This window comes from Dermacentor andersoni, chromosome 7 (genome assembly GCF_023375885.2).
Source record: "Dermacentor andersoni chromosome 7, qqDerAnde1_hic_scaffold, whole genome shotgun sequence".
Classification (NCBI taxonomy): Eukaryota; Metazoa; Arthropoda; class Arachnida; order Ixodida; family Ixodidae; genus Dermacentor; species Dermacentor andersoni.
This window is the reverse complement of record NC_092820.1, coordinates 70,233,179-70,521,536: the sequence shown is the minus strand read 5'-3', so window position 1 is coordinate 70,521,536 and position 288,358 is coordinate 70,233,179. Positions and strand designations below refer to the sequence as shown.

Sequence of the window (288,358 nt, the reverse complement as noted above, 5' to 3'; positions counted from 1 at the left end):
GCAGCCTGGAAATCCACGGTCGGCGCGTTTCTTCGGATCCATTTGATGTTGACCCTCTTCATCATTAGTGCAGTCTGTTAGGTAGTAAAGGGGTTGGTTGCCTTTTGTGGACCCATCAGCTATCACTGTCAACGTTTCTTTGACTTCTTCGTAGGCGCTAATAGATGAGTGGTGGTTGCCTAATGGCAAACGTATAATTAACACCTCTGGCCGTGTTGAGATCTAACAGACGCCTCCACTGTCAAGAGATTTGACATGAAGGTTACCAGATGTCAGGTTGTTCGAAGCGTCGTTGTTCGGTCGCGCCTTCAGGATTGTTTTAGAAGTGATGGCTGATGTCACACGGCAGCTCGAGGGCCCAGCCCGCGCTTCGTTGTGTCAATCCACCGGAAATTCTAAAGCGCGCGCGCGCGCGCGCGCACCCACCCACCCACACACACACACACACACACACACACACACACACACACACACACACACACACACACACACACACACACACACACTGTGGGAGATATGGGGTTCTCCTCCGTACTCTTCGGACAAAGCAACGACAACACAGTAGTGCAAACAATCACAAGGGCATTTATTGCACCTTTCATAGATCAATGCCTGCTAGCCGAGTTGCTATCCCCAAAACATGCTGATGGGCGCGCTACAAATCTAGAAGTCCGACTCACCGCGACGACCGCATAGCGAGCGAATATGTTCGCCCCATGCTGGATCCCAACGCCTGTCGTTCGCGTGTACAGTCACGCCAACGGTGGCGCGTTCCAAGGCGGCCACGCGAGGCGGCCTCGCAGAAGCATGGGTCGCCGCGCGCGCGCGGAATGTCCACGCCGTGCGCCGACCCGCCGGGAAAGAGCCAGCGCCTTTCTTTCCCGCGCCTAAGTAACCCCGCCGCAGCGCAACACTAGCGCCATCTCTCGCACTGCGCTTCAACCACTCCGACCGCCGCGGGCGCCAGGCCCCGCGACGGGCGAAGCCGCCCTGCAGGAGACGAGCTATGCGGGAAAACTAGATCTCAGGGGAGGCGTGAGAGTCACGCATCCCCACAACACACACACACACACACACACACACACACACACACACACACACACACACACACACACACACACACACACACACACACACACACACACACACACACACACACACACACACACACACATACACACACACACACACACACGCACACGCACACACGTACACACACACACGCACACACACACACACGCGCACACGCACACACACACACACACACACACACACACACACACACACACACACTGGTCGTCGTGCCCGAGCGACACGCCTACCGGACGCTATGCTGACGCATCACCTTGCAATGTTGTGTCCCTCTCTCTGTCTCACTCCTTTCTTGTAGTGGTCAGCTCTCGGTAAGACTCGCAATACAGACGATTCGCGCAATACATGTAAAAAAAATCCCGCGAAGACGTTGCCTAAAATCCCCGCCTAAGCCCGTCTGTTTTCTTATTCCGGCTCCCTTTCCTATTACTGAAGTACTAAAGCGCGAACCAGACGACACAAGAAGAGACACGGACGAGCGCTTTTGTGTCGCCTGTTTGTCGTTTTAGTACTTCAGTAACGTGCACCGACTAGCCCAACAAAAAGTTGCTGCTGGAATGCCTTTCCTATACTTGACCTCCAAGTTATATTCCTGCCGAAAGGACTATCATAAAGCTCGCATGGTAAGTTCCGGTGTTTGCCTCAGCCATGGAAGAGGGCAATGGTCGGTGTTAACGGTGAATATAGTGCCGCTTCTGAATGGTCCATACTATGCAAAACACTTTCCCCGATGCGCAAGACGCCTCTTCTCGCGGTTTCAGTTTTCGACTGATGTACAGCACGAGATACCATTCACCGTTATGGTTTATTTGGGCAAGGATGACAGATTGGCCATGGTTGCTGGCGTCACACCAAAGAATGCATTCTCTGCATAAGTCTGACCAGACAAGTACAGGCCGCAAAGACAAAGCTTTCCTCTCAAAACAGGACGCATATTTCGAATAAGTTCCGCAGATCTTCCACTATCGTACGACTCACGCACTAAAGGTTTTCTTCTCTTGTTTGCGAAGGACCCGCAATAAAGGAATAATAAAAAATTTGCCCTGTGGACTAAGCATTTCAATGTACACTAAGATTCGAGCTTATTTCCAACCCCTACCACGCACGCTCAAACAGGTACTCAAGACGCTCTCGTGTTATGCATGCACGTGCGAGACACGCATCAACGCGTTCCTGATATGTGTCCCAGCGAAACACACCTTAAAGGAAGGGTTCAAACACCTTAATAATAATAATATTTGGGGTTTTACGTGCCAAAACCACTTTCTGATTATGAGGCACGCCGTAGTGGAGGACTCCGGAAATTTCGACCACCTGGGGTTCTTTAACGTGCACCTAAATCTAAGCACACGGGTGTTTTCGCATTTCGCCCCCATCGAAATGCGGCCGCCGTGGCCGGTATTCGATCCCGCGACCTCGTGCTCAGCAGCCCAACACCATAGCCACTGAGCAACCACGGCGGGTTTCAAACACCTTCGAAATTGTACAGTTAAACAATGTCTCTGCTAAAATACACGTTTTACTTTCAATGAAACATATTAGGAGGTTTTCGAAAGGAGAAGGGATACTGAAGCGCGCCGCTACAGGTTTGTAACCAATGCCCTAAACTCGGCGGCTCAAGTGTGCCTAAAAAATGAAGCCTGTCTGCTAAAAAAACAAACAAAAACGACATATCGAAACAAAAGACCAGGTTTCTAAAATGTATGCGCGCGAGAACCGTTTCTATTAGCCGTACTCGAGCTGGACGTTCTCTGAACGCTCTTGTCCCACTTGTCAACATGAGAAAGCAAAGGGCATATCTTATTTTGTTGTAGCGCAAGCTGAACGACCTGGGCAACAGAAATGCCCATCTGACACACACAGCGCTGTGTCTGTCAAGCTTGCACTACAACAAAATGAGATATGCCCTATGCATCCTCGGGTTGACAAGCGTGATAATAGCGTTCAGAGAGCGTCCACCTCGAGTACGGTTTATAGAGACGGTTCTTGCGCGGATAAATTTGAGAATCTGACACACACAGCGCTATGTGTGTCAGATGTGCCTTTCTGTTGCCCTGTTCGTTCAGGTTGCGCTACAACAAAATAAGATATGCCGTAGGAACAAGCCCGTATAACTATCCTCATATACAAAGGGAACCTGTGTCATTACCCTCGCTGCAGACCCCCGACCCCTTTGGTACAGCCCACCTGCTTTTCTGGCATTGCCCTCGGAATGAACTGCTTGATATGACAACGTTGCGTCGCCTGACCGCCGCGTTCTTCCGTGTCACACAGGTTACACTTCGAAAAGAATTGAAATAGAGGGAACATAATTGCCCCTGGGCACTTGTCCTTCTATGCGCCGACCATCGCTATCGTTTCAGCCTCCTCTGGCGACTCGAACGTGCTCTGACTGAAACATTCAAACCGAGAAACGAGCCTTTCTAAACCTTTCATTGTGCTCCTTACCGGTTTTAATAGTTTTCGGTTTATGCGGACACGTTGACTGCTCTGCCGCCTTTCCGCGTTTGCGACACCTCTTTCCCTTAGCACTGTTTCTCGTGCTCCTTTCCGGGTTCCTTTCCTTTCTTTCCGTTCGCGGCACCCCTGCCTCCCCCATTTCCTGAATTTATGACGCGGAAATCAGAACGATTTCCCCTCTGGCTTATCTATCCCTCTCGAGCTAGCTTGTTCCTCCGCTTTTTCGTACTGTGTTCTTCAGTGTATTTCAGCGCGTGACTCTGTGCCTGAATTTCAGAAGGCGAACTTGTAAAGATTTTCTCCTCCTGCTAAACAACGTCTCCGCAGCTAGCTGCTTCGCCGTCTTTCTTTCCACTGTGATCAGCTTCCTAACACAGCGCCTTACCCTCTTAATGATTATTGGTCGCGGAAATCTGTTCCTCCCTATATTTCTCTGCGAAGAGTTTATTTTTTTCAAGGAAACTCGTCCTCAGTAAACTACGCAACATCTCCCAGAATAAAGTGGTCCTGGTGGAATGATCGCTTCACACAAATCCGTTCAAAATGAATCATCTAGAGACCGTTGTCATCGCCTGTGTCGTAGGGCTGAAGCAAACTCGTAATTTCCACGCTTTGCGTTTGTGGCGGCGCCGCAACTGCCCAGCGCGTTAATCTCGCTAGCTCTACTCCAATTTTCGCGAGTTTGATTTCATGCTGCCCTTGTATCTCTTCCGTTGTTACCTTCCTCTCGCGCTTCATTTTCTCACGCTCCTTCCCTTCTGCTCTTTGTTTCGTCACGCAACATATCTCTTCCCAGGTATCTGTGAGCTCGTCCTCATGGAAATCTACTTCGTCAATCGCAGTACGAATTTCGGCCATCGCATACTTATGGTTAATATCCATACAGCGCTCTGGTGCCAAGAGCAGCCACTTCTTTTTTTAACACAATGATATCCATGCTTTCTGAGAGCTGACTACAGCTTCCCCTGCATTTACCGCATGCCCGGTATCGATTAACTATAGCTTATTCATTGCCCCATAGAACCCTGTCCTTATCGTCCGGCAAAACGTAGACGCTCAAGCAATCACCAAAACTCGAACTTGCGAAAGTCTTGTCTTCCAGAGCCATGTTCCCAGGTCCACCGATCTCAGATCATGGAACAGCCTTCTGCTGTTCTTCCTTCCAGATTCCTCGAGCCATTTCAGACTCCACTCGGTTGCTGTGACAGTTGTGCCTCCCTGAGCACGAAGGCGATGGTGTGCTGATCCCGCATCCGCAGAATTGGCTCTTTATCGCATACTTTTGCTCGATCTTGCGAAGTTCGTGTCTCCTGAAACCACGTGGACAGGTCCGCCGATCCGAGATCGTGAGGATTGCCTCCTTGATCTCACCGCTGTCAAACAGTTTGGTGCCGCTTATGGTGGCGTTAGGGCAAGGAATCCACAAAGGTCAACCTCGAATACGTCAGTTAGTATGAATCACGGAAAAATATGCAGATAGGGGCCCCCGCGGAAGCTCCTCGGGATCAAATAAAGTTCACTCTCCGTCCGTCCGTCCGTCCGTCCGTCCGTCCGTCCGTCCGTCCGTCCGTCCGTCCGTCCGTCCGTCCGTCCGTCTGTCTGTCTGTCTGTCTGTCTGTCTGTCTGTCTGTCTGTCTGTCTGTCTGTCTGTGTGTGTGTGTGTGTGTGTCGCATGCACTGTGGCAATCGATGTAAGTGAATCTTTGTATGCGCTTTGCGTTCATTTACGTTATTTGCCTAGGATACATTGACGGAATACGACAGTCGTGACGGGATGTGAGATTTTACCTTGCCTGCTCCACGTCTCTTTGTTGTTCTTGCTCCGCTCGACGCTTTAGGCGAGCCTTCGTCTCTTCGGCACCTAGTGCACGATTCGGCGCCAATTCCGGTTGTAGCATTGTAACTCACAGAACTGCCCTCTGTCTCTCTCTCTCTCTGTTCCCTCGTTAACATTCTCCTAACCTCCTCACTCTACTGTCGTTGCTGTGTCCGATGAGCATGGAGAGAAGTGCGGCAGCTCTTGCACAGCATTTTGGAGGGGTCATTTGGGAGGTAGGCGTCCAGAGAGACTCTTTTCAGATGCGACATGGCGTAAATCTTGACACCACACCACTGTAATGTACTAACGCGATAGCGTTAAGAGCCTCGCGTCGTAGCAAATGCGGTGTCGTCGCCGCGGGCGTCTCTTGGCGAATAATTCGGAACCACAACTGCGCAGGCCCTCCACATGGCGCACATCGTGTCTTAAATTCTCTACAAAGTTATTGCTCAGAATTTTGAGAACGACAGCTCAGAAACAAATAGCATGAAACAAAACACTGACATTGCATACCTTTTATGTTTTTGTGACATGAACACATCTCGACCACGTGCCGACGCGGTCGGCGTTAGCGCCGTGCGGGACGGTAGCAGCCGCAGCAACCCACAGCAGCAACAGAAGCATTGGGAAAGGCACAGGAAGAGGCACAGAAAGCTTCGCTTTAAAAAGCGTTTATTGGCTCAGTTACACGGCTCGAGTTACGGAAGCAGGAGCACGTTACACGTTCGAGTTCACATCAGGACCCTTGACCAAAAAGTCTATACTTTTAATACCGTCGTCTGCCCTAGGCTTGTTGACTGGGGAATCTGAAGACGGTATCGCAGCCAGTTACAACCGTCGAATAGGTTGCGATACAACGTCAATGATATCACATCGTTCCGTAGCACACCCACCTAAGACGCACTCTTACCATAGTAGCACTCCTACCATAGAAGCACTCCTACCACAGTAGTACTCACACCTTAGTTGCACCCCTACCTTAGGAGCACCCGCACAACCGATGGTTTGAAAAACATTCAAAGTTCCGCCGGAAAGACGAAGCACCGATTGATATAGCAAATTAGTTGACAGCAGAACGAAGTAAGGATAGTAGCTTCATCGGCCGTATAAACACGTAAACATTCGCTCACTAACTAAATTAACCATGATAGAATGCGTAAGCGTGACTCAACGAGGACCTAGAAAGAAACAGACACACGGAGACAGCGCTGTCCTTGTGTCTGCTTCTTTCTGCGTCCTTGTTCAATCGCGCTTACACATTCTGTCACGGATTCAAAACAACTAGCCCGTCAACGTGTTTTAACTAAATTAACCAGCCCGAGAAATGTGAACACACATTTTTCGATGACAGCGCAAACTGTCTGGGAAAACGCTGGAGTCAGGAATCGCGGCAGAAGCCGCGAGCCAATTTACCTCCGTGCATATGCCGATTCAACGGGTACAAAACGTCGAAAGCACAGCGCACACGAAGGTACCGGCAATACGCGTGCTTTGCAAGTATCGCAGATCGCTTTGAAATTGAAGCCCGTGAGGGCGCGCACTATAACCACGTCGCAGACCTCTTTTAAGACACGAGTGCCGGCAACGCGTGCCTAAGGCGTCGGCCAAGGACGTTTACTATGGCGTCCGCGATTCGCGTGGCCAACGCCGTAGTGGAGAGAGAGCGTGATTGTGAAGAGGAAGAGGCGCTATTTTCTGCAGCCCATTAGGGAGAAAAACTCATTGCCTTGCGGAAGGGGAGGGGGACATAAAGACGAAATAAAAAGGAGAGAAGGTCGAAGCTCGGTACCGTGAGGTACCGCTGTCAGTGCTAGCAATGCGGCGCATTGACAATGTACCGAGAGTCCCGTCTTCTCCAGGAACGTAAGAAGGTGTCTGAAGGCGGAGCCGGTGGTGCCGGCCGGAAAACAGCAGCTGGGATGCCGAGACCGCTGGGAGTCTAAGGGAGTCAGAGGCGTCGGAATGACACGTGGAGAGAAGCCCTTTCTTTAGAGAAGGTGGGACAGGAAGAGAGTAGATGGCTGATTGTTTCGTACTCGCTGTACAGTGAGAAGGCCGGGGAGGAAGCCAGGCGTTTTCTGCATCTTCGGGATGCGGTCCAAGAGCAGCTTATCCGGAGCCGCAGCAGGAGGCCGTTCCTGCTTTGTAAGGCGGCGTTCAGGGAGCGGACGTGGAGGGTGACTGCTGGCAACGCGTGGATCTGCCTGGGGTGCGATCAGACAAACAGCTTGCTTTTCCGTTCTCTCGCTTGCCCTCTCGTGATTCGTTGGAGCCCGCGCGTTTAGTCACGGCGGCCATTGCGCCGGGGCGGGACCACAAAATGCGCTTATGTCACACTCCTGTCAATGATTCCAAACCGAGTGGAATCAGCCGCTAGCGTGGAACGGTCGACAAGGGCATTCGTTTCGAAGAATGAATGGCCGTTGCCATAGCAGAGCTAGTAGCAGACGATGCGCCTGTCGACTGCTCATAATGTCGTCGCTCGCCGAACATGGCTGGCCCTGGCGGGGGTCCACTTGTTTGAAATTAAAACGCGATCCGCCATCGTAGAATGTTAGCGATGTTAATTATTGAAAAAAACTGTGATCACAGCGAAATTAAATTGGAAGACGCCATCGGTTGCCATCGGCAGTGAAGAATTCGCATCCATGTGGCAGGCTTCCGTGAGCGAGAGCATTCACGCAGTTGCGGAAGCAATAACGGTGGTGGGCCGGTAACAGGGTTGGGTGAGCTCCCCGTTGACAACAGCCGGCAAGGCTAGTGCAAAGACAGCCTTTGCTGATCGCGGCCGCATTCCCGGTGTAGTGGCCTGTGTCGACGAACGCTCATAGCGATCAAACAGCATGAAGGACAGTCCGGGCGAGACTGCGGGCTTCGTGTCAAGAAAAGGATTCTATGAATTGAATACCATGATCGTAAGTACTCACGATCTCCCATTTTTCGCACGCTTTCATCTTTGTAGTAGGTTACCGGTTTCATGTAATGTCGTCGTAGTGTGTACAATACGGGTACCACGTAAAGCAATATCGATCGTGATCGAGCCCGTTTGGAATTGAATTTCTCGGTCCAGATTGGCTCATTTGCTTAAGCTGCGGGAGGCAGATAATCGCGGTTGATAATTTCGAACCGAATCAAATCGGTCGCGATCGATAGTGCTCTTGCGGTACGGGTATAAGAGCACGCATTGAACGACTAAGGCGGTCATGATGAGCATTAATTCACAAATTTCTCGTGAATGTAGCTTCTTGCACATTTCTTGCAATAATTAAAGAAAACTATTTCGGAGATTGCTTTTTACTAGTGTGAGAAAGAATGCAGCTGTGTCTGGGAAAGAATGATGAAATCATATTGGTGCAAAAACATTGCATTCAGACTATTTAACTGTCAGCATAACGTGAAACACGAAAATATTCCAGCTCAAATTGATTATTCTAAACCATTTTCCGCCCGTTTGTTCTGCTCTCCAGGTGTGTGATGCCCACATGCGCATCGTGGACATCGATCTCCGTTTCCCCGTATCCTGCCACGACTTCTACGTGTGGAGGCACTCACCACTGTTAGGCCGCCTCACACGTAACCTGCGACGTGGAGAATGGGTGCTTGATGAGTGCTGCAGACATGTTGCAGTCAGTGAAGTATATTACACAGTTATGTTTGCAACACTCAGGCTATCTTCTTGAGCCATGGCTGCTGACACCTGTGCCAGGCCAACCAGGCATTGACACTCCGGAGGGGCGCTACAACCAGGCCCATGCCTCCATGAGGAATGTTGTGGAGAGGGGTATTGCCATCTTGAAGGCAAGGTTCCGGTGCCTTCAAAGGTACCGGACCCTCCTTTATGAGCCCAAGGATGCAGCCACAATTGTGGCAGCCTGCGCTGCTCTCCACAACATTGCTTTGAAGGCAGTGGAGCCGCAGCTGCAGGACAGTGATGAGGAGGCCGAGGACAACCAGCCACCGCTGCAGCAGGACTTGCCTGTGTCCGAAGGGCACCACACCTGCCGGCAAGAAACGCCCAGACAGCTGCTCATGAGGGCAAAGCAGATGAGGAGCCAGGTTGTCAACCTGTTCTCTGCGGCCCCTACCTGGCGTACAACTCATCTGCGTGCGCTGCACCATCAGCTGAGGCAGCAACAGCACGCTCGTCGCGCGGCTCAACAATAATGTCAGGTGAGTTCTCCAACATAGGCGTGCAAAGGCAAACCTCATAATGCTATTGGAAAATTGAAGTGGTTGCCCTTGATCAGAAGGATGCAAGGTATTTTCAAAAATATTTGTTTTGATTAATACTGAAATCTCGATGGTGGACTTTCACAGAGTGTGTCACACCAACAAAAGGCTTAGAAACAGTGGAAGAGAGGCGTTAAACAAGTGTTCCTGGGCAACTTGGTTCGTGATGGGAACGAAAATTCAAGGAGAATACAAAGAGCAGCACAAGCACCTGAGCTGCTGCATCTCTTTTCCGAGTTCTTTTTTCTTTTGTAATTTTATTCTTAAAACAACTAGAAACACAAAATATAAAACAACAACACACAGGGAATAATGAAAACAAAACAGACAGCAGTATGTTTTGCACCAAGATATGTCGTGCCATTTCGACATTTGTGTCCATCCCTGTAGCCAGCTGGGTAGCTAGATTGAAACTTCAGAAAAACATTTCGTTTCACACTGCAATGGGCACATTGCTTATGCAGTATATTCAGCCAGCATGGAGTAAAGACATGACATGGCGTAGCTCAAGAAATGTTATTACTTTATTGTACTTCATGGCTTCAATTATGTAAACATGCTCGTGTCACCCCTCAAAAAATACATATAAATGTCGGCCACTACATGTTCTGCATTCAGATACACCCCACATACAACATTTCTGAAGTAGTAACAATGATGAAATATGTCACAATGAGCTGGACTAACGTGGTGCTGTAGCAGGAAACCTGCAGGACGTGTGTACGTCACATACCACAGCACCTTGAACTACTCTTCAGTATCAAGTACAGTAATGCACTCCATAGCAGCAGCTTAGCATATATAAAATTACATGGAAATAGTAGCAAAAAAATATCACAGCAGGAGCCTATGTGGCTAGCCAGAAGCGCTTCATGTAACACTTATTACCCTGTCATTATAAAAGTGGTAAGCATACAAATAAAAAACATCATGCAAGCCTGACTAGCACTCTGTACTTCGACATAAATGGCAGGAATAACATGACCTACTCGGAAACAATATGACTAATACTGTTTTTCTCCGCGTACAAGGCATCAGCTGTTTGCTGGAGAATCACTGTCAGGCACCAAATAATGATTTCCATTCAAGAGTGAGCTTCACTATATGTAATGTGTAACACAATTCTAAAGCAGCCATCTAGTGATTTCAGGTAGACACTGGATGTGGAACCTTGCAAGAAAAGAAATTGGACCTCAATGCAACAACACAAAGTAGAGAAAGAGCAAACACTAGCATGACTGCCATCTGACTCATATGACTGAAACACCATAAACATATTAATGATACTTGCTAAAAAATACTAAAACATACTAACGATAATGTTACAGAAATAGTGCGCAATTTCTTGTGCACATAAGGGAAATAAGGCAAGTGTTCTTTTATTTTTACTATCTTCGAGTAAGATCCCAAACTTCAGAGATAAGTAAAATAGATTTAAATGGACAAAATGAGATGAAAGTTATTATAATGAATGTAAATGGGTGTAAATGGTAAACCTGCTAGTCTAAGTGAATTAAATAACAAAGATGGGAAGAAATACGCTGCACTTCAAATTTGCTACTGTCTTCTTGCAGCCACTGCTTCTTGCATAAGCTGGCCCAGTAGCTGCGAAAGCTGGCCCACTGGCCGCAGTGCCTCCGCAACTTGGTCAGCCTGCCGCTCGACAGCAGCCACGACCCGCTCAGTAGCTGCAGCCAGCAGCTCCACGCCCTGGCGGATACCACGAAGAAGCTAGAAAGAAATCATTACATCAGCATCCATTCCCGCTCAATCGGTCAAGCACCTCTACAGCAAACGAAAGAGTAATTATGTTCGGTCGGTTCCTAGTGTGAGGCCTGCTGTGCACTAACTTTACAAAGAAGTGAGCTGTAAAACGGATGATTTTGGTGGTCCCAAGCACTTTAGCTATAAAGGTGCTCAACTGCATGTCTGCTCATTCAGATTGCCACATATTCATCAGTTATGGGGACAAGGACAAACACTTTCGATGTTGTTGTCTGTTTGCACCATTGTATCTGTTTTTTGATGTTGCTTTTCATGTAGCTGTGCAAAGAAATATCAATACCATTTGTACTTTTAAGCTATCGAGTCGCTGGAAAGTCAACAGATGGCATAGCAATGAGTTTGGGATTGTGAATGAGCAAGCGACAATGACATGTATCACTGTATCAAAGAATGCTAGGCGCTATGTTGCATTTTGTTGCGAAGGCATGTATTGGACCCTATATATAAATTGTTATTCAAGCATTGCAAGCTGTCGCACTGCCATTATGCGTGATGTTTCCCAGCCTTCCAGAACAAGTTACCAACTTCAAACTTTGTGGAAATAGCCACAGTCCTGAGTGTATTGTGTGGCAAAGCTTTCCTGTTACTGCCTTAATTACAACCATTGCTACTCATTAATCAAACCTCTTCTCATTTTTTATGTTTCAATAGTTTGTTGGGGTTTGTGTTCTCCATCGTCCTTCAATGTTCGGATTCCGGCCCCACCTTTCTACCCACGACATCCTTCTTCAGCTGAAGGAAGAAGTCCTTGAACACATCTCACCGCACAACACCGGAGCGATTTTAGCACTCGATCTCAAAGGCGCTTTCGACAATGTGGCTCACCATACCATCCTTACAAACCTAAGCCTCACGAACTGTGGTCGTAATACTTACAATTATATACGCGCCTTTCTAAGCAACCGCACGGCCACAATAGGCATTGGCTCACTCAGAACCCCGCCGTTACCTACTCGCAACAACGGAACCCCACAAGGTGCTGTTCTATCACCCACCCTTTTCAATATTGCTATGATGAAATTACCTGACAAACCCAACGCAATACCAGGAATCAGGCATGCAATATACGCCGATGACATCACTATCTGGACCACCACTGGTTCCGAAGGAGAGAAACAAGACACCCTTCAACAAGCGACCGACGTCGTCCAGCAATATGCAAAAACAAGTGGTCTCCGGTGCTCCCCCGAGAAGTCAGAACTATTAGTCGTTCGACAGAAATCACGAAGAAAACTCAATGAACTACCCCACATCACACTCACCCTCGACGACAAAGAAATACCCACAGTAAACCGCGTCCGCATTCTCGGACTCCACATACAACAGGACGGCGGAGGCGCATACACCATCCAACGTCTCAAGCAGACCACCTTCCAAATCATGCGAATGGTCAGCCGTATCACCACCAAACAATACGGACTGAAAGAAGACGACATAATACCGCTCGTCCAGGCCCTGATAATCAACCGGATTGCCTACGCTGCCCTGTACTTGCCCCTCAATCCCAAGGAGCTAGATCAATTAGACGTACTTCTTCGGAAAGCCTACAAGCAAGCGCTCGGCCTACCACCGGGAACAGCGACACTCAAGCTTGAAGCCCTAGGAGTCCATAATACTATAAGTGAAATTATAGACGCCCACCTCACAAGCCAACGAGAACGCTAGCCCTCACACCAACAGGAAGAACAGTCCTAGCGCGCCTAGGCTACCCCACACACGGCAAAGGCCACGAACAAACAATCCATCTGGCCCCCAACTTCCGGGAACATATCAAGGTAGCCCCTATCCCCAGAAGCATGCGCCCAGAACATCATGCCGATCGTCGCCAAGCTCGCGCAAAAAATCTACAGACAAAATATGGCAGTCTCCCCACCACACTGTTCACAGATGCCGCGCAGTACCCCCAAAAAGCAGCCATGACGGCAAGCGTTGTCGACTATAACCTACAAGAGGTGGTCTCGATGACGGTCCGCACTGCCAGCGCCCTCGTAGCGGAGGATACAGCCATCGCCTTGGCCATCACCTCTAGACTGACCGACGAATACGTCACAATTATTACTGACTCCCAGGCAGCTTGCCGTAACTACGCGAGAGGCAGAATATCTTCAATCGCCAACCGACTCCTCAAACAAGCCTCCCATTTCCCGGACGTTGAAATAGTGTGGACTCCAGGACACGAGTCCCTCCATGGAAATCAGCGTGCGCACGCTGTAGCCCGAGCTCATGCCTCCCGGGCGCCACAAGAGAGGGATACGGCCGCATCCATGGAGCCCGTACCTTTACAATACAACGCCATACTACAGCACCACAGATTGAACAGACTACAATACCCACCTCCACACAAGACCCTCTCACGTGAAGACGCCGTAACATGGAGACAACTACAAACCAATACATACCCACATTTAAGCAGACTACACGCAATACACCCTACACTATATTCATACAAATGTCCCCTTTGTAATGATTACGCCTCCCTATATCACACCACATGGGCGTGCCCCAACGTGAAGGCGGCCCCGCAAATACCCAACCCCACACCCGAACAGTGGGAGGCCGTGCTGACTAGTTCGGACCCTCGTAACCAGCAGCAACTGGTGCGGCGGGCCCGGGAGACAGCAAGAGCCGCAGGAGCCCTGGACTAAGGGCGCCTCCCGCACAAGCAGAACGACACCTGCTTGTCCTATCTTTTTAATAAATGTTTCTCCTCCTCCTCCTCTCCATCGTCCTCAATGAACAATGCAAACGATAGTGTGTCTAAGTGAGGCAAAATAAAGGAAACTTTATGGCGATATGCAGGCTAAATTTGAACTGTGAGTCAGCTACAGCCTTTGCAAATAATTGTTTCTCCTTTGCAAATAATGTTTTCTCCCAGAAGTTGGAGACACCGCTCTCATGCAATGATTTCCATTGTAATTATTTCCGTGTTTGAAATCTTCAGCTTTACACTCTGTCGTATTAACGCCACATTGAGTCATTAAATTTCCCCCCCCCTCCCATGTTATGATTACCTTTCCACACTTTCGTTTACCTAGCAGCTTCATCACAACTGGTGTACTGACATACACTTTACACGATCCTGACTGAATGTGTCTCCTCATCACTACGCCGAGAGATTTAACTAGTGTTTTTTTTTTCCATACTATAGAACTGTGGAATGCTTTACCCGGACATGTTCGTTCTTTGTCATCATGTTGAATTATTCGATCTTGTATATGTTAAGCTCTGATCTTGCTTTGCGTCTTGTTTTCTTTTTCCTTGCGCTTTCTTGTTTTTTGCTAAACTTTGTACTCCCCATTCCTGCAATGGCCGTGTGTAGCTACAGTATGTTCAAATAAATGAGGGAAATAAATTTCAGCACAAGGTCGCGGGATCGGCCGCATTTCGATGGGGGCGAAATGCGAAAACACCCGTAAACTTAGATTTTGGTGCACGTGAAAGAACCTCAGGTGGTCGAAATTTCCGGAGTCCTCCACCACGCGTGCCTCATAATCAGAAAGTGGTTTTGGCACGTAAAACCCCATAATTTAATTTTTTAATAATTTCAATTTGATGGCTGTGCTAAAAAAAGGCAGTGAATTTTTCATTTAGAAAACTTCAATCTCACACAAACCAGGAAAAGCTATAATAACCACGGCAGGCGTGCAAAAGGTAAGTTTGCATCACAACATACTAGCATGTACACCGGACAGCAACACCGTACATTGATGTGCACACCAAGTCACACTATACTATACTGCGGTGTGAACACCAGAAACCCCTGGCGTGCACACGAGGTAAAATTAAATCAAGCTTTATTTCCTTTTGAGAGAGGAGGAGGCGGGACTAAAAGCCGTTAGTACAGCTTGACAGAGGTCCCTGCCCCCTTGTTTTCGGTATGACAGCGTACATAGATGATATACGACTGAATAAATTGCACATAGCATAGAACATATTGTTTTTGAAATAAAAATAAGACACAAGCATAAATACATGTCAGAATACAGAAAAAATTAAACAAGATTCCCTGACACAACTGGAATAATATTATAAATTTAACTTCAATATAGTTTATGACATAACATAAATAATAGATGTTACGCCTGATACTTATCATTTAGACATTGTCGATAAAGAAAGTCTGGTTACATTGTTTGAGTAACAGAACGGGTAAAATGATTCTTGATGCAACTTAGTTAATGAATGCGGGAGGGTATAGAATAAAGATTCTTTATGATAGTTAGATCGTGGGGTTGTTACAAACCATATTTCTTTGCTTCTCGTGTGGAGTATACTTTTTTTTTGCACGTAGGTTTGCAAGGTCAGTTGTGCACGTATTGTTGTGCTTGATAGACATTTTATAACACAGCAATAATCTATTATCATATAGTTGATGTACAGGAGAAATATTATATTGCACAAACAATTCTTTAGTGTGCTCATTATAAGGTACATTTGCAATACAGCTTATATCTTTATTTTGTAAAAGGTGTATTTTAACCTTGTTAGTAATACATGTTGTAACCCATACAAGATGACAATACTGAAGCAAGGAAAGCACCAATGAATTGTAGAGTAAAATTTTAATCTTTACAGGGAGTATATTTCTTAGTCTAGTAATTATACCAGCTGCTGAACAAACTTTAGAACAGATGTACTCTACGTGTTTGTTCCAAGTTAAACCTCTTGAGAAGAAAACACCCAGGATTTTAACATTATCAACAACTTCTATTTTATCATTACCCATGCTTATATTATGTAATCTGGGAATAGTTCTGCCCTTAGGAGAATATGAGAGAACTTTTTTTACTAGGGTTTAGTTTAAGAGTATTGGCATCAGTCCAATTTTTTTTTTATTTTTGCAAGTGCACCGTTGGTTTTGCGTTCAATATCAGCCGTCGATATACCTGTAATGAAAACAGACGTGTCATCGCCATAAGAAATAGGTTGGGCGTCCTCGTAGCAGAATACAATGTAATTTACATAAACTGTGAAAAGGAGTGGCCCAAAAATGCTGCCTTCAGGTATCGCAGCAAGCACTGACTGTAAGGATGATCTGTGATTGCTTACATCGATATATTGAGTTCCTTGGGCAAGGTACGATTTGAGCAGATCGTTTGCTATTCCACGTATTGCATATTGTGTAAGCTTAGAAAGGAGAATAGAATGACTTATCGTGTCGAAAGCCTTCGAGAAGTCTAAAAGTCTATGTCTATACCTAAAACATACAGTCCGGTAGTGAAGGCCCGTACAATTACTTATTACTGAGCCAAAAGTGCTGTTTCAGTAGACCTGTGTTTCCAGAAACCGTGTTGGAAGTCATGCAGCAATTTGTGGCCAGTAAAATACGAGGAGATCCTAATATACATAATTTTTTCAATACCTTCAAATAAAACAGCCAAAATCGAGATTGGACGATAGTTGTTAATAACTTTCCTATTGCCACCTTTAAACGCTGGTATAACTCGAGCTTCTTGCATGGCCTTAGGGAACACACCACTGCATAAAATGAGAGTGTAAATATACTATATTACTGGGCAAATAAATTCAGTACGTGCTTTACGGGCGTAATTTGAATTCTAGTAGTATGTGTTGATTTACTATTTTTTCGGGAGTTGATACAGGAAAATACCTCTACGCAGTCTGTAGGTTGTAAAAACAGCGAATTCACCGGGCTGTAATGTTACGGACTTGATAATCTGATGTGCATACCAAAACACACCAAGCCACTCTGATGTGCACCCGAGAGCACACCAAGCCACTCTGGTGTGTACCCCAGAACACAACAGTCCGCTCTTGTCTGCACACCAGGTAACACCAGACCGTACTGGTGTTCACATTAGGGAACACGAGAACACACCAAACCGGTCTAATGTATTTTTCAACTGGGAAATTTTGTTCTTTATTGCACAAAGCCTTGACCAGTAAAACAAGTAACACTCATGCACAAAGCGGTGATCAGATTCGGCGATCGTCGAAAATCAAATCTGCGGGTCAAGGACGTCGGCTTTGTGCACGACTCGTCGAAAGTTCGAGTGTAATTTCTGGTGCCTGCGTGGCTTCCAGAAATTACTACACTACTCGCGTCGCGCATGCAATGAGATTACGGAAAGCTTTGGCGACAACAACCAACGGACAAAGCTATCGAAACACTCGAAAAACTTCGGAAACCTGCAGGCGCGTCGTGGGCTGACGGATAACATTTGCCATTTGCGAGCCTGTGAAAAGCATTGACCGGAGAAAGATTAAGTGTACAGATGACGCGCGGTACTCTGGCGCCATCTCGTAGCGATGGTCGCAGAAAACGTCTTGCGCGGCACTACTGTTTTCTTCTTACGCTTTCGCCATAGCCTCGTCCTCCGCTTGCCACCTCATGTTCTGCTGCACCCTTCTCCTCCGCTTTCTTCCTCGCACTCTCTTCATTATCCTCGCCTTTCATTCCCTGCTGCACTCCGCGCTCGCTCTTTTGTCCTTTTGGGTTCGTTGGCTAGGTTACGCCGACGCTCGCCGCGAGAACGGTCGCTTAAGTGCCGCGCTCCAAAACTCTACCTATTTTCGGACTAGCATGTGAGTAGTTCTTTCTGTCTATGCAAGAGTCGTAAACTTGCAATGTATCTTAGATATATTATTTGAGTTTATGTTATTCTTTTGTTTTAGTAGTTAATGTAGTGGGCTAGTTGGTACGCATTCATAAATGCGGATGGCTCAAAAACGTCCAAAGATGCGCAGTAAACGCAAGGCAGCTGTATGGATGCGTACTTTTTCGGTCATTCGTCGTTATTGCGATATCCGAAGTGATGCATCGTATGTTGGATTTATACTTCTTGTTCGCGCGACGCCTGCATTGTTTGTTATTTATTGTATTGGACGGGCAACCAACCTTATTAGACTATCGGTCCAGATATATCTACATATCTTTATTGCGTTTTCGAAAATGAAGGCCCGTTGATGGAGTCATGCAGTGACGATTAATAGAACGCATCAAGACAAGTAATTTTATTTTCCTTGACATGCTGCACTAGGAGCTTACGTTACTCCCCCTTAAGTTACTCCTCCTCCTCCTCGACGATCAGGACAATGGGTAGTTGCGTTTACATTGAATAGCGGTGGGGTCGCATAGTTACCGAGCCTGTTTCAGCTGTTTACGTATTGCCACACAGTAATTTAGTATTCTGCTTATCTGTGTTAGGTCTACTATAGTTACCTGTGCGTTTGTTGGTGTCTCCCCCATATCTTATTTCTTCACAGAACGCTGCCGCTAGGCTTCAAGGCCGGTTTTTCGGGAAAGTGCGTGTTCCTACGGTACTGGCTCACTGAGTATTTTCGCATGTCGTCACAGTGGGATGACATTGAATTTTGAAGGCGAAACTTTATTGGCCCAGCTTACCGGGTTTCGCGTGGTGGCTGCTGCTGGCCCTTTCTGTTTGTGTCATACTATAAAATTTTTCGTAATGGAAAATGCACTCATTCCTGATGCGAGAAACGTTTAGCCAAGGGAACCGGCCAGAGGGTAAGAGCACTTACGAAAGAAATTGTTTATGAATTCCTTTCCTTTATGGAGACTATACGAAGGTGAAGCTGTGGAAACTGATCAATACTGCGACTTTAAGCAATTGCGTTATGCTAACTAAATATATTGAAAATATTCATATCTGTTCGGAGGGCCCTAAATATGTTAGGTTATTCCTAGAGATATCTCTTGGTGCGTTTGTGTAAAATTTTCTGTGCACATAGATGCTGAACCAATGCCTCATTTGCAATCTTTTTTCTTCGCGTTACGCAAGCACATGGACATACCAGCGCAGAACGCTCGTCATGTCCTTTATGATGGCTTTCCCATTAAGAGGCATCATCAGGATATCCAAAATTTTCACCAGTGGTGAACGTTAATGCACAAAAGCCGCCCAGATGTAGTGAAACACATTCTGAGTACACGACCCAAGAGCCCGACCCCTTGGAAGAACATTCGTTCCTGCATAACCTTTTGACTCTGTTGACATCGGCATCTACGGTTGATAGCCATGTACGGCTGCCGGAAATCGCGAAATATATGCAGTACACCACCTGATACGATAAGCTAAAATTGGTGCAGTCCCTGCTGCTGCGCATTCGACGTTTCTGCCATCACCTTGCGCAATATTGTTTTACGTGACGACGCTCTACGAGCATGGCTCATCGCGGCCGCGCCATGTCTGATCGTATTCAAGAGCTTCTTGCAGCCTACAGGACTAGTCGCTGCACGCCTGCAGCATATTACCCAGAGGCTAACGACTGAACTCAACGATGCAACAGCATTCTCCTGGCGATATTTCATGTGCACTTGTAAAGCCGTCACTCAGGCCAGCACTAGCTTTTCATCATTTTTTATTTTGTTTAGACGGGAACTATCCTACACACTTGACACTTTGCTACAATAGCATGCACATGCCACGGAATTCGTTGGTTAACAAGGTTAATAGTTTCACCAAGTGGGCGTGCTGTTTGACGTCCAATAACCCAAGCGGGAAAGAAGAAGAAAGAATAGGCTTTTTGCTACGTCTGCTCCGACATTTGTTGTTCGCTCTCTCGTCTGGCTGCAACTTCTGTCCACAAACTTGGACTCGCCGCAATAATTACTACAAAATGCCACCGACTACATGGCGTTGCTGAATTTACGCCACACGTGGTCTTGCCGGTGACGCGGTTGTCCGACAAGTGCCGTCGTGTATGCAAAACAGCTCACGTCAAACGCACAAACAGGAACCACCTAGTTGTGTCGTCGTGATGGCTCCCATTCACTACCGACCCGGGTTGCTCTAGAGTGACGGCGAAAACAGCTGTGCGGGCACAGCTCTCGCTCAGGAGTGAGGGTCGTTGCTCGCGCAGAGAGCTAGGTCTGTTTCATCCGTTGAATCAACGCCGTTGTGGAATCTCTGATTTACATTTCTTTCTATTAATCTTTCACAATATTAATTTTTCACTTCGCACTTGACACTGACAGTTGATAGTACCTTGACACGACGGACTGTACAAATATAAACATAATTACAGTGTGTTAAAAGGACTTAGTGAGAAACAGACCGTGCACCGTTCATTACACCGCCTTGTCTTTTTTTCAATAGGGTCTTCAGCGTTTCCACGTAAAATTATATACCTGTCATACATTTATGGGATGTCCATCATAATTTATTACTGAAAACTATAACGTTTGCATTCCTATCACTCGATTGCATGTCTTTCTTGTCAGCCACACTTCATGCTCCTACCATCCCAGCGACAAATTTGTTTAAAGGTCGCCCGGGTAAACTACGATATATGTAAAGGAATGGCATTGGAATAGAGCCTTCACGCTAACACAGCCCAACAGCACATTCTTTGCAGGCAGCTGAATAGGCCTCCAGCATTTTTGTGCTCGCTTCAAGTGACTTAGTAATTTATATTGATGGGGTACTATAGGGACCTTAAATAGGAAAGTAATTTGATCTATTTATTTAAACTTTTCCGATACCGAACACGCCGCCCTTACCCCAAATAGACGCTTCGTAAGCAAGGAAAGCAACAAGAAATGACGAGTCGCGACTCTGCCTTGAAGTTGCCGCCTCACCCCGCCGTGACATCTCGGATTGTGACTACGTCTACTAGTACCTCGATAATTCTTTGGTGGGAGAAATGCACCACATAGGGCTCTGAACAAGCTAACGATTGATCAGGGGGACGTTCGGGAACTTTTACTAAGAGAACGGAATCCAATTACGCAAAAGATACATTGAAATCTGTGACGGCACAGTGACGTACTGGAATTGCGCTTTCGGAGCGAAATTAAAAAAAAAAAACGTAACTTTAATCTTCGTCTTTTTTGCACTAATCAACGCTTTTGTAGAAAATAAAGATAAATCACCTGTTCAAGGAATCCATTATGAGTACAGACTGATTCCGTGTTTCTGTTTAATGACCCCCTGATTACATATATCTATATATATATATATATATATATATATATATATATATATATATATATATATATATATCAGCAAACGTAGGAAATAACTGCATAGAAGGCATAAGAAGGTGAATAAAACGTTGAGTTGCAAATTTGTATGACGGCGCTACCATATTGCTTTAGCGCGACTATTGGTTTGGCGACAAATGCATCAGGAAGGCATGGCGGAACAGATGTTTAGGAGGCTGTATTTTCATGTTGTATGGTGAACTTCCATTGATTACCTATACGTGCAGATACGCAATGCGCTGGTGCAATTGAACATGACCTATGAATTTGTTTACAGTGATAAGTCTAATGAAACAGGCGTATGTTCGAACGCTCACGGCCGGTAGCTAGATGGGGCATGTTGATGATGAATTTCGTATTAGTGACGCTGGGACTTCAATGATAATTCCAGAGGATAGAGCGAGCTGAACAATCTTGCGCACTCTGCGACTTATGAATTATTACGCTGCCGGGGATACCGTATTGAAGAAGAATATTTAATAATCTGTCCCCTAAACGTAATGTGCAGCTCTTTCTTCAATGAGGGTGGTGTAAGTAGACGTTACATTTAGGGCATCCAAGAACGCGGTTACCGATTAAGGTTATTGAGGTACACATATACACTGACGTATATATATATATATATATATATATATATATATATATATATATATATATATATATATATATATATATATATATATATATATTTATATATATATATATATATATATATATATATATATATACACTTGTCTATTAGTCTGGTAAGGCATGTTGTTAGTAAGAACTGTTTTAGAAGCCGCCGGAAACTGTATTGAAGAGCATGATTTAATATTTGATGGCAGTGACTTCCAAAACGAACCTGCAGAAAAGAAGGCTGTCATATTAAGGTAGTTAGTGTTTATATTAGGAAGCAAGCGGCTATTTTCAAAAAAGCGCTTGTGATTTGTAATAAAAAGTTGCGCTGGGGGAAGTAACTCACTTGGAACCTCACTGTTTCGTTTTCTATACAATAAAAGACCTAGTTCGAGTTGAAAAGTGCAGGTTAAGGGTAGAATTTCAAGAGTGCGAAAAATGGGCGTACTGACACGATGCATGAACTGTGGGTAATTATTCGGACCGCCCGGTTTTGAAGGTGAATGAGGGATGTCAAGTTTAAAATTAAATTATGGGGTTTTACGTGCCAAAACCACTTTCTGAGTATGAGGCACGCCGTATTGGAGGACTCCGGAAATTTCGACCACCTGGGGTGCTTTAACGTGCACCTAAATCTAAGTACACGGGTGTTTTCGCATTTCGCCCCCATCGGGGATGTCAAGTGACCGGATTATGTGTTGCCCCACGATGAAATACATTAAGTAAGGTGACTGTTAACGAAAGCGTAGTAAAATGATTTTAGAATATGTTGCTGAAAACAGTGTCTTGTTGGAATGAGCGCGCGGATGTCAAAAGCCGTCTTATTAGTGAAAGAGTTTACGTGAATGTTACACTTAAGTTCGGGGTCTAATATAACACCTAGAAAAGTAATACAATTAGATGGGGCAATGACGTACGTATCAATGTATATTTCAGCATTGTCATTTGTTGCGCGTGTTGGTAAACTGAAAGCATATTTAGCGCCAGCAAACAAGGACGGAAGGGAGACCACACCACAATGCGCTAACTTCAGCAACTTGATTTTCCGGAGATACACCTATATAACCCATGCACAGTGGCCACCTTATCCAAATCTTACCCATCCAAAAAAGCCGTCTCCTTATCTAAGAAGTCGACTGAAGGGGCACTAACACACGTGTCACTATTCCGCCAGATAGCCTGAGCCTCAATAATCTCTCGCACGTCTTTATCTTTGTGCTTCGCAACAACCCGGCAGGATCCATACACCGGCGCACAGCCGCATTCCTGACAGTGGGTTGACAGATGACCGTATTGGTTATTTTTCACATTTTAGCAATGTTCCCGTAATCGGTCTTTAAGACATCTCCCTGTCTGTCCGATGTATTTTTTCCTACAGGACAGCGGAAGCTCATATACAACAGCTTCTACGCATCCCACTGGCGCTTTTCGATGATTCGTAGAGCATCCGGCAGCTGGTTTACGGTACGGGTCCGTTAATCGACATATTTTTGCCAGCTTTTTTGGTGCGGAAATGATCACTTTTGTGTCCACCCGGCTAGTCATTTTCTTAAGTTTATGTGCCGCTCTATGCAGGTAGGGCACTACCGCTACCTTCCTTCTACATTCCGTCCCTTGATTTGCCGTGTCCCGAGTTGTGCTACCTGACCTGCACCTTTTTAGCAGCCCCTCGATGACCGAAACTTGCACTGATTCCGGAAACCCTGCTGTCATTGCAGAAAAAAGGTCATGGCAGAAAAAGTTCGGTATTTTCTTACAAGATTAGCAATTCTTAATATTGACGACCCATTTGTGGTTAGGAGCTCTGCAGAAATCGTAGATTTCCTGAAGGAAATTCTGACAAAAGCTTATCAGCTTGCTGCTTTGACATAAAGGACTATTACTACTCCTTGCCTCAAAAGAAGAAGAAGAAGAAACTTTAGTAAAGAATAGTCCGGCAGTTCTTGATGTGGTGGCCTCAGGTGACGGCTCGAAGTTCTTGGACTCGAGCGGCATCTTTGGCTTGCCGGACGGCCCAGAGCTGGTCTGCCAGCTCTGAACTTCTGATAGCCGCCTCCCAGCGGCGGCCACGCCTACGGAGAAGGTCCCCGGCGGCTCCCGCATCCGGGGGGGCGTCAGGAAGAACGGAGCTCGAGCCTTCTCCTACTCTGGCAACAGCCGCGATTCTGGACGCGTCGCCAACGGAGCTGCTTTGATTACCGTTGTCCGGCACACTCCTAGAGCATGTGTCGCAGCGTTGCTCTGTGTCCGCATGTTTTACACGCGTCTGTTGGATACAAACTCGGATAGCAGTGGTGTAAGATAGCGGGGCTAGGGTAGGTGTGTGTCTGGAGCAAGCGTAATGTTACGGCCTCGTTCCTGTTCAATTTATCGTGCGGTGGCGGGAATGTGCGTCTTTCGAGTCTGTAGTGTTGGGTGAGGTCTCTGAACGTGGTTAGGCGATCGCCCCACGCCCAGTGTGTTTCTTGTTGCTGTGTTTCTGTTGTAGTGTCCCGATCCGGCAGATCCGATGCCCCGCTCTCGGGGGCGGAGGCGGCCACATAATCAGCGGCGGCTCGGCGTGTGAGACCTCGAGCCGTGGCATGGGCCGCCTCGTTTCCCGCGAGCGGAACATCGGTGTGTGCCGGGGTCCAGAGGAGGAAGACCGTAGAATTTTGGGGTTGCGAGGGCGAGTCGCCGTCGTCAGAAATTTGGAGTATGCGGGCCGCTTCCCGCGAGACACGACCACGCGCGAAGCCGCGGATTGCCGCCTGCGAGTCGCTGATCACGATCGCAGCACGCACCGCGACGAGTGCTAGGGCTATCGCGGCTTCTTCGGCCGCCTCCGTGTGTCCCGTGGTCACCGTGGCGCTCGCGAGGCACCTACCCGAGCGGTCTACAACCGCTATCGCGTGCGCGCTTCTCCCTCCTCCATATCGCGCCGCGTCTACATACACCGCCTCGTTGCTGTTACCAAACTTCTTCTGAAGGTCGCTTGCTCGTTTGTTGCGCCTCCCGGCGTGGTGCGTCGGGTGCATGTTTTTGGGAAGCTGCGGGATGATCAGGCGGTCGCGAACAGAGGCGGGAACCGCCGTCTTTTCTCCATGCTGAGTGTGGTACGCGATGCTGAGCGACTCGAGGATGCATCGACCTGCCTTTGACCTTGATAATCGTTCGTATTGCGCAATGTCGTCCGCCTCGATTAACTCGTTGAGGGAGTTGTGAACTCCGAGCTCTAGAAACTTGTCGGTGCTCGCGTTGAGTGGAACGCCGACCGCCCTCTTGAAAGCCTTTCGGATCATGCATTCGACTTTGTTTTTTTCGGACCCGATCCACCTCAGGTAGCGGGCAACATACGTTATGCGGCTTATCGCGTACGCCTGCACGAGACGGATCGCGCACTCTTCACGCATACCATTGCGTCTATTCGTGACGCGACGCAAGAGTCGGATCGTGTCATCTACCGAACGACGAAGTATTCGCACCGTCTCTCCGTTATGGCCGTTTGCCTGCAGGTGTAACCCTAGGATTCTAATTTTCTCTACGTGCGGCACGGGAGTACCATCTGCCAATGTAATGCGTATTTTGGAATATTCCCGTTCCTCTTCGCGCAGGGTTTTACGACCTCTCCTTGTGGGTTTGTAGAGTAAGAGTTCGGACTTGGTTGCCGAGCACTCGAGGCCCGTTCCACGCAAGTAATTCTGAACCGCATCTACTCCTGCCTGCAGCGTTCGCTCGACGTGACCGTCACATCCTCCTCCGGGAACCCAGATGGTGATGTCATCCGCGTAGAGACTGTGATGTAATCCTTCTATTTCTGTTAATTTCTCGGGTAGACCGAGTAGAACTAAATTAAATAGTAATGGTGATATGACGGACCCTTGCGGTGTGCCGCACGGACCCGTCTCAAATTCCGGTGATTCCTCGTCGCCGACGACGACGCATGCGCGCCTACCCGTGAGGAAATCTCTAACGTAATTATACATTCTTTGGCCTAGTCCTAATGTTCTAATTGTTTTTAAGATCGCTTCGTGCTTAACATTGTCAAACGCCTTTTTAATATCTAAGCCTAGAATTTCCTTAGTGGAGCTGGTAGTGTCGTCAACGATCTGGTGTTTAAGCTGAAGCAATACGTCCTGTGCTGAGAGGTTGCGGCGGAATCCTAGCATTGTGTGCGGGAACGCGTCATGATCTTCGAGAAGGTCGGTCACGCGGGTGAGAACTGCGTGTTTCATGACTTTGCCGACGCAAGACGTAAGCGAAATCGGTCTTAGATTATCGAGCGTAAATCGCTTGCCAGGTTTAGGAATCATGATAACGCGGGCCCGTTTCCACGCTTCGGGAAGGGAACCCTCTCGCCAGCACTCGTTGACGTAGGCCGCGAGTCGGGAGATTGACTCGTCGTCTAGGTTTCGGAGAGTCTTGTTCGTAACCCGGTCTGGGCCGGGCGCCGATCGAGTGTTGAGTTCGAACAAGGCTAACCGAATTTCCGAATCGCTAAATTCCGCGTCCAGTTTCTTGTGTAGAAGAGTGCATAGACGAGTATGGCGTGGTTTTATTCCAAAATTCAGCCAGTTTGTCCGTTCAGGGCTTTTTAGATATGCTTAGTTGCTACCTCCACTCTACATATGCGGCATGGAATGACGACATATTCATTCAAAAGCAAGGGGTTTACATCGGTTCATGTTTAGCGCCCATACTAAGTGACATTTTTCTAGCTCACCATAACAGAAACCTGTCCCGTACCTTGTCGGAGCACAGGGTGGTCAAAGTTGTCAGATACGTTGACGACTATCTCGTTCTTTTTGAACCAGACGCACGTTTTACAGTAGGCAAGCTTTACGAAGTTTTTTCTGGAGGCCTTAGCCCACTTACTCTCACGATTGAAGAGCCCACCAATAACGTGCTGCGTTTCCTAGATATTCAGCTCGAGTTCATGGAACGGCACACGTGTTGGGAGTATAAACCTAGAGATAATAAGCCCCTGTTATCGTATCGGTCAGCCCACTCGAAGCTCGTCAAGTGGAGCATTGCCAACTTATGCTTTGGAAATGCTCTAAAGAAGTCTTGCCACCATAAGATCTCTCTTCCGTCCTTGTTTGCTGGCGCTAAATATGCTATCAATGCATAATTCAAGGGTTCTTGTAGGTGTTCTTTGGGACGAATGAAATACCATAAACTTTGTTGTAACAGGGTTTACTTTTAGCAAGTTATTTTTGCACCAAGAAACCAGATTCGTCACATCGGCGTTTAACTTTCTTAGTAGACTCTTAATGTCTTTATCACTAGTGAGTATCGTTGTTCATCAGCATAGAGGATGCACTCAGAACAGTTAAGCGATGATGGTAAGTCATTAATGTAAATGAGGAATAACAGAGGACCCAAAATTGATCCTTGTGGAACGCCCTGGTTGGTTGTTATTGGAGAGGATAAAACGCTTCCATATCTAACAACCTGGGTTCTGTTAGTAAGGTAGCTTTGCAAAAGAGCTAAAGCAGGTCCACAGATTCCAAACGATTCAAGTTTAGCATACAAAATGGAGTGTTAATAGTGTCCAAAGCCTTATTTAAATCAACAAATACCGCACCCGCCCATTGCCTATTGTTGATAAACTGCTTTATGCTGTCAGTTGTATTAGTGCTGATTCGGTTGATAAGTTAGCACGAAAACCAAACTGCTTAGGTGTCAAAAGGTTAAATTTCCTTAGGTAGTTCGTTAGGTGATTAACAAGGAGCTTCTCCATTACTTTACTAATAAATGGGAGTATCGTTATAGGGCGATAATTAGAAAATATATTTCGAGCACCTTTCTTTAAATACTGGAGTTACTCTTCCTTCTCTGAGAATTGTTGGAAGAACGCCGGTACGAAATGCAGTGTTAATAAAATCAAAGAGGACAAAAGATAACTGTCGAGCAACAAGTTTGATTTTAGATGGATGAATTCAATCTAGGTCACAGCTTGGGGTCTTTAGACCTATTATTGTGCGATGAACTTCATCTTGCGAAGTGGGTTTTAAGAAAAAGGAGTGAGGCAAGCGGAACAACTTAGGCAAGTTAGTGACAATGGCTGCAGAGCTCTTGAAAAATGATTCATTAAATTAATTGGTGACAGCTATAGGATTAGTTAGAGGGCTGATGCTGTCCATAAACTCTGTCACAAACGCGTCCTGTTGATTAAGATTTAAAAATTCTTTACTTACGCTCCAATTCTTTCTACAGTCGTTCCTATTTTCGAGCACTTTATTTTGATAGTAGGTTTTTTAGCCTGTGTAAGTAAGAGGGTGAGAGTTTGTGAATACAATTTAAATCGAGCCCTCAAAGCGAGGTTAAATGGCTGGAGTTAAAATTTTTTGTAGACGTTGTCTTTTTTATTAATAGGGCGCCGTAATACTGTAGTGATCCACGGGTACCTGGGGGTGGAGTAACAATGTGATATGGAGGATACAGACGTACAAGTATTTGTAATATCTGTTAGTTTCTCTTTAAAGTGTTGAATGCTTTGTTAACACAAGATTCCTCGGATAACAGGCCCCTGTCAGAGCCGGATGCCTTATCCACAAATTTTGCTGAATCGAAAAAACTCCCAATAAGCATTTTGTTTTTATGTGTAGTTTTAGTATTTAGTTAGCGAAAAATGGGATCATGGTCTGTCGGACTAAAATTGACCACACCAGCTTTTTGATTAGTCATGACATTACTGAGTATATGCTAGATAAGCGTATTTCGACCGGAAGGAGCACATCATGTTGGAGAAAATATGCAGCTTGTCGAAACATCATCAAAACATCACTGGACAGATGAATATGAAAACCGGTATATTGGTAGAACTGTTTATGCACACTGTGTTCAGAAAACAAGCCGCATCGCTTTTCCGCCAGGTGTTATAACAGCTTAAAAGTAAATTTTCCAGGCTATAGATGAGCTTCCGATTGCCATGGATCGCACGCGCACGAAGAGAAGGAAGGACAGGAAAAGTGCATGCCCTTTGAAGGCAACATAAGCGAAGTAAATAAATACGCAGATCTTTGCGTATGACAGACGCTGCTGACCAAGTTACGGAACTCTCCCTAACCTGTCAGCAAATTTGTTTTGAATTAGTCACGGTATGTATTCTACCACAAATGCGCGACACCAAATAGCATCAAGATGCGTGGCAGTGTGTAGGAGGCATCATGGTAAGTGTGCATTATGCTGCGGTGTCCAGATATTGTGAAGTGCACCTAGAAGAGATGAGAGTATTTTCAAAATGTAGATACAATCGAATGCTTTTTTGATGTAAAAAGGAACTGTTGTGTAAAGTCAGATATTGGTTTGGCATGGGCATGGTGGCTGAATAGCAAAATAGCAAAAGTGTTCTCACCGGAAAACTGTTTAATTCTACGCTTCTTTTTTTTCTATGAATGAATTCTTGGATGTTACGTGCCAAAACCATGATTTCTTTTATAAGGCACGCGGTAGTGGGGAACTCCGGATAAATTTTTATCACCAGGGGAGCCTTAACGTGCCCCTAACGCACAAGACAGAGGCGTCTTTACATTTCACCCCCATCAAAAGGGGGCCGGCGCTGCCGGGATTAGATCCCGCGACCTCTTGCGCAGCAGCGGAACACTACAGCCTCTTAGCCATGGCGACGGGTGTTTTTTTTTTCCTTGATGCGTGACAAAGAGCACGTGACAGCACTAGCACTGGGGTAAATGATGCTACAATGAACCAGGCTACGGTTTGTTTCGTACAAAAATAGAAAACTATTTATTTTTAAGCAAGAAAAACTGACAGCTAAATAGGCCACCTGAAAAAAGAAAAACAGAAACAGCGAACTTATTACTACAGCGTGAGAGAACAAGCTTGTATATCAAACCATATTGGTGCTATCAAAGAAAACAACCTCAAAGTGGCTTCTACATTACGTTGATGAAGACTTTTGCTTGAAAACTCAATCATGAAAACACCTGAGTATGGAGAAAACTTTTGGTACAATACCGTGCTGCTTGCTTGGGTGCTGGACCTTGTTTCCTCTCTCAGGGTGTCGTGCTGCGACTGACCTGAAAACAACAGTGGTGCTTTAATATACATATGGCAGTAGCATGCTTGTACAGAACTCAGTGAAGCACAATACTTTCTTTTGGAAGAGGGGTCAACAAAGCCCTGGAGTGTGTGCGTATGGGAATACCGTGTGGGAGGCCACTTCTAAATTATCTTTATTCCAGCCAGACGACTATTGCGTTTCAGGTAACTAAAGAAGATTAGTACGTGGCCAAGCAGTGGCAGCGTATACACTTTGAAACAAACAGCCCTCACCCTGGGACGTATTGTAGACGCCCTCCCCCACGCACACCAACACATACACACAGAACACGTATAAAACATACACGCACACAACACCTACGCAACACACACATGCACATGCACGCAACATACAAAAACCCAACACACACTGCACAAACAGCTCCATGTTGGTGGTGGCTGATATTTTTCAAGAATGTAGAAGGCTACAGAGGGCATTGCATTGCATTCACTTTATTATTGCCAATATGCACTAGCCCATGTGTGCACCTCAGGTTAATTGAGGCGTCTGTGGTTTACTTTCATAAGTACGGTTAAGCATACAAAAAGCGACAGATTCAGCATGACTATTGCTCATTTTAAAGAAACAACAGTCAATGATGACAAGGAAAGAAAAAGATCTCAGGTTGGCCTCGACCGGTAGAGCTACAAGTGTCATTACCACCCTATCACTATCTTGGTCGTTTTTTGGTTGTTTTTATGCTTGTCACCTATTCATGACAATATTAACATGCCGTTCGTGCAACTATAGTTCAAGCATCTTTTAAGCCATGTAGCTAGTTAGAACGCAATAAAAAACGAATATGCACCTTCTCTGATGACTCTATTTTATGACTATTATAAACCAATCCTGCTATTCACTGGAGGGCACATGTTGAAATTGCGGAATTGAAGCCGATCAGTGAAGTGATGAGACGACTTGATTGCTTCTTGGCCTCAGTTTCGGAATCTGCACATATGCTTTAAATATATTACTTACGACGTTATTAAGTTAATCGTTTTAACTAGCAACCTGAATATTGCAATCTGTCGCTGAAGTAAAGTCCTCTCTTTTATGTAATCGCTATTAATAGGTCGGATTGCGCTATATGCTCCATGAGCATATCTAATTTCTGGAACTAAAAAAAGTTTTTCGCCGGAAAGGCGAAGCACCGATTGCGATAGCAAACTAGTAGACAGCTATACGAAGTAAGGATACAGGTTTTATCGGCAGCATAAACTTCGAAACGTTCGCTTACCAGCCGAGTTAACAAGCGTGGTGTCAACGAGCACAAAAAAACATGAACACATCACACTTGATGAACGCGCACGCTCCGTGTCAAAACGCTGGTATGACAAGCGCAGCAGCAGCAGCGAGCGAAGCGACCTTCGAGCGATGTATCGGTTGAACTCCAGAGCGGCGAAAACACAGCACGCACAAAGGCATGGGCCGCCTGCAGATCAATTTCAAGATACGGCGTGAGGTCGCGCGCGCAAAGTACGCACTTGTTCGCGGAGTCGATGTCCTTCCCGCGCGGCCTCCGTCAGCTTCACTTGCGCCCTGTCGTGAAATGCGCAGTCGCAAACAAATAACACGTCAGCTATTTTTGTAACAATGTCTAGCAGAATGGCACGAGGTAGAAAATAGTGCCGATAATTTCAAGCGGTGGACACATTACGTTAACTATATAGTAGTATAGTTACTTCAGACAATGGCACCTGTTGGTTTATAACTTTATTTTACTAAATGTGTTGCTGCAGTTCAATTTACGCCAATTTCATGAAGTTTTCTTATTTCTGCAGTCTACCATTCATACATTTCATTATTGTTGTCAGAGTAAGGAAGTTAGGCTACACCATGCGAGCAATTCTTCGTGGCCACGAGCGTGATGACAGCACATCTTCGCGGCTGGGGTACTAGCCTCTTCCGTGCTGTGCTTTTAAAATGCGCAGAGAGCACACAAAGCCATGCAGTTTAGTGTTGCCGCTAACTATTTTCGAAATGAAGCGAGTTAGTCAGTGGCCAGGCAAAATAATTCCCCGACGGTAACGCACTAAAGCACTCGAACCGCAGCAATCGAAGCAACAAAATCAGTACTGGATACCATGGTCCCTCATATGCGGCGGGTTCATATGCCATCATCAAAAGAAATAAAATATTACACAACAGCAAAAAAAGTTGCACTTTGCGTTCACTCCAATAAACTAAACACTTCATTCTAGCTAAGAGTTAACGTCGGTTAGCTAGCTTTGTTGAGAGTTCAGGCATGCTTTTTTTCTCTCGCAGCCGCAGTAAAACAACTATATTCTGAAAATTCAAGAATAGACAATACTACATTGGTCAAGCCCACTGGCTACCCCTTACGTGTGCTATAACAAAAGACTAAAGCTAAATTATTACTCAAATCCGACGTTACCTCACAAAGCGCAGCGTACGCTTAAATGCATAATTGCTAAGTTTCGTCATTGTCCGCCTGGATTTACTTTGCGGGCTACATTGCATTGCTGTTCTATGTCGTGAACACGTGTAAAATATTGCGCAAAAGAATTCATCGTGCACTGTTTGTAATGTATTTGAAAAGAAAACAACTCATCTCCGTCGATTTTAGAAAGCAGAAACGCAGCAGTGCCGACATGCGTTGACATGAAGAGCAGCCATCTTGATTACGGTACGCGGCAACAAAGCAGTACCGGCAACAGCGCGTCGTGCGTGGTATATGCAAAAACAGCGTGTATCAAAAGCTAAAGCACTTAATTTTATTTTACATTTTACGCGCAGTTAAAATAACTTAAAACGGTTACAGTATAGTTTTTACTCGATTTATGTGTGAGAGATGAAGAACCAAAAATACCTGTTATTTTTTTAACAGGTTCTGTCGTAGGCCATTCACAGAAAATTTCTGTTGCGGTAAAGAAAATTTCTGTAAGTTTTCTTTAATATACCAGCTTTTTTTTATGGTGCGGTGCTTACTGCAAGTTAAAATTGCATAAACTGGCTGAGATATTGTTGTTGTTAAAAGAAAACTCCTTTAAAATGTACCTGCGTGATGTTACTAAAAGGGCACGACCTCTCCATTCGCGAGTATTACCGCCTTACAATGTCAATTGTTTCATTCGGTAAACAGCCGCGACGGCCCGCACTGCCACCGATACCAACGGGCTGATGGTTATCACACGTACGTAAAGCCTCAACGCCTTTATTCAAACAATAAATGGCAGTCTTTAATAACAAAAGTCCAATAAAAGCAACGGCCTACCTATTTTGTAAAAAAAAAAGACATGGTCACTTTCTTTGGCGGTTACCATATGCGAACTTATATATGAAATATTTAGCTGCGTTGAGCGCTCCTGGCAGAAGACACATTAAATAAAGATGTACGACTAAATTACAGTTCCACTTGCGCACGTCGTTGTGGAGCGCGCCGCGGTTGATTTTTTCGTCCTCTGTGGCGATCGCTGGAACGTGAGAGTGTTCTGGGACTGGGGTGAATCCGGCGATTACATCGTCATGTCGAGATAATGTACTGTTCGCGTTGGCCACACCTCCCTAGCTGTCACGCGTATCATAGTAGAATTGTTCGGAAAATTCTAGAATAACTATAAATACGCGAAAAAGCGCAGAAACTACGGCGGAACTCATCTGACCCTGACTGTCGACGGTAATGGGATTAACATTCAAGCAGTGTAGCGACATACCGTCTTACTGAAGTCCACGTGTTTAAAAACTGTAGTGGTGATTCTGAGACGTCGATTGCTTCGGTCATATGCGACATAGACTGTCTGTGGTATCGGTCCGCTTTGGTACGTCACTCACTGGTCATGCTCGCCCATGAGCATGGCGGCATGACGATGCCGCAGTGACAACGTTGGGACCAGAAAGAAGGGATGGGTTCGGCAGAACGACAAAGTAGGCATGACGACGGCGCCACAACGACATTGAGATGAAAATTCCCAGTTCGAAAAACTCAAGAGGAAATTTCAGTCTGTCTTATCTTGGGACTACCTGTATCCCGACGTTCTGTTGTGTGATGTCTGTAATGTGACGCCCTGTAGTTTGATCTCCGGTAGTTCTCTATCAATATTTAATTAAAAAAGATGACAGAGAGCTCTTTGGGACTATGTAAATTTGTCAGTGCAAAAAGTAAAAAAAAACAGTAAAGAATTCGTCAGGCGTGGATTTCTCCTTGCGACCTAACGCTTCTGAAATTTGCATGCTACCACTGTGTCAGGCGAACCGCGGTTGCACTTCAGCATTTTCAGCATGTCAACAGTAAAAATGTGTCTTCACGCGAGTGTTGAGATTTGTAACTTGATACTGAATGTGGGCTTTCACTCCGCCATGTGTGCTTGCGCCTCTCTAGAAGATCATTAGTGTTATTACTATCGACAAGTACACCGTTAAATGCTACAATATTGATTTTGCCTTACAACATCAATATAAGTTAAGACATTCAGGAATAGACAAAGGTGACTTGAATGATGTAAGGATTGTTGCTGCTGATTTTGACAGACTGTATCTCGTTATTTACGCTTCCGAGCGCGCGTCTGCTTCGTGTGTTCAGTGCAAAATAACTACATAAACATTCGTGGATAAGTGCTCGTTTACACAGCGTACCGCTTCCTTACGGTAGCACCTTTGCGAGAATACTGACGCCCGAGCGATACAGATTTTCACGCAGCTTCGTGGAAGAACCCAAACCTTCCTTTGCGCTAGGAAAAAGCCTATGCAATATTTCAGAGGAAATTAAGTAATTGATCGGCATAACTGCACGTGCAAGTCCACAAACATCTGTGTCATATATTACAAAATTAAACAAAATGGATACACATCCGTTGCCGCAGATGCGATGATTTCGACGAACGGCCGATTTTGAGGAGTCCAGTGCAGTGATTGTTTGTGTCGTCTCACCATAGCACAATTACGACAATTTGCCACGTCGACTTTATTACCGCATTCAGAGAGCACACCTTCGACTACCGCGTAAGGGAAAAGTACAGTGTGCGCCCCCGATGTGGAACTAAAATAAAATTTTAAAGCATCGAGAAGCAAATCACTTCTGTCGTGGCGTCAAAATAAATCTCGTTGCAATAGAAACGGGGACATTTCTGAAGCTGCAACAGAAGGCGTCTGTCGTGATAGTGAGTTGCTGTTTCAACGTCCTAATCGTCCCGATAGAAAGCTGTGGTTGCGACTTCAGAACTCATGTTGTCGCCACAGGATGTATCTATTGCGGACTCAGACCTCTTGGTAGTGGGACTAAATTTGCCTGTTGCGACGTCAGAATTTCAGTCGTAACCTCAAAAATATCTGTCCCAACTAGATAAATGTCAGGAATAACAATTTCTGTAGTTGCGACCGTAATTTCCGTTGTTTTCTTTAACCGAGTTCTGAAATGATTACGATTGTAGAATGACTGGAGCCTGACAACGACTGCATGAAGACAGTGGGATGGCCAAGAGTGTATGTCAGCAACCATGTGGCGGAGCTGGTAGGACGAGGGCGGCATGTCAACGAATGCATGACAGCCAGTGTCTGACGAGGAGGTGTTGACGGCGGTCGCATGACAACGGCAGGATAATCACGTTTAAACGACGGCATCATGATTACGCTGGGATGACGGAAGCAGAATGACGTCAATTGACCGTCGAATGCAGCATGAGGACTATGGTAGAACGCGAGTGTGACAATGATGACAGGAATGCTAATGGTGTCATCACGACTCTTGCACGACAACGGCACAACGAGAGTGGGAAGATGAAGTTAGTGGGACGAGGATGAAACAACCATGACGGTATCACAATGATGGTAAGACAACGAATGCCTAATCACAACGGCATGCCGACGACTGCATGACGATAGTCACATGACCCAGGTAGAATGACAATGCTAGAACGATAACGATGGCGCCACGACCGTAAGCTATTACCTAATACGCCAAGCGGCTAAACAACTAAGGCCACTGATCAGGAGCAAGACGCTAAGTAGAGATATAGCCTCAAATTACCTTAAATAGGCAAAGAGTGCCAGCTGCATTAAAATGAAACCGGAACTTGACCGAGGAGCTGAGCGAACCCCGTCATGTGACATACCGAGTCTGACACCGATGAGGAAGCCGCGCAAGGCAAGCTGGTCTCGCCCTTGGGGAGAACACAAGCGGCGAAGAGCAGACACTCAACTGATCAGTAACCGTGCCAGATCTTTGGGCGACGGTGTCAGCTGCACCATCTAGTTCGATATGTAAACAGTGACAGCTACCATTTCTACGAATTCAGTAGCCATGAATCGCCGTTCGCATTAGACCCGCCACCAGGAGCCTACGCCCAGATGCAACATATCGCGCTGCAAGATAAAGACCAAGGGTAGCCGGTAGAACAGATTTGGTACGTGATGCTTGATATTTTGGGTGTTTTAGCCCTTCGGAGAGAAGCGTTTCGCATAGTCATTATTAGATGTCAGGGGGTACTGGTTTCCGCATTTGTACCCTGTAAAACGCGGCTGACAATCGGAAAGTGCAACAAGAAGGTTTATTTGGTTTATTTATTGAACTTTTGCTACATATCGTGATGAGCTAAATGGACCCCTCACATTTTAGTTTTGAATGCCCGAAGTCTAAAGGACGGCTGCTTCACCATTTAGTTCTAAAAACAAGAAGAGAGCTAAAACAATTGCCTTCTACCTAACTATACGCTACGCTTCACAAACATGCTCTAAGTTGGCTGTCAACTCGAAAAATATGCTTGACAGCCAATTTCACTTCGCTGTCATTATCGGGCATGCCGTAGAAAACTCGCGTTCCACGTCAACTGACGTCAGCTGACAGTGAAAACTGTCCTTGCGAGGCGACAAAACAAGGGAAAGCGGCTAGCGTTGGCTTTCAAATAGATCAGGGGCTCAACCGTGTCTTCCCAAGTTACTTCTGTCAAGTAAAGAGAAATATTTACCCTGCAATGGATCCAGGCATATTGTCTTGTTGGACATTTTAATTCTGCATGCTGTTTTTAAACATAAGTCTTCTGGACCTGTTTCAGAGTCTGCATTCGCGACGCTGCTGGCGCTGTCCTGCCCTAACAAAGGAGGTCCGCTCCCCAGCACAGCAGAACGCATCGGCTCGGCTATTGCAGCTGAACACCAACAAGACATAAACAGTGGGTCTAGTAGGGCACCTATAAAAAAAAAGAGTCAGATCACATGCTTGCCAGAGTTAGATCACATGCTTGCGAACCGATTCTCCAGGCTACGTTGTAGGCCTTTCGCCGCCACTTTGCGAAGACGTGTGCCTTTGCTTAAGATTCACGCACGGGAAACTTCAATATTTTGTAATGCTGTAAGCAAAAGCCCGGCAGTGTCGTGCCTTTTGTGCAGCAACTGCGTTGCTGCCTCTACAGGGGAGAGAAGATCAGTCGAGTGTGTCGCCAGCCTTAGAGACGTTATTTAGAGACGTTAGCCTTCTTGCACGCGTGCAGAGTTTCTGCCAGGCCTGGATGACTTGAAAAAGTGGTAACGAGGTTTCTTATCATTCCCAACTGCGAGTTCCACCTGGTCGCGTTGTGAGATTCCAAATGCACACCGGCCATATTCAACACTATTTCCGTGTCGGCGGTGCTCTTCTGTATAGACACAACGATGTCGCCGCATTTATGTACGACTTCCTCGGCATTTGGGTCACAAAATAAAGCGAGGATGACCAATAAGTGATAATTTCCACTGCAACTAAAGGTAGCGCAAACGCCAAACATGCAATGCAGTAGTTATAGAATGGTGACATATGGTGTCACACGGTATTGCATTCGACGACATACTGCCACTCTTAAAAGTTGCATTAGACAAAATAAAGCGGGGACAGAAACAACCGTTTTCTCCTGCCCTACAACAAATTGAGTGCACATTAATCCATAGGTTTCACCTTCCTGTTTTCAGGAATAAATGTAGTGCACGTAGTGTCATGGCTACGGCACTACGGCCGATAATATCTTAATACTAACACAAACATACTAGCAGCAGACATCCGCTTCGCTGACTGGTTTTATATGCCAGGAAACTTTGTTACGGGCACAGCGATTTGTACTAGATGGAGTGACATGTACACCGGATTTCATTTTCCCGGGCAGGAGGGGAGGGGGGGCGGAGCTCAATAAAAAAAAAAAAAAAAACGAAGAGGGAGATCGCCAAAGGAGAAAAATAGTACGGAGTATAAAATGCAATAAGAGAAATATAGCTTGAAAAAGCAATCAACCATATCCAAATCTTTTAAAATATAACTTAGGGACACTGTTGGCTTTCTTTATGTAATGTGCCAGTTTCGTTTTTGTTTGTCTTTGGAAGTATTTCAGAGCGGTTGATTGATGTGGTGAGAACAGACCTCGAACTCGAGAAAGATTGGTGCCTGGCCTACGGCAGGAAAATGATTTGTAGCCATCATTTGATGGGAAGCAGAGCTCATGACCTCGGCCCTTGAAGGAAATGCACCATGAATCCCCAAGATAAGAAAGCGAAGCACGCACGAATATTCGGCTAAACGTGAGTTCGGTGTAGTTGTATAATAAAGCTTTAAAGCACCGAAACTATAATAAGCACAGTTGTCTGCCCTTACATTTCCAAATACAATTATTATATTTTTACATTGTTTGCCCATGCATTCGTGGCAAATTATTTAAAACAAACTTGAACCAAGCAATTGTTTATGAAGATACTAACAAATAAACGACGTATCAATGCACATAAGGTGAAACTAATATTTTATTTAATACCGCATACTTGCCGAATCGCGTCTTTTATGGCAAGCTGCAGGCTGTGGCCGAAGCAGCCAAATCGAAATTGCTCCAACTCATGGAACTAGCCTAGAAGGTCCTTGGTAAGCGTTTCTGGCAGTTGTCAAAAGTGTCATCATCATTCTCCTCCTCAGTCTCCCACCCTGGTAAATGCAAATGCCTTCATCTTTGATGGGTGTTATCTGTCACCAGGCGAAGGACGTGGAAAATAAAATAAAAACAGTTAACGGAGGTGAAATTACGCGAAAATACGTATTTCACCGGGTCGGTGATGTTCCAATGAAGCAACGCGGGGTCATACTCGGAGCGGATCTGAGCAGCTGTGTGGCTGCGCGTCAGGCGAATAAAATTGAGGAGGTACGCGAGAGTCGTGAAGTCACTGCCCACTGCCCACTTTTTTTACACGTTATCCGAAGCACTCCCGCATATTAAGCAGCTCGACGCTTCAGCCACTCAGTGAGACCTGTTAAGGTCTGTGTGACAGTTCCACAAATATAAAAACACGTTGTTATCGCGTTGTACGTATAGTAAGCGTAGTTAGCGTAGCAGGTGGTCTGTGGTTTAACAGCATCACCTATCATACGTGGCCGCAAAACCCTTCTATTGGTTTTTCGTTGAGGCAAATTTTTTCTTGAACGTTCCGTAGTAAGTTCATCAAACCTTCCTTTGTCCTTCTAAAAGGATCTCTACAAATTTGTGCGTCAACACAGGTGCGACACACAGAGGAATTCATGTGACGTGAAATAAAAAGCAAAATGAACGTGAAACATGGACAGAGGAGAGAATATAAACGGCAGAAGGGATAAAGGCCCTACTGAACGATAGGAAGCTCTGTCGGCGGCCCTGGTTCTGGCTGTGCTGAGACAAGCGGGGTAGTCGGCGAACTCACGTCCTTTCAACCACTTTTCGCAACCTGATCCTCGGTAAGAATACGTGAAAATGTATTTTCACTGCGTGTTTGGCTAAGCAGCCTTCTCACTTTCCTGGAACTTAGCTTCTGCTTAGCTTTTATAAGTGCGCATACTCGTACATTAGAAAGGCTTGTAGAAGCAATCGTTGTGGCATCGTCATTGTTTTACCAATGCCTCGCATATCGCACAGTAAATAAATGCTGATAAGTTCTCGTGGTAAGTACCTCAGGTGACAAAGAAATAAACGCTAAGGCGGGGGAGCAATGGAGTGCTTCGACCGCCAGGCTCAAACCCCCGCCTGCAGTTACACGAAACTACCACCATCACTACCACAGGCATAGCAGTGTTTGTTTTGTCCACAGTATGTGCAATTGATATACAAGAGGGTCAAAAACGACCCTTACGCCGACCTCAATTAACAAAAATTTATCAATGAAAACCCGAATGTCTCTTCCTCAGGTTTGTTAGCTGGTACAAGGACATTGACGCATTTCGCTTAAATCAAGATGAGCAGAAATTGCAGGCGGCTAGTATAAAAGTTCCATTTCGGCCAGACTGGATTCCGCAGAATCGTGTACATGAATCTCGCTGCCTATGTGAAATGTTCAGGCGAATTTAACCTAATCAGTTGAGAATATTTTTGTGTAAAGACTCTAGTGAAGGGTCTGAATACCGTCTTTTCGTTAAAGATGTAGGTTTCATTCCGGTTGGGGTAGTGTTCATTTGTTAACCTTTATGTAATAACATTTAATAACTGGATGGCTTACTGGTCTGAGCTGGGGTGAGGGATAGTGGTTGGTAACATAAAATAAATGAATAAACATAGAAGGAAGAAACTGTTCATAAGTTTCCGACCAAGCGAGCGCCGACCACAAAACTCTCATAAAAGCTTAGAGTGGGCAGAGTATCGGCGTTAGGGAGGGGGGAGGGCGTAGATCATGCCACCAATTAGGTAAAGCCACAACCCTTGCGCTTTTCTCATAGTATATCGGGACCGATACACTCCCATAATAGGCGGCTACCTATAGCTTTAGAATGCGCCATTCCAACCAGGCGGCCTTCTTCGAGCCTTAGATTGTCGTCAGTAATTTTTTTTCAGAAAGGTCCGACATTGGGCTAGTTAGTTATTGACTTGGGGCATTCTGTAGCTTCCAGAACACAAAGAACACATTCCATTTAGGAAAGCTTTGAGACAGTGACGCTTTTTCTCATTGCACGCAGATGGCACAGACGAAGGGTCCGGCATCGATCTTTCTGGACGAAGAATCTGAGATGGTCAAAAAGACTCCCAGAAGACCCTACTGCAATTTCGTAGACGGAAGACTCATAAGCGCCATGTACGATCCACAACTTTATCGAAAATCCTTGAATTTCCGTGCAAGAAACGGAGATCTCGTTCTGTCCTCGTTTCCAAAGAGCGGCACCCACTGGGTCGCATACATCATGCAACTCATCCTGAAGAGGGGACAACCAATCAAGACTTACAGGGAATTCACGGAGAACACGCGCCTTCTGGAGATGATTGAGTTAGAAGGCTGGAAACCCAGCCTGCCGATGAGGATTGTGGTGACGCGCCCTGCTCCTCGAAAAGAACTAGTGAACAATGAGGCGAAGTATGTATATGTGGCACGAAACCCTTGGGACGTGTGCGTCTCGACATACCATATGTTCACCAACATCAGCAACTACCGCTTCGCAGACGCTACGTTCGAAGAATTCGTGGACGTGTTCTTGGCTGGAGATCTCGGCCACGGGAACTTCTTTGACCACGTGAGTGCTGGGTACGCTCTCCGTGACGAACCCAACGTCTTCTTTGTCACGTACGAGGAACTTGCCATGGACACGAGAGGGACGGTGCTCAGGCTGGCTCGGTTTCTTGGCCAGGAGTACGCTACTGAGCTTGAAGGCGACGAAGCGATGCTAGAAAAACTACTTCAAAGGTGTAAGGCAGATTACATGAGAGATGTGATTGTAGTCAGCTTCGACGACAGGTCCGACGGGGATTGGGAGCGTACGCTTGTACGACTGAATGCGAACTGTAAGGATGGCCATGGTGGCGACGGAAAGAAGTTTACCCTCGTAAGAAAAGGTGTAGTTGGTGATTGGAAGGCCTACTTCACGCCAAAGCTGCTCCTTAGAATGGAGGCGGCCATACGAGAGGCCGAGAATAAGTCTTCCGTCACGAAATTGTGGAAAGATATGCGAGACGAGGCACTGATGGCTCTGCACGAAAACTAAATGAAGAAGTGAGCTGTTGCTATTTCAGTGGTTGGAACTGACGTCGTGTGTTTTACTTGATACCAATTAGGAGACGAAAAAGGTGGGTGTTGCCATGACCGAAGTCTAGACTCAATAAGCCTGAGGATGCTTTTTGTGATATTGTGCTGCACTAAATAAATAAACGCACAAGGTGCTTGCCCCTCTCAAAGACAACGAATTCGTGAGTTCTGACATTATGTCGCACTCGTCGATTCGTCTTCAACTCACGCTGACACATTACGGTGTGGAGGGGAGAGAGGGAAAAGGCAAGAGTGTGCATTTTCAGAACAGATAATGTTTTATGGTCTAGGCAGTGATGACAACACTACACGGCCTTTTTCGTGAACCATTACATTGATACCTACTACAGTGCTTGCTAATGCTACGTGCCCTCATTGATAAATAAAGATCATTGCCTCTGACCTGGAGGCATCGTATAAGTTGAGGGAATGCCTGGATGTTTCCTGTGTGGTGTAAATTTGGATTTTACGCCCCAAAGTCCCATGTTGCTACTAAATTCGTCTTATTGAAGGCAGTGGACTACTTTGACCACCCTTGTCGATTACACACAGCCAAACATCAGTACACAATAATTTTCAGATTTAATGTTCATAGGAAGGAGATGGCTGAAGCCGAAACCCCAATTTCGCGCTGACCATTAAACCTCCAATGAACTCAGCTGCAGCGGCGACTCCTTTTCTGTGTCATGTCTCCACTACAATAACGTAACGCCCTGAAGTTGCCGTGAGGGCCTGTGGTTGTATGCACTAAGGCGTTCCCTTGAAACATTAAAATTTTTATGATGCCTTTAGAAGTCCGCAATTACGTTTTAGAATTACGTGCATATAAAGTTATCGTAGGCTTAAAGAAGATTATCGGGTCCGAATACATTGATACAAGAATATAGCAGTAGAAAAGTATAGCATTGCTGTGTATAAAAGGTTTGCTGATTCGCCGAGCTTGTTTCACAAAATAAAACCACTAAGAAATATATGTCGTGTATACAGTCAAGCTGTCTCAAACGTGATTTTTATAAAGACAAAGAAATCGCGCCCGTTAATTCTTCATATGAAGGGCCATGGAAACTGCGAGCACTTTGAGTTGTAGCTAAATAAATTTGTAACCATGACAGCTGAAAATTAAGTCCGACAAAAATAAATTAAAACTATTGCGAAAAGCGACGCGCTATGCACCCGCTTGAACTGACCGTCTGGTCTACTTGATATTATGTTAGCAGACGATTTCATAAATTGACCTGACCGCCCTATCATGCGTACGTGTATATCTCGATGCAATATTTTTTTGCACTTCCCAACGATGGCCACGAACGTAAACAAGTCTGTTGTGAGACTTGTGCAACGTATCTTCTGATGTGCATTACCACTTTCCGCCTTTTAAATTAAAAATTCCACCTTTTTCAACTGGACTACCTAGGACATAAGTCATTAGCTGTATAAAAAGCCGAGATAGCTAGTGAAATTATAGGATTTGACTTTGACTGTGGCCTGCCAGGGCGTGCGAACAATATGTGAGTATCAGAATTGCCCCGCTCTGGCGCGTCTCACCCTCGTCCGATCTTGAGCAACGCGCTCTCTCAGTTGGCGAGGCCAGTTTTCAATGGCGATCAACGAACTGGTTCGCCTTAGTTACAGGCCGTGCGGCTCCCATCTCGTACACACAGGATGTACTCATTTTTACCAGTCATTGGCTGTTTGTGCCTAACGGCTGCGGATACGATGGTGTTACGGTTACGTTCATGTTCCTGCAACACCTACGGACGTATTAATGCCCTGGCGTATCAAGCGGGCTATGCGTGCCGCCCTAATGGGGGGAGGGGGGGCTCTCGATTAAGGTCGACCACCAGGTATTGTTGGGCGTTGATGCAAGTTTAATTAAATACGAGAGGCTTCTGGCATTCCGGGCCATCGAACGTCAGTTACGATGACCGGACTTGGTGCACAGCAGGAGAAACAAAGTCACAGTATTCAATTAGCGAATACACAGTAGGTGTAAATAAACTATCAGGTAATAGTACAAGACAGGTTGCGACTCCGTTATCATAACAGGGAAGCAGCGAATTCCGAAGTGAGCATATATTCGAGTTGTCCCACGAGTTTCGAGATAATCGCGTCTCGAGATCATGGTGTGAAATACGTTGGCTTTGAATCTAGTCTCTGTCAATTCCTATTACACTTTGAGGGCGCATATCGGGAAGCAGGCGCTAAAAGCACGAATTGTTTAACGCTTACAGGAATTTCCAGTTATGAATGGGGTTTGCCAAACTACAGCGCGATCAGGGTTTTTGGTGACTGGATGTCTAGCAGTGGCGCACCTCATCAGAGGCATGTGCAGCTGATTTATGTATCGTCCCATTGACATGCCTGCCATTGGTCGGGAGTGACCGACGTTTAACAAAATTTGGTAACGTCACTACGGCTTCAGTTCTCGGAAAACCTGCTGTCATAGTGACTATTGTTTTAGCGATGACAATGTGCCACTGTATAAATGGTTTTTGCGCCAGCGCGCCGCGACGTCATAACTTTTAAAGGGTTCTTCCACAAGATCTGTAGGTAACTCGTCACCGATAAGGATGGGGTGCATTGCCTTCTAAAAGAGCCAAACACTGAATGAACCTGTTACCGGCCAATTAAGAATATGGTATCTTCAAAGTGTAGTACAGCAGTCGAAAAGATTAAAGTGTTTCTTCTCAGTGCTCTTTTAAGGATTAGTCGCACGCATATCCGAAGCCGTAGAAACTTTACCACACGTTTCTCTCAAGCAAAACTATAATATTCTGCAAGTATGAAGCTAAAAGGCAATCACTATATTTAGTATACACTAAAGGCACGTCTTATTCCACGCTCGCTGTCGTCGACATGATTGTGACGCAATGAGAAAGAAAACAACTTTCTGTCGTCATGCAGCGACGAGGCTAGGTGCGATAGCGTTGATCACGAACAATTTCACGTCGCATGAAATAAATGCGTCAGCATTACGTCGCTCCTCTTTCGCTTTCCGGATCTGAAATTTAAACCGCGTTCACCACGTTGCAATATTATGGGGCTTCTCAAGGAGCGAAGTCCCGTGACGTGACGGTGGTCCAGTGCAGAGCGCCGTCAGTTGCGCTACCTATATATATATATATATATATATATATATATATATATATATATATATATATATATATAGCCAATCTACTTCAATCTACTTGCTGATATGTCGTTTCGAGCGTGAAAAATACATTCTAGAGAAAATCCGGAAAGATTTTTGGCGCCGGGGGCTGTTTAAATATATACAGGGGTGTAGCCAGGGGGTGATATTGGGGCTTCAGCCCCCCCCCCCCCCCCCCCGCCGACATTGTTTCGAGTTGTCCATGCACCGCCGACCAAAACAACTCACGGCACCGAAAATCATTCTGGAATTTTCTCTAGAATATATATTTCACGCTCGAAAAGACATCTCAGCCAGTACATTGCGAACTCGGGCGAGATTTCGCAGTACCGTCCGGGTAGTCACATAACGCAAGGAGCCCCATCGGAGCACATAGTTTCAAGGGCGTTTCGACGGCGAGCGGGCTCGTCGCGGCATGTCTTGGAGGGCGCTGAATGCACGGAACGCATGGATTTCAATACCGAAACCTTATTAGTATAAAGGATCATAAACTTTTTTATGCGAAAGGTGCATTGACATTTATAAAGTCGTACATTGGAACATACAACGAGACAAGCGAAATAAACACTCTATCAGACAAGTTTACAAAGCAGGCAGTGAGGTCCGATGAGTCGAAGTGTCGTGATGGTTCATTCGTGCCGTCATGTCAAAGAAAAAAACGTCAACATTTTTTCCACCTCCGCCAAATGATGTCAAGACACTAAATCCAGCAAAGGTAACTACTTTCTTATTCATTTTTCTACTTTGAATTTTTTTCCCGAGGACACATTGAGCCTCTTCCATTTTCTTGTTTTCGCTACCCGTGGGCACGAGAGCCAACCAAAGCGCATGCGTTTTTCTGGTGTTGCACCGACCACCGCGCGGCGCACTTCAGTGCGCGTTCGTTTTCTCTGGCCGAGTGGATTTTCGCCTGGCAGAGTTTTGGATGCTTTACGGCTAATAGAAGAGAAGAAGAAACAATGGTCGCTCGCTGCCGTAACCGTGGGGACTCGATGGTTTGCAATGCGTTCGCCTGAGTGCAACCTCTCCGGAAAGTCTTCTCTCGACGTGTAGGATATCGAGCACTATGCGTACGGTACTTCGGTATTGTTTGGTATATTCCTTAGGTAATCATATTAGGTGCCCGAAGTAGGCATCGATTGTGGCCACCATGCTTTCCTTCGCGTTTTCTTCCGTTCGGTGTCCCACCCGCCGTGGTTGCTCAGTGGCTATGGTTTTAGGCTGCTGAGCACGAGGTCGCGGGATCGAATCCCGGCCACGGCGGCCGCATTTCGATGGGGCCGACATGCGAAAACACCCGTGTACTTAGATTTAGGTGCACGTTAAAGAACCCCAGGTGGTGCGCCGGCTGCTGTATGTGCGAGTGAAAGTGTAGGGGTGTGGTGGTGGCATAAGTGAGCCGACGATGGTGGATTAATCTTGTCTGCGCAAGGGAGGAAAGCGGGGAGGAAGCACGCCGCCTTCCGTGGCGCGCGGAACATTAGGCGGAGTGGATGGAGGGGAGGCGGGCCTTAGGATTCTGTGATCTGTGAATCTGTATATGCGCAATATGTTTACTCGCCTTGTTTGGCGCATTATATACCGTGGCTTTCTCTTAGATACACAGATTCATTGGAGTCTTATACGCATATTTAAATATTTTATGCTGAGGTTTTCTGTATAGGAGCAGCGAACTTTGTTTCCAGTGACACTTCTTTGCCCTTTATCAAGCTCTATCGTCGCGTTTGTATATACAATTGCATCTCGAAATTTCTAATGTATGAGGCCCAGTGAAATGAAAGTGAGGCAACCAACCCCGCGCAATAATGGTTCTGTTTCTTATCTGCGAAGCATGCGCGTAGCACGCAGGCATGTCTCGTTTACAGAAGTGACACGCAGGCGGGAGGATAATGGTTTTCAGTGCTGTCATACACTGGGTTGAATATGGTTGCGTGACATAATGGACACTCCAAAAGCTGAACAGCGCGGTGTCGGGTGGTCTTGGACAGCTGAAGGTGTCTCTTCAAAAGAAATTAGTCGCCATACGGCTGCCGTGTACAATGAACATTGCATTTCATTGGCCACTGTGAAGCGTTGGAGCAAACGGTTCAAAGAATGACGTGAAAGTTGCAAAGACAATCCAAGACCGGGTCAGAGCCACTGTGAAATCACCCCCAACAACAATTCCAAAGGTTGATGAGCTGCTTATACAAGAACGGAGAATAAGCATCGATGAACTGGCAGAGCGTGTGAACAACAGTCACGTTCGGTACACAGCATAATTCATTGACATCTCGATTATCGGCTCTTGTGTGCGCAGTGGATGCCCAAGAATTCGAACCACCGCCAGAAGACGGGAAAGTTCGGCGCTGCTTTGACTCATCTGATTCGGTATCACAATGAGGGTGACGATTTGTTGTCTACAATTCTGACCGGGAACGAATCATGGTGCCACCACTTCGAGCCTGAAACATGAGCGCAAAGCTTACAGTGGAAACATTCGAATTCACCACCCCCAAAGAAAGCAAAGGCTGTGATTTCCGCCGGAAAGGCGTTAACTTTTGTTTCGATCGTCAGATACCCTTACTGATAGAATTTGCTTGACCTGGAGAGACTATCAATCGTTTCCGATATTGTGAAATGCCGGATCGGCTGTGCGTCGCAATAAAGAAAAAAACGACGTGGGAAATTGACGAACGGGGTTATGTTGCTCCACGACAATGCCCGTGCCCAGGTCGCTGATGTGACTAATAAAAACTGGCAAAGTTCAAGTGGGAAATGCTGAAACATCCGCCATTTAGCCCAGTCCTGTCGCCTTGCGACTTCGTCATTTTGGGGCAATTGAAAAACAAACACAGCTAAAGCGAACAAGATTCGCGTCGGCCGATGACGTGAAAGAGGCAGTTACAGACTTTTTGAAGCAGCAACCCAAGGAGTTTTATGAGACTGGAATCACGCGACTCTAGTCAGTAGGATAAATGTGTAAATGCTCATGGAGACTACTTTTAAGTAAAGTACCCAGTTTATCATATATTCGCATTGGCTCACATTTATTTGACTAACCCTCGTATATTTTGCAGAACTCGTGCTTTTTGTATGTGATCTCTGTTGCCGCTATAATTTGGGTGCAATTCCTCACAATACACGACCGGTGACACCTGCTCCTGAGCAATATATCGGAACAAAGGACAGCGTCATTGAGATTTTTCCTTGGCCGTTGTGGATGTACAAAGTTGTAAACAAGGTTCTTGACTGACGCAGTTTCATTAAAATATTTGACCTCAACTAGTTTATTTTACTGCCTTTACGTTTTTCATATCAGTGGCATGCACTGCTTTGCTGGTTTCGAGCTTATTTAGTTTAAAAGCTCGGGTGATATTTTCATTACTTATAAAGTAGACGAAAAAACATTTAAGCATTGATATCAGTTATTTCGCACACAATTTTTAAAACATACGAGTATCTTCTTTTATGAAAAAATACATATTTTACTTGTCTTGAGGGTGCGTAGCGTTCACGAATTCGTTTATAGCATCTTTCGCAATGGCAATGCAGTTATTATTCATGTGTTTGATCCCTCCACAATTGCTATAAGGAGGAGGCCGAGCTGCAACGTGAGCCCCCTCTCCTGAACGAAATTTGTGGCTACGCCACTGTATATATATATTTAGCCTCTTCTCAGCTCTCCCATTCTTTGTTTACCTCTATACCTCTATTACATGAGCGACTTCCAACGCAGATGGGGAAGAAGACCTTGAAGACGGCCGACCACATCTGCCACCGCTAATTTCTAACCAATTAGAGCAAATAAAGTTTTTCCTCCTCCTCCTCCTCCAACGCTCACACACATAAAATCTTTCCGCACTTTCTCGCTCCTAATTCTAACGTATTAAAAGGACATAAATAAGAGTGTCATTTGTTTGAGGAAACCGCGAAAACCTTCTACGCAGTTTGTATAAAACCTGGAAAATGGGAAAGGACGACACACGTGAACGAGTTACGTTCACATGTATTAGCTGCGTCGATTACACGGGTGGAGCGATGCAGTGTATATCGTGCTGTGATGACACATTCATCGGCTGGGTACCGAAACCGAAGGTTGTGCGCAGATACGAGTTTTGTAGTGAATAATGAGCGCACCTTGTCGCTGGCCGGTATAATTTTTTCTGTAGCTTAGGGAGTTTCCACCTTCATTTAACGCAAAAAAATGACAATTCATTACTCTTTCCATGGTGATCTACTAAATACATCGGAATCAAGACAAAACGACAGCTTTCTTAGCCATTATCCACATCAGTGGGTGTACATCAAATGATCTAATGTGACGGTTGTTTAATAAATTCAGCAAATGTGCTGAAAATATTTGTTTCAATGGGTTATTTTGAATCTTACTTTGTCTTTATACTGCAGTACTACGGTTTTTCAAACGCGAGAAAGGTCAGGTTAAATACATTATAGTCGTGGTCTTCATTTTTAAATGAAAAACGGACATAACAGTCCGCCAACGTATTGATGCATTTCAGCGGGATTAGCAGTGCGTTGGTCTGTGCAGCTCAGCAAACATCTTGTGTAGAGAGTGTTCTGTCTCTAGACAGGGTGCTCTCTGCACTACGTTTTAATACATGAAACAACCATCGGCGACATAGCGCTTAAGAACATGAACACGATACATGGAGCGCCTGCTGAATTGCCACAGAAGATAAATGAATAGATGAATAGCCCACATATCCTCGAACGCATTGCAAACAAATAGAAACAACGCAGACACATTGTAATATATACTAAACAATTTATGAACAGTCTTTTTTATCCAACATCTACCATTCATTCCCAGATAACTCCAGCATTTCTCAGTGAGAATTGAATATATGCGAAATTAGGGGCGGTAACTATGGGAAACGCTAATTCAGTCGAAATATTCAAATTACAAATTAAGCATAACTATAATTTCACGTTGAAGTGTTTAGTAAAGATTCAAACTCAAAATTGCGCTTATCTTTTATGATGGCCCAAGTTTCGCATTGCAGAAAGTAGTGACCGTGAAGAATTTTTTTAATAGAGATTTGGTCAAAGAGCCAAAATAAAGGTTAATAATCGCTCGCACAGCCCGTTCTTGTAGCTATTAATCTTGTTCCATAAAATTGGTGGAGTACTTGAGTCGAAGAGAAGCATGCTGTAGAGTGTGACCGACAAATGTAATGCGAAACACAACAGACTTCCAGGACAGCAGCCGACCTAATATATAGCGAATCTGTTTCTTCTAGCAGCGATATTATTAAATGTTAAAATGACAGAACTTAAGCGAAAGACCTTAAATCTCTGAGACCCATACTATGGACCCTATATTTTGCAAACTGGAGCTGTGCGTGAAATATGGGTCCCGGGCATGCTGTAAAAACATGTGTGCAAAGCAAAAATGGTTCTAGAGCCATGGATTAATTAATTTACAGCAACCCTCGTCAGTCCCAGATGCTTTAATTTATGCGTGCATTTCTGCTATGACAGGACACTTACTACAATGACATGTTAACTCGGTACGATATTTAGTTGCCTTGGACAGCGGAAATAATTCTATGCGTTTCTGATGAATCATGCATAAACGGTTCTGTAGTGCTTCTCTATTTACTTTACGGGAGCAGAACAAATTATTCCACCCACCTTACCGTTTGCAAGCAGACAAAACGTGGCTGCCATACCTTGTAATCTTTAAGTCGGTTGGCAACCACGGCGATGACTTGCCCAAAATTATCAACTACGGCTTTCAAGCATAATTGACTAGTTTACTGCAAATGGCAGAATTAAACCACAAACTTCAGGTTTTGCGCGAACAGTGAGAACTTGTCCCATTTTTCAGGATACTTCGAATACTGTTAGGGTACTTCACAAACTTTCCGTCATCTATGCCCGTATTCCACCCCAGATATCCAATTTGTCTAATAGCTTGGGTCACTAGGTTTGCACTCGTAGTCGTGATACCGTCGTGGTCTTTCCATCGTCGTCATTGTAGCTTCGTCAACCGACTCTCGCAATGCCGTCATCATGCAATCTTCGCGATACACATGTCGTAATATGGTAGTCACGTGCTCCACGTTATACCCATTCCCGTTATTTCAGCTCTTCACGCCACTGCGGTCATGTTGTCATCATGTTTGCGTTCGTCGATTATATGTGCGTCATTTTGCCGTCAGTCACCGTCAGTGAGTGGTCGTCAGACCGTCATGGTTGTGCCCGACCCAGGTGTGCGAGTGCAATAGCAAAGTGGCCTCATTTTGGACCAATTGTGTGTCACATAGAGCCGAAGCAACAGAAATATTAGAATGACCGTATGTCTTCTTCCGTCTTCCACCTTCCTTTTTTCCTATAACTGTGGGCTTGTCTAGCAAAGGCACCCATTTATACTGCTTCCAGCGGGCTGCCAAGTTGTTAGCCGCTGTCATGAGCTGACACGTGAGCTCATGCTCCTTTAATTACGTTGGCACATGGCATATCACTGGCATATCACTGGCATATCACTGACTTTTGGGGCCTGCACTGATTGGTTAGTGGCTAAAACTTTGCCCTGCTATGAATGAGGTTTCCAGCCACAGCGACCGCTTTTAGATGGTGGCGAAAGGGAAAAACGTCGGTGTGCCATGCATTGTGTGCACGTTAAACACCAGGTGGGTCAGATAAGGAGTTCCCGCATTACGGCGTGCCTCGTAATCAAACCATGGATGTGGCCCGTAAAGCCTCAGACCTAAAAAATGGCCTAACGGAAACAAGTTATAATTAAAAACAGTTCGTGCAAGATTTTGTTGGTGAAACTTGCAACTCCTTAAACTGTGCACGTGGATCATTCAAAACGTGCCCCCCCCTCTCCCCCTCTAGGTGTTAAAGCAATCTGAAGTTGATGTAAATTTCGTTTTAACAATGAGGGCAAACATTGCATGAGGTTTATAAATTAGGCTTATGAGGTTCTCAGTGAAAGAACACGTTGTTTACTGAAAAGACCGTTATTAACGTATGCCTTTAACAGTTTGTACGCACATATGAAGTTACGTACATTGCCCATATTTTCAGCAGATATCAACTAGTTGCCACATTCATTTCTTTGAGGAAACTGCGAAAACCTTCTACGCACTTTGTATAAAACCTGAAAAACGGGAAAGGACGACTACACTTTAATTATCTGCAGAGCTCAGAAGCAGCCCGAGAACTTTGAAATTAGGCCACCCATCATCACCTACATGCCCTCCCCTTTCCCTCCATTTGCGAAATGGGAACGCGGTGAGTGGATCTTGTCCGGTAGAAATAGGTGGCGGTGCTTGTGGGAGTGATCGCGTTTTCTTGTGCGTGTCTTCTTGCAGCTACGCTGTGCAACTACGCATGCACACCGGGAACACATTAGGACACTGGTAATTGGCTCTGTAACCCTGTATAGCATAATCAGTTTTTCTTAAAGCCCATAATTTCATGACACTTTTTAAACTTGGTAAGAACACCACTCATGATTTGATTTTGCCAGTAACTTGTCTTCAGATATATATTGACACGTGTACTTATCTTTATCGGGCGACCACGTTTCGCTCCTTAACAACTGTAATCGCGCAGCGCGGAACGCGCCTGCATGTATCCGAAGTTTCTGGAAAGTTATCGATGCTTCTACCCGGCTTTCTGTTGTCGCCGAACCTTGTGTTATCTGATTTCATCGCGAAACGCGAATGGTGTAGAACTTTGTGGAAGGCACGCGGGTCCGAACGATTAGTCTGGAACATTCGACGACTGCTCTATAAAAGCCGACACGCTTGACCCGCTGATCAGATTTACGACGATCGCCGACTGTGTTCGCCGCTCTCGTTGTGCTTTAAGTGTAGCCTGTTTTGTGGGCACAGGTTCGCCCAATAAAAGCTAGATTTTGCCTTTCACAGTCTTGCTACGGTGTTCTTTGACGTCACGACCACGTGACAATATCAACGAAAAGTAGTCAGAGACGCGCAGTAAGCTGCGCGAAAAAGGCAGACGTGCGTCGATTATTTACGATATATGCTCTATTTCTGCCTTTATATACAATAACATCTCTAGGCAGTGCCCACGGGCTGTTAGACTGCTAGAATAGCGTCCTGTGGCATCTTATCTACGGAGCGATCCTTCCCAAATTTTAAGGAATACGTACACATGACACGACCTTAGATCGGTTATTCAGAGAGACGGAGATTACTTGCTCGAAAATTCGAAACAGATGTTCAACTTATTGACACTAATTCACTTAACTTCTTAATGAAATACTTTAAGGCACGTACTGCAATTTACAAATTGGGGCCCATGAGACTTCGAGGTGTATCAACTTAGAACTTCCAGAATGACACTAGCCTGGAGAAGCGTCTCAAGAGACTCGCCGTAAAATGAAAGGATGCTTAACTTACTTTTTAGGAAAACGGTGTTTTATGCATCGAAGCTCAAAACAATATCTGGACACCATATACTTCATTATACACTTTGAGAAATAAAAACTCAAAGCTGGTTATCTCAAAGCCTGAAAATTCAATTCAAGTGAGTCCCTCTTGCAAGTTCACCGGTTACAAAACTTGCAATATGTACTCTAATGCAATTAAGCAGTTATTACAGAAATGTGTTCATTAGTTGAATATGTGTTTTGATTTCTCGTGATAGGAATGTCCGCCATTGCTAATAATCCAGCTGGTGCATAAGTATTACGTTTTCTGTCACAAACGACATGTAAAAATTGCGTAAACCTTAGAACTTAATAACCCCCTATGTACCTGTTGCGCTCTGGTCTCATTCAATTGCTCATACTCACTAGGGGCTTTGACAAAGTGGTGGAGCGTATTCTTTCATTATTGTGTCGTGTTTCTTATTGGTGTTAGTCAAATGTTGATAACGACAAAACGCTGTGTTTGTACTGTAGAATCTGTCTTTGTAGCGGATCATTCTTATTTATTGCAAAACTTTGATCATTGCTTCAAAACAGGGGCTGCCACAGCTTATGTGTCAGAATCTTAGAACAAAAATGTATTACTGACTGCGACAGTTTCTTCTCAATGATATAATAAGGTCTTTGGTGAGGCGTACGTATTCCATGCTGAGGTTCTACTCCATCATCATCGCTTTCCTTCTTTGGAGCTTAAAGATTTGGCTCGTGACGGAGATTTCAGGTTCGAAGGTTAGGTGCTGCTTGCCCTCGATGATGTCTTACAGTCTGGGATGTCATCAGCGCTGAGTGAAATTATGCAGTTGGTGTGGGATGCTGATTTGGTCTTCATAAGCTATAAGCATACGACTGCAAGTCTTACGTGGTGAAATGACAAAATCTCGGACAGCATTACCGATGGTAATGCAAAGCCATGAGTGATAAGTTTCGGTTCAGGAAGTCTATGCCCATGATCAGGTGCCGCCAGTAGTACTTCGAAATTCCGAGTGTCACGGGGTAGGTTTGGTGAAAAAATGCAACTGTTTCTGCGCAGACACCAATCGGCGTGATTCAGCGCAGTCAATCGAGCTGGCGGCTGCGATTTCATTACGGAAACAGGCCTAATGGTTAGATTCATGGAAGCCTCCGCAGCAGCATTGAAGCAACGGGAACAGGCACGACACGTATACATACAGTCAAACACCGAAAAAGTGAAACAGAAGAACAGAGGGCAAGTGGCAAGGGAGAAATATATCGAAGCGTCCCTGCAAGGCGTGTATAGTTTGATAGTGCGCTCAGAGTTTGGCTGACGACCCACGAAGCTGGTGGTGCGTCGCTTGAAGAAATGAATGTTCGAGGAGAGACCGCATGCGAGCTCTTGCAGACCGTTGTAGTTCTGCTGGGCGACGGGAGCGGGCGACATGTCGTTTCGAGGTCTCCTCGTGCATTGGCCCCCCGCTAGACCGGGTCCCTCCGAAAGTAGTTGGCCTCCCGAGCGTTGACACAGCAGTAAGCCAACGTGTCTTCCCTGCTCCTCTCCTCAGTTCTGTCTGCCTCTGCCGACATGTGGACTCCTCTGTAGGTTGCTTGATCCACACGTTTTTTTCTGATTTGCTGGGTCTTGCGTGTTGCCTGTTTATTCATGGTTATTACAGCGAAGTTGTTAACGGTAAGGCTTCCGTGCATTTTTCGTGTGCGTGTGCAACCATGTGGCGATGCCGAAGATTGCGCTGAAAGAATCCAAGCGCAATGGCAGATACCCCTGTGGTCTCGGTGTGCTGGACTCCAGAACATCTAACGCTCCCTTGACCTATGTCACACCCGTGATCCAAACAGGTCGCAGGCACTAGGGTACGAAGAAAGGTTTTCGAAAATATTGTTTACATTTTCTACGCGATGAAAATCTCAGTGTCTTAATTGTAGCTTTCTTTTCTCAAGGGAGGCATGTGTGTGCGTGTTTCTGTGTAGATTGTTGTTTGTTTATTGAAGACTACTCATGCAGTGGCTGGCGAACTCCACTGGGAAACGTGTTCCCCACCCGGAAGCCACGCGCGTAGAGTAGACTTCGCATGACGCCGCAGGGGTTTCACTGATTACGAGCTTATTGAATAGCCAGAAGTAGCTCCTGATGCACAGTACTTTGAGGGCTCGGTCGTTACCTGGCGTGGTGTAAGAATAGCGGACCGTCACTTTTGTTGACGTGCGGTGCGGCGAAGGATGAAACCATGGACGTTTTCGTTGGTAGATGACATATACTATGACCAAGTACTATATGTTACGGTATACAAACAGAGCGAGGCACACGCCACAAATTAACTAAAATACATGTTACACATTCGGGCTGTCCCTACGCTACAAGTCCTCGCTCGCGCTCAGGCCTTCGTCGTCATCAGCAGGTTGCGCCCGTGGCGGGAAGAATTGGTAGCTGAGGAGGACGTAGCGCGTCGACTTGCCAAAGTGCTGGGTGAGTGGTAGCGGCGGCCCGAACGTTCAGGCACGGCCATAGATCAGGTCGACCAGGAAGATTACTGGCTGGGAAGAGTCGCGGGCGGGTGGTAGCCGCACTGCACACCGACATCCACAGGAGCGTGAACGGTCAGGAGGCTGGCCAGCTATACACCCGGGTAGCCCTCTCGAACCCCGACTCCTCGAGCGCCGTGTCGAACCAGTTTTCTTTTCCCTGCGTCCGCTGCGCTCGAGACTGCCACCTCCCCCTTTTCTTTTCCTTCCCTGCCGCCGCCCTCTCGTGGCTCTTTTGTCCGCTAGGCGCCACACGGGTAGTCGCTGTCGTCGTCTGTCGCCGTGGTCGTCGTCGTCGTCGTTGTGTTCCACCACACCTGGGTTCGAGGATCTCAGCACACCGACGACGAATGCCCCGATGCTGGCTCGCTTACCAGGGAGTCAGCTCTTCCGGTGCAAGAGCTATAGCCGGACGGATTGGGGTGGGGTGTCGGGTCATCGACAGGCCGGTTCTCGTGAGTCACCGTGAGCTTCTCGGTGGCGGCAGTCTTCACCCGGTAAACAATTTTGTTGTGGCGGCTGGTGTAGCTGTAGCTCCTACAGTAACACAGGGCATGGAGAAGGGTTTCCTGCGCGTACCCGCATACCATGCAGCGCTGGTACGAGCCACCTGTCCAGGGCCTGGCTGCGTTCAGGGGCCGTAGGTTGAGGCGTGCTCTGTGAACGAAGCGCCATTAGCTGAAGCGGGTGAAGCGGCCCGACTGCATGAAGTGCGAGCTACTGGGGTCTTCAGTGGCACACCATTACCTTTCCTTGGTTATGTTTCTAATGGAGGGCGTGGTCCCGCGTGCGCGTCATGTTAGCCCGGAGAGTTCTCCCCACTGCAGTGGCACGCTTTGGAGTCAGGTTGTCCCTGGCACAGCTGATGGCAGCATGCTCTTGCATCTGCCAAGAGACGCCCAGACGGGGTGAGGCCTTCCGTGCTTCGGACTATACCGACTGCAGCCGTTTTATCGAGCCCGGAAGTCACCCTCCGTCTCGCCGCTCAGGGATTCTTCAAGACCGTCCTGAGCTGCGGGCCTGCAAAGATGTTTGGAAGTGATTTTGCTTGACGCTTGTAGCCAACGCTACCGGTCTTCGAAGGTGCTGAGGCCAAGAGCTTGAAGGCGTTGTCAGTGCGACGGTTGTCGCTGGCCTCAGCGCAAGGGGGGTGTCTGCTGATCAAGCCGCGGAACTGCCATAAAGGTACTCGACTGCCGCGTGGCATGGCAGAAAAGGGTCGAGCTCAGTTCAGTTCAGTTTATTACTTTAAAATTCCCCCGTAGGGGCATGCATGAAGGGCGGTTTTTTATGAAAGAGCAAAAATATTATAAGAAATAATTCATAAAATGGTCTGTTACAAGTTCTGTAAACGAAGATGGACAAGTTGTAGTAGCAATATTGCGGGAAGGTCGTTCCAGTCTGTGGCGGTTAATAAGAAAAAGGAGGCAGTGAAGGTGGTTGTCCGAGCACGTGGCCGCGCTACTTGAAGCGGATGAATGGTGCGATGACATATGCGTGCTACTGCTATGATGTAAGGCTCTTGATTAAAGGAACTAAAGAAGTTGTCGTACAGGAAAGACTGGAAATGCGACGTCGACATGAAAACATTCATAAGTCGGATATTATATTGTAAAGATGAAACACTGACGTTGTATGTGTATGAGGTATGACTGAATATAAGAGCACGATTTTGAACCGAGTCTAATGCGTCGGCGAGATATGCTTGATGCGGGTTCCAGATGGCTGACGTGTATTCTAGTTTCGGCCTAACGAGTGACCTATAAGCTAGTAATTTTACATCAGATGGGACGTTCAGTAGAATCCACTTTAAAAGCCCTAGCGTTTTCTTAGCTGCGTAGATAATGATGGTGACATGTGCACGGCAAGGGGCCAAATCGTGAGATAGGGTTGCAGCTATATACGTATAGGACACATATAGCAGCGGTGGTGTAGAGGTAGAACACCCGCCTCGCGTGCAAGAGGTCGGTGGTTCCAATCCCGGTGCCGCGCAATTTTCCACCGGATGAAAAAAAAAAAAATCCGCGTGTTGGTAACATTGCATAAACAGGCCTGGAGTGTGGCCTGATTCCTGTGACCAGAACCGGTAACGCACTCGCTCTCCAGAGCAGGATTCGCCACCCTGGTGCAGTACTTGGCCACAACCTCCCATATAACGCTAGTAGTCGGGATTCCTGAATAATAATAATATAGCTATTAACATACAGGAATTCTATAGCATTAACGAGAGGGTGGCATGTCTTGTTGTGAAACTTAATAAGAGGTACAAAATAAAGGTTGTACAGGGGTACGCCCCTACATCCAGTCATGATGACCAGGAAGTCGAAAGCTTCTATGAAGACGTGGAATCGGCGATGGGTAAAGTCAAAACAAAATACACTATACTGATGGGCGACTTCAATGGCAAGGTAGGCAAGAAGCAGGCTGGAGACAAGGCAGTGGGGGAATATGGCATAGGCACTAGGAATAGCAGGGGAGAGTTATTAGTAGAGTTTGCGGAACAGAATAGTATGCGGATAATGAATACCTTCTTTCGCAAGCGGGATAGCCGAAAGTGGACGTGGAGGAGCCCGAACGGCGATACTAGAAATGGAATAGACCTCATACTCTGCGCTAACCCTGTCAACATACAAGATGTGGACGTGCTCGGTAAGGTGCGCTGCAGTGACCACAGGATGGTAAGAACTCGAATTAGCCTAGACCTGAGGAGGGAACGGAAGAAACTGCTACATAAGAAGCCGATCAATGAGTTAGCGGTAAGAGGGAAAATAGAGGAATTCCAGATCAAACTACAGAACAGGTATTCCGCTTTAACTCAGGAAGAGGACCTTAGTGTTGAAGCAATGAACGACAATCTTGTGGGCATCATTAAGGAGTGTGCAATAGAAGTCGGCGGTAACTTCGTTAGACAGGACACCATTTAGACAGGACACCAGTAAGCTATCGCAGGAGACGAAATATCTCATGAAGAAACGCGAATGTATGAAAGCCTCTAACCCTACAGCTAGAATAGAACTGGCAGGACCTTTGAAGTTAATCAACAAGTGTAAGACAGCTGACATAAGGAAGCATAATATGGATAGAATTGAACAAGCTTTCAGGAACGGAGGAAGCCTAAAAGCAGTGAAGAAGAAACTAGGAATTGGCAAGAATCAGATGTATGCGTTAAGAGACAAAGCCGGCAATATCATTACTAATATGGATGAGATAGTTCAAGTGGCCGAGGAGTTCTATAGAGATCTATACAGTAGGAGTGGCACCCACGATGATAATGGAAGAGAGAATAGTCTAGAGGAATTTGAACTCCCGCAAGTAACGCCGGAAAGAGTAAGGAAAGCCTTGGGAGCTATGCAAAGGGGGAAGGCAGCTTTTGAGGATCAGGTAACAACATATTTGTTGAAGGATTGTGGGTAGGTTGTTCTAGAAGAACTGGCCACCCTGTATACGCAATGCCTCATGACCTCGAGCGTACCGGAATCTTGGAAAAACGCTAACATAATCCTAATCCATAAGAAAGGGGACGCCAAAGACTTGAAAATTATAGACCGATCAGCTTACTGTCCGTTGCCTACAAAGTATTTACTAAGGAAATTGCAAATAGAATCAGGAACACCTTAGACTTCCGTCAACCAAAGGACCAGGCAGGATTCCGTAAAGGCTACTCAACAATAGATCATATTCACACAATCAATCAGGTGATAGAGAAATGTGCGGAATATAACGAACCGTTATATATAGCTTTCATTGATTACGAGAAAGCGTTTGATTCAGTCGAAGCCTCAGAAGTCATTGGCAAGGCATTGGAAATCAGGGTGTCAATCAGTCAAGGCATTGCGGAATCAGGGTGTAGACGGGCCGCATGCAAAAATACTGAAAGATATCTATAGCGGCTCCACAGCCACTGCAGTCCTCCATAAAGAAAGCAACAAAATCCCAATAAAGAAAGGCGTCATGCAGGGAGATACAATCTCTGCAATGCTATTCACAGCGTGTTTCCAGGAGGTATTCAGAGACCTGGATTGGGAAGAATTGGGGATAAGAGGAAATGGAGAATACCTTAGTAACTTGCGCTTTGCTGATGATATTGCCTTGCTTAGTAACTCAGGGAGCCAACTGCAATGCATGGTCACTGACCTGGAGAGGCAGAGCAGAAGGGTGGTATTAAAATTAATCTCCAGAAAACTAAAGTAATGTTTAACAGTCTCGGAAGGGAATTGCAGTTTACGATAGGTAGCGAGGCACTGGAAGTGGTAAGGGAATACATCTACTTAGGACAGGTAGTGACTGCTGATCCGGATCATGAGAGCGAAATAATCAGAAGAATAAGAATGGACTGGGGTGTGTTTGGCAGGCATTCGCAGATCATGAACAGCAGGTTGCCATTATCCCTCAAGAGGAAAGTGTATAACAGCTGTGTCTTACCAGTACTCACCTATGGGGCAGAAACCTGGAGGCTTACGAAAAGGGTTCTACTTAAATTGAGGACGACGCAACGAGCTAAGGAAAGAAGAATGATGGGTGTAACGTAAAGGGATAAGAAAAGAGAAGATTGGGTGAGGGAACAAACGCGCGTTAATGACATCGTAGTTGAAATCAAGAAAAAGAAATGGGCATGGGCAGGACATGTAATGAGGAGGGAAGATAAGCGATGGTCATTAAGGGTTACGGACTGGATTCCGAGTGAAGGGACGCGTAGCAAGGGGCGACAGAAAGTTAGGTGGGCAGATGAGATTAGGAAGTTTGGAGGGTCAACATGGCCACAATTAGTACATGGCCGGGGTAGTTGGAGAAGTATGGGAGAGGCCTTTGCCCTGCAGTGGGCGTAACCAGGCTGATGATGGTGATGATGATGATGATGACGACGTATAGGACTGTAGTGGCACTAGCGGCGTGTTAATAATTCAGTATGGGAGGATGACGACGGGAGGACATGGACTTACATTTGTTGGCGCTAAGGGTCATCAGGAAATTGTTGCACCATTCTAAGTTACTATTAAGATCATTCTGGAAAGCAGTTTGGTCAGAGCAGGTATTGATACTGCTGTGGATGACGCAGTCGTCTGCGAACAGGCGTATATTACAGGAGACACATTTAGGTAAATCAGTAATATATATTAAAACTATTAGGAGACGAGGAACATATACTTGGGGCATGCCATAGGCTACTGGGAAGGGGCTTGATAGGTTAGTGCTTAATCAAACCATTTTTGTGCTATTCGACAAAAATTATTTTATCCAGATTAGAGCGCTAGGGTCCAAGTTCAGCTGTACAAGTTCTTGCAGCAAGTGTCGGTGGAATGCTGTATAAAATGCCTTTGGAAAGTCACAGAAGATTGTGCCACTATCAGTGAGGAAACTAACATTTCGAATGATACGAATATCGACGAATTGCAGGTGAACATCTACTACCAAACCATGTGTGAACCTAAGTCATACTACATGCTTTTCAAAAACACCCACAACGTTTTAGCAGCTAAACCACTCCACTCCGCACAACAAGAAGGCACCGACACTACTTATGCACGCTCACTTGTCAGTTGAAGTCTACCGCTCTGTCTTGTCCCACCTCATTTCCTTTAGCCTTGTGTGCGGTAGTAAAGATGTCACAAGAGCTGTATCAACAGGAACTAGTTGAAGTTCTTGCGTTGATTCCACAATTTTTTCTCTCATGTTCCCAGAATAACGGGCAATGGCTACCTTTTCACACATTTGAGGATCTTGCATTTCTTGAATTGATACATGAAGGCCAGTATACACTCTCCTGTAGTTACTACAGTAGTGAGAAGCTTCTAAGTGAGCTTGAATTTTTCTCTCTCTACTTTATTTATATTCTTCTTACGCTTTCTCCATTCATGCAAATAGGCATTGTAGCACTTGAGAGTCTGTGTCCATTTGCATTATTTTTAACTCTGTCTATGTAGCATAGACCATCTCGTTAGCAGTTGCATTGATCGCTATATTGATGCTTTATTATTAAAGAATCCGGCAATTTGGGACATCGTGCAAAATTGTCTGCTTGGCCTTGCTATAACGTTTGCTAGTTATTGCGATGTTTCTCATCAAATGAATTTGATTTCAACATCACCCCACAGAACATCTACTTGGCAGTGGTTTGATTTTAATAGTGTCAATCAAGAATTAATTCTACTACTTTTGGTCCCTTTCCGTGGATTTGGTCAGCACAGCGGGCATACTGCTATTTATTCTGCTTGGTACTGTTCAGGTCAGAATGTGTTCAACCAGCAAGGCTAAATTTAAATTACAGTCCCATCAATGAGACTTCCATCACTGGGCAAATGAAGTGAAAGCATTATATGTAATCCCACATGTATTTTTCAGAAGAATACTAGTGTCTAGAACAAGCATCATATGCACTGCAACTCTTATGGTATTATGTTCATTATGCAAGTACCTAGAGCTAAGAATGCTTGTGCATATACTATTAAATATTAGATAATGTTTTAGCTACATGAAAAGCCTATATTGTGACTGATGGAGTCAAATATACGGTTGATGAACTTCCTTGCTCTTGTTATGCACTTACATATCTGTGGTGTCTTAAGTATTGTAGCCGCATGACAGCTCAAGTATGGCAGCAATGTTGAAGCTCGCTTTCACCCACTATTGCTACAGTATGCCAACAGACACCTGTCGCCGTATTTGTGCATTTCTGAGAAACATCCGTATCCACTAAGTGAAATTTATAGTTTCGTGGTAACAATAAAATTCAAACACCGCTAGACGACAGGACCAGAAAGAGGGGGAGACAAACACGGCGCTGATTTTTTTTTATATACAACTGATTTATTTGCAGTAAGAAGTCAAATTACACGTACAAAACTGGGCACGCATGCGCCCGGTCATACATCGATGATCAGATACAAACTCCGGACAGCCAATATACGCACGCGGTGTACCTGCCTTGCAATCTACCCTTTATGCAGCAATGCCATTTCTTTCGCTGACAAGATTAGAGATGTTTTGCTAATGCAACTATAAGATTTTCTGATGATATGGAATGCCTCAGCGACTTCTCTGGAAGTCTTGTCACTATGAAAAAATAACAATTGTGTATCGTCAAAGCAAGGTACGCATTTGCAAATACTGCAATGCTTTGCCAGGTTAGTGTCTTTTTTGTCCAATAAATTGGCATGCTCCATTAGACTAATATTGATGCAACGGCCTGTCTGGCCTACGTAAGTTTGACCACAAGTCAAAGGAATTTGGTAGACAGCGTCTTTCTTGCAGCTGATGTACAGGTGCTCCTAGAATAATTCGGAACGCCGGGCACGCAGCTGCTCGTCGGCGGAGCGCGCCGGCGGATAAATACAGGCAGGATTTGCGCATGCGCGGACTCCCTAGCTAGCAAGTTTCGCTCCCTAGTACATCTAGATTGGCGTGCAATGGGGGCTGGGCGAATGAATGTCTGTAGTACAGCATGCATTCACCGTAATCTATAAATAAAGGCTTGTGGATTCCTTGCAGCGTATTCTCGCCATGGTCTCCATCCCGTCTGGGATATAACAATGCTTTGCGTTATTACGTGCTAGTGAGGCGGCTTGTCAACAACGGCATCGCTGCCTTATTTTTCCACCATGTGAGCCTGTCCTGCGAAGCATTAGCTCTTAGTAAAATATCTCCCTATCCATGTTACTACAAGCTTCGTAATACGAGGACAATTTCCACTATTACATGACCCCTCTTAACGGACGTGTCTGCGATACGGCAATAAAAGAGTTTACAAAATGAAATAACGCGGCACGTTCATCAAGGTCAATTTCACGCACAGGAAGTCATTTCACGCAAAGGGCACTATAATGAACTCTTCTCGACTCTAGTCATTTATTGGGGCACCCCGTTACGTGGTTCGCATATATTGTGCGCCAATCAATCACGGAATCTGGACCATTGGTAGCGGGTATCCCTACGTATTGATCGCGTGTCGGCGTTTGTTGGCGAAGATACTCATTTTCATACTCATTTTCATACTCATTTTCATGCTCATTTTCATACTCATTTTCTTTTGCTCAGAGGAAATACACAATGATACGGGTGGCACGGCCTAGTCAGGCAAATGTTTGCCTTTAGCCGTGTCCCCTAAGACAATCTGTTCATTGTCTTAAATAAATCAATAAAGAATGTAAAATAATAAATGGTAGGCTGTGTGAGCTGAATGCAAGAAAATAGTAAGGAGAACAGAGTAAATCTAAAGAACAGGAAGAACACTGGGTTTATTTTTTCCACAGTAAACAAAAGGAATCGAAACGTAACTGTTTCGTCTAAAGCGGTTGGCATGTTCCGCTATCAATATCTCGCGAATGCGCCGTCCACACGCGAAGCGCAACTTGTACGCGGCGCGGAATCGACTCGTAGAGCGCATCTACGAAGTCCCCTCTCGCACCAAGGCGCTTCCACTCGCGCGTTATGGCGAGCCGGAGCTCGTCGGCACTGGCCCCTCCCACATTCAGCTTGGATAAACGATCTTTCATCATGCCCCACACGTTCGCCATAACATTGAAGTCTTGCCAAGGTTGACGACTGGGCGTGTTGATATAGCATATTAGAGGTGGGATTGCGCTACATTTTGACGTGACACACAGACACACAAAGTATGCACCTTTCGGAGGCCTGTCAAGAACGCGAACACCACGTTCTTGAAGTTTTTCCACAGCTCTGGCGGTGTGCACCGGGCTCAGGTCTTGTTGGAACAAGTAGCAGCCATCTTTAGATGCCCCGTCCACAGCGTATGGCGATAGGTTGTAGTCCAGAATTTCGCAGTAAGCTTCAGCTGTGAACGATGGGGACAGTCGGATTAGCGGACCGAGGCCCTCTTTGCTAATTGCTCCCCAAACGTTGACAGTACAGCGGCCGCTGCTGTAGATCTCGGAAACATACCCAGGCACGTATCTCCACGAAAAGAAGGGAATAGATAATGGTCTTTTCAGATGAAATACCTTTCGCGCGTCCGAAGAAGTTGCGCTTAAAAGATCAGAAAGAAAAGGAAAATACCTGCAGTTATATGGTCTCCATACGCGGCGCTCTTGATCTCATCTAGATGAAAATGTCGATTCATCTGAGAATATGACTTCCTTCCATTCTTCAGTCGTCCAGCGCTCATATGCCCTGCCAAACTCAAGGCGCCGGCGTTTTTGGCACTCCGTAAGGTGTGGCTTTTGTGCCGCGACAAATCCACGAAGACCAGCCTCTCGCATGCGCCTTCTAATTGTTTCCTCACTCGCTTGTAGGTTGAGGGCTGTCTTGATCTGGCGGGCGCTCTGAAAAGGATCAGCAACGGCTGCAGCAACAATGAGAAGGTCGGACTCTTCCGACGTGCATCGGTGTCGTCCCGATCGTGCTGCATCTTTGAGTCGGCCATCTTCATCTCTGTATGCTTGCATTATTCGGTTGACCGCACTTATAGACTTTCCTGTGAGGCGGCATATCTCAGTTTGAGGTATACTTTGTCAACTGAGCTTAATTATATTTCTCCGCACATTCATAGGCACTCTTTTCGGCATGTTGCCTCGAATGGAATAGGGCGGAATTCGCGTAACTGTCATTGTTTAAATATGTTCGTATCCCTTTATCGATTGACCGCCGATATCATGACGGTTGCGTCAGACGGAAACGCCGCCCTTTGCCAGCGCTAGTCACGGTCACCTACCATAAATATTTTGAGCAAATGATAAATACGGCCCACGCGAAAAATGAAAAAAAAGGCGCCTAAGCCCCCGTACATGCAGACACGAGCGTTTATAATCCAACGCGAGTGCATGCGCAGAAAAAACTTGTCACAGACACCACCGGCCCAGCCCCCCTTGACAAAACGTTAAGGGGCACCTAGGGCTACTGTTTTGCAGCAACGCAACACAACCTAGATGCACTAGGGAGCCCACCTTGCTCGCTAGGGAGACCGCGCACGCGCAGACCATGGTACTACTTCTTCCACGGGCGCGCTCCGCCGGCGAGCGGCCGTGTGTGTTGCGTTCCGAATTATTCTGGGAGCGCCTGTACTTACTGACATGATTTACCTTGCATGCAGCATTCCGTTTACAGCCTTCCTGCTTCCTCTGAACTGCTGCCCCTAATTTACCCAGCTTCATCGGAGCAGAAAAAGCGACCCTCACACCATACATCAGCGCCGTGTTTGTCTCCTCCTCTTTCTGGTCCTGTCGTCTAGCGCTGTTCGAATTTTATTGTTACCATGGAACACCAACTCGCCCAATCCACTGCACTTTTATAGTTTCGTTGTGTGTTTGCCAGTCGGTTGATATATTCTTTAGGACAAAACTTACCTAGGGAGTAAAGGGAAACCAACAATATTACCGGCGGTAATGACTAATGAATATTACGCTGCAGTGCCTGCAGGATGGCCAGCATTACAATACACGTTAGAATTATTGTACAAGCCATACAATGGTATCTGGATTGGCCCACCAAGTGACAACCTTTAATTATGCTATACCTGGGATCAGCCTAGCTTACTCAGCCAGGTAGACATCCATGCATAAGGGGAGGGGCATGGCAGAAAGATGGCGTTCGATTAATCTTTCTCGCATAGATAGCTCATACAGATAATGTTTCTTAACTTGGATGCTTTTTTGCTCAAAGTGAAGTTAGTTATGGGCATAATGTCTACATTTCGATCCTATTTATGCCTAACGAAAGTTGCTTTGTTCAGTGTCACTTTTTATATTGTTTCGCTGGTCACACTATGCTCAGTTGTTTTATAGCTGCTATAGGTATGGCTGGACCTGGAGAAGTGTAAGCAGACCATGCTATGTTGCTGATCTGCGCCGATCTCCACATCCAAGTTGGCCCCGCGACAGTTGGGCACCACTGTGCCTTGCTTCATTGACAAGCTGATACATGGTGAGCTTGTACCTCAATATCGGTATTGAAAAAATATGTTAAGAAAAAAAAAACATGGGTTGGCCTTTATGATAGATACACTCATGTTCTTACTTTAAGGTGCTCTTTTGACACTGTTCTGCATGGACATATTTTTAGAGAATGCTAACAGTCCTTTATTGCAAACTGCCATGGAGCTAGTTTATGCGTTAAACTAGCGCTCTTTCACCAAAAAAAGCCTTATTTAGCAGACATTTCACAAGGATGGAAAGGAGGCAACAGGACAGAGCGCTACTAACAGTTCAGTTTTATTACTCACACAGTGATATTGTGCGAAAGGTGAAAGGGGGAGACTAGATCTCAATACATGCTGCTCGCACACAAACGAAAAGGACACATCGCATGGATAGCGTGACACTTGTTTTACAATGATAATAAGCAGTCTCACTGTCTAGTAATACTCTGCATGGGGAGCTAGTGCTAGGTTAGCCGTCATACATATAAGAAAAGCCCCAGATATCTCTCCAGTGCTTTTGTCTTTATATTTTGCCACAATCAAGCAGCTTTCAAACATAGGTGCATGTGCACCGAGAGCAATGCACTACTACTGCTAACTGACCCAGGCATCAAGTTTGCTTGGTCACTCTGTCAGTCATCTATGCATTGGCGGGTTTAGCCGATGTAGCATCTACTGCACGAAATGGTATGTGATAGGCACTGCACCTTTGTACTGTACGTGCTTGGTTGCATGCTTTTTTTCACAGATAGAGATGCAGGCCTTTTCATTATTTACATGCCTACACAAAAAACCAAGCGTTATCTGTACTTAGAAAGAATTGTAGGAAAATCCAGCATGAGGCAACTGTTCTCAGCACGAAACAAACTTGATTCTTTGGTTTTCGTTCATTGGTGCGATGGGTTCTGGAGCCCATGCAGCTTGCTTGTTCACACTAAGGCAGACAAGCTTGTTGGCTGTGCTTCTGCAATTTGTACAGCATACTGACAGCACTGGTGTGGGCCTCATCTGTGGGCTGACTGACGGCACCTTCTACGGCGCAGATGACTTGTGTTGGGCGAGGCACCAAGGTTGACGTTTGTTCCCTTGTGCAAAATAGCAGTCCTAGGTTTAGAGTAGTTGTAGGAAGACAAGGTAAACACAACTTCCATGGCTTGAGTGGGCTCATTTCTCTTGGGGCATCTAGCTTTTTTTCTTGCAACTGTGCAGAGGTGCTTCCCTAGAGTCGGCGTGAAAATGGCACAGAATTGTGCATTCGGGACCTCCTGAACAATAATCTGCTGTAATTAATGCTTTGCGAAAATACACTGTCTACCAATTGGTAGAAGGTGCATTCTTCAGCCACTAATTTTCTGTTAGCATTCTTGTACTCGTGCTGTCAGTAATTTCTTGGCTTGCCGAATTACCTTGAGGCCCCACGCTGATGCTACCGATGTCTTCATGTGCAGACTTTTCAGGATGAGGTTTTTTGCTTTGCAAGTGTTGGTGAAGGGTAGGTGGCGCTTACAGGTACCTATTCTAGATATTAGTGAAACGAGCTGGCCCGTCTTGCTTACGTGTTATCCATAGTTTTGTGGGAGTTAGTCAAAGATTTAGAAAATTGATCTCGATGGTAACATGATCGTCGCTTGGTCAATGACCATAACCTTATCATCATATTACTAGACTAGATGAATTTTAGTGAAAGCTTTGACAACATTTCCTACAGAACTTACAAATAATACGTGCTGAGCAAGGCCGACTGGTTTGTGTTAGTGGAGTCCAGAATAGCCACCTGTATGTGCCACCTTTCCTTCAACCAGACTAGCAAAGCAAAAAACTTTGTACCGAAAAGTCCGTGCTTGAAGAGGTTGGTAGTGTAAGTGTGTGGCTTAAAGCTAATTCGGCCAGCCAGGAAGAAATTACTTAAATCAGGAGTTCAAGAATTCTGACTGAAAATAAACGGCTTGAAAAGTGTCGCATTCTTCACACGGCGCCAACTAGACCAGGTCATTGTTCACGTCTTTCAGTTGATACAGCTCCATATCAACTTCATGGCAACGCTAAGGCACTACATGTACGAACAGTCGCAAGCAAGTTTGACGCATTAAAATGAAAAGAGCCCATTCAAACCAAGAAGTTATCTTCAGCTTGTCTTCTGCAAGCTCACTAAATCTGAAACTGCCATTTGTGCAAAGGCGTGACTTCAACACTGGAGAATGCTTCACCCGATCCTGGCAAAAGTAACCTGCGCCGTAGAACATGCCATCGGTCAGCTCCTTCTGAAGGAAGAAAAAAGGCCCACGAGCTTGCCTGCCATGGTGTAACCCAGGAATCTGTCTCTGCTCCGGAATCTGAGTTTTTTTGCCTTGCCTTGGTCAGTGGCCACAATTTCATCCTGATCAAACGATGCATTAACAGGTTCAAACTGGGGTAATGTTTTAATCTGCATGATTTTGCGGACAAAAACTGATGAAAGGAGACCCACGGTGACTAGCGAACCTGTACAGGGGTCTGTGTCATCAAAATGTTTGAAACCCAGGCACACTTGTGCTGTTGCTTTAAACAATGCCATGTAATTTTTTAAGGAATAGCATAAATATTTTAGCTGTATTCAGCACCATGGATGTACACTGCCCTTATAATTTTGGTTAAAAGTAAAGAAGGTAGGGCAGAATAGGCCATTCAAAATGAGTGGGAGCAACCTTGAATTTAGCAGATCATTGCACAGAACATCTGACCATTTCTTGTTTTGGAAAGTATGAAATTATTGTAAATTTAGCTGCTGTCAACTTATTTTATATAAACATTTTGTCTTATGAATATAGTATTTGTATTAAAAAGGTGAATCCTTGAGTTTTACATGCTAAAGTCACAATATGACTACGGGGAATGCTGTAGCGGGGATTCTGTATTATACATTAAACACTTCTTAACTGAAACCCTGATATCTCGAAATATCAGTCGCCAAATTTTTTTCCAGGCTCGGTGTTAACTCTATGTATATATCACTTCTTATCGCAAAATGCTTTGGTCCTGTGCTCCCGATATCTCGAAATCTTTACTTCGAAAACGTAGGGAAAAACTCATCACCCAAAGGTTTCCATACTTTGTGCGCAACTGTGATATTGCCAAAAAGTGGCAAGATAGCAAGTTTGTAGAAAATTCCACTTCATTCTACGCCACTTTTACCTACCGTTCACGTACGGCTGCGATATCATTGCTAATCTTGGCGGAGTGTTCCTCTGACACCTTAAATAGTGCGATGATCAGAAGAAGGCACACTTGACCTCCACAATATGCATGCTCACATGTGCGCTGCGAGTTGTCAGCTTGCTGTGCTCTGTGCGGACCGGTGCACTACGCTTCGCGCTGCGCCAAATGTTTGGTATGTTATAGGTATCTTCTTTATTAACGAGTTCAGGGCTGCAGTTCTGTTACAATGCCTTTTCCGATGCCATTTCTAATCGCACTTCGTCAGTGGTCATTGGCTCAGTGGCTCCACCCACGTTATTAGTACGGGATAAGCCAGCCAAAAACAGTGGAAGAAAGAGTGGCACATAATCAAGCGGAAGGCATGGCTCCCAAATTTCGGCCCTTGGGCTGTATTGCCAGTTGATTACTTTTTTGTCATACGACCAGTTTCACAATATCTTGCGGGACTAGACTTTGGATGCGGCATTACCTATATGCAAGTGTTTGCTATGATCTGTGCAAGAATTGCTGTTGCCCGTAGATGCCCAACATGTCGGGTGCCAAATTGTCCAATACCTTGCAAAAGTTATCTACCGAAAAATACCGCGTCTGCTAGATTTCGCTTTTGCAAGAAGTTTAGCGGCTGCTGGCACCTACCTTGAAAGGCTTTATATGGTCTTCGCATGGCCAGGGCCTTCTACTTTTGTCAGTTTGTTTATCTTAAAATTTACCCCGGTTTTCATAATTTCATGTTGGCGGGATCCCTAGTCTCCTTTAACGTGTACCCAATAGACCTTACATAGGGGTTTTTGCATTTCCCTGCCATCGAAATGCAGCCATTGCGGCCGGGACTCGATCCCATGCCTTCTGCCTCAGCAGTGGAATGTCAAAGCCAATACACTGCGGTATTTACTTTGCTGGCAAAAGGGTTTAGTTCCTGAATAATTTGTTATCTCAACCTGTCGGCGTTGTTTTTAAAGGTATTTCATGCTTGTATACTGTTGCTTCAATACTAGTCATTATTGTTAATCAAACGATTTGTCCATCTTTTCCCCATAACACTTGTTTCTATAGCCTGCTAATCATGACAGCTTATTCTCCCACAGTAATCCATGTTCCCTTGAAACATACGCACTGCATGAAACCACATATTTTTCAATAAGATTTGTTCATTACCTCCTATGTCGGAATGTTGAACCTTTCTTATCTGTGGGAACATAGGTAAATTTTCCTATGTGTTAACCTGTTGCATGAGTGAAGATAAATTATTGGCTTTACTTTTCCAGGTGCCCTGCTCCCTCTCCCTCAAACAGCACATTCCAGATGTCTTCTCTCTGCAGACTGGGTGCATCGAAATACCATTAGAAGGTCCAATAAACAGAGCGTGTGACATTTATGACATGATTTTGCTTAAGCCGGAGGAGGTCAACTTAATGAAAACTCAAGTGGGTGTACAGAAATACCTACGTAAAGTATACTTATCTTTTTCACTTACAAGTACATGCCAATATTCTGCCTGACATTTTTCACCCCAAACTTATGCTTCACTGTGGATTTGTGAACAAGCTATTACAGCAAAAAAGCACTGCAGTAAGACGAGTACAACTAATCAAACATGTACTAAACTTGCTAGAATTACATTTGCATACTTGTAGTAAATAAGAAAATGAGGTTCAGTCTTCTTCAGGGTGCATTTTCTTGTAGTTCAAACATACAGAACGTACTCGTGGGTCATACGAAACTCGTTCATGATGTATCACATCAGTGTTGGTAATGCTAATCAATTTATGTCGAAAATCGTGTTCATCTTCGTATCAAGCAAAGTACCTGGCAAACCTACATGTGAAAGTGGCATTATTGTTGCAAACATAATGCATACCTACTTGTCTTCAATGCTGATCGCAAATACACAAGTGTACAAAATAGGTTTAAAGAGTAAATTATATTAAGCAACATCAATCCGTTATGAATGGAACTGGTATGAATGTAGCAAAAAATAGGTCTGAACAGGGGCAAGCAGGTCTGGTTTAGATAGGCCAGGATTAAACGGGTCAGGATTAAACAGGACTAAGCAGGATATAAAGGGGTCAGGATTAAAGAGGATTTAAATGGGTCAGATTTAAACAGCATTTCAACGGGTCAGGTTTAAACAGGATTAAACAGGATTTAAACAGGTCAGGACGGAACAGGATCAAACGGGGTCCCCTTCCATAACCCTACTTGATGAAACCTGTTTGAAAGGAAACAGGATTTTCTAGTGGACATAACCGACAAACGGAAGCCTCGGGAAAGCACCTGAGATTAGAATAAATTAGGAGGTGCAGGAACTCCAGTGCACCCAAGGGACAGTGGGTGGATCAAAGGTTGAAGCAGAACGGTACGTAGGTTGGGGCCGCCGAGGCAGGTATGTGCCAGGGAGTGTTCGCACGGACAGCTCCCCTGGCACGCGCAGCGGTGCATCGCAACGTCTAGATACATTAAAGGCACCGGCGCCCATGATCTTTCTTTTGCCTCGGTGCAGTGAGCACGATTAACCAGAATAATAAGGAGGGTATCCGGTGCAGTCGCGAATGCGAGTCGTGTATATGTAGATCGCGTCACTGGGCATATGTAGTAATATCAGTTAGCTGTTTGAACCTTATGCATAGCACGTTTTGTTACGGTATCGTAAAAGAATGGATCTAGAGGACGATGTTGGTACATTTTTTCGTACCGCTCTAATCCTTTACCCCCCCCCCCCCCCCCTACGAACACACACACATGCCTCTTTTTTTCTATATTGGAGGCGAGGACTTACGGATTCGCCATCTGTCGGAAGCGCCTCTCTTGCGTAGTATGAGGGATCACGCGGCGCGCTCCTCATAGGTTTCGCTTACGGCGCTCAATAAGAACACCATGCGGCAGCACTCCTGGGCATTTATCTAACTACTATCAAAACAAGGGAAGTTTTTGACTGTCGATATAATAACCTTGGGCAAACGGAAAGCACAGAATCGTTTACCGACGCTATCTCTTTACCGAATACGTACAGTGAACGCCACTGCGCGTGTTCAGCGCGATAGAGTCTCCCGAACCGGCTTCTTGCGTGAAAGGTAGGCAAACACTGAGAGTGAGTAAACTATGTGAAATATGTTCTTAGAGTGGGCTGTCTGCCAGTTCTAAGATTCGCAAGCCAAGCTTCACGCAGCTCCTTGTTCTGCGGCTACGTGTGTATAAAGCTGACACCGGGCTCCGTTACGTCCGACACTGGGGCACCGAGCAGTATCCTGCCATGCTGCACGCCTCCAAAGGCAGCCACTACCTATTATAGTACTTTAAATGTTGCCAAGCAGACACACAAGGCGGCAAAGCCCCACGACTTAATCAGAACTGGAGCGCAGGTGGGACTTTAAACTTTCGTCTTCAGCTCGCTATGGCGCTTCCGAAGCAGCCCACGCGTCCACGTGATTCCTCATGCCACGTCACGCCGACGGTGGCGCCAGCTTTTCCACTGGTGTAGCTCGCCCCCAATATGTATACATGCAATTCTTTCCCATGCCGGATTGACCAGTTGAAGTTGTCAACTTGTCAATAAATGTCATAGAAATTACTGTAATAAACACAATTCCACGTAGGATTGTTTTCTTTTATTTTTTATTGTAACACTGAAAACTACATACAACCTTGGGCGCTATAACGTAAAGCTATTCCAAACTTTTCTATTACAGTTCTAGAATCAGCCTTACGCTATTGGTCAGAAACTTTTTTGAACCACACCCACTTCGCCTGTCTGTCAAGCGACGTCACGAAAACCGCGCTAGCTCCCCATCTGATATGACGCGTACACACTTATTATGCATGACTGGACCGAACAAAAGAAAATTAGTTATTTCTGATTCGACGCCTTTTCGCCATTAGCCCTCGGGTATTGGTCAAACGTTTTCGGGGTATACTCACTTCATCACCTGCCTGTCACACGACGTCACAAAATGTTCAAAAAGGCAATGCATCAATGTCCCATTTGCCTTCATGTTTTTTATCAAGTTCAGGTTTACTGAAGTTTATTATGAGCATATGTACAACAGGAGTCTACTGACACACCCGCAGTCAATGTGGCTGTTCGAGGTGTGCTGGCTGCCTCAGCGTAAGAAAAAGAAATTGGAAGAAACAACGGTGCCGCTGCTTCTTCCTTTGACCTGCACGTGGCTCCGTGGCATGTTTGTTGGTGGAGTCTGCACAGGTGAGCTGGCATGGCGAGGCGTAGGAGTCATTCGGGAAAAAGAGCATCGTTTACATGGAGAAGTGGCTGTTCACATTGCCTGTCGCTTTCCCTCAAATGCTTCCTTGGCGACTAGGGTGACACACCTGCAGTCAAGGTTCGAGGTGTGCTGGCTGCTTAAAGGTAAGAAAAAAAAGAAATTAGATGAATTTCAATACCAGTGCTACTGCTGCTTGCATCTTACCTGTATTTGTCTCCACGGCCTCTTGGCTTGCGGAGTCTGCATGAGGGAGCTGCTGTGGCTAGACGTAGGCATTGTCTAAGCAAAAAGAAAAGGCCATTCAAACGGTGAATTATGGAAATAAATGTTCTTATGTCCACTTCTTGCATTGTTCTTCTCCAAGAGTTTTCAAAGATGGTGTCAAAAATACACCAGCACTTTGACTGCTTTTACTTTTTACCTGCAGGTGTTGCAGTGGGATCCTTAGTATGGCTGTGTGCAGCATTGTAACATTTTATGCAGGCATTTGAAGTGGTAGCCAAAAATATAAAGAATAATCCTTGTCTGCATGACTGCTTTCAATTTCTAAATGCAGTGGTAACTATCACTATTGGTGCAAGGCCTCCCTCATCTATGCGGCAAGTGCCATAACTCAAAACTGAATTTTTCCTTTAGTGTTTCACAAATGTGTCTGATATGTCCACATTAGATGTGATCCGTTTATTTTTATTTACCGCAGTGTGGAGAGAGCATCAATAAATTGTTGTTTATTTCTGCATGGCTTGTTTTTGGTTTGTTTCTGAATTTATCAAGCAGCAGTCTCATGATGCTAAACAGACTCATGTATTGACAATCATCAGCTTTTTTTTTTTTGTAGAAAAACAAAGCATTTCCTGACCCATTGTTTGCTATCCCATTGCTCGCATAATTTTGCAGAGTATTTTACCTATATTGACTTGCTTGACCTTGACTAAAGACTATTGCATTTTCAAATACCATTCTTTCCTTAAAATCATTCGACAGACACTTTTCCTGAATTCTGTACCTTGGGCTTCTGATAGTATGCATTCACCACTTTTGCTTGTTGTTTCTGACTAGGAATGTATTCTTTAATTTAGAGCTTCAATCTTACCTTTGGAATACGCAGAAGGGCTTGCCAATGCATATCTGCATAACAGGGGAAAACATGTTTCATTGAACGTTTGCAAAATCCAATAGAAGATTGATGAATGCAGCTTGTAGTGTGATTTGATTGAATGAGCCATAAATGTATCTCATCTCAATTGGTAAATTAAAGCACACATTAATGTGATGGACAACATATGTTACATTAATGTGGTGGGTTCTCTTGCATAAGCAGCAAAATAAACAATGCGCGAGAAAAAATTATTTTTGCATAACCCTTGTACACACTTACTTACGGAAAACGAACGGGAGCTGTCCACATGATCTACTTACCTTACGTGCGAGTATACTCAACGAAAATGTGTTCCAGTTGCTTAGTGGTAGTTGAGATTATGCCACGATTGCATATGTGCGTGTTGTCTAAAATAATGGAATTCTGAAAGTGCTCGTAGGGGTCTGATTTTCATATCTGCAGTTTATGGATACATGTAAAAGACTCAACTTCAAGTGCAAGTGAACAGTCTCACAGGCCCGAAGTAGATCATGCAAATTGATTGGCTGCACACATCTGTGCCCAGAAAAGATATGCCACAATCAAATGGCATGCAAGGAAGCGTTGAAAATATTGAACTGTTAATAAAACGCCTACGCTAATAATATGTGGTTTCATGTACTCGATTTCGTCCGTATTAGGCACTCGCCTCTTGATTGCTTCATGGCAGAGAAATTCGGCATCAGTTTCTTTTTCTGCTGTGGCTTTTGTAGTAGCATGACTGTTCAAAGTGCAACAATTAAACATATTCTATGACTTGCTTGTGGATTCGCCAGTAGAGTTCCGATACGCTGGTCCACCTGACAAGCAAGTTCCTACTGAAGGGAGACCTGCAAATAAAAACACGGCTCCGCCTGTAAAAAAAAAAAAAAAATTCACTACTGTGACGCTTATTAAACGATTGTGATGCGTCACAAGAGCTGCCTACTCGCGTGATGGGCTTAACAAGAAGATACATTCTTTACTTACATGTCAAGGTATATGCCAGAGCACTTCGGGGCTTGGGTGGCACAAAAGGCATGAATGTGCAATAGCGTCCGATGTTGACGCACGATCGCATGTAAAACCTAAACTGTACGGAACTACTACGCATCCAAAAAACAGAATTTCGAAACGGAAATTTGCGCCATCCTTTATTGCATGAATGCGTACATCGTGATTTACGTAAGTCACACACTTGGAAAGCGCTTTCTGTAAACTTAACGTATCCCTTTCATAAAGCCATCAGGTAAGCGTTCTTAAATGACAAAGCATAAGGTGACCTGTACTGGTTTTCAGCTCTTTCAATAGTAACTGCGCTGGCCACATTGAGTAGTAGCAATAGGGCGGCGCCCTAGCGGTTCCCACTTTTTCGGCTAGCTTTTGCTTTAGAGTTAGTTATATTAACTCTATGCGCCGGTCCCTTGGGCGCCATATTGAAGTGAAGCCGAGTGGGGAGGGTAGCCACCATCTGCGACTGGAACAGGACGGGGACGACCGTCATCTTGAAATGAAGTCGGCCGGGAAAGGAGACCGCCAACTTTAACGTCTCGTCGAGGACGAGGCTGGTCACGTCCGCCATCTTGAGGATGCTGACGCTGTGAAACGCCGTCTACTTGTAGAATACCGAGTTTCTGCATTATTTCATCGGTGTCTTGCTCTTCCTAAGCAATTTCTATTGCTTTCTTGACAGTAAAAATCTCGGCGAGTTGCGTGAGGTGCCGGCGAAGTTGATGCGACTGTAAGTCGCACAGGATTTGGTCTTGAACCATGAGGTTGGTAGCGGTGCCAAACTTGCACGATATGGCGAGCCGTTGGACATCTTGACTGAAATCGGCAGTGTGCTCCGGAGGATTCTGTACTCTGTAAAAATCCGACAGAGCGATCTTGTTGAACCCACAGAGTTCTTCACGATCCTTCAGGATTTCTTGTGGGCGCCCTTCCAACAGCGGCAAGGTTCCTGAAGGTCCTTCAGGACAGCCTGTGGACGCGCTTCCCACAACAATAAGATTCTTGAATGTCCCTCAGGACGCTCTATGGGCACGCTTCCCACATAAATAAGATTCGTGAAGGTCCCTTAAACGTTCTATAAGCGGCCTTCCAACGGCAATAAGTTTGTTGGATTTCCCTCAATACCTTCTATAGGCGCGCTTCTCACATCAACAAGCTTATTGAAGGTCCCTCAAGCTTATAGGGAACCCTCAAGCAGAAATATGATTCTTGAACATGTCGCTTCAAGACCCCTTCCGACAGCAATACGATTGCGCAATCATATATGTGCCTCGTATATGCTGAGAACTTTTGGGCTTCTTAAATACGTTTCACAAACAAACTAGTAAGAAGACCAGTTAATGTTGTCATAATACACCGACAACGACGTGATCGACGAGCGCGAGTCCTCGCAGTGTGCGGTCTTCCCGAACTTCCACCCAATGCCGACGAAACTGCCGATCGACTACCGAGCAGATATCAGTCGTTCATCGACAGCGCGATTTCCACAACGCCTCCGTGTGCACTTATTCTTGCTCATGCTCCGAAAGAAGCGAACCATTCTTCGAGAGTTGTAAAGTGCAAACTGCGATCAGGCCTCTTTACGTTCAGCGATGAATATATATATAGCGCAGTCAACGAGTTCCTACGTGCATGCCACCGGCGGATTTGAGCTGACAGGTGCTTTTATGATTCAGTTTGGAGCCACAGCGATTTGAAATATACCACATTTTCCTTCGCACAGTGCAAGCGAGAAGCGGCGACAAGGCGCAGTGCGCATGCCGCTGTTTCCCCGAGAGCTGCCGGACCATCACACTCGATCGCGGCGGAACTTCGCTGGATGAAGTGTGGCTGCGTAGACGGCTATATTTGTGCGCAATGTTATGCTGACACACTTAGCTTTTCAGATAAAGTGGTAGGCATTTATTCTAGACCAGACAGTCAGCGATCGACGGCCATTTGACACAGCAGCCTCGCTCGGCCAAAATGATTGCGCTCATGAAAACCACTTCAATCTGAATGTCAAAGTTCGACTCGGTTGAGTACGCACTTCTAAGACGTAGAGCTACTATAGACGGCATTGTTTTGATGTTTCTTTCGCCTTATCGCGCAAGAAACTGATGTGAACGACGTTGTTTTATTCGCGCATTTGCTTGCACTTTCCGATTGCGTAACACAGCTGATGTGCTGCCTCGTTGACGATCCCAGCGGGCGCCAAATGCGCAAGGTAGCTGTGTCATTCCCTGGACTACCGCGATAATCGTACCTTCGCGGTATCAATTTTTCAAATAAATTGTTTCGAATTTTAGGTCATGTGCATATATTGTACCGTACCTACGTCTGAACTGCAGTCAGCTAAGCATGAAAAGACCTAATTGCGCTTAACTTGGTATTTCATTAATTGCATAAGCCTTGACAGTGTACAAATATATTATATATTTGTATAGTATTGAAACAGAGGTCATTTTTGACGAACAGTATACTCTTTGCACTGTACCAACACAATTGAGCCATATAGCACGTAGTTTAAAACCAATAATGTAACGCGAAATATATGTATATACAAACTATCAAGTTGTGTACACATAATCGACATGCCTGTATTTTACAGCAAATATTTACAAATACAAACCCACTGTTCCTTATGCCTTAGTATTACATGATGGTTTTCTTTGCACACGGCTGAAATGCCTCTAAAACGAGCAGGATACTTTAAATCCACGTTGAAGTGCACATATAAAGGAATTTTAAGATTTGCACTTAACTGTATATGAAATAGTGTCACTACTGAAAGAAGTATAATTAACTTCAATTTCACATGGTCAGCCAGCAGCCACATATTGTGTGAGTAAGTACACTCTTTAGCCTCATAATCAGCTTTTCCCTACTGAACCGTTTTATTGATGTTATTCAGTGCTCATGCAGTGGCTTGCCTCGTGTTTTCCTGTTATTTCTTGGGGGGGATATGTAGCAACCATGCAACCACTTTGTCTGCTGCGGCGCCAAGACCTTTCCAGAACATCTCCATAACACCCATCTTGAATCAGCGTACTGAAAAATTTTTATTTAGTTTGCAGATATTTATACCTCATGCACCTTAAACGTAGCAAACGCTATCAGAAAGAATGACCATTGTCTTCATGATAAACTAAAGAAACTACCCAATCAAACGGGGTGTGGACGCAGATTGGCAGCACATTGCAGAGTGTGTGTCCCTTCATTTGGTAAAGGAATGCACTATTCAGAGCGAACAGGGAGATCACCTGATGTTAGGATTAACAATGCCAAAAAGAAATCATGTTCACAAGATGTCCCTGTCAGCACAGGGTCAATTGCTCTATTAGAAGAATTATAATTTTTTAGCCATCAGCGTGATACTTTGCTTGGGGGATCTCTCTTGTGTATTTTACCAAGTAAATTTATATTAGTGCTCAGTCTCATCTTTTATGCCTTATCACTAGGCATGCCAATACGTGCCTCGTGGTAGACAGACTACCCAGCACTGTTAGTAACAAGTTAAGATCTTTGTAGTATGCAGTTGCTTTGAACACTGCACTACAAAAAATGCAGCATTAAAGCAGAACACGATTCTCAGCTTTCTTTTCCTAGTAGCTAGTAACAAACATTCAACCAACCCACCACGGAACCATGGGCCATGGCTATATTTTCGCAACTGCCTATAAAGTAGTCTTAGGGATCTTACTGAATGACAGAAAAATCAAGAAAATAATTATTTGTACCTTGCTGCTCAAATTGTTTGCATTGCTCTTTAGAGAGCTACTCTACTGCTAAGTTGGCACTCTTCAAGCTGCTCAGCTACCAGCTAACTAAAGAATTGCCATTTTAACTATCTTCTAGCTGTAGGTTTCTATAGCTACGAAATGCTTGAAAACCAAACCTAATGTTCAAGACTATGCCGGTGTATAGAAGAGCTTATTATGCACAATCAATTTTACTTGAGTTTTCAGCTTTATCCATACAGGAAGAAAACTTATGCAGATCCCATGCAATGTTGGAAGCAATGTAATGGAAGCTTTTTCTGCAGTTTGCTTTCATCTACGATAATTAGCAGTAGTGCTCACGGCAATTTTTTTAAAATTTAACAGTTAGTACAACATGAGAGTGGCGAGTTGATGTTAAACATTACCTTGTGTACGCTGCTCCTGTTTCCCTGCGTAGTATACAGAAGGCACAGGGGAGGTGTTTGCTTGAGGCGGTGCTTTGTGCCGCACTTCAATACCTCTGAGCAGGTTGAACATATTCATTGCCTTGCATGCACATAGAATTGTGGTAGAAGTACAAATCTCTAATTGGAGTATGCCCAGTCAAAATATCCGTCAGTGCTGTCTTGTTGGACATGTAAAATTCCTAAAGGTCAGTCAAGAGTTTCTACCGGCCCTCCCCAATACCATCAAGATTCTTGATAGTCATTCAAAAATTTTTAGTGGCACCTTCCCAACGCCATTAGGACTCTTAACAGTCCATAAAGACGTTTATACGCGATAGATACACGATATATACATGTTTATACACAATATATATATATATATATATATATATATATATATATATATATATGAGTGTGTGCTTTCGATAAATGTTATATACGTTTGATCCAGGTTTACGCTACTTTCACAAGTATGATACATATTCAGCGCATGCTCCCATGGCATCGTTATTAGCAACGTGCTTTCCCGGAATGCGCTGGTGATATCTAAACTTAAACACCAGGCGAGACAACCGGAGTACTTGGCGTCTTAACACATGTGCTTAGGGTACGCCCAGGTAGCCTTGGCCGTGCAGCCACAGAAAGTTGTAGGCAGGTATACATGTGGATCGGATGCCAAAATCGAACTAACGTGCCAAACAACCGCAATGGTAATACAAGACGGGGTCACTAAGTTAGACCTCACCTGCTCACCTGAAAATCTCAATTTATCTTCATCCTGCGGAAGGGTAGCACACAGCATATTCATATTGGCATATACGTACAGGATAGAGAGGTCCCACAGGTATACACCATTGGAATACTAGGCTTCTACCGGCAACAAGGTGACGCAAATGCTGAAACCGTCAAACGCTTAAAGCGTACGAAAGCAAGCCATCACGTTCCTAATACGCAAAGTAACAAACAAAGCTCGCGGCATGCGTGAAGCAAATACTCTACTAGTGGTACAAGCGTATACCATGAGTAGAGTATTGTATTCTACCTCCTACCTCAACCTCAGTGTAACCGAATCGCAAGCAATGAATTCTATAACCAGATAAGCTACCACGGCAGCCCTCCGCCTGCCGCAAAACACCAATAACGAACGGCTGGCGGAGTTAGGTGTGCATAACGCCACATAAGAAATAACCGAAGCACACCTACAGGCGCAATATCTCTGACCAGCAAGTGCCCCTACCTGAAGGCATATACTTTGTAAACTCTAAATTTGCATTCCTCCTAATCGTGACTCCCTAAAAGCCCTTCCCAGGGAAATTCATCAAAGCTATGCATCGCACCACTTCCCCATAACATGCGCCCCGAGGAAAACCGCGAGCGACGAAAGCCAGAACAGCAGCCGCTCGTAAAGGGGACCGCGATGAACAAAACGCAGTATGGTTAGATGCTGCATGCGATCAACACAGAACCACAGTGGTTGCCTACAAACCGAACACTCCTACATCAAAAAAAGGACCTACCTGCAAGAACAGACCCAGAGGAAGCGACAAAGATCGCTATAGTACCAGCGCTTGGCAGATGCAGTGCCGAGCGCCAGTGACTCTAAACCTGAGCTGCTAAATTTTGCAAGAGGAGGAGTTCACCCTGCTACCTTACACATGCTGACCCAGAACTCTTCCTTCTCCCGCCGTGCTGAGCTCAGTTGGGTGGCCGCGCACGCGGGAAACCCCACCAATGGGGCTGCCAATTCGTTAGCCCGAAGGTCGACAAACCGGGCACAGGCGCATTTCATCGGGGGTTTCTCGAGGAAACGTGCGTATACCATCGCTCACTTCATCATGAATGCTTGCGCCGACAAGCAAATATAGCTAGCCTCCTCCTTCCCCGCCACTCTTCTTTCACTACCAGGGAGCAACATCTGTGGCGCCGTCTGCAAACGCGGATCATACCGCACCTCTGTGCAATGCGTCCAAAGAAAACCTGACCCATATGCTGCTGGCCTGCCCGGCTTCTGCTCCCCCGGCGGGCCAGCACCACTCCAAGCCTGGGTGGTCTGGGAGATCTCGCTGTCCTTCACAGACTCCGCAAGGCAGAAGATCACCTCCAGCCGGGCTGCCAGCGTCTGGTATATGGTAAATATGAACGTTTCAGTGCAGTGGGGTCGTGCGGGGAGCCGGGGGGCCTGGGAGGTACCAAATGCATTGTCAAAATAAACACTTTCCTCCTCCTCCGCCTGATACATAACTATTTCCGACGGTGGCAATACCTTGTGCCGCTACATTGATTAAATGATAACACATTGCCGTTGACAGTCACCGTGAGAAGGGTTCTGCCGCATTAATGTTTATGCTTTATTCGAACTGCTCTTCGTCGTCAGGTACTTCCATGTCTCCCCTACTGAAGCAAGAATCAGGTGACATTGCATAGCAGCTTGCAAAGACAAGAAATTGCACATTGTTCTAGCCAGTGAAAGAGAAGATGAAAAGGTAGAAAATAAGCCGACCAATCATTTGTCGCCTTGTTTTTTCATCACATGTGTCTTCATCTTTATTTATATTGGTAGAAGTCAAAGTCCTTCTTAGCAATGCTCCTCAAATAAAAAAAAATTATATCGCAACCCGTTTTTGTCAACCAGCCCGGTTTTTCGACTGCGTTGATGATGATGAACGTCATGCAATCTTTCTAAACCGGAGGGATTCCTTTACCATGCCAATATTGCTCTAATACCTGCATTGTTTAATTACAGCTCTAGCAACTACGGGCACCTGTAGTAAAATTGAAAAACTGAATTTGATTCATAGGTTGTGTTACGCACTTGAGCATAACTGTTGACTTATCTGGTGCTTGATCAATCCTCTGTAGTGGGTAAGCGTCACTGCATGCGAACAAGAGCAGATAAGCAGCCGCTGGTGGCCTGGCCACCTGGGCGCCGCGGGCGATGTGGCCCGTCTGGAGCGGGCGCCACCGCCTTTTCACCGTGTGGACCTTCGCTTTACAAGTGAGCTTACATACGTGATATGTATCTTGTCGATGCCTTGCTGTCCCCTTGATGAAAACGCACTACCCACTGTCTCCACTTGCAGGCCTGCCGCTGTAATGCTAAGGGGACGTGCGTCTTTCGCTAAAAGTTGTAGAAAAGTAGATTTTGCATTTCGTGCGTTTTGCTTGTTGATAAAAGTTCGCAGCAAGTCATTAGGGGAAAAATATAAATAGTCCTAGTCTGTAAGGAAGCAAACTACTGCCACGGAGGTGATTGGATGAAATTGTGTCGCCGCCTTTCGGCAGCTGCGGAAAGCAGCTGTTTCGAGGGCATGACCTTCGAGATTGCACGAGCTGGGAGGTACTACTTCGGTTGGCCCCTTCGCACGAATAGAGCGTAAGTTCAATACTATAGTCAGATACAACTTTAGTCTGCAGTAAAGCTCCGCTTACGCCCTCATAACCGCTAGCCACTGTTCCTGCGCGAGTATACAGATAGCTTGTACTTCAAACATTCCCTGTAACCTAAATAAGGCGTTAATCAGAAAAATGAAGTCATAAGAGCGTAATTTTGTACGTTTTCACTCGTCTACTACAGTGGAACGGTGAAAGCCTACTTTATATTGAACTGAAATAAAACGCTTGCAAACAAGAACCTCGCCTGCAACTCACATCTTCACAAGAACCAAAAGCCACAGGTGGTCACAGTTCTGTACAAGATTGAAAATACTGCAATGTTTTACAACAAACCTGTATATTCACTGATTATAATCACTCAATATTATGATTAATTAGTAACGATATAAAATTATTATTATTATTATCATCATCATCATCATCGTTATTATTATTATTATTATGATTATGATTATTATTATTATTACTATTATCGTTTACTGCACAAAACGAATCGGGGCTTAGACCTACTCCAGTTTCCAACATGGACGGCTCTGCTACGGAAGCGTTTCACGCTGAGGACGGTTATGCGTCTGCTGTTCCTGTTTCATCGAGCTCGTCTATATCCATGGCGCAGTAATCAGGAGCGTCTCAGGCATGCTAGGTTACTCCAACGACACAGAGCCAGTTGCTCAAAAGAAATAGCATGTGGAATGCCCTCTGCAGGTGAGCTCAGCAAATCTTGCTGAATGTGTAAATTGTCACGTGGTAGTGACAGTAAATAAAACAGTAGAAATACTGCGAAAGACAAAATAAGCTTTTATTGCGCGAACCTGTGCCCACAAAGACAGGCTACACTTAAAACACAACGATAGCGGCGAACACAGTCGGCGATCGTCGAAAATCTGATCAGCGGGTCAAGCACGTCGGCTTTTATACATCAGTCGTCGAATGTTCCAGAGTAATCGCTGGGACCCGCGTGCCTTCCAAAAAGTTCTACATTATTCGCGTCACGCACACATGCGATCAGATTGCACAAGGTTCGGTCACAGACAGCGGATGGAAGCATCGATAACATTCCAGAAACTTCCGATACATGCAGGCGCGTCCTGCGCTGTGCGATAACATTTGTTAGGTGGTGAAACGTCTCGCCTGATAAAGACAAACAAGTACACGTGTCATCATACCTTGCTGGTGAAGCAGCGCACTGTCACGGACACAGTGAAGACAAACAAGAAAAGACGACACTCGCTGCACTCGCAAGTATTTTATTTCAGACCACATACTTCATATTTATATACCTGCGCACCCTCAGGCGTCAAAGAAAATCTAAACAAGATTGAAGGCATTTTTTAAAATAATTTGCCCGCGCATACTCGGGCTTCAAAGATATGGCACCTATCTATCATGGTGTGCAATCCTATCGTATTTGTTGCACCCCTAACAAACATATTTATTATACAATTTTTTTCCCTTTAGTGTACTTCCAAAAAGGCAACCTCACCATGGCATAGATGTACAGATGGCTGACTGGTGCAACCCTCTCCCCTCTTGTGAATGTGAAAGGCTTCGATTATTGCCATGGTTAGCTGATCCTTATAGTGCGATAAAACTGCTGTATCATTCTGAAGCGGCCTGCACCCATGTCGTGAGCAGTGCCCCTTAATGGGGGAATGAGCGTTTCCCCGCATTGACCTTTTTTGCTCCAAAAGTCTTGTGTTTACACACCGACCCGTTTGGCCGATGTACACTTTTCCACACGATATGGGCAAACAGTACGCAAGGGATGACCAGCACTCGACAAGCTTTTCCTTATATTTGACCGTGCACTTACGACCATTTGCTTTTATTTTTGTTGAAACTCTACGATCCAGTCCGGCACATATATTTTTGAGTTTGTTAGGAGCTGAAAAAACTACTCGCAGACCATATCTGCCACCTACGTTTCTTAAGTTATGCGCAGTTTTGTGTGCATTTGGTATTGAAACAATTTTTTTGCTGTCAATCTCTTTTCTGTTGCGCTCTTTCTGATAACCATTGCGCACATAACGAATCAACTTATCGGCTGATGTGTACAGTACACGTTTTTCATATCCTGCGTTCTTTAGTCTGATAACTTGTTGGCTGAAAGTTTCTTTTATTTTTTCTGGGCAAGATTTAGTTAAGGCCGCCCTCAGGCACGAGAAAGCTATGCCGCTTTTTACGACTTTTGAGTGCCCCGAATTATAGCTAAGCAAGGGCTTTTCTGATCGTTGATTGTGAGTAGCAAACGTGGTCAGGTGTGGTAGTTAACGCCAAATCTAAAAACTGTAGCCTGCCATTCTTTGGCAACTCAACAGTGAAAGCCAGTCCTTGGCTGTTGTCCTTGAACATATTTAAGACCTCATTCACTCTTTTGTCCAAAACACCGTGGTCGACTATAGCCAAAAAATCGTCTACAAAACGGAAGACTTTTACCACAAGGCTTTTGAGGTTTGCCTCAATCGCTTTGTCAATGCTACCTAAAAAAAATCGTGCTAAGTACCGGAGCTACCTTTCAGCCTATACACATATCACGGACTTTTGTCTGTACATAACATTATTCCACAGTACAAAGGTGGACTCAAGGTAAAAAGTTAATAGTTCAAGAAATGTATTAACTGATACGCCACATTTGCTGACAAATTCCATCTCGTCGTTGTCTTCCGCTAAACAATGCCTAACACTCGATAATAAGGGACCATGCGTAATATTGTAATACAGATCCTGTACATCTATGCTGAAGAATTCACATCTTCCAGGGTTAGACGTGATAAAGTACGTTACTAACGTTTCAGTGTTTGGTCAAACAAGCGGATCGGTAACTATCAAGTCATTGAGGTGGTTTTGAAGAAATGAAGAAACAACCAACTGCCACGAGTCCCTTTCTGATACTATGGCTCTGAAGGGAACGCCAACCTTATGCGTTTTTGCCACGAAAAGCTATTCGAGGTGTAAGTTGCACGAGCGCTTAACTGCTGAAGCAAGTCGCTTGAAATTGTTGCTTGCCAGTAATGTGACTTCTTTATCCCTCATCTTTTTATCTTTTACGTCGACACGGACGAAATTCTTTTTGACCGCTGTCATCACCTTCTCTTGGAAGAGACCTTCATGCACGACTACAAAACGACGTTCCTCATCAGAAGTCAGGATCCGTAAATCATTCTTCAGCCAAAGTTCACTAGATTCCTTACGTGTTTCTCTTTTCTGTCGGTGGTCATCGTCCTGGAAAGCACATGCATACACTCTGTGATGAAACGTGGACGCTCTTCTTCGGCCACACGACGTGCCATGGACTTGGTCAGTGCTACTTTTTCTGGTGGTGTGAAGGGCGGCTCGAAGCGGAACTTCGTGCCGAGTCCAAGAATCCTTTTCTAGTTCTCGGGAACGGTGGTGTCTCCTATGGTGACCACCCTGCCTTCCGATGGTTTGTGCTTCTTTGGTCTAGGTAAGTGTGGTCTCGTGGTTTCCCACAACCATTCCGCCAAACTGTCGCACGTCCTACACCATTCCCTGAATCATTTGTTGCGCTCTCGATCGTGAAGCAAAGCGCACGTTACTCTCAGGGAATCCTTGAAATGTCATGCTTGTCTCCATAATTCGACTTTCACAATCCTAAAAATTTGTTTTCAGTGTGTTGAAGATAACTGAAGGAAACCGCACATGGTCTCGAGTTCCGGGGCGCACACGTTGTACCTCACATGCCAAGATGCCACTCTTGCCTTGCAGACGCATATCGCCATACCTGTAGCCAGGGTGCTAGGGTTATATTGCTTGAAGTTGTTCGAACATATAAAAGAGCCCGTTGTAATGAAAATGAAGTTCAGTAATGTGGAAAGTTGGGCTAGTTGCTGAGTAATCATCATACCCTGCTGGTGAAGCAGCGCACTGACACGGACATAGTGAAGACACACAAGAAAAGACGACAATCGCTGCACTCGCAACTATTTTATTTCAGAACACCAACTTCATGTTTATATAGCTGCGCACCCTCAGGCGTTGAAGAAAATCAAGGTAAGATTGAAGGCATTTCTTTAAAAATAGTTTGCCCGCGCATACTCGGGCGTCAAAGATATGGCACCTATCTATCATGGTGTGCAATCCTATCGTATTTGTTGCACCCCTAACAAACATGTTTATTTCACAATTTTTTTTCCTTTAGTGCACTTCCAAAGAGGCAACCTCCCCATGGCTTAGATGTACAGATGGCTGACTGATACATCCCTCTCCCCTCTTGTGAATGTGAAAGGCTTCGATTATTTTCTTCGTTAGCTGATCCTTATGGTGCGATAAAACTGTGGTATCATTGTAAAGCAGCCAGCACCCATGTTGTGGGCAGCGCCCCTTAATGTGGGAATGAGTGTTTCCCCCAGGGCCATTTTGTGCTCCAAAAGTCTTCTGTTTACACACCGACCTGTTTGGCTGATGTGTACGTTTCCACACGATAATATGAACAATATTATGAACAATATGAACCTACGAAAAGAGTAACTAACTTTGCGATCACGCAGATCTGCGAGAGGGTGAGCGAACTAACCGGGCTGAGCTTACGCAGTTTTCGCTGTCAGACGCACTGCCGAAACACGGACGGAGAACTAAGGACGCTTCCACGGAAGCAGCCTAGAAGTGAAGGCTGTGGATACTTATGACAGCTTCACACTGACCGCACTAAGAAATTTCGTTCGCGGCTTTCTGCGCCGCAACGGAATCCCAACAGTGCAGAAGATCGCTGCAGAATTAGCATTGTGAGCACTGAAGATGTGCCGACTTTCACCCATTGACCATCCAATGCCTGCTACTGGACATCGGATTACGTGGGAAGGAATCCCTTGCTCACCGAGCGCGAAGACTTCTCGCGGTGGAAGCACAAGTATCTTTATGAGATTGCACGGTACAGGGAAGAAGGATGTGAAATATTCTATCTTGATAAAACGCGGTTCACTGCTGGCCACACTGTGAGTAAGGTCTGGGCTGATAAGACACCCAAGTGATCACGCGACGCATACTTGCGCGGCTTAACGGGGCTGAAGCAGCCGCCAGGAAAGGCACAGCGGCTGATCGTGATTCACGTTGGTAGTGAGGACGAATTTGTTCATGGTTGCATGGATATGATCCTGGGAAAGAAAATAGATGAGTACCACGAGGAAGTGGACTGCAACCGTTTGGAGGCGTGAATTAGCTCTGTCGTTGATAGGCTACCGCCACGAAACGTCATTATCATTGGTCACCACTCTGGGGCGTGGAGAAAATCCCGCCGCTATCGTGGCGCAAGTCAGAGATTCATAACTGGGTGGCCTCGAGGGCAATCCAGTGCCATGCTGCCGCGACCAAAAAGCAGATTTACACTGGCCCGCGCAAAGACTAAATTTATAAAGTGTCGGGTTGATGGGGCTGCTGAAAGTGCTGGTTGTGTTGTATTCATGCTCTTTCGATATCACCGGGAGTTTATCCCCAGAGGACTCATTTGGCCACGTATTAATAATAGAGTGGCAGCGATGAACCCTTTATTCAAGATCAAGAATATTGTCTCGTAATAGTTATAGTGAGTTATACAGTGGCGAATCTCTGAATGACGAAACTAACTTTTATTATGCGAACGTTTGCCAACAAAAGCAAGTTACACTCAAAGCACAGCGGCAGCGGCGAACATGGTCGGCAATCGTCGAAATCTCATCTGCCGGTCAAGCGCGCTGTTTTTTGCATGAGTCATCGAGGGGCCACAGTAATCGCTGGTGCCCGCGTGTCTTCCAGAAAGTTCTACACAATTCGCGTCGCACATGCAATGATATTACAGAACACTCGGGGACAACTCACAGCTGATAGAACCATCGGTAACATTTGAGAAACTTCCGATACATGGGGGAAAATCCAGCGCTGAGCGATAATATTTGTTAGAAGGTGAAAAGCGGTCACCCGAAAAAGATAAACAAGTACACGTGTCGAAATGCACGACCTTCTCCTTGCTGAAGTGGGCAAAGTCAAGCCAGCGAACTGAGCCAGGGCTGTGCAGCATTTGAAGGGCGTCGTAACACACTTCTGGCAGATATGTTTAGTAACATAGATGGACTGTCCTGAAAGTAATGTCAGTAAGGCCATTGAAAATAATTTACTGAATTTACCGTTACAAGCATTGAAAAATATTCAAAATATTCTCCTTTTGCGTCGATACATCGGCTCCAGGGAGACCTCCAGCTCTCGAATATGTTACGGTAGTCGTCCTCCGGAATGGCCTTTAATTATGCGGTGCAAGGTGCTTTGACACCGTCCACTCTCACAAAATGCTTGCCTTTCAGGGCTGCTTTGAGGCGTGGAAACAGAAAAAAGTCGGGAGGAACCAAGTCCGGGCTGTAAGGGGACTATGGGGTTGTTGGCACCCCTGCTTTAACCATGTAGTCGGTGACGATGAATGCACTGTGGGCCGGGGCATTATCATGGTGCAACCTCCAGTTGTCAGCGATGTCCGGCCGGATGCGTTGAACCGTACGTTTTAGTCTTTTGAGGACTTCCACATGAAATTTGGATTTCACAGTGGTTCCACGTTCCAGAAACTCGTGATAAACCAGTTCGTGGATGTAAAAAATATAACGTGGAGCATTATCTTGATCTTTTATTTGCTCATCCTGGCTTTCTTCTGGCGAGGCGGCGAGTGCGTGTGCCACACCGATGATCGCCTTTTGGTCTCTGGGCTATATTCAAATCCGCAAGTCTCGTCACCTGTAATGACGTTGTCCAAAAATTGTCAATCACGTTTGCACATGTGGAGGTTTTCTTGGCACATTTCAACGCGGCGTGACTTCTGGTCGTCAGTGAGCACTTTCGGAACCATTTTTGCGCACACCTTCCGCATGCCGACATCGTTTGTAATGATTTCATGAACTTGAGTTTTCGGAATGTTTAACATGCGGGCCATTAAACGAACACATAATCGTCGGTCTGAGTCCAACAGTTCCCTCACTCGCGTCACATTGTCGGCCGTGGTGGTCGTGGATGGCCGCCCGGCGCGGTCTTCGTCGTTGAACTCTTCCCGGCCTTCCAAAAACGCCTTGTGCCACCGAAACACTTGCCGATCTGACAAGGCATGTTCTTTGTAAGCAGTTTTGAGCACGGTAAGAGTTTACGCAGCGATCTTGCCAAGTTTCACGCGAAACGTGATCGCAAAGCTTTGTTATAACGAGCGCTGCATTTTCACTTGCACAAGAATAAAAAAGAACTCTCACACACATGCCTGTCCTACACTATCCGATGCTCGGAGCAGACTGAGTGACGCTGCTTATCTGGGTTCCCCCCACTACCAGTTTCAACCGGTTAGACCACGCTCCGACGTACAGTTGCGTCACAATAAATTCACTGACATTACTTTCAGGACAGACCCTGTATGTTTAGTTTAGTAACAAGACGGAGCCAATCCTCATCAACATGGGAAGTGATAAAAAGTCCGCCTCTCTGGCATTCAGCCATTCGATTCAGCTGGCATACTACACGATGGCTGATGCACGCTCCCTAGGTGTCCTCACTGCTGCTGCTTGACTGTGCCCGCTGACACCGTCTGACCTCCACTACACGATGGCTCACGCACGCTCCCGAGGTGTGCTCACTGCTACTGCCTGACTGTACCTGCTGCCACGTCTCGCCTTGACTACACGATGGCAGACCTCACTGTTCCTCCTTTATTGTGCCCACCGCCACTTCTCACCTCCAGTACATGATCGCTGATGCATGCTCCCTAGGTGTCCTCAAAGCTGATACTTGAGTGCCGACTGTCGTCTCACCTCTACTATACGATGGCTGATGGGCGCTCCCCAGATGCCCTCACCGCTGTTGCTTCAATGTGCCCGCTGACATGTTTTATGTCCACTGCACGATGGCTGATGCACGCTCCCCAGGTGTCCTAGCCGCTGCAACTTCACTGTGTCCACTGCCATGTCTCACCTCGGCTACACTGGCTAACGCATGCTTCCCAGGTGTTTTCCCTGCTGCTGCTTGACTGTGCCCACTGCCACGCCTCATCTCGACTACACGATGGCTGAGGCACGCTCCCAATGTGTCTTAACTTCGACTGTTTAACTGTGCCCACTGCCACGTCTCACCTCGAGTACACGATGGCTGAAGCATGCTCCCCAGGTGTCCTCACTGATGTCCTTAGTGCCTTCTGCCACATTTCACCTCAACTACGCAGTGGCTGATGCATGCCTTCCAGAATGCTGTGGCTCCTGCCACATGCTCTCGTGTTCTTGAGTGCAGCGTTTTATAGTCCTTTTGAATCAGGCTGCACCTTTGAACTATGGCTTTAGCCCGGTCCGTAAAGCTTTTGATACTGTTAATGTTAGATGTTGCAGAACTGAACATCTCTGAGCATAAGGCATGAGTACGTCAACCATCTCGCAAGAGCAGTTGTACACGCCACAAGAAGTCAGCTAGAAGATGTGGACCACATATTTTAGTGAATTGATGCAGTGTTCTACAAGCATACTTATAACTCGCATTGAATCAACATTGAGCAGGGTAGAGTTTAGCGCAGTCTAGTACTGCATCCAGTCTTGGTTGGCAGTTTTTGCTGCCTGGAACTCCCTTATATGCCACATCCTCGACGTCCCAACGGGTCATCGATCCTGAACTTACCGAAATCCACCTTTTACGCTAAAGCCTATTGTGGCCCTTACTTCTTTAACCAAGGGAGGGGCGGCGCTTAAGAACTCATTTTAGCATTTCACTCCAGAGAAAGAAAGCACCCGACCAGGTGATATCTTGCACCCATTGTATCAATGGTGGATGCCCGCCAGTACAAGGTATCGAACCACACACCTGCTTTAGCTTGGCCTGCTTGAGACCCTGAACGTGCTACTGTCAACACGCTTGCAAGCTGAACAAGCATCTTAGCATAGACAGGTCCGACTTCATCTCCTCCTCGACCTGCAAGGCAATATGAGACACGGTCATGACGGCTTCACTGATGCCACATCCTGAACCTACTGTGCATCACGAACCACGCTGATGGCTCCTGAAAGCACAAACTCGCTTCACAATGTTGTCCATAAAGTGTCGCCTACGTTCGTCTTCATGGATTCACACTGTGCCGTCAGTGACACGTCTTCGGCCACTCTTCAGTGCTGTGAGTGATGCAACTGTTGGAGGGCACACTCTGCCTCTATTCGGTGATGTGCAACGTTGTGTATTGCTTAGTCAGACTAGGCTACTGCGACAATCTCTGAAACCGGGGAGTTCCTCAGCGAGACAGTCACAGTGTTATTGCTGAGGACGTCAAATCAGCGTTAGTCATATCCAGAAGGCCGAGACAGGCGGAACCATTGCCATCTTTTTATTATGAAGCGTATGGCTTAATATAAAGATAGACCAAAAATATTTCTCCCAGAAATTGTAGTGTATGGTCTAAAGATATGCCAAACGGTACTACACTCGTAGTGGCGTTACCTATCACTGAAATGTACAAAACGTGTTTTCAATCGAAAGACTGCAAAATGCACAGCAGTTTCGGCTGTGAGCCAGTCAGTGGGGAGATCTGAAAAAGAGTGTTTGTCAAATACTAAATGCTTTATTTCGTGTATACAATGTTGAAGACTACTATTAAGTACTGTATTCTTTAAGTAAGCACTCCAGTTGAATGCGAAGAGCCATACGAGATGTATTGACTATGGGCTCTTTTCACCAATGTATGTAATGAACTTTATCCTTCGGGGTCCTGTTCACATATAAAAGTATTTGAAAGGTTACATTTCTCATACTTAAGTTACCTCTCAGTGAAATGTCCATAACATGCTTGTAGTCAGAACATTACAAAGTGTTCATCAGGTTCCTCTGTTAGCACAGCTCTGGCCTAGTAGTTTAAGCATCCGCCTCTCATGCGAGACGTGCGGGGTTCTATCCCCAATGCCACCGGGTACCCATCGGTTATACAATGAGTACACGCTTTCTCTTGACCTGGTTTTGGGTATCTCTGGCGTCATGTGCTTGGAAAATGAGCCTTGAACACCTCCTTGTGCAAATAAAAGTATTTTTTGGAGTGGGGCTCTCTGGTCAAAGGCCCCCTTGGGCCATAATATTCAACATCATCAGGTGGTTCTGTTATGAACCAGTCAATGGTCAGGTGTAAACAATGGGCCACCCACTTTTGTACCGGTTAACTCTTTTCTAAAGCCGCACTGTATTCAAGCGTTTCATAAAGCCCAACCAAGACTTTGCCCATATAAGTGTTCTTTTTCAAATGTATAGTGCTTTTTTCCATGCTATAGTAATTGAAGACTACCATTAAGACCGACATTTTTAAAACAAAACATTCCAAATTAATCTCAAGCGTTTTACAAGATGTATCATGTATGGTTATTTTTCAATTATGCACGTAAATGAACTTTTGCATCCCTCCGTAGCACAAAGCGCTTATGCAGACTTGCTTCAGTAGCTTCTGTTCTCACGAAGCTGCCTGTAAATATTTTCCTGTGTGTATAATTCTCATTAGTTAACTACATTATCTAAGTTGTCCTGGACTAGTGACAGCTGTTGCTCCTAAGGACGCTCAGGTGGTCAGCTGTTTGTCCAGTACGCAAGTGCTAAGGAACCCGTTTCTCAAGTTCTTTTCGGTATCCTAGAATGAATGCTTGCTTTTCCGGTATGTGACATTACACTGCTGGGGGTGTTCTCCCTCGCTACAATGTTGCTCAATTCTTTTACAAAGGTTACAGTTGTGTTATTATTTACGGATACGGTTGTATCATAATTGTACCATCATAATTGGTCGTAAGTATAATTTCATAGTTCAGGCGGACCGCAAAATGCAGTGTTTGTGCGGCATCGGTCTCCGGTCAGTGTGTGAAAGGCGAAAGTCAGTACTTAATCAATATACGCAGTAGGTATAAGTGGGTCAACGTCAACTATTATATTTTGTCGAACCAAGCGAACAGTAAATATCAGTATAGTTATCATAGGAACAGTCTCTAGTGCGTTCCGTCATAACAGTGGAATAAAGTACAGTGAAAAATTATGTTGTTTACAGTTGTGTTTACTGCTCTCTGAACAATGGACATTAACATTGGGCAGCAAGTCGGGTTCATTAAATCAGTATTTCGGATGGCAAGGCAAGAAGTGCTCTACCTTCATGTGTTGTCCAGACATGTACTTGCATTTTTTATGTGTCAGTGCATCTACAATCGTCTCTCCGCCATCTGCCTCTTGGGCCATACTCAACCATAGTTCTCAGGCATCTTCTGTATCTCTTCATCAAAGCTTCCAATGGCCTCCAACTATAAATGATCACTTAACACCTAAAATAGGGAGAGAGATGTAAATGTTTTACTGCCAATGCTATGTACAGGTATGTATGTACAGTTCTCACCGATTGAAGTGCGACAAACAGACAGCACGGCGGTCGGCACTTTTTGGGCCCCCGTTGGATGCTGGGTACATTGAGCTGGTGCACTTTTGTGTCACATGAAATTGAGAGTCATTTTGATGCATCGCGACGCAATTACACCCCCTTAACGATCACCTAGCGCTCACCGATGGTGCAAAAATCACCGGATGCCATACTGTCCGAGTGTCAGGTTTCAATCGCCAAGCACTGTACAACTATTTATAGGTGTGTGTTGCCATGGTATAATGCATGATCTTTTGTCACACTGAAGCCACTGAATCGTGGGTCTCTTAACTCAGGCCCAACACCACATATTGTTTCAATGGATAAATAAACACAAAGTGCATCTATAGTGTGTGTCTCAAGTTGCCTTGCTGCCAGACGAAGTTAACACGAACAACATGCTGATGATTTTCTGATGGCAACGCTAACACTAAAGGACCGTTTACATGACGCCGACAAGTAACGACCAAATAACGACACCAATGATTGACCGAATGGTAGGCAGACTATGTCGGTGAGAGGCATTCTCTCATATAAATATAACAACACTGCCAACGCAACCGACGGCAGCGAGTCTTTGCAGCGTGACAGGATTTCATGACGCCCACACCGACAAAAACATTCTGCAGACTGTCATTCGGCTAATATTTATGAAATGGGCTGCAAAGAAAAAAATGCACCATCAACGCGATTGCTACAGTAGCTGCGCTATTACATATACTTAACGGCGCTCGAAATAATTGGAAACATACCTCCTCAGTTGCAATGCATGATGGTCAGCCATTTCTAGCAGACTGCAGGCACTTAAGAAGAACACGACACCGGGCCCGAATCGAATTACCAATGCGATGCTGAAAAACCTTTGCGAGTCGGCTATCCAGCAGCTAAGCGATTTAGTTAATGACACGGTATGGAAACCCTACGGCCCACTACCCTCGGAATGGAAAACGGGAAACGTTATTCTAATACCGAAGCCGAGGAAACCGCACGAACTACGACTCATCTCGCTACCCTCCTATCTGAGCAAGCTTTTTGAACGAGTTGTCCTCACGAGACTCGTGCGAATCATAGAGCAAAACGACCTGCTTCCGGCCACAATGTTTGGCTTCAGAAGGGGGGTATTGGCACAAGACGTCTTCCTACTGCTGAAAGACGAAATCATCGACACCCCATTAGGAAGTCGAGACAGGATCTTGCTCGCACTAAACATTGAAAAAGCTTTTAACGCCACCTCGCGCTCCACATTTCTTGAGGGGCTCGAGGACGTAAGATGTGGTGATAGAATATATTGCTACGTGCAATACTTCTTGAGCAACCACAGCTCCTATAATGGGATAGGTAGTACACGCTCACTCCCATAGACCTACCGGGACGAGGCACCCCTCTACGTTCTATACTATCACCGCTCCTACTCCACAACCGCCTACTTTTAAAAATTAAATTATGGGATTTTACGTGCCAAAACCACTTTCTGATTATGAGGCACGCCGTAGTGGAGGACTCCGGAAATTTCGACCACCTGGTGTTCTTTAACGTGCACCTAAATCTAAGTACACGGGTGTTTTCGCATTTCGCCCCCATCGAAATGCGGCCGCGGTGGCCGGGATTCAATCCCGCGGCCTCGTGCTCAGCAGCCCAACACCATAGCCCGAGAGCAACCACGGCGGGTCACAACCGCCTACGAAAACTGCAACTGGCGCAGCACCGAGATCTCGGGTGCACCATATACGCGCATGACATCATGCTATGGGCCGCGCGAGCCTCGTACGGCGACCAGCAAGACATCCTGCAAAGAGCCATTGACGCGGTGCAGGCCTTCCCAAAACAAGCCGGCATGAATTGCGCCCCGGGTTAAGTCGGCATACCTACGCAATAGAGCCAAGAATACACAAGCGAACAGAGCACCGACCCTACAATTCTTTGTCGATCGGGAACCCATAAAGAGGACGGTAAACATACGGATTCTCGGGATGCACGTACAAGAAACAGGCAGCGTCGCCATCACGCTCTCCAAACTCAAGCGCACGGTATGTAGTGTCACCGGACTCATTAACGGAATCACGCATGACAAAGAGGGAATGACGGAGGCGTACAACTTGCGATTGGTGCAAGCCTTCGTCATTAGCCGCATAACTTGCGCCGTGCCCATTCTGGAACCAAGACTAACGCAAGACCATGGGATCACCTTGTGCCCGGCACATGCCGGAGTGGACGGCAAGAAAAGGGTGGACCGCCTGGCTCTATATATGACAGGCCGAGCCGTGAATGACTCGGCTCTAACGGACCCCCCACATCTGGCACGCCGCGATAAATACGGGAGACGCAAAGACTCGGCCAACGAACAAAGGCTCCTCCCCAAGCCAAGCTCAACAGGGCGCAGGCAAGGGACTGGCGCTGACTACAGACGAACACCTTTCCTAACTTGCCCAGGCTACACAAGATGTACCCCGACAGAGAGAAAGGCAACTGTACCTGGTGTGAAAATAAACATACACTCCAGCACATCACATACGAATGCCCGAGGCGCCGGACACACGCTGTCTCGCCGCTAATTACAGACTCACTCGCTAACTGATCGTGGGAGGCGCGACTCACCGATGTGGACTTGGGAAGCAACCTGGCGACTCTCGACCAGGCCCCACGAGCCGCAGAAGCCAGGCGGGCCCTGGAATAGGGGCTCCACCCACATACATCACTCAGATATGAGTTAATAAAGATGTTATTTTTCTTCCTCCATGTTGCAGTGTGAAAGGAACATAGCCCACCCCTCCGCCGATGTGACCTTGCCCGCTGACAGCCTTCTGTGTGGAGCGTCGGCGGGAACGGTCTCTTCAGCCGAAAATACCGTTGCTGCCGACGCTCCTCCAACAAGGCGATCAGCGGCTGGCTTGGAGTCTGTTGGCGTCGGTGCAGTATAACAGGGGTGCTGACAGGACGGAAAATACTGTCGCCGACAGTCGGAAGTCGAATATCGGTGTCGTATCGACCTAGTGTGAACGGCCGTTAAGAATACTGCGCCTCTCGGCAGCGTGGGACCACAGTGGGCGTTGCGTGAATCGATGTGGTTGTGCCGCGATTTAAAGCGATCTTTTCTTCGCCTCTTCCACCGACATATCTGCTGCAGCTGTTGCTGTCTTGCACGCCGACTCGGTGTAGGGCGTGTGTAAGGCATATGGCAGGGGCGCGGGTGAGGGAACTTTGAGATTTGTCCAACGAACTTCGGTATCGTCGCCACAATGCCCTCTGGAAAGCTGGAATTTTGCGGGAGCCCCTTCCTGCTCCCTCCCTTCGCAAAAGCATAGTAGAAGTTGCAGGAATTACATTTGCATTCACGCGCAAGAACCCAGAAGGGATATAGAATGGTAGAAATAGCTGACAGATAATACATAAAGCCAACGCCTTTACGAAACGCGTGAATAACTGCCTTGCCAAGATAGCGCGAGAAGCGAAATGCGCTGTTAAAAGAAAGATCCGTTTGGGGTCTCTTCAGTAAAATAAACGCTCTTTAGTGACATGGCGACAATTCTGGACAAACTATATATAATATTTGTGTGAAAATTTGTTTTCTTAAAAATAAATAAAGTGCAAGTTTGTCCATACGGACTACTGACGCAGGTCATGCAGATGCAAAACCACACCGTGACGTGAATACGACAATACGCAGTGGCGATCCAACAAATCCACACTTCATCCATGATGTCGCAACCCTGCAATACTGGAAGGCCGTGCTGCTTGAGGAAAGCACGGGGAGCCAGCCTACACTGGTCCTTTAGGCACAGGTCATGGCAGCTATTTCTTCTAAGGCTCCAATAAAAATGATTTCTGTCTCATTCAGCCACGATTCGATGCGCCGTGTGAGAAAATGAGGGTGCTAACGTTCTCGGAGCTAAAGACAAGGGCCCACAACAACGCCTCGAGCACACACGCCTTGCTGTGCATTGGATGCTACGTAGACAAAAGCAAGTGGTGCACGCAATGCGACATTTAACGTCAAACCACAACTGTCGCATGCCGTCAAAATCCCTCCCAAATGTCAGTGCACACAGATAGCGCAGAGACTTCGCTTACATCAATTCCCACAGTGCGTAGGCTCTACATTTTGTTATTAGGAACAGAGAAACGTTCTCGGTGCGCATTCATATATTTCTGCATACGCGGAAATTGCTCAGCGAGTACGCAAGCGTGCGTTTGCCAAGAATGGCGTGTGAACGCGCCCTGTGTGTCGCCATAACTCGCCGATGGCCAATCGTCCTACGTCGGCAACGAGGCAACATGCCGCTAGATTCAGAAGTTTCTTCCAGCTTGCAGGAAATACAAGTCTAATATTGTATAAACTGTCCAGCGAGGACTAATTAAACGCGTCCGGTGCGGCAATCGCGGAACCGTGAATACCATGGAACTGAGTCTTCGACGCCGCTGGCGCGACGGTCTTTCTCGTGATAGCTGTCGCGTTTCGGATGTGGCAGGCGGTGATCTTGGTAAATCTAAATCTTAACGTGAAACACTCTAAAGCGGTAATGGAATGGAATTAGTTTTGATCATTCCCCAAACTAGGAACCCGTGCAGTACTGTATAACGTCATATTCGCCTAGAGACTATGGCGGCTAGGTACAGTGTTAAACGCATGCCAACAATTCTGATCGCATACTGGTTACAATAATAAGAATGCGTATATAATGCGGGATCAATTATCAGTGTGAATAAATGGAAATAGGTGCCTTCACGCCTTCTCTTTATTTCCTTCAAGACGCCCTTTGGGAGGGGGGGGGGGGGATTAGCGGGTGGGAACAGAAGAAATGGAAAACGGCTTTGTTGACGATGGTATTTACGAGAAGCAGTGATTCCGGCCGGTAAGGCAGATGAATGGGTGATCGCAACAATGGTGATATGGACGGCTGTTTCAGTCGTCTTGCTGTACACACACACACAAAAAAAAATTGGCCACAAGGAGAAATGCGTGCACTTGAGCGAACAGCATTTAGTAGATCGCTGTTGCCCAGAGACTTGCATAAACGTCGTAGTATGTTAGGCACACTGTAAAGTGAACCGGCGCAGTAGTTGTGACATACTGATAAGCTTGTAATAAGGTGGCAGGAAAATAGGGTGTCAAAACATGTGTCTGTTTTTTAATCAGGGCACGCCGAGATCATATGAGTATTGACACGTGTACTTAACTTTATCGGGTGACCGCGTTTCACCGTGTAAAAATGTTATCGCTCGACGCAGGACGCGCCTGCATGTATCACAAGTTTCTCCAATGTTATCGATGGTGCTATCCGGGTGTTTGTTGTCACCGCACCTTGTGTAATCTGATTGCGTGTATATGCGGCGCCAACTGTGCAGTTCTTTCTGGAAGACATGCGGCCACATGCGATAACTCTGGAACCTTCCATGACTCATATGTAAAAGCCGATGCGCTTGACCCGCTGATCAGATTTTCGACGATCGCTGAGGGAACTTTGGCGGTGGCGTCACGTTTGGGTGGTTCGCTGACGTAATGAAAACGATAGCAAGGATAGAGCCAGTCGGCGAGCAGGTTGTTTTCTGTATGTAAACGTCACAAAGCAAGATAAAATATTGTTACGGGGATGTTGGAAGTATAGAAGATTACATTTACATTATATATACAAAATGAGCCTGAGTAGTTAAGACGGCTGACCACCAACAACCCACAGCAGCCAGCGTCTCGCCCTCTTCTCCTTCCTCTCTTCGTTCATCCTTCCGTAACAGGACCCCCGGTTGATGAAGCGCCCTTTCGGCGCATGGCAGGCGAAGAACTGCGAGCGAAGTATGGCTTCAGCCGCAAAAAGTGCATGACGTCAACAGGCAGTGGGCTTGAGGATGGATGAAACTGTAATGGCGTGATATCGTAATTGACGTCCTTAACTTGATGTAGGACTTCATAAGGCCCTGTGTAGCGAGAGAAAAGCTTCTGGGAAAGACAGACCCGATGACATGGTGATAAAAGCAGCACCCAAGCACCTGGGGCGAACTGAACATTGCGATGGCACCAGTCGTAACGCTCTTTGCAGATGCTGCGCGGCTAATAAGCGAGATCGGGCGACTTGACGCGTTGTGTGAGTGCGATCGATGACATCAAGAGCGTATTCAGAAGCAACGCGCGGCACAGAAGGTAGGATGGCGTCAAAGGGCAAAGTGGGGTCGCGACCGTACAAAACACAAAGAGGTGAATAGCCTGCAGTGTCATGTTGGGAAGAGTTATACGCGAATGTCACGTAGGCCAGCGTGGCGTCCCAGTTGCGGTGATCGTTGGAAACGTACATCGACAGCATCTCTGTGAGCGTTCGGTTGAGACGCTCCCTAAGACAGTTTGTGGGTGGTAGGCGGTGGACAGCTTGTGCTCAGTGCCGCAAGAGCGGAGGAGATCATCCTCAACTCGAGACAAGAATGAGCGGGCGTGGTCTGTAATTAACTATCGCGTTGCTCACGCATCGGGAAGTTGTTCGAGACCGACGGATCACCGATGACACGGAAGGACAAGGAGCAACACAGGGCCGTCAGAGTTGCTATCGCTGTTCATCCAGCCGTCGAAAAGCCCGTGGGCATCCCCTGTTTTCTTGGTGAAGGAAAAGGACGGAACCTTACGTTTCTGCGTTGATTATCGTCGACTGAAGAAGATCACAAAGAAGGATGTATACCCCCTACTACGGATAGACGACGCATTAAAATTGGCTCTGCAACGCAAAATACTTCTCTTCGATGGATCTCAAGTCTGGCTACAGGCAAATAGAAGTCCACGAGAGAGATCGCAAAAAGACCGCCTTCATCACGCCAGACGGCCTCTACGAGTTCAAGGTCATGCCATTCGGACTCTGCTCGGCGCCTGCAACGTGCCAGCGCGTCATGGACACGGTATTAGCAGGATTGAAGTGGCAGACCTGTCTTGTTTACTTGGATGACGTCGTCGTCGTCGCCGGAAATTTCGACGATCACCTTATTAGGCGGCTTGCGACTGTACTAGAGGCCATCAAGTCATCAGGGCTCACTCTGAAGCCAGAAAAGTGCCGCTTCGCTTACGATGAGCTTCTGTTCCTAGGCCGCGTCATCAGTAAGTCTGGAGTCCGCCCCGACCCGCAGAATACAGCTGCTATCGCGAAGTTCACGCAGCCCATCGACAAGACGGCAGTGCGTAGATTTCTTGGCATGTGTGCCTACTACAGGCGATTTGTCAAGAACTTTTCACGCATAGCTGAGCCGTTGACACAGCTAACTAAATGTGACGTCGAGTTCAAGTGGGAAACGCCGCAGGCCGACGCATTTTAAGAACTCAAACGAAGCATGCAGCCGCCGCCCGTAGTTGCGCACTTCGACGAGCACGCCGATACCGAAATCCACACTGACGCCAGTAGCCTAGGCCTCGGTGCCGTCCTAGTCCAGAGAAAAGATCGACATGAACACATGATAGCTTACGCTAGCCGGTCGTTGTCAAAAGCAGAAGGCAGTTATTGTACAACCGAAAAGGAATCCCTCGCCATCGTTTGGGCTACAGCGAAATTTCGCCCGTACCTATATGGCAGGCCATTCAAAGTCGTCAGCCACCATCTCACCTTGTGTTGGCTAGCGAATTTAAAGGATCCTTCAGGACGGCTGGCACGGTGGAGCCTAAGACTGCAAGAATATGATATCACTGTAACCTAGAAGACCGGACGAAAACACTCTGATGCCGATTGCCTATCACGCGCCCCCATTGACTCGCCGCCGCAAGATGACGAAGATGACGACGCCTTCCTTAGCTTTTTAAGCGCGGAAGACTTCGCTAAACAGCAGTGAGCAAACCCGGGGTTGAAAAACCTCGTCGACTATTTGGAAGGGTACACCGACGTTGTCCCTAGGGCATTTAGGCGAGGATTGTCTTCGTTCTCGCTTCAAAATAACCTACTGGTAAAGAAGAACTTCTCGCCAGTGCGCGCAAACTACCTTCTTGTTGTCCCGTCAGGAATGCCTCCAGAGGTACTGCACGCCCTACATGACGATCCGACTGCTGGACACCTCGGATGTTCCCGGACACTATCGAGGATACAAGAGAGGTATTATTGGCCGCGCTTGACCGCCGACGTTGCCCTTTATGTCAGAACATGCCGAGACTGTCAGTGACGCAAGACACCACCGACAAGGCCAGCCGAATTACTACAACCAATCGAGCCTCCTTGCCGACCATTGCAGCATATCGAGATGGACTTGTTGGGACCCTTTCCGACGTCAACAACCGGAAATATGTGGATCGTCGTGGCGACGGACTACCTCACCCACTTAGCTGAAACTAAAGCATTGCCGAAAGGTAGCACAGCCGAAGTGGCGAAGTTCTTTGTCGAAAACATCCTGCTGCGAGATGGCGCCCGAGAAGTCCTCATCGCCGACAGAGGAACGGTCTTTACAGCGGAGCTCACCCAAGCAAATCTGCAATAGTCAGACAAGGCACAGGAGGACAACGGCCTACCACCCACAGACGAATTGTCTTACGGAGCGGCTGAATAAGAACCTGGCCGACATGCTAGCAATGTACGTCGACGTCGTACACAAGACCTGAGATGCCGTCCTGCCGTACGTATCATTCGCTTGCAATACGGTGGTGCAAGAAACAACACAGATCACGCCGTTCAAGCTGGTTTACGGCAGGAACCCGACGACGACACTCGACGCCATGCTGCCGCACGTCACTGACGAGGAGAATATTGACTTAGCGACCTATCTCCAGCACGCCGAAGAAGCCCGACAACTCGCCCGCCTGCGGATCAAGAATCAGCAGAGGACCGACAGCCGACACTACAACCTCCGAGGCTGCTTCGTCGAGTACCAGCCCGCCGACCGTGATTGGGTATGGACCCCGATACGCCGACGAAGACTCAGTGAGAAACTATTGCGACTCTACTTTGCACCCTACAAGATCATCCTACGCATTGGCCACTTGACTATGAGGTCGTGTCAGACGGCATTTCGCAATCACACTGGCGCCGCGCACGATCTGAAGTAGTCTTCGTGGTGCGTCTTCTTCAGATCGTGCGCCGCACCGGTGTGATTGCGAAATGCCGTCTGACACGACCTCATAGGCAAGAGGCCAATGCGTAGGATAATCTTGTAGGGTGCGAAGTAGAGTCGCAATAGTTTCTCACTGAGTCTTCGTCGGCGTATCGGGGTACAAACCCAAACACGGTCGCCGGGCTGGTATTTCACGTAGCGGCGTATCGGGTCTTCGTGGTGTGTCTCTTACCTGCCATGGTTGCTCAGTGGCTATGGTGTTGGGCTGCTGAGCACGAGGTCGCGGGATCGAATCCCGGCCACCGCGGCCGCATTTCGATGGGGGCGAAATGCGAAAACACCCGTGTATTTAGATTTAGGTGCACGTTAACGAACCCCAGTTGATCGAAATTTCCGGAGTCCTCCACTACGGCGTGCCTCATAATCAGAAAGTGGTTTTGGCACGTAAAACCCCAATACCTAATTTTAATTTGGTGCGTCTTAAGCCCTTTTACGCACGCTGACGAACTTGGTTATTTTGTTGTTTCTTTACTACGGGTGTTTTTGTTTATCACTTTCGTTTGTTTGCAGCATGTTTAAGGGGGAGGGGAGTATTGACACATGTACTTTTTTATTTTATCGGGTGACGGCGTTTCGCCGTCTAACAAGCGATATCGCTCAGCGCGGGCAACGCCTGCATGTATTGGAAGTTTGTCGATTGTTATTGATGGTTCTATCCTCTGTCTGTTGTCACCGAACCTGGTGTAATCTGATCTGCATGTACGCGCGATGCGAAATGTGTAATATTTTCTGGAAGACAGACGAGCACCATCGAGCACACTGGAACCCTCCATGACTCATGTATAAAAACCGACATGCTTCACCCGCTGATCCGATCTTCCACGATCGCCGACTGTGTTTACCGCTGTCGTTGTTTTTTGGGGGTAGCCTGTTTTCGAGCGCAAAGGTTGGTACAATTAAACGCTGGTTTTGTCATTCGTGGTTTTGCTACTTTCTTCACCCTCACGTTTAAAATTAAATTATGGGGTTTTACGTGCCAAAACCACTTTCTGATTATGAGGCACGCCGTAGTGGAGGACTCCGGAAATTTCGACCACCTGGGGTTCTTTAACGTGCACCTAAATCTAAGTACACGGGTGTTTTCGCATTTCGCCCCCATCGAAATGCGGCCGCCGTGGCCGGGATTCGATCCCGCGACCTCGTGCTCAGCAGCCTAACACCATAGCCACTGAGCAACCGCGGCGGGTTCACCCTCACGTTTACGTGACAGTAGGATGAGTGAATGAACCTTATGCAGCAGTGGTGTAGTAATCCTAGTGCGTATGATCGACCCATTAATACCTCATCACATACGAGTAATACGATTGATTTGTTTGCAAATAAATAAACAAAACATCTAAGCCACTTAATTTCATGCGACCACAATGGGGTAGCGAAAGGAAATGCAACGTGCCGAAACTGGCTCACACGCGGAATTTTACGATTTTCTGAGTTCACTTTGAATCATCACTGTTGCTCCAGTATTTCGGTCGTGTAAAATCGCGAGCAAAAGGTTGGATAACACGGCTTCAGCAGAAAATTTAAATATATTCAAGCGCAGCTCCGCAGCCTGCAATTGGTGTCATACATTGTATTGGTCAAATAAGCGCACTTTGGCGAGCGTTCTTGATTTCAGGGGGAATGGCCAGGTTGCGAAAAAAGAAAGAAAAAAAAAGAATGCGGCACCTTTGCTACCCAAGTTTTTGCTCGCGACTGTACCTAAGCGTGCAACTAAGCGTACGCAACATTTCTGTGCCCGTCCAGGTTCTGGTGGTGGCGACGGCGTATGTCGACCGGGGCTACTGGCAAAAGACCGAAGAGATCGGCTTGATGGACAGGATTCGCGAGCGTGCCCTCGTGGCCGGCGCTGATGTACCCCCAGATTCCAAAAGTCGACGCGACGGGTACGTCTGGGTGTCGATGACGTGTAGGCCGCGTGCAAAAGTGGACATTGAAATAGAGGATCGAGGAAAGAAACTTTAAAAACTGCAAACGGACTCCGCATTCTAGAGTCAATTACTACTATAAGGAGCTTCTCTGCCACGCACCATTTCGCATAATCCGTCAACACCATCGACACTACCGCCTGAATCTTTGTAGGCGTAGTTCTACAGATTGCTCTTAGGCGGAATGCCAATGCGGGCTTCTCAATATCTCGTCACTTTGTTGCACTGCAAGCGAGAAAATTGACCCACCAAAAGGTTGTTTGGATAATCATTATACTCTCAAATTTATAGCCGTCCAGCGCGTTAGTTGTATGTGACATAAAAGCCCTTACAGAGAAGTACACCTCCACAACGCAACAAGTAGCAAGGCTGGCGAGTGGCCTGCATCCTTGTTCAGAGACGTACACCTCCAGAATGCAACAAGCAGCAAGGATTGCAACTGCCCTTCGCCTTTGTCCGGGGACTTTGGCTTGAAGGGAAGCGCACTTCACAAAAATATTACTCTTCTAGAAGTTTTTGTTAGAGAGAACTTAACTAAATTGTAGTGCTGCACATAATATACAACCAAAGGCAATCGAAAAAATGAAAAAGGGGCCGAACTGACAAAACTCGTTTTTAAGTTGTGTTTGACATTGGCTGGCCGGCTTCGCTAATGACATATTTAGCATTAGGATTCGCTGGAATTTTCTCTTAAGACACAATTCTGGTGGAATATCTTTTGTGTTTTTTTTTTAGCACGGACCGAGAAGCTTTGTGAATTGGGAGCCACGTACGGTGGTACTTTCGGTGGAATTGGCTCATGCTGAACTCTGGCTCCTCTGTATAGCATTCGTAAACAAACAAAATAAAAACGTAGCACAGTTTCTTTGATATTTCATTTCAAGGAATTTCATATTTCTGATTCTCGTTTACTGTTACCGGTTAAATCTGTTTTGTTGACTAATAGTGCAAGGTCTCAAGGAAACTTAAGGAAACTGCACCCAGTTCGGCGTTTGGGAAATACTGACAGAGCACCCGCAGAACAGCCTTAGGGTTCTTGCTTTCAATGAAATGAATGATCAGGTGCCGAATTGAGGAAGATCTTCCTCCTTAAGTGCTTTTTGTTTTTTTCTCCTTTCTGCTTCTTGGTCTTAGGGAAAAGATAGATCTACATTATGAAGTGTTTTGGTAATACAGAACTAGAATTTTAATTTAGGTTGGAGCAAAGACAACGAACAGCTTCCTACACAACGTCTAGAGCAATGGTCAGCCTTAATAGGTATCAAGGCACTCTAATGGCTAAGCGTCTCTGCTTGGACAAGTTCCGCCGAAATTTGGACATATTTTTGACTGTATTGGTTAGTCAGTTATAATAACTACGGAGGAAGGTAATAAGCTAGAAGGGAACAGATAAGCAGATAATTTTGGGCTAGTTGGTCTGGCACATGTAGCGCGACAATAGCGCCTAAGCGGCGCGGACATGACAGAACGACAAGGACAGTGTGCATGATGTCACGCAGCCAAACTTGGTATGCCAACTCACCGTGAAGTCACTCCTTTCGAGTTTCCCGCCGAAGTGTCTGCCCAACTTGTGACCTGTAAGACTTAGCGTATTGTCACGAAATGTGTGGTTCGCGGTAGTTTTTATTCGATGTGCACTTGTTGGGGCTGCTCTGCTAGTTCTCTCTGCAGAGCCAGAGCATTAAAACATACCGCGTCCTCCGACGTGACGATCACGTGTTCTGTCGTCTAATTTGGCGTCAACCGCGTTACGCAAAGCTCCCTCCAAATTCTTTCCTTTTTTCATGATAAAACCTACGCCGTTATTTTTCGCAGCACTACGGCTCATATCATCCTATTTCTGCCAGAATGATGACATCTTGTTCTGAGAACACAGTCTTCATAAATGGGGGGCATTTGCCTTTGACCTTTATTTTGTAAGCTTAACCGAAGATGTGTGATGAGAATCGCCAATACGAAGATGTTGCTAGCACCGTGCCACTGAGTCGTCGTTGGTGATAATGAGATCGGGCAGGGACAAATCAAATCGCACACATTGAGAATGCTTTTAGAAGATGCGAAGCGAGTGCGAGCTTCATTAGGTGTAAATCTCTTCTGAGAGGCGGTTTGTTTTATTTAGGGGAGGCAATACGGAAAATACCTTCTTTGTCTGATCTCTGCTCTATGTCAGTGCCTCATTTATGTTCTGTTTTTTTTCTTCTATCTGCCCACACGTGCACATCGGAGATGCGCACGCGCACTGTCTGGCTGGGATATAGTCTTGCACTATGCTGGCGACCAACCACATGTGAAGCGCGTATACTAACAGCTGAAGGTTTCTTGCGGAAATGTCCATCTGTAGAACCTAGATCCCTGATAATGGTAGTATTGCATACACAGAGAACAGGGGCCTTGGAAGACAGAGCTCTGTGTTATAGGCAAGCACGACATGCAAATATCTTGAGTACTTTCTTTACTTTAAAGGGACACTAAAGCGAAACAATAAATCAGTTTAGACTAATAAAACATTGTTTGAGAACCCTGCAGGCAGTCATTTCAAAAAAATAGTTTGATTATTACATGAGAAAATGAAGGTCCAAGTATCAGTATTTCAAGTTCGCGCCGAAACCCCAGCGCCGGTACGTCAGCGTGACGTCAGGGATTCCAAAGTATGTTTTCGCATTTGGGCCGCGTTGGCTGACTAACGGTTCCCGAAACTTGCCATGCTTAATATTTGGTTCCTTTAGAACACAATGTAGTCAATCTGTACCGCTATATGTAATTAGTAGGCCCTAGAAGATGCCATCAAAATCAACGACGTCACAGCCCCCAGGTGCGGGAACTTAAGTAGGCGTCGCCACCCGTATTTCGTTGTTGCGTTTCTTCTGGCTTACCAAACGTCTTATCGTTGTAAGAGTGGTGTTTTTGGTGGTGTACAACGGTAATTTACTGATACAGAAGAAATCATCTTTCATGATTTTGGCTTCTAGCGCGAAGAGTAACACGGACACAAAAAGGAGCAGACAGGACGAGCGCATATTATTGCTATCGCAATAAAAACTGGTCATCTGCTCCTTTCTGTGTCCGTGTTTCACTTCGCGCTAGAAGCCAAAATCATGTTACCGTACCAACTCGCCCAACTGTCTATCCTTTTGCAATCATTTTTCAGTTTAGTGTCCCTGTAATCTTCAAATGCAGATGTAGATTTCGGGTTTCAGTGCCGGCATCGAGGCGAAGTCTGCGAAAAAGTTGACAAATTATTCAGAAATAGCGGCCATGGTTGTTTATCCTGTGAAATGAATGACGCACTAAAAATAGTCGAGTGATCTGCACTCTCAGGGAGAACGGTGCGAGAGGCAGTGTGACATCGGCCGTGCCCTGTGACCTCTTCAACCGAACCGAATGGAGCTGCTGGCTGTTGTGGCCGCTGAACCGAACCTCGCGTCTCCAGCTGAGGCTCAGCGTATCCGACGACACGCTGGACCGACGACGGCTGCGAGTCACGTGGCGGCGAAAGCACAAGATACGCGGCCAGAATTTGTTCGCTGTGGAAGAAATCACCGAAGGCTCTAGTTTGTTATCTGACTTTTTTTCTACTCATTGTTGTATAGCAATGAGGGCCAGAAAGTTATTTTATGTGCTATTGGAGCACGCGGCTTGCTTACCTGCAACACGCACCACTTTGCACGTTTTGTGGCGCTATTATAGCAGAGCGTAACATCGGCTGTTATAAAATCGTGTCATTGCGGCAAAGTTAAACCAAGAATGCCGCAGTTTCACCCGAAAGGGGAAGCATTGATTGCGATATAAAATTAGTGGACAATTATACGAAGTATGGATGGTAGTTTTATCGGCCGTATAAACGTGTAAACATACTCATACTAACTAAACAACCATGGAGTGACGCACGCACAAGCAAACATGAACAGATCTCACCCGATGACCGCAGAAACTCGCTGTCACAATGCTGGAGCGAAGAAGCGCAGCAGCAGCAGCGAGCGAAGTGACCTTCATGCTGCGTCTCGGCCTGAGCGCGAACTAAGCCGCGGAAACAAAGCACGCGGCGGTCTGCGTCGCTGTCGCAGGTGGCTTTCAAGATTCAGCGACTCGGGTGGGTGCGCACGGCCGCTTGGAATAAAACGCGCGCCTCCGGCGCCTCGCGCGCGACGAAAGACGGCACGCTTCCTTCCTGCTTCTCTCCCTTGCGTCCGCGAGATCGAGCCGCGATCGCCGGTTAACCCTGGCACGCTTTCAGTCGCATATACAGCATACCGCGCCCGGTGACGATTTTATCGCCCTTGGACTTTATACGGAACCTCACGGCGACGGCAGATATGCGCCTGGAGTGTCCATATTGTTGCTATCGCAATGAAAACTGGTCATTTGCAAGAGGACACTGAGGTATAAAGTTATAGTGGAAGCGTGCACCTAGAATGCAAGGTAGGTCCGTCATACCTACACCAGATGTTTCTGATGCCAGAAAGAGCAAGAAATTGTAAAGATGGGGGGGAAAAAGTGGGCGTAAATTGACGTCTGAGCTGCTTGTGATGTCGCGGCTTTTTACAAGGCCTGCATACAAGTATACCCTTAGTTACTCATACTACATTGATGACAACAAATTTGAGAACGCTGAAAAACACAAATCCTTGGGTTTAACTTTTACATCAGATTTACGCTGGATATGCACACAGTAAATGTGTGCATCAAATCGCTTAAAGCACTGTGGTCTTTGAGGCAGAACCTCAATCGGGCAACCCCTGAAATAAAATGTCTTGCTTATAAAAGTCTAGTTAGACCAATTATTGAATATGCTAAAAATTTTTGGGACCCACACACCATAACTAGCTGTTCTAAACTTGACCGAATACAGATGCTAGCTGCCAGGTTTATATTTAATAAATATCGTCGCATTCATTCTCCAACACAGTTATGTCAGTTAGCTGATCTAGCACCACTTGAGCTCAGAACTAAATACGACAGATTAAAATTCGTCTTCGGAGTTATTCACAATCAAATAGATAATAAACCAGATGAATATTTTGAGCTTCCTATGAAAGCGTCAAGGAGGCATCGTCATAGTATGTACATTCCTCCTACACTCGCCCGCAATGATTGCTTCAAGTGCAGTTTCTTTCCTAGGGTGATAAGAGAAGGGAATTTATTTGCCGACTCTCTTGTAACCTCGATGTCCTTAACTGCCTTTTTGTAAAGTCTTAAAAGCCCAATTTGTTGTAATAACACGTAGTGAATTACCCAATATGTATGCATTTACTTTTACATGTGTGACTCTTATTGTGTCTATGACGACGCGGTGCCAAATTGTGAAGGGTTTCTTTATTAGTTTCCCATGTATGTTGTATTTCATACGTCTTTTCCATTCTAAGACAAGCTTTGTGAGTCAAAGCTTGTAACTCGGTCGCATTCTATGTTTCTCTTTGTCGTTTTTATTCTCCACTACTGTAATAGCCCTAAAAAAAGAAACTATAGGGCTGACAGTAATAATAAATGAATGAAGGTCAAGACATGTGTAATGTCACGATCTAAAAGCCAAGTGGTGACGGTAAAGAAGACAACATGTGAAGGCGGGCACTGAAGGTTGAGCTTCACAGCTCGGAGACGAATATATTGGTTAGGTTATGTTGTGGGATGTGTGCGTTACATTTCCGTGAGAGCAGTCAGACACAGAAGAATATATCGGTGGGCTAGTCGGTAACACATAATATAAGAACTTCGAGCGCTTAGAACACGTGTGGTGTGTGTTTCTTTTTCTACATCCTTCGTGTTTTTACACATTAGCAGAGAACATTGAATGCAACACTGAGCGAAAGTCCAGTATGCGCAATGATACAGTGATGTCCATAACTTGACAGTGCACAAATGGCTCGAAGTTTATGAATAGGTGTTTGACAGGCATTTGTTTCGCCAACATTGAAGCTTATTCTGCCAAAGAAAACAGGCTCAGAGCTCTCACAATACGCTACCGCTTTAAATTGGTTCTGAATGTTTGCTTTGTGCTTCTGTGGGCATGAGAAATGGTGAAAAAGAAATTCACCCACGATTAGAATACTTCATAAGGCAAAATATGAGCGTAGCTCTCTCTATACGTGTTTTCATTTCGCGATATATTCGCTGGCACGGACAATCATCTCTTGAGGCACATTGCAAACGGAGCGATGTGGGGCGAGACTGTCTCGCTAATTGGGGGAGATAAGGAGAGTCAGCGCATGGATGACGCGTGGTCCCGCTTGACAGCAGCCGCCGCAGAGACTTTCGTTCATGCAGTGCTTTGTTTTCGTATATGGTATTGGTGTACGCCCTCGCCGCATGCCATCGGTGAACAGATGACGGGGTGCTACCGTAGCGCCATCTCACTGCGGTCGTTGTCGCAGAGGCCGTCTTGCGCGGCACTACGCTTTCTTTTTTTTTAATTCGAAAGCATGCCCTTAGGCATAATAGGCACCACGCTTTTCTTCCCACGCTTTCGCCGTACCTTCCTATTCTGCTTTCGGCCTCATGGTTCCGCTGCCCCCTCCTCCTCCTTGCTCATTGCTCTCTCTTCGCTATCGCCGTCTTTCATCCGATGCTGCGCTGCGCGTTCGTTCTTTCATCCTTCTCTGTGCCGATTCGCTCAGTCACGCCGAGGGACGCCTACACTAAACGCAGGAATGGGCGCCTGGGAGCTGCGCTGTAAAAAAAATTGTGCCGAAAGCATCGATGATGATTGTCAATGTAAGTGAATGGATACAACGTATAAGTGAGCGAGCGACAGTTCCTCCTCACTTCTTGCCGCACACCCCCGCAAATCGGTTGACCGAGACCATGTCCCCTTTCTCTCGGTACTTTCCCCCGCCTTTCTGGTGTTCCCTCGTGGGAGCAATGAACACGCCCACTTCTTGCTCTCCTTGATGTGTCGGTGTCAACGCCGTTACGCTCGACTGATCGGCAGCCTGCATCTGTGGTGTATTTTTGGTGGGCGAGAATCGGTATGCATTCTCGTCCGCCGCATCCTCCACGATGGCTGGGCTCGCCGCCTAGTGCTGGCCTGGCTGCCGCCAGGCGGTCAGCGAAAGGTGCTACGAAAGAGCCAGCCAGCGAACGGGGGAGCGACAGCCTCCTCTCATCTCTCCGGCTCGTCCTCGCCGCTGGCTTGCCTGAGAGCGCGCACCGTTTACCTAGACTTCACTCAACGAACGACCGACACAGTGTCCCTATGCCCTCTTTTCGCTTTTCCCCACACTGGGCCACTCAAGAACTCTCAGACAGCGGTTCCCCCCTCCCTCCTCTACCGCGCAGTCGTCCAACTTCCCAACTCGTTCACCGGAGATTCGGCCTTCCTGGCCGAATATGGCTTTATCTGGCGCGCGAAAATGAAAAAGCAGAGAGCGAACGCTCCGTCTTCTGTCGCGCGAAAGGCCGTGGGGGGAAGGGAGAGATGAAGGGGGGTGGGGTTGTGCTCCGGCAGCAACTGCGCATTTTGTGACCGGGCGCAAAGAGAACTGACGATCGCTGCTCAATCTCGCGCACCATATATGGAGGAATGTGGGAGGCAGCGTGGGAGATATCGGGGGCGACTTCGATTCCGCCAACAAGTGTGCACTTCGCACGGGCGCGTGCCCACTATCTTGAAAGGGATCTGCAAACGGCTCACCTTTGTGCGCGCTGTATCCTCGCCGCTCTAGCGCTGAAGCGATAGACAACACGAAGGTCACTTCGCTCGCTGCTGCTGCCGTGCTCGCTGACACCAGCGGCCATAGTTCTGCAGCGAGCATCCGCGCGCATCGAGTGTGATGTGTTCATGTTTGCATGTGCGCGTTGATATCATGCTTGTCATTTCAGTTAGTAAGCAAACGTTTTCAAGTTTATACGGCCCATAAAAATAATATGCTCACTTCGTAAAGCTGTGTACTAATTTGTTGTAGCAGTCGACACTTCGTCTTTTTTTAGGGCTAACCTTTGAGCATTCATTTAATGTAGTTTATAGGGAATTGCAATGACAGTTTCAGAGTGGCCGACGAATTCGCTGCCGGAGCACGGCCACTGCGGCGGAGGGCAACAAATTGAAATCTGCGATGGAAACCCAGGCAACCCCCCGAGCAATTATCAGAGGGCGCTAGCGCTCATCCGCTTGCGAAAGGGCCCAGCATTCCTCGTGTTTTTTTTTGTTTTTTTTTTGTTTTTTTTTCGTTTTCGGCTTGAACACGCGCTCTCCTTGTGTTTAGAAGTTTAGTGTTGCTTTTTGGCCTCCTGTGCTGTAATGGATGTCACATTGTTTGTAAGGCTGCTTCTCTCGTGCGCCGGGATTGTGTGTTGGAAACATTGCAGATGTAGCGAACCCTGCGATCAGTTCTGTGGCAACACATCACGACAGCCTGAAGAGCCTTCGGAACTGCCTTTCATCAACAAAAGTAGAGGCTGTTAAAATGTGAACTTCTGAAAAGCAGCCGTTGTTACCTCTTCATCGGTATATTGGCGAACAACGTCGCCGACGAAACGCGCAAATTTCGGTCTCGGCCGGCGGCCGAAGCATGTCGAGAGCTGGCTTGAATTTACTACCTTCCGAAGCTACTACGTCGCTGGTCGATTTGGAACTTGATCCAGATGAATCATCGCTGCCCACAAGTAGTAAAAGCGCAACTTGACGATGCGAAGCACCACTCATTTCTTTCGAGAGACCGCGATTTGCGTCCAAGGGCGCGCCCGCCGTACTGTACTGTGGCTGTGGGTGGGCTGACGTCGAGCGACTTCCGTTCGACTCCGTCAATTTTTGCGATGTAGAGAGCGCTGCTCCGTGGAGTAGATCTAGCGCCGGAGCTGGCCACAATACGCCCATGAAAGGTACGGGAGGCACTCTGAATCTCCCAAAGGAACAGACTTGCTCCGCAAGGTGCAGAAAACTGCTACCGGTGCTCTTCTGTATCCTCGATTGGAATTCACCATTAGAGTTACGTTCGCCAGCTACCCATGTCATCTTCTCAGTTCAGATGCTTTAGTAAATCATAAGCTAGAGTCTGCGCTTCCCTAAACTGATGAATATAGTCATCACCTTTTAGGAGGGCCATTTGTTTGCGCAGTTCTAAACTTATAATGCTTATAATGTTCTACAAATAATTCAACGATAAAGTCTATTGGTAAGGTTAAATGTATTTGGACAAAAAAATTTGAATGACAAATAGGCCTTACGAAAGTCATCCGCAGGCAGCAACAAGTACAGACGCACTAAGCATCAGTCTCATTCTGGCTTAGGAGTCGAGCTGGTGCGGGACGGAAAGTGTAGCGCCTCATTTCCCTGTTGATTTTAATATGAAAATATATATAGTGGTGCATTTTGAATATATACATTCGAATCAATTTCCTAGCTTTCACTTTTGTACTATAAAGTGCATTAATTTATTGACGTGTTTACCGCTAAGGAATATGGTTTACAATTGTGCCATTCGTTACATAATGTTACCGTTGCTGATGCCGTCGATTAACCAGCAAATGACATTCCACTTCGGCTAAGCCGCTACAGTGCTCTAACTTAGCACAGTCAAAACGTTACTGTTCCAAAGCCTGTCCATCACTTCAGTGTAGTTATAAGCAGCAGAAAACCAACAGTAGACGTGCTTACTTAACGCTAGAGCATGGACTGAATCTGACTTGGCGTGGTCGAGTATAACACATTATCAGTAAGGGGTATTCCTCGGTCCTCGAATTACAAATACAATGCCAGGCACGCACCCTTAAAGGCACGAACTCTGCTCTTTGGCGCGCACAATTCTTAAATTTTTTCGCAACTTCTTGTTCGCATTAAATTGGCAGATAATTTTTGTCGGGATTATAGCATTCGTAATGTTAACAATGATCACTGCTAACCTCCGTATCAGCGATGGACACTGCTTGGTCAAAAATAAAACCATTTGTTCTCTTATAACAAGCATGGATGAGTGTTTCTGATTGGCGGAAGCATTGACGAAAGGTAAACGGTATATCTGGCTGCTACGGTGGTAATTGATAGGCCTTTTTATTCCCTATTCATTATGAAATCCGGAAACATTGAGCCACTCGAGCCTAATAGAATAGCTTGGATCATCCGTGGATGCTGCCAAGCGTGTACATTATTCATATACGTGTGCAATATCGCACTTCGCAACTGGTGACGCTGCGTTCAGCCAAAGTGAGAACTTCTATCTCGGCGAGCGATTGTGTTCTGTTTAATCGCTGCCGTAGGCGTGCTGGGATATGCTATTGGCCACGGCATATCATTTATTCGCGAAACACCAAATTTTCTGCTAAACCGGAAAATAGCGTCATGAAACCACTTCTTCCATCACCGCTGCCTTTACACTGAACTTCTGAGTTATCATGGTTACGTGAAAAAAATTGCAAATCTGTTAAATAAAACATTATTGCTCATCTGAAACCTTCTGGTATGTGCAAATTAATCACGTGGCTTTCACAGAAAGAATGTCTCGAACTTTATTTTCAGTAATAAAGCCGAGTCAGTGCTTTAGGCAGAAGCCGGCCATGGAGCAGGAAAAACGCTAAACGAATATTAATGACAGCTTGCAGTACTGCAACTTGTCATTGTTGCAATACTGGTTTGCGCAATGCTGAAAGGATTGTAATGTATGGAGTCGGGCATGAAATGGTAGCTGGCCCATGCCATCGTATAACTTATCCACGCTGAGGACGTTGTTGAAGCAAATGACTGCTTCTCATCGAGAACGAGGAATATGGGATTTATTTACAGTGTCTACATGAGAACGTTACAGTTCATCAGTCTAACATGACTGAAAGAGGAATGCACACTGAGGAGCCGCCAACGGCTCCTTAAATGCACGGTCCTCCCTAGGTCCCTAGATAAGGGAAAACGGCCGTTTAACCTGCTACCAATTCGGCACGTTCAAAGTCATCGTTCCCGACCCGCCTTTGAGGGGTAGGGTTTACACACACTTCCGCACAGGTTTCACTGACCACGCCGAGGTGAGTGGGTCCCAGAGACAAGGGTTTTGCCCCGAGCAGGCGCCTCTTCATCCCAGTGTTGACTCCGCAACAATAGCCGCGGCGTCTGGCCATGACTTCTAAGCCCCGTGAGACGGCCGCCAGATAATCTTCTCCCAGGAGTTCCACCGCTTCTCAAAAGCCGTGGCAGCCCTGGCGAATCCACGAACAATACTTGGTCCGCCGACCGCGTTTAGTCATAGCGGCGCCAAGGGGGTGTTGATGCAGCACACCATCGTCCCTACAAAACGAGTCGCCCGGCAGGTGGGGAAAGCTTCCATGGTCGCTTCTGGGAAGCTCGCCACCCTCGCAGCTGCGGCTGGCTGGGAAAAGTTTGTAGGTCGGTACCCGTGCAGGCCGTTCGTAACAGCATGCATTGTAAACTACGCGAGCGGGGGGCAGCGCGCCATCGTACTAATGGCACGGTGAAGGCATGAGAGGTATGTCCCATGTGATCGAGTGATGGGGCGTCCTTGTCTCAGACACAGGTTGGCTTCGAAGTACGTCGTTGCTGATGCGCGATCCGCTCTCCCTCGAACTGAACCCCGTGGCCGACCGGGACCGCTTCCTGAACAAGATACAAGCACTGGTGTACGTGCGGCGCGGTAGCGGTGACTACGACCCCAACTCGTCGGGGCTCGGAGAGGTGCTGTACGGCCAGCTCACCTACGTCATTGACTCACCGCCCACCGGTAAGGTGGTGAAAACGAAAGAGTCACTGGCGCTAATTTGTGAGCGCCACTAAAAGTTGTAATGTGAAAGGACACTGGCCCACGCGCACCATAAACGCCAATCTCCTACGAATCAACGAGCGTCGCCTAATCTTATGAACAATGAGCAGATGTTTTAAACTTGCAGCATAAGGTGAATATTGGGAAGAAGCGTATGAAACATGCGCACTTTACTTTGAGAAGGCGCATAAGAGGGAATACATAAGAGGAACGTCACAAGTAACCGATTTCATCTTACCAGTGTCAATATTGAAATCTGTGTTTTTTTTTTTGTAGCTGTTCTAGCTTTAATGGAATTCTTATGGAAATCAAATGGTACTACCGATTCTCTATATATATAGACTACACTGGCGCTGGTGGACGAGAAACGTAGCAGGGGTTACACAGCATCAGAAGCAGTTGGAATATTAAACTCTTCATCTGTATAATCTAGGTGCACGTGCGACAGAGGAGGCATTGCTGTAGGCACACAATTTGTATATACTGGCTTGTGGGCGATGTGTTCTTCCTGCAGTCTGCATAATCGCGCCAGTGATGATGATGTGTCTTCGATACCGTTTGCGTGTTCTTTGGCCGCACAGTGGTATACCCAGTTGATGGATCCCAGGACGTGGTCCTTGCGCTGGAGGATCACGTGATGCTCCCGCCAGAAGGTGCCATGATCGAATGGAAGGTGCGTCGTACACTTTGACAAGTAACTGCAGAACAGTGTTTTATGGTCACAAAGGCTGAAAGGGTCTATTCGACAGCCTTAGTGTTAGGCTTATGTGCGCCGTATTAGAAATCCATTTTTTTTTCGAAACATACGTAAATGGATGGATGATGTTACCTCGCTACGGAACGATCGAAGTGCTTTTGTACTGTTAAATGATTCTGCTCTAAGAAACTGAGTTTGGTGTAGGGGAACACAGTGTGTGAGCGATAGCTGAAAAAGTATTTTCCTCTTTCCTTTTTTGTGCAACGACTGCCTATCAGAATTTGGAGGATTGTAAGCGTTTTACCACAGGTGGCTCACGCTGGGGGTTGATTGTCTCGAATGATTACAGTATGACCGCGGCCTTACCATGACTTGTGTCTGTCTGTCCGTCCGTCCTAAATTCTTTTGAATGCGAAGCGCTGCGAAGCCTTACATTTCTGTTGTAATATTTTGCTACACTTATTAGAGCAGTGCATGGTGAACGAAGGTGCAGTCAGCGCTTGCCATTACGGTGTCGAATGCAGCGCAAGCTTTCCCGAGTTCGTTTCTCGGCGCCACCGTCGAATGTTCGGCTGCTGGCTGGTGGTCGTCTAGCCCTGGTGTCGTTGGCCGGAGCTACGCTAGGCGACCAGGCCAGCGCCGCGTCACCGCTGAGCCTGTCCTGCGCCGTGTTCGCGAGGGATGGCCGCTTCTACGCCATGCGCCATTTTACGGTGGCCTCTTCCGGCGAACATCAAGGTGCGCCCTCACTGTATCACCTGATGTCATGCTTCATTGTTAACGCTGTAGCACCTGTGCGAAATCTCAGACTCTTGACCCATCGTACAAATTCTCATTTATCGGCGAGTAGAAAAAAGACGTTTGCACCTTGAGAGCAACCAGACATTAATTGGGACAAAAATGAACACATATGAAGCACTCAGTGAAAATCAATCTTGAGTGTTCATGCGGCTATATGAATTGTTATCTTTATTATATTATTCTGATAAAGGCAATAATCTAAACTGAAGCGGAATTCAGTAGGCTGTATCGAAGAAGCAGCCGCAGGAATTAGCGTGAAATGTTTTGTGCGAGTTGCTGATTGATTTGATTGAATAATGAGCTTTAATGGCGCAAGGCTCAGTTGTGGCCAAAGAGGCCGAACCGATGTTGGATTGAGTTAATGACAAGGATGTAGCTTGGCTGTAAAAGGGCATATATATATATATATATATATATATATATACACTAAAATTCTGACACTGACAATTAAGGTGTTCTATAACCATAACATAAAAGTTGCCAAGTGATCGTAAGTTAAAAGTGTAACAATTTGCAAATTATAATGACTCGTCGCCTCGCCACTTGAGTGCAAGGACCGGGAAGAACGTGCCTAAATAATATCATAGCAGCAGCAGCCTCTTCTAAGAGGCTGTGCTACGGATCGCTCGGGTGTAAAACTCGTTGTGCACTAACATTACTTAAAGACGCTAGGAGTACTATCATAAAGCGGATCATTGCCTGGGAATGTTGCCGGATGCAGTGGAGCTTGTTCACGATGGTGTAAATAAAAGTGTTTTTCTCTGTGAGCCTTTCATACATGACATCACCAGACTACAAATACGAGTGTGTGCCATACGTGTGGCCGATTCCAAGCCGAGAGAGGATTACGTCCACTTGTCTTAGTTTATACGGTGGCCAAGATGTGGTTTAATAACACGCAGCTTATTAGGCGTTTCAGTGTTTTAAAAGCGTTGTCGATAGTTGCGAAGGTTATCACAGGAGTAGCACCCCGTACAAAAAAATATTGAGAAGGCATTGAATTATCATTGGTCAATGTTGAGTTCTTCATTGAGGAATTGTGGAAATTTTGTTGGAGAATCGTTGGGCTGACTGCTAAGTGGTCTTGAATATTGGCCACTGAAATTTAATTGAAACACCATTGGGTGTCTCAATGTTGAATAATTGTTAAGTTACCATTGAAATTCCATTCCGCTTAGACCGATCGTTGTGTTCCTTTTGTTGAATGGTTGTTGGGTTACCATTGATGCTGTATTGAAGTGATGTTGTGGTAGTTCTGTTGACCTGTTGTTGAGTTATTGTTGTCACAGCACTGAAAAGTACATTGTGGCCCAGTTGAGATGGCATTGAGATTTCAGAAGTCGCCATTGAAATATGATTGACATTTCGTTGGGCTAGTGGATTTTTATTCATATATTGAAATTGCTTCGCTATTCACACTTGCATGCCCCGGTGCCTGCTCATAACTTTCACAAACACACACAAAAGCAAAGGAGAGACTGATCGATTTGAAGTACCTTTATTTACACTAAAGATGCGTGCCCATGAAACATTATTACAGTACGTAAGGCACCACTACATAGAACCTGGAGACATAGGCTAGTACCTACAGCACTCTTAACAGTGCAAATACATCTGAAAAAACCTATACATATGGATTCAATGAAAACCATCATTGTGGTCTTCACTTGCGACTTAAGTTTATGACCAGAAGGCAAAGCGACTCAAAAGGCAGGGCTTAAGCATACTCTTTTAACAACCAACTTTGAACACATGAACACTTGAAGCTGCTGGCATGTGAATACACACAAGACATCTGAATACGTTACATTAAAATGTTTCGCACACTAACCCATCACAGGAACAGTTACGGCTGACTGTGAGAAGGCAAAATAATAGACTTGAAACAAATGACCACGTAAATATATACAAGCTTTAACCCATGTCTTTCACCGCGATTAAAATTTAATGAAGTACCAATGTGGAGTTGTCTGAGCATTTTGTATTCGAGAAGTATGTATTTTCATGTTGCCCAATTATTTTATAAAATAACATCACTCAACTTAGCTATTAATTTATGGGACATCTTTTAGAAATTTGTCGGGCATGGTGAACACCTGAATCATTTTTCTGACGAGCGAGGTTTGCAAGAACTGTACACCATTTGATTATGTTAAATAATACAGAAGAGTTTGTCGGCGGTATTTCCTCAATTTCGTGAGCTCATTTTCAGTTAATTTTTCTGGACTTGCACAAAGCTAATTAGAGCACTTACTACCTTGAACGATCAGAGAAAAAATTATTTAGCACAGAGAATTGGCAGTAACAGACGGCTAACACAATTCCAAAGAGCTAAATAGATGGTCACCTGCACTTACAGTATCAAGTACCCCAGAAATAGTCATAAAGAATGGGAAAAGGTTTCAATGACTGGACAGCCAGATTGGTGAGACAGTGAAAAACGCAAATGAATGCGTATGTGAAAAACCAATGACCTCAATTGCGCTTGTACAATGTTATTAAAATGCTAGCAGAATTTTATTGTATAAAATACATAAAAGTTGCATAAAGCTTGGGACAAAGCAGTAACAAAGACGGAGAAAGATAGAGCACCCGTGTTGAAAAAAAATTACAAGTGATTACATGCATATTTAGGCTCAAGACAATTTTTTCTCCAATGTATACAAAAAGAACACAAGCACTGACGGCATAAAAGAAGGTTCCTGCGCCTGGAGAATGCAGCACAGTACAAAGCAGCGTCATGAGAAGCGAAAACTAGAGCTTAGCATGTTAAAAAAGTACGAATACTTGCATAACTACAGGAATGTCATGCCTCGAATGGATGAAATTCATAAATCTTACACAACTGAAGCTACCATCACTCTTATTGGCTTCCTCAGGGGACTCCTTCAAGTAGAACTAGAAAAATGTACATCAGTGTTAAAAACAGAGAAGATAAGACCCTATAGCGTTCTTCCTGAAATAAACAGCGCAAATACTTCATGTATCAATTCTATGGACACTTCGCCAATTCGGTGTACATTTATATTTGACAACCACGCAAACAGAGACGAGAAGGATGAATTAAGGTAGGAACACACATGAACGCTGACTCAATTAGAAGTTTATTCGTGAAGACAAAGATTTTTAACACATTGGCCAACTTCACAAAGAAAAAGCCATGGATGTGCAGCAGAAACAGCCCGGCACAACAAAAAAGGACCGAAAGACATGTCCTGTAGAAAAAACATGTGCGTCAAAAACAAAAAAAACACATCAAAACTCAAAGGTTTGTCCTGTAAGTGATATTAAAGAGAAATACTGCAGCAACTCTTTCCCACTAAGGGTCACAGAAAACTTGCTTATGAATTTTTCTTCGGGATCAATAAATAATTATTCCATAAGTCCTCTTGTGTTCTGGTCTTTGTGATGAAACAACCGTTCTTTCTTCTCTATACCTCTACACTAGAGGAGTTCCGGAAGCAATATTTATTGATCACAAACGCAACAAATGCATAACCAAGTTATCTGTTGCCCTTAGTGGGATAGACTTGCAGTTCTCAAGAGTATTTCTCGTTGTGTAGTATCACTCATCGGACAAATATTTCGCTTTTTCGAAAGATTTGTCCGATAGTTCTCGTTTTTCACGCACGTTTATTCTACATGACATGGCTTTTTCATATTCTTTTTCTTGTCGCTCGTGGCTGTTTCTGCCACGCATGCACGGCTCTTTACCTTTGTCAAGTTGAACAGCGTCTTTAATACCTCTGTCTTCAAAAATAAACTTAGTTGAACTTGGGCTCGTGTGTGCTCCTACCTATTTCGTCGTCCGTCGTCCGCCTCCGTTAGCGCTGCTGTTTCCAGTACGCACGTATCACTTGTTTAGGCTGGTAAACAGTCTCGCAAGCAAAAGGAAATACCTCCCCGCAAAGGGTAGCCCATCCTTCACTACTAAAAGCCAGAGCAAATCGAATGTAAGCCTTCACAGCGTCCATGCGGCAGCTAGTACACCACAGAGCAGCACAAAAAATAGTTAAAAATCCCACTTGATGGAGAGTGGCAACAGAGATGCGAGCTTGCTAGTGAATCGGCCCATATCAACGGGTGTCTCTTGTACGACGCCAAGCTGCTCTTAACGTAGAACACTTTAGCATATGGGCATTTGCTGCATGCGTAACCTGCGAGAAGGGAATGCGGACAGAAAATGAGATTGCGCCGATTAAGAATCTGCCACACACTGCACATAACTACGCACAAAATCAAAGTACACACTATACTGGGAAGTAAAAATTTCCGACTCTTTACGAGTGCTGTCTAGAAAAGGAAGAAATGGGTTGCTACGGTAAATGTCAGCTAAGACACGCACAGCGATGTTACACAGCGGGGAGAAATATTCCCGGCTCTCTCGCAGAACCAAAGACCACGCGACAGTGCATAGCCGATACCAAGCAGATATCCAATCTTTGGGTAAAAGTCCAGCAGCAGGAATGACCTAAATATACGCCGAGAGCGATGCGAGCGCGAGCGTGCCTGTACGAGTGAGAACATGCACCGCTTCTTTGAAGCTCGCCGCTCCGGCGTGTCTCCGATCATCCCATGTGATTTGTGTGCAGAAAGTCGCGTACACGCCATTGCGCGTTTTGCGCGGTAGCGTCTGCGCAGTGAGCTAGCTTCATGCACGCGTCATTCTTCGCCGTGCAAACGGTGCTCGAGTGCGGCGCTTAGATCGAGGCGACAACGCGCCGATTGGCGCTCCTTTCGCTTCTGCAAGCATCGGACATTCGGATCGGTCCAGCTCAAGAGGCAGCAGAGAACGGTGGCATGTTTCGGTTATCGCCAATTAAAATTGTACAGTACGCCTTCAACGGAAACGCGCCGCGCTAGATAAAGATGCTTACTGCGGTAGTTTTGGCGGCGATAGGCGACAAGGCGAGCCCGTCGGCGCCTGTGTTCTTTGGCGACGTCGTCACCACACCTCTGTTCATTTGCGCTGTGTAGCCGTGTACAATCACCGCGCGGAAGCTGCGACTTATCGGTTGGCCGTTCTCCGCAAATCCCAATGAGGCGAAATATATTTAAATATATATAAACCTAAATCGACGCGCGCTGAACCGCTACGGCACAAAAGGTGATCACACTAACCGTATGGTATACGATGAGCCACTACGGATTAAAAAAATAATTATAATGTCCTACGTGCGAAACCAACGATCTGATTATGAGGCAGGTCGTAGTTGGCGGCTCCGCATTAATTTTGACTTCCTGGAAATTTTTATGCGCATACAATGCACAATGAACGAGCGTTTTTGCATTCCGCTCCTTTGGAATGCGGCTGCTGCAGGGATCGTATCCACGACCTCGAGCCCCAAATTGCCACGGCGGCCGCCATAGTTACGAAATGCGTAAGCGTGACGTGCAACACCGCCTTCCGGTACGAGTGTGGTACAAGCGTAGCACAGCTGCACACCTGCTGCACGATTATTTGCCGCGGTTCTCGAAAGCTCGTAGTGTCTGCCTAAATACCTTGAAAGGCAGCGCGCCTTTCACGTATCAGAACGCGATAACAAGCGCTTTGACGGCCCACGTGAGCCCCTATGAAAGATGGCGTGGCCACTGTACAAGATTATTACTGCTCAGAGAAGCTGATCCTTATGTTCCAATTGTGTTCTCTCATACAAAGTAAGGAAACGTCATTAGACTGGAACAAATGAAGCAATGCAATTTTACGCACGTGTGGCGCCGCTGCCTCTTCGCCTACTATTGTTTCAAACGAAGTGATGGCGGCAGCGAGCGTTAGTATCGCGCGGTGTCGCTCCGGGGCATACGGTTTGCTTGAAGAAAGTGAACGGTGTGCTAAATATCTCACGCTTGTCATTGTCAAAATAGAGAAAAGGCTACGTGTCCAAGAAAACGAGATTACTTACCTATCTGCAGATGTTCGGCTGCGACTGTTTCTAGGTGCCTTCTCTCCAACAGGCATCATGACCTCTGCCGCGCAACTCATCAAAACAACCAGGCTCGCACATCAGTCGAAGAGTAGTAGCTGGGTCAGCCAACGACTTCAACGGATAAACGTCCCACTTATCGTCGTTAAAGCATTGCTCTAAAATGTCCGTCATGATGTCCGAAAAGAAAAAAAAATACTTTCATCAAAAAGCACGAGGCGTGAACCACCACACAACGGTAACCAACTGAGTCCGAAAGTCGTTCACAGCTTCACTATCGTATGGAGTTATAAAAACCTTTCAAACACAAGATAACCGCACGGAAAAACCACTAATTAATTAGTAATAATTTTTCATCCACTAACCTTCATAAAGTTTTAAGAACAACCTAATTTGTGGCGTAAACCATAAATACTACGACCAAAATATGCGACTACGAAACTAGCGGTAACGATGTGTACTGTTGCAAAATTGTGCTCAAAGCGAAGGTACAACGGTTGCAACCGCGTGCGCGCACACACACACCCGAACGCTACCTTGACGTTGGTAGCTCCACCTAGAAATAAAAATTACTACTAATTTTATTATTTTTACAAAGGTAACGCTACTAGAATAGTTTTAGCACCTTTGCAGATGACGAGGTGACAAGTAAGGTAGGATAAGAGTCCGTTACCTGTATTTCTTTCATTTCCCTTTGGTGTTCTTCTATTTAACTGAACATACGGGACTTGTCCTGCAGGTTTGGGAGACGAGAGGACGACAGTTCGGCGAGGCTCAAATAAATCGCATGCTTCTTGCAAAGCGAGAGTGGGGAGCAGCGGCAGATACAGTAATTAGCTGCGATACTGTTGCGGCTGTTTCTGAATCAGAAGCTCTTTGAAGTCAATGGTTATAGCGGCTGCGCGCTGCGATCTCAAAGCGTGTGCGTTGTTTGATCTCTAGTACCATGGCCGTTGGATAAAAAAAGCTATATTTACTTTCCAGTCGCAGGAAATTCGAAGATCTCTCACGTGTATGGGGCTCTTGCATTGCCCAGGGGGCGCTGCGAAAAAGGTGCTAAAAAGCGCCCTCTGTCCTAAAATGGGTCGTACCAAGCTCCGTCGTCTGCTTCGGAAAGCACGTTTACAATATGGACCCGCCACTTTCGGTTGTGTTGTATCACGGCCTGCAGCGAATATCGGGCGCCGAAGATTTTTTCAGGAGTGGCACGCTGCGTACAGGCAAGAAATTATGCAGTGCCGAATACGTGTATGCCGTTCAAGAATTAAGCGGCGAAGTTTTAGCGCGGTGTCAATCGGAAGTGAAGCGAGTCGCGTACGAAGTGTAACTTCAGGTAAGGTTTGCACGCTGCTAGATTCAGGCGCACAAACGCGAGGAAATGCTTGCTATAAATGAATCCACAGCAGCGATAAGCAGACATCATGTGTACGGAAATGCTCGAGCACACGAAGGTACGCGCCGCGACGGCAGCGGTCTGTCAGCATGCCGCGATGTACGAACTGCTCGAGCGCACGATCGTACGCGCCGCGACGGCAGCGGTCTTTCGACATGCCGCGACGGCAGCGGTCTTTCGACATGCCGCGAAACGGCGGGTCTCCTGCAATCTTTGTTGACTGCATGCCGCTAAACAAGTAGTTAGGCCTGCATTGTAGTAGCCGCCATCTGTCCCTTTTAGTAACTGGTAATAACTGATGCAATGCATATGAGCTCGCACGTACGTGCGAATCGCGCAGCGCGAGCTCGTGCGCTGCTCGCTTGATGTAGCTTTTAATGACAACGCTCGAAAATCGATCTGCTGTAATCAATACTATCTTGCTGCGCTGCCTCAACATGCTGGCTTGAGGTCAAGTATGAGCACATTTAACTCTCTAACCTGTGCTGCTCGTAGTGGGGTAGTGAATTATCACCGAATCAACCCGGCCATTTGTGGTCATTTGCACACACCTGGGCACTTCACCACTTCGCACCGGTCGAATTTTAATTGTCGCTGTGGCCGGGTTTCGAATCGTGGATCACCAGCCATGCCTGCTGCTATGTCGGTCTGCCGTCGGGACTGTAGGTGCAAAAGACCGAATTTTAGAACGCAGATCTATAATCAAGCAAGCTTCAAGACAGGTGAAGCAGTCAGCATGGCGCGAAGTTTCGCTTACCCAGCGCGACGAACTGCAGTTATACAGCGCGCCCGACGCTCCGCTTCGTGAGGCCTTGAAGGAAAACGGTAGAATCTGATGTTGGGATTCAGGCCTTCTTGTTCATGGCAGCCCACGACGCAGAAGTAATGACGGTGACGCCTTTTCGAGGCTGGGCTAGGTCTCTACGGATCTGCGCCACCGATTCCTTCTGCTCCTAGCATTACGTCCCACGGCACACGGAGAGTCCGTTTTCGTTAAACGATAGGCTGCGGCGAGCTCGCAGCGGGGTCGGCGTGGTCTGTGAGAAGTGACGAGCCTTTTCGCACTCGCAACAGGGCAGAAAAAAGTGCGAATCGACGCAAAACTCGGCCTAGAAACGTGCTTCGCCACAGCCAGGGCTCAATACGACCCAAGCTGGTACGACCCAGATGTCGTTTCCCGCGCCGCCACCAGGCGCCGCTACTATACCTCAAACTCCAGCGCAACACACCCATGTTTGGAGCATGTGCGCCGCTTGCATCCTATGGTTCCCACAGCGCGTCGGATGCTCGAAGGTAGCGTCGTCGCGTGTCGGCGCCTGTCTTATCGCCGGCCGCGCTGCCGCCGTGTCTACTTTCGCCGTGTCTACTTTTGGGGAACTCCACAAGCGCGTAGTCACTGTGTTTGCGAGTGAACTTCGCATTCTTCTGCTCCCCGAAACGTGCTCATTTTGGATCGTACCGATTGCTATGTCATCTAGTGTATGTTAAAACGACGATGGCATTTGTACACCGGCGAAGTAATAAATCGTTATGAACTTGGGCGGTCATGAAGCTAGTCTAACGCTGCGGTTTTTACAGAGTGAAAACGGCTACGAAAGTGAGGCGGTCCCGGAGATAGGCGCTTGAAAGCGCCAGCTGTAGCGACAGCACAAGGAAGTGGCAAGTTGCGCACGCGTGAAGCATTTCAGAACTTACTGGCCTTCGAACGAGAGGAGCATGCGCGCGTTCGTGGCTTAATTGTTAGAGCACCGGGCTCGACGGCCGACGTTCAATGTCACCCCGTCTGTCACACATTATTTTCTTTTTTTCAAAACGAGGCGAAAGAAGAAACTACCTGCCGCAAAGTGACAGGAATGAGGTTGGAACGCTTCGCATTAAATTTTTGGAATGTCTTCATATGCGAGTCCTAATTATTGTATACTGGACTCAACTGCTACACAACAAAAAACCAACTACAAAAATCAATACAAATTACCCAATAACTTGTTTATTGAGAACACTCAACGGTAATATTGTCGTGCAAGTGCTGAGCGAACTTAATTGCTTTTGAAAATTTTTTGAAGTCCGTTGCTTCAACAATTCCCCAACAATATATCAATGGGTAATCAACAGTAATTTTTGTACGGGACACTCTGAAGTTGAAAAAAATGGACACAGAGTACGAAAAAATCGACTGCGCGCCGCTGCTAATACAACAAGCATAGTAAAGCCACTTCAAGGATGATTGCGCAAGTTCAATATCTCCCGCTGGAGGCGCCGTAATACGAACAATTTTGTATTGCAAACTTTCTTCCACATTTATCGAAGCATTTCGATTAGATTGAAAAGAGAGCAAAGTTATCATTACTCCTTTGATGTTGTACTCTTTATTAGTAACTTTGTTGTTTCTTGCGACTATAGACGCAAATAGCTTTCAGTTTCATCGATTTTCACCGTGACCTCTGGCCTGAATTTAAGATTTTTACCGGTATTCGCATACACGACGGCATACATTCGTTTGTACACTTAAGGTGGTTGCTTATTTTGTGCTGAAACCAGTTTGTTGCGCTTCGATACCTCGCGTTATTTAACTTTGGGGGAAGAGACGTGTTGTGAGCGGAGATATAAGCCCCAAAGTAAGGTTTCAGTAGCGAGTCGTGTACAACATGGCTACATCGAAACGCTAGCCGGATTCTGCTGCGACTGACGACGGCAATCACGGTGAGTCGTTTAACATCGCTGCTTGAATGGTTATGTAATATTGGTGTCGTTACCTTCGAGGCGGCGACAAGTTAACGAAATAGGTCCGGCGTCACATACGGGCAATCAGGATCCTCCGTTGCTGTTTCCTAAATAGACATTTAGCTGCAAGGCCGCCGTTATACATACACAATCGCGAAAGACAGCAAGGGCGGTATCGAAACGCGCGCGTGATATTTTTCATCTTATTGTAGGCGTTCTCATTGGTGACTGAGTGGCCTTATCAATCAATATCTCTCTCTCTCTCTCTCTCTCTCTCTCTCTCTATATATATATATATATATATATATATATATATATATATATATATATATATATATATATATATATATACATATATATATATATATATAATTACGTTTCTGTTCGAGACCGCCGGCAACTTCTTTCGTCCACAAACCGAATAACCCTTTGGTAAGATGAAGTGAAAGTACACTCTTAAGTAAAATTACCCGCTTTCGGTCGTACCTTGCCAAAACGCCAAAATGCCGGGCAGTCCATGTCGTTGTGTTGGCGGCGCCAATAGATGCCTGCGTTACCCGATTGCTTCGCAAGGGAAGTTGCTCATCTTCAACCGGATTTATCGGCTCAAACAGGTGGGACGCTCTGTCCAATCTATTTGCACTGCTGGTTGTCGCTCGTTACCAGAACACCACGTGCGACGAAGGCAAGCACTATGCCTGTAGGTAGGTGGCTGAATGTACCGTAAGAGAGCGGTGTGCGTGAATGCTCCTTGTTGCCACATGGTTCGTAGCCAATGTATGACGTATTGTCTGAAACATATTGCGGTGATTGACTGCCATCACATTTCGTTGTTATCTCACTTGGTTACGGTCGCCGTGTTGTCTTTCTCGTGTGTGGCGGCCTGGTCAGTTGCACTGGGAAGCAGTCTCTCGAAGTAAGCATTTGCTCTTGCACTCTGCACATTCACATAACTTTCAGTTTACACGCACCGTGACTCGTGCTCCCCGTTCGTTCTTTCCTGCTGCAGCCATGTGCAAATTGTGCCGGTGGCCTTTCTAGGCCACGTCTTTACATGGTCCGAGGTGTATAATGTTGATAGCCACATGGGTCGAAATGGCCGCTAAGGTGGCTGCTGAAGGTGATGCGCACGAAACCGAATTGTCCATATTGAGATAAAGTGGGACGCTAAGTGTGAGCCACAAATTAGAGGCCTCCGAAAGACAAAAACGTGCAGATTAGAAAGGAATTAACGCTAAAATGCCAGGTAGTCCATGTGGCTATGTTGGCTGCGGCAGCAGATGCCTGCGTCACCGGAATGCTTCGCAATGCAAGTTGCTCATCTTTAATGGTGACTGGCGCTGCAAAGAGGCAGGACACTGTCCAATTCGCTTTCGCTGCTGGGTGTCGCTCGTTACCAGACCACCATGTGCGGCAACGACGGTGATTCGTTTACGAGTTCGCGTCAATGATTTTAGCATATATCGGCATACAAATTATATTTCTGCTCTTGCACGAGGATGCACACTGCTTGACTGCCAATAAAGTCGTTCGTTCTGTTCACTGACTTGTGGTTTGTTTGTATGGGTGTCAGTGGAGGCTCTATGGTCTCCTGGCAATTAGAACGCACCAGCTATGCGACAGCCAAAGTAATGCGGCATGCTGCACAGCCAGCATGACGAGCACGGTGCGTACCACCGTACGTTACCGGCGAAAAGCGGTAATATTGGATTTTGTTCTAAAAAAGAAACTTCATTTCCGCTTCCTGTTTGAGCAGCGCCATCAGTCGTCCACCTACGTAAGTTCCATGTGCTTCCGCTGCGTATTTTTGTACTATTGTGGAAGGTACAGTTTCCCTTCTCTAAAGCTGCTTCTTTATTACCGCCTTTCCTATGACACCATCATAGGTGTCATAGGAAAGGCGGTAGGAATACCTATAGAGCAGTTAATGCCTTTTGTTATTCATATAACGGTTTCGTCTGCAAACATACTGCCCTTGATGCCTATGTGCCCGTGAAAAGAGCATAATGTGACATGGTGACTGGACATGTATGTTGTACACACGAGCGAATAAAGGTAATTTAGTGGCGGATGTTAACTTTTATGAAATGAGCATAAATATCGAACACCTAATGACTGAGTGTAGATAATGGCATTCTTATCTTTCTTATCTTTATATGTTTAAATGCCGACAGTACTGCAAGTTCCTCAGCGGTAAAGACACTCGTTTGAATGTGCAGAGCAACCTATTCTTTGAAAGGCGGAAATAGTGCTGCATAAAACACAATAATGTGACCTTGATGCGTCAGTGTAATGCTGCACGCTTGAGTGCTTCCCCTAAAGGGATAGAAAGTTCACCTTAATTTGTGCCACTAGGGCATGATTACTGAGGTCGCTAAACGCTGACTCCTATTCACTCAGCTGCCGCTACTACAGTGGTAAGCTCTTCACTCAAAGCATTAGACGATATTCGAGTAAAACACGTTCTTGGGTCAGTTTGTGCACTGCATTCAGAAAAGCAGCCAAAAAAATACGCACACAGGAAACATACAAGAAGACGGGAAAGAGGCTGGAAAGCTCCGATTTCAAGATGCGGCAGAACTGCATCACGTGGCCAAAGGACGGTCTGGTCATACCGAAAAAAGCTACAACTTCAGCAGGAACCAATCCATTTCGCAGGCAACAGGAGATAAGTTTTGTGCGGCAGGTTGTGGTGGCAATGTAGCCGATGCGAACATGTAGTTGACCACTGTGCAACTGGAATAGAGCAAAGGGCTCACTGTATTGTAAAAAAAATATTTTTATAATTAAGAGTACGGCAAAGTAAACCACTCAGCAGTTCGCAGATTTCCTGTATAAATGACGTGGATAAATCGCTACCCATTTGAATACAGAATGTCCAGCTTGATATGTAGTTCTCTATGACGGTGAACATGTTTAGACGAATAGCCATTCCCGAAAGGCCCTGCAGGATCCCGTAGCACCACGTGGTATTGCACGCGTTCTCCACGTCAAGGAACACCGGCAGAAAGTATCGTTTATTACAGAATGCATCATGAATATAACCTTTCACGTGCAGGAGATAGTCGATTGTTGACCGCCCTTCTCTAAAACGACATTGGTATGAATCAAGGGTGAGAGACGGCGACTGAGTATCTTTCAAGTAGCTTACAAAGGTGACTGGCAAGTGCTAGCGGAAGGTAGCTTGTTATTAAGGTTGGGTCTTGACCTTGCGTCAAAATTGGAACTAATATAGCTTCTTTTCACACAGCTGGAAGAAATCTGGTAGGAAAAGTTTATTGTAACATATTGTATGCCACTCCCGACAATTTAACCTTTCTGCAGATTACTCTGCCAAAGAAAAGTTCAAAGTAGGTGATGGGTTCAACCCTTCTAAGAACCTTCTAAAGCCTTCAAGTTCGCTGTAGGAACGTGTGAGGAAGCTGGGCTAAAGAAGTTGTCTAGTGCGAGGAAGTACTCCATGCAAATGAGGGTTTCTGCGTTTTTTTACCGTTAAAACTCGCAAGATGGGCAACCCCTCCAAAGCCATTGTCTCTCATGTGGGCAGTTGGCAGAAGTGCCTCGGGTCCTACTTCCCGGAAGGTCTGAGACAGCTGCCAATGAAAGACGCGTTCATGGTGAACAACTCTACTGAGGTAGTCGAGTTCGAGAAGGAGTCAAGAATCAAAAGAGCAGAGTTTCTCGATGGAGATCAGTGAGTTATTTATTTCCTAGGTCAAGATAACCTCTTCGCCGTTGTACAAGAAGGCATTCAGGCGAACGGGTCGGTTCGGTTCCCAAACACAATTCGCACCAACATCGCCAATTTCATAGATCGGCGACAGCTCTACCTAAGATCCACCATTGTCTTGCGTAATGAAGACTTCGATGTGCACAAAAACGCGATATGTGTAGGCTCTGGCAGAGTGCCCATAATGAGTGATTTATTGTTGGCAACATACGATCTCTTCCAGGATCATCTCAGCACAGCAGGTCCTGTGGAAGTGTTCCGTTACGTGGATAATTTTTGGTGCGCCTTTCTGCGGACCCAAATAAGCCACGCTCTGTTCGATCAAGTTTTTGAAAAATTCAAGTGAATGTTGCGATGGTTGACGTTCACAAGGGTTTTACCCGAAATAAGCAGAATCCGCTTCCATGAACTTGCACTGCACCTCATGGAGAAGCGCACGTTTTGGATGTATGCCCCACGGTCCAACAAACACCACCTGTACACTTTCAATCACTCAAAAGTGGTGAAGCGCTCATATACCTAGGGGCTCTCAGAAATGCTGTCGTTCGCTCTTGCCGTCACTTCCAGCAGCTTCGTCAACTAAGTCCATCGGCTTAAGGCAAGTGGCTATCCAGCACAACTTCTGTCATTACTGACGGATGTAGAATTCCAAAAGGTTCATTCCGCATGAATCCGCGCGAAGTATTAATGGAAATTACCACTACTGGTGCGATCCCGTATGTACATACTGTGTGTCCCGCCCTTGCAAATAAATCGTTGAAAGGTTTTTGAAATGTTATTGTTCAACGTGAACAAATGACCTTGAAAGATCATTGGGGAATTGTTGAAACATTATTGAGGAAGTTGTTGACAGGTGGTGTTGATAATTGGCCTGCGACATTCTGTCGAAACACCATTGGGGCTTTTCAATTTGAAAGATCATTGCAATATTGTTGAAAATAGGATGCATTTCAGTGTTGAAAGCCCATTGAAGGATTGTTGCAGATCTGTTGAGTCTCAAAGTTTGAAGCTGATAGAGGTATTATTGAAATTCGTTGTTTGTCAAATTGAAAGCCCATTGAAGGATTCTTGCAGATTTGTTGAGTCTCAACATTGAAAGTCCTTTGAAATATTGTTGCAGCCGTGTTGAACGTCAACACTCCCATTATGCTGAAAGCCCTTTATGCCCCTGTGTGCATTTGGCAGTGTTTAAAACTGCACTTTTCTTAAAATACTGCTCAGCTAGTTGTGATACAAATACTTATCTTTGATGTCACGTTGATATGTTTGCTGCAAGTGGATAGGGGTAAAATTTAAGTACAGTCACTTTTGTATTGCAGGCCTTGGTCACCCTGGGCTCAAAAGTAAGCTCCTAGATTGCCTGTAATAAACCATATTGTATAGCTGCTAGCAGTACTGTTATGCGACTTTTTCAGTTGTCACAGTGAATGGTCCTTCACGAAATCAAGAGTGCTGAACTGATGCAGACAAAAGCAATTTTTCTATGTGAAGTGTTTATTTGTAACCAAACCTCTGCGTAAATGTACAACCCTTCGTAGTTTGAGAACATCAGAAACTTCCTAAAAACTATTGCAAAGTACAAACTTCCTGCAGCTTGACACCATAGCAAAATTGAATACTGACAGATGTAGTCCGTATGGCCCTCAAGTAAACACATTTTCCAAAAGAAATAAATCTTTAAAAATAAATACCTAAATATAGACTGACTTGACTGTAAATAAGAACACTCAAAAAAGTACTTGCTTTCTTTATTAGTGGTACAACCATGGCACGATTCGCTTGAGCCCACAGCACTCACTGGGACACTGATATGTAGGGTATCTAAGTTTCATAGAGTTTATTAAATCTTGGCTGTTGCAGCTAACATACTTCTAGATACAAAGTGCCAAACATTACTTGTATGACAAATCAAGACGCATATTTAGCTAACAAAAACTCACTTCCTAATAAATTTTTGACCAATTATGGCGGTAATTTTAAAAGGTATATGCACTTAGAATGAATTTCCAGAATACCAGTAATGAGACAGATGCCATCAAACTGACCAGAAATCCACTGTTGTTGCACTTGCTCTTTTTAACAAAACGCACTGTTATGCACTGAAGCACGAAAGTAACTGGAATGCTCATGTATTTTGTCTCACATTTATGCAAAAATCTCGAAACTGGTTGGTCATCCTGGAAATTATTTTCAAGTGAAAACGTCTTTCAAACTCACTGGCTACAATTTGTAAATTGAAATATGTGCCGCAATGTTATAAGTTAATTATTAAATTTGTGAGAATCAGTTGAATGTGTTTCTCTTTCTTGTGCTAGTGCTGTCCACCTTTGAATAATGTAGCTCAAGAACAAGTTATGCTACCTGGCACAGGCAACCTAAAAAAAATCTGTAAGACTGAAAAAGGATAACTCTGTACAATCCTTATTTGTTGGTTGAATGGTGTGTGCCAATTTCAGTAAACCTTATCTACTTTTGAAACATCGCAATCGCAATAAGTGATGCCATGGGAGGAGTTTATTATGCTGCATTGCTGTTGCACGATCCAATTGTTATTTGCCATAACGTTCCTGCGCAAGTCATTCCACATCAAGCGACTTATTCGTATTGACTGCTTCAGATTTTATACGAAAAAACACCTAAGTGACGTGCTGGAATGCTACAAAATTATTCCTTGTGTGATTTCATTTCACTTTTGTTCATTGCCCCAAAAAATAACGAAATCTAAAAAAAAATCTGGTTTCATGCAAACACGAAAGGCACATCATTGCCATTACTGGAGGGCTTCTGTTGCCCTTTAAATTTAAGCCAACTGATACCTAACAATTCTTACTCATGTATTTTAGATAGCAAAATGAACCATTTTATGAAGTTATATAAAATTCAGTTTTTACAGAACAACTCTGATAAACGCATAGATGCACTTGCAGGTGTGTCTTTCCAGGCCGAATCGACCAGCGTTTTTTCAACAGCAGATAAAGCTGAAAACATCGCCACATGTTTACTGGAGTTCAAAACTCCTTCCACACTTTTATTTATTATTGACAAAAATTTTGTACCATTTTGGCGACAGTATAGCTTTCCTGCTCAGCTGAGCTAGAGGATGTCAATCAACATTCTCATTAAAACGCACATGCGTTCAAACGCTGTGCATGGAAATACGGTGAAGTGATGCGACTGCCAAAATAACAATTTTTTAAAATATTTGAACACTGCGAGTGTTTTTGGCACTGGCAAAAGTGAGTAAAATTACAATGCGTTAATTTTTTTCTAACGAAAAATTCAGAAGACAGAAATTAAATATAGATTGGTAGCACAGGTTACATAGTATAGCAGAAAAATATTTGAAGCTCTGAAGGTTTAGCTGATCGCCTGTAATGAAACTGTGAAATAATTTGCAACAAGCTTCATGTTCAAGATAAGAACTGGTTTCATAGTTGACCAAAAAATATGTGATACATTGTTAGATAGTTCTACATATCTGCTATGCATGTGAAGTTAAAAAAGAAGGCATTATTTTTAAATGTGAAACATTCTTTTTAAAAGTTTTGTCAGCACTGCATTTTCCGGATGTGCGCACAAGCTTGCCGGCTGGGAATGCAGACGACAAAGTTGGCTTTGTCTGCAACACAGATAGATTATAGAGAAGCGGTGTTGGGGTCTGCATCTTATTGCCAAGAGATGCACGCTCGAACGCAAGGAGGCTTGTGCTTGGGTAAACCATACAGTCATTGCTCATAAAATAATGATACGTGTTAAATTCGTGAGGGAGTCCAGCAGTGCTAAAAGATGTTTCATGCAGTTTACAAAAACAAATATCTTCTATTACGTACACAGTAAATCCAGAAAGAGCCCTGATATTGCTCATGCAGAGCATTTTGAAGGATGTCGCACTGAAATGCAACACACAGGGAGCAGGACACTTTGTGCCCTGCTCCTTGGAACCCAATGACGATGCGAGTAGAAAACAGCTTCATAATTAAAACTGAAAACCTACACGAGTACGAACAAATTCTTGTGGTGTTTCATGTTACCACTGTTTCAGAGCTGGAACATGCTCATCTATACGTCATATGTGCCGTGTTCAGTCAGATGTGGTCAGATGTCGTTGGCGACCACTTTTAGCGTTTATGTAAAAAAAGAAATACGAGTAGAGACTACGGCACTTGACGTCACCTGCCTTTGTAATGATAAAAAAACAGGCAGTCACAGTTTTTTGACTAGTTTTTGTGGCTAATTATATTAACAACCTTTCATTGCTAGATGACAAGGCTTTATATATTTATGCTGTATGTGTTATCCACAAATGAACATTATAAAAATAATTTATCCCACTTAAGATACCTCATAACTTGTCACATGCATAGCAGACATGCAGGGGTACAAATGATGGGTGACATGTACTTTGCGCCAGCCACCAAAGCTAATTTGTTCACATTCAACATGAAGCTTTTTGCAAAACATATGAACTTTAGTTTTTTTATGTGATCAACTGAACCTCCAAGACTTCAACTATTTTGCGGCTATCTGAAGTCAACTAGGCTGCGATTCTATATTTATTTTAAGCCTTCTGTATTTCCCTGCATTCAGAGAAACAAATTAAAACTGCACTTTCGGCAGTCACACCACTTCACTCTCTTGACATGAACACCATCTCAATATCTGGATCATACACTTTCCCTTTGAACAGAAACATGGATCAGTGCCTTCTAGCTTAGCTGGGCAAGAACAATCAATTTTTGCCAAAATTCTAGAAAATTTTTAGGAAGCAAAATACATAGACAAATAGAGTTCGAGTTTCAACAAACGCATCGAAATGTTTTCATCTATATCGGTGATGGCAAAAAAAAAAAAATGCTGGTTGGTTGCACTGGAATGACTCAGGTGTATGTGAACGCAACTTTTTCAAAAATTTTCTCATTGTACCGACTTTTTTAACATCAAGCAAACTTGAAATGGTTTGCCATTTGTGTTCTGTATTAAGCAATCCAATGTGGGCTTCTAAGGAGACTAGCATAATTAACATAAATAAAATTAACATAGAAATGTCAAGGCATAGAAAGGTACAACATTTGTACGCTCGTATGAGAAATTTGAATTGGGCTCTTCAGGAGACTAACGTAAACATAAACGAACATAAACATGCAGAGTTACAAAAGCACAACAGTTGTGTTTTGGTTTGAGCTGTCCAACTTGGGCTTTTCAGAGGCTTTTCGTCCCATGCGAGAAGCGAGGCCAGAGTTCTTTACAAGGGCATGTTGGTACCAGGAAATTTGCGACACGTGAAGCCTGCAAAAACAACAAAAAGCCAGAACAAGTTTTAAAAAGCAACTTCCACATGCAAGAGCATGGCATACAGTATGCCTTCGTTATAATGAAATCGATTTATGTATTTGTCTTGCTTTATTCCAACTTTCCGCGGGTACAGATTCACAGCATGACCATTTAAATTTATTCAATGTGGCACATGACTCCACTAAGTTTCAAATGCAGAAAAGGGAAAAGAGGAACAACACACTGTAGCAAAATAACTTTATGAATATCCTCAATGTCGAAGATGTTAACTTTGCCTGCTTAGAAGCAAAATTGTGAAAATAAGTTTCCTGTTCCTAAAGAAACCTAAACTATGGCAATTAAAATTATTTCTTGTAACTTTCATAATTAAAATGTACAGCACTTTACTGCACTTTTCCATTCTCCAAATACAATACTGTCATGTCACTAGAATTGAGTGTGGCTTCATTTGAAGTTAGGTTTCACGAGTTCACATGCAATTGGACTCCACTTCTCGCCTTTAATGGCTTAGGACTCTCTACATTAAAGAAAATACTGCTTACTGCAAAGTGTTTTCTGCCTCAATAACTTAACAACTGTTATAATGAGTATTACCTGTGGTGGTGCACCAAGCTGGTTGCCATGACATATGCTGAATGTGACAGATACGAAGAAATTTTCAAGTCTTCTAAGAGCCATACGGCAGAGGACTGACTTCTTTAACCCTTTGAGGTTCACTGCCATACATCTGTGGCTGCGATGGAACATATTGAAATATGTGCCTTTTCAGAACGAAGTGTTGCATAGCATCACCCTGCAGGCGCTGCAACCTTCTGGGACTTCTAGAAAATATTCTTGTTGTGCTGTCACCCATTGGCTTCCTCCAAAACTGATTTTTCACTTAGCTCCTTGGTGTCTGTCATTGCAGCAGTTTAGAAGTGTTGCCTCTTCACGTAGTTTACTATAAAACAAGTTTTTCTAAGTTTCATTACACAAAAAAGTTATGCTGCTTTATCCTGCAGATAAAAATAACACGTAAAACTGCAAATACTAAAAGGGTTTTGCCGCTTCATTGTCACTAAAAACAATTATTTACCAGTTTTCTTCCGAAAAGTCATTCTGAAGAACTCAAATCTGCAATAAAAATATTAGGGATGCGCGAATAGTGATTTTTGAGACAAAACGGAATAATAGCTTCTGAATAATGAACAGCTGATATCACAATTAATGTAAAATTATGTTCACATCCTAGTATTCTTAAAGTTAGCAAGTTTCTGTCATTGCATGCTATGTTATGAAGAGCTGTTTATTAAAAGCACAACTGGAGCAGCAAAAGGTTTTTTCACATGCACAGGACTCTTCAGTAAGCATAAATGATTGCTGTACTGCCTCTAAAGTACAGCTACTTAGGTAACGTAGCCTGGTCCGCTATTCGTGCAAGTTCCCACATTTTATGTCTATACTAGGTTATTGGAGGTGAAAATTTATCATACTTTGGCTCAAACTTTGTGTTTTATTGATGTTTTGTAATGATTGAATAATATTCGCATTTACAAATAGTGACCAAGCAAAGATCAAATCGAATAGGACACACTTCAATTCGAAAGTTTCGAGTATTTGCACAGCACTAAAAATATATAACTCCTAAATTGGAGAGGCACATTTCTACCCAAGGTGTGATCCTCAACGGGCTAAACAAGAACAACGGGAAAGCCCATTCATCTTCTTGAGAAATTTAAGCCCATAATCTACCTAGCAATGGTTCATAATAACCCTGTAAACAGGCAAGTGAAGTAAGGAAGCAGGAAAGAATTCCAACAATTTCAGAATGGGAGTAATGGGCATGTCTGATGGTCTGTAAGAAGCTTTATACAGTAGTCACCAAGGGCCTATTCTAAATTTATTGAAGTATATGGGGAAAAGCCACATAAATATTTTTTTTTCAAATCTTAGAATACAAAGTGATAAAGTGCGCGTTAATAAATACGAGTCGCAGGTTAGGTGCTTAGAATGAGTAAGCGCCCACTAAACGTAGTACTCTTGACAGCAATGCTGGCAACTCTGTGCCTGTTGTTGCTTTGATTGAAAGAACCAAAAGAAAATTGCCACACAGCTCATGTTCCCTCTGCTGAAAGGCTGCTGTCTCGCATCCCGTGGACGTCCTTTAATATAGGGGCAACTTTAATTGAATGTGGTCTGTTAAAATTGGTGAAGCTACTGTTTCACATCCCGGATCCTGGAGAGCTGTTTAGATTGCTGAAATTTGGTGAACGTGCTACTCCTCGAGCAGTAACCACACTTGAGCATAGCTTCTCCGCAATTCCTGTATTAGAATAACACTTTCAGGCTACTTAAACAAGTACTCCATGCCACTAGATTTGGAGCGTGCTTCACAGACAACTCTTCGTTGCGATGACAGCCAATTAGCACTTCTAATGCGCAAATGCAGCCTCATTTCATCTGGTGGAGCTGCCAGAAACATGCGGCAATGAAAGCAACTTTTAAATTTTAGAAGCATGTGAGTATGTGATGGCATTAGGCACTTAAGAACATATGAACAGTCATTCCAAATGGTAGGCTATTGTAGCACACAACTGCACACATGGGCTACTTGAAAGTCGTTTGTTATGCCAATGGCAAGTTGCTAATTTTAGAAAAAAATGTGAATGTAAAAATGCAATCGGAAAGGATATATGGTACTTGCCTATAACAGCGTTGACCCTGGTGAGGTCAAGAGCCTCTTTTGCCCCTTGGTGTTATTTCCAAAGCGCAAATGGCCCATGAGCTCCTCCTCTGTGAACATATGGTGAAGCAAGGCCCTTGCAAACTTTCCTGGTCCACCATGGCAGGCCATAGTAAGCTGTGCCAGGATAACCTTTCAATGTGTACTCCTCCAACCTATGTGAAGCTGCATGTTTAAGTAAATGTTAGCAAAGCAGTTTAAAGCATTTCCAGCACATTTACACAACAGCACTACTGCAAATAAATTACAAAATTACCTGCTGCAAATCTAGAATGCTCAACTTGACTTCTTACTAGTTTCTTATGCTCTCTGGATGCTACGTGTTTCAGAAAAACAATCCAACTCAAACAAGAATAATAAATCAAAGTATCCAAAACATCTATAGTACTTGAAAAAGGGGGGTACCAGCGAAACACAAAGGATGCGCACAGAAGGAAACGGCATTAGACACGGACGGACGTTGGGATGGACCAGCGTCTGTCCCTGTGTAACACCTTTTCCCTGTGTGCGCGTCCTTCGTTTTGCTGGAACCCCCTTTTTCAAGTTCATCATGCACCAACTGGCCCAAGAGCTTGCACTAATGCACATCTAGTACTATTTATTGTGATTACCATTCTTACGATACTTCATATTTTCAGGTGTTTTGTCTATTTTCCCATCCATTTGTGTCAATGGGTAGCCCATGGTCTAATGGGGAGATTGGGCTGCTATGTTCAGGGAAGAGTTGAAAATCAACCGTCAGAACAGCTTGGGTGATTGGGTATGCGACCCTGGGCATATGCCACTTTTCAATGAATCTCTTTCACGCTATCTTGGGCAACTGCTGCTACTTGTGTTATGAAGCAGCATTAGGAGCTCGAAAAGAGACATGACTGTCGATTATTACTAAGATTACCACTACACAACAGGTTCGCTTGCTGTGCTCCAGAAGGAATATGTGAGATTCCACTCCACCGTAGGAAATGTACATAAGCCGCAAAGGCAGTATGTGCCAACCACCACCTCAATTAAATTAATCGACTCGCAAAGCACAGGCTGCACAATATCACGGAGTGAACTCAGAAGTTTGTGGACAGTCAGTTGACGTCCATGTCAGGGACCTCTAGGGAGACTGGGTCATTTCCTCGATGTGCATCATCGTGCCCTCACACATTGTATTACAATTCTGCCTGTCTCGTCGTTCCACCGTTCTAATAGTCATCACGGATTACCACTAATTAAAATATAAATAGACACTTATATCTACTGTTTATTTAATCCTTATGGAGAATACTTAGAGCGTGAGTTTTTGCGGAAATTTGCAGAGTTTTGAGAACTAAAAAGAAATTTACCGAAGTAGATATTTAAAACGATGCTTTATTTTCAATTGATTTAGGGTGTCATTAGTGTACCCTTAATAGAAAACAAGGTATGCGTTTGGCTGCATAATAGGTTAACATGCATCACTGGTTTTCATAAAGCTAGAATTATCAGTATAGCAAAGGGCATGCACTGGCTGCTCCAGAGGTGAGCCCTGCCACCTCCCCTCAACCTCCCAATTTCCAGTTGCTTTATCTTAAAGAGACATAATGCCAAGGAGATTCATGCCAAGCTGGCTACAGTATGGACGTCAGACCTGGAGTTTTGCAAGACGCGTAGCGCCACCTGCCGGTGCGAAGAGGCAGTAATTGAGTAGTGCGTAGCCCGACTCCCTTGCTAAGTTGCCTATGCAGCTAGCGACTGCGAAACAACGATTTAACTAGATTTTGGTCCATATTGCGAGTGTTTTGCGCATTTAACACCCAGACAGAGAGCTATCAATTTCTACGCTAGTCGGAGGCGCCGCCGAACTGCCATAAAGCGCTTGCTGGCTCACTCATCGTCTGATGGCAGGAACGACGGCAACCGCGATAGCTCCGCGCGCTACGAAGAAACGCCGCAGTCGACGCTACTGTTGTGTTGTAAATTGCCATGAACGTGAAGGACGGAATAACAACGTTCAGTTTTGCCGATTTCCATCGCGATCGTATGAAGGAGAAAGGCGAGAGCGCTGGATACGGGCCGTTCAACCTGTTGGGTAATCGGATTACTTGCATTCGCCACAACACAGCGGCTCGCATGAGAAAGTGCGACAATCTTGTTCTTCTGTAATTGTGTTGTGTAGCCCCGATGGAGGATCGTGGCGACCAAGCGAAAACTTAAGAATCTGCAGCCGCCACTTCGTTGATAACAGAAAAAACGTTGCGAACCATCCTGCATATGTGCCATCGATATCTCCACCTTTTAACAGACGTCCGCCTCCGCTTGACTCAACGAGTGGAACTGAGAGATTTGGCAGGAACCAAACATTTTGGTTCGTTTATGAATTCAAAATCCTGTTCTAGAGCATCGTTGTATCGCGATCTCATTTCTACTTTTGGTATTTTGTATGTCCTGCGCCGATACAACAAGCACGCTTCGCAATGTGCTGAGCCTGCTCGACTGCGTTTTTCAAATGTGAGCAACAAAGTTGCTGTAGGAGCACTGGGCGAGTAATTGCGAAGTAACGCACATGTGTAAAGAAAAAAAATGTCGCATTTATTTACATATATTTGTCCGCGCTTGTTGCTCGAAGCATCTGCGAAAAGTTCAAATTAAGGTACTGAACGATGATGTAGCTCCTGCAAGAAAGAAAGATACAGCGCGTAGGCACTGTAGGAAGCTTACTTTCGTTATGATCGCACGCTCTTTGCTGCCTTGGAAAACGTTTTCTGTTTGCTGCTCTGGAAAAGGCTATGAAAGGATTTACTCTCTGTAAATAATTGCGAGACAAAACATTACGATAAAATACATAAAGTTATAGGAGATACTTAAGTCTTGTGTTCAGGACATATTCAATATGAACCAATTTGAAATGCTTAGATTTTTATGCTGATATGCCTATAGACAAACCTGATGCTCTCTGTACTTGCGAGTTGCAGCACGCCGAAATAACACTTGAGACTTTATTTTATATTGTACACGTACTTCGCCCTGCTGAGCTTCCTTTCCGAAGCGTGGATGGACGGAAGAAGCTTTCCAGGTCCTTGACTTTTAGGAAACCGTGCCTCAACACAAACGAAAAAGAAGGGTCCATTGTGGCCTATGCACCTTCGCTTGCGGACAGCTCTCCTTGCACTACTCAGTTCGCGCCAAGGCTCCGATGGGGACGCTGGTGACGGGTTTTTCCGCAGCGCCGCCTGGACAGAGTCTGAGGTCTATATGGGTGACCGGCACTTCACACCGTCCAGCTCGGCATCAATCTTTCTGGAATTTGGCCCTTGAAATGCAGAAAGCCTCAATCACTGCTCGTGCTTCAGCCAACTTTCTCAATGGGTGCTGCTGTTGTGGTTTGATACCCCAAGCCGTGCCCTGCTGTTTGACGTAGGTCATAATACCTTCATTCTGGTAAAACTAGAAAGATGTGCACTCATGTAGACCACTAATGTCCACACTAAGTTTCTGAACGCCCTTCTTATATCAGGCATATACACTAAAAAAGGCACATTCTGCATTTAATATGTTCACAAGTGAGACTGAAATTCTCTCCCAGTCCCGGTGCAGTTGCAAAGTCTTTCAGCTGAGTGCTTAAAGGCACCATGTCTGCTAATGAAGACACTCTGCACCAATTGATCACTGGAAGAAATCCCTTGCAGTTCCATCAGCAATGTTGTTTTTTCCTGCTTCCTGCAATACATTTTCACGGCAACACTGTATTTTATCATGGTGACGCTACAGAATGGATGGCCAAAGATTTCACCTTTAGTGTTCCAGCTGGGGCGTGTCCCAGCTAATGTTGAACCTGAAAAGAGATGTCAGTATTAAAACGTGAAGCCACGATGCAGCAAAAGCAACAATCAAAAGATCTACATGGACCATTAGGCTGACATAAGTGGACGGATACAAATGACTAGTCATTGAATAAACTAAAGTGTGGCTGCTATTGCCAATGGCAGTGCGAGCTTGTCAAATAATTTATTTCACATTCCTCTACTTACTTTAAAAATTATTTGCACACATCTACTTAACTGTTATGGCCACATATTAAAGGCAGCTCCTTCATATAAAACCACAGTGTTACATTCTTTTACTCCCCGTCTACCTGATGCTACTGAAGTTTTGCTTACTCTCAAAGAAAGTATTTCACAGAACTGCTCTATCGACAAAGCATTATTCCAAGCTTGTGGCAGAGCGTCGTCACTTAGTTCACAACGATGCGCTCCCCTTTCAATCTGTTCTATCTATAGTGCTCGGATTCAAAGCAAAAATCGCTTTTCGCCATAACTAGCTACTTCTATGGTCACAAGAAACTTTGCTAATTATTTATGTTTATGTTGCCGATAACGTATACATGCCGCCTCGAAACACAGTGGGACGACAAGGCAGATATGCCAGGCATCTCTTTCCTTTACTGATTTTAAAACTTTGTTAAATTAATCAGTTACGGAAGTGCGAAAAGCTGCAATTTCACGAAATTACATTATTTTGAATGTTCTATCCCAGTAAAGTAGGACCTGAAGTGCCATGAAATCTGCCTTTCCGTGAATGCAAAGAGCGCCTACGCGAAGCACTCGATGGCGTCGAACGGAGAAGATGAAAAAAGAATCTTGAATGCGCACGATCTGGTGGAAAACAAAACACACGCGGTTGGCAAGGCGCATAACTCGACGATTTCGCAGCGCTCTGTGGCACCACCCCTATTGTATCTCACGTATCGCATAGAATCGCATGTACACCCTTGAAATTCTTTATCATTATAGCGCGATAGCCTCCTCTGTGTTTTTCGATCGCGCGAACGTCGGCCGCACGGCGTGTCAGCGGCCTTGAAGCAACACGGGGTCATTCCATCCTGAAGGGAACAGCGCAACAGAATACATTTTCACCGATCCCACCACCCCTCGTTCCTACAAGCCCGCTCACACGCCTTGTACTAGACAGCGTGGCGCAAACGAATTATCTTCGATTACAGTACAGATCGGATGGTTTCACGTCGCATTGTTTTGCGCTCGTTAATAAGGCTAACCCAGTCGGTGCTCGAACACCGTATCAGAAATCATGGAGTACAACATGCCCTGTTTTAGCTGGCACCACTTAGCTGCCTTAGGTCACCACAAGCTGAGTGTAAAGTTAAACGAGGACAAAACTCCATATGATATACCACAGATCTAGTGCTGTACAACCAATTCTCGCAACGGAAGGATAGTGCTAGGAATGAAAACTAAAAAAGAGGCGCGCGGAAGACACGCACAGGCGCTGAACTCATTTCCGCGCTCCCGTTCACCGCGTCGCAGTGGACGAACAAGGGGAATTCGAAACACTCACTTACCTTTGATGTCGCTGAGTCGGAGGCGATCATGGCGATCTTCGAGGCAACAAGCCCGTGAAAAGCAAGCAACCGCAGGAATATTCCAAAGAAGTCACAGCGAAGCACACAAAGAACGCAGAAAACGCAGGAACCTTCCAAGCAAACGGTGTGCACGAACTCGTAGGAATGCGCCAAGCATCAACAGCGCAAACGCGCAATCCTACAACTGCACTCATACAAATACACGCTTATATTATCATAAATTGTACCATTTGATACCAAATTTTGTAATATCATGTTATTGCTGAACAATTGATGTGATTTGCAAATGTATGAAAGCTTTCTGCTTCGCTTCTTTCATGAACTACTTTCTTTAGCGCAGTAACGCAGTGCACCGGCCGGAGCTAATGGGATACGCGGGAAAGGGCGCCAAATTCAAACGTCGCAAACACTGCGCCAATGTGTGCGCGCACAGTTTTCGTCGTTTGGATAAAAAAAAAAGTAATGCGTGCCGCAACCATGCGAACTGAACTATTGATCAGAAGAGTACAAAAATGTCGCCGTTTGTGCTTCTTATTTCGACGTCATGGCAAACTGCAGGCGGTCTGTAGTCCCATTCTTTAAGCATTTGTGTGCGTGCTTCTGCGCTGTGCGATTTGTCACCGAGAACGTATACAAGCGCAGGTTGTGCTTGGTGGCCAAGCAGATTCCCAGCACATTCGCCAGCACCCCGTCTACGTCACAGAAAAGAATTTGGCTGCCATGTGAAATATGAGCACCATGTCGTACATATCGGCCAAGCTTTTCGTTTCGTTCTGTGGCTCGCTAACGGCTAACATCTAAGCGAAACGCACTATCTAAAAACGATGTTCACTGCTTTCTCCGCCGTACTCACCGTGGTGGCGTAGTGGCTGAGGTGTTGCGCTACTAACCCGAGTGCTTGGGATCTAATGCCGGCCGCGGCGGCTGCATTTCGATGGGGGTGAAATGCCAGAACGCCCGTGTACTGTGCATTCGGTGCAGGTTAAAGGACCCCAGATGGTCAAAATAAATATGGAGTTTCTTACAACGGTGTGGCTCATAATCAAAGCATGGTTTTGGCACGTAAAACCCCAGACTTGAATTTTGTTAACTTTCTCCGCCACCTTGACCATATTTAACATGGAGGCATGCAATGCCGTTTCCTAACACACAGCCAGGGCACTGGCCCCTTGTAATGGACGCCGATGGAAATGCAGGATGCGTCCACTCATCGGTTGTTTGTCACTGCTTGTAGGGACGTTTGTCTTCTGAAACTGCATATATATATATATATATACACGCAGGGTGTTTCTGCTAACTTTAGGCCGAGTGTAAGCTCTTTGCACTCTATGACGACGCGACTAAATGCATGTTGCTCACTTTTGTATGTAGCGTGTCGCGCTATTTTTGTATTTTGCTTAATTAGCTAATTAGTCAAGGATACTTAACGAACATCTGAAACAAGGAAGTTAGGAAAGAAATTCAAATTAGAAAGTTGCGGAGTAGTTGGCAGCACGTCCGAATAAACAGTTTCTTTCTATCTATCCAGCCCCATCTATCGTTCTATACAGCCTCATTGCATTCCCATATTTTTAAACTCTGGCTAAAGTTAGCTGGCACACCCGGCAAAGAAAACGTGTGTGAATGAGAGTGAGCTGTTCCAAGAAGTGCATCAAATTTTCAAATACCTTGCGGCAGCTATAGATGCCTCCATCATATATATATATATATATATATATATATATATATATATATATATATATATATATATACGTGCAGGGCGTTTTACGTAACTTAAACCACAGGCGTATCTACTGGGTGGCAGGGATCACTGTCCCCCTGCCCACTTGGTAGATGGACAGGGCCGGGGCGCCAACCATTGACGTGAATGGGGCTCATCCCCTCCCCCGCTCTCTGAAGTGGGCCCAAATCACGTAATTTGAACTATAGGCGTATCTACATGGCGGGCAGGGGTCACTCTCCCCGTGCCCACTCGGTAGATACGTCTATGGTTCAAGTAACGGTTCAAGTGTCTGTAAAGCAACATATATGTGCAAAAGACGCACACATACATACGTGCGTGTGTTTTTACATATACTTCGAAACCCAATATTGCTCGAGACTCAATGTTATTCAACAATAAGATAACAGCATTTAGTCAACTACTTTATTGTTGGAAACTACTCAACCATGGCTCAATAACACTCAATACCATTCAACAATATATCAAGATAACTTAGTCAACGACTTTATTGCTGGAAGCTACTCAACAATGGCTCAATAATACTCAATATTATTCAACAATATATCAACATAATTTAGTCAACTACTTTATTGTTGGAAACTACTCAACAATGGCTCAATAATACTCAATACTATTCAACAATGTATGAAGAGAATTTAGTTAACGACTTTATTGTTGGAAACTACTCAACAATGGCTGGATAATACTCAATACTATTCAACAATATATCACCAGAATTTAGCCAACGACTTTTTTGTTGGGAACTACCCAACAACTTTACTGTTGAATTATTGCTCTGTGGTTTCAATAATTGTTGCGGTATTGTTGAAAGCCTATTGAGTTAACAACTCATCAACAATATGCCAACAACATTTCAACAGTCATTTTCATCAGGGCGCCGCATCACGAAAGCCGTGGACCGGGTCGTGTTAAGGTAGTGTTTGCTGCACCTAAGAAGTTCTGAAAGATGTGCACGAAAGTCAACCATAGCCGGCAAGCGCATGGGCTGTGTAGTAAGCCACGGACCACCAAGCCAGTAGATTGCAAAACCAATGTAGTTTATGTCATTTCCACCTCTTGCGGCTGCACTTACATAGAGCGAACGGGACGCTGCCTTAATGAACGTTTACGTGAGCATGGGAAAGTGTCAAGATAAAGATTGGTAATTATCTAGTTGTTCATTGTGCAAACTGTGGCTGTTCACCTCGCCTAGAAGGCACACGTGCGCTGAGAAGGTACAGCGATAAGATAGCCAGGGAAATCATTGAGGCCTTTTTAGTTTGTCAGTTAGGAGCCACTTGCATAAGCGCTCCTTCTATAGCTCTTTTCGATAAGGAACTTCAGTTCCCTAGAAGTTCATCAGTTTGGATTGGGTCCATATTGTGCATTTTACATTTCATCAGTTTTACGTTTGTGACGCATGTGTAGCAGGAGTTGATTGACGGTGAGTTGCATTCTCTTTATTTCGTTCAGCCCGTTGCGGTTAGTATATATTTGTACAGGCTTCAATAAACGTGTTGATGGCACTCAGCGCTGATCCTGTGCTCTTGTATGTGTTTTATCGCATGGTTGAAAATGAGTGATTAAAAAGCGTGAGAAGTGTTATTTGTGTTTCGGGATGAAGGTTCTTCATTATCTCATACATAATCTTGTGAGCTTCCGGTGCATAGGTGTTGCATACGATTAGAGCAGATTTCAGCGCGGCGATATTGAAAGGTCTGTTTTATGGTTCGTTTTTCCACGTCTGCGGTTGAATGTTTTATGTTTAGCTATTTATTTATATTTCAGGAATGATTCTGAATAGTGTGTGGAGCTAGACACATGTTCTAAATGTTCACCAAGAAGATGTGCTTGATTTTTGAAGCTCTTCCTTTGGTAATTTACCAGGGGCAATGCGTGGATTGGTTGCCCCTTTAGCCTTGTGAGCCCAAAGTATATACATAAATTATATACTCTTCTTTCTTCTGTATAGGAACCCATTACCAAGGGAAACCGCTCCCAGCTTGCTCTTCTAGCCTGCCGTCGCGTCCGCCTTCCCTGTATCTGCCTCGAGGGGCGTCAGAAGAGGAAAGTGTTGCAAACAATAGTCTTGTCGACAACTATGGCTATACTGCCAGACGAGGTGCTAGCCTTGTCACAGTCTTTGCTATAAATGGTTTACGGGCGGCGCAAGTTTATCCGAATAGGTTTTAAATGTGTTTCCTGAACAGACACCATAATTAGATTAGGTATGTGTTAAAATTCATTAACGTCATCAAGTGTGTGGAGAGAACCATTTACGTTTAACAGTAGAATTTGTGTATTCATTATGAAAGGGAGTTGTGCTGTGTGTTAAGGAAAGGAAATATTTGCTCACAGGGCCCTTTCCGACCGCCATGATGCGCGGTTTGTCTTATGGTGTGGTCGAGGGGAATCCCGCCGCTCCTTACGGGCTGGTTGCGCCGACTGGCTGCGAGTTATGTTCATCGTTTCTAGCGCGGCGTTGGACAGTCGATCTTGCAAACGATTTATTTGCTTTGAAAGCCTCGCCAATAGAGACGAGTCACTGGAGGCCACCAATCTAGATGCCGATAAGCCCCCTTTATCAGCGCTAATGAGGGCCGGCTGCTGTCGCCAAGGGGGCTAGTGGCACAGCCACAGCCACACTCTGTGTGAGACGGGCCGGTGCCGGAGTCTGCAGCGGCGTTGCCCTGTTGTGCGCCACATCTGCTAATCCTGCGGCATAATGAAATTAAGGAATTTTTCGAGCTTACTTTAATCAGATGTCTTCTTGTACCTTAAGTGCAATCATATCTTGTTTTTTCCACGTTGGACACGAACAAGTGTAGGCCGCGTGTTGAACATAGCAGTTCGGACAGTGGAGCACGGCACGACAGTTGTCAGACATGCACTCCTACTCATGGAATCCTGGACAGGAAAATCGACTTCGGCATCTTTGCTTGTTATGGCCAAATCCCTAGCACCTGAAACATCTAGGTGCGCTCGGCATGTATGCTGCTATAGGTTTCTCTGTGGACCCTGTTTCGCGGTAGTCTAACTGTTAGTAATTTCTTTGTTCTCACGTTTGGTTTTTATCGTTCGGACTTGGATAACGTTCTGGCCCATCCAACTTCCAAGAAGTTCTTTTTTAAGTTTAAGAGCATGGTATTTGATATGACTTGTCTAACTGTATTCATGGAGTGGTGTGGAGTCACCGTGATTGGGACATCACCAAATACCACAAGGCCCGAGCATATTAAATGTTGTTGAATGTTGCGGACATCAAGCCGGAGGTCGCCACTCAACATTTTCGTAGCTTTGAATCCGGGTCCTATTGTATCAGTGAGACATATTGCAACAATGAAATGACGGTGTTCTCACGGTCATTTCCCGATTTATACTGTGCGCTACATAAAAAAAACGAGGGAAACTTTCTTTCTGCTTGGACAAAAACTCAAAGTTCTATCACTGCGCCCTCTTTTAGAAAGAGGACCATCAGAAAGGGGGCAGACAAAGTTTTAGCCATAAAGAATAGATTTGACTTCGGCAGATGTGCCAACAGCCCACCACCGAAACTAACAAGTGTACACCACGAGACCCGTAAAAAATGCATGCGCCAGCTTCACATAGCTACTATAAGCGAATATAATTTAGCCAAGGCTAGATAGGCTATACTACGTTCACTGTTGCTGCTTCGAAAATTGCATGTAAAAGCAAGTGAGCAGACGAAAGTAAAAACTGAAAGTGAGTGAGAGACAAAGGTTGGGAGAGAGAGACAAGATAAGCGAACTACCGATTTCTCCCGCGTGGGTCACCCCGAGTGGGCCGTTTTCGTGAAGCCAAGGCTAAGCGGATGTGTTGCCTGCGCCGAGGGTCCACAAAAGTACAAACTCCCAGCGTCGGTTTAAACCCCCGCATTCCTCTTTCACCGGACACAGCTAAGCCACGCACGGTTAAGTGCGGGATAGTCCGACCACCATGTGCTCGGGTCCGTGGTGTCCCATGACGCCAAACGCCTGCTGACGCATACGCTCTGCTGGGTGTTTGCGCTGCTAACGGTGTATATGTTCAGGGGTGCAGGAATAACGAAACGAAATAATCATTACATTCATTCATTACGGCGCCAGTGCATGCTGCTGGCCTGAAGCTGCGAGCTGTTTCCCGTCGCCAGTCACGACGAAGCCGACATTGTTCACCGAACGGACGCTTGAGCGCAGCACGATACCACTGCGCAACCGCTCCGTCACGTGGCTTTCTTTTCATATTTTGCGGGATTTATTTTCAACCCGGAAGAAGGAATACGTGAGACGTATCGTACAGGAAATAACTCGATCGATGGTTTCTAAAGGTGCTCTACAAATCTGCGTATCATACTTGGGGTCTTCAACAAATGAATAAAAAGTTGCGTAATTAAACTTCATAATTTAGTGAGTTACGGGGAAGAGCCGCCCCTCTAATTACATATATATACACCCTGTATATATATGTATGTATGTACATGTATGTCACAAGTCAGACCTGTCCTTACTATGACCCAGTGATTTTAAATTTCTGAGGAATTGGATCACGAAACGAAACCTTTTTATTTGTTTCATTTTTATTTACGTTGCTGTCGGGCTACTGCGTTTCGTGTTGTTTGTATCCTTCAAACACTATATATATATATATATATATATATATATATATAGGGCTTTTACGCGCCGAAACCACGCTTTGAGCCACAATGTACTGGGGGACTCTGGATTAATTTCGACACCTAGGCTTCTTTAAGCTGCGCTGAATGCGTAGTACTTGGCAGGGTTTACATTTCGCCGGCATCAAAGGGCAGCCGCCGCGGCCAGGATTCGGCACCGCGCCTTTGGACGTAGCAACACAACGCCATGGCCGCTACGCCACTACAGCGGGTACTATGTGCGGGATTGTTAAACTGAAGCAAGTCGCTGACCAAGATTAAAATAAAAATCAAATGAAGTTCTGGGGCGCGCACGGATCGCTTGTTCACCTGTACGAAACGTCATCTTATGTTTATTTTGATCTTCGTCAGTGACCTGCTTCATTTCAACAATCCTTCTCACTGACCAGGGGCCCTATAACGTAAAACTATTCCAATATGTTTTTGTTACAATCTCCTCACGTCAAATTTGCGTAATCGCCGACGCAAGCATCGGGCGGTCACCCGCAGGGTTGTCTGAACAGACCAATCAAACGCTCTCCTCGTTCATAGGAGGTCACTTTTTTTTCGCTTGAAAAACGAACAACGTTGCCTACACTGAGCGGCTTATCTTATCTAATTGGCTCACAAGAGGCTAGGATCACGCTCAAGTGGAGAGGGATTCGGTGGGGCCGAGCCACTGCACTTAAAATCTATAACCGTATGAAGAGGGTGGTGCCGGCGTCTGCGATTGGTCCGCTTTCCCTTAGCTTGTGGTGGCTGGTCGAAAATCGCGGCGGCATGCAGCGCACGCTTATGATGCTGAAACAGATCCTTAGCAGAGAAGAGTTCGCAGAACGAGGTCGTAAATGTGCCGAAAGCGCTCGAAATCGTTACACGGGCACGTGGTGCGAGTAGCCAGTGCATGAGTGATCGGCGGCAGCCAGCTTTTATTCCTTTTGGAACGGGGCAGCCTGCCGCTATTTAGAAGGAAATTCAGTTTTGTTCGGCATATTAATGCATCTTTAACGCGTACACGCACTTTGACGCGGTGAGGTTTTGCGGTTTTGTGACGTCGAGTGACAGACCGATGAAGTGGGTGCAGCCCGCGAACTTTCGGCCACTAACCGAAGGCTAATAGCGAAAAGGGGTCAAATCAGAAGTAATTACTTTTCTTTTGTTCGGACAAATCATGTATAATCAGCGTGCGCATGTGATATCAGATGGAGAGCTATCACAGTTTTCGTGACGTCGCGTGACACACAGGTGAAGTGGGAGTGGTCCAAAAAATTTTTGTTCAATCGCAGAGGGCTTATTGCATTGCAGAATTGGAATAGGAAAGTTTGGAATAGTTTTACGCTATAGCGCCCCAGATGGTATTCTGTCGAAACCTTGAATATGTGGAAGAGATCTTAGTTTCTCCCTATGGTAAGCAATTGGGTATTGTAAGCAATCTTTTAAACACTTTACCCCGTCAGACCCGCGAGCCAGCCAGCGCAGACCTAGTGTTATCTTGATTGAACAGTGCAATATTCCGGCATCACGACTTATTTTCTCAGTTGTAACCCTGGCGAGCACGCGAACGTCCGCGTCGACGACCGAGGGAGACACGGTGATCCACCTGTCGGTCAAGCTCGATTCACAGCCCGCTCCCGGCGGCGGGGACTCGGGCGACGAGTACACCTTAGTGCAGACCAACGTCAGCGTGAGCAACGGACAAGCGGTGCCGGTCGCGCTCCAAGACCGGATGGGAGCGAGCGAGCAGGCGCCGGTGGCAGTTCAACCGCCAGGTATGGAGCCCGAGGTGGGACCCAACCCATTGTCGTCGTCTTCCGGCTTCACGAACAACGTCTGCTTCCGCCTAATACGTGGCGAGAACGGCGTGCCCAGTGTCGTGCCTTGCGAATCTCCCGCGTCAGCTACCACCCCGCCTAAAACGTCGACGACAGAGACACGCCACCGGGAATCGAACGTGAGTCGTTCGGTCACTGTGCTGCTCAGCCACAGAGACCGTTGTTTAGGTGAATGCCATAAACCGTGAGAGCGGCGCTTCTGCCCTGGTCGCGTTAACGCATAGTTGCAGCTTGTGATTAAACGTATTAGCATTTGATCAGAACCGGGTAACAGGACAAGAGAACGGCTGCAGCAACACTGGTAGCAACGTCGAGTGACGCAGAGTTAAAAATAACACAAAACTAATAGAGCGATGGCTTACTTTACTCTACTTATGGGCCGGTTAAAGCGTACGACACCACACAATCGTTAACGGGCAGTCATTCATGATATTCCTCGGGGGTAACAATGGCACCACCAAACATTGTTAAACACCTTACAGTTCCACGAGTCAGAGCAAGTTGTCGCGAGCTTTGCCACTACGGACGAGGTAGTGCGTGTAGGGGAAAATGCAGGACGTTTAAATAGTTGTGACTGTGCGCAGCAATGAAGCAACATATCTAGGCTTTACATTTCGCACTCAGGAATCGGAACTTATTACCTTTAATCAGGAGACGACTAATGACGCACTAGCAATTGAACAGCAAGTGATACCCATATACAAGCAATATAACTACCTAGGTGTATGCATACGCAAAAGAAAAGCTTAGTTAGACGTCGATCAAGATATACTCTCGATGAAAGTGTAACAAAATGCAGCTTTAATAAAAAACAGCACTTTGGGATACAATACGTACGAAGTCGCGCTATGAATTTGGGAAGGAGTAATAGTGCCAGCGCTAACTTTTGTGAATGCCATTATGTGCATAAAACGAGAGATCTTGTCGGGGTTGGACGTTAAGCAAAGGTTGATCAACGGATTGGCGCTGGGGTGCTCCCGTAATAACACAAATAACACAAGAGTCGCCGCTTTTGAAGTTGGAAAAGCGCACACCAAAAGCAGTTTTGAGGAAGGACTAAGGAATATAAAAGAGATGAAATTGGCGACTGAAATGGGGTATGAATACTAATACGGCGAAAAGACGCGACACAGAATGGACGAAGAGGTCAGAAAAGTTGCGAAATACACGATTGGGGGTCATCGAAACGAAAGGCGCAGAGACAGACAGTAAATTGAATCCATAGGGTGCAAGAGGATGGGGTTCGTGACAGGTTGAGGCATCTGTCTGACGCAGTAAAGTCCGGAGACAACTCCGCACATCCTAATGCAAAGCTTAGATATTCGCGCATCAAGACCTCTAGGGAGTTCACCATTCAGTTGCATTGAGACTCAAAGCGGATTAATACAGTGACTGGTCAGTAGTTGCGATAAGCAAGATACGTTTAAATTATTACTGGAAAAGCATCAGTGAGGTGATCGATAAATCGGAGTAATTAGTGATGTAGGCAATTGCACAATACAGAGATATGGCTTTTAATGAAGAGGCAGAAGATCAAGGAGATAAAAAAAATACTACACTCCAATAGATGCATAAAACCTCAATAGTTCACGCAAGCTAGGGGAGTTCTTACCGCCGATAAATTTTGTAGAGCAGGCCAACAAAAATCATTGTTGCCGTCGTCGTCATCGTCATCCTCACTGCTACTATTCCAGAGGCTCTGGTAATTTGTAAATGGTAAAACGTTTGTGGAAAGGTTAAATTTTACGACGTGATCGCTGCTACGTGCTTGCAGCATATAGAATTTCACTCGAGGTTTGCAGCCATTTGTGAGCTGTATACGTCGCGATTGCGTTGTCTGCTTTCAAACAACGACACAGATTGGAGACGTCAGAGCACCCGTACTACCGCAGAAGTGCACAAGAATGGGATATTTCGCCTGGCTCAATAAATCCACAGTGGTCGGGCGAGGAATGTGTGAAGCGGGGAACAAACGTTAGAGAGCGCAGTTTCTGATGAAAACTAGTTGCTGAAACATTTGCTCCAGCCACACATCCAGTCTTGGAACGCTGTAGAATTTTTCATCTCTATCTCTGCATGTACGTATATCATATAAGCTAATTAGTAAGTTGGGAGACCGCAGTGCGAGGTCGCCTCAATCGAGAACTTGAAGTGGTTAAACTCTGCAATAGCTTCCTTCGTATACGTGCTGTAAAGTGGATAACGATTTTTCCCTTCTATGTGTCGTACAAGAAAAATGCATGCAGTATAAAACCAATTCACGCCTTTGTCTGCAGTTTGCATGGTTAGAACGCATGGGTTAACCGGTATTCCTGCAGTTGTATAAGTGACCGCACCTTCTACTCTCAGGGCTTCATGATCGCAGATAACTGTCACAGCTGGCATTGCTGTCGGCAAATTAGATGTTTCAAGGAATAACTTAGGTTAACAACCGTTACTGTTTCTCAGCACACGACATCAACAAATGTTAGGTTAACTGTGTCGGCATTGTCTCTCATAACCGAACGAATGAGCACAGCAAATGATGAAAGCGAAAGCGGAGGGCAGCGGGAGATGGAAGGCGATAGCGACGACAGCGCAAGAAGGAAAGCCGAGGACGTGGGTATGGCGAAAGCGGGAGAAGCGTAGAGGCGCGCAAGATGGGCTTCGCGGCGATGATGGCTACCAGATGGCGCCAGAGTAGTGCGCGTCATCTGTACGGAAACAAAGCGCTGCATGAGCGGAGGTCTTTCTGAGGCGGCCGCTGTGAATCGCGCCCAAGCGTCAAGATTAGCGACGCAGTCGCGCCACATTTAGCCCCGTTTGCAGCATGCCGCGCGCGATAGATAGCTCGCACCAGCGAATATATCACGAAATGAAAACACGCATACAGCTGCACTCAGATTTTGGAGCAGGAAGTATGATAATTGCCGGTGAATTTTTTTTTCTTCGTTTTTGTAGTCTAGGCTATCCTATGCTTCCTCGTTTCTTGTTCTCATGACACGAAGCATTCTCCTGCCGTCTTCAACTGCATTACTCTGTCCCACTTGGTAACCACTACATTGCTTTTAGAGCACCGCCTATCATAGCCAACCTAACTCGACCCTTAATCTCAACTACTTTCTGTAATCTCAACCGCTATGACTAGGCGATGTTAAATGCCTGTAGGAATTTCTTCTTGACGCGCATTATGCATATACAGTGAGCTCTCACTTGAGTGAACTTCAAGGGACCGAAGGAAATAGTTCACTTAAATGAAAGTTCACTAAACTGAATATTCACTAGACCAACATAAGACATGGCATACAGAGTCAAAAGTTTGAAGTGCAATTCATGGAGCAATGTATATGGCATCCATAGTGTTAGAAATGTGTGAAATGGAATTTGTACATATCAACAAGTACAAGGTTCACAACAGTTATAATACTGCCTTTCTCACTTATAAAAAAAATTTGTAATCTTCTGCACTTGTACTTTTAAAGCCCAGGAAGTAACAAAACTGTCCAAAGAGTCAATCTTTTTGTACACTTATTCTGGCACAGCTTGCTGTTGAGACACAAAGTATCTTAACTTTACAACGTACCCTGCAACCTCAGCTAGAGTTATAGGGCTTGAAAGTGGCTCGGCAGTTGCCTCTTCGCCTCTTCTTCAAAAGAAAGAGACGACGACCATGCCACGACTAGCCGGTAGGAAAAAAACACACACCACGTGGTTTGTGGTGTGACAGATAGCCGCTTTGCTCTGGTGGCGTTGTAAGCGCCAACGATGTTACTTTGTTCATGGCCTCCAAGATTACTTGCTTGCTTGTTTTGTGTGGGCTATCTCGGAGGCCATGCCTCGTTGCCATTCGTTTTCCGCGCCGCCGCTTTGCCCCAGGGGCGCTGTAGCGCCAGCGACGTTACATTGCCGTTGGAGCGGCGGTTTGATGAGGGCGGGCATCGGTTCTGATCGTAAAAATGAGCCTTGGTCCTAATAGCGAGTTCGTTAAACAGAAATATTGACTGTTCCGAAATTCGTTTAGGTGAAACATCTTTACATAGAATCTATAAGAGAACTGCCGGGGATTTTTCAAAAGTTCGTTATTCTGAAATATTTGATAAACCGACGTTCCTACAACTGAGAGTTTACTGTAATTTGCTGTAACGGAAAACCAATGTTAGGAAATAGAAACCTACCTCAGCTACAATGCACTCTTTCCAGTGCTTTTTTTTTTCCTCTCACCGTTCTGGTCTCCGCTATAACACTCTGAAAGCCCAGCGTTATCCCACCACGCAAGCTAGGTGAGGAATGTTTCTAAAACATTCCACACCTAGCTGTTTCTAAAACATTCCTCACCGCATGGTTTTCCGCATTATCGCATGGTTTCGAAGAGCAGCCACTTATTTAAAGTAACGTATGAAGTCTCTCAGCTGGAAGTAGCTGTATAAGTGGGTTGTGCAACTTACTGTTCATAATTAACTGTTCGCACTCGATGTGCTGGTTTGTCATTTTCCCGGCACCTCTAAGCACTGTGTACCTTTGTCCCTGGACACCGCCTCGTCAAGTGGCGAGTAACTGCATCTGACGTGGGGGGCAGATAAATTTGGGCCCTTCACAAGGTCTTTAAGTATTTGGCTCAGGCTAATTAGTTGCTTGGCTGCCGATAACTTCCGGCAGAGCAGTGACGTTAACCTAATCAGTAGCACATAGGTAGCACTCCAACCACCAACTGGATAAAAAAGTGGGTCTGGTGATGTTTTGTTTTTTATTTCTCAGCGCCAGCCTTCACTTTGCTGACTAGCGTTGCTGAGCAGTGACATTCAGGGACTACACAAGCGTATTGCATAAATTGGCAACATAGAACTTCTTTAATTCTTACTGGGATAGTCATCCTTGCGCAATCGACATGATTTTGCCTTGTTTAATTTCTACATCTGGTTTGATCGCCTGCAAATTGTGGTTGCTATTGCCCAAGAAGCATAACCTAAAGGCTATACTAGGAGTTGCAGCACCGGGTTAGCCATGCCGCATCAGCGTGCATCTCGAAAAGGCGTTCAGCCTGCGTATTGTTACGGCCAAGCAGTGAACCAATACTCGACGAACGGGAAGGCCGCGTAGGTTAAAAAAAAGTTGCGGCCGCACACAATTTTTTTTCTAGGTGTTCTGTTGAAGTCGCGCAGATGACAAAGCCTTTCTTTTTTTTCTATTCAGAAGCAGCTTGACGGTTGCGCTTTTACTCCCAGTCACGCTGGCGTCATCACCGCCCGCGTGGCGGTGGCTACCTGAGACACCGTTTACGTGGTACGGACGAGTACGGCAAGCGGTCTCCGGCGCCTAGTGAAGAAGAGCGCATGCGCGCTGACGTGGACAGCCTGCAGCCGTGCCGGGATGACGATGAGTGCAGTCGGCACGCGTCCTGCATCGTGCCTCTGGGAACGGCCAAGGGACGCTGCGTCTGCGACCGCGGATACTTGGGAAACGGTCTGTTTTGCTGGGAGAGCTTCTATGTGTGATAGCCTCGGCGATCACTTGAAACTTTTTCCTGGAAGAGCAAATAAGTAGAAGACTGACGAATTCCGATTGTACGCATGGACAATGTCTGAATTTCCTATCTGGGTTCGCTTGACTGTGTCTGCTTTCTTTCCTTTCTAGGAAAGGGGGATAGGGGAAGGGCGTGTTCGAGGAGGTGTAACATTACATGCCGAGTAGGAACCTTCACGTGTTTACAAAAAAAAATACACTATTGTAAACCCTGACTTCAGTCAACACAAGAATATTTACAGCCTTTGCTGGTTCTTATTTAGGGCGGCGAGCGAAAAATATGGGGATGCTGCACCAACAAGCAAGTCGCGTTGGTTCTTTGGTGCTTCTTATGTGCCGCTACGTTTTGGCATGCAGTGCTTGAGGGAGTGTACATAGCTGTTTAGAGGCGGAAAATCTCGCTAGAAGTAGAAGTACTTATCGCTACTTCCTGTCAAAAAAGCTAAGCCGTTGGGCCTCACGCCCAAACCGTGAGGTCCTCCGTAGCAGCCTAACAGTTCAACCAAGGAAATCTTCATCAGGTGCTATAACAGGTGATCAATATGTATATTCTGTGGTCCGTGCGGATGGTATTTCTTCCAGGCACGATAGGCTCACGGTTAATTTCAGCACTGATTTCAGCACAGAGAAGAGGTCAGTTTACGCATTAGTCGCGGTTCTATATTAGAAACGCAGGAGAGTGCATGAGACAACTCATGCGACTGGTTTAACAACGTCCACCAGGCCGAGCGGCGCAGGCTGAGCTGCCTTGGAGTGGTAGAGAAAGCTCAACGCACATCTTGAAGGCACATTGTTATACGATCATCATCATCATCATCATGCAGGACAAAGGCCTCTCCCTGCGATCTCCAATTACCCCGGCCCTGCGCCAACCGATTCCAACTAGCGCACGCCAATTTCCTAATTTCATCACTCCACCTAGTCTTCTGCCGCCCTCGACTACAATTGCCTTCTTTTGACACCAATTCTCTAACCCTAATCGTCCACCGGTTATCTAACCTACGCATTACATGACCTGCCCAGCTCCATCTTTTTCTCTTAATGTCAATTAGAATATTGGCTGTACCCGTTTACTCTCTGATCCAAACCGCTCTTTTTTGTCTCTTAACACTATGCGCAGCATTCTTCGTTCTATCGCTCTTTGCGCAATCCTTGATTCGTTCTGAAGATTCTTTGTCTGTGATTCGGCCCCATATCTCGGCACCGGTAAAATGCAATGATTGGACACTTTTTCTTTTCAATCATAATGGTAAGCTTCCAGTAAGGAGAGGACAATGTATGCCGTATGCGCTCCAACATATTTTTATTGTTCTATGAATTTCCTTCTCATGGTCAGGGTTCCTTCTGCTTAATTGACCTAAGTAAACGTATTCCTTCGCAGACTCTAGAGGCTGACTGCCGAAACTGAACTCTTGTTTCCTTGCCCGGCTATTATTGATTGTATTTGTCTTCTGCATAATAATCTTCAACCGCACTCTTATACTCTCTCTGTTAAGGTCCTCAATCAGCTGTGTTAACTCGTTTCGACTGTTGCTGAACAGAACAATGTCACCTGCATACCGAAGGTTACAGAGATATTTGCCGTCGATTCTTACTCCTAAGCCTTCCCAGTGTAATAGATTGAATACTTCTTCTAAGCACGAACTGAATAACATTGGAGAGATTGTGTCTCGTTGTCTGACCCCTTTCTTTATAGGTATCTTCCCACTTGTGTAGAATTAAGTTAGCTGTGGAATCCCTGCAGGTATTTTCCAAGATGTTTCCGTAAGCGGCCTGTACTCATTGATTACGTAATGCCTCTATTAATGACGGTATCTCTAATGAATCAAACGCTTGTTCGTAATCAATGAAAGCCATACAGAGAGGCTGATTGTACTCTGCGGATTTCTCAATTATCTGATTGATGAGATGGATGTGATCCATTATAGAGTATCCCTTCCTGAAACCTGCCTGTTCCCTTGGATGAATAAAGTCCACAGTTGCGCTTATTCTATTGGAGATTATGCTGGTGAATATTTTATATAATATGGGAAGTAAGCTAATGGGCCTATAATTTTTCCATTCTTTCACGTTTCCCTTTTTGTGGATTAGTATAACGTTTGCATTGTTTCACTTTTCTGGGACCCTTGAAGTCGATAGACGCTTCGTATAGACAGCCGCTAGTTTTCCAGGAATTATGTCTCCTCAATCTTTGATTAAATCGACTATTATTCCATCTTCTTCTGCCGCTCTTCCCTGTTTCGTTTCGTGCGTGCAAGGCCCTTCTGACCTCATCGCTGGTTACACAAGGAATTTCTGTATCATGTTCATTACTGTTTCGAATGGCTATATCTTGACTCCTCCCAGTACTGTGCAGGTCAGTATAGAATTCTTGTGCTGCTTTTACTATACCTTCGAGATTGCTGATGATATCACCCTGCTTATCTTTCAGTGCATACATCTTCGTTTGTCATATGCCAAGTTTTCTTCTCACTGATTTTAGGCTGCGTCCACTTTTACGGCCTCCTCAGTCTTTTTGACGTTACAATTTGGAATATCCCTTATTTCTGCCTTTTTGATTAGTTTTGACAGTTCTTATCACAGTGATCTTATCATCTGAGTTGGATACTTTCATTCGTTGTCGCTTCTTTATTAGGTCCTTTGTTATTTGGGAGCGCTTGCCTACTGGTTGTCTAGGCGCCTTGCCTCCCACTTCATTTGCTGCCCCTGAAGCTAGCCTAGCGAAGGTTTCATTCATTTTATCTATGTCATCTTCATCTCTGTGCTCTAAGGTTGCATATTTCTTGGTAAGTACCAGTCTGAATTTGTCTCCTTCTACCCTTACTGCATCTAGGTTGGCCTGTTGGATATCTTAAAGAATGTGTGATAGTTCCTTAGAGTTCGTCTAAGCTAGCCTCACGCGACAGAGTTTGGTCGGGTGTTAGAGGTTTACAGGGTCAGTTTCAATTGGTGGCCTGTCCGGACCTAAAGATTCTTAGCACCATCTGCGGCGTTACAGATCTGACCGCCACCTTGGTGCAGTCTTCCGCAGCTGCTGGGGCTGAGGGTCATGGGTTAATTGTAGAAATCACGAGGAAGGTAGTGGCCGAATACTGCACCAGGGAGAGTTTCTCTTGGGTGTTTCCCTTTGTTGCGTCACTGTAAAACAACTCGCCGCCGATTGTAGGTACAGGTGTGACAGGTGACAGGCGCTGGAACAGCACGCTTGCGATAAATTGACGCGTCTGCATGCATGACCGAAAAATTATGCGAACAAGAGCAAGGCAGTGGGTTGCAGTGATACATAGATCTGCATCAGATTTCGCTCTTTATTCATTCTAAGAAAGACTACAGCCTATATGTGGAGTAAATCAAGGTTTAATGAAGCTTTCTCAATTTGCGCCCCACCGTGTCACCGACGACGACATTTCAAAATTTCGATTTCTTCTGTTGCACTGATCTTTTTTTTTTTTTTTTGCAAGGACAAATGCCTTCATCCTTTGCGGTGCTGAATTTTGCGTAGCACCCGCCGGGGTTGCTAAGTGGCTATGGTGTTAGGTTGCTGAGCACGAGGTCGCGGGATCGAATCGCGGCCACGGCGGCCGCATTTCGATGGGGGCGAAATGCGAAAACACCCATGTACTTAGATTCAGGTGCACGTTAAAGAACCCCGGGTGGTCGAATTTCCGGAGTTCTCCACTGCGGCGTGCCTCATAATCAGAAAGTGGTTTTGGCACGTAAACTCAATAATTAAAGAAAAATTGCTTATGCCCTCCACGACGGCTCAGTGGCAAAGGCCCATGGCAACACAACATGAGGCCGCACGTTGAATGCAGCCGCATCGGCTGCGTTTCATTGGCGAATGATTGCAAGAACGGAAGTGCACTGGGCTATGGGTGCACTTTAATTAACGAGGGTCAGGTGACTAGATTCGACGCGGCGGCCGCATTTTGATGTGGGCGAAATGCACAAAAGCCCGTGTGCCGTGCATTGGGAGTGCGTTAAAGATCCCATGGTGGTCAAAATTAAGCTGGAGCCCCCCACTATGGCGTGCTTCATAATCAGATCGTAGTTTTGGCAAGTTAAACACAAGAATTCAAATCAGGCATGATTTGCTATGCCTTTACGGACGGGGGATGACGGATGTTATGGGGACTGAATGGGGATGCTCCCGAGCAAGCCGCGGTGATTTTGACGTCACCGCTTTCGTCACGCTGGGCTTCGCAATGGAAATTCTCGTTCAAGTAGCATGGCGTCATAAAGCAGAGTATGCAAGCCTGCTGTCTAGAAAGCGTTGACCCAGCGCGCCTCCACCTACCTTCTCCTTCCGCCACGCTCGGCCCCCTTGGATGGATGGATGGATGGATGGATGGATGGATGGGTGGGTGGGTGGGTGGATGATGGATGGATGGACGGATGGATGGACGGATGGACGGACGGACGGACGGACGGACGGACGGACCGACGGACCGACGGACGGACGGACGGACGGACGGACGGACGGACGGACGGACGGTGTAAGGTCGCTCTGATTGTTCGTGTTCTTAAGTGTCACGAATCGGCCACGTGCTGTGTGTATAGAGAGGGGGTGCACTCCCCCCCCATGTCAGCGGGGCAACAGTTTTTGTGTTATGTGGGGTCACAGGGACCGCGCGGTGTTGGGTGACGCGCCGCGGCAGGCGCCAGGAGGGCGAGTGCCGATTCCGGGAAGTCGGTATTGTGCGCACGGTGTTGGCAGTCCGCCGACGGTCACACGAGTCCACACAGACCAGCCTTGAAAGGGACCGCTGTACACGGTACTGTCGGCCTGGCGCCCGAGTACCTGACTAATTGGAGGCGCCGCCGAGGTTAAGAAGGGCTTAGCAACCTTGACCCCGTGCCGCATATACGGAGCAGGGATCTATTCTTCTACACATCCGGAACGCAATGGCCAGGCTTGTTGTAGGGTGCGACTGCCTGTATGGTGTCGAAGGCCAGCTTACAGTGCACGCTGTAGGGATGCGGTGCACACGTGAAGAGTGCATTCGGACGGCAGCGTCTTGTAAACCCGCACTCGGAGAACTTTGTCTTGTAGACAATAAGTGTGTAGGACAAGGACGGCCATCAGCCTCACACACGGACAAACTTTGAGTACCGCTGCACTACGTGGTGTCGATGCCCCTGCTTCCGAGACATTTGCGGCCTAGAGACGCCCTTGGGATTTGAGGCGGCCTAGCGATAACTTGTTCGGGCCTGGCGTGTTTTGCTGAGCCCGTCACTAACTACGTAGAAATGAGAGGGCAACGGAGTTTTAGGGAAGAAGGAAAAAAAGCTTTGTTTTCCTATATGTTTATTTTTAAGAGTAAGCCCATCCCTGTGGGTTGTGGCTTAACAAACGGTTGACTCTGATTGGCAACTGAACCTGTGGGACGGGCCAACGGCCCTACCGCCTTTTTTTCTTTGTATATTTGGGCTATAAAAATCGGGACGACATGCTGTCCCTCAGACTTCGCTGAAATCAGGATTGCTGATAGATCAGTGAGCCTCCGTACCATGCACGTTAAAACGAGTCTGGGCTCTAACAGTCATTGAGACAGTCGAAAAGTGAGACTTTGTTTCTCAATTGTTGAAGTTTGCAATGTATTTGTTTTACCTGCCATGTATATAGAAAAGTTTAATGTCCTACCTAGGTTAAAAAAGAAAAGGAAAAGAAAAAGAACGCACGAATAATTCCATAACCAAATTTTCTGACCCCCTATCATGAACTTTGTTTTTCTACGTCTCCGTTTTTTGTCGTTTCCCTACTTTTTTTCCACCAATCTTCCAATCGCCTCTTACTAATCTCTGTAGTGGACACGCTTACTTTCCCCCTGCTTTCGCTGATCCGAAGGGCTTCAACGAGTCCAGTGGTACCTAAATTGACCGCTGGGCAGATATCTTCACATTCGTCTTATATCTTCCCTTCCTGCATCCTCCTCCAGGCGCGCGCTCCTCCTATCCACCAGGCTCCTTCCTCCTGCAGCGCTCGATTGCTTGTCCCAGCTAGGCGGCCTTTGACTTAATCTCCGTCTTAAGCGAAAGAATTCAAAAGAAGCGTAAAGGAGTGTCTTTAATTTTGGCCTTCGCGCTGCAATATTTCTGCGCGCTATATTTGAGCGCTTTGCGCGAAGGAGCCTGAAGGCGTGCCTATAGTATATATTGTTACGCGAACGAGGGATTAGGCACTAGAGACTGTTTACAGAGTATATTTGCAAAGGATAACTGCAGCGCTGGCCAGTGCAGCCGACATCTCGAGAGCCAGAGCGCGTTGGTCGTCATTGTCAGGGCGCCCGCGTGCATCGTCCACAAGAAACACGCAATATGCATGTATCAATATTCATGCTTGGCTGAAACTTGGAAGATGTGAAACGCACGGAGGGCAGAGGAATGCGCTGCAGCTCGCAAGGTAACTTGTGATCTTCAAATGAAACTAGAATGTATTTGCACCCATAAAGTAATGTAGGTGATCGATAAGGACGCATGACACTACGAACCATTGTCGCCAGTGCGAAGATGGTAATACCCTATACAACATCAACAATACTCTACGTAACGACAGGTTTAGGCTCAGCCAGAAAACGCGCAGGGAATTATTCATTTCCATGTTTGTGCAAACTGAATGGTTTATTGAGCAAAGCAATAATTGCCATCCACCCAACTGTAGCACAGAACTACAAATGATATCCATACAGGTTTGTGAAAAAGAAAGTTGCAAAGCTGAAAAGAAGCTCGCCCTGGTCGCGGGATTGAACCTGAAACCATCGTCTTTCTAGAGCGGTCGCTCTGTCATGCGAGATAATCAAGAGTTTAGCAGAACGCAGAGCATGGCCGAAATAATCGACAGCTCAGAGCACTGGGACACTGGATATGGCAAAAAAGTTGTGTGGAAACCCGAAGATTGGAGGAAGATTCATGATAGAAAATATTCCCATCCATCAAACTGCAGCACGAAGCTAGAAAGGAAATACACACAGCTATCTCACAAAGAAAGCTTCGCAGTTCAAGAACAATGTGTAGCTTTAGCAGCTAGCTTTGTCGGTGGTCGATTCGGTAACGGCAAACGCAACGTTGTTAGCATAGCGTTTCCATGATAAAGTGTGAATTACAACTGTAACGTCAACGTGGGCTTCTCCTGACCACCACCACAGGTGGTATTTATGAACCGGTCAAATTTAAGTCAGGGTTATTTTATTCGCGGGGCATCTTCTCCAGTATCAATATTCAACAGATCAATATCGTTTCAAGTATTGAGATTTTTTGTTTCAGAACCGGAGCAGCAAATTCACTATTCACATCATTTTCTTTGGAAACCACACCATCACAGTCACCGGTAATTGCATAGCAGAAAACTGAGCAAAACGCTATCATGAGTGGCTTGTTATGCCCGATACAGGTTTCCATTGCTGAGGCCATCTTATTCGTCACACTTTCTCAACCCCCCCCCCCCCCCCCCCCCCCCAAAAGAGTAAGGTCGGTGCAAAAATCTCGAAGGATATGAGCAACTTGCTGCTTCCAAGCCGGTGAGGTGGGCGGCTCACGGGACCCCTATGCGGAGGCAACTTCAATTGGTATTCCTTTTGTCCCTGTGCTTGCCGTTAGTCTCACTAGGCGAGAGTAGTAGGGAGGTGCGGGTGAGGTCTAGGAAGGGCACTGGCTCGGCAACTGTTGCGTATGGACACGCACAATCGAGAAAATAATTTAATTAGTTGAATAACACTGTTACAGCTTTAGAGAGCATCTGAATTCTTTGAATTTCAAGACCACTTCAGTTTCCATTTAAGGAACCTCTCTTTATTGAAGGCTGTATTATGAAATGATCTAGCTGTGCCATGAACCTGAAGGATTTTTCTCCTGAGGTGGAACGTAACGTCACGCTGCGTTGGAACTTCAGCACCGAAGGGCGCGTGTTACTCCGCTGAACATCGGTTGTCCCTGTTCTTTTTGAAACGACAGTGAACTTCGCCACTACCTCTTTATCTTCCACGGTCTCATCCATTAATACCTGACGCTGAGGATATTCGTGAACCTACTCACGCGAAGCAGGAGGACGTTGTCCGTTTGATGTTGGTATCCTCTTCTCTACCGCTTGTCAGAGAGATGATCGCTGACAATGACGAAAACTACTGTGATGTCTATCCGTCCAAACCGCCTTTACAGTTCAGTCGATGAACGACGATTTCCTGCCTCAGAATCCCGTATCTCGAATTTCTTTTGCGCGCAGTTCTGTGGTGCTACTTTCTCACCGATTTCTCAAGCCGATGATCCCAACTGGTTCTCGCTATAATCCCAGGCTTCTTGAAGCTTCCAGAGCTCGTTGTTTTTTGTTAGCTTTTTTTTGCGTGTGTTCGTGTCTTTAGTTGGCGAAGGCGCAGTGATCTCGCTCGGCGAATACATCCATGTTGACGAGGATGTAAGGTATCAGACTGCCAGCCAGCGCTCCTATCTGCGTGCAGGCGCCCACCCAGAAAAGCGCATTTTCTCCGTGGCTGGTGAGTATCAACGTGACCATGGTCTTGGCGTAGCTCAGGACCAGGAAAGTGCACACCCAGCAGCAAACCTGCGAAATTTATATGAGAATCAGGAGGTTTCGAAAGTGCTACACATTTTGACGAAGTTATGCAAGAAAAGGGAAGCAAAATGGCATAGTAAATATGAAATCGAGCTCGGGGAAACGTTCACGGGAAGAAGGCTAGAATATCAACACAGCAGACGACACAAGGGTGACTCGGCGGAAAAAAGAAGGAACACAGAGACTGTGAAGAAGAATAAAATGGTGCGATGGCCATCAACTCATCTTTGTCTTTTACAAGCTCGTAGTTCATATAATGATGTATCACTACCTTGCAAAAAAATAAATTCATGATCGTAGGCTACAGAATGATATAACTTAGAACATATATTAACAATACGGTTATTTCCTGCAACAAGACGAGTTTTCCTAAATTTTGTTACCTATTTATGCCATAATAAACGATAAGAGAAAAACATAAAATCCTCTTGGTTGCTGCTGCACGAACCCAGATGGTTCATAAAATACAGGCATCATATTGACACATTAGCTGGAAGACATCGAATCAGTGACATTACCTATGTTCATACTAATGAAAATTTTCCATGCGCTAGATGAGCACGTGTTTACGGGCTAGTCGGTTTGAAAAACTAAGGCAGCAAGCAGCACAGGCATGACGAAGACCTAAGAAACTTAAAACAGACGCCATGAGCGCTGAACAACGTAGTTTAATTGGTGATCAATCGACAAAATGATATATAGGTGGAACATATCGGTTTCGTGAGCGAAACGAACAAACAGCATCAAAAACACAAATATATGCGATAGCATCTGCGGACAGTCAATGTCTATTACAGCATGCATTAAATTTATATTTACTACTAACTGCACATTAAATGACGATCGTTATTCGAAAGCGCAAGTGAAACTGTGCTGACACAAGTATCTTGTAGCGTTACAATTTCTTCGAAAGTTTCGCTTAGTTATGGTAGTTATTTTTTATATGTGACAAGCAGCCGCAGTCCGTACAGTGGAGGCTAATTGCCCAGAAACAGCACATTCTACTTTCAACATATGCTCCCGACTGCGGACGCTTAGACAACATGTTTTTATGCATGAAATGCTTTTACCTACCGTTGTAGGCGACCATCAAGTGACCTTGTGCGAAAAGCCAGAACCGTTATCCGGGCACTGAAATCAGAACATCCTTGGAAGGTGCGAGAATAAAAGGAGAACCTCCCCACCCCCTACCCCTTTGTTTAGGACAACATGAAAGACGCCAGTTACTCCCGAACAAGTTACGAAAAATATTGCTTGTGAGTTCTTCCTAATTTGTGTTCGCGATATCACTCCAGCTGTAACATCTAGTACGCTGAAGTTTTATTTGTCATTTCCAAAAGCGACGTTCAAAAGGAAGATACAGGGCACGTACACATTCATTCTGGGAAATGGAATTTGCTGCGGATCTACTGTACTCGCCGAGCTGCGGCGCGGCGCGACGCCGGAAACGTCTGATGCGCTGCTTTGCCCGAGGAGGTTTAAAAACCCACTTCGCTTTGCCTTCATGCACGAAGGAAACATTACGCGTGGCTCTGCTATCGCAGACACCAGAGACCAGTGGAGCTGCGGGAAGGCCAGTAAAGTAGTGCCGAACCATTCACTTGTAATGCGTGGCTCTGCCATCGCAAACACCAGAAACCAGCGGCGATGGGGGAAGTTAACGCTTCTGAAAAATCCACGCCATCTTCCTCTGTGACGGGTTTAGGTTGGGATGGGGCACCATTTGAGTCGCCCACCACGCCAGAAACGAATTCTTGAGACGCAATATGCGTCGGTGCCGTGTGCCAGACGCTGCACCGACACGACGCGGCGGCAACCGCCGCGCCTTAGCTCTGATACATGCTAGCTCCGAAGGCCGTGTACCTAGGGCGCTATAACGTAAAACTATTCCAAACTTTCCTATTCCAATTCTGCTATCAGCCCTCCACGATTGGTCAAAAACTTTTTCGACCACCCCCACTTCACCTGTCTGTTACGCTGCAAAGCAGTGATTTGAGCTTGTTGTTCAGGCATCGTGAGGATTATAGCGCGTGGAAAGGACAAGGACGAAAAGGAGACGTGATACACACAGGCGCTATTCTTGTGGCAACATCTTGAGTTAATTTCCTTTCTCTTGTCCTCTTGTAGCTTCAATGCTAGTCAAGGAGGGAAGGTGTCGAAGGTCCGAAGCCGGCGCCCCTCGATGATTCGAGTGCACTGTGGCAGCGCGAAGGAAGAGCCGATGTCCGACGAATTGACGTTTTATTCAAACGCCGAAGCGTCTGTCTGAGCCCAAGCCCGAAGCTCTGCCCTCTTCCGCACAACCAAACATGACTTTTTAAGCCCTCAGTTGTACAAAGGATTCGCAAACCAGCCAATCACACATGCGAGTCCACATTATTGTAACCAATAGCACAACCACCTTCGTGCCGCACACGGCATTGGTGGAAACAGTGGCACTCTTTAGAACACGCCAGGGGATAGGATTTCTCAAAGACACGTGCCACCTCCCTCTCCCCTACGTTGGGCTGCGAGTATCGGCCCCTGATGTCTTCCCTCTTTTCACCTGCAAACGGCCGCCATGCAAGCTGCCGAGAATGTTCCGTGAAATCGCGGATTATTGACTGCATATCCGCCGGACAGCGGGCTACCCTGCCAGTACTGAGAAATCTGTCTCCCGTGCAGCTGTGTGCCGGTTCGCTAGAAATACAAACACCATAATTGGGACCCGATGGCAATCGCACACAAAAGCATTCCTCGGCCGTAGCAGTCTAAGTGGTAAAGCTACCGCCATTTTCACGGGCATTCTTAGCAAGCGCACGCGGATGCCAAACATCAAACTGGCTGGGCAGTGTCGCGTCGCCCAATTTCCGTGACCGAGACCGTCGACGGGATATTTGAGAAGTGCACGGGCATTAGCGGTGGCGGTGACCTCAAGCAATCCCCACCTTTCATCTTCACGCTTGAATGTTGCCCGGGTCCCCTTTTCGCGGAACCCACATGCGTGGCTAATTTCTGGTTATTGGCCGATACTGCACGTGTGAGCTCGCCCTGCGCTTTGCTGTAGTCGCCTAAACTGGGCCACAAAATAACAGCAAGGTCAAGTCTCTAATCTCAACCTGACTTCTTGTTTCGAAGACAAAATGAAAGGGACCGAGATTTGCAAACAGCGCTGGCAATAAACGCGACAGCTACTGCGGGGTCCCGAGGAACAAATAGAAAGGAGCCCGATGTACTAGAAATGAAATGCTGTAAAGCAGTGATTTGGGCTTGTTCGTAAGACATCGTGAGGATTATAGCGCGTGAAAAGGACAAGGACGAAAGGGAGACGTGATACACACAGACGCTATCGCCGCAACATCTTGTTTCGAAGACAAAATGAAAGGGACCGAGATTTGCAAACAGCGCTGGCAATAAACGCGACAGTTGCTGCTGGGTCCCGAGGAACAAGTAGAAAGGAGCCCGATCTACTAGAAATGAAATGCTGTAAAGCAGTGATTTGGGCTTGTTAGTAAGACATCGTGAGGATTATAGCGCGTGAAAAGGACGAGGACGAAAGGTAGACGTGATACACACAGGCGACGTCACGAAAACCGCGATAGCTTTCCATCTGATATGATGTGTACACACTGATTATGCATGATTTGACAGAAAGAAGAAAAAAAAGACAGTTATTTCTGATTCGACCCCTTTTCGCCATTAGCCCTCGGCTATTGGTAAAAAGCTTTCGGGCTGCACCCACTTCACCTGCCTGTCACGCAACGTCACAAAACTGCACAAACTCACCGCGTCAAAGTGACGTGTACGCGATAACAATGCATTAATATGCCGAACAAAAGTGAATTTTCTTCGGAATAGCCACAGGCTGCCCCGTTCGGAAAGGTAAAAAAGATGGCTGCCGCCGATCGCTGAGACGCTGGCTACTCGCACCTGCCGGAGATCATGGGTGTACTTGCGTATAATACTTCTTGCGTGGCCGTGTAACGTTTTCGAGCACTTTCGGCACGTTTACCACCTCAGTCGGCCAACTCTTCTTTGCTGAGGTCCCGTTTAGCGTCATTCTTGAGCTTGCGTTGCATGCCGCCGCGGTTTTCGACCAGCCACCACAAGCTATGTAAGGGAAAGCCGACCAATCGCAGACGCCGGCACCACCCTCTTCATTCAGTTATCGATTTTCAGTGCACTGGCTCTGCCCCAGCAGATCCCTCTCCACTTGAGCGTTCTCCTCGCCTCTTGTCAGCCAATTAGATACGACAAGCCGCTCAGTGTAGGCAATGTTATTCGTTTTTCAAGCAAACAAAAGTGACCTCCTATGGACGAGGAGAGTGTTTGATTGGTCTGTACAGACAACCCTGTGGGTGACCACCCGGTGCTTGAGTCGGTGGTTACGCAAATTTGACGTCAGGAGATTGGAATAGAAACATATTGGAATAGTTTTACGTTATAGGGCCCCTGGTAGCTTCTTGAAATCCGCCCAAGCGAGCGCGCGGGTTTTTATCGGAGAGCAATGACGTGACAACACGTGTGTACCCCCTGCGCCGATCCTTCTCCCTTCATGGGCTCCATCCACCCTCGCCGCGTGCCTGTGATGCGGGATGCTATTTTTATACTCTGCTGTCACTCTCTCTCAGCTCTCTCCCAGCTCAGCGATTTTTTTTTTTTTTCATGCGTGCGATGCTATCTTTGTCTTCTGCGAACGTCAAGAGAAACGCCAGCGTGGTTCTAAGAGCTGCACTGTAAAAGTTAGGAGAGAGCATTACGCCAGGCAGCCAGCCTTGGCAAGCGAAAGCTCCGTAAAGCCCGCCCTTTGCTCTATCACGGCCCCAACACATTACCTCTCGCATCTAGATCACGAAGCAAGGATCCAGATTTGCTGAGACGTTTTGTCGCGCATTCTTCAGGCGCTTTTCTTCTAGCTCAGCAGTGAGCTCGGTCTCCCTGGCGTCTTTCGCTTCATGAAGAGCCACTTTCAGCTGATATTTTTCTTCTAGCTTGGCAGAATCCATATGGACCAGTGTACAGTATGGCGTGGTTCGGTGTGATATGGTAAGATGTGCCGCTGCTAACAGACACTATGCCATTTTTAAGATTGTGGCTAGTATCATCTCCAACCAATCTGCTTTGCAGGTTGCCATTTCATGCTTATTGCCTCAACTCTGGATTGCGGGCGAGCCAGCAATTTTTTCTATGTAAAATTTGTTAAAGAACAGTGAACTTGTACGTATTCCAGTTTCACAGCAGCTGACCAACATCTGACGGTGTTGCTTAGTGCAGCATCGAGCTGTATTAGCTCAATTATTAACCTACTGGCAGAGATAAGTAAGGTCATTCGGCGCAAGAGAGATGACATCCATCTCTGCCTATCTGCCAACCTTCTTCAGATCGTGAGAGGTGGTGTGCGTATGCAGGATAACTGAAACATTCTTTTCCTTCTCCCGATACTTTAGTTTTCATCTGCCATCGTTTTTGCTCACTTCAGCGTGTTCCTATCGGGATGGTCGATGTCGCTTTGGGTACCACGCATCACTAAGGAACCAGAAGCCTATATATGAAAACCAATTTCACACATGTTGTCGCATGGTTCAGTGAGGTAGTTGACAAAACCTGACCAAATAGCCGTTCTCTTCACAAACCTAGAATGTGCCGGACTATAGGGGAGTAACAATTTGTTGGTTCGGGGTTGGTAGGCTTAGAACACACGGGTTGAGAAGTACAAAGCGAAATCCAAGGACCCATGAAACTATGCTGTGGTACTTCGTACTTTAAAATTAAATGCTTCAGGTTTCAGAAAAATACGCACGTGGCATACAGACATAAGCAGCCAAGCCCTGCTAGCCACAGTTTACAGGAACTAAATAGTCATCAACATAGGTAAAAACGGATAAACATGCCAATCCATCTATTTATTCCAGTAACTGTTGATCTCGTCGAGCCAAATACCTAATAATATAGGAACAATAGCTGAAACAGTGCAGATTCCTTGTTTCTGTAGGCAAACGGACCAATTACATGATCCATACGTGGACCGAGCGTAGAGTGAAAGCAGATGAAGGAACCTGCCAATGCTGACAACGCAATGTTTTGAAACGAGATCGTTCCGTAGGTTCCTTTGAAATGTTTAACAGAGTTGAACAACTTGTCATGAGGGATAGAATAATAAAGATTGTTGACACCAACGGACAAGGATCAAATACTTTGGCTCGTGAATTTCTCAAGCTAATCGAGCACTCCTCGCGAATTCTTTTAGCTAAAATTGTTGTCCATGCTTAAAAAGTTCCAAGCTGCACTGTAAGAACAACGCCAGAGTCTTTTTCTCCGTGCCATTTTCTTAGACAATTACACAATCAAGGCAGTCATCCTTATGCGTTTTTGTGGCGAATGACATTTCCAAAGAGAGCTTCTTAGCCATCAAGAGACTTTTCTATCATGAAGAACTTTCCTAATTTCCGCATCTTATTCAGCTTTCAGCATTTTTTTCGCGTTGTGCAAGCTCTCGGCACGGCGCTCCTCACAAGCAGAACAAACACTGTTCAATTCCGTGGGCACGAACCAATGCTTTGAAACGAGAACAAGCCCTCCATCTTTGTCAGCTGCCAACAAAGACACTGAATTATTCTTGAGTCACAGTCTTTTAAGGGGAGGGTTTGCAGATGACCGCTTACAAAGCGACACCATGTTGACTCCTTCCGAAGTGCACGGTTCCACTCGAGTGTAGCTCTTTCGTTTGCTCACGAAACCAATATTTTCCACCAAGAGTAAACTCGATCACTTGTTCGGCGCTCAGTGCGTCTGTTTTACGTTTCGTGTGTTTTTGTCTTGTCTGCTCTGCTGCCTTAGTTTGTTCTACGTCCGCGTAACACTTCCATAAAACTCCGCATTATTTCTTCCACTGGAACGAACACTTTCTCACGTTAAAGGCAATTCATTGTCGATCTTAAATTCTTGACTTTAGAGGGGGTGAAGACTATCTTTACAATATGTTTTCTATAGTGGTCATGAGTAAAATGCGCGTTTCGAAAACCCATCTCAACCAGATGAATGAATAACGTGCTATCACCTTCCCCCGGCTTAAGCCTTGCCGCAGTGAATTGTGTTAAATCACAAACTTGACTGAATAGTAAGGAAAAGTAGTACAGTAGGTAGGTAGTCCAGAGGGTCGATAACTTAACATGATAAGCAATCCTAAACACAGAATATTATTATGGCTTTTCTGTTATGACTTTATAAGTTGACATGGCGGCATATGCTCTTTGTCGTCTTCTGGACAGCCGTATCTTGTTCTGGGAACGAGGGATTGAACGAGGTCTAGTTTTCCGTCCGGGAGGGTCTATAATTGGTTGGCGACGAATAGCCGCGTGGCTGGGGCGACGGAGACCGAGGGCACTGAGGAGACGGCGAGCGAGCCGGAGGAGTGTTATGAACAGGAACATCGGAGATAGGAGACAGGCGGCGGGGCGAGAGGCGGCGAGGATAGGGATACGGGCGAAGAGATGGGGAAAAGTATCTCCAATACGGCTACGTCCAGAAGGTGCGGCAGTGACGAGCTACATGGCCGATTCGGTGGCAAAGGAAGGAGATTGGCTTGTCGCCCAGAGTTCGCCACTACATGAATAATCAACTGAATGTACACACCAAAGCCCACTATTGAGGCGCCTGCAGCTGGAAAATCTTTCACTGAACTTTACGTATTTGTTAATATTATAATTGCAAGCCCAGGTGATGATGATTCTTAATGGCAACCCTTTTGAATAGGGCCGACGACAAACAGTCATCTAGGCTGATTCAACTATTCAGTATTCGACTTGAGCAGAGGTCAGAGCGATATATCGTGACGCCTTACGTTCACGCTATTTCGCTAACCTAGAGGAATTGGGTGAAACTGCAGAGTAGACCTTCTCTTTACAGCTCGAGCCTTACAGGCTATCCCGGCTGTGTACCCTTGCAAGTGGACAAAAAAATGAAATCGGTGCCTCAAAAAAGACACGCGAAGCCATGCGGCCGTGTAGAACTTAGGAATTGTAGAAGATTCCACGTAATTGTTTGAAAGCCTATATCGTCTGGACGGGCCGCTGTCGCAATGACAATCTTTTAAGGTTCCCAGCAATGGGGGGCGCCGAAGTGCCGGCCCATTGCAGGGATTGTGACTGCTCGCCACTTTCTGAGGATGCCGAAGTGACAAGCGGAAAAAATGGGCAATCTCGAAAGGAAAATCCTGGGGACTCGCCAGCTTAGCGCACATTCATATTTATTTATCAGTGTGCCGTCTTTGCATCTCGTGTAAAAGGAGCTACTGTTCCTGAATAAAACCTGCTGTTTAAGTGCGACCTTTTCTCAACCCTCCCTGCCTTCCGTTTTATCGATCGCCCCGACCATGCTGCTAGTGGTGCCATCTACCTAGGATAGAAAGAATGTTATCGCATCTATCCGGATGCTATTTATGAAAGCTGCTGTGTTTTGTTGATCAGTTTCATTTTGTCAAAAAGAAAGTGATCTCATCGCCTGGGGTTCAAAGTTCGCGGGTAGATGTTTCAAGCGCGATCAGTTTCAAGTGAACGTCCTTCTTGCTCGTGTACTCTTATTTCCTTCCGTGCGTCTTTTCCTGCGAATTCCTTTAAATATGCGTGCAGTGATTTGCACACCTCGCGCCACAGCGCAGATGAACGTTAGTAATATGCATGGCCCAAAAGCCGTTTCGATTGCCGTTCGAACTTTTAAAGTGTGCGTCTTTATGGAAGCCGTAAATCTTTTGCGAGCCCTCTTGCACAGTGAAAAGTAACCTGCGAATAAAATGCAGTGACGACAGAAATATTTCAGTAGTGTACCTATTTTCAAAGGCTGATTACAGCTCGTACTTACTGCGCTGCTCAAATAAAAAAGAAAGAAACAAACAATGTTTAGGTACAAAGTTGTTATCATTATAGTGAACTCTAGAAATGAAAAACAAAGTGGTAGATGTTAGCCGAACGGCGAGCCTGCATGCTCGGTTGGGCTGTGCCCAAACGCTTTTCACGCAGATGTAATTCACTGATAAGATTAACGTGCGCTCGCTGGTTATTGCGCCGAGCGGAACGTTTTTTTTTATCTCAATTCGGCTCAGCATACTTATTGGCTGGACACGGTGCTATGTGTGACTCCGTTTTTCCCGCCGGAATTTAAAATATTATAGCTCATTGGCTGCTGCTAGGCAGTACAGTGCTCAAAGGGGGCCTTAATAATGCGAAAGAATTATGTCTCCCATAAGACAGAAAAGCCGGCGTTGCTTTCGGCAACGCGCAGTACAAAAATTTGATGTGACGTCATCAGTGTCTTGTATGATGCCAGTTGAAACACAAAAGATAGTAAATGTACAACGGTGTCAAGTAGTAATTATGACTAATAAATGTGAATTAAAGTGAATTTAGGTGAATTAAAGTGAATTATTAGGACAAGCTAGACTAAGGCTACTTAAGGTGAAGTAGAGTGAATGAAGGTGAAGTGGATTAAGGAGCACTAAAATTGATTAAGGTTGGTAAAATTAGAGAAAGGTGGATTAAGGTGGAGTTAATTAGATTAAGGTGAATTAGGGTTGATAGAAATTAGAGCAATGTGGAAAATACAAGAAATGAAAGCCTCCGTAAGTGAACAGACCGAGGGTGGAACACGAGAGGCCGAAGAGAGCCGCCAACTTTGGTCATCAGAGCAAGCGTTCGCACATATCGCAAAGAATTCATTCATACATTCATAGAAGTAGTGCACATCTAGCACTTAATGACATAAATGAACGACAGACTCAAGACGGTCGTGAAATATGGCTCGTTGACGGGACTGGTGCAGTCGTGAGCTGAATGAACTTTTTAGGGTATCCCCCGGCGAAGTTGTAAATAAATCTAGGGCTTTTCGTTCCCCTATGGCTCGGGCAAGTAAAGAGCAGTAATATATCTGCTTAATACAAGAGTATTCATTTATCGTAACTGATCGTAAATTATTATTATCGTAACGGGTGACATGCTTATGACAATACATAGGATCTTCTATATTAATGATGCGCTACAACATTACTAATATTAGAGAATCTTACACAACAAAGATCTGCATACGGCTATTTAAAAAGGTCTCCAGCAACACTGAACAATTTTCAAATCGTTACCTGAGTAGAGACACAAGATACAGCCTACGTCGCACTTCAATAGTAATAAAGAAACTAAGGACAAAATATGGCACACGAACTATCGAGTATGAAACTATGTGTTTATGCAATACGTACCCTAACATTGTAGACGAAGCTATAAATTGTAGAAGAATTCACAAATTTAAACACGCAATACAAAACATACTATTTTCTGATCACAGTATGTTTAACGAATGTTAACGGAGATTTAAATTATTGATGTCAATAGTGACGTTATAAATCTTATATTCCGAATTTATAACTTTTGTTAGTAACAGAATGTTCTTTTTTCTTGCAGTACTGCATTTATTTAGTTACTTGCTATTTTGCAAACATTGATACCTTGCAATGTGGTGAAAATCTTGCTATAAATAGTTTTCATGTTCTCTGTCTTATTAGTTGTATTTGGTTTTCACTGGTAAACTTTAACTTCTGCTGCTCCAGCGAGATAAATGCCTTAGTTAGGAGGTTCACGCCCTCCTATTGCCTTACCTTGCGGGCAAACCTTGTATTTGTTTTGCCCAAATAAATAAAGAAAAAAAATCGCGTGTTTCTAGAACGGTTCAAAAGTAAGTAGCAGGATCCATGTTGAATGCATTATGCATTAATTGATACATGAACTTGACTTGATAATGTGTCTAGGCATGTACGCGAAAGCAGCTGCGTGGGGGAACCAGTGCGCCGATAGCTGCTGTAGATAAAGCGAACCGCTTTTCGCCGCCCCGATTCGAGCATTCGTATATCTTTTTGCATATACGGAAACCAGGCGTTGTTTACGTATTCCAAGATCGGACGGGTAAGGACCTCATATGCGAGTAACATGGTATCTGAAGTTTGAAAACGGAAGGCGCGCTTGAGAAACCACAAATTCTTCTCTGCTTTTTGGTTGTGTTTTGGACTTGGGTATATTGAGCCGAGGTCATCAGAAATAATTGAACCAAGGTATTCCTTTTCGGTTACTGTCGTAAGAATGCCATTTCCAAAACCATAAGGGAAGCTAAGTTTTGATTTCTTATTTGTGACCGACATTGCTACCGTTCTTTTAATAGACTGATCAAGTAATCTTGTGTTATGTAATCGTGGGCATAATATATTTTCGTTGCCAAAATAAAGGTCTGAAGATTTGATTTTAGAAAGACATTTAATTGCTCCATAGCAGAAGCTTTTACACAAACGAACGGCATTGGCAGCTATGCACATGTGACGCGTATACACCGTCGCTGGCAACAACTGCTGGACTGCAGCTCTGCTACTACTGCCTACACTAACTGCCTTCATGGATTTGGCTTCGAATCATTGGTTTCGCTTCCAACTAGATGTCATTTAGGGGCTTCGGCCACCTTAATAGATCACATATTTTCCAACCTTATGTGCCCTCCAGTTTGCGGTATACTTGAAATTAACATCACTGACCATTTTCCTGTCTTTTTTAAACTTCCTTATCAATTACATAAACCTTGTCATGAATTCTATAAAGCCGTGATTAATAAAGACGACTTCATCGCTCGCGTTGGTGAGCTAAATTGGTGTTCTGTGTTTTCTGAATCAAACGCTGAATTTGCATTTAATGACTTCTCGGAGAACATAAAGAAATGTATCGTTAATTCTACAAGCTTTGTAAAATGCAGAAGGCATGTCCCAGCTTTACAGAACCCTTGGTTAACCAATGGTCTACTCACTAGCCTACGTAAAAAAGATAACCTGTACCGAAAAGTTAAACACCGCCCTTTTAACATTCGACTCAAAACTCGCTATAAGATCTATTGTAACCTGCTAAATCGGCTGCTCAGGGTAGCCAAAAGAAAATATTATGAATTAAGAATAGCTGAAGCCGGCGCAGATTCAAAACGGCAGTGGAATGTAATAAATTCCTTCTTGAACCGAACCCATCGGGCTAAACCAATAAGTACACTTCATTCATCAGACGCCACGTATGAACAAGCAGATGAAATCGCGAACGCATTTAATGAGTTCTTTTGTGACCATTCTTCTGATCAGACCACTGATAATCAACCATCATTTCAGCGATGCTTACAATCATTGTACCTATTTCCAACTGGCCCAGATGAAATAATTAATATCATACAAAATTTAAAGGTTACAGGAGCAGGTCTGGACGAAATCAGTTCTATTAATATTAAATTAGTAGCTCATCTTATCGCTCGCCCGTTATCTCATGTTATCAATTTGATCTTTAAGACTGGAGTATTTCCTAGTCAACTAAAAAAAGCAAAAATTATTCCAGTATTTAAAAAGGGTGACCGCTCCTACATTTGTAATTATCGCCCTATTGCTATTCTTCCTTTCTGTAGCAAGATTATCGAAAAAGGTATTGAAAAACGCTTAACCAAATACTTCTCAAAATTTAACATTCTTTCGCCAAATCAATTTGGCTTCAGGGTAGGATCCTCAACTGATTGTGCTATACTTTCTTTCACGGATAAAATAAAAGGCGCTATAGATGCCGGTTTCTACGCAGGATCAATTTTTATCGACTTATCCAAAGCATTTGAATCAATAAACCACGTCATCTTACTTACTAAACTACGAGCAGTAGGCATCGATGGCCCAGCATTAGCACTTATAAAAAGTTACCTAACAGATAGACAACAAGCTGTGTATTTTAGTTCCTCACTTTCTAATTTCAGAACAACCAATAAAGGGGTCCCGCAGGGGTCTGTACTTGGCCCGCTACTATTCCTGCTTTATATAAATGATTTACCCGGTTGTTTAACAGAAACTGAGGCCTTTCTTTACGCCGATGACACTACATTACTTGCAACCGATCGTTCACTAATTTCCCTGACTACTAAGCTAAACACTGATCTGAAAAATATTTTAACGTGGTGCCAGGTTAACTCGCTAAGCATAAATCCTACCAAAACGTCTTTTATGCTTTTTCATTCGAATCACAGGACACCAGAGTTCATTCCCACTGTCAGCCTAAACTCTCTTAACATCAGTGCAGTTAATGAATGCTCATTTCTAGGAATAATTCTTGACTCAAACCTAAAATTTACAAAGCATATCGCCTATTTGAAGCGCAAAATTTCTCCGGGTATTAGAATTTTACTTAAATCTAGATATTATTTTAGCAAACCAACATTGCTGACCTTGTATTATTCTTTTATTCACAGCCATCTTAATTATTGCATTACAGCATGGGGTAACACATATCCAACTCATATAGCACCACTACAGCATTTGCAGAATCAAGCCATCCGGATATTGTCATTCAGCTCATTCAACTGCAGTGCTTCCGATATGCTTGTTAACCACAGAATACTTTCAGTAAAAAATATTGTTAAATATAAATTAGCCATAACGTTATTTAAGGTAATACGTAATCCTTCTCCAGTAAATATATTTTCTGCGGCTACTTTGGTTAACTTGAACCGCACAAGGTTTGCAGCTAACAACAATTTCTTATTGCCACTAATACATACTAATTATGGAAAACAATCTGGATATTTCGCAGCATTATCCACTTGGAACAGCCTCCCATTAAATGTCAAGCACTCTTCGTCTTTGAGTTTCTTCAAGAAAACATTATTCACTTTTCTACTAGATAGCCAAAATAATCCACATATCTAAGCTATTCACTTCACTCCTCATTTCCTTGCCGTTCTTTTCTCTTTTTTCTTTAGTTTTTTTTTCTCTCATTTATAGCCTTTATAAGTATTTTGGTTTGTTCTGTTGGGAATGTCTTAAACTACTGTTTTAATTGTACGACTAGCTATTGACCTTATATTACTTTACAGTTTGTACATATACTTTGAATAATCTTCCTCATAGTGACTATTGTATTGCTGTTTTATGCCTTGTATTTCCTTTAATGTATATATTTTCTAACAGGAGGTCCCCTTTCAGCCACAAGCTCTGGGACCTCCTTCTGTATACTTATGTAAGCATGTATGTATCCTTATTATTAAAGAAATAAACTGAAACTGAAACTGAGTTGTTCCCGCAAACTAAGGATAAGGACATGCAGTGCTGAGTCGAGTTCAGTGTCCTCGAGAGGCAGATATAATAGTCGTTCGCAGCAATAGTCGCCAATTCTGTTTACATTGAGTATTGTGCGAATAGTGATTTTTGAGATTGAATCAAATATGAATCGCCGCGTAGTTTCAGCATCGAATCAAATATCGAATAGTTTGGAATATCTTTAGAGTAATGAAGAGCCATTATAACAGTTATTATGACGCAAAGTTCACATCCTAGTATTCGTGAAGTTAGTAATTTTCTGTCATTACATAGTAAAATAAAATTAAGGCGTTCTATAATAAATGCACAAAAGGAGCACTCGAAGCAAACAAGTAGTTTCTTCGCATGCACGAGATCCTTCATAGAGAGCGTATGATCGCTGTATAGCCTGTAAAGTATGGCTACCTAAGCAATGTAGCCTCCTTGACAACACAAGTTTTCACAAGTGTCTACACAGGTGTCTATGATATGCTCGCGGGGATGAAAACTTACCGTACTTTTGCTCCAATTTTAGGTTTAACTGGGTGCGCGTATAGTTGACGTTTTGAAATATTCGAAAGGTATTCCAAAAATAAGTGTATTCATGAATAGTGAGTATTGGATTCGGTCTTCGAATTGAAAAGGAAACTTTTAGATTCGCTATTCCAAAGTTTCGAGTATTCACATATTCCTTATCTTTAGTATGATATGCACCAGTTTACCATCCGTTAGCATCAGGGAGTCCTGCGGAATGGGCCTATCACTGGCTACGAAAACTAATTAAAAAGAACAGACTTCGGCGATCAGTCACCCATCTTCATCATCAGCCTATTTGTATTCACTGCATGACGAAGGCCTCTTGCTACGATCTCCAATTACCACTGTGCTGCGCCGGCCGATTCCAACATGCGCCTGCGAATTTCTTAATTTCACCACCCCGCCTAGTGTTTTGCTGCCTTCGACTGCGTTTCCTGTCTTTCGACACCCATTCCGTAACTCTAATAGTACACCGGTTATCCATACTACACATTACATGGCCTGCCCAGCTCCAGCTTTTTCTCTTAGTTTTAATTAGAAAATCGGCTATCCCCGTTTGCTCTCCGATCCACACCGCTCTCTTCCTGTGTCTTAACGTTACGCCTAATATTTATCACTCTATTGCTCTTTCCGTGGTCCTTAACTTATTCTCGAGCTTCTTTGTCAACCTACATATTTCAGCCCCTTATGTTAGCACCGGTAGAATGCAGTGATGTGCACCTTTCTTTTCAATGATAGTGGTAAGCTCTCAGACATGATCTGGCAATGCCTGCCGTATGCCCTCCGAGCCATTTTTTCTTCTGTAAATTTCCTTCTCATGATCGGGGTCTCCTGTGCGTAGTTGACCTAGATAAACGTACTCCTTCACATGCTCTAGAGGCTGATTGGCGATCCTGGCTATTGAGCATTATCTTTGTCTTCTGCATATTAATATTTAACCCCACACTTACCCTTTCTCTGTTAAGATCCTAAATCATTTGTTGCAATGCGTCCCCCGTGTTGCTGAAGAGGAGAATGCCATCTGCAAACCTAAGGTAGCTGGGATATTCACCGTTAAACCTCACCTAAGGCTTCCAGTTTAATAGCTTGAATACCTCTTCCAAGCATGCAGTGAATTGCATTAGATATTCCGTCTCCTTGCCTGACCCCTTTTTTGATAGGTAATCTTTGTACATATTGTCCAATATTACCACGTATGTTTCCTGTACTCCTTCATTACGTAATGACTGTATGACTGCTGGTACCTCTACGAAAGTGGAATTCAAGTACGCTGCTGCAATCACATTTAAGGAGTGCGTTAACGAAATCCAGATAGCGGAAATTAACCTTGAGTCCTCCGCTACGCCTTCTGTCAAAGCATATACTGTGGACGTTTGCGACGTTCATTACGGCGACATCAGTGAACAGCTAGAAAATTGATTTGCTTTATCCGTCTGCCAATTCAGTTACCCCATCGTGGTCATGACAGCTCGTCAGGCCACATCCTGATTCTCACTTCACATTCGACTGGCTTCTACCGTGCTCCAACTTGGCATACCAGAAGCATATTCTCTATAATTCCTATTCAGTGTTTTACAATGATGGAAGCCAAACGCTGTGGGAAATTTCAGATTTACATAGATGGTACGAAGTTGCATAGCTGGCAGTTGAAACATTGATAAATAAGCTGAGTTAAAAAGATGCATATACGCATTTCACTATCGACTATAGTTCAACACCAGTCGTACTCGTGGAGAATGTTCGTGATATGACTGACTTTAAAGGTGATTGATTGACTGACGAGGTTTTGCGAATCCATTGACACAAGCTCATACAGGGACGTAGAAGCAGTGGGCTGTGAACCTTTCGGATCGCCTCGAGCTACTTAAAATTATCTGTAGACAGGAGCATCTACCTAAATGCTGCTACCATGGTGGCAAATTAAACCCGTGACCTTTTGCTGAGCTACAGAACTGGATAGCTTTAGAGCTACTACGGCGCTTGCCCAAGTCTATAAGTTGCCCGTCGAGGCTCGACAAGTACATTAATGAATTTTAATTTTTTTAGCTTCATGGGTATCTTACTTTCGTATGGTTGTCAAAGGTATCATAATAACGCTACAATCAGCGAACACTTGTCCACTCCTAGCAATATTGTCATCATCGCCATTATCATCGTCATCATTATAATTTTATGGTGCTTTGAAATGTGAGCCCAGAAGAAAGCGCACAACTAAGTGCACGTGCTAGCTCCAGGTAAAGCTAAAAATTAGACGATGGAGTGACTTTACACAGTGAATAATAACACACGCATGGTGAAAGTAGCGGGAGGGCACACTATATTCGTGGTAATATGCATCCCCCTCCCGCAGATGCCTTAACTAACACTACACACACGTCACATACCTTGTATGGGCCACATGTTTTAGTTTTCTTTATAATAGGCGTGCAGGTCTTTACTGGTGCTGCGCTTTGATACATGTATCAAGGCACTTCGTCAGGGTGTGAAAAGGGGCTATCAAGGTAAAAACATCCGGACAACAGAAGTAGAAGTGGACAGGACAAGACCTGTCCACTTCTACTTTTGTTCGTGCGTGTTTAGCGCAGCATACCCTTTTACAAGATGAACATCCACCAACTAGGCCAACTCACCGCTCTATTACAAGAGTCCGTGGTGCTTCATAATCTATAGTGCGGCCGTGCGCCGTCCATTGGTAAATCATGAAGGCATGCACCGCTACTTCGACACCAGAAAGAATCCGTAGCCCACTATGGTGACGAAACGATCAGGGAGCATCACAATTCTGCGAGCAACAGGAAAGTACAGAGAGGAGAGAGCTCAGCCTAGAAAGGAAAAAAAATATTGATACACGCTAAGGGGGCCTTTATACAGCATGATCGTTTTTAAGTTATATGGAATTATTAAAAATCGCCTATTGCAGAGAGCATATATTCTTATCGTTGAACAGGTTTATTCGAAGACGCAGACATTATTAGCACGAGGAATCGAAACAGATATTCAACAAATTAACGAAAATTGACGAAATAACTTCTTAGTTCATTACTTTACCGCAGTTATTGCAGTTTGCGAGTTTGCAAGAAGTATACATTTGAAATCATGTTCCAGGATGACACCAGTATCGAGATATTATTTCCCAAAGTGTGAGACGAAATGCATGGTCGTTGCAGTTACTTTTGTGATTCAATGCATAACTGAGCGTTTTTGTAAAAATATAAATGGAACAAGAGTGCATTTCCACGCAGAGATTGATGGCGTATATCTCCAAACTGGTGTCATTTATGGAAATAAATTCCAAGTGGATACGCCGGACAAATTCATCGCCTAGGATGTGTGACTTACAATATGCGCCGTAGATTGATTAATAATAAGGTAACAAGTCATCTTACTTAATTAGTTGAATATGAGTTACGAATTTATTACGGAACTGTTTGTCCGCCTTACTAAACAATCTAGCTGAAGGAATGTAATTACGTTATCTGCAACAGGTGATCCTTAAAACTTTCAGAATGCTTAAAAGATATCGCATGGTATTTTGACGGTCATTTGCGACGGAAAAGAAAACGTTGCTTTCCAGAAACGCCCGAACTAGACATGTGGGCCCTTCGCAACCAGTTACGAAGTCTGCCCGGTCGCGTTTTCACTTCTCCGGGGTAATGCGTCATCATCAGGGCGACGAATGCGTCATCATCAGGGCGACGTGGGCCTCGCATTCTCGGTCACTCGCGCAAACAGACACGGTGCACTCACCACTAGGAATGCTCCGGCGTCGGTGTCCACAAGCGGCGAGTTGGGGCTGGTGGCCGCGGTCAGCGTGATGTAGGCGGCACCCAGCGTGCCCACCAGCGTCTGCGCACAGAGGTGCCGCGTCCGCCGCAGTGCCACAAACATGGCGAGCGCGCAGGCGACGGGGTAGGCGACGCCGCACAGGCTCACGGAGAGGTGCAGGGCGCGTGGGCCGTACGGGAGGCACGAGTACGACTGCACGAGGAGCGCTCGCTCGATCACTCCTAAAAAACAATCTTGCCAGGTTCAGAATGGAATAAAAGCAAAGAGAAGCCAGCTTAGCGTCCAACTATGGTGATGTTCACTGTGATAGGAAAGTCATCCATTTTCAAGTTACACCGACCCTCCTGTTGCACGTGCGTCGATCCCTTTAGGAATTGGGAAATCAATTTAGATAATCGAAACACAAAGCACCGAAGTGGTAATGGAACTGGTGAGCTTTTAGAGCCGCATTCGTTTGGCGGCGACAAAAGCTATACGGTTAGTGAACGAACGGGAAGAACATGGGAGCAGATACAAGGTTATTTTTTTTAGCTAGCTCAAAGAATGTCTAAAAAACGCTTGTGTCTGATAGCACTTTAGTCTTTGGCATAGATTACTCGACACGGCGTACGTTACAAGCACCAGAAATCGAAACGCATATTGGACTAATGAACAAAAAGTTACAAATTACCAGTTTAATTACTTACGTTATTGAACGAAATTTTGTTACGAAATTGTCCATGTTACGAAATTTAGGCGGTGAGCTTGCAAAACACATCCACTTACAACGAACTCGTAGGATCTTACACGTGTCAAGATATGCTCCAAGAAACTTGCGATAAAAACTGCGCTATTATTGCACTTACTTAAGAAACCGCCGTTTTATGCATCGAAGACCAAACGTAACGGGAATGCGCATGGATTTCACCGTGAACTTTGGGAATGGGTATCTGCAAACTGCTGCGCTCTGAAAATTTGTTTAAAGCGTCTCTGCCTTGCCACCTCACCGGCTACAATTCGGTAATGCAACATGTGCAGTAAAGGAATGAATTAAAAAGATTGTAGTTGATTTTTGGTGAATTATTTGAATATACATTTATATTCTTCATGCAAATTATGTCTGCGTTCTGAATAATCTAGTTGAATGACAAGAATTGCGCTACCTGCGACAGGCGATAATAAAAAGGAAATTCTGTACTAAGCAAAAAACTGGCAGTTTCCCAGGTGAAGCAATGACTGCGATATCGAGGTTCAACCTTGCGCTTGAGCTTCTAGGATGGTGTTCCAAATACACGCGGGCACGCGAGAATTCTTGGCGCCCTTAAAGAGCCGGTCACCACGCCACATAGCGCATTGTGGTTCTAAGCTGGAAGTTGTTACGTGCCCTCTAGGGAGGGTTCTACTGGAATAATGTTTTCGAAATGGTTCTACAATAGCAGAGATAGGAACAATAAAAGTGTCGCATCCCATTTTCCCAAGAAGTGAGCTTCACCGTCAATAAACATGCTCGTTCCACTTGTCGGCGTCCAGCGTCCGCAAGTGAAATTCCTTCCCTGCATTCTACCCATACCGGTGCCGTAGAATCACGCACTTCCGGTAAAGGTCTCGCGCGGTAGCTGTTGCGTCTGTCTGCTTTCCGCGCAGCGCATTATTTTGCTCGCTGCGCAGAAGAACACGTGCCTAGCGGTTCAGTGCCTCACGAACACCGCGGAACACGCGAGCAGATCGTGGCGTGCTGAAGCCAGGTAGAAAATGGCGCATACTCGTAGTTTTCTTTTCTCCGCGCGCTCCTTCACGATGTGGGAAGAAGCAGACGAAACGGAAGTACACTGCGTCCCTCTTGCTACCCCGCGAAATGAAGCAAAGACTCGCGGACATTCCGTTTGTAGGTGCTATTATTTTTCTAAACTTTTAATCGTGTAGTGGAGCAACGCATCAAAGAAAAAAACTGCTGGAGTCTTGAGTAATTGTCGAGGTCACGTGTCGCGATGAGTGACTCGTCAGAAATGCGCATTACCGTAGACGCGATTGTGCGTCTCACCTCGACCTTCCGGGTGGGGACGCGGCTCCCCGGGGAAGGCCACGCGGTGTTTGGTTTGAAGTTTCAAGTGTTTTCGCTGTGCGCAGCGGGGTAACACTCTTCAAACGCGATCGCGAGGCCGCATTGCATGCATGCCTGCTTAATATGCCCAAACGTGGGGAGGGGCCCTATGAAATATTGAACGCGCCGTGTATGGACTACAATGACATGATACAGGCTCTAGCTACTACGCTACCCCTAAAGTGCCGTGCCAGTAACATTTAACCACTTTCAGGTGACATCACTGATATTGCTTTGCACATTTATTATTTATTAGTTTATGAAGATTTAGTTTGAAAGGCATGCGTGGTGAATGTTATACGTTCGTTGGCTACCATCCCCACATTTCTGAGGAATAATTAGTCAAGTACGTAAGTTCTGGCCTCACCAACCCTAATGAGCGAATATTTTATCAATATAACGCGTATATATGGCATGAATGAGTATGTAGGATACATGTACACAATTATGTCCGAAAGCCTGGGGTCCTGCCTATACGTTCGCCGACCCGACGACGATAGCGAAAGTTGACTTGAAGTGTTCATATAACTGCCATCGCAATAAAAGAAATGAAAGAAATGCTCCCGGTGTGTTTTAATTTTAGCGCACCATCCCCTTCGAGTGTCTACCGTAGTTTGGCTTTGCTGCCTGAACACTCCAAGAACATTGAAATATAAAAAATAAAAAAAATACACATTGAATATTATCTATAGATGACCAACATCAACAGCCTAATTTTATGTGCACTGCAGGACGAAGGCCTCTCCCAGCTATCTCCAATTACCTCTGTCTTGCGATAGTCGATTCCATCTTGCTCAGGAAAATTTCCTAATTTCATCACCCCACCTAATTTCCTGCCATCCTCGACTGCGCTTCCCTTCTCCTGGCACCCATTCTGTAGCTCAAACGGTCCACCGGATATCTTCCTTACGCATTTCATGGCCTGCCCAGCTCCTTTGTTATCTCCTAATGTCAACTAGGATATTGGATAACCCCGTTTGCTTTGTGATCTGCACCGCTCCCTTCCTGTCTGCTAACTTTACGCAAAAAATGTTTCGCTCCATCGCTCTTTGCAGGGTCCTTAACTATGTGCTAAATACGTGCCGGTTATTGCTGTATGTTTAGATGCCCACGGATGGCCTTTTCAACGAAGAGCCGTTCACGCAAAACGAGTACCCTATAAGCACCCCCTCTTCAGTCACCATCGTCGGCTAGCAGGCGATGACGCACGCTTGCACATGGTGGTCTGTTAAACAAACATACACCAGCGTGCACGAGTCGGTAGTACGTATGAAAATCTTTAAAATTAATTGAACTAAATACTTTTCGGTCAGTTTTACCCTACTGATGACCGGTCGTTGCGATTGTAAATCTGCTCAATGCGAGAGGAACCGATACTTGCTTTACGCGCTTGATCGAGAAAACAATGGTGCGAAGCTACCATTCGATTTATTAGGACTGAAAGCGTCAAAGTCAGAATCCTTTCAAAGCACCGAAAAGGTATCGTGTGCACGTGCTGTGAAAGAGGATAAGCTTAGAGCCTGGTCGAACGCGGCGGGCCACCGTGTTTCCCCGCCTGAACGCATCGACGCCTAGTAGAAATATTTACTAAGGGGCCACGACATGCAATCTTCAAATTTAAATTATGCATAGCATCCTAAACGGTGCGTGTCCCGTAGCAACTTTTCGAAAGTTGAGCCCATTCCATTCGGTAGGAATATTGTATTGCAATTTTTTATTATCGCAGTTCAGCGGTAAAGCTGTCTGCCAGCACGAACTGGCGACACAATGACTGGCATCACTAGCTAGAGCAAGCGAGAGCCAATCTTGAGGGCTATGATTTTCTCTATTGCAAGCACCGCAAGTGAATGTAGGGGCCGGAAATATGTAATAGTCGTCCTGCGTTATTTTGTTTTTGCACGTCCGCTTCGGCGGTTCGCTCTGGGCGCTCTCTGGTTTATGCTGCTTTTATCGTGCGAGCGAAAAAGAAACTTACGGCACAATTTAACAGCGCCGGCCTTGTTGGGTGACAGAGCGTACGTGTGGAGCATGACGTCAGATGTGGCTTCTGACTTTTTCGAAGCATTCGATGCAGCGGTACCGCCACAGTTTCTGACGTCACGCAACGCATGTCAAAACGGCTGTCGCTGTCTGTTGGAGGGGCCTAAAGGCAGTGATTTCAAATTTAAATTTCCATTTAAAACGCGCGCTGAGAGCCCATCTTTTTCTGCGTATAAACGTAACGACCCATCTACTCAGCTACAATGATAAACAAAGAATTTTGGAGGACAGCGTCATCGCCCTGTTGAAATTCGTTGGTCTCGAAAAATAACCAGAGTTGGGATTTCCCAGGGCTGACAAACCATTGAATAACATTGATTGGAGCGATTCACAGCTTACAGACAGAAATACACCTACGAAGTGAAATTGGCCCCGGGACGGAATGAAATTAATACCGCTGAAGGTGCATTGGTATGAGTTTATGACCGTTCATGCAACGAAAGTCAGGCTCATTATATAGGATATAAGAAAAAGTATTAAGAAAATTAACACAGGTCCTATAGATATTATGCTGTAGCAAAAAAAAAAAAAAGAAAATACTAGCTATGGCACAAAGTAGCCACTTTCCTTTCTTCTTGTTCTCTATATAATATTTTGATGCAATGAACTTTTTGAGACCGATTACCACCTAAGGCCTTTAATTTTTTTATGTGGCTACTTGCATTACATTCAAACGTTCTCGCGCACGTACACTCTCAGTGCCTGTCCGTTAGACCTTAGTTTACTTAAACGTTAAATCTCCAACTCGCGGGGTTCATTTCGTGGAGATGGAGACTTCCGAATGAATGGGTGGCATGGTTGGACTATCGTAAAGGTGAACAGAGATATAGCTAAAAAAGGTGAAGTTTGTGAGCACCTTTTGCATAATGGAGTGGTGGCAGGTGAGCTAATGTGCAAGTTATTGTTATAAACCAGGATAAATTGAGTGTAACAATTAGTGTTTTCTTGAAGAGTTTTCCCTACCCTTACTATAGTGGCATTCTAGCCATCTCTTGCTAGTTCCCCCCCCCCCCCCCCCCATGCGCATGTTTGCGGTTCTCACTCCTTGATGTATATGAATTCGAAATTTCATATCGGTGAAGACTGCGTTGTAAAAATACTTTCAGATATGGGGCGACAAGTTGCCGCTGTTTCGTTTAGGGCACGTTGTGCCCATGCATAACAGCAGGCAAGCGTTCGGCGAGGTCTCACCCTCGGTCTTAAACAATGCACCTAACGAAGAAAATTGCACTAAAAGAAGCACAGTATAGTTTAACAATCCACATTTGAGTTTCATTTAGAAGAGATTGAAAACTGAGGACCTAATAACAAAAGTAAGTGATCTGCTTGGCCCAAAACCACGTGGGGACGTCGACTCCTACACGTAAGCACTTGAGGCGCCACTGAGGTAGAACCTCAAGTGTTATTCATTGTTTTAAATGTTTTTATTATGCTTGCTCGCTCTCAAAATTTTGTATGCGCAAATGAAAATCTTCTGTTAAGTCGTAACAGTACGTAAAGTTATAAATATTTAAGCAAATAACTGGAAAAAAAGTTCATTCTAGACGCGTTAGTGCATTTTAGTTATTCATAATGTACAGGGTGTCCCAGCTAGCTTTACCCAGGATTTAAAAATATCCTAATGCTACGTAGCTCGATAGAACCAAGGTAATGTTGTTTGCCGTCGCTTGCAGATACTCGGGTTATTTTTTTTTTTCATTCTACCTAACTGCATAGTTTATCCCAATTAATTAATCAACTCTCAAATATTATAATTGGATAAAAAGTGTCAATGAGAAAATTGCAGAGCAACATGAAGAACTCCCGATACAGCTTTCTGTTAATCAATGCGGGCTACATAAAAGTGTTTTTCTGAGCGTGAAAGAAGCCCGCGAATACACGCGAAGTGTCTCGAGTGGCCAGTCACGCGGCAATTTGGAAGTAAAAGTGAAAGTAAAAATTCACTATAATATACAGAACAAAATTTGCACATAAAGCCCAAATGTAAGGCGCTTCGAACTTTACTGACAACCAAGCTATTTGTAAAAGATTAGCATATATTTATGAGTCCGAGAAAGGAACATTTCCAACTTCCTGCACAGCTGTGAATTTATTTCAAAGCTACCACCGATGTGTTCCACTGGCTACGTTGCTATATTTCAGTGAGTAAAGGCTTACGTTTTTTTTATATGAACGTGACAATTGGGGAATTGCATCGCATTTTTAGCGCGTCGAATATCTATGTATGCGGCCGTAATGTGCTAGAATGGGGAATCGTATTGAAGCGCCAGTAGAGGGTAAGTGAGGCGAGGTAAGTTGTCTCACTGCGCTGCATGTAATCGGCGTCGCACATCAGCGTGACGCGCTAAGAAATGCACTACGCTATGTATACGGTCGCATTTATGTAAACATGGCCTATATATGTACATGAGATACGTCTACGTTGTTGAGCGAGATAGAACAGGTGTCATCTAGAAGGCACATACAGCAGCTGTAGAGAATGTAGGTTTACGGACACTAAGTTTCTATGAGCCCACCTAACGTACCTGTATTGCGGGCAGGAACCCAAACGTGAGCAGACTGGCCCATGTCTGTATCGCTAAGAGCGTAATGTAGTAGCCCTGCTTCGAGTTGCGGTGCTTGAAGGATACTTCGGCGTCGTGCTGGGTAAGCGGCGCTTCCGTGCATTGCTTGCACAGAACCTCCTCCTTTTCTTCAGCAACAGGTACAGCATCCAGTGGCACGGCTTCTGGAGCAGCAGGAAATAGCTGATGGTGGCGCATCACATCGCGCCCAAAGTCTTGCTGCTGCAGGGGAAGCCAACGCAGAGATTGCGTTCCACGAAACAAAGCGAGTCACTCACCTTTCATGGGTTTAAGGATAGATTGATTGAGCGATTGAATTTTAATTCACTATAGACCTTCTTATCGGGCAAGAAAGAAAGGGCGTGCGACGAGCCTTTCCTTCTGTCTAGCTTGGGCGAGCCGGCACGGCGCAGCTTGGCGATCTTTTACCTCGTTCTCCGGAAAAGTTGCGTGATGTCTGTTCACACGAGGTGATCGAAGAACCACTGTGTAGCCTTTCGGTGCAGCGGTAACTACAGTATGCGGAAATTTATTTCGGCTGTGCAAACACATGTGACGCGCATCATGAGCCGCGGTGTGTGTATCTGTTGTACTTTCCAGGCTTTATCTGCTTTTACTCGACGAACAGGAATGGCGTCTGTGAAATGCGAGCGTTAATTGGAAAATATGCTCACTACCTGATAATTTAACGCAGCAACAAAACATAGTTGCGGGATTGCTTGTTTCCTTGCCGACGTTTCGTAGCGAATTGTCTTCAAGGATAATTGAACTGTACCACATGTCTTTCATTTGGCACCTGACGTATTTCTTAAGAAAATAAAAATTAAGAACGTTCCTGTACGGATAACGTAATGCAACCCCGAAAGATAGAAGCGCCAATCACTATAAAATATTTGCATAAAGCACCGGCAACAGTTCTCAAGCATTTCTATTCTAGTATAGATACAACATTACTATGCAATTTCTACGTGCTAGCCTCATCTGTGAGGCCGATGGCATTGCTAAACACAGCGATCACACAGCATGATACGTAGATGTTTGCGCTTCGGTATTATCTTTTTTACCATTTAAAGCACTAATATTCAAATGGGATTGCTTTAAAGTAAGCGATGAGTACTTGTGAGCCCACAATTTCCGTTAACCGGGTGAATGCGTCCTGGAGAACCGGCACGAACAAGACCGATAAAAAAAGAAAGGTTTTCGTCGTCTTCTTTCGCAAAAAAAGAAACGAAAATAAAGACCACTGCATAAACCCAAGCACAGTCATGCTACCTAATCCAGCCATGCGCTATATATAACAATCATGTTTATAAACCATCTACGACTGCTTCGGATGATTGCGCCGTCCGCACCGGTGGCTCTACTATATGGAAGGTGCGACTGTTGTGTGCGGTTATTATTCGACAAAGGTGGGTCGGTGCATTGGTGGGTGCAAACGTCGTCCAACAAAAGACGTTGTCGCGCAATGTATCTAGAGGCAACAATTTGAACCGCTGTTCCCAACAGAACGGCACCCACACTGCTACGTTCATCATATGCTTTTTAACTATTCATTGCTGCTAAATCACAGGTTATATCTACAGGGCAAATCCCGCAGTAAGGTCACATTAGCTAAACGAATTTTCTAAAATACAAAATTCATATCCGAGGCTGATTGCGAGCTCAAAGACCCGCGCCCACATCGCGCTGAGAGCTCTGTCCGCCTCAACGCCGCGAAAACACCGGCCATCCTGACGACATGCGTTTCAGTACGTTTCACAGAACTGTTTCCCGTGTAGCGTGCAGCACGTCATACTAGGCTGAACAGGTGGCGCGAAAACAACCAGAAACTGCCGAGTGCTTTGTGCCGCATGCGACACAAAGCACTCGCCAAATCCTGCATGCCACCTACCCTAGATGGCACCACTGCGTGTGCAATATGGTGCCTCACATGAAAACAAGGTCTATAAACGCTTTAGAAAATGCATTGTGTTGACGCAGCGAAATGCCTAGCCGAAGGCTATTTGGGGTTCAGTCAAGTATAAGAAAATAAAAGAGCATGTCACATACTAAAACCACAGGTTGAAGGAATGCAAAAGAAAAATGCTGAATCAATTTAGACTAATTAGTTTTCGGAACTTCACTTTGGGTAATTTGGTGGTGCGGTGTTAAGTACTAGAAAAATCATATGAACACCTAACTTTCATTGCCTCAATTTCGCGCGGGAACCTCTAGGACGATATGTCAGCATGACATGTTATTTTTTTTGTTATTGCTTTCAATTTGTCCTGTTCAGACGTAGTAAGACGTTCTTGAAAAATACCAAGCTGAGCCTTCGGCTCCTTGAGATTGTAGTCCATTGTTAGATATAAAATTGCCTAGGGCTGAGCAGTCGCCCTGACTATATGTGACGTTACGACTAGTGGATCAGCGAACTTGAAAGTGTCGCCACCTAGCTGTCACTTATTACGTCTTTCCTTGCCGATAGAGAGCGTCGGTTGTTGCAAGGCTGGCCTTTTTTATATGTGCGATGGTAATCCACATTTACAGTTCAAACTAGTTTTCTCTAGTGTATACCCCACTAAGGTTTTGGCATTTTTGCCTAGCACTCGCGTGAAAACCGTTTTGGACTACACTGCGTTGAGTGGGGCGCTCTATAGCACTAATTTGCGTTTATATAACGCTGCCGAACCATTAGGTTTACATAGATATTGCAGTGTTAAATATTTGGTGAGAATCTCGAAGGCACCACGATCAGAAGCGCAATACCTATTGTTCAGGGGCCTTCCTGCTCTCCGCGTGGGCGCCAAAACGAATTCAATTGCTAAATTGGCCCGCCGGAGAGAAAGCAAGCACGTGACCACGCTTGCAGGTGGCCATGCTTTTATTGGGGAATCTCAAAAAGATATGCCAGAGCTCTTACGTGTTGCATTATTTCGGCGCAGAAGCATAGAACGAGAGTGCAAAGAAATAATGATAATAAAGAAAACTCAGTGCACTTCCAATCAGTGAAGAATGATGACAAGCGAAGCTATGTATGTGGGCCCTTTAAGGGCGAAGTTCACCTCCACCGTGGGTTGGCCCAGCATTGCACTATCTTCTAATTCGGCGCAGTATGAGGAGCGCTTAATGCCTGCTTCACCTCAGCCGCAGGTCGGCTCAGTACTGCACTATCATCGGGATCGGCCCAAATAATGACGTTTTATTCTAATAGGGCCACGTCAATTACGGCGCGTACTCGACGGCACAAGCGCAGGTGACGTCTGACGCGGACGCCAGAGGAGAATGGCTCGTGTCGACAAACGGACCTTATTAGCCCTTAACATTAACCCTTACATTCACCGTTAACAGCTTCGCTGTAAAAACACGCCGTTAACTGCCGCACGTAGAAGCACAATGGTGGGCGGGCTCTAAGCGGCCTAGGTAGGCGCACGCGCGTATGTAGGCACCCTGTTGTGATCTCTAGAGTGAAATAAAATAAAGCAACACACGTAGCAAACAAGACTAGAGATGCATTAGGCGTACACTTTACCGGACAAGTATCCGCAAGTATAGTGAAGGCATAAAATTTGTAGCATATGTATATGCGAAGTGTGCTGTTTGTAGCTGCACTTAATGTGTCTTACAGATGCACATATGGAATTTTAATAACAAATTCAGTCTAGTCTGTGACACCTCGCTGCAAAAGTTGTTGAGCTGTTACTAGACCTACTGGTAAGAGTGAACGTTAGAGTAATAGATATATTATCAGATTACCAGGTGTGAATGGTGCTGGGATGCAAGGTCGCCTGGTGACCTGACCAGCTTGGCATTTGTAATAGTTTTGTTCATTAAAGTTAAGGGTCTCTACTTTGTCACTTTAGCAATGCACAGGCAATGCGCGAATGCCCTTGGGCAAAGATAGCGTCTATTGGAATTTCTTGCACGAGCTACGGTTACGATTGTCCGAAATTCTTAGGGCGAGTGTGACATCTAGCTTTGCGTGACGCGCGATAAAGCATGGACGTCACTGCTGGGTCAGATCATTCTACCATTTGAACACTCGTTCGGTGCTTCGAACAATGGGTGTGAAGGAACATTATCTTTATTCGTTCTAGCTATCACAAAAGGCACACTTACCCATTCCGTTTGGAATGATTTGCAGTTATCGAGTAGAACAAAGGCCGCATAACTGAGCACTACCAACAGCAGCAGCACACCAAAGAACACCTCCGGGTCGAAGTTGGTGGCCCCCACTCGGAGCACCGCAACCACACGATCTTCCACCTCAGAAGAGTTCATTGCAACTTTAATTGTGGACGACCTGGTTTCGTTGACACATTCCGGTTCATCGAGTCCCTGAGCCAATGCCACCAAGCTGGGTACGACGCCTCCCAGCCCCTCGCCCACCAAGTACGAGGTCATGTACACCTCCCGGAAGCGGCCCACAAAGGGTAAGTACACCACGGATGAGGTACAATCCACGATGGAAAGCGCGAACGCAGCGACAAGGAGCACCAAGCTGGTCTCTCGGCCCAGTATTGAGGCGGTCACCTTCCAGGCACAGACCAGCACTACGCAGGCGGCTAGCCCGATGCAGAGCTGCGCGTGGTTGGCCGCGCTGAGGCCTCGCGGACCCGTCCAGATGCGCGGCCAGACGAGCCGACTGACTCCGTATAAAAGCGGACCGACGTTACCGAGCTGGATGGCAAGGCTGAGAGAGGCGGAGAGCGCCCATCCCTCCGGCAGAGCGTGTACGAGGAGCGGCAGCTCCATCCACAGACCAGTGATGGCGAGCCACGAACTCAGGCCGTACAGCATGCACAGCAGGTCGACTAGCGGACGTCGTTCTTTCGTGAAGAACCACCATTCCGCCATCGTCGCTCGTTGTCGGTTGCCTGTCCAGATCGAATTTGGCTAGATCCACACAGCGCTGGATTTGATCACCGGCTTATTCTGAAACAAGCGAAATGACAGTCTTGGTGCACCAACAACGCACGCTGCAGCGTCAAGTGGTTCACGTTTGGCAAGCTAAGTAAACATGAGACAAAGATAATGGGGGGTCTCGTCCTCTCCCGCTTTTTGCGTCATCCCACACTCTTGGTTGCCAAGAGTTTATTCGTTAGAAAGGCAGACGCCAGCACGTGGGCATCTTAATACGGACATATGTGGGCACTGTAACGAGGAAGTAGAACAGCCTAAGTCGACAACAACCTGAACTTTGCGTTGCCTTATTTCATATTGGGCATCCATTCGACTCGGACGTTATGTCTGTCCGACAAAAAACGTTTACGAGAAAGTGGTGTTCGTAAAGGGTGATATAAGGGTAACATATATATATATATATATATATATATATATATATATATATATATATATATATATATATATATATATCCAAAGTGAAGCAGACGCGCGTATGAAGCGGTTTGTTGACGTTTCGGCGGGGGTCCGGCCTTCATCAGAATACATTGCATGGTGTCAGTACAGTTAATATACATGTGCCCATCAACCAAATGAAGATACGCTTACATGAAAAACGAATAAAATGGGCGAACAAAATGCATCCGAATCGTTCAAAGGATAGCTGACACGTGTATAGACCGATGGCGATTCCAAACATATCATCTAAAATACAAAGCATAAAAACGCACCGAAATGAAGTGTCAAAAACCAATCGCCACGTGACAACAAAACGTCAATATGTGCTCAATATGTGCTATGTTATCAAGCAAACTTATAAAGCAAGCAAGCAAAATATATATATATATATATATATATATATATATATATATATATATATATATATATATATATATATATATATATATATATATATATATATATATATATATATATTTATATATATATGTATATATATATATTTATATATATATATATATATATAGGATATAAGGGTATAGGATATATAGGAAAGGACAGGAATATATATATATATATATATATATATATATTCCTGTCCTTTCCTCCCGCCTATACTCCCTTTATAAATGAAACATGTCCACGCATGTTCTCCTGAACGTAGTACGTCAGTAGAACCTTGGGACATAATAGCTGAAGAAGCCAGGCTCACCGATATTAGTGCAGGCGCATACGCAGACTTGAGAAATTGCGGAGAGTGCACGGATAGATGCGGTCCGCCACAAACGGCAAAACGTGAGTGAGCCATTACTCGGCCTTCAATGCATTATTTCCGGCAACCTATGTTGAAATGGAACTATTAGTCGAAGGGCAGCTCCGCTTCTCGTCGGAGGAACCGACTGAAAGTGCGTTTCTAAAATTTGAAAGATAAGGGCTCATCCGGCTTTCATGCCACAGTGAAGAAAACAGATCGATCTCAATCGGAGTACTTCTGATCCTGAACATCCGGATCACAATAGCCAATACACATAGTGTGAATAAAAAGATGAAACGAAAAGTAAAAGTAAAATGGATACCACAGACAGTATTTCAGCTCTTTTTGGCGCTTATTATTTGCGCATGTCAGCTAAGTATGAAAGGAAACGCGTCAATAAACAGAAGGAAAGTTTTGCACGTGTCTCCGTGCTTCGCTGAAAATCAAGTTTAAGGGCGCAAGCGTTCCGGTGCTGCGCTAATACTTGAAAACATTTCAGTGGCGATCTAACAGCAACTCTGTTGCAGTGTGATTTTGATTGTGTACACTACACTGCCACCTCGGCAGACATCACATGGCGATATAATGCTCTTGAAATTAGGATTTAAATTGTAAAAGAACATAAAAATACTGCAGAAATTCCGCGCAGAGTTTGTGAGGTTGCACACTCTTTCCACTTTGATTTTGTACAGTGAACATGTGTTGTCGACATATTCACCAATTCTCTACTATAGACCCACCTGGCGTCTACTGTAGTAGGCAGTGTGTACCGTGTGCATTTGCCGTGGAGCGCGATAAATTAAAGAGCGCGTCTTGATTATGCAAGATCACCAGAATACCTCACTACATGCCTCGCAGTTGCTTAGTAGCTATCGTTTTGGGTTGGCAAGCACGAGGCCGCGGGATTGAATCCCGGCCATGGCGACCGCATTTTTATGGGGGCGAAAGGCGAAAACACCCGTGTACTTAGGTTTAGGTGCATGGTAAGGAAACCGAGGTGGCCGAAATTTCCGGATTCCCCCACTACGGCGCGCCTCATAATCAGATCGTGGTTCTGACGCGTAAAACCCGTGATTGAATTTCTTTTAGCTGTCTCGCGTAGTTTCAGCAAAGCCTGTTTTTTTATAAGTGCGCCTCACAGAGGGACGAGTGACGCGCCGGTTACCATGGAGACAAAATGATGGAGCAGGTTAATGGACGCACCAACGCGCGCAGCTCAATTCGCTCTGCAGTGCAGGGAGTGCAGTGTCCCACTAACGTCACTGCAGATGTTGCATGGACGAATTGTTACGATGCAACTCCCTGGCCGGAGCACATAGTCAAACATCAAGTTAAAGTTGTGTACTTACAGCATTGGCCCTAATCCGACGTGCGCAAGAGTTTATATTTGATATCATCAGCGGTGTTCATTAGAAAGCAAGCGTGCGCTGGCGATATTTTAGTTTGCATTAAAAGAGTGCATAGACACTAAATTTAGACGCTACATTGACTATAGCATAAGCTTTGCATGCATATATGCGAGAAATGCTTTCACGAAGTATGACAGACAGCAGATGGCTAAAAGATATTTTATTTCGATATTAAAGTTTATAAATGACGTGGCAGTTTGGTCATGGTGGTATGAGGTGAATGAAGCTTTTAGCGGAAAACAAAACGAGACAGCGCTCGTGTGTTTCGTGTCTACTCCTCGTCTTGTGGTGCGCTGAAAGCTTCATTCTTTATATCAGTTAAACTTGGCTACCTTCGCCGTACTCGTGGCGATCGCCACCTTGAATACGTCATTGCTGAGAGTAAAATAGTGTGACGTCAAAGACGCTGGAAGCGACGCACTTTCAGAGCAGCGGCACGTGCGTTTGCCGAAACAGGGCCAGGAGAAGCAAATGCCCGTCTTCTCTTCCGCCTAGCTCCGGCGTCGATGATCGTGGGTGCACATCACCCTTCGTTACCGCAACTCTCGCCTATCCCTCCCACGCCCTCACAAATCCCTTTCTAAGCTCCAACAGAGCACGTGGTGCCTTTTACAGGCCCACACTTTCTCCTCCCCGACTTGCCCTTATTCACCCTGGTGCATGCCTTCTCACCCGAATACATGCTCTGCAGACACCCACGAGCAGACTTTGTTCATATTCTCTATTCATGCCCGAAACACTCTCTCCCTGCCTCTTAGCATGTATCTAGTCCGCAGCTGTGGGACGCTGCTTTGTACAGCACGGAGCCGGATGTCCAGCTACGGCTAACGATCTGGGCAGCGGAACTCGTCGCCAGGCATGATCTGGAGGCCACCCACCGAACGGCGGCATCGTATTTCCTTTTCTTCATTTTTGGCCTTCACTAAATAAAGTTTATACCATCACCACCATGCGTGAAATTCAGCATTCGACGGGTGAGTCGTGGTTCGCGTGAACACCGTCACGTCGGGTACACACGAATAGCGTCACTCAAAGATTATCCAGGAATGCTTGCGGGACTTTTGAAATCCTGAATTGTGCGAGGGAAATCATTTTGAATTCGATAAATGGGGACGCGATCGAGCATATGCTGGCTGCTATTACTGTGCCCTACGGGCTATGTATTACCCAAGAGTAAAAAAACATCACCAATTCATGAGCCATCTCACTCTGTGAAGCAGTATGACCAGTGAAGCTGTTTAGCACACGACACAGAGGTGACACAGAATTTTAAACAAAGGTACGAGCATATTTATGGTCCTGATCGGGGATCATCGTGGTGATAGGTACACTTTAACGTGACCGTGCCACCTCTATTATTAGATGCCTGAACATTTCTATGCCTACCCAAAGAAAAATTTGCCGTCACTTAAGACAATGAATGAATCATACCCCCATAAATAAAAGGAAAATATATTAAGGCGGCCTCCATATTACGAGGACATATAATTCTACACTGGAATGATGAGTGACAACAGAACAAGCTGTCGAATAAGACGATGACGCTCGAGCCATTGCTGTTGATGACAGTTTTTGCTGAAGGAGATTTGTTGACGAACACGAAAAAACACACGGAACGCTAGCCATAAACAGCTTCGCTGTAATATGACAATGTTGTGTCTCCGCCGCTTGAAGGGGAAGAAATGGAGTTGAGCGGGCCATGTAATGCATGCGGAAGAAAGCCGGTGGTCCACCAGAAATACACTATGAGTGGCGAGAGAAGGCGAGAGCACTCGAAGACGATAGAGATATAGGTGACGTGATTAGGTTTGGAAATTCACAGGCACACGATAGTCTGAGCTACTCGGAAACTGAAGTAATTGACGGTTACGATGGCGACAAAGATGACAGCTAGAGAAAGGCCACCGCTGGACAAGGCGAGGCATATAACACCAGGCAGGCTGAAGTCATGAGTTGGGAGAAACATTTGATTTCAAGAGCCTCTTTCGCATAATATCCTGCCTTTATGTGTCGTGTTGAAACAAATGAAATTATTTTCGGTTCTCCGTGAAGTAAACATTGGACTAAAAATGCTGCGCGATCCATCTACCGATGACTAGCCATGGCAGTGCGTTTGGAATTGAGTCGATGGAACAGCACAACGCATTGCCACCGTCCCAACGAGTTATGTGTGAGGCGTGTATGGCGGTGGGATTCTTTTTTGCGCTTCCTTAAGCACTCGGTGCCGTTTAGAGCTGCTGCCGCGAAGCCTGCCTATGGCGTCCGAAATTCACAAAATGCCGGTACTTGCGAACGCTGAGAAATGCGTTAAGGCCGTCCCACATTTAACGTTTTCCCGGTGTTTTCTGGCGTTATGTCACCTTGCGTCGCTCGGCGTCGACGCCTATAGGGTGGCGCGCTCAAGAGACACCAGGGGCGGCTTGCACGAACATTAATAACGAAAGTAAAAATTCCCGATTCCGCCCAAAAGGCGAAGCATCCATTGCGATAGCAAATTAGTAGATGGCTGTACGAAGTAAGGTAGTAGTTCTATTGGCCGTGCAAAGTTGTAAGCATTCGCTGACTAACTAAATTAACAATGATAAAATATGCAAGAGTGACTCAACAAGTACGTAGAAAGAAACAGACACGGAGACAGCGCTGTCTTTGTATGTCTGCTTCTTTTTATGTCCTTATTCAGTCGCGCTTATATATTATATCATGTATTCAAACCAACTAGCCCGTCAACGTGTTTTAATTAAATTAACCAGCATGGTGTCAGCGCGCACAGGTAAACAATGACATATCTCGCTCGGTGAGCGCGGACACTGGCTGTCAAAATTCTAGAGTGAGCAATTGTGGCAGCAGCAAGCGAATTTACCTTCATGCATCTCTCGCTTGGACAATAATGAAGCAATTAAAGAAACGGCATGCCTCACATACACGTGAGGATATTTGTAGATCTGCTCGAATCGTTCAGGAAGTTAAGCGTGGCACCCCATTGGGCACCCAGATTTAATGGGTTACAGACATGGTGATACTGTCGACAAATGTGTTCTTTGCTTCAATCAAGTTTTGGGTACGGGCTAGATTGGTATGCCATTGTTTCAAACATCACTTAGAGCCCATACGAGGACAAGGAACCAAAAGAACTAAAAAGCGCTTGACTTTGTCGTTTTTTTGGTCCCTTGTCCTTGTATGCGCTGTAAGTGATGTTTCAATCAAATTAGCAGATTTACAGGTTGCCCCAAAACTGGGCGTTTATATGGATAAGCGTTGGGAACTTGCTCGGCAGAACCGATTAGCAAACGTGCGTTAATTCTTTCAGGAACCGGTGCGCCTCTGAACAATTAAAAGCCACAACTCTCTAGGAGCCAACTCATTCGGAATAAACGTCCAGCACTTGCATCGACCCCTCACCTGAGAGTCTTCAAAAGGGCTTTTATGCGTTACATTGGAACGGAAACGGCTATTCGATAATTTTTAATAGTGAATGGTGAAGTCGATTACTACCTGAACAGGAAAGAACATTCGATGAAACTATCAGTTTCTACTTCATTTCGCCTGCTGGCACGTTGACGATTAACGCCAGACAAGTCACGGAGATTACGTTGGTAAAGACTTCCCGGGCTCCCGATTCAGTCTCCGTACATAGGCAATATATTTTTCCTAACACTGTTGTTCATATTAACGTCCAATAACTGCCTTGGTTCCTTTTCTCCGAAAGTCGATTGGTTCGCCTGGGCTGGTGCAGCTTTTAAAGGAAACGCGATATGGTGAAATTCCAAGAGACGCCCGGACGACGACGACGAAGTGACGTCGACAACTTGGAAGCACGTGCACTGCAACGCCTGCATCGTCTACAAGGACGACACCTCTCTGCACGTGCGCACGTGGCGTAGCAAAATAATGAAACAGGAATAAAACTACGAATGAGCAAGTGCCAAAAAGCGCTCAGCGAATCGGCAAGAAACGCGAGGCTCAGGCAGCCTAGAGAAGGCGAAGAGTCTGCATGGAGACGGAGCTGAGAAGAGGAGCCACGAAGAGAGGGGACGCGTTGGCTTGGGCGGGACGTCCACGTTCGGGAGGCCGCCCGCTGTCGGAGGGACCCGGTCGGGCGTCAACGCAAGAGGGGACCTGTGATCGACACGTCGTCCGCTCCCGCCAACCAGCTGACCTACCTGAGTCTTCGAGAGCTGGCCTACCGCCTCCGCTCTTACAGTTCGCCGAGCGGCCCAACATCAACCAAACTGTGATTGCGCGGAGGTAGTCGCTCTGCACGCTGTGTAGGGGCACTTGATCTTGCTTGCCCCCATGCCCTGTTTCCGTGCACTTGTCTTTTGGATGTTTGAATGTATGTTGGTGTGCGGTGAGCGTTGCCATTCGTCCCTTGCTGCCCTCGGAAGGGTCTCTGACTAAGAATTTTAAACCTGCTCCCCGAAGCACATCTTAACAGACGCTTATTCCACTCGGGACTTCGCTCTTTTAATCAGTTCCTTTAGAATATTTTATAATTTTTCTGTTGCATGTATGTCTTTGATATATATATATTTATGTGCCCTTAGAATTGCCTAGAAGTACATTGGTCACCTGCATCCCTTCGCACCGCGCAGTAAATAAACCTTGTGTATTTCACTATGATATTGCTTTCTTTGATCATTATCCACGATCGATATTCCACTAACAAGAAGAACCCGTAAAATGACACGATATCGATATTTTGTTTCGTATCTTCATGTTGCAGATATATAGATGACTTCTGTGGAAAAAATTACGTGCTACATTTAGAAAACAATGTTAAAGATAGCAGATCACCTGGCTAGAACTACAATTGGTATCGGCCGACAAGAGTCGCCGGCACACCAAAGCAAGTAAAACGATAAAAGAAATTAATGCACCAGCTTTCAGAGCGCCAGCGTTCGCTAGGGGACGACACACTTGACAACGAAAGAATAATTTAAGACGTCATGTTGTATAACGCATGTCGCGTGACTTGCCGCGATGCGACGCTACCCAGATGGTACGACTAATTTACCTACGCCTGCTTGCGTAACGCGGGCGTCTGAACGAGCGCCGCCACAGGTCCCGATGAGAAGTGGTATATGCTCCGTAGATGCGTCTGTCAGGTGTCAGGTTATTACGAGTGTGTCAGTGTTCCTCGAAATTCCTCTGTGAGGCGCCACCCAGATGGTACTCGCCCCCACGACCGTAAAGCAGGCGCGGAAGCTAGCCGACGGGGGAGAGCAGGAAAAGGCGATACGTGAGCGTGGTGCACGGTCGGGTCGGCCGCATCTGGCTGGCATAGAAAAAAATAGAGGAGGCGCTGGTATTGAAAGCCATGTGCGACGTGGCCAAACTGCGCGCCCGCGCGGGCCTCGTCTTCAAAGCAATCTGCGAGGATTGCAGAGTGCGTCTAGTGCTGGAAGATTCGTATGCGCTGTGCTTTCGACGTTTCGTTCGAGATGAAGCGAGAGATGCAGGAAGGTCATTTCGCTTGCTGCAGCCGCGATTCCTCGCTCCAGAATTTTGGCAGCGAGTTTCCGCGCTCATCGAGCGAGATGTGTTCATGTTTACCTGCGCGCGCCGACACACTGCTTGTTAATTTAGTTAAAGCACGTTGGCGGGCTAGTTGGTTTGGATCCATGATACAATGCGTAAGCGCCACTGAACACGGGCGTAGAATGAAGCAGACACACAAAGACAGCACTGTCTGTGTGTGACTATTTCTACGTCCTCATTCAGTCCCGCTTAGAACTACTGTCGTTGAGAATTTTGTTGTAAGTAAGCGTATTTTCGCAACATTATACGGCTGATAAAATTACTATATTTACTTCGCCCAACCATATACTAATTTACTATCGTGATTGGCGCTTCGCCTTTCAGGCGGAACTGCGACTTCTTTTTATAGGCTCAGTATTGAATGAAACAAGTTTCAATCCTTACGAACAAGCACACTGTGGTACGCGGCTGCTGATGCCTTGTTTTACATTCTTTTGGTTTTTGTTGTTGTTCTTTTCGGGTTCCTTACATGCAGCCAGTCGCGGGGAGCCTCACGTTGATGCTGGCGCGTGCGAACGCTCTTGGCGCAAACCGAAGCATGGACGGAACGCGCGGAGTGATACAGTTTCGGCACCGAACTTCTTGCCTAACTTCCACATTGTTGGACGTGATGTCTCAAACGGAGTATGGGAATTGCACAGGTTGCAGCGGTGTTTAAACGTGCAGCCGGCGGAAGCTGTGAAAAAGAAAAAAAAAAGCTGCGTTTGCGCGGCCGTGTAAAGAAGGCGAAGGGCGTGGAAAATAGGTGAACGTTGCGCGGCGCTTGTTAAGGTTACTCCGTTTCCAAGTCCATGCCTTTCTTCACGCTGTTTGTTGGTCACTACGCAACTCTGCCAATGTAAACCGCTTGACCGCTGTGAAAAAATATGTTATTCAGTACGCTCCACAGGTAAAATACGAGCTGCAAAATAACTTACACGACACCGAGGCTGTCAGGGGAAGCAGCAGTTTCACCAACGTTGATCACGTAGACCACCGAGAGTGCCAGAGAGAGACCAAGTTGGCAGAATTGCATTTTTTTTCCCACCGCTGCTTCATTTTTTTTTTTTTTTTTTGATGGGGAAAGAACTTCGCAGGTTTATGCGACACACCCCTAGTCGCCGCTTCGGTATATCAGTGGCAAGTCCGGAAACACGATGCTCGCAGAGTAAGCGTTGTCAGCACTGTCGATATATATATATATATATATATATATATATATATATATATATATATATATATATATATATATATATATATATATATATATATATAAGGTCTTGTGACGCGCGCAAAGTATATACTTTCCGCGCATTGACAAGCTCATGTTGTCGCCCATCTGGCGCTTCACCCACAGCGTATAAACGGGAGCGCGGAGGCAGACTCTAAACGGCGAATATGAAAAGCTTGCACGGCCTCGTGGCACCACTTGTGATCGCACGACGAGGAAGCGGTGAGGCCGGGATGCGATCCATTGCCGGTGCACGAATACGAGAACAACAGCTGTAGACACGCACGCGGAGGTGATACTCGCAACAACGAAAACCGCTTCTGCCATTGTTTTCTTTTTTAACCTTGTGCAAACCGCCGCCACTACCGTGCGTGAACCTGCCCAGTGTTCGGAACTTATGTTGAAGTGGACGGTTCTTAGAGAACGGCGCGCAAGCCTGGGCCGGGAATAAAGACGCACCGTAAGTATGACCAGTCACAACTTGAGTAATTTGACAGATGATGATTCAGCACAGGTGATGCTGCACCGACTCTATGTTTCGTCCTTATCGTCCTGATTATTATCACAAACCTAAGTTATGTCCGCCGCAAGAGGAATGCCTATCTCATTGATCTCCAATTATTTCTCTCCCGCAGCAGCTGACGCCACCCATGCATGCACACGCCATAAATTTAGCAAACAGCCTGGTTCTCTGCCGTTGCCAGTCTCTTTGCTTGATACCCTTTCGTCAGCTCTATCATATTTCATTTCATTTATTTCATTTATTATCACCTTGAAGGCCCGAAGGCATTACACAAGGGGGGGCAATACAAACACGTGTAAGAGTGGTTTCTCGGCAAAACAACGAAAAAAAAACACACATTGCTGATTTTGTACGACTTGAAACAATCAAAGAAAAAATTTGAATTAAAAGAACTAACACGGCAATACATTCGCAATAAAAGAAATAAAAGAAAAAGACTAGGTGGAAGGGTTGACAAGGGTAGACTATTCCGATTTGTTTGTGGTGGGTTCACGAACGATGTACACTGGGAACAGAAAGTTATTCGAAGTGATTTGTTAGGTATTCACGAAATTTTTTGCGGTCAGTACAGGTAACGAAGTTGTCAGGGAGCGCATTCCAATAAACGATTGCATCAGGAAAGAAGGAAGTGGTCATGGCAGATGAGCGGCCGGGTAAACGTGCTATGGCAGAGCTGTGACTTATGCGAGATGAAGTTCGTAATGGCGGTTTAAGAAGGTGGTGCCTTGAGCGTGGATTGTGAAAAAAAGAGTGCATCAAGCAAAGACGTGATATGATGCGGCGAGACTTCAGTGTTGGCAGACCTATTGTTTGCTTCAAAGAAGTGACACTAGTGTACCGTGAATAATGCGAAGTGATGAAGCGGGCGGCTCGGTATTGAACAGATTCCAATGATGCGACTAGGTAATCTTGAGATAGATGCCAGACAGCAGAAGCAAATTCGAGTTGTGGACGGACAAATGTCACGTACGCCAAGTTCTTTACCTCTGGGGATGCCTTCTTTAGATTTCTTTGTAAATACCCGAGCTAGCGCGCAGCTTTGCGACGTATTGTTTCGATATGTGTTATCCAAGCACCGGTTTCCCGCTCTACGCACAATACTATCTGTCTCGATGCAACCCGCAATAAAAAAAAAAGAAAAAAAATGTCAATTACTGCTCAATCAAACGAGCAGCTCAAACATTCTTACACACGAGAGCACTCTGGATATTTATGAAAATTTTGTAAGATATTCTAGTAAGCAACTTCTCAGATGAAGACCGTGAGAACAGTGCATCGGTTCTGTGAGGGGTCTGAGTCCTGGGCTGCACCGCTTTTCCCTTCTCTCGGTGGGTTTAAAATTGCGCGTGTGGACAAAGTGCACATGCACGCGTCTATCCAGGATGAGCTGCAACACATTCGAAGAATGCACATCGCCACGCAGATGCACGGCACCGAGCAGACCTACAGTAACCTTCGTCTTTGACTTTAAGCGGGAGGCAGACTTCTTGGAACACGAGTTGGGAACTTTGCGAAAACAATTTTTGCCCGCTTTATTTCTGCCTCTCCTTTCAATATATTTGTGTTAAAGCGAATAAATATATTATTATTATTATTATTATTATTATTATTATTATTATTATTATTATTATTATTATTATTATTATTATTGTTATTATTATTATTATTATTATTATTATTATACCTTCAGGTAACATTTGGTGTATGTGCTTCCTTTCTCGACCACACTGGAATCTCCACAATGCCCACCACGCTTGTCCCGTCGCGATGTCCGATGGCGATGTGAAATGGTCTCCAGAGGCCCACCAGCTGTAGTCAACGCATTGGCGCGACCCAGTGACGTCCGCTGAAACAAGACGGCGCGAATGTCGGGGATTGGCTGCCTGTGGGAGCATCTCAGCAACAGAGAAAAATGGGGCGCCATGTTCGTGTTCGCCAACGTCATCGTCTACGTTAGGGCCTCGACACGTGTATGCATCGACATGCACGAGCACAACCTGAGCACCTAGATTATCTGTATACAGAACCCACGCGATTTGCCGGGAAAAGCTGCTGTTGGAAAGCAGCTTACTATTGAGAACTGATATTTATATTTTTTTTTTTCATGTGAACACTGCGGCTGCATGCCTAAGCAAGGAGGACATCGCGTGGAATTAAAATTAGGGGGCAGTGACGAAATTCACGATGTAGAGCCGCAAATTATACCTGCACGATAGACCTTTTGATTCTGTTATATTAAAGGATAAACATAACCAATAGTGCTGGCCTGTGCTAAAGACGTCGGTGTCCTGTCAATGATTGCAATAAGTGTATAGATTTACAGAAGAATAGTTTGTTAGCGCGATCTAGCTAAGGCAATTCAGGCATGTTTCTTCCGAGCTCGAGCGGTTGGATGTAATACTTTCTAATAGTTCAGTTGGGGAACCTGATTCGGAAAAAGTTTGGCGCAGATTATCTATATGGTCTCTCGGACTGTCTAAATAGTTTTAGAAGAGGTAACTGCTGGGCTGGTTGGGGACCTTGCATACTGAAAAGATTTTGCGCCAAAAAACAACACACACAAGCAAGACGACGACACCACGGGTGCTACTTCAACTGTTTAATGAGGGTGAAAGCACTTGACATATATAGCCCTCCACAACACCGCGCATGCATACAAGGCAACGTTTCGTAAAGTGTGCCACAAACGTCGTATATGAAATTCCTCTGTCCTGCGGGAAATCCTACATTGGACAGACGGGGCGCTGTGTCAACGACCGACTTAGGGAACATGCAAAAGGTATAAAGAATAATGAAGGTGAGCGACTTGTGGATCACTGCAAGGCTTGCACCGATTGTTTTCCACGGTTCCGCGATGCGAGGATTTTGGGTAGAGGCAGGCATCAGACATCGCGGGAAACATTGGAAGCCTTCTACATCAAGAAAGCGGGTCCGAACTGTGTTAGTGATACATCAGTTTTTCTTTACGATGCTGAGCTGAAGTTTCTATCGCGCCTACTCTGATAAAACCTTGTACTCCATGTTGCCTTGTACGCATTCGCGGTGTTGTGGAGGGCTATATATGTCAAGTGCTTTCACCCTCATTAAACAGTTGAAGTAGAGCCCGTGGTGTCGTCGTCTTTCTTGTGTGCGTTGTTTTTTGGCGCAATGTCTTTTCAGTATGTCTAAATTGTCCTCGACATGAATGGAAACTGTCGTGGTCTTACGGCGATAGCGTTAAGCGCCCCGTGTCGGAGAAAATTCAATGTTGGTATCGGCGTCGACGGAGTTGTCCGTGAATGAAAATTCCTGTCTAAATTTAGGTATAGGTATATCGCACGCCTTCCCATATGACATGCGGTACAGGCGAGTTATATTGCCACACCATTCTATCGTTAAGTTCCTCGTACGTTGTCATATTCTTCACTAATTTATTGCTTGGGATTTCAAGAATGACATCCCACAAAAAAATCTCATGACACAAAACACAAACGGCGCACTCCTTTTGTGTTAAATCTTCACAGAATGAAACACTAAAAGTGCGAAAGAATAACAGAAACCTGAAAATGATGTAACATTTTGTCCCGGTTGTGCAAAAGCTCCGGGATCGGCCCACGGAAGAGGCCGCGTTTCGATCAGAAAACTTGCCTTCGTGCATAGCGTTCGCCACCAGCGTTTCCACATAAACATTATGGTTACACAAGGTGCTGTTTGCCGCGTAGCGTGCAAAGCAGTCAGGGATCTTTTTCATGATAGCCGAAAGAGGTCAGTTGTTGAAAAAGTAATCAAATGAACAAGCTTGAACTTACTAACAAGCTTGTGTTTCTACTAAAGGCTGGTTGAACGTCTCTTTATCTCAATCGGTGTGAGATATTGCTAGCTTTCTTCGATGTTTTTGTTCTCTGATGACGTTTTCGAGAATAAATATTCAAATTTGCGCCCAATACCCCGAGCCAGCGTTTTTTTTTCGAATATTCGAATTGGAATCGATTTCAATATTTGTTCCTTCAAGACTTCCAGCAATCAATATATTAAAAGGTTATAGTGTTCAGTTATTGCGCATGTTCTGCACATCGAGTGTGAGACCTTTAGTTTATCGACAACCTAGGTTTGTACGGCAGTTTGGTTGCAATATAGCGGCCACTAGTCACTGCTCTAGGATGAAGGCCATTAATGAGTATTCCGAGCTATATTTAAGTTTACCAGCCAATGATGACCGGTAATACCACAGAAAATATCGCGCACTTCCAGCCGTAGGTGCTTCTAACGACGACTTTAAATAAAAATATACAAGCCGCCTTGATTGAAAGATTATACTTCTGTAAACACAAATTCGTCATTGCTAGCGAGAACAGAGCCAGTAAGCGAAAAAAGAACGAAAGTGGTAGAGTGCCGTGGCGAGGCCCGTTTCAGAGGATGGCGCTACTGAATGGGCGTCCGCACTGGCCGATTCACAGAGAACGGAGGAGAGAGAGGTCACGTGGAGATTACGCCGAGTCGTTCCTTTTGGCGCTGTCGATTCAAATTGGGGAGCCAGCAGTGAGACCATCGGATTTTATGCACAGCAGTCATATATTAGCACACAAAATCGATGATAGATTTCTATGCAACAAACTATCGATCTAACTCGGCCTGATATTTTCCTTCAATGTACACTTAATTCACGTGAAAACTGGCTCCCATAACGACCTCTATTACGTACCACAATGACATGCTCTCCCAATGCTCTCCCGGTAATTAGAACAAATTTTGATTGGGTGAGTTGGTATTTGCTATGTATTTATTCTGTAGCGCGAAAATTCAAAAATGGAAAAGAAAAAAATTACGGGGGGCCCAACGCGCATCTTGGAATGTATTCGAAGCGTAGCTTTCGAGAAGCGGTTAATCAGGTGCTATAAATTTGTTAATTTCATTCCGGCGTCTACGGTGGGAAGGAAATTGACGCGCACCAATTTGCTCGCACGCACCCGTGTTACGCAGTATGGCACACGCAGACATCATCTGAAAGAGGTAGTTGGCGTTGGCCCGACAGAAACGTAAGTGCGATATGTGGCTAACCTGCTAGAATGCGATCGGACTCTTGTTATCGTGGGAGACTTCAGATGCGCATGCAATTCATCTGACTGTAACGAGTCAGCAGGGGCAGATGAGAGTGCTGATGCACTAGCATGCATCACTGATAACGCTGGCCTAATTGATACCTCGTCTTGTGGTAAGAGTTCGCACTCCCCCGTGCATTTCAAAGGGAGTTCGCATGCTCGTCTGAACTGCATATATGTTTCTTGAGCGCTGCTAAATTGCCGGATTTCATGTGCAATGCAAGCTGTTTCATTCTCGTATCATTGCATGGAGATTGGCCGGTTTGGTGGTAACGATCGCGCTAGTTTCAAGCCGAAGTGGACACTATGAAAGCCTAATGCAAGCTTAATGCGCTATACAGATTTCATGTCCCGAGTATGTTTACCTCTTCCAAGAGTTTACGCTCATTCGTAGCTCGGTAATTGTTTAAAGTGGCAGTTCGAGACATAGCAACTGAAATTAGGTTTATCAGGTCGTATTTCAAAAAAAGTGCGAAGAACAAATGTAGAAGAAAAGTCTTTATAACCTTAATGAGCTGGAATCATTACCCCTCGTGCATATAGAAATAAAATCACCCTTGTTGAAAGCCATCTTCAAAAGCACGATGCTGAACGCTGTAAAGGTGCTCGTAATCTCTTACGCACAACCCGTGCCTTGCACTCTGAAGAGCGAACGCGCCTGGAGCTACATGATGCGCGTCGACATACAAATCGCAAGCTTACAATAGACATCTATTTGAATGGAGCTTGTCACAAACACTGAAGGTATTATCAAGCAGTTTCAAAGATATTATTTAAAGCTGTTCTCCTACGCTCGCACGCCAAATAGTTATTTTCTAGCCGACTTCATCTCGCCAGTGAATCATCCTCCAGAGGATGAAGATAAGGTTCTGTTATTAATTGACCATTTACCGAATAAGCCGCAGGACTTGCCACTTATTAGCAGCCGCTTTCCAAAACAACAGGCCAATATGGAATCTTCGGAGAATTTTATAAAACATGTAAATTTATATTTTGGTCCTCTTTTACTTACAGTATTTAGTTATTGCTAGTTTTGATGAATATCGCCTACCACGATCATTTACCAAAAGTCATATATTAATCGGTAAAAATAGTGGCAAAGAAACGTTATAGCCTGTGGAATGTGAAATACCCATTACTGTGACGATTGTAGACTACAAAATGTATGCCAAAGTCTTATTTAATCGTCTTTAGTATGCGATGTAATTACTTAGTATACCACACCGGACTTATGAATTAAAAGGTCGTTCCATACAAATGAACGTGCATGTAGTCCGAACAGCTCTTCATGTTGCTCATTCCACTGTGAACAATTTGCGCTGCTTCAGATCGATTTAACAAAAGCATATGACCGAGTGAATCATGCCTACCTTTTCAAACATTTAGAGTACGTCAATAATGACTGCGTTGTTTACAAAGGTGTTTGCAAGTGCTACACCAACTGTTCTACCACCATCATTGTTAACGGTAAGTTGTCAGAGCCGGTGTCTATTCTTCCCTCTGTAAAATAGGGTTGCCTGTTATCGCAACTTCTGTTCGCCCTTTATTTAGAGCCATCGCGTAAAGCATTCTAAGGTGCAGCGGCATTCATTGTTATAATATTTTGGGCAACGAACGCAAAGGATTGGCTTACATAGACAGTCTTGCCTTTTCTTTTCCTCAGACAAACCAAGCATGCGAAAAGTTTTATCATTCATTGAAAATGTTGGTATGGCTTCTAGTGCCCAAATAAACTGGTAAAAAAACTCAGGTCTTCGGTTTGGTTTATGGGGACGCGACGCCACACCAGAGGTAAAAACAATGGCCTACAACATGACTGTACTTCCTGTACTGACTTATGCAAGCCATGTTTGGGAGCCGTACACTCAACAGAACGCACTAAAATGTGAGCGCGTACAAAACAGGGCCTTGAGGTTTATTTTTAACACATACGCTAGAACCCAGTCCGTCACCGAACTTAGAAATAGAGCTGGCCTCATGACTGTCAAGCAAAAAATGCAGCTTAACAGGCTGACATTCTTTTTTCACGTATTAAGCGGAGACTATAAAGTAGACTTAGGAAAACACATCGCATTAGAGAGACCTGCTAACCCCAGAACAAAGCATCCAAAACATATTACACCACTTAAATATAGAACAGAATCCTTCAAAAATTCGTTCCTGGTTCGAAGCATAGACGATTGGAACAACTTGCCACATGATATAGTAGAATGTACTGGTTTACAATCTTTTGTAAAGGCTGTTACCAATTATTTGTAAACGGTTGAGAATACGTTTTATTGTTAGCTGTTTGTCGGTTGCAGTTGTTTGGGCGCGTTACTTTTTTGTTGACCCATATAGTGCTATAACTTACTCATTGTAACTCATGTTGTTTGTTGCTTCATATTTGTTTATATGCTGTGCCTTCCTAGCCTGATTGCTTTGTATTGAATTGTTTAAACATCTACTATGTCTAGTTTGGCGACAGCAATGTAAGCGCAACTCCTATCTTGGCTTGTGCTGACAGTATGAATAAATAAAAAAAAATGTAAACCACTCACTATGCTGGTATAGAATGGACAACTGTGCCACCTAAATACCTTAGTGTTTAGTGCACATGTCTGGCGAGAACATGTACCGGCACTTCAACGCTCATTCGCTACATATTCGCTACATTTTCGCGGTCTTCTACCTATAAGCATTAGAGGCGACGTAATATCTTTAGACATGTATGTACTCGTGAACTTGGTCTGGTGCACCTATTTGTGTGACAGACTGTCGTTTCTTTTTTTTTTCGTGATATTTCACAAACATTACTACAACCATTCATAAAATCTAACGTAGTGAATGCTTTACCCAACCTGGTAGTTTAATCCCATATTCTGAACGACCTTGTTTGTCGGGTTTTATGTGTGAAATGTATTTCGCTGCTCAATTCCTCTTGGTTCGGTTTTCTACGGACTATTTCTACACAGCGCCCAGAAAACAACTGTGTAAACATTTAGTATCCATGATTTTCCCCCCTCCACTTTACCACCCTACATTCTCCAGTCTGCCAGGGCATGACGTGCTTGAGCGAGTCCACAAGATACCCTTATCCCCATTTACAAAACATTTTTCTTTAAACTGTACAGTGAAACGTTACCTGTGAATACTTGGTTGCACAAAAACGATTTTTTTTATCTACTGTGAATTGTCGCCTTTGCGATGCACCCAAGACCATAGATCATTGTTGCATAAGTTGTAAAGATGCGATACTATTTTGGGATGTCGTTGAAGGATTCTTAGAAAAGACTTCATTTTGAGTCAGCATGCCATCGGGTACTTGATCGCACCCCACGGAGAAGACATGCCTTTTGATTTGTTTTTTCTAATTTAACTACATAGCTTACGGAAGACACGCATGTTGGACCGAAACGCTGAACCCATTGTTTCGTCCAAAATTCAGTAATCTCAAACGATTGGTCACTTGAAGGACATGTATGAGATTGAAACGGATTGGTACTTCCTCTACAAAAGTTGCTTGTCGTTGGCACGTTTTCAAGCGCAGAAGTACTTGAAGGTTTTGTTTGGTGCATGGCGTGGTCAGCGTGATTTGTAGGCCTTTTATGGCCACGAAATCGAGATATGTTGGCTAGTGCTTGCACGTTTCTCCCGTATAGTGCATATCTCGAATATATTATTATTATTATTATTATTATTATTATTATTATTATTTATATTAAAAATACTTGACAGGGCCCAGAAGGGCATTGAGTAAGAGAAACAAGAACCACCATAAATAGTATAGTGTCGCATTACAACGCGGACAGATGACAGGGAGACGTTCTTCAGGAAAAACAGGATAACCTGTTCAAGAACAGTCAGAACAGAGGCTAATGTTAGGTTAATGTCCAGAACAGGTTAATGTCCCCATCGTCGCTGTCGTCTGCATATAATACACGCGTCAATAGGAACAAGTATCAAATAACGAAGCAAGATGCAAATCAAGAAGTAAAAGGAAAAAAATTGTACAAAGGAAATGATAACAAAAAAATATACATAGGCGCAAGGAACATCATATTATACCATGACTAACATGAATGCGTCATATGTGGCTAATACTTATCCTAAGAAAGAATAGTGGTCATACAAGAACTTTCACTGATGTAAGATGTACAAGACAACAAGGCATACCGCAATAGCAACGAGAATGAAAATGCAAACCAACTCCAGAGACCCAAGTTACTACGTCACTCCTTAGAAAAATGTTTCCGCAGCTGATCATGGAATGAATGGTGGACACAGATGGATGCGATAGAGTCGGGAAGATCATTCCAAAGAGCAATGGGACGTGGAAGTGCCGATGAATTGAAAGTTTGTGTCCGTCCGTGTATGTGCTTTATGCTAAATTGATTATGTAGTCGACGTGAAATCCGTGAAAGTTCTTCTAGAAGTAATGGAGACGGCCTGGTGCTGTAATGATGTTTATGAAATAGGCATAAAAGAGCAATGGAACGACGAAAATCTACTGGTTCGAGAAAGATATGAAGTTTTATCTGCGTTATGCTCGAATGGGGACTGTAGTTTTATGTAATGATACGAACGGCTCTATTTTGTACAGTTTCTAGCATTCTGATTAGATAGTTTTTATATGGGAAGCGAATAGCTGATGCCAACATTCTTATATTCTTGGAGCAGTTTCGTAAGTTCCGGCGCAGATGCCCAAGTGATCTAGTAGCCTTGGCAGAGATGTTCTGAATGTGCCTGGCCCATGAAATATTATGCTTGAGGTGAACATCTAAATACCTGTATTTTTATGCCCGAGATACTATTGTGTTATCAATGAGGTACGAGAAGTTAGAATTTGTACGCTTGCGACTGAAAGAGATTACTTTGCATGTAGTCGAGTTAAGCGTCTTTTGCCATATTGTACACACGCTTGAAATGTGGTTAAGGTCACTTTGGAGAGCGAGGTGATCATCCATAGAATTATTTGAGCGGGAAATCTTGCAGTCATCAGCAAAAACGAACACTGCCTTGAGATGCGCCAGATGATACGATGCAGAGTGAAGAGGTGAAATTGTTAACCGCAGTGAACTGCAGGCGGAAAGGAGGAAAATTACGAAGCCATGACAGGGTTAGAAAGTCAAGGCAAAGAGCACTTAATTGGAGAACAAAATGGAATGTGCAACGTAGTCGAAAGCTTTAGCGAAATCTAAAAAGATAAACTCAGTTTATAGGTTGGCGTTCATGTCCAAATGCTAGTCAGTCGTAAATCCTTGCTGTTGCGCCTCGCAAGGAAAACCTTTCCAGAAACTGTCCTGTTTAGGAAAAAAGAAAGAATTACGTTCCACTTGACTGTATATGTGAGACGCGATAATGTGCTCCCGTAATATGCAGCAAATGTATGTTAGCGAAATAGGCGCGGTAATCTTCTGGTGAATTACTATTTCCGTTTTAAAGACGGGGTGAACTTTGCGATCTTCTAGTCTGTAGGTAGCAAGCCAGGTGATAATGATTGCTGGAAGACGAGGCAACAAATTTTGCTAGAGATCGCTGCAGTGTATTTCAATTTTTTTTTAGTTTTGTTATCAACACCAGTGCTTGCTGACAACTTCAGGTTCGCTACAAGATGAGCGATTCCTGCAGCGGAGATGGTAATAGGAGCCATGTAGTGATGTTCATGGTCAGACACAGCGGATATGTTGGAATGAGCTTCCCTTCTGAATACGGATGCAATATATCTGGTAAACACATGTGGACATTCACTGTCCGAAAGTGGTGTGATCATCACTACACAAGGGAAAATGCTTGGTAGTATTGTCAGGAGATATAACACGCCAAACTTTTTGGGATTAGGTTTAAGGAGAGCTGGTGAGTCATGGGAAAAGTACTTATTTTTGGAAGTGCGAAGGGGGGAACATTAAGGTTTGAAGCAATCAGTGTATTTAATTCAGGCTGCTGGCATGGACGCCAGCTTGGCCTTTTTGTACAAACGCTTTATTTTTATGGTGACGGAGAGGTTTATCAAACCATGGGTTAGTTTTATCGTTAGAAATAGATACTAAAGGAACATATTTGTAAACTAGATTATTTATTATATTCTTCAAAAGCACCCAGTTCTGTTCAACAGACCTGTCCGAAAATGGGGGCAGGAACGTTTTAACGTAGAATTCGTTTAGCGCAATATTCATATCCATATAACTCGCTCTATTGTAATCGCGAATTTTCCTGGATGCAATAGCTTCGTGGCACATTAAGTGGTACACTTGGTGGCACATGAAGCCTAAGGTCACTAGAGCCGTCAAGAAATAGACTTTCGTCAGTCGTTTCAGGCACACTGGAAAAGGCAAGATCTACAACGTTTGGACCGCGAGTTTGTTCATTAATCAATTCAAAGAAGTCAAAGTCTAAAGTCAGCTCAATAAGCTCAGTGAAGCGCGGCACTTTGATGAGAAATTCGACCAATCTATCTGGGGGAAATTGAAATCACCAACCAGGTAAATTATTTCAGCTGGACATTTTTAGATGGCTGAAACAGTACTGCTATGAAGTTCAGAAATGAAGAAATGATCCGATTCGAGCGGACGATAGCAGGCACCAACCAATACTTTCACCGATAATGCTGCACAAGCAGCACAGATTATTTCAGGGGATGAGTCTGTATGGACGTGAAATGGATGTAATGCTATTTTGATGTGTTTAGAACACCGCCACCTTTTTTGAAAGAACGATCACGCCGGCGTATGCTATGTTATCTCTACTAGGAAATATTTCATCGTCCGCTACATATGGACGTAGCCAAGTTTGCGTTAATGCAACAATATCGCTGTTAGTATCATGTAAGAAAGAATACACATCGTCACGCTTAGCGTGCAGGCTTGAGATGTTAGTAAACTATAACGATAAATGTGGAGTGGCGCCAGACGACCTGGAAATTATCTCTGTTTTTGCTCTTATTAGCTATATTGTGAACATACGATTCAAGAAATACCGTGTAAAGAAAAAAAAGATTGTGGCCTAACTGTTAGATGACTGGGCTGCTGTGCTGCAGGACCTGGGCTCGATCTCACCATGAACGTAATTCATTTTTTTCCCAGGTATGAGCAACTCGACAAGACAGCATCAGCTGGCAGCCAGGCTCATAAATGTACGGTAGCGTTCGTGAAGAAAGCGTCGCTTTAACAGTGAGTGCATGTCGAATCACGGGAGGCACTACGCAAGGTTGTTCAGTCAAACACGTCAATCGCTACGTGAAGTATTCCACAGAAGGGATATATAGGATTCCGCTAAGCTGTGGAAGAACCTACGTTTGACTAAACTGGCTGCGGCGTCGAACACCGAATCAGGAAACACGCAAAGTGTTTAAAGAAGGATTTGGGTGCAGTTTCTTTTTCAACGCATTCCAGACTTTGCCTCGGTGAACCGCGTTTCTCTGATGTGAACATTCTGGGTATTGCGTGGAGACTATTAGAAGCATAACAGATTCTATTCAATAGCTAAGCCTGTGAGCCAAACCGCAATTTCATTGTGTATTGCGGAAATGACATTGGTAAGCTCTTACCTGTTCATCACTCGTCTTTGCTCTTCGTTGCCCCGCATTTATTCAGTATATATACGTAGCAAGCTGTGCTTCTGAACTGAGCTTCTGTTGGGACTCGCCGTCCTCCTCAAGAAAGCGGCAGGCTCTGATCTTTCAATCGACACGCGTTGGAAGGCAAGTGCTGTCGGAAGGCGCCATTTTATCAGCATCTGTAATAAACCCTGAGGAGCAATAACTGCTATCAATTACGTGCAGCTATGTTTGCGCAACAGTAAATTGGGTTTGAAAATTGCAATAACAAAGAGAGAGAGAGAGACACACATTTTCTTCTTTGAGAGGTTTGCCTAAGCACTGCAGGATTTCATGGTCCACGTATATATGCGCTACAATTCTGCGTGTCCCTACCATCAATCGATATTAATATTTCTTCTATCCCTGCTTTCCTCCGATGAGCTGAGCAACAGGCTAGTGCAGATTTGGTCTAAGTTAACTGCATACGTCTTGAAAAGAAAAAAAACTCCCCTACCTAACACTCTGGAAATGGTTCGCGTGTTCATAAACAAATGACGTATACGTACTTACAAGAAGGGCAAACGCAGCGGCCTCCAAGTAATAGCATCCGGATCTCCTTGGACGTCGGCACCAACGTTTGTGTTTATTCTGCGAAGAAAAGCGTCCGACGATGCAGTAATTGGGTACACCCTGTGCATGTAATCGATCGCAAAGCCTAAGAGTGGCACGAGGACTTCGCTATCGTTGCCTAAGATCACACGACGTAGGAAGATAAGGCCATAAGAACTCGCACTTGAAAGTTGCTGTGGACTGTGCTCACCATAGATAAAATGGTACTTAGGCTATAATTATCAGTAAGTGGGTCACAAGTCCAGAGAGAAGGTGTCGAAGCTCAGCGAGCAAGGTAGTGCAATTCGACGGCTTAACAAAATAAGTATTCTGTCCAGAGTGGTGACGGAGATGTTTGTTAAGTAAGAATATGAATCCCTGCTTCCAGTGATAGCGGAAAAGAAAAATCGCTACTGTCAGAGAAGTTCCAGTTATTACTTTGGTCTTCGATCATGAGTAACAAAAATCTTCTAGACGATAATTTTTAAGAGGCAGTAGATTCGCCAGGAAAAGCGCTATCTGATGTCAATTGCATCTACATACGGACTACTAAGTCCATGGATTGTACAAAAAAATTTGAGAGCCGAAGTAGAGGTCATTACGGTGTATTCGGCTCCAATATTAATGGTGGGGGCAGGCAAGAGTAATCATTGCGTGTCCTGCCACCTTGTGGATGAAGCAAAAAACCAAGAATCGCTGAATAGTGCGATCCACAAGCGCAGTACAATGCACAAATGGAGTACAGTGCAGGGCAGATGAGTGTTGATCAAGCAATGTGGCGTCTTACATATGTGTGTTTATTGTTTGAGCAGTGGAGGTCGATAGTTGTATGCATGAAGAACCGCAAAGACGTCGAAAGTGTGGCAGAGGGCGAATATATATATATTTTTTATATATTCGTATTAGCGATGACATCTGAAACGTCGAAGGGTTGATAGCCGTTATCTTTAAGCACTTCTGCGACTCTTCTTCACTGGAGAATCAGATTGGCAACCACTTTCTCTTCGCCCATATTCATCATACGTGAACGTTCAACCTGATCACTCTTCCTTTTTCGCTACGAAATTAGCACCTGCCTCAATCACATCTGTTGCCCCATTCGTAAACCAAACCACTGTGCGACGCTTCGCTGAACATAGCCCAACGTTTTGACTCTTTTCACCGCACTAAACAGTCAGTGCTTAATAAGTGACGGAGAACCCCGCTTGTATTTGTCGCACCACCTCTTGCACAACATGCGCTGAGCCAGAAGGTAAAAGTGACCCGGCGAGAAACGAGGCCTGCCTAGACACGCAAACAAGGATGTTTTCTGTGACGTTGCTCGTGAAAGATAGCTCTTCGCCTTACATATTGCGGAAAGAACGACAGATGAGTGGTGACGTGTCGAGGGACGTCAGCAGCCGCAAAAGGTCGAGAAGCAGTGATAAGGTCTCGCGAAAACAGCGACAAGTAGCCTTTCTGCGCGCACAATTGGATCGCTGCGAAATATCTGCGGGATTTGTTGCGTCGCGGAGGCTGCCGCAGAAGCTCCACCCGCGAGCAGAAATGGCGCACAGTTGTTATGCGTATTTGATTAGACATAAGACTGCAGAAATATTTAGCTTTGCGTAATACTTGACACGTGCTACGCTAGGTCCACTGCGCATGGGTGTGTTATATCGTTGACTAGTTGGGAAGGTTGCCAGAACTGTGTACCAACATGGCAGCAAGAAGCACAGCCGTAACCAACCGCTTGAAACGAAATTGTGTCTTGCTACTTGCTCTTGGTCGTTAGAGCAATAGATAAATGGTAAGATCAGCCGTGGAATTGTCCCATCTCAGACTATAGGACGATGCGTTATCGATGTCTGACTGTTATTATTTTATGAGCTCTTTGTTTTCACGCTCCTAAGCCTGGAGAAGCCGCAGATAGCCAGTGAAGTGTTTTGACTCCTTCCTAACCGATGGCGACATAGCATTAGGGTTGATGATGCGTTCGCGATGCTGAAAGGTCCAAAAGCCAATAATGTAATGGGTCAGTTTGTTTTCTGACGCGATGGAACATTGCAATGCGATTCAATGCAGTCGACAGGGACATGAAGAACTAAGCCACTAAACGCACTTGAAGCGCAGAACCCTGTGCTTCACCGCGCTGCACTCCATCATAATCCAAAAGCATAATTCTTCACTCTATGATTAATTATATTAATGAAGGAAAGAAACAAAATAGGAGAGCCCTTGACGTCCCGTTTTTGAAACCGGAAATGCCGCCGTGTTGGTGTGCCGTCAACCGTTGCGCCTCCAATCAGCTCGCCGGAGCAGTAAGACGGGAAATTTGTACTTGCTTTGCTACGATTGGCTGGTACTGTGTGCTGCCGACGCGCATCAGAACAGAGCCTATGAAATTTTTGTAACTGTTTCAGTGAAGAAGACGCGCTCCTGTGCTTTTCCGTGGCACGTTGAAAACGATGACGAACACCCACACCATGATCACTTGTATGCGTCTGTTGCTGACTGACAAATCGCACTCACAGACCCAAAACACAACTTTCACGCTTACATACCACGCTCCAAATTTAGGTTGTCTCGCGGATAGAACCTGCTGCGAGAAAGACACGGGCCGAAAAAACCTACCTCACTTTTCAGAGGCCTAGAGCAGCAGCGAGAGCTTCAGGAGGACGGTTGCTATATGGCAACGTGGACGTTTGGGGTACCATTCCCAGTGCTAATTTGCGAAAAACAGTGCGTGACTTCCACCACACTTTCTCCAATACGTCCGTGTTGAACGGCGCCTCTCCTATGCTTTCCTTCTTCCATTATTTCATTCAACTCTGTAGAGTGGCATGAGATGCAGGTATGCTAAGCGGTGCTCTTGGCATGTTAACGTGGTGTCGGCACATGCGCAGAGGGCATGGCGTACCGCTTATCACGTTCGCGTATCACGTATCGCGCGAACTAAAACCACGGTGCATTGACATAGGTCGCCAAGGGAAGGTGATGCTGAAATACGTGCTGAACGAAATACGTGTCAATTTCTCGCGTGCGATTGCTGTGCGACTACATCTAGAAACTCAAAACACGTGTTCATGAAAATTTAAAAAATTAAATTAAATTAGGCGTTGATAATGTGGAAGCTTGGGCGAGTTGGTGATTCAGGATCGACATGCTTGCACAGCACAAGAGATGAGGACTGAAGGAAGAACACAACACAGGCGCCTGTGTTGTGTTCTTCCTTCAGTCCTCGTCTTTTGCACTGTGCAAGAATGTCGATAATAAATTATGGGGTTTTACGGGCCAAATCAACTTTCTGATAATGAGGCACGCCGTGGTGGAGGACTCCGGAAATTTTGGCCACCTGGGGTTCTTTAAGGTGCACCTAAATCTAAGTACACGGCTATTTTCGCATTTCGCCATCATCGAAATGCGGCCGCCATGGCCGTGGTTCGATCCCAGGACCTCGTGCTCAGCAACTTAACACTATATCCACAGAGCAACCACGGCGGGTCATGAAAGTTATACATCCATTGCGTCACTCATGCAAATTTCTTGTGAGTATAGGGAGAATAACGTTAGAGCAAGCAAATGTTGGTCCCGTGCTGTTTGCTTCTGTGCGAGAACCCTTATAAATTAGAGGATGGGTCAGTCTCCTGCAGCTCGCTTTTTATTTCGAGGAGGTGCAAGCTGGATAGTTAACAGCGTTTGACACTGAAGTGTCGTAAGACTCCCTTCGCGTATAGCCTTGAAAACTGCTTGGTATATGTATGATAGGAACACACACAAGTCAGTCACACACAATCACACACACAATCAAACAGTCTGACTGTATTTTTCAATTATCTCTTACCTCTCTTAGCCCAAACTTCCCTGAGGAAGTTAACAATATTTTAGGCGAGCTTGTTGAAGCGCATCATAAAGTTAACGTTCCCACTTTCGGTGATCTTAACTATCTAACCATTGGCTGGTGTAACCAACTTTCCTTAGTAACTCTGAAAAAACTAACTTTATTGATGCTTGCCTTAATTTTAACCTCACGCAATTAGTAACAGAACCAACACGTATCACGCAGGAATCGGCAAACATCTTGGATTTAATACTCACGAACAGTTCTGAAGGCTTCTTATAAATTATTAACCCAAAGACGTTATTGATCATAAAGTTGCCCAACCCGCATTCAGCTTCATGACAGGCTGGGGCCAGACTTTTTTAAAAGCTACTCGCCTCTACGACAATGCCAACTGTAGAGCTATAACTGGCGAGTTAATACAGTTCCTCCCTCTTTTTGAATCTAACATCTACAAGAGAAGCGTTAATGACAATTGGATCCTCTGCAAAGCTACGACGGTCGAGTTTGTAGATAAATACAGTCCTGAAATTAGTTTACGGGCTCACTCCCAAAAGCAATGGTTTAAAAAAATCCCTAATAATGTTAAAAAATAAAAATAAGCGGCTTTATCGTGGTGCGATACTGAAAGGTAATGCGCATGCGTAAGAAACATATTACGCCACTGATAACACATACTTGGAACGAATTCGCTGTGCCAAACATTCATTCTTTCATATTGATCTGCCTAAACTATTAGACAATAATCCTAAGAAGTTTCGCGAAGTAATTAAACCTAACAAAAACCGTACTCTATATATCTCTAAGAAATTTATTGAAGTATTGTCTGAAGTAGAATGGGCTGATACATTGTACCTATTCAATCGTTTTACCGTGGAAAGTGATGCACCATGTTCGTATTTATTCGCCCCTCCCCAATAAACCGCGAATATCACCTATTGCATTTTCTGCCTGCGGCATAGCATTTGAGATAGACAATATCATCATCGGGTATAGATGATATTACCTCAAAATTTCTAACACACAGTAAATGTATTTCTGCTGCTTAAGTTTATCATACTCGCAGTCTCTTGCTACTGCCAGCTTACCTGAGGACTGGAATGTGGGAAGGGTTCCCCCGATCTGCAACCCAGGTAAAAAAAATTAAACGCCGTTGGACTACCAACACATTTCCCTAACCATGATTCCTTGAAAGGTAATCGAACACGTAATGTACTATGATATATGAATTTACTAGGCTCGATCCAGTTCTCTAACCCTTGACAGCAAGGTTTCCATAGAGTTCTGTCATGCGAAATTCAATTGGTCACCTTCCTTCACGATTTACACGCTAACCTCGATCGCAACGTACAGACGCTATGATTTTTCTAATACATTCGACAGAATAGCTCACCAAAGACTAGCAATCAAACTTAGTCACTTAAACGTAGATCTCAACACCGTTGTATGGATTAGAACATTGCTGGCAAAGCACTCTCGAACCGTTTCTATAAATAAGAAAATCTCTGGTTGCCTCCCAGTAGCCTCAGGTGTACCACAAGGATCCGTCCTTGGGCCCCTTTTGTTCTTGATTTATATTACTGATTTTTCTTCAAACGTATCAAATAACATCCGTATGTTTGCTGACGATTGTATTAATTACCGCACTCTCAATAATACCCTCGACCAAGAAGCTTATAGACTGATCTTAACCACGTCATAAACTGGGTAACCAATGGCTAATGGCGCTTAATGTAATAAATGCAGATCTGTAACCTTCTGGTACCGTTCTAGCCCTTTTAATTTTCCGCACACAACTTCGGGTGTTCGTGTAGAAGCTGTTAACTCATTCAAACACTTGGATGTAACCTTATGCAGCGACGTGTCCTGGCGTATTCATATTACTAATACCACGTCATGGGCCAATAAAACACTTGCATTATTGAAACGCGACCTCCTCCATGTCCCCCTCCATGTAAAACTCGTAGCACATAAATCGCTCGTCAGACCTAAGCTCGACCAAGCATCCGCCATTTGGAGCCCACACAACAGCTCTTGAAGCAGTTGAAAACCGCGCTGCTGGGTTCACCCATTCCACTTATTAATATGAAGACAGTGTATCAGCTTTAAAAGCAGAATCCGGCTTATCGTCTTATCAAACCTCTATCTTCGTCGTCGCATTGCCACGCTGTCCTGGCCCCGCAAATTGTTTTACAGTTCTATCGGCCACCCACCCTGTACATCTCACCCCCAGTTCGCATATCCCATCGCGTCGGACATTAACTTCACGTGTCACGCGCACGTGCTCGCGCTGTCACATTTTCATCTTCCTTTTTTTCCGCGTACAGCATCAGAAGCATAACAAAATTGCAGAAATCACTTGTCCACAAACGTTCTTGAATGATGTCACCAATTTTTTTTTTGAGAGACATCATGTGGCTATATTGTAAACCCACCCAGTATGTAATACCCGCTAGAGGAGTATTTGAGGAAATAAAGTGATGTGAAGTGATACGTTTAACTGTATGTTCAGTACTAGTTACAGACTGCAGGTGCCATGTGTGCTAACTTATTGCAGATGGAAGGAGCTTTTTTGTGAATGATTTCTTGTTCCAATACGCATCATATACATCTGCAACAAACGTATACATCTGTTCGCGTCGTGCTCATTCATGGGCCCCTTACAATATGTACGCACCTGGCATATTAATAACAGCTGGTGTTCGTTTTCCCTTTCGCTTTACTAGACAATATATTTGTTTTATGTCAGGCCGTCTTTATTGTTTGTTATAATTAATGATTTCCAGTTTTCTTACATTACTTAACATTTCAACAATGTTGCCTTTTTCGGAATTTTCAATTGCTTCCTTATTTGTAACCTTGCTCCCCTGTTTATAGCTTCGGCGATTGATGGTACTTATAATAAATAAAATAAACAAATAAACCACTACTTCTGTGGTAAAATAGGATTAACAAATATGCGTTAGTTCTACGGGCAAATACAAATGGTATACCTGGCTCGATATCTGAATGAGCTCACTGTTTTGTATACATCCGTGTACATGAAGTTTAACCGGTGAAATGACTATATTTAGAGATCTATACCGCATGATCCCATTCATTCCACATTGGAAGGCTTTGCTGCCGTAAAATTTTCATTGATACTCACTTTCGTCAATAACTGTTGTGCTCATTGATGCAATACATCGCATCCTTGATGCGCGTGTTCGTACTAGGTGTAGTAACGGTATGAGAATGTTTAAGTAGTCGTACCCGGCAATTTATTGCTATCTTTCCAATCCGATGCCATATGGTGGGTTGTAATGGGCGGGACTAATTGATGGTGTCTTGTTGATCTGCCTAAGAGGTCGTGCAGTATTGGCCAGCTAAACAGGATATTCTTTTTTTCTTGTGTTTATGCAACTCTTGCACTGGTCAACGTGAAAACAGAATATTTTTGTGCTTACCGCGCTTTTAAAGTGGTGAGGGGACCGCCCTTCTAACGCGCATTGGACGTTCTCCAGCCTGCGCTTCATTTATCAACAGCCCGACGCACGGCATTTTTTTGTGGATATGGGTGGTCTTACCATGGCAACCGCATGGCGGAACAAGCCTTGAACAAACGTCTTTTATTTTTCTCGCGAAAGAGGCCCCGGCGTGCCCTTACGCCTTTCCGGAAACAGCACCACTTCCGCTGAGCAGCTGGCCCCGCGAGATGTGGATGGCGCTTAGGTACACAAAAATTCGCCATTCGACTATACACTTTTGTATGTGTATGTATCTATGCAGCTTTTGTTACCGTTCTACGCATGCCTTGCCAACTCTATCTTGTTTTACTTGCGCGCAATACGTGACACTCTATACCGTGGTACGCTACTGGGAAACACCCCGTTCGCATTTGCGTCCTGTACCATGGATTACCGAGGCTGTGGCCGCAGCTACCGCTAGTTACTAAGGTTGCGTAACCTGACAGTCCCAGGCCGCCCGCTTCGATCTGAATTTTCTCTCGCTGCTTCTTGCCCATAACGACAGCAAAACAGAAATGGTAACTTCATCATCCCCTAGAGCCTTCTTATGCTTAGGATAAGAATTTCTTATTGATGTATAGTGTGTTTTGATGCTGCTACACTTCAAGAACGCTGAAGAATTGCGGCTGTTAACGATTCAGAAACAACACCAGACTATGTGAGATGCTCCACAAAGGTGTTGCGCGCCGTAATTATTTGGATCACATCGAGTATACGCAAGTGTGTTCACATTCCACCCCTATCAAAGTGCCGTTCCTGCGGCCGGGCATGAAGCGCGCGGGCTCGTGCTCAAAGTAGAGCGTCATATCATCAGGACAAGCAAGGCTCATGGTAAAAATGTATCGGAAGCGAAAGGTTAAATACATTAAACAGTATCCTCACCTACACTAGACGCGTCAATGTACAGTGCTATAGGCAACACGGTTTAAAGAGCCGTTCTCAGATGGACCAGAAAATAATTTTTAACTTCACTGAGCTGTCGCCTGATGTGCATTTTCTCACCAAGGCTAACCCAATGTTTTCAGCTTTAGACCCCAATGTTTAACAAACCTGCATGAAACACATATCATTGGCATACACTGAAGCTTGAAATTTGCATACTTTCTGCCAAGGTGACTATGCCGTAGCCGCATTGCAAAGGGAGTGACAAAAAGTAATCATTGTCATGATAATTAGCATCGTATCGTGTCACTTGCATTGCCAAGTGAGATGCGCGCGGCGTAGCATCTATACGTTGCTTATTAGTACACCAGGTGGTACGCCATGTAGCAGTTGCATAGGTAGATAAGTCTTCTGGAAGAAGCATTATGCGGATGCCACGCATTCTGGGAGTCGATATAATCAAAGCTTCTTGTGCAGTTTGCTTTGACTGACGATAATTAGCAGTGATGTTGACAGCGAATGCTTCATTTCCTGAACATTTAGTCCAACCCGCCGGCGGTGAGTTGACGTTCAACGTTGCCAAGCGTGTACCAGTGCTGTTTGTCTGCGTAGCACGCTGAACACGCAGGGGGAGAAGTTCGCTTGAGGCGTTGTTGTGCCCCATACTTCATAACCGTTGAGAGAGTTGTGCATATTCATTGCCTCACATGACATAACATGGCGCATCGAATTATACCACAAGTATTAAAGTTTAATTGAATTGGGGGGCTGTACTTGCCAAAATCACTATCGGATTAGGAGGAACGCCGTAGTGGAAGACTATGGAAGAATTATTACACCCTCGTGTTGTTTAACGTGCAACTAAATCTAAGCATGCATACATTTTTCATTTCTTCCCCGTCGAAATGCGGCTGCTGCGGTCGGTATTAAATCCGCGACCTCGAGAAGTGTAATAGCCGCAGAGCTACCGCAGCGGGCAAAGCAGTGTTCATTTGACGTACGACCGCTTCCGAAGTGCTACCTAGACCCTACGTTGCGATTTAAGGCGGCTCTGTGTATACGTATCTATAACGTTTTAAAGCGAAGATTTCTTTGCGTCTTCCTTCGACTTTCGGACTGCTGCTGCTGTCTGGCAAACTGCGTCGAGGGGGGGGGGGGGGGTTCAGAGCGTTTCTATACATGCCAGGAGCACGGCAGAGAACAAAATGCGATACGAGAAACTCGTTTGTACTTTGCACCACGTGGAATGTCTAAAATGCTTTCTGGAGCTCCCTGGGCGTCGCCACAATAGCCTCGCGACAGCTGTAATTATCCATGATACTCCGCAAAAGCATTGCAGAAAATGCAACGCTTACCTTTTTACTAACCTGCAAGTCCACAGGGAAGCTAGATAGAATGGTAGAGAGGAGGGATGAGAGGAGGCAGAGAATGGGTCGAACCGACGAAGTCGCCAAACGAGTTGATAACGGCCTTGCCACTCTTCGCTCGCAGTTCTCATACAACAGGGTGGGGAGGGGGGGGGGGGCGTAGAGGGGCACACGGGACTAATTGAAGTTCAAGGTATGATACGGCGCATTTCTGCTATTCCTGAAAAATGAACACCATGCACATTTGTCAAGCGGACAAGTTACGCAGGGTTTTAAGAAGCATGCTTCTTAAAACCGCTTCAGTGTTCACTACCGACGCCTGAACAGCGTGACAAATTCTGACGTGTATTCACCACCTCGTCTTGATGACGCCCTTGACCGCTTGCATGGGGCCCATTTTTTTCACAACGCTGGATGCTTCATGTTTAATGGCGCAAGAACCAGGTATGGCCAAAGAGCGCCATGTACACTCGATCTTCTTTCTAGTGATTCGCAAGTAGAACTGAGCGAAATGACGCAGAAAAAACTGCAGTTATAACACCAGACTGGCTGTACCAGTTTACCCGCCTGCCATTTGGCCTCACCAATGCTCCTGCTACATTTCAGCGACAAATGCAGTGCGTACTTAGACACTTGAAATGGACAATGGCTTTGATCTACTTGGACATTATTCTCTATGCCTCCACTTTTCCTGAACACCTGAGACGCTTGTAAATAGTCCTGCACCTTTACATTAAGCCTTCGAAGTGCTTCTTCAATTTCTGCGAACTCAACTACTTGGGTCATGTGGTCAGTGCTAAAGGCGTGAGCCCTGATCCCATAAAGCTCCAATCATTGTCTGTACTCCTCCTTCTACGAAGGCTAAACAGCTTAGAAATTTTGGGGGATTTGCTCGCTATTTCCGCCGCTTTATACCAAATTTTGCTTCGCGCGCGGCACCTCTCAACCAGATGCTCAAGAAAGACGCCCGCTGGAAATGGTATCCTAACCAAGACGCTGCCGTCCGTGACATCAAGACTGCCCTTCAGACATCACCAACGCTCACATACTACGACCAGAATGGACAGACTGTGCTTCACAACGACGCGAGCGGTCTCGGTCTCGGTGCTGTCCTTCTACAACTCAGCTCAGACGGGCAGGAAAGGCCGTTAGCTTATGCTAGCCACCGACTCAATGAGCTAGAGAGCCGGTCGCATGCCTCTGAAGTTGAGTGCTTGGTGGTAGTTTGGGCGGCTGAAAATTTTCGCCGGTACCTTAGTGGTAAAAGGTTCGCTGTGGCTACCGAAAACGTCCCCCTTCGCTGGCTGCAAACAAGAAAATACCACAGCGTTAAGTTCGCCAGGTGGGCTATCAAGTTGCAAGATTATAAATTTGACACAGTCCATCGTAGGGCACTCGACACCAAGACGCCGACTACCGCTCTCGTAACCCGGTGGCTCTAAGCGACACCTTACCAGCACTGGCAGTCCTTGCTTTACGCACAGCAGAGCTGCAAGGCGGAGAAAGCGTTGATCTTCTCCGACAACTGTCCGGTGAGGTGCGCACCCCCAAGCGTCGTCGTGAAAGCCTTCTAGTCTAGTATGTCGTTCGTGATGGCATCCTTTATCACCGGCACCGTCAAAATGCGTCGTACCTACCCATCGTGCCGGCAGCCATGCGACGATCTGTGCTACTTATGTGTCACAACGCTCCGACTGCCGGTCAGCTCGGGCTCCACAAGACACTGGCACGCATCAAGGAAATATTTTGATGGCCAGGTGTGCACGCTCATGTCTCCCACTAAGTTCCCTCGTGCACGGTCTGTCAATCTGTCACCAGTCCCGATGCAGCCAATCCTTTCTCCTGAAACTCCCTTTGACGTCGTGGGAGTCGATCACTTGGGACCGTTTCCACGTACACCGCACGGCAAGAAGTTCCTAATCGTGGTAACGGACTACCTCACAATGTGGACCGAACTTAAACGCTTCCCCGACTCTTTGGTACCAGCGCGTTCAAACTTTCCAAAACGAGTGCGTCGTTTTTCGCCACGGCACACCACGCTTGCTCATTACCGACCAAGGCATGGAATTCATGTCGCGCGCACTTAGCAACCATTATGGGAACATGGAATTCGCCATGCCGCAGCTACCCTTCAGCATCCGCAAACGAAGATACTGCTGGAGCGTACAAGCCGCACCACAAAAGATATCTTGACGTCATGCGTAAGGCCACTTCGTAACGACTGGGATTAATACGTCGCCGCCAGAGTGCTCGCGCTGAATACGTCCCAGCAAGTGATCACATGGGAATCACCATTCAAGGTCGTCAGTGGAAAGACGCCGACGCTTCCGAAAGAAAGTTTGCTTTGTTGTGATGCCTCGCTGCACCACCGTCCTCCTGGCGCCAGCGCCTCCGAACTTAGAAAGACGCGCTTCAGAGCTAGGCTGGTCATAGCGTACCAAGAGGCAAAACTGCGTTCATCTTTTCAGCAAAGCACGTCTCCTTCGTTTCGACCAGGAGACCTAGTACTGGGTCCATCCATCCAGCGTGTACCGCAACGCTGCCAGAAGTTGTTGCCCCGGTTCGCCGGTGAATTTCGTGTAGTGAAGGCTATGGGCTATGGTCCTATTACCTTTCGTCTGGCGGCTATACCGGAGCTTGGCGTCAAAAGCCGAAACCGTCTTAGCTCCGCCCATGCTAGCCAGCTGAAACTCTACATCTCTCGAGGTTTCGATGTCGACTTCTCTTCGACATGAACCGCACGTCTGGGGGAGATGGGGGTGACGAATGTAGCGGTTTAAGTGGTGCGCTTTGAAAAGGACGAACTGACTGGCGCCTGAGATCCATTCTAGAGGAAAGAAGACGAAATAGGATAGAACGTTGGATTGTTGTGTCGTTCGGCTGAGAAATATCGAACGTGCTATTCGATGTTTCAATATTCCTAAACTCAATATGGCCCCTAACGTTCTGGGTTTGATCAAGCGTTTCTTCTAAAAATAAGTTCCAGCATGTTTCCTCTAGTTAACGGATATGACTCTCCGCCAAGTACAGTATCCTGAGCTGTATCTCAAGGGTCCTTCTTAGGACCACTACTTTTTCACATATACATTACCGAACTCGCTACCAATATAACATTCGGCACCGAAATTTTAGCCCACGACTGAGTAATTCATCGCGTTGTTACTAATTGTTCCGATCGCCTTAACCTAAAGTGTGATTTGAATAGTAAAACACCTCTTAGCGCTTCGTATGGCTCATGACGCTAAACAATGACGAGTGCAAATCCATGCTCCTATCACTCCTTCCTATCAATTTTGCTTTGTTTTCGTATACCAGCGATGGCATGTTACTGTCTTTTTTTTTCCCGCCTACAAGTACTCAGGCCTTCCGATTATTAAGAACGTCTCCTGGAGAGCATGTTCTCAACTGCGTCACTAATAATACCAATCGCACGCTTAGTTTTAAACGTCGTAACTCTCCTTCCTCGAGCGTATCTGTCAAACCACATATTTGTAAAGCTTTATTGAGGAGCAAAATGTAATCTGCATGTGCGATGTAGGGCCCCCTGGTGAGTTAACACAACATATGCTATAGAATCACAGTAACACAAAGCCACCAGCTTTATTCGGTCTAAACTTTCCCGTTACTCCCGTGTCATTAAGGAAACATGAGCTCAACTGACAAGTGTTAGCTTGCCGCCTTAAAATTCACCCGACAAATTTTTTTGTTTGAACCCTCTTCTCAGCGCCCCTCATCACTGAACTCATGGTACGTTTCATCATCTCGCTAACACTAAACAAACGTAAATTGCAGATCAGTGCTCCGTCGTCTCGTACCGTTACGCTTTTTAAGGGTTTGGGCGCTGTTGTAACCGACTGATAGCTGGGAAACCCTCGGCTGTACATTTTGTTTGTCAGTAGTACTGAACTCCTTCTTGCGCTTTCAGTTATCGCTCTAGCTTTTAACTTTCTTACAGGATTTACACTCTGGTTAATATTTAGCGACACCTTATGCACCATCTGCGTGGAGTTATTGATCTTCCTGAAAGCGGACAATCTAAGTCGTTGTCACACTGGTTCTCGCAGAACAGGGCGTCCTTGAAGGAATATTTCAAAGACATACTATGCAAGCAGAGAAGCCAAAGAGCGTTATTGTGCTTCTGACAGAATAAAAACGTCGCCACAGAGCACGAAACACACACACATAGTTTTCGTCCGTGCCTTCGTGGGAGACGGTTTTTGTATACCAGACAGCGACAAAAAAAAAAGAACACTAACAACTGGATTACCAACGGTGCCCGCATAATTCTGAACGACCTGCAGGTGGCTTCAAAACGTGGCTGCGTTATGTCGGCAAGAATTGTAAACGCAATGCATTCCGGACGATAGTGCTTAAAATTTATTCCAGGATATGTCACTTGCTTTGTAGCAGGAAACGACCAAAACGTGCAAAGCGAGCGCGAAACAAGTGGCAGCGCAAGTACGCCATGCATTTTTTTTAGTGTGAGCGTCCAATAAACTGAGAAAGAAAGGGCAATAGTTTGTATAAAGCAGCTAACACATCTTATAAAGATTCCTTTCGTAAACAACAGTATAGGATGAACTTTGCAGGACGATGAATCATGGTACCTCAGATAGCTTCAGCTCCCTGCTCCAGGCTGGCAGTATGCAGACAGGGGGATGGTGAATATTAAACCAACCAAGCACAACTTTTACTGTCTGTCCGGTCACCATAAATATTTGTAGTGACGGCACCGCAAAACGCACGTCAACACAGAGAAAAGTAGTGCACAGAAGAAGCGTCGAAGAAACTAACGACATAGTTTTGATAACGGCAAGGACCCTTGTAGGTGCGGCCACCTTAATACAACTAGGTTAGGTCAAATCTTTCTAGAAGGTTTATTCCGCATTTACGCAGGTTGACAGATGGAACAGCTTTGCATAGCTCACGGTTTCTTCATTATGAATGTAATGAGAAAGGGGGCACGCAGCCGGGATTTCTGTATTTATTCCTTGCTGTTTGCAACAAACTGTCTCTTCTTAGTTGGGCGTTTGCTCCTACTGTGCGCAGGTTGATACTGCCCTTCGTAGACGGAAAAAAAGTGAATTTGGCATACCGGTTCCTTCAATCAACCTGCTTGATTGCGAAGTCAGCCTTCTCGAATAGATTAGCTAGTGATATCAAAGGTGCGCGCGCAGACGGAATTCGTTGCAGTTCGCAATAAACTATCATTTGGTAGATCCTCCCTTGTCCTCTGTACTTTTTTTTTTCATTTGAGTTGCCGCCCTTTTTCCGCTGCCGTCATAATGAATATGAAATATCTCGTCCACTTTTACACTATACTACTTTAAATACCGCTTTCCTGCAGCACGAACCGGAACACGTGGGATTTGCGCGAAGTGGCAATCATACATTTTTCTACAAGTGCGGTTCATTCGGTGGCACTAAATGCGCTGAAATGATGCAGAAGTAGTAGTGGAAAATACTGTTTCACGTGGTTTCACTGTTATTCTATAAGACTGGTGTTTTGTGCGAAACAGCAGAATTCCAAGTGCTACACCTATACTCAGTTTCATACATAGCAGTGAACGCTATGGACGTCTGAGACTTGTTGCAGTGGCGTTGTTCGCTCTTGGATATAGTCGGATGCTTGTTGACTGCAGCTGCGGGAACTGTTTTTTATATAGGCTGAGTATTGACTGAAACAAGTTTTCATTCCTAGAAACAAACACACGGTGGTGCACGGCCGCTAATGCGTTGTTCTTGATCATTTTTATTTTTGTTATTTTCGGGTTCTTTGCTTGCAACCCGTCGCGAGGAGCCTCACTTGCTTGCTTGCGCGAGCAAATGCTATTGGTGCGTAGTGAAGCATAGACTGAACGCGCGGAGTGATAACCTTTCTTGACCGAACGTCTTGCGTAGCTTCCACAGCGTTGACTGCTGTGCATGGAACAGAGAACAGTGTTCTTACCTACGACGTACCAAATGCAGTGAAACTTCTGGAAACGTCGTTATTGTAAGAAAAAGAGAAGACACCAACCTTGGGAAATCAATAGCGTTAAAATTTGTCCGCAATAATTTGCAGACGAACGTCTTTTATAGAAGTGGCACATTTAAACACTTAGCGCAAAGAGAACCCTACGAAACAGTTTACTTCACAGTATGTAACTCCAGGACTAGCCACGGTATCCTCAGTCTTTCTTGCTTCGGTTAGAATGGTCTCTTTCGCAATCCGCAATAGTCTGAACAACGACACGTTCGCCAACACACACACAGTCAGTAGAGAAGCATACGGGATGCGGGGAAATGTATTATATATCACAAATGTGTTACTGGTCGTGCAGAGAAGATGGGCTTGTAGAGAAACCTAACCACTCGATGGAAGATGAAACCTCAGTTTCACTGCATGTACTGGATTCGCATTGACACACTATCGGACGCCATTTAACACCCCATGAGTGTAATTCGGGGCCTTAGTGCGGTATGGGGGGACTTATAACACTCAAAATCCAGAACACAAGGGCCAAGAGGCCACCGCCGAAGAGGTCTCCAAGAGCAGTCAAAAACGGTATGGCAGCGTTGTCCGGATCCACTCCGCGGCACCATAGAGTGTATACTAGAACACGGGCCACGTAAAGCAGGATGCACACCTGAATGAAGGCTGCTACCACGTATAGCGCCACAAAGGGACCACGGAACGCGTCGCCTTTCCCTTCCACGCTATCGATGACTGCTACAAATATGAGCTGACCCGGAATCAGTAGAAGCAGAAGAAGGCGAGCCGTTCTGGCGTGGAGGCAGCTACCGAAGAAAACAGATATGGGTCCTACGCAGCGGCTCTCGTCCGGTGGCAAGCTTGGCCGCTCGCTACTGAGATGCAAGTACGTGGATATTCGGCTCGCCTGCACGGCCACTAGGTTTCCTCCGACGCCGTTTATGACTGGCTGATAGGCAGCGAGGCCTTCGTACTTGGTGCTAGCGATTTCCAGGATGTAACCGCCACCGCTGGAGACGACGACAGCAAAGAGGACGGGCAGCCATCCCTGACTTAAAACCTCACGTGTGTAAGGGTTGCGGTAAGCCAAGAACGCCCACACCGGGGCTAGAAGCACTACGGCGCCCAGAAGTAAGCCTGACGCCCATTGCTGGTTTCGCAGTGGGACATGCAGCAACGTGGCGAAGCCGGCAAGCAGCGCCAGGGTAATGACGTCGCCCAGGGAGGCGGCGACAGGCGTGGCCACGTTGTCCGGGTTCATGCGTAGTCGCTGGCACAGCACTATAACAAGAACCATCACGCTTGCGAGCACAATGCTAGCGAGCTCCGCCGTAAGCGCCGCGCTAGTGACGAGCGTGAGGACGTGGTTCCAGTCTAAACAGCCTTCTGAGGCGAGTGACTTGACGACGGCGAGCATGGCAGCGACGAGGCCGGCAACGATTGCCTGACACTGGATAAGTGCGAGGTTTCCCGCGGTGATGCTGAGCAACGCTGAACGGCTAGCCGCATTGCCAAGGTTCGCCAGTGTGGACATACGGCAAGCTAGAGTCATTTCGAGATTTCCTTTGAGACCCAGCAGCGGAGGCACCATAACCATCAGCTCGGGGATTTCCTTGAATACGTCCAAGTACTTTGCTTTATTGAGCAGCACGCCGGCTGCCACCATTCCCAGCCCGGCTAGCATGAAAGGAATGAAAACTTGCACGAGAATCTCCAGCGGAGTCTCCACCACCTCGTCGTCCTTGGGCTCTTCGGGTATTGGCTTACTCGGGAGAAATGGCTCTTGCCCGATGATCGCAATGTCATTGCCCTCTTCGGCGTCGCTGACGATGGGCTTAGCGGGAAGATCCTGGATGACGTCATACAGGGAGCCGCGGGGGCAGAATCGCAGCAGCCGCGAATTGCGGGTACGTGCCGCATCAAATTCGGGGTGCACGCCCGCGGACACTGTGCGTAGCCGGTTAGTGACGCGTGGTTGTCGAAGCACCGAAGCCTCCACCAAAGTGAGCGAGCGCTGGATGGCTGGGTGGCCCCTGTTGGTAACGATGGAAGATACACAGTCCCCCGTGTGGCAAGAATCGACGGACTTGGAAACCTCCTCAGTTGACTCTGATGCTTCGAAAGCTTCATTAGAAAAGCCGTTAAGATGTACGCCATTGGGACACCCGCTGTTGCTATTGACGTTGCTGCCCTTCAAATTGGGGACACCATCACCGATGTTGACGAGGTGAACGCTGTAAGGGTCATGTGCACTTTCGGTGTTTTCGTTGGTCATGATTTTACCGGTTCAGATAGCACGCAGCGTTCCGTTGTTCGATGCTTCCGTGAGGCGACGCAAGACAGGACTTTCACGCCTGGCGACCGCCGGGAGGCAGCTGGTGGGTATGAAGGCGGCGCTTGCCGATGTGTCTGCTGTGACACTCCACGGCATCGGGGGATTGCGGAGGTGGTTCGTCCAAGGGACCCAGCCCGTAAGCGCAAGACAACTTGTAGTCGACGGGGCTGAGCGGCACCGCGCAAATAAATCTTGACATGGGGCTCGGAACACTCACGCGAACAACACGGCTTAGAGGCGCAGTCGTCCAGGCTCGGCCAGTTATGAAAGGCACACGTTGCGACCGGCCGAGAGACGAAGCTGAAACGCTGTCGGTGGCAGAACGTTGTGAACGACGCAGGAGTTGACCGTTGTCTGCGCTGTCAAGTGCTTGACGAATGGCGCAATCGTATCTTCGGTGGGCGATAAGGATGAATGAAGTGGCCGCTACGATGCCGCACGCCTGTGAGCGCGCGAACTATCACCACGACATGTGAATATTTTTCTCGGGGAAGGCCCACACTTGACTAAAGGCTGCGACGCCATAGAACGGCGAATCGCTCGTTGGAACTAACCGTATTTTCCAGTTTTCAAGAGTGACGAAACCCTGATGGTTCTATCCGATAAGCGACACCGTCCTGAAATACGATCGGTAACATCTGCGTAAGGACACGTGGGGCCGGGGGAATTTAGATTGTCGACGAGGTATAATCAGAGGTTGGCGCCCGCGATATTACCGTCTGGGCAGTGAAGAGGGGCACCGGCGCCTATATTCTGTAGGTGACGTGCCGGTATCTTGATTAGCGCCTATCGCATATATATATATATATATATATATATATATATATATATATATATATATATATATATATATATATATATATATATATATAACACATAGAGTGCACACGTGAGTTGCGCATTTCATTTCATTTCATTTTTATTGCTTAAAGACCCGGTTACGGGGTATCACGTAAGAGGTGGGTTACACAGAAATAAGCAGAAACCATGTGTTAATCTATGATGAAAGGTTATTGGCGATGCTTTCTATGACGGTGGATGAACAAGGGGTGGCAGGTCATTCCAGTCAGAAACTGTACAAGGAAAAAATGACGTAGAAAAGGTAATGGTGCGGCGCACGTGGGCGCGCGACTTCAAGAGGATCACCAGTGCGATTAGATATGCGTGTTGGGTGAATAATGTATGGCGGGATGCCCATAGAGCTATGAAAAAATTTTATAGAATAAAGAAAGACTGGCGATACGGTGGCGACATGAGAGAAGGGGTAAATTAGATTCTGCTTTTAATGACGACACGCTCACATCATAAGAAACCGAACAATGCATAAATCTAGTAGCACGGTTTTGAAGGGACTCAAGGGCGTCTTGAATATAAGTTTGTCGCGGGTTCCAACTTGGTGAAGCATATTCAAATTTTGTTTTCACGAGAGATTTATAAGCTAACAATTTTACATCTTTATGTTCGTTAGGTAGATCACGTCGCAAAAATCCAGATGCTTTATTTGCAGATGATATGACGTTAGTGCGTGTAAAGCTCAATAAATGTCATCCTAGAAAGTGGCTCTTGAATGATTCAACTGCTTCGACAGGAACGCTGCTTATCGCACAAGAAAAAAAAAAACAAGTGGAAAGCGGCGGTGGTTGAAAGATAAGGCTTTGCATTTGTGAGGGTTAAGTTCCATTAGCCAGTCGTCGCACCATTGCTTTACATGGTTAAGATCACTTTGAAGGGTTAATTGATCAGAGGCGTTGGCGACAGTGCGATAAACAACACAGTCGTCCACAAACATTCGGATATTACAAGGTACATGAGTTGGTGGGTCGTTACTGTATATAAGGAATAAAAACGGGCAAAGGACGGCCCCTTGCGGAACGCCTGATGTTACTGGAAGGGAAACAGAGGTAGCATTGTTAACAAAAACAGCCTGAGAGCGGTTATTTAGAAATTCACGGGTCAACATTATGATGTCGGGGTAAAGATTTAACAGTGAAAGTTTGACTAGGAGGTGCTTGTGGGGTACTTTATCAAACGCTTTCGTGAAGTCCAGGAAAATGGCGTCAGTCTGTAAATTGCAATCTAAGTTAGCATGTAAGTCATGCGCAAACATGGCCAGTTGAGTTTCGCACGAAAAAGCCCTGCGAAATCCATGCTGCGCAAGGTTGAAGAAATTATTCGAATCGAGGAAGTCCATGATACGTATGTAAATGGCATGCTCCATGATTTTGCACGGGACACTGGTTAAAGAAATGGGTTGGTAGTTTAGCGGTGATTCTCTGGTACCTGATTTGAAGACTGGAATGACCTTTCCGTACTTCCAATACGCTGGTCCGTGGAATGTGACTGTGAGCACAGTAAACACAAATATGATGCACAAATGTTTTGCGCGTTCCTTAGAAATCTTGAATTAATGTTATCGATCCCGGCTGATGAAGATAGTTTAAGTTTGTCAATCTATCGTCATTCTGGGATAATTTTCTCCGGATACTTGGCAAGTCATCAATACGTCTGTCACTTTGCTTTCTTAATACCTGACGTTTTGTCTTCGCAAATACGCTATGATGTCTTCTTCCGGAAATGGGCGTCGAAGTTGTAATTAGAATTCTCACCCTTTATGTTCCTTGAGCGCTGTACATAGGTCAGGCAGTCTGTCCTTCGAATAACAAATTCTACATACATCCATACGTTATGCATTTTAGTAATCTTTTAGGAAGTGTTTAATTAAGGACGCTTGGACGCACAGGCGCAAGAAGATGGTCACTATTCAAGTTCTCAGCCTAGCAGTACGGCCAGGCTCGAAGACGATGCTTCTGCTTCGTTGGCTGCTTGCCGATCCCTCGAACAACGTCACCGCAGTGGCTGGTTATTTGCTGAAAGTGAATTTACTTTTACTCATCTTAAGTCACTAGCGGCAGATCTCTGCTCGTTCGTGTAAGATATTTTGATAATGGCACTTACAGCTACGCAGCGTTTTCATGTTTATCGTGAAAAGCGATAAAAATTATTGATGTGGGCCACATGTGGTCCAGGCCGGGCATCAAAACTAACCGTTGAGCGTTTAGCGGGCATTTAAATATTCGCCACCCCTAGTCAATGATTTGGAATAGTATATTGTAAGTATATTGCCAGGATAGAATACTAGGCGAGGCAATCTTTTTTATCGAGTCGAAATTTGTCGCTGTAAGTACAAAGATACACAAACAGGATTTCCTCTGTAGAAGCACGTGTGTCTTGATAGATGAATAAGTTCTTGGCTTTGTACCTGTAGCTGCGGCACTTGGAGGGACATTAAAAAAAAACAGATTCGCTTTGATCATCTTGCTTCGACAGATCGCGTTGAGAATTCGATAGTCATGGAAAATGACGCAGAGCCTACGAAAAGACGTCCTTGTTTGAGAAATGACTTTAATGAAATTTCGCTTCAGTTGAGCTGCGGGAATGAATGACTGCAGAATTAAAACACTAATTTGAATAACGGAGCCATGGAAACCAGTGGCATTTCTACTAATATTTGTGATAGCATTATTTATTTACTTATTTAGTCCTTACTTCCCCTTCAGGGCCTTTCGACATGAGAGAAGGTAGGGGGTTACAGAAGAAACGACGTAGGGAGAGGGGGCTAGGAACAAAATTCGTCATTACAAACATTAATAATTTTGGCGATTATACATTGATTACTGAGTGCTTGTTGAACACCGCCTTATAAGAGAGCGTAATATACGCTACATAAAAACAACTCGCTTTATTACTGTTATTCAGTATTAACTAATGCTTTTGAAAGCTCACGTTTGAATAGATTAAGTTGCAGTAGGAAATTTTTTCCATTATTTCGAAGATCACGACAATAATGATTGGAAAAACACGGCTTGTTACATAGACATCTCAAACGTTATCCTGACGATCAATGATCTAAGATAAGTAATGGGCTCTTGACATGAATTTCGAAAGTATATTATGGTGGTGACATAATATATGTAGCTATACATGAGAAATCATTCGACATGTTGCCAAAAGGCTGAAGAACCAGACTGGATTTCATCGTAGCCACGCTAACAGCCCGGCGTTATATCCGCATTACAAAACGAGTTAATTCCGATATTTCGATTAGATCAAGGGGATCTAATTAGTTTCACTGAATCAGGTCCCATAAACCTGTAGAATATTCTAAGTTTTGCACTAACCGGATCTTGCGAAGCGGAATTTCAAAAGAGAGGAAGCACAAGAAAACTTACGGAATAACAGCAAGTGATCGCTTTTAAATTAAATTATGTTGAGTGTGTCGAATCAGCGATCTCGATATGGGTCACGCCGAAGTAGTAGTCTAGGAAATAATATTTTACGACTTGGGACTGTTTGGAACGTGTAACTAAATAGAAGTGCACGAATGCTTTTGCATGTACCCAGGCTGAAATGTTCTCACAGCAGCCACAAACACCAGCTCGACAGCGCAACTGTACATCCACTTGACAACCGCAGCAGGCATTGTTGGTATTGTTATTTACATATTCGACATGATGATTCCACGTTAAGTTCGACGTTACGTGCATGCCTACGCATTTGTATATATTTCCTATTTATAAAGAAACGGTAATGAGAAGTTACGCGAGCAGGTTACCCTTAGATCCAGATACTGTCCTAAACTTGCACTTGTGAAGCTCCATTCGCTACAATTAGTACTAACTGTTGACGTTATTGAGGTCGGCCAGGAGCAGGGTGACGCCATGTTCGGTACTTATTTCGCTCAAGACTACACAGTCATATACAAATAAGTGTATTTCATATGTGATAGCAACAAGAAAGTCATTAACATAGATATGAAATGCAAGAAGTCGCAGCACGGAGCCACGTGGAACTCCTGACTGACCAATGCTGTGGTGAATCAGGCTCATTATCCGTTATCGACTAGGAAGAATTAGCGACAAATGATTCAATTCGCTTTAAAAGATTATAATCACGGTTAAGTTTCCTTAGTTTATAAAATAAACTTTATTGCGAACGTTGTCAGGGCCGTCTGAAAATGTTTGAAATTAGAGATCGCTGGATCCTTGAAAGGATTCTAGGATTTGCCTTCACCAGTCGATCACGGAAGCGAAGGGTGCCGAAGACAACCAGTCCAGGTAGTTCAGCATGCTTCCCACTGAATAAACCCTCACATGCTCGTATTGATGTTTCTTTAACGTTGCAAATACGGACGCTCCACTTCGTGCTTCGAGATGGTCGATCATCTCCAGCATGTCCTGAGTGCATTTCATATACTGCTCGCTGCCACCTCGGCTTGAAAGGCGTGAAAGTTGTGCTGCCGTACCATAATGCCACGTTGTTTGTTGAGTACAGTTCCGAAGTAGTGGAAAACCGGCCGTTTCGTAGCCCTCCTAAACGCGAGAAAAGATCCTTACAAACTATCGTCTTACCGGCCAGTCCTGTAGTGTGTTGGTAACGTGATGGAACGGATCGCGGGTAATAGAGCTTAATGAAAAAAAAAAGAGCTTTTTCATAAAATGATAACCGGATTCAGATGTGGGTGACCTGCTGCAGATAGATCACTGATCGTTTGTCCACGATCGAACACCGAAAATGGAGACGCAGGAGTACTTTTCTTAGACATAAAAAGGTGCCTATGATAATGCTCTTCACGAAGCCATTCTCGATGGCTTGAGTTAGTTGAGCATTTGTGGCAGTCTCTACATGCGGCTTCTAAATTACCTAAATGGTTACACAACCTTCATGTTCACGAATGATGGCGAAACAAGAAGACGCCTTGTTGTCCGTGGAGTGCTGTAAGGAGGGGTCCTAAGCCCCACTTTCTTCAATGTTGCCTTCGTTGGCTTTGCTGAAGTAACCCTTGGTACAGTACGTACCACTACCTACGCCGATCACATATCCATATTCAACAAGAACTAATTGTTGGGCCAGCTAGTCTCTCCTAGCTGAAAAGATAGATTAGTGCGACAAAAGACAGGTCTTTCTCTCGCTTTCTTGTGTCTGTATATTTTAGCGCTATAATTTACCTGTTCAGCCACATATGCATATGGGTGTCCGGTGTCACGTGGTCGTAAATTCGTATAATGTTGCAACGAGCTCTGCCCTTAGCGTCTCACTACCTGCAGTTCCAAGTACTGTTCCAAGTGGATAACATACATACTGTTAGCACCGGCTGCATGTGTCAAGTCTCGATATTGGCAGTCCGCATGGATTACGGAGAAAATAGACCTAGATGGTGTAATTTTTTATTTTACGGGCTTAAACATGCACAAAACGAAAGCTGGCAGGATTCGGAAGAACTAGTAATGAAACATTGGAGGTTGCACCTCGGCGCTGTTGTGCAACCACGTGACTTTGAGCGTCCTCACCGACTAGGCACGATCCGCCAGCATGGGTTAAGACCAATTATTGCTAAACTTTCTCATTTCAAAGAAAAAGAACACTGTCTATAGGAAGTAAGCTAAACGGCCCAACTTATGACATCGTGTCCATCTCGCTTGAAGGCACTTGGTTCAGTTTGGTAAATCCATGGAAGCCCCTTTCAAGCTCCGCTTCGACAAGTTTTTACGCGGTAAGAAAGTCGATATATTTGACCCTGCTACAGAAAAATAATTGTTGAAAAATCAAAGTAGCAATTACCAACGATATCTTTCTTGTACACTAACATACGCAGCGTCATTCCTAAGTAAAACCTCTTATGCGATCTCAACCATTCATATTGTTCTAACGTAGTTCTGTTTACTAAAACATGGCCCAACTCGTCAGTCAACAATTCAGAGATCCTACCTGCCTTCAATAATTACGCCATCTTTCCTAAGGACACGAAGGACAATCTACGTGAGGGTGGTGTTCTCTGCGCAGCCCATCACCAATTACTTTGCTCTTCCGTTGAATTAACAACAGGTGTTCTGGTTATGCTGTTATGTTCTGGTTATGCTACCGTTCCACATATACCAATCGGTATCTGCTATCGTCCACCCAGCACAGTCTCGTCTTTTATATTATTGGTCCATGATGCTATGCGCACCAATACCACTGCCTGTCCAAGTTCGCTCATTCGGCTTTTCGGCGTATTTAATATTCCTTCCACAGAGTGGTGTGATATAACAATTACATTATCAAGAAACAACTTGATTAGCGAGTTCGCGAGCACATTTCTAAACTTCGGGTTATCCCAAATAATCAGTAAATCAACACGCATGACTACCCACTCTACCAAGACTCTCGACCTTATATTAACCACACATTCCGATAACTTCTTCGATATCACATACTTGCTAGGCCTTAGCGATCACGTAGTCACGCATAGTACGTTCCCTTGTAATCTACGCATCAGTAAAAGAGCTGAAAAGACACTCACCTTTTTAAATGAATGGGACTAGGTGAGCATAAATAGCGAACTAACAAAGTTCTGTGATGCTTTTACACCTGTTTTTCCCTCACGGACCATCGAGTCAAAATGGCAGCTATTCAAATCTGGAATGGTGCATTTAATAAAAGTACATATTCCCACGATAAAAATAACTGAACGCGCGCGCTCTGCGTTGTTTAATACAACCTTGAAAAGAAAAAACAATAAAGAAAAGCGCCTATTTCGCCCAGCTAAAGCCTTGGGTTCTTCCTTCGGATCTTCATTAACGTGGGACAAGTATCGCGCTACAACGAAGCATTATAACTCGCTTAAAACCGCTACCACACGCAATGTCTTTTCCTGACACTCCCGTCAATGTTACACAGTATTCCAAAACGTTTCTGGTGAACCATCAACCCTCATCAAGAGAGCATTATTTCGGTTTGCGATGATATGGGCAGCATTATGCGGGATAGCGAAGTTGCTAATTTCCTAAACATTACTTTAACTTCGGTTTTTACTAATGTATCCACTGAAAACATGCCCGACACCTTACCATAAACTGATACTCATATGACTAACATTGCGTTTGGACCCGCCTGGCATTGCTAAAATAATTGATTCACTTAAAAAAATATCGTCGACCGCAATCGATGGAATCAACGCCAAGATACCAAAAAACACTAAGCATCATTCCAGCATAATTCTTGCCAAATTTTTCCAGCAATCTCTTAATACAGGCAATATACCGGTTGACTGGCGTGTTGGCAAAGTATCCCAGTTTTTTTAAAATAAGGTACTAAGTCCTGTCGCAAAAACTACCGCCCTATTTAAATCACATGACTCCGCTCCAAATTATAAGAACATGTCATTTTCTCTAGTGTAGCGACATTTCTATCGCACATGAACTTTTTTCATCCTAACCACGGTTTCGGTAAAGGTTATTCCTGCGAATTATCCTTTGATAATGACATACTTGTCCATGCATTTGGCCTTGACTTCGAAAAGGCGTTCGATAAGAACCTCATGCTCGTTTACTACATAAACTTTCACAATTATTTAGATTCAAGCATTCTTAACAGAGCGGCATCATTTCGTCTATGTTAACGCATATTCATCATCATTCGCACAAGTCTTATCCGGTGTCCGCCAGGGCACGGTCCCAGGCCACTTCTGTTTTTAATAAATATTACCACTTACCCCTCCATCTGTCATCGAAAATCTGCCTCTTCACCGATCACTGTATTCTATACCGCCCTCTAACAAACTCGTCCGATATTTCTATCCTCCAGAACAATCTTCATCACATAGAAGAGTGGTGTAAAACTAGGTTAAAGCCTTTCAACATTAATAAAACTCTACTATTTTCATTTCTCCGTCGTCTCAACTTTCCAACTCCTGAATAAAATATTAAAATTGTCCTATAATTCTCGGTGACTCGTTCAAACACCTCGGTGTTCACATCCCCCCCGACCTAACTAGGACCAATCATGTAAAATTACTAATTCTGCAAACCGTGCCTTGCCCTGCATGCGTCGCAATCTCTTCTTACACCTTCCTCTGTTAAGCTTTTGGCATACGACACACTAGTCGGTTCAAAACTAGATAATGCTAGTGCAATATATGACCCTTTCAATTAAACCTAAATAAAACACTCGAAGCAGTCCAGAAAGAAGCGGCTAGATTCATCTTGAGTGATTGTTCTTACCCCCCGCCCCAACTCTAGCATAACAGCACTAAAATCACAACTTGAACTACCTGCCCTAGCTCATCGCCGCAGAAATTCTCGACTAAATCTTTATCACATGTTCTTTGACTGCTTGCCGCCTAAAAATAAAATTGTCGTTTCCGTCCATCGCATGTCACGCAACACCCATCCAAACCCCGTCGTCCCTCCACGTGCCCACACGTCAACATTTCATCAATCATTTTTTATCCGAACTGCACGTGACAGGAACCGCCTTCCCGACCATGTCGTTACGATTGCCATTCAACTCTGCCGTCGAAGAAATGGCACACATTCACGTTAACCCATAGGATTATCGTGATAAACTGCTACGCATCATTATTCTTTTATTTATCGCACCTTGTATTCACTGACTTGTATACATTTGACCTGTATTGCGCAATCTTTACTGTAACTATGGTATATCCTCGGTACCCAACTCTCATGTAATGTGCTTTATGGGAACCCTTGATGTATAATAAAAAAATGCAGTATAAAGAAAACGTGTAGATGTTTTCTCTTCGTCACCTTGAACTAGCCCATATGAAATGTGCGCTTTGCTTCCGTTCGCTCCCTTCATTGCCACATTAAGGTATCCGCAAGCATAGTCACCGGGCAGATGGCGTTACGGCTGTTTCAGTTTCCTAGAAGATCTGCCGATGCCAACCGCTTCAGCTACGACGGGAACGAGGTGAGTTTCTTGATATCAGCACACGCGCGCCTCCTCAATGCCTTACTTGAACTCTAGACCTGCTCGAACTTGATAAGCAAAGCTTAGAGACTCCTACAACTACTAGATATAACTCTGGTGCTGTGATCGTTAAGTCACAATGGGAATGATGGGTAGTACATGGACTTGTCAGAAATTCGTGCTAGCCGCTTCAGGCATTCTTGTGGCTTCGTTTATTACGCTCTATGTGGGCCTGAATTACATAAATTTTAAAGCAATTTACACTTTCTTCATTAAGAAGGTAATATTATACCAGAAGCATACAGAATCGCTGCTAAATGTAGCGGTTCCGCTTGTCCATGGGTCCGCGGCTTAATGGTTCCAATATGGAGAATCTGTGCTACAGGTTCTATATTCTAATCCAGCCGTCGGACATTTTTATTAATGTTTATAGAATTATTTATAAGGCAGCACTTTATTAAAGTGACCAATTTGCAATGTCACGAGCCCAACCCGCCGTGGTTGCTCAGTGGTTATGGCGTGCGGCTGCTGAGCACGGGGTCGCGGGATCGTATCCCGGCCACGGCGGCCGCATTTCAATGAGGGCAAAATGCGAAAACATCCATGTACTTAGATATAGGTGCACGTTGAAGAACCACAGGTCGTCGAAATTTCCGGAGTCCTCCACTACGGCCTGCCTCATAATCAGATAGTGGTTTTGGCACGTAAATCCCCATATTTTTTTAAAGTCACGAACCCATTTTAAGCCACAAGGACGAAGTTAAGCAAATCCATGTACTACCCCTCGTTTTCATGCAGGCAAAAGTGCCCTGCTTCCAACTCATGCAGACACTAGCACCACAGTTAGCTCTAGCGATTGTATGAATCTCTATGCTTCGAACTGCCATAGAATTTCATGCAATAATTACTAGAAGGAACTTTGGAGCTGCAGTCGCTTAGCCACCATGGGAATGATGGGAAGTCGGGAACACCTGATGATAATCAAGATAATCTCATGCTTGTTGCATCTACTCATGCACGTACTCATGCATGTACTCATGCATGTACTGCTATTTCTCATGCTACGTTTTCAGTTTTTATTTACTTTTTGTTTTCAGAGCTTTCATTATTGATCACTTTAACACTGCAATAGAGAAGACGAATAAACGCTAATTATTGCGTAAATTTTTTCTACTTTGCGGCAGCTGCATATTCAGGCCGATAAAATGGGGAACTGCCTCCGTACTCGGATATGTGAAATCTGAAGTCCTCCAATACGGCTCGCCTCAACGCGCATACTGTTGCTTTAGAACTTGAAAATCCCGTTAAGCAACTAAAAACCTCTGGAAATGTCGGCAAACAGCGCTGCGAAGCACTTGGCAGGCCACTTCCTGCCCTCCGCAAGATGGCCGCCACTCGCTTCACCCGAGCTTGTAGGCCGGTATAGGCAACTTCCACTCAGCAGCTTTCTTTAACCTCCTTGTGCAGAATACAGTGCGAACATGCTAAATCGTTACTAGTTGCAACTATTGAGCTTGTCGAGGTGGCCAAATCGAAACGCGCCAAGCTACTGAAGGCACTGGCTTGCCAGCGATAAATTCAAAAGGGCGTTTGATATCCCTTCTTGATGCATGCGTCCGTGGCGCAATAGTTTCAACATCGGACTTCTGTGCTTACAGGTCCTGTGTTCGAATCATGTCACCGGACAATTATAATAAGGTATACCTACGTACTTAGTACTTAGTTGGAAATGACGAGGTTACAAAATCAAGAAGCCGATATAAGCCAGAAGGACGACGTTTAGACAAATCCATGTACGTCCCATAATGCCCATGCTGGCCAAACCGCCCGCATTGCAGCTCCCGCAGACACTAACGCCAGAATTTCCTCTAGTAATTAATGTATGAAACTCTGTGCAAACAGACTACGATGCGGCATGCACACTGTACGCGATACTGGGCGACCATCTTTAAGATTGACGAAAGTTTTGCAAATCACGGGCTGCATATTACATAATTCAAGTCCTTGAGCTAAATTATTCATAGAGGCCGATTTCGCTGGCAAGATAAATTGAAACACGCATTCATCTAATTAACAAAAAATATTAATTAACTTCTTTAATAGTACTTTACGATGCATGTGGCTGCTTTGTGGCCGGGGAGTTCGCAATGGGTAACGACTTCGAATGAGTTTCCGGAATTAGACTAGTTGGGAAATATGGGATATGAAACTCGCCATAGCACTGCACTGTTCCCATACTTACTTCCTTACTTACCTACTTACTTTTTTAAAGAAATCGTTCTTTCATGCATTGAACTGCCAAAGTAACTGGAACGCCCATTTGTTTTGTTCAACACTTTGGGAACTAATATCTCGAAACTGTTGTCATCCTGGAAATTGATTAAGTTGATACGTCTTGCAAACCAACTGGCTACAATTCTCAAATTCCAATGTGTCTCGTAAAATAATTACTTACAAAGTTAATTAGACAATTTTCGCTAATTCGATGAATACATGTTTAGATTTCTCGCGCTTGTAATGTCCGGCTCTTCGAATAATGCATCTCAATAAAGAAAATAATTATGGTATCTGCCACAGCCAATTAAAAAAAAAATCCGTAGAAATTCCAAATTATCACCTCGCGTATCTAGAAAGTGGAAACGAACGCGGAAACGCTTGGATCGAGACAAACACAGGCTAGAGGGCATCGCGAATTCGGAAAGTTTCGTACAAGGTGTCTTTCATTCGACCGTTCGTTGAGCTGCGTGATCTGCCACTGCTATCCTTATGGAAAGCTTGTGCGTCCGGTACCTATAGCTGGCCAGCGGTTACCTACGATTTTCTTTTCCTACTTTGCTGCACTTACTGCATTTGGGCTGCGACATTCTTGCACCACGGCATGTGAACCTGCTCTTCGCCTGTTATCCAGATTAGGTATGTCTCACAAGGGGTATATAGGAGCCCTAAGCCTAGTTACATATTTGTCATATTTCTTTGTGGATAAAGCACTTATAACTATTCTACCCTCGACAAGGACCATACACTGACTTTCGGTATTTTGTAGCGTCGCGATCTGTTTGCTTTAAGTGCTTTTAAACAGTTAGCTTGTGTTAAAAAGAGTTGCAGAGCATGCGCAGAAACAGTTAGTGAACTTGTTTCTAGGGCATTAACTTTCAGATAGTTCTGTTATCTGGGCTGTGAAGGCAGCATGGAAAACAGGAAAACGCTACTCGCTTGCACACATGGACACCGCAATCGTGTTTTCAAAAACACAGCCTTCGAGCCGGTAGCACACAAAAGAAAGAAGTGTGCCGACGAGCGTGTTGTCATCCCCTTTGAAAGACGGCGTATCGCGTATCACTTAGGGCTGCGGTACGTCTCCACCTTCGCGGCGACCGTGCCGACGTCACTTCCCGGTTCGAGTGGGATGCCGTGGCCGATAGCTTTCTTTTTGTGACAGGTATGCGGGCTTCGTTGCTTGAAAACAGAATTGACAGCATTCCAGCTTCAGACGCGCGAGTAAGAATTGCCTATTGTTTTGTTTCACTTATCATGCTTTCTATTGGAGCTCAGAAAAAGAGACACGCACAAAGCATGAACACAATTTATTGGCCTAGAGTCAGGAACACGTAGTCGTGCTATCTCACGAACACCTTGTGTGCAATGTTTGCCAACAGATGGCGCCAGACAAAAACAGAAGCATGGCTTCTAATGTAATAAATTTTTGGTAGTTTGGGGGGGGGGGCAGTCGATCGATTACTTTTTACTCAGTAATACTTCAATTGCTTTCAATTGTAATATTTAAATTGCAGTAGTAATTGAGGCAGGTAATTGCAGTAATTGCCGTAGTAATATTTCAATTGCTATTTTGGTTGACCAAGTACTCAACCAGCCACTTAATTGACGATACAAGACGTAACAGCTTTAGAAATTTTGAGCAATTGCATTTGGCGGCAAGTACAACGGCGCGGGGTCACACCACGCAGCTGCCTCCAGTGTGCGCAGTGCTGACAAGGGTAACGCCCGGGCACTCGTTATTTCTTTCCTCATCTCAACATGCAGTTATCAAAGAACGAATTCAACCAGCACTGCCAGGTCTCAATAGCGATGATCAAAACACAGGGTGCCCCCCGTAAGTTGAGCTAAACGTTTAAAATGTGCAAATGCCACGCAGCTACACAGAACAGAGGTAATGTTGTTTACCGTCGCTTGGAGAAAGCAGTTTCTTTTTTTTTTTTTTTGAGCCAATGGAAAGATTGCAAGGAATTCCTGGGTTGGCTAGGTGGCTAATTGGTGGCTAGGTGGCTATATCGCTCTGCTACTGAGCAGGTCACCTCGAATGACGACAACGCCAGCCACAAGTATACGGCGGCGATATGCAAAAAGGCGAGTGTACCTACAGTGCAGAAAAAAAAGAATTTGAAGAAACAAAGTAAACCACGGAATATTTCAATTTTTCGCTACACAAGATGTGCAATTCAACAAACAGATAATCCCATTTAAAACTTGAGTTTTTTTCTTTCAGTTCATGCTTCAAAACGGAGTTTTTTTGGTTTTCAGGAGCCCCGGTAGGTAAAGTAAAAAATGTTCTCATAGATACTTTGAGCGAAGTACATTTGTTTAGCTCTTCTCTATCCTCAATTACCATTTGTTATAGGTTTCACCACCCACGTGCGTATAGAGGAATAGATCTCGTATGCGCAAGTGAATTGTTCTTAACTTGTGCATAAGGTACTGCTGCGATTACGCCGAGTATATCGCGTAATCGCAGCAGTATCGCAGTATATGACGCCCAGAATATGGCTATATACACTCGTAGAACGATATAGCTCGGTGTATCGCACAGTGCCGGTTGTTTTGGCGCCAGATATACTGTCAGGTGGGCCCATATTATGTTTTAGGCAGCACATGCTTATCTCATAAAATACTAAACATATCATTTTGGTACAATCCACAGAAACATAACCTCGCAGAAAGCAGAAGAGAGCAAAAAGGATGTGTTCGTAAAATTTTCTTACTCTTTCTGTTTTTTTTATTAAGATATATTTAGCAGTTGATATTTAGATGCCTGTCAAGAAGCTGCTCAAGTGGTCGAAATGAATCCTGGCCTCCACACTACGGCGTCCATCACAGCCCTATCGGGGTTTCACAATCTAAAAAAAAACTATAGGAATGCATAAAAATTGGAGAAATAGCTTTCCCTAGTATAGCGAAGTAAAACAAAATACACTTGACGGTCCACGATATATTTTTTCCGCGTTTATGGCAAGATGTTGACAGTACATGAGAAATGACCCACTTTTTCATTGGATGGAGAGTTAGCTTGAGGAAATCCCTGATACCGAGCAAGAAATGTACTCTATTGCTCTATTGGCTTAAAGAGCCTGGCGCGCTGCTTTCGGCATCGCGGAACTTCAGTTTGACGGACAAATTTTTAGTGTTCAGTGTTTCTCTTCTTGTTTCGCTCAATTTCATACGGTGGATTCGCTATGGAAAAGCCGTAGCTCGAATGCAAAAATGAAAATTTCCCCGAAAGCTAGGTCGAGCTAAGTCAGAGCTGAGCAAGTTGGTAGGCATTGATGTTACTGAAAGGCAGGTGTACTACTAGCGAGGAAAAGGTTAGAACAAAAAAAAAAAGTCTCCGCAGGTGTATGCCAATCTTGGCCACTCGTACGTGAACGACATCGAAGCTGTATAAGGGTGTACTCACACCCTTCGCATCTAAAGTGATCCTCATAGGAAGGGGGGGGGGGGGAGGGGGCGGGGGCAGACGTCTCGACACCATCCTTCTATATCCCTGACGAAGATATTCCTGGGGATGGGCAGCGCAACCCGGACGAAGGACAAAAGTAAGTGGATGATACGAGCGAAGAATACCAACTGTCGTATTTTTTCAAACAAGTGATTAGATATACAGAGAATGTGGTCATGTGATGAAGCGACGCATACAAGTAGTGAAAGGGTGTCAGCCTATCTTTCCATTGAAACTTTTCGTTTTTTTTTATCATTCAGAGAGGCAGAAGTCTGAGTGACACGTGCGCCTGGGTTGGCATGCATGAAGTAGGCTTCCACATTTCGCGGTTGATTTGATTTCCATCTTTATACGATATGTCAGTTTTACAGTGAAGCTGTATACCTCTAGCGTTCAAGCACATTTTCGTGTCGTTCGCGTGGTAATCAAAAAAAAAAAAAAGAAAGAAAAGAACTCCGCATATGTAGGCCGATCCCGGAGATAGTGCAATACCGGGCCGACCCGCGGCGGAGGTGAAGCAGGCGTTAAACACTCCCCCATACGTGGACCGATCCTTAAGATAGTGAAATGCCGGGCCGACCCACGGCGGAGGTAGTAGTAGTAGTAGTAATAGTAGTAGTGTTAGTAAAAACTTTTCTAAGAAAGGGTGCGAGAAAGTGGTCAAAGAGCGATGGGTGGCTTCCTTAGTGCAAGGCTCCAGTGGCCTTGGCGGCCCGCTGGACTTGCTGGAGGAGTGTCCTCTTCACCCCCAGGTCTGAGCTGGCCAGCTGTAACTCACACTTCTTCACTAATGATTGTTGTTTGTTTGTGTTAGGCTGAATAGAAAACTCTGGCGGCATTCTTTCACACGTTCACGAAATATGGGGAACATTCGAGCCTGTTGAATTCCTGATCGCACCTTGGTGCACCCTAATGCAAATGTTAAACCAACGTCCCGTCTGCCCAAAGTACTTTTTACGGCAGGAAAGTGGAACAACCTACACCACTCCCACCGAGAATACCACGAGGTGCCCCGTGCGTTTGATGTGGCAAATAGCCTTGGACGACTGTAGTCTTGTTTAAGACGTCTTTAGATAAAAACGACTGCTTGGAGACCATACTTTATGGCTGTCTCTTTTAAACATTGTCCCATGCAAGTCTTTGAAGAAACCGAAATATAGCATAAAAATGAAAATCAAATCAACCGCCTGATTGTGGAAGCCTACTTCATGCAGGTCAACCCAGGCGGATGCATCTGTCAGACTTCTATGTCTCTGCGTGATAAAGAAACGAAGTTTTTGAATGTCGAGATAGTCTGACACCCTTTCAGCACTTGTACGCGTAAGTTCGTCACATGATCCCAGTCTCTGCATATTTTATCACTTGTTTAAACCAGTTGATAGTCTACGTTCGTATCATTCACTTCTTTTTGTCCTTCGTAGGGGTTGCGCTGCCCAGCCCTAGGAATATGTTCAGTCACCAACTCGCCCAGCTTGCTGCGTTCACCCCAACGGCCGATAGATAAGCAGCCCCCGGCAGGCCCTTGGACGTCGAAGCCAACGTCGATGAGACTCTGATAGCGATGCTGATCATGCGAGAACACAGACGCTGAGGTACTTGGCATACCGCCCAAACGAATCCTGGCGACAACTTTCTGGGGCAGTACAGCCAAAGCTACTGACTCGCAACACAGATTTTGTTGCTGTGGATCGGCATGGAGTCCGCGAATGAATGCAACAGCAATCAGCGTAGCGTAAAGAAACCGTATAAATAAATAAATAAATAAATAAATGAATATATATATATATATATATATATATATATATATTTGTTCAAGGCTTATTTGATATAAAATCTAAAGGTTGCTTATGAAAACGATTACCTTTTTGATGTTCCTTGTTTTCTCGCTGTCTGATAACCATTTCTGGTCTTCCTGGTCCTGCAATCTCCCAGCAAAACGAACGTCCATCCAAATAGGTCGCGAACCTTGGGGAAAAAAGCGGTTCAGGACATATTGTCACCGGCATGAGCAAGGGTGGTTATGGTAGCAGCGATTGAAGCGTCACTATGTGAGGAAATAACAAACATTCGGAAAATGTTTGTTATTCGAAAGAAATTCGCAAAAGAACTTTTTTTCAGCGGCCGCCACAGGAGGCGGTGATGACAGCACTATCATTTGCAATCCAATGCAGCTTTTGAAGTGTGCCGAAAGTGCGGTGCTAAAGTTCACCTGTTGTAATACGCACCTCCCACAAGTTATGTTGTTTTCCTTGTCGACGTTTGTCGTAATCTGGAGGAGCGGAACCGCGGGTAGCTTCATCCTCTCTTATCCTGTTCAGTCAAAATTAGTGAGATACGTCTGCCAGATAATTGTTTAGCTGTTTTTGTGCGGCTGCGCTGGGCGACGGGTTTGGGGTATAACGATTGTATCAGCACTCTACACACACAGCTTAAATTAAATTAGGGGGTTTTACGTGCAAAAACCGCCATCTGATTATCAGGCACGCTGTAGTGAGGGACCCTCGGAATTTAGACCACCTGGGGTTTTTTAAGTGCACCTAAATCTAAGTACACAGGTGTTTTCGCATTTCGCCCCTTCGAATTGCAGCCGCCGTGGCCGGGATTCGATCCCGCCACCAAAGGTCTTGGGCTTAGCACCCCAAGGCCATAGCCACTATAAGCAAGAGCGGCGGGTACACATACATCCTTCGCCGGCCTCCAAGGAAAATATATTCTCTGCTATTCTGTGCCCGTACGGCTGACCGTTTGCTGCATCGCTTTCCGCGCTGAAACCTCGAAACGTCCATTAAGTCGAATGGCGGGACATTTTGAATACACCGCTCTAGTGGCAGGACACCAAAACAAATTTGCGCCTTTGAAAGCAAAATTGCGTCACTTCTCTTTATATTGGATATGATGTCACATTATTTTTTCTCCCGCCAGATGTGTCCCTTCGCCACATATAAGCCGCTAAGCCCCATGAACCACGGATGAACCGCTATGTTTTTAACGTATAAGCTTCTATGGAAGATTCACTACCAGGTATATTTACCTTGGCGAAACGTCGGCACTACTTGGCGTAGTAACACAAGAGAAGCATATTCGGTCTTGTGAGTGCGTGCGCGTAGCTTTGGCTGTGCTGCAACATAAAGTTCTCGTCGAGTATAAAATTGATTTGAGTCCTACTGCCCATACGCCGTGCGTTCAATATGCACGCCCGTTTGGGGCCTCTTCTAGCAGATCTACAAATTTGGGCTATAGACGTGGACAGCTTTCTGTAGCAATTAAAGGAAAGGTACGGAGGCGAAGCGCGCACAAGCAAGAGCGCTTCTGAAAAGAGCCCCACATTTTCATCCGAGTTAGTTTAAGCCGGAGAACAGAAGACATATACACCCTACTTACAGCAGATAAATGCAGCATTGGCAAGCGGCGCGATCCAGCTGTTGTCAACGTATACGTCTGTCTTTCGAGAAGAGGCGGCTCAAGTGTCTGCGTGGTCGAAATATTCGAACCTGTTTCTTAGTGGCTTTCGCAACTCGACGCCCATATTTGAACGTCGATTGGATTGTGTAGCATGTGAGTGTTTGTTTTATGTGTGCTTATGTAAATGTAATGTAAATATAGTTCACTGGATAGTGCTCATATTTGCACGCCATAATGGTATAACCTCCCTTTGTAGCCCACTGAATAGCACGTCCGACTACTAAAGGCACTTTGCTGAAGTTGCATGGGTTCGTACCTGAGAAGGGACTGTAGCATTGTATGTAATTTTCTTTCGCCATATGCCATGGTAAATCGCGCGATGACTAAGTTTCCTGACAGCGACACAATAACATCGATGACAACAACGGTCGACGTCGCCCTAACGGAATAGACGGAGTGACCAGGCAAATCCACTTTCGAGCAGTTAACTGTTGTCGCAGCAAAAGCGCTAGTTTGACTTCGTTTACCTGTGAATAAATCTCTGCTCGCAACACCATTGCTTTCAAGCTTTTATCTGTCCGCTATGCACGCCCATATTCCTGCGATGGATGAAAACGTACATGTAAGCACGTGGCATAGACATTCAAAAATAGTTGGATTTGCGAAATATCTAGTGGCCAAGGAGGGCCTTAATAAACACACACAAAGAACGAGAAATCTTGAACGCTGTCTAAAGGTAGCGCATTCCTTCATCTGAAAAGAAACAAAAGATATAGAACATTTAAGTTACTTAAGGAAATAATGAAAGCTTTATTATGACAATTCTCATATAAAATTGACGCAGAGCTGATACGCAAGCTAACCCTTCGTACTTTTGGAAGGAGGTGAAGTGAATCAGAACCCATGGGAAGTAGAATGTGCAGGTGGACGTATGTAATAATTACAGTAATATGACGACGAAGCGCCACAGTACGATGAGAGACGGGTAGCGAATTCCTTCATCCGCCTTGGTGAACCTTGCTGTGCAAGCTGAAGTTTTATTCAGCATTGAAATGCGTTCAATCACTGGACTTGACGTGCTGGACCTTGTATAAATGGTCGCAGTGCCACACTACAGTGACAAACTCGCAGAAAACTTGGGGCGACGAATTTGGCTCCCGTAATTGGCAGCTTCATTATCGGCTAGACGATGCATGCGCTCATCTTTTACTGGTGCTACCAATGGACATCCACGTGCTTCCTTGATCGAGGTAAGATTATAGGAGCGTATAGTCTTCCTTTTCAGGCATGCGTCCGTGGCCAAATGGTTAGGGCGTCAAGCTTGTGTTATGCGGGAATTGGGTTGCCGGTGGGTATGTGCCACATTTTGAGTCTCATTGTCATCATTGTCATCTATAAGTCTTGGGTGACACGTCGACACTGCATTCACTACTTTGGCGAGACACAATTGTGCGCCAGCACACCGCCATGATGCAATTGCTGATGCAAAGCACAAATATATCTATGCATATCTATATGGCACATGACAATCACGCGTAGAACTCATTGATATGGGGCCCCAAGATATACATCTCTTGACACGACAGACACGATGCCATTCCCCATCTCGTTGACGGCACTGCAAAACAACACTGTTCTCGACAGTATCGCTATGCGCATATCTGCTACTTTCAACCGTTGTTCTGCGATGTCCTTCCAGTGCCGTTCACTATAATATGCGACTGAAGATAACCGTATCAGCGCCGATGACAACCGACGGCTGCATTTTGCTTCGCACTGGGCACAACGAAGTGACTGCATAAAGTAGGCAGGCTAACCAGTGGCTGATGCGGACGCCCCGGCGGACAGGGTGCTGCAATTAGGATCGAACAGTGCATATCATTTATTGAAGTCTGGGTCTTCATGTTTTACCGTGACTAGCACAATAGGCCTCTCCTCGCTCAAAAAGAAAGCAAGAAAGACAGAAAGATATCTCTAATACTTTTCATAGCGTCACCTTTGTTCAAATTTGTGCTCCAGAGCAACACTAGCTTCCATACAAAAAATGTTTAAAAAATGCCTGTCTAGCTCAGTACCTTGACAATATTTGTATTTGTAAAGTATTTTCTTGTTAAACAGAGCATTTTGAATCATTTTTGAGGCTAACCTACCACCTGCAGTCAGAATAAAAAAAAAGCATCGTAGGTTTTTGCAGCACATATTACGTCTAAATTTGTTCCAGATAAATTGAGATTTAGAAAAGAACGCAGAAGACAGCGTGATGTTAAAAAAATTGTATTTCAGTCTTCAGTGAAAACAATTCCGGCAGAGGCCATCACACTAACACTGTGCACATTATTGCGATTATCATTAACTAGTGTAGCTTCACACAGCAATGCTGAGACAACTTTATTCAGAATTAGTAGTGTTCTTTCCGAGATTTTCATTGCTTAGGCTATGTGCGACATACAAAATTTCCGTGATAGGTGATAGTGATCCAGGGCGCTCACTCAGAATGGACGACCATGGCTATGACGGCATGGCGACCACCATATGACGACAGCACGGTGATGACGAAGGAACGACGAAGGAATGGCGTCGATGGAACGGTGAAGTAGGTTTCGCGGCGATGGAATGTTGACGATGGGATGACGCTGCTGGAAGATCAGGATGATGTAGCGACGACCGTGTGAGAAAGACAGCATGACGACAATGAGGTGACGACGAATGTATGACGATGACGGCCCATAGACAACTGCATGATAATGATGACGTGGCGACGATAGCGGTATGACGAGACTCAGATGACGAACATGCAGTTATTAAGATGGTACAACTGCGACAGCGTTTGGAGATTGTATGACAGCGAATGTAAGACCAAGCTGCAATGACGACAATGGCATTATAGTGGTGGCATAATCAGGAAAGGACGACGTTAACATGACTACGATGGAATGACCAAGAAGAAATGAGATTGATGGTACGACGAAGTTCGTGTAACAACGGCGAAATGACGACAATCGGATGACAAGTGTGCGACGATGATGGCGTGAAGACTACGGACTACGGTATGAATACGATGGCGAGATAACGATGGTAGGACGAGTATCACTACCGTGATCACATACCTGATCGCCCTAGACAGAACTTGGTTTGATGTGCTGACGTGATAGGATAGATAGATAGATAGATAGATAGATAGATAGATAGATAGATAGATAGATAGATAGATAGATAGACAGATAGATAGATAGATAGATAGATAGATAGATAGATAGATAGATAGATAGATAGATAGATAGATAGATAGATAGATAGATAGATAGATAGATAGATAGATAGCCCATCTTACGAGAACTGCCGACATTCCTGTCGGCAGACTCAAACAATAAACGACACCACCATATTGCTGAAGAGATGATCATTTAGAATCTGTATCGGTCATTCTGAGAGTTCGGCTACTTCCAGTATATGCGCATGAACGTTTCTGTTCTATCGGCCCACTTTGAAATTACGCCACTTGCCAAGGTCAGCCATGGGCAAGACGACATGGCAACGATGCCGTGACGACGACAGAGGGATGAAGGAACCTTGAAGACGGTATGACGACGACGGCATTGCGACAGTGGTGTGGCGACGGACGATGTTACGAGAAGAAAAAGCTGACGACGATGAAATGTCCACTAATGCCCCACGACGATGGCACGACAAAGAAGTTATGGCGACCAGTGCATAACGACAGCGCATGACAGTGACATCATGACGACTAAGGTAATGCGACCATGGCATGATGACTGTATCAGGATGACTGCATGACCATAGCTGGTGTGACGAGAAAGCGACGATGGAGTGATGTTTCTACAATGAGCACAGGAGAATGACCACGATACTTTAGTGGCAATGTGACGACGACGGCGGTACCAGGGGAATGACGATGCTGGAGAGACGAAGATGGAACGGTCACGACGGCGTCACGACAACGGTATGGCAATGAATGCATGACAACTGTGGCACGACGAGAGTCAGATGATGAATATAAAATGATGACCACGCAGTGGCTACGATGACATCAACCTCGAGCACATACCTACTGGCCCAAGCTATAACACAACAAAGCCTGACTGCGACGGTATAAAAAGAGTCGGATGACGAAGCTAGAATGAAAACAACAAAATAACCATGACGGCCTTACGCTGCCATTATGCCAGGGAATCCTTGATGGCTGTATGATGATGGCGTGACGACTTAAGTAGGACGAGGGTGGGGTGACGAAGCAGGAGTTACGGCCATACAACGTGTACGACAGCGGCACAGCCACGAACACATACCTACCTAGTGACATAATTACAAAGCTTGGTTAACCAGGTCAGCGTGAAAAGCTTAACGACGAAGGCATTACGAGGGTCAGATGATGAAGCTAGAATCACGATAATAGAATGACCACGACGGCATCACGGCAGTGAACACACACAGTCAGCCTGTCTACAACGAACACCTGTAGAACAAAATCACCTGTATAAGGTAAGTATAATTTTGTCCAGATTCTACTGAGATCCGTGTGGTGCGAGACCTTTGCACCGAAGTGACCTCTACAACGAATCATTTTGGAGGCCTCAGCCACTTCGTTATAGAAGCACTCGACTGTACTTAGTGACCGAAACTGGTAGACAATTTCGTTCACTTGGTCGTCATGAGAGGCGAGATAGATACAGACAAAACAGACGAAACAGACACCATCTCAAGATGATTCTTGAAGGTAAGGAAGTTAGCATAGAAGCAATGTAGACACACACCGTATTGGTGAATTTATGTTATTTAAGCAGTAGTTGCCTTTCTGAGACTTTCGTTGCTTCGGCTACTAGCGACATATACTGTTTCCAATATCAGAGATGGTACCCGCTTGCAAATGTTGCCCAGGATCATGACGGCATGAAAGCTGTAAGACGACGACGCAGTGACGCCTTGGCATGAAAAAACATGAGTGCTGTCGATTGAACCGCAAAAGCAGGGTGACGTCCTCGACATGCCTACGGCGAAATGGCGAAGTATTCACGTCGATATGCCAACAGAGCTGGTATAACGACGACGATGTGAACACAATATCACGTTTCTCAAATAATGACAACGGCATGGCGACGCCAGCATGACGACAACAGCACACGGGCAATGACACGTTCACGGGTACATGACTATGATGGTGTGACAACGAAGGCACGACGGCAATCGGACGACGAAAGTGGAATTGCGTTGGTACATGACCACGTGGTCATGACGGTGACGATACAACAACGAATACATGACGGCGACTGTCTGTGACGACGCAATAATGAAGATGGCATAAAAACGGCGGCATAATGCCGATTGACTGGCGGCAGCATGATCCCGATAGAATGACGCATAAAGATTGGCAGTGATGAAATTACGAAGGCGGTTTGACGATGACGGACAAGGACATGACGATTCCGAAGTCATAGCGACGACAAAACAACAGCGTGACGACGGGGCGACCTCGCCGACAATGGTGTGACGCCTACTGTGTCGCGATGGCGGCATGATGAGAGTCTCAAAGTAGGGTTAGAAGAGTCCTGAAATGACGATGACGGCACCATAACGAGGGTATTACAACATATGCATAACGTGACTGCATGGTAGCAATGCAATGACGCCGACGACTCGACATGGATATGACCGCAATGGGATGACGACTAGTGTATAGACAATGGCCTGACGGTGATGGCATAACGAGAGTCAAATGACAAAGCTGGAGTGAAGACGAAGGCACGACCACGGTGGTATGAAAACGAATGCATGATGACTGTTGGACGGCACGACTCAAGTGGAATGTCAAAGCTGGAATAATCACTATTCAAGTACTCCGACGGCATTGTGACCACCAGCACATAGATGTGCAAGCTATTAGGCAACTTGGGTCACTGGGTTAGCGTAGAAGGCATGACGACAAAAGTCATATCCAGGATGAAATAACTAACGACGGCATCACGACCAATAGAACTTAACTAGTGGCCGAAGTTCGTAAATAATTTCGATCACTGGGTCAGTGTAGAAGACGTGGCTAGGACGGCATGGAGAGAGTAGCATGGTGAAGCTGGACTATCGACAATGGAACGACCGCAGCGGCGTCACGACCCCGAGGCCGTACCTAGTGGCCCAAGCTGGTAGGAATCTCATGCCACAGTGTCGGCGTAGAAGGCGCGAGTACGACGACATGACGATAGCCACTTGACGAAGTTGGAATAATGATGACAGAATGACCGCGATGGAATCGCGACCACAAGCACTTACCTAGCTGGTAAACAACTAGGGTCCCTGGGTCAGGTTAAAAAACGAGATAGACAGATAGACAGATAGATAGATAGATAGATAGATAGATATATAGATAGATAGATAGATAGATAGATAGATAGATAGATAGATAGATAGATAGATAGATAGATAGATAGATAGATAGATAGATAGATAGATAGATAGATAGATAGATAGATAGATAGATAGATAGATAGATATGTTCGATACTCCTAAAGTGCGTAAGGAATGCTAATCGCCTTAATAACACTTAACGGACACGATAGTATCACGACAACGAATCGGATGACGAAGCTGGTAACACGACGATGGTACGACCACAATGGTGTCACAACAACGAGCACATAACTAGTAGCCCAAGGTTGCAGGCAACATTGGTGACTCGGTTGGTGTAAGGGACTTACAGATACATAGACTCAAAGTACCTAAAGTTGGCGAAAGAATGCTGATCGCATCAAACGCGCTTTGACACAGTGGTGTAAGCGTGCAGACGGGGCATTTCTTAGTGACTCTTATTGGCTCAGATGGTAGGAAAGCACAGCAACTTGATCAACGCAGGTTTTGCGAACCGGGGTACTAAACTGGAAGAGCGGTTAGCGAGTGACATTTAATTGCTAGTGCACCAAGGGTAATTTGTGTTACCAGGGAGGCAACACAAATGTATTTTATCGCTTAGCTGTCACTGCTCATTACGCAGAGTGTTCTTGATTAGCGTGCACGATCGTTTTGCCAACCTTGGCGTTTATCACCATGTTCTTTTTGTTTTGTGCTCTGGTATAGAGAACTCGCGCTGGTGGGCCTAGCCGTTTGCTTGCAAGGTTGTTCATGTTATTGCGCTGTGGTAGAAGCCATAGTTTATGTGAACAACAAAGTTCTAAACATACAGACACCAAATCATTACGAGTATAAAGCAGTGTAGGGAGCTCGAGCGAGAGAAAGTAAGTTAAATGGTCTGTCATGCGAAAACTTAATATGCGCTGCGGTGAACAAGGCAGCGCTTCCAACCAAATCTTGACATTCTGTTTGGTGATCACGTAAGCCGTCCGTTTTCATACTACATGGAACTGGAACGTGTGACGCACAATTTCATTTCATCCGCAGGATAGCGAGAATCCAGCGAGAACTTAGCATGCACAGTTCTCACTAGTTGTGTGCAGCGAGGTTTACTATCAGCTTCCACGAAAGCCACTATTATTAGGTCTTCAATTTTTATGATGCGACGGGGTTTATTGCGTACGCAACGAAACTAGATCATTGTACTGCAAATAAAGGTGTTTTTAGAGCCTAGGCGTCAAAATGAACCTAATGCCTAATTTTTCGGGGCACTTAGCTGAGGTTAAAAGGTGACATCGCCACAAGAAGAGGCTGTTTGTAGGCATTGGTTTCAAAGCAGTAGGCCTCTTGTGAATGGTGTCCGCAGTGATACTCCAGGGTGCAAAACCCCACTGGAGCGGCTTCGTTAATTCGTGACAGAAAATTCAAGTTTCCTCTGCATTATTTAGTGGAGACCCAAGGGAATTGTTCCATTTTAGACTTCTGAACAGCAGGATACAACCGCCTCGTGACAATGCCCTCAGCAAGGTTCAAACGTGGGGAGTGTTGCCAATTTACGGTGAATTTTAAATATCCCATATTATAGCAATAAGTTCTGGCGCAGAGCGCTCAATTATATGGTCGCAATGAAAATGTGGATGCCAATAAAGGATGATTGCGTTAACTTATTCTATGTTCGCTTTTGTTAAAACAGGCCAATTTTATTCAATGTTCCAAATGAGCAAGAAAAATCAAAAGCAAAAATGATGAAAGAAACCTACGGAGCTTCCACGCATATATTTGCTTGTGTAGCTCTGCTAATGAGAGCTTGAATTCTCGCTAGGAGGGCGCTTGTGACATTGCGGAAAATCCACAGGGTTGAAGTGGGCTTTGCTTTCACCTGTGAACTCCCACAAGAGATAATGCTGCTTTTTTTCATCTACCCTTACAATGCAATCGCGATTATCAACAGGTATGGACCCCGTGCATCAGATAGCACGTTCGTGCCGTACTTTCTGCAACAGCGCTCTGCAGCCATTGCGAATACACGCGCTCCGTCTGAGCATGCCATGAGTGTACACACGTGTGAGGGCCGGATGTGAAACCCACCACTCTTACCCGTGCCCACCGGCCGTGCAAGCTGCTGTCGCAGCTGGCGGGTATTTCCATCGATTAGCGGGGGACACTTTCCTGATAACGGGGCTGTGCGAGAGTGGTGCCACTTGAGAGAGTGCTATTCCGTCGTTGCTTTGGCAACGTCTTCAGTTATCGCAACAGATCTCCATGCTTGACCATCCAGCAAATAGCACCAGAAGTACTGAGCAAGACAGAACGCGCGTAGCGATGTGTAGCTGTTAGCTGACCGTCACACTTCGAAGTAAGACCAGGTGCCGGGATCTCAATCGCTGAAATATAATTAGGGTTATGGCGCAAACACATGCATCCGCAAGCTTAACGGAAAACAGATAGGCAGCACCAACATTAGGAAACCCACTTGCAGCGGTAACTCGTTGCGTTTCAGCGGATAAGTATGAAGTCGCTAGTTCAATATTCAACATACCACAGGTAGCGAACGTATTGGTGGCAAGCGCATGCACATATACCACTACTTACTGTTCTCAGGCTTTTCGAGACAAGATAAGGTGTTGGAAAACGAAAAGTAGTAGAAAACGTAAAGGGGTAAGAAACGTAATGGGCTAGAAAACGTAACAATGACATGCCTCAAAGTTGTACTGATGTGACATTTCGGACCCTCCATTTTATTACTTTAAATGAAAGTCCATGGAACTAGAAAGCCACAAAAAGTGTACTGGCGAGCCTCACAGCACCCTATATAATTTGCTATAGTGGCATTCTACCAACCAGTTTCTAATTCCAGGAAGCATAGGCGTTGTGACGTGACATCGAAGATGATCACATGTGACCAGGTCATCGCGACCTTTCGGCCCTAATTTCGGCTCGACGGGTGGTGCGTTATGTTGCTTTATCAAGCCGCCTTAGTAGTCACATACGGCAGGAACGAGCTAACTGGATAGTTTGCGAAACGTCGCGATGTCCTGCTACCATGCAGCCACATTGTTTGCCATCACTTCACGGCACATACATTTCCTCGGGAACGAAACAGAAAGCGCTACGTAACAAGCAACTATAGTAAAATATGTAGCGCGCTCTGCGGCTTGCCAACAGGCACAACGCCTTAGCAACCACGGCTGAATGCGAGTGGCTGAATGCGAAGGGCGCCGGCGACACTCGACAGCCCCGCAACCGCTAACGGAATACGTCGCGTCCCCCTAACGCGTTTTACGCAAGCCTAACTAAACAATAACATAACCTGACGTTAACCCAACCTAACGTTAACCTAGCCTACCGTTAACCCAACCTAATGAGGCCGAGACAGAAAGACAAGAATGTTCACGACGTAACCGTTGTGAGAACACGCCGCGCCAGGCCGGCTTTTACGCTAACCTAGCGTCATCATCATCATCATCAGCCTGGCTACGCCCACTGAAGGGCAAAGGCCTCTCCCATAGTTCTCCAACTACCCCGGTCATGTACTAATTGTGGCCATGTTGTCCCTGCAAACTTCTTAATCTCATCCTTCCACCTAACTTTCTGCCGCCCCCTGCTGAGCTTCCCTTCCCTTGGAATCCAGTCCGTAACCCTTAATGACCATCGGTTATCTTCCCTCCTCATTATATGTCCTGCCCATGCCCATTTCATTTCCTTGATTTTAACTAAGATATCATTAACTCGCGTCTGTTCCCTCAGCCAAGCTGCTCTTTTCTTATCTCTTAACGTTACACCTATCATTCTTCTTTCCATAGCTCGTTGAGTCGTCCTCAATTTAAGTAGAACCCTTTTCGTAAGCCTCCAGGTTTCTGCCCCGTACGTGAGTACTGGTAAGACACAGCTGTTATATACTTTTATCTTGAGGGATAATGGCAACCTGGTGTTCATGATCTGAGAATGCCTGCCAAACGCACTCCAGCCCATTCTTATTCTTCTGATTATTTCAGTCTCATGATCTGGATCCGCAGTCACCACCTGTCCTAAGTAGATGTATTCCCTTACCACTTTCAGTGCCTCGCTACCTATCGTAAACTGCTGTTCCCTTCCGTGACTGTTAAACATTACTTTAGTTTTCTGCAGATTAATTTTTAGACCCACCCTGCGGCTTTGCCTCTGCAGGTCAGTGAGCATGCATTGCAGTTGGTTACACTGCAGTTACTAAGCCAGGCAGTATCATAAGCGAATCTCAAGTTACTAAGGTATTCTCCATTAACTGTTATCCCCAATTATTCCCAATCCAGGTCTCTGAATACCTCCTGTAAACACGCTGTGAATAGCAAGCAGTATCTCCCTGCCTGACGCGTTTCTTTATTGGGATTTTGTTGCTTTCTTTATGGAGGACTACGGTGGCGGTGGAGCCGCTATGGATATCTTTCAGTATTTTGACATACGGCTCGTCTAGACCCTGATTTCGCAACGCCTCCATGTCTGCTGAGGTTTCGACTGTATCAAACGCTTTCTCGTAAATAATGAAAGCTATATATAAGGGTTGCTTATATTGCGCACTTTTCTCTATCACCTGAGTGATAGTGTGAATATGGTCTATTGTTGAGTAGCCTTTACGGAATCCTGCCTGGTCCTTTGGTTGACGGAAGTCTAAGGTGTTCCTGATTCTATTTGCAATTATCTCAGTAAATATTTTGTAGACAACGGACAACCTAGCGTAACGCAACGTTAAGGTAACCCAACATAAGGTAACGTTAACCTAACCTAACGTAACATAACGTGGCCTAGACGCAAAGACAATTATCCGCACGACATTACAGCTGTGACGCCACTTCATCCTAACGCTTTTTACGCTAACCTAACGTAACCTAAGCTAAAGTAAACCTAACCTAAACGTAACCTAGCCGAACCGAACGGGGACGAGACGCAAAGCCAGTAATCCTCACGGCGTGGCATCAGGCAATAGAGTTCAACCGTGGTTTCTAAGGCGCTGTCAGTTTATTTCATTGAAAGGGGACCACTCAAAAATGCTCCTGAGAAGTCCAAGAGACCAAGCCCGGCTTCTACTGCGGCCCCTATTGCTCTCCCGGGGAAATCATGTTTTTTTTTTGTTTTTTGAAGGTAGAGTGCCGCAAGGAGCTATAAAGTTAGAATCGCGCATGACTGACTCAGTCGTATATACGCTAGACAATAAGCTATGAAAAATATTGGTTGCAGTGCAGAGAAGTAAAGCACATTTAATCAGCAAGAAAGATAATGGACAGGTCTCATGTAAGTATGCTAAACAGTTTTGAGATTGCCGTATAGGTAAAGCTAATCAAGTTGCATTGATGTGTTGTCGATTTTTATTATTGCACATGACTACAAAGATTTTGACGCTACCACTTTTGCTCAAAGAGAAACAGAAGCAGATAATTACGGCTGAAGAAATGTGTCAGGCATGGAGGCCAATGTCCGTAATGTCCTATGCTCCAGGTTTGCAACGAGTGCTCTTAATATTGGAATGAGAGTTGAGTGAGAGCAGAAATTTGCAACATCTCCGCCACCTGCATTGTGCATATGGCCTGTCTCATTGAGTAATATTATTGAACGGGCTTGTTGGGGATCTGTGATCAAACTTCACAGCAAGAAACCAAAAAAAAAAGTCAGAAGAACCAGAAACAGAAACAGCGCTGACTTGCAACTCAAGTCATCTTCAGCGAAGCTGCACATGAATTGCAAGAAACAAATGAAGACCACACTCGACACAGTTTGATCGAACGTGTACAACAAGAAAATGCAGAATATTGAGGTAATATTTATGAGCCTGAAAAGGGAACCAGAATTTACGATTGGCAGTCACCCTCTAGAAATTGTGAAAAAGCGCTTTTATCATGTAGTCACAGGAAGATGAGATGATGGGGGTGGAAATTTTAAGTTGAAAATCAACTTCGTTGCAGCGCATATAGCTGGTACTCTCAAGTAAGCAACAAAAGCCTTTCGGTAAGCCTGAAGGGTATATAATAAGTGTACTCCCTCAGTGCGAACCTACGAGTACGAAACTTGGAGGATGACACGAAAAAGTCGACAAGAAGCTAAATGCCTCTAACCTTGCGATTGAACCCAATAAATAGGATTACGCTAGACGATAGAAACGAAGCAGTATCAATTGCAAACTATGGCATTGAGATATCTAGTTAAGGCAAAAAAAAAATGGGCTTTGCAAAGTCGTGTCATGCGTAGCGAAAATAATAGGTGGCCCATTGAGCTACCAAAATTGTCGTTCATTCCCAACGAAAATGCATTCTAGTATGGCTTGAGTGATCTTCGGCAATGCTGCACTATAACTGCAACAAACCAATGACGACCGTAGGTGGTGTGAGGAAACTATAAAATCGACAAAAACAAGCGGACAAGTAAAAAACAAGTAAAATAGGCGGACGCATAAAGGTAATATTTGAATTTGTGTTAAGAGCTCCCATCGGTAGTACAAATGTCATAAGACATGCTGAGGGCTCGGATGATTATCAAGAGAACGACGGCCGTCTGGAGCGTCACTTTCTCCATTCGTGCCTGTGCGAGTCGTTCCTTACGGCGGGCTAAACTTGCGCACTTAAAATTTTCCGAATTCCTTCTAACGCTATAAATGAGCGCCTGACCAACAAAGCCTGCGCTTTCAGAACGCTTTAATTATTGAAGAAATCTTTTTTTTACATCACGCCGCATGCGTTACAGGGTACGTTGGTGAAATGCCATCTCTTGCTTGTCTAAAGCGATAATAACGCTAGGACTGGCGTCTTCACTCTCGATCGACATTTAGCAGCTTTTCTAATCGCAAGAAGCCATATTTTGTGGCCGCTTCGTAGCTTTTGAATTACTAATAGCAAGTAACTACACTGCTGCGAGATGGTCCGGCCATGTGGTCTAATGCTCTCTCTTATCACTCTCGATTGACATTGAGGAACTTCCTTATGCGCAAGAAGCCATATTTTGTCGCCGCTTCGTAGCTTTTGAATGATTACTAGCAAGTAACTACACTGCTAAAACGTAGTTACTCTATGTTGCGTAATGCTCTCTCGTAAACAGTAGTAGTCTTCGAAGCAATGTATTGCTGCGAGCATATTATACCTGCAGCTGCAACTAAAACGTACCTCGCGGTTTCCAATCTCCGCGATCATCGCACATTCTGCGGCCAAGATAGTGCTGATGCCGTTGCATGTATGATCGGGTTAGCCAGCGCTTAAACTCTTCTGGGGGGTCTACAGCCCGTAATTTTTCGGGACGAGCTGAGCCCCCACTCGGCAGGTGAACTGCAGCGCTGCAGCAACCACTCAATAAGCGCTGGAGGTGATTTTATTACCTGTAGTACATTGTGCGGAACAAGTGTAACTCGCCAATTTTTTCAATAATCCTTTACTCTCGATTAATCAGTGGATGTGGCACAAGCAAAGCAAAGAAAGCGGGTATTGACGTACGGCCGCATGTATTTCCTCTAGGCACTGCATATGACGCTCTCCACTCCTGTTCGACTAAGGTTCTTGGCACAGCGTACTGTTTCGTGAGCCGCTTGAACATGAAGCTACCTACTCGTGTATCACTGAACATTCATCTTGGTTTCTTTAGGCTACCGGTTATTTTTTATTGGTTTAGTTGTGAATTATCAGTGCGGTGCTACACCAAATACGCGTGCACATTGTCCACTGTACTACGCAGGTAGGTGTGGAGCCAAAATAAATTGTTGTAATGCCGTAGGTTTTCAACGAAGCGAAGCAACTAATGTTCTGTGTTGCAACTAGACTTATTGGCTCACAGTTCACATATATTTAAACATTTCCCTCGCGAGTTACTTTTGATAAAAAGAAGTTTCCCGAATGCCAATTTTGTGCAAGTACTAAATAAATCGGCATATTGAATGAATGCCCGAAAGACTGCCATATTATAATAGAATATTATACTTATTTGCAGAAGAACCATAAAAGATTGTTTATTCCTAAGGAAAGCTTGCGCGCGGTTACGCGCGCCCCCCATTTGAGATTATTTGCGGCGAGGCGCAATTGCTAGGGAACAGAGATCTTTTGGGGCGCTGTGCACGCTTTATTTTGGCGCGCTTAGTGCTGAACGTCTCGTAATCTAAAGCTTCGGAGGCACCATAAAGCCCGGAATACATGGAGCGTTCTTGAGGCAATTTTCGCCTGACGGCGCCGATTTGACGCCCGGCGTCGAGAAAAACGCCCGCCGCCGCCGATCAGGACCGGCTAGATTTTGACGCGGCGCGCACGCGTCTGACGCTACCGGAAGTGCCTGTCGGAGTCACTTCCGTCTGTTTTCGGCGGGAGCGGCCAGCCGTCTCACCGTCCCTTGCCGTCCCTTGAACACTTCGCGCGCGTGCGCTTGTCAGCACCATGGCTACGTCGGCGAAAGCATACCTGGTAATGTGTATACATATATTAGTGGGGTATTTATTGCATAATTTATTAATTATAACACAAGCAAACAACATATAAGCATTGTTCGTTCATTTAGTGGTAGCCAAAACATTTTTGCCTTGTCTGGCCACACTGCGGCGGCGTTCGCCGCTCGTACGCCTCATGTAGCCTGGCCGGCGTCCCGCCAGCGCGTTTTTTTTTTTTTTTTTTTGGCGCGCGATAATCGCAGGAGAAAAGGCCCCATGTAGCCCCCGCTTAAAGCGTTCGCTCGCCGCTGCGGCCGCTGTTCATCACGCCATTGCTCAAACAGCAAGTTTCTGCGGTCATCGAGTATAGCCTGTTTCAGGTCATGGGATCACCCCTTTTGTTTAACACCGCACTCGCCACGCTTCCAAGTCGTTTGCCTCAGGACACTGACTTCCCTGTGGACATAGCTGTCTGCGCAGATGACATTGCTCTGTGGACAAGCGGCCCTTCGCACCATGGTCCACGGCTTCGTGCAAGCTTGCAAAGAGCAATCAACGCTACTTCAGAGTACTTGGGGGAAGTTGGCCCGCTCATATCACCTGCTAAGTGGGCTGCAATAGCATATAACCCTAAACAACGTGCTCGTCGAACAATGAGCCGACTGTATCTTGACGAAATGCCTATAAACTGGGTGCGACAACACCTTTATTTGGGGTTAATTGTGGATGACCGCATCTCTTGGCGTCCTGCCGTTGAATCAGTACGACGCAAATCGCACTCCCTCCTTAAGTATGTGGCTGCCTTGACTGCTCGAGGTGCTGGCTGCGACCAAACAACGGCTCTTCAGGTGTACAAGTCATCTGTACTCTCAGGCATGCTGTGCGCATTACCAATTTTGAACATGCCACCTAGTTTGATGGCCCAACTGGAGCGAGATCATCGCGTTGCCCTTCGACTAATGCTTGGATTACCTCGCGAGGCGCAATCTATTGCATTACTTACTGAAGCGCATCAGTTACCCCTGAGGCTGCAAGCAGATCAGAGAGCTCTGTCTCATATTGAGCGTCTGCACCGCGCATCGAATGGTCAATCGTTCCTTGATCGTCTCATTCACCGCCCGTTATCTCGCATGGGAAAAATGGCGGCATTATTTATGAATATCACTGACATTTCTGAACATGCTGCTTCAGATACGTCTCCACCTCCGAAAGGTATCACGAAGCACGCACTCCTCATTTACCTCACAATCCCTGACATGCACAAGAAGTCTGATATGGCTGTTTCGGCAATGTTCCAATTGGCTCAGTCTCACATGTTCGAAAAGTGTCCAGATTATACTCAAGTTTCCACAGATGCATCTGCACACAACGACGGTCAAGGCGCCTCTGTAGCGTTTTTCTGCCTATCAACTCAAGTACGACGTATCTTTCAAATACCTCATCCAACTTCGTCAACAACTGCGGAACTAGCAGCGATTAATGTTGCACTGAAATATGTGCAAGAGGAGTTAACTACATCGAAGGTTGTCATCTTTACGGACTCCCGTGCTGCCCTTAGCAGGTTACAACGCAGTGAGCTTGAGTGTCCACTTGTGCGTAGCATTACTGACTCTGCGAGCAAAATTTCATCACGTGGGGTATCTCTCGTTGCTCAAAGGATACCTTCACATGTAGGAATCGCCGGAAATGAAGAGGCTGATCGGCTCGCTTCAGATTGTGCTCATAACAACTGTGACTGCCCAGAAATTTTGTGCAAGCTTGATGACGCTCGCCTGCTGATTCGTCCCCACCTACTCAAGCAGCATCCAGTTCTGCGCATCGCAAATGGAACTTTCCCGCCCCGTGTTCGCGGTCGAGGCTTGCCTTGTCGCGCTAGAGCGCAACTGCTCAAGCTGAGGGTTGGTTGCGTTAACGTGCACGAACGTTTATACAGACAAGGGCGTGTGGCAAGTCCCATGTGTACGTCTTGTGGCTGCTACGAGACACTTCAGCACCGTATATTTGAGTGTCCCGCTTTCACTGCGCAGCGCATGTCGCTAGTGAGAAACTATCATCTCCTTGGCCTGCGGTGTGCGACACTCGAGGAATGTTTATACCCCAGTGGTTGTGCATCTAAACGTCATCAGGCCCATCGCGCCCTGCTAACCTCTCTAGAGTTAACTAACTTAGGTTCACGTTTGTAGCGTGAACATTCAACATTCTGTAGTAGCGTGACCTTCAGTGGCCGGCTCTACTGTGTGTGCACGATCTGTAGTGTGTTCTAACGCTTCTTCTTTCGAAGATGGGAGGTGGCGGGTTCAAACACCTTGTAGTGTATTTTGTGAACTGACTACCGATGAAACCGTGATTGCGTGCAGCTGTACTTCGCGTCTCGTCGTGGAGCGCACAATTAGCCGCATCGCGAACTAGCCATGGATGTGATTGATAATTGTGGAGGCTGTTCGACCCGACGTCACTTTAATTCCTGCTGCAGAGTCGAAACTCGGCAGAACAACGTGCGTAGTGTACTGTGTTCTACTTTAGTCTTTAGATTTGTCCTGTTGCTCTTCCATTCCTCTCTCCTCCCCTCCTTCCTATCTTTCATTTCTGTGTTGCTGTCACCTCCCTTCAGAAGAGCAGGCAGGTGTTGTGCCCCTTCCGGTGGCAGTTCCCTTACAAAATTTTTTATAGAAAGTCCATAGACAGTCTATAGACATTTGTCTATGGAGTCTATAGACTGTCTATAGACATTTCTTTAGACTAGTCTATAGACAGTCTATGGACTTATGGCCATACACTTTTTATAGACTAGTCTATAAAAAGTCTGAGTCTATAGACAGTCTATACACTGTCTATAGACAGTCTATAGACTTATAGCCATACTTTTTATAGACTAGTCTATAAAAAGTCTGAGTCTATAGATTGTCTATAGACTGTCTATAGACTTATGGCCATACACTTCTTATAGACTAGTCTATAAGAAGTCTGAGTCTATAGACTGTCTATAGACGGTCTATAGACTTATGGCCATACACTTTTATAGACTAGTCTATAAAAAGTCTGAGTCTATAGACTGCCTATAGACCGCTTATAGACTTATGGCCATACACTTTTTATAGAATAGTCTATAAAAAGTCTGAGTCTATAGACTGTCTATACACTACATATAGACAGTCTAAAGACTTATGGCCATACTTTTTACAGACTAGTCTATAAAAAGTCTGAGTCTATAGACTGTCTATACACTACATATAGACAGTCTATAGTCTGATGGCCATACTTTTTACAGACTAGTCTATAAAAAGTCTGAGTCTTTAGACTATCTATAGACTTATGGCCATACACATTTTATAGACTAGTCTATAAGAAGTCTGAGCCTATAGACTGTCAATAGACTTATGGCCATACACTTTTTATGGACTAGTCTATAAAAAGTCTGAGTCTATAGAGTGCCTATGGATTAATTAAAATTCATGTTTGTAGACAGTTGTCTGCAGAATGTCGATGGACAAGTGTATAGGCTTACAGTTCTACTTTTGTAAACTGAAGTCTATAGAATGTCTATAGATGTCATTTGTCTGTATACATTTTATACACTTCAGTCTACAAAAGTAGAACTATATATACACTTCTACTTTTGCAGACTGAAGTCTATGGAATGTCTATAGACAAATGTATATAGATAGTCTATAGACATTCTATAGACTTCAGTCTACAAAAACAGAACTTTATAATCCGATACACTTTCTTCTATGACATTCTGCAGACATTTGTCAACAAACATGCATTTTCATTAATCTACAGACACTCTATAGACACAGACATTTTATAGACAAGTCTACAAAGAGTGTATAAGGCCATAACTCCATAGCGGCTACCTACTAGTTTTTTTTTTTACAAGTTAGTTTACATTTTTCTTTACATGCGGTAGCAAAACGTTTTGAATGTATTTATGCATGTGCACCTGTTCCTTTTCATCTGCACTTATGCATTACCGTTAGCAGATTAATAATGCTCCTGAACCAGCTGTACTTTCATATATGTTGCATAAACAGAAAGAATTTATATAGTGTTGAATCATGCAGTGCAAAAAAAATAAAACAAATGCACCGGCAATGCATTAACCGTTTTTATTGCTCGATATAATATATGAATTCCTTAAATTCATGTCTTATGCTAATTATGGAAACAGATTACATATTTACACTACTCCTTGGCAAGCATGGTCGCCAGGCTGGCCTTGACCTTTGTGTCATTAGTCCCAAAGGTGCTGCAGGTGTATGCTGCAAATAAGTAGATGCAGCAATATGAGGCAAAAATAACAAGTGTGTATTCTTTGTATGTTCATTAAGCAGCTTAATATATTTGCTCAAACCATCTAAGTCAATACTTAATGCGGTTTAACTATGACTAAGGGCTGCTTGTCAATACAAATCAGTACCTTTATACAATGTTTTATTGCATGGTATGGTGAACAATTAAACAGTCACAACTGCTGCTCGTGCCAGCAACAGTATGTTCCCTTTTATGACAAGTTCATATATGATGCATTAATGTACTTATCCCAAATGGTCTCTATATTTATTGCTGAAACGTTACCCAGTTGTGCTGTCTGTACAATTTTTCGGCTGGTAGTTAAGTATGCCCGTGCAGAGGGATATTTTCAGAAGACGTGACTGGAATATTCACAGTATCATGCCTAAGATTGTAATTTATTTTGCTTAATACACATTTAAATGTCTTTCTCATACTTTTAAATGAATGGTCATTGGCCATAACTTCAACAGAAGGCAGATGGGTTGATTGTATTGATATGGTCACTTAATTTCTTACAGGTAATGAGGCCTCTTGGGCATGCTAACAGGTTTCCAAGTTAGGTATACCACATGAGCACCCGAAATACCACACGAGCACTTTGTGTCATGGCACGACAGATATGCACCTCCTAGGAAACAGAACTGATAAGATAGTTCGAATGAATTCTATCACAGTAAATTATTTAAGGTGCTTTGAAAGATGAAATTTTTTTCTAGGCTATCGAGGTTCAGGACGTTAACGCAAAAAAAACATATTGAGTAAGAAATGCCTTGTCAGTATGCTTGACTTTCATTTTTTTTTTCAATAAATAGGACCAATTTCCCTCAATTTTTATGAAGTGAAAGGTTTTAAAAATATATTTAACACAGAGATTCTCTGGTAACGTTGTATGACATATGACAAGACAGCATACCTATGTGGCCATTTTAAGATTTCCCGATCTTTTTCCAAGCCTTCCCTGGCTGTTTTCATGAAAATTTTCTGGCAATCTATGACGCCTGCAGCTTAAGTGCAATAAAAAAAATATTGTGGTTTAATGCTTGCCAAGTACTGCCAGTCCATAATATTTAGATAAAACGAATAACACGTCGGTCACTTGATATGTAGTATTAGATGCAACTGACTTGAATCCCTTGTTTAATAAAGCTGACAAGGGCTTCGGCAAGTTCCTAATTGATGGCCACACGAGTACAGCACGGAAGACACAGAGACACACGTAAAACAAATGCAACAATGTGAGCGAAAACTATACAATGAGATATTTTTACGGTTCAATAGTAGTTTTTTATATAATTTGCTCTCATCACTTATGCCTCTAGTTTAACTTTGTTTCTCTGACTAAAGACTACATGGCAATATTAATCAGTACCATTATGATGTTTCGTTATATTACAGTGTGATAAGCAGTTAGACAACCGTAATGGTCGCCGGTGCCAGCAACGGTACGTTTCGTTTCAAGACAGGTTCATGTGACACACAGTGTACTTATAAAAATAAAATAAATGCGAGAATCCCAAACGATTCCTATAATAATAATTGTTGAAACAAAGATACCCGGCTGGACTGTGCACATTTTTCAGGTGTTAATGCAATATGCCCGTGCCGAACGAACATGCTCAGCATACTGACTGCACTTTTGAACAATCACGTTAACATTTGCAATTTATTTCCGTTTAGAACAGTCTGCAATGTCTCTTTTCTCATACTTCGAGATGAATACATTTGCCACACTTTCAGTAGAATGCACATGAATGGGGGCGTACTGATCAGGTTACTTACCAACTAAAACATGTTACAATCTCTTAGGCGTGGTGATAAGGGTAGAACAAATGCAATGTCCACTGAATTATTTGAATAATCTGTGCGTTATCTACTAAGAAAAGACCACCAAATTGATAATCTGGCTCTTTTTTCTTTTGTACAGCGCATATAGTATGCAGTCTGTCCAAGACGACGGCACTACATGCAACAGTAATGAAAACCGGAACACTTATTACACACGACAAGGGCTTCATACCATGCACGACTGGCACAATGCGAATCTGCGCCAGCAGCTGCCTAGTGATTAAGAGCACGTAAACTGCATAACGCCGAAGCATCGAAAGGCGCTTAACGCTTTTCATATAGCTCGAAAGATAACTTCTGCTGCTAAACTGTTTAAAAAAAGAGACAAAAAAAAATCTTCCAACTACCGTCAAACGCAATGCCTTCAGTTTGAAACGTGTAAAGGTGCTTCCCGGAACGACTAACTTAGTGTTCTCCAATTTTTTCGGCTAAGTTGGGAAGCTGCAAGTGACTGAGCTTATCGCAGGTTTGATGCTCCAAAGCGTTTGTGGTTGCATATAAATAGATTGGGTGAATTAGAGATTTTTGCTTGATATTTCTTCAAGTCTCGTGTTTTGCTTGCGGTAACTTCCCAAAATTAACTTGCGGTAAGTTCCCAAACGATGCGAAAACGGCAGCGCACACACTGCTGATGCATGCCCCGCAAACACGGCCTTTCATTCGAGTACGTTAGCAGTTATTCAACTATACGTGTCTGTCTGAACATTCTTGATGCTAACACAATTTCGAGATATATACGTAAAGCGTGTCACGAGAATTTCACTAGACATGCGGCGCAGCATTCATCGCGGCCGGATCAAGCGCCACGAAATTAGATCTACCGCACTGGCTGCCCAACATACACAATGCACAACATACACAACATACACAACATACAGTATCAAGTTAAAACATGGTGTACGTCCTTCTTTACGCACGTAAACTATAATGCTAAAATCAACAAGCCCGAGCGATCGCTCGCCGTAAAACATTCCGTATAGTAGAAGCGAGAACAAGAGCGCGTTATCAAACCATGTCAACGACAAACCGACACTATACCCGAGTCGCCTGCGCTACATGCAGCCGCTTCGCGCTAAGAGATGCGCTCACATAATCATGAGCTATTGACGCAAAACGTCTTTGCTAAAGCTTACCGTTCAGTGTAGTTGACGTGTGATGCCACAAAGATGACACGCATACACAGACACCGACGTTCAGGCATACACCGCACACCGGTATAACCGTTTACGTGCCTGGCGCACTCGTTGAGACGGCGCACCGCCGCGCATGCGCAAGAGCTCCGAGCATGCGCAGGAGCTCCGCGCGCGAGGGCGTGCGCGCTCGGAGGAGTGTGAGCGCCTTTTCCTCCTTCATTTTTTTTTGTCTCTTTCTCTCTCTCTCTCTCTCTCTGCGCGCCATGCGCGCCGGAACGGGTGGCTTATTCATCTTTAACACCACTATTCATCTTTTTTCATGGACGAAGGAAATGCGCTGGTAGGTTGTATGACAAACGCTGTGGGCTATCGTATGAGACTGGAACGCTAACATGAATGCGCTGTTTGTAAAAGCCGTTACAGGGCCCTTCAGACGTTTCAGACGCATTATTGCCAGCGTCGATTAGTAATACAGCGTACTTGTAGCATATCTTCCAGCGTACCGCCAAATGTGATGCCCGCACGTATGTTAGTGCTAATTTTCTGTTCCGATGATAGGTCAAAGCAATCAGTACAGCATTGAGGTACTCATATGCGTGGCTGCGCAGGCATACCGCCGGCGAAATACTGGGTGGGCTCAGAGAATTTGGCACCTATTTTAAGTGAATGAGAAACTTTGATAGGTTTATAGCGCAGGATATCAGTCAACAAAAAACCGCCCGATGTTAGTGACGCAGCCGAGATATGAAGACAATGTGAAATGTATCCGAGAATCGGACGACACACAACGCGAAGACCACATGCGCGACATCGGTTCATCGCACATTCACAAAGTCCGCGTTGTCAGCTACAAACATTACGAGTGTATTTGCTGTTAGCTTGATGCCTGTTTGGAATCCACTTGTAGCTGAAGCTGGCGTTCATAACATCTATTATAACAATTGGATCAGCGTTTTGCTTACTTTATTCTACTGCCGCAAAAGTGATGCGACAACTGTGAAGACTGTCTTGGGATTGCCGAGAGCGGCTACGTAGATGATATCATGTGGTCAACAAATGCGGAGGTATACACTATGTGTATACTAATGTCTACAAATAGGCTCTACAGCAATCTCAGCAGTATACAACTTCAGTGGCTTATATCAAACGCAGCTACGTATTATCCACCGGTACCTGCGCTTGGTTACAGCGTACACGGGTTGGGCCCAGATTAACGATGTTTGTCTATTGTTAATCTATAGACATGCAAGACCACGACAACTCAGAGGAAGACCAGGTGGTGAATTCACCACCTGGTCTGCCGGCTTTCGCCACTTATTCACCACCTTTGCCACATCATCACCATCTGACCTTCACCACCTGGTCTTCGCGAAGTGTACGTCCGGGAAGCAGCCAGGTTTAGGGCCTTCGGGTGCCTGGAAGACCTTGGTGACTCGGACGGTGCCTGCTCCGCCGCGATCCTCGTTCGGGGCAGCTGCACCGAACGCAGACTAGCAGTCTGCACGGTTTGCCCGCCGCGCCGGAGTTGCGGTGCCGTCGTGCATGAACCAGTGCCATATCATCGCGTTCGCAGAGGGCGGGGGGTATGGGAACTCGGAATTACAAATTATCGACTTTCTTCTATACATATTCAATACACCGGGAGTAGAGAAAAAGAAATAGAAACCTTGTCGACTATATTGTCCATAATATAGAGAGTCTATAGACAAAGTATGGACAAAAATAAATAGAAACTGTATCTGCTTTCGTCTACAGGTAGTCCATATAGAGGGGAAATAGACAAAGAAGAAACAAACACCTTATCGAATTTTTTCTATAGACTGCAAGTAGATAAAAAGAAATTGAAATCTTATCGACTTTCGTCTATAGAAAGTCTATATACAAAGTATATGGACAAAAATAGATAGACACTGTATCGACTTTGGTCTAAAAGTAGCCCATAGAGGGGAAATAGACAAAAAGAAACAAACACCTTATCGATTTTTTCTATAGACCGTCTATAGACAACGAGTAGACAAAAAGAAATCGAAACCTTATCGACTTTCGTCTATAGAAAGTCTATAAACAAAGTATGGACAAAAATAGATAGAGACTGTATCCACTTTCGTCTATAGGTGGTCCATAGAGGGGAAATAGGCAAAAAAGAAACAAACACGTTATCGACTTTTTCCTATAGACCGTCTATAGACTGCGAGTAGACAAAAACAAATAGAAACCTTATCGACTTTCGTCTATAGAAAGTCTATAGACAAAGTATGGACAAAATGGATAGAAACTGTATCGACTTTCGCCTATAGGTAGTCCATAGAGGGGAAGTAGGCAAAAGAAACAAACACCTTATCGACTTTTTTCTATAGACCGTCTATAGACTGTGAGTAGACAAAAAGAAATAGAAACCTTATCGACTTTCGTCTATAGAAAGTCTATAGACAAAGTATGGACAAAATGGATAGAAACAGTATCGACTTTCGTCTATAGGTAGTCCATAGAGGGGAAGTAGACAGAAAGGAAACAAACACCTTAGCGACTTTTTTCTATAGACCGTCTGTAGACTACGAGTAGACACAAAGAAATAGAAAGCCTATCGACTTTCGTCTATAGAAAGTCTATAGACAAAGTATGGAAAATATAGATAGAGACTGTGTCGACTTTCGTCTGTAGGTATTCTATAGAGGGGAAGTAGACAAAAAGGAAACAAACACCTTATCAACTTTTTTCTATAGACCGTCTATAGACTGCGAGTAGACAAAAAGAAATAGAAACCCTATCGACTTTCGTCTATAGAAAGTCTATAGACAAAGTATGCAAAAAAATAGATAGAGACTGTGTCGACTTTCGTCTGTAGGTATTCTATAGAGGGGAAGTAGACAAAAAGGAAACAAACACCTTATCAACTTTTTTCTATAGACCGTCTATAGACTGCGAATAGACAAAAAGAAATAGAAACTTTATCGACTTTCGTCTACAGACAGTCTATAGACTTTGTATCAACAAAAGTCCAAATCTATAGAAAGGAAAGGTCGTCTATGAAAAGTCTATAGACTTTCTATAGACAGTCTAAAGTCATTTTTGTAAGGGTTGCCAGCCTACTCATCGCGTTCCCTTTCCTGATACCTGTGTATATGTGTATATGTGCTCAAAACAAATAATAATAATAATTCTACCGCTATAGAAGTGCGATTTCGGTCGCATGCGATGGAAAACCTACTCGCAGGTGTCGACCGTGCCCCTCTGCGGCTGTGACCAACCGGCTGGTCGCACGTTGCACCGATCGCAACGATCGCTGCGATTTTTCGTTGAAGTTGTAGCAGGGTGCGGAAACTCCCTATACCTCCCTTGGGACAGTCGGTCTGATGCCGATACGCGGGGCAGCGCCGCTTCCACCGCTGGCTGTTGTCCGATATCCGACTGGAAATACTTCACAAAAAAAAAAAAAAAACAATGCCTCCATGACGTAACTGATGAAGTCCGAAGGTAGAGTGAGAGGGCGCGCCGCAGGAAGAAGGAGCCTTCGCGGCAAAGCCTCGTTTCCCACTTCGCATACAAGCGGGCTGTGTTCGTGGTCTGTTGAAGGTCCGCTGGTCGCGCGGCAGCATTGCTCAACGCTGAGCAGAACCCGCTCAAGTGTGCCGTGTTTACAAAGTGCTTTCTCTCTGCCTTATTTACCTTGAAGGCTTCTATTCATTTTTTGAAGCACTGGGGCAGCGCTTGTGCCCACCAGTGGCAAGTAATTATAGTGAAAATTATTTATATAGCAAATCGTCGTTAACTGCCAATATTTGCAGGTAGCATATTAGATTTCATCCTTTTCTGAAATAGTCGCTTTGTAATTGCCGACTTGTGCTTAAGTTGAGGGCTACAGTTCCACTAGTTCAAAAATATAGTGCACATAAAAATAACTTCCTGGCACCATCAATTGTTAATTTTGTTCATGTGTTGTGAAGTGAATCAACGCCCCTCCTCTCTGTAATGCCTCTGGCCCTGAGAGCACTTAAATAAATAAATAAACAAACAAATAAACAAATAAATAAATTAATAAATGAACTAAAGCTGGCCCACTTATGTCATCCAAAACACAACACTAGTAAATGTTGAAGGTTTTTGTTTTTATTCACACATTCCGTACTTGAAAAAGACTAACCTCCACGCAGTGCAAATGTGTCAATCTGCAGATGCAGTTTTGCGCATAAGTATTGTGCAACTGTATTTTGTGCATAATGAGCGAACATAGGTTCCAAAAGAGCCAAAACAAATCGCAAGCTAACCATCACGGTCTGGTCGCACGGAACATGACTATCGCGTATATCATGACGGTGACACAATTTGTGGCGCACAGAAAGAAGCTAGAGTACAATACATATATTTCATTGACAGTATGAAAAGTAAGGACCCACAGAATTTTAAACTTGCCACATGCATCTGTATGAGGAGGAAGCAGCGTGCAGTTTCTCTCATAATTTGAAGTACATGCCGACTGAGCGAGCATACTTCTATAACGCTTACAACCGTATATAATTTGCATCTCGTCATACTTTGCGACACATTCATGTACACAGAAAGGCACGGGAAGTATTATGACACTATTTTGACACAACAACAATGCAAGAAACCAACTATTCATAAAAAAAACTTAGCGTTTTTCATCGGAAGGCGGATTGCCAGTTTGTACTTAATTAGCATTAAATAGTATGTACTTGTATTACTGGTGTTATTAAACACATTTTGCCAGCAAAAGAAATAACGTTGCGCCTCGTCTGTAATCCAGGTGCTCAAACGGGCCCACACACCGCAGCTGAGCCTAAAGCAAGGTATCTGGGCAATAAATACAAAATCGTACTCATGTCTTTCAGTACAACATTCCCCCGACAGCAGATGAGCTGCAGTCATGAGAAATGGGTCGAGCGACACTGCTCCTCCGTCGTTCCGCTCAGGCTTACACAAAACTGGTTTACTCATGATAAATGAATAGCTGCTCAGGAAATAAAGTAAAATACTTGTGCGTACCTGCTGTCATTAAGAAACCTGTAAAACATCGCGGAACTGGAATTCCCGGTGTTATAACACCACAGAACAACGCAACACTTGTGATCCCTCGTTTACCCATCTTCGTCTAATGCTTGGTTGACCGGGTTCCCTGCGTCTTCCATTCATCGCACGCCTGATCAAGCTTCCCTGTGTTATCTTTCCCGCCTTCGTACTTGAGACGACAACCGAAGCAGCTGACCAAGCTTGATCCGACTTGTGATGTAGCTGAGGGAGCGGCAAGGGTGAGCGGAGGCAAGCTCGACGGACGAACGAAGGCAACCACTTCCCGCGGTTCGCCCCATTTAAAATTAACAAAAAGAGAAATAAAAAAGATAAGTTAGGATGTCCGGCCGCCGCTTGGAGAGCGCATGTTCTTTGAAACCGAAACTAGCACTCGCCTTCCGGGGGTTAATTGTAGCGGGACTCGAGAGAGCTATTTCGCGGTTTGTTTTGTGAAGGGGCGTCGGTCGCTCAACACAACATTTACAGACACTATTTTATCTGTCAAGTTTTGCTCCACAAGCCTTGTACAGTGCAACTAATCGAGTTGAGCCGTCGATTGCGTAAGCGGTACGTATCGTCGGAACCGACGCGGCAACAAGGCAGATACAATCTCACAAGTCATATTGAGTTCTGTCATTTCTTTGCGTTGGTGGGCACGATACGTTGCTAATCACGCGACGCTTTTCTTTTACGTTGGCTTTGGAAGCTGATCGCGGGTATGGTTGCGCTCCTTTACATTATTCACAGGTGCTGCGAGTTGTAAATACTACGTCGTGTGCCTCAGGCGAGACGTGGTCTCTGGGTGTCGTCCAGGTTTCATGACTTGCTGCGTGCAAGCTACTCAGGATATAAGTAGCCATGACAGTTATATCACGGTATGCTTTTGCTGACGGAACAGTTTAAATACTATGCAACTACGGTCAAATGCTCCGCACAGGGGATATGATATGGCAGCACAATATCTGACGTTTCAACGTCACGCTGTACGCGCGACCATTTAGTGGCAGTCTTCGTTTCGGCTTTCACGCGTGTTTTTTGCTACTGAATTATCTCATTTCAAGGTTCTCTTACTTCCACTGTCAGGCGCGACAGCCCATCTGTCTTGCAAAGCCAATGGTCAAGCTATATATCGTAATTGATTCTCTACAATAGCTTATTTACGATTTGAGTAGGAACAGTGTCGTCAATTTATTTTTGAAGCGTTAATGCGTGATTGGCATCATTTAAACACTTTTATCTCTTTTTTTACTGGTGTATCATTCTTATCCTGCACAGAAATCAATAGGCTTTCAACGTGTCACAGACTTTCTATCCTTATTGCACCTGTACTAACCCACTGTACCTGTATTAAACTTCATTTTCTATGGTGATAGCATATTGCACTTACTTCAGTGAACTGAATTTCGTTTCTTATGAAGGTCGTATCATATCGCAGTGTTCTAAGACACTACTTCACCATAAGCACTCTTTCCTTCCTTCTCTCTCTCTCTCTACCTCCTGTGAAACACGTGCAGCAACGTGAAACGCCAGCAAACGCCTTGTTTTTATAAGCAGTAGATAACACAATACACAAAAGAAGATGAAAATCGTGCAGTGCAGTCAGCTAGTTGCATCCCTTCCTGCGAATGATACCATATTTTCAAGTGCCGATGGGTTTTGCACGTCCACAGCTACTAAAGTTTGCAGACGCGTCACGATCCATAAGTCGTGCCCAACAAGACGGGCCCAATGTTGCTGATGAGTTTGTCATTGCATGTATTACTGTACAGACGCGTAAAGCCGTATGCCGTCTTCACTGTCTCTATGGAATAAGATCATGCAGCTTGCAAGGTATACAAAGACTGCACGACATTAATTTTGTGTATATGAGTCTACTTTTTGGTAGGTTGTGAGATGCAGCTTCTTACTGTTTTATTCCATGTTGAGATTTAAGGGCATGTGCATGCCGACTCGCCAAAATTCTACTCAGCCTCTATAGCTCACGCTGACTCGGACTCAGCCGAGCTTGCTCCGACTCGTATTCACCAATATTCTAGACAGCCGAGATTGCTATGATTCATATTGAACAAAATTCTACTCAGCCGAGCTTGCTATAACGCCTTGGCAGGCGTAATGCCTGCCAAGCAGTGCGTGGGAAGCCTACCAAGTTAACTAAACGACCATGAGAGCGCCAAGACGTAGGCGGGTGTTTCATGACCTGCATGACACGCATTTCATGACATTCATGTCGTGACCTATGAATTGTCTTCATCATACGTGCTTGCTATACTATGCGAATTTCGGCACTTAGCAAGTTTGCGAAACGACTATGAAGCACCAGGACGCAAGCGGCTAGATAGTGTTAAACTGGCAAATGTTCGCCGAGAAATCTTCTTATTTAATATGAACTTATTGATAACATGTTGTAAGCGTCGCTTAACTTATATGAGACATGCCCACTGTTAATCGCTTATGACTGTAGAAGTTACCCGATATATTCATTGCACAGCTCTTTCTGCGCGAGTGCTTTTTGACTATTTATTCAATGGGACAAATATTATCGCTGTCTGACGCGGGGGTGCCTTTGTGCACGAATCTCGCAGTCATCACATATGGAACGCTGTGCACAA

General features: G+C 45.2%; 3 protein-coding genes, 2 long non-coding RNA genes and 1 pseudogene across 11 annotated transcripts; 2 read left to right on the top strand and 4 right to left on the bottom strand.

The window, feature by feature from the left end:
• The first annotated feature begins 40,894 nt into the window (after nucleotides 1-40,894).
• On the top strand, nucleotides 40,895-41,911 carry LOC126534830 (sulfotransferase 1B1-like). Its single transcript, XM_050182060.2, has one exon. The coding sequence runs from the start codon at nucleotides 40,895-40,897 to the stop codon at nucleotides 41,909-41,911; it is 1,017 nt and encodes a 338-aa protein (XP_050038017.2).
• Nucleotides 41,912-105,819: 63,908 nt separating this feature from the next.
• Nucleotides 105,820-167,764, top strand: LOC126534832 (uncharacterized). Its single transcript, XM_055072809.2, has 7 exons — nucleotides 105,820-106,258; nucleotides 109,619-109,851; nucleotides 117,745-117,954; nucleotides 118,575-118,666; nucleotides 119,215-119,428; nucleotides 154,530-154,942; nucleotides 160,025-167,764. The coding sequence occupies exons 1-7, from the start codon at nucleotides 105,996-105,998 to the stop codon at nucleotides 160,292-160,294; spliced, it is 1,695 nt and encodes a 564-aa protein (XP_054928784.1). The 5' UTR covers nucleotides 105,820-105,995; the 3' UTR covers nucleotides 160,295-167,764.
• Nucleotides 134,991-141,762, bottom strand: LOC129385748 (uncharacterized). Its single transcript, XR_008613285.2, has 2 exons — nucleotides 139,146-141,762; nucleotides 134,991-138,545 (listed from the first exon to the last, which is right to left on the bottom strand). It is a non-coding gene; the product is annotated as an uncharacterized lncRNA (long non-coding RNA).
• An 11-nt stretch (nucleotides 167,765-167,775) lies between the features above and the next one.
• On the bottom strand, nucleotides 167,776-222,097 carry LOC126534326 (solute carrier family 52, riboflavin transporter, member 3-A-like). 7 transcript variants are annotated; one of them, XR_008613286.2, is made up of 6 exons: nucleotides 221,923-222,096; nucleotides 198,083-198,898; nucleotides 193,946-194,206; nucleotides 187,262-187,492; nucleotides 168,354-168,876; nucleotides 167,776-167,981 (listed from the first exon to the last, which is right to left on the bottom strand). XR_008613286.2 is itself a non-coding variant. In XM_072289215.1 (6 exons), exons 3-6 carry the CDS (start codon nucleotides 198,818-198,820, stop codon nucleotides 168,673-168,675), a joined length of 1,434 nt encoding a protein of 477 aa, XP_072145316.1. In that variant the 5' UTR covers nucleotides 198,821-198,898; nucleotides 221,362-221,561; nucleotides 221,919-222,096; the 3' UTR covers nucleotides 167,983-168,672. The 7 variants fall into 7 exon arrangements, 6 of the variants coding, with proteins under 6 accessions (XP_072145316.1, XP_072145315.1, XP_072145317.1 ...); XM_072289215.1 differs by lacking the exon at nucleotides 167,776-167,981 and adding an exon at nucleotides 221,362-221,561 and having other exon boundaries at nucleotides 167,983-168,876; nucleotides 221,919-222,096; XM_072289214.1 differs by lacking the exon at nucleotides 167,776-167,981 and adding an exon at nucleotides 221,362-221,561 and having other exon boundaries at nucleotides 167,983-168,876.
• Nucleotides 222,098-237,564: 15,467 nt separating this feature from the next.
• Nucleotides 237,565-240,367, bottom strand: LOC126534327 (solute carrier family 41 member 3 pseudogene; annotated as a pseudogene).
• A 37,170-nt stretch (nucleotides 240,368-277,537) lies between these two features.
• LOC129385483 (uncharacterized) lies at nucleotides 277,538-281,651 on the bottom strand. Its single transcript, XR_008612994.2, has 2 exons — nucleotides 280,722-281,651; nucleotides 277,538-277,709 (listed from the first exon to the last, which is right to left on the bottom strand). It is a non-coding gene; the product is annotated as an uncharacterized lncRNA (long non-coding RNA).
• Between the last annotated feature and the right edge of the window lie 6,707 nt (nucleotides 281,652-288,358).

What these genes read in the sequence shown, in the direction of transcription:
- LOC126534326 (XM_072289215.1), bottom strand. Translation starts at nt 198,820, where the DNA reads ATGGCGGAATGGTGGTTCTTCACGAAAGAACGACGTCCGCTAGTCGAC. An exon ending in AATCATTCCAAACGGAATGG is followed by an intron (nt 194,207 to 198,082) that starts GTAAGTGTGCCT and finishes CTTCCCCTGCAG; the next exon opens with CAGCAAGACTTTGGGCGCGA. An exon ending in ACGCCGGAGCATTCCTAGTG is followed by an intron (nt 168,877 to 187,261) that starts GTGAGTGCACCG and finishes TAAATTTCGCAG; the next exon opens with GTTTGCTGCTGGGTGTGCAC.
- LOC126534832 (XM_055072809.2), top strand. Translation starts at nt 105,996, where the DNA reads ATGGCCAGGTTGCGAAAAAAGAAAGAAAAAAAAAGAATGCGGCACCTT. An exon ending in GTGCCATGATCGAATGGAAG is followed by an intron (nt 118,667 to 119,214) that starts GTGCGTCGTACA and finishes TGTCGAATGCAG; the next exon opens with CGCAAGCTTTCCCGAGTTCG. An exon ending in CTCTTCCGGCGAACATCAAG is followed by an intron (nt 119,429 to 154,529) that starts GTGCGCCCTCAC and finishes TTATTTTCTCAG; the next exon opens with TTGTAACCCTGGCGAGCACG.
- LOC126534830 (XM_050182060.2), top strand. Translation starts at nt 40,895, where the DNA reads ATGGCACAGACGAAGGGTCCGGCATCGATCTTTCTGGACGAAGAATCT.